The sequence below is a fragment of the Culex pipiens genome, chromosome 2 (genome assembly GCF_016801865.2).
Source record: "Culex pipiens pallens isolate TS chromosome 2, TS_CPP_V2, whole genome shotgun sequence".
NCBI lineage: Eukaryota > Metazoa > Arthropoda > Insecta > Diptera > Culicidae > Culex > Culex pipiens.
Genome location: NC_068938.1, coordinates 219301621 through 219532334, shown reverse-complemented (window position 1 = coordinate 219532334; position 230714 = coordinate 219301621). Strand labels below are relative to the sequence as shown.

Genomic DNA, 230714 nt, shown 5'->3' with positions numbered 1-230714 from the left:
AAAGTTGCTTTATAAACAAACTTTTTGCGTGTTGTGCACCTTTATTCGAAAATTCTGCAAAATATTTTAAAGTTATATAATACCTACATACACAGAAAAAGTGTGGCAACATAAATAATGAAAAGTTTTCTTATACTTATTCTTTAAATTTCTTAATCCCTAATTTCCTGACTCTTTTAGAGTTTTTTTAATATTTTAAAAATATTAAAATTGATCTTTATTTTAAAAATGATAAATCGGCTATGCGAATAGAACTTTGTTTTTTGAGGAACTTGAATAAAATTATTTTATTAATAAATTAGTAAGCAAATTCTTTTTGTAAAACTTGTTTTTTGATGAACTTGATTAAAATTATTTTACAAATAAACAAGCCTTGCCCGACAAACTTCGTTCTGCCTTATTTTTTCGTTTGTTGACGTTTTTAACTTTTTTGCTTAGCCTCCTGTGATCAAAATTTTATTCTACGTAACTTTTCCCATACAATCTGCAAATTTTCCGGAATCGGTTCCAGAGTGGCCAAAGTTGTAACTTTTTGGTGTAAGAACCTTCCTTGGACTTATACGAACCCAACGCAACAAAGAGCACCTCGATCTGACATTCCGTGTTGAATTGATTCGCGTTCGAACAAAACCGTCGAAATTTTTTATATATATAGAAGATAGATAGAATTTGTGTCCAAACCCATCATATTACCAAATGTTGGTAATAAATATAGATGAGTAAGCAAATTTTTGTGTTTACCAAAAAAAAAAATAGCTTACTAAGGCGTCATCCATAAAGTATGTCACGCTCTAGTGGGGAGGGTGGTCTGAGAAAGTGTGACATTGCGTGTTATAAATATAGGGAAAGAGGAGTGATTGTGGTAATCGAATAATAGCATCATTGGTGCGCTGGAAGTGGGGACGCGAAGTCGTGACTATTCAGGTTAATTTTTTGGTGTGCTTTTGTGTCGCTATTCGTGTGGGGTGAGTGATTATGGTAATCGAATAATAGCATCATTGGTGCGCTGGAAGTGGGGACGCGAAGTCGTGATTATTCAGGTTAATTTTTTGGTGTGCTTTTGTGTCGCTATTCGTGTGGGGTGAGTGATTATGGTAATCGAATAATAGCATCATTGGTGCGCTGGAAGTGGGGACGCGAAGTCGTGATTATTCAGGTTAATTTTTTGGTGTGCTTTTGTGTCGCTATTCGTGTGGGGTAAGTGATTGTGGTAATCGAATAATAGCATCATTGGTGCGCTGGAAGTGGGGACGCGAAGTCGTGATTATTCAGGTTAATTTTTTGGTGTGCTTTTGTGTCGCTATTCGTGTGGGGTGAGTGATTATGGTAATCGAATAATAGCATCATTGGTGCGCTGGAAGTGGGGACGCGAAGTCGTGATTATTCAGGTTAATTTTTTGGTGTGCTTTTGTGTCGCTATTCGTGTGGGGTGAGTGATTGTGGTAATCGAATAATAGCATCATTGGTGCGCTGGAAGTGGGGACGCGAAGTCGTGATTATTCAGGTTAATTTTTTGGTGTGCTTTTGTGTCGCTATTCGTGTGGGGTGAGTGATTATGGTAATCGAATAATAGCATCATTGGTGCGCTGGAAGTGGGGACGCGAAGTCGTGATTATTCAGGTTAATTTTTTGGTGTGCTTTTGTTTCGCTATTCGTGTGGGGTAAGTGATTATGGTAATCGAATAATAGCATCATTGGTGCGCTGGAAGTGGGGACGCGAAGTCGTGACTATTCAGGTTAATTTTTTGGTGTGCTTTTGTGTCGCTATTCGTGTGGGGTGAGTGATTATGGTAATCGAATAATAGCATCATTGGTGCGCTGGAAGTGGGGACGCGAAGTCGTGATTATTCAGGTTAATTTTTTGGTGTGCTTTTGTGTCGCTATTCGTGTGGGGTGAGTGATTATGGTAATCGAATAATAGCATCATTGGTGCGCTGGAAGTGGGGACGCGAAGTCGTGATTATTCAGGTTAATTTTTTGGTGTGCTTTTGTGTCGCTATTCGTGTGGGGTGAGTGATTATGGTAATCGAATAATAGCATCATTGGTGCGCTGGAAGTGGGGACGCGAAGTCGTGATTATTCAGGTTAATTTTTTGGTGTGCTTTTGTGTCGCTATTCGTGTGGGGTGAGTGATTATGGTAATCGAATAATAGCATCATTGGTGCGCTGGAAGTGGGGACGCGAAGTCGTGATTATTCAGGTTAATTTTTTGGTGTGCTTTTGTGTCGCTATTCGTGTGGGGTGAGTGATTGTGGTAATCGAATAATAGCATCATTGGTGCGCTGGAAGTGGGGACGCGAAGTCGTGATTATTCAGGTTAATTTTTTGGTGTGCTTTTGTGTCGCTATTCGTGTGGGGTGAGTGATTATGGTAATCGAATAATAGCATCATTGGTGCGCTGGAAGTGGGGACGCGAAGTCGTGATTATTCAGGTTAATTTTTTGGTGTGCTTTTGTGTCGCTATTCGTGTGGGGTGAGTGATTGTGGTAATCGAATAATATCATCATTGGTGCGCTGGAAGTGGGGACGCGAAGTCGTGACTATTCAGGTTAATTTTTTGGTGTGCTTTTGTGTCGCTATTCGTGTGGGGTGAGTGATTATGGTAATCGAATAATAGCATCATTGGTGCGCTGGAAGTGGGGACGCGAAGTCGTGATTATTCAGGTTAATTTTTTGGTGTGCTTTTGTGTCGCTATTCGTGTGGGGTGCAGGGCCGTGTACAAGGGGGGGGTTTTAGGGGTTTAACCCCCCCCCTGGCAAATTAAGTTAGTTATACCCCATGCGCCCCTCGGCCTCGGCCCGAAGGGCCGATTTTTTTTTGCTTAGTTGCTAAAATGCAAAAGAGATTTTTTTTTTTTCAAATCGATATGAAAAATTTGACTGGAGGCGCCCTAATGACTAAAACATTTTTATGAAAATTATGAAAATTTAACTGGATGCGCCCCTAAAACTTATTTTTTTTTCAATACGAATATGCAATATAAAAATTTGACTGAAGGCGCCCCTACGACTTTAAAAAATCATGCAAATTCTCGATATGAAAAATTTGACTGGAGGAGCCCTAATGACTAAAACATTTTTATGAAAATTATGAAAATTTAACTGGAGGCGCCCCTAACACTTTTTTTTTTTTCAATACGAGTTTGCAATATAAAAATTTGACTGAAGGCGCCCCTACGACTTTAAAAAATCATGCAAATTCTCGATATGAAAAATTTGACTGGAGGCGCCCTAACGATTAAAACATTTTTATGAAAATTATGAAAATTTAACTGGAGGCGCCCCTAAAACTTAATTTTTTTTCAATACGAATATGCAATATAAAAATTTGACTGGAGACGCCCCTACGACTTAAAAATATCATGCAAATTCTCGATATGAAAAATTGAAAGCAGGCACCCTTACGACTTAAAAAAATCATACAAATTTTGTTATGAAAATTTGACTGGAGGCGCCCTTATGACTTAAAAAATCAAGCAAATTCTCGATACGAAAAATTTGACTGGAGCGCCCCTATGATTGAAACATTTTCATGAAAATTATGAAAATTTAACTGGAGGCGCCCCTAAGACTTAATTTTTTTTCAATACGAATATGCAATATAAAAAATTGACTGGAAGCGCCCCTACGACTTAAAAAAATCATGCAAATTCTCGATATGGAAAATTAAATAGAGGCGCCCCTACGACTTTAAAAACATCATACAAATTTTGTTATGAAAATTTGACTGAAGGCGCCCTTATGACTTAAACAATCATGCAAATTCTCGATATGAAAAATTTGACTGGAGGCGCCCCTATGACTAAAACATTTTTATGAAAATTATGAAAATTTAACTGGAGGCGCCCCTAAGACTTAATTTTTTTTCAATACGAATATGCAATATAAAAATTTGACTGGAGGCGCCTCTACGTCTTAAAAAAATCATGCAAATTCTCGGAATGAAATATTGAATGGAGGCGCCCCTACGACTTAAAAAAAAATCATATTAATTTTATTATAAAAATTGACTGGAGGCGCCCTTATGACTTGAAAAAAACATGAAAATTCTCGATATAAAAAATTTGACTGGAGGCGTCCCTATGACTACCACATTTTTATGAAAATTTAACTGGACGCGCCCCTAAGACTTAATTTTTTTCAATACGAATATGCAATATAAAAATTTGACTGGAGGCGCCTCTACGTCTTAAAAAAATCATGCAAATTCTCGAGATGAAATATTGAATGGAGGCGCCCCTACGACTTAAAAAAAATCATATTAACTTTTTTATAAAAATTGACTGGAGGCGCCCTTATGACTTGAAAAAACATGAAAATTCTCAATTTTCAATTTTCAATTCGGTTTTATTGGTGAATAATCAAGATACAATGAGTTATTTTGAAGTGCATAACAGAGTTTTGGAGTTCCTTACAGCTGTGTGTTGCATCATAATCCATTTAGGAACAATTATTTCTTTAACTAAGGCACTAGCAAGAGTAAGAAAAAACTATAAAAAAAACTTACAGAAATTGCAAAGGAAAGGGGATAGAGGAAGAGAAAGCTTAATACTAGATCACAGAAAATTTATCCTTTGTAGATGTGTTTGATCATCAGTTCCCCAAGGGCCAGGAATTGTTCTGCCTTGTTCCGGCAGCTCCGAAACCGCGTCATCATCTCCCCCGCGAGAGCAAAGAACTCCGGCAGGGTGAAGAGATCTTCCCCGGTGACTTCTTGCTGGGCCGTACTGCCGCTACCGGCAGCGACCACGCTGGCGAACGAACGCCCCCAACCAGGAGGGAACGCTGAGTTTTCCGCTGGAACCGTACGCTGTCCAGCTGCAGGAACGGCTGCGCTCGTACTTCGCTGAGGAGGGTGGGACGCTTTCTTTTTTCTCTATTCCTGCTCCTCGAGGTAGGCCTTGCGCGCGACGCATCCGCGGTAATTGCCGGTATGGTTGCCGTCACAGTTCGCGCACTTTACGCGCGGCTTGGTTTGTTCTGCGTTTTCCCCCAAGTCCGCCTTTCGTGGCAGTGCGCACGCCTCCGAGAGGTGTGACTCACCGCACTTCACGCAGCGGGGCCGGAGGTTGCAGTTCCGCGAGCCGTGGCCGAATTTCTGGCAACGGTGGCATTGCGCTACGTCCGTCGGGTTCTTGGTGTAAAACCGCCAGTTTACCCAAAAACCGTCCAACGTTTTAGTCCGCCGCAGGTCTTGGATCTTGACGGTGCCGCGGTCGAAGTACAACAGGTACAGTGTGTGTGTACCTGTTACCGTTGTCTTGCGCGAGAGCACTTTAATCTCCCGCGGTTTTATTCCGGCGTCCGAAAGGTGACCCTTCAGGTCAGAGATCGGACGGTCTTGATAACCCTGCAAGACGACCTTAACAGGGGGCTTCTCGGGGTTGAATGTGTAGAAGTTGAAGTTGCTACGCTTCAATTCTTCAAACACCAGGTCGAAATTCTTTTTGGTCAGTGTGATCACTTGCACTGCCGACTTACCGATTTTCAGACAATATCCGAGGCCTTCCAGCAACTCGTCAACATCGTCCGCTAACGTGTCCAAAACAAAAATTGGAGGTGGTCTACGTTCCGCTGGAGAGTTGTTCTTTTTTGACGTCGGCACTTTTTTCCGTGCACGACCATCATCGTCGTCGTCGTCGTCGGTAGTGCTGCTACCGTCAGAGTTGTTATTTTCTTCGTCGTCGCTCAGCATCTGGAACTCGTTCCTGATGGGGATGTTGGCGGATGTTGATGTGCCACTGGTCGTGGCACCGGAAGTACCGGAACGGGTTCGCACTGGTGATCTTGGGACATATCCAGGATGTAGTAACTTTTTGTCGATGCCTTCAGCGCTGACGCTCCCCTGCGCGATGGCGGCCGACACGGCGTTGGTTTGTTTACCTTTTTGCACACGGCCGGTAGACGAACTTCGCGGGTTTTTCGAGGCCGCACTCGAACTGCCACGGCCACGGCCGGCCTTTGGCATGCTGGAGAAGCAAACTCGCGGGTAACCACAATCAATTACGGCGAAAAAAATCGAAAAAACGATGGAGCACTGAGCACTAGCTGCATGCTCTCGTGCGTACACGGAGGGAGCTGACATGAAAATTCTCGATATAAAAAAATTGACTTGAGGCGCCCCTATGACTACCACATTTTTATGAAAGTTTAACTGGACGCGTCCCTTAGACTTAATTATTTTCAATGCGAATATGCAATATAAAAATATGACTGGAGGCGCCCCTACGTCTTAAAAAAATCATGCAAATTCTCGAAATGAAATATTGAATGGAGGCGCCCCTACGACTTTAAAAAAATCATATTAATTTTATTATAATTGACTGGAGGCGCCCTTATGACTTGAAAAAACCATGAAAATTCTCGATATAAAAAATTTGACTGGAGGCGCCCCTATGACTACCACATTTTTATGAAAATTTAACTGAACGCGCCCCTTAGACTTAATTTCTTTCAATACGAATATGCAATAAAAAAATTTGACTGGAGGCGCCCCTACGACTTTAAAAAAAATCATACAAATTTTGTTATGAAAATTTGACTGGAGGCGCCCTTATTACTTAAAAAAATCATGCAAATTCTCGATATGTAAAAAATTTGACTGAAGGCGCCCCTATGACTAAAACATTTTTATGAAAATTATGAAAATTTAACTGGAGGCGACCCTAAGACTTAATTTTTTTCAATACGAATATGCAATATAAAAAATTGACTGGAAGCGCCCTTACGACTTAAAAAAATCATGCAAATTCTCGATATGAAAAATTAAATATAGGCGCTCCTACGACTTTAAAAAATCATACAAATTTTGTTTTGAAAATTTGACTGGAGGCACCCTTATGACTTAAAAAAATCTTGCAAATTATCGATATGAAAAATTTGACTGCATGCGCCCCTATGACTAAAACCTTTTCATTAAAATTATGAAAATTTAATTGGAGGCGCCCCTAAGACTTATTTTTTTTCAGTACGAATATGCCATATAAAAATTTGACTGGAGGCGCCCCTACGACTTAAAAAAAACATACAAATTTTATAATGAAAATTTGACTAGAGGCGCTCTTATGACTTAAAAAAAATCATACCAATTCTTATATTGAAAATTTGACCTATGACTATGAATGAAACATTTTTATGAAAATTCTCAATATGAAAATTTAACTGGAGGCGCCCCTACGACCTAATTTTTTAAAACATATTCTCAACATTAAAGATTTGACTGGAGGCGCCCCTTAGAATTAAAAAAATCATGCAAATTCTTGATATGAAAAATTGACTGAAAGCGCCCCTATGAATTATTTTTTTTAAATACAAATTCCCAATGTAAAAATATGACTGAAGACGCCCCTACGACTTTAAAGGCATATGCTCGATATGGCAACTTGGATTGAGGCGCCCTTATGACTTAAAAAAATCATACAAATTCTTATTATGAAAATTTAACTGGTGCCGCCCCTACGACTTATTTTTTTAAACAAATTCTCAATATTAAAAATTTGACAGGAGGCGACTTAAAAAATCATGAAAATTTTCGCTATGAAAAATTTAATGAATGCGTCCCTACGACTTTGAAAAAATCATACAATTTCGTATTATGAAAATATGACTGGAGGCGCCCTATGACTTAAACATTTTTATGAAAATTCTCGATATGAAAATTGAATTGAAGGCGCCCCTACGACCTAACAAAATCATGCAAATTCTCGATATGAAAAATTGATTGGAGGCTCCACTACGAATTTAAAAAAATCGTACAAATTTTATTATGAAAATTTGACTGGAGGCGCCCTTATGACTTAAACAATCATGCAAATTCTCGATATGAAAAATTTGACTGGAGGCGTCCCTTTGACTTAAACATTTTTATGAAAATCATGAAAATTTAACTGGAGGCCTGCGACTTAATTTTTTTTAAATAAAAGTTCACAATATAGAAACTTGACTGGAGGTGCCCTTTTAACTTAAAAATATCATGCAAATTCTCCATATGAAATATTGAATGGAGGCGCCCCTACGAAATTAAAAAAAAAATTAAATATATTTTAAAAAATGACTGGAGGCGCCCTTATGACTTGAAAAAAACATGAAAATTCTCGATATTAAAATTTGGTTGTAGGCGCCTCTATGACAAAAACATTTTTAAGAAAATTCTTGATATGAAAATTGAATTGGAGGCGCCCCTACGACTTAAAAAAATCATGCAAATTCACGATATAAAAAATTGAATGGATTCTCCCCTACGACTTCAAAAAATTCATACATTCTCGATATGAAAAATTTTACTGGAGGCGCCCCTATGACTAAAAATTTTTTATGAAAATTATGAAAATTTTACTGGAGGCGCCCCTACGATTTAATTTTTTCCAATTCAAATTCTCAATATAAAATTTTGACTGGAGACGCCCTAACGACTTAAAAAAATCAGGCCAACTTTCGATATGAAAAAATGAATGGAGGCGCTCTTTTGACTCAAAAAAAATCATACAAATTCTTATTATGAAAATGTGACCTATGATAATTATGAATGAAACATTTTTATGAAAATTCTCAATACGAAAATTTAACTGGAGGCACCACTACGACCTAATTTTTTTTAAACATATTCTCAACATTAAAAATTTGACTGGAAGCGCCCCTACGACTTAAAAATATCATGCAAATTTTGGATATGAAAAATTGACTGGAAGCACCCCTATGAATTATTTTTTTTTAAATATGTATTTAAAAAAAATAATGTTAATGTAAAAAATATGACTGAAGACGCCTCTACGGCTTTAAAGGCATATTCTCAATATGGCAACTTGGATTGAGGCGCCCTTATGACTTAAAAAATCATACAAATTCTTATTATGAAAATTCAACTTGTGACTTAAATTTTTTAGAACAAATTTTCAATACCAAAAATTTGACAGAAGGCGCCCCTACGACTTACAATCATGAAAATTTTCGCTATGAAAAATTTAATGGATGCGTGACTACGACTTTAAAAAAATCATACAATTTCTTATTATGAACATTGACTGGAGGCGCCCCTATGACTAAAACATTTTTATGAAAATTATGAAAATTTAATTGGATGCGCCACTACGACTTTAAAAAAATCATACAAATTTTTTATGAAAATTTGACTGGAGGCGCCCTTATGACTAAAAAAAATGCAAATTCTCGATATGAACATTTTGATTAGAGGCGCCCCTACGACTTAAAAAAATCATGCAAATTCTCGATATGGAAAATGGAATGGGGGCGCCCCTATGACGTAAACATTTGTATGTAAATTCTCAATATGTAAGTTTTACTGGAGGCGCCCTTATGAGTGGGGAAAAAAATGGTAAAAATATTGAAAAAAAAGTTGAATAATCAGTGCCCAAATCAGCTTAAAAATGATAAAAATATTTTAAACATAAGATTTTACTGGAACCGCTATTATGACAAAATTAAAACATTCAACAAAAAAAAGTTTGATTATCGACGCCCCTCTAGCAACATAAAGACTGTTTAATAAGAGCAAAACAAAGTTTGGCGTACGGTAACATAAAAAAATAAAAATTTAGCGTTCTAGCTACAACAATTTTTTGCGCCGGTTGGCAAACTTTGTTTGACTAATTTTGAATAGTCTTTATAGGTTGAGGAGCGCCGATAGTCAAATAATTTTATCAACAAAACGCCGCTGGTAAAATCCTATTTTTAAAATATTTATCTTTGATCTTTTTTTATGTTGCTCTACTTTTTTAATTTTTTTTTATTTTGTCATGTGGCCACCTCTAGTGAAATTTTATTTTCAAAAAGGTAGTCAAATTGTTTTATTTAAAAAAAATATTTCATCACAAGGCGCAACTTTTTATCATTTTTATGTTGCTTAAGCTAACTTTTTTTTGATTATTTTTTTTACGTGTTGTGAAACTTTCTTTGAAATCTAATTTTCAAAATATTTTCATCATTTCTATGGTGCTATTCAGGCGTTGATAGTTTTTTTTTTAATATGTTAATTATTTTATCATTTTTTAAATTTTGTTTATGAGAGAGGTGCCTTTTCGGAACATTTTCTGGGGTAAATCGAAATATATCTTTGTTTCCTGTAGCAACTTTGTTACTTTTTATCGATTTTCTAGGACGTTTCTTCAGAAAAGTCAAGGAATCGATAGAAATATATTCAAAATTATCTTTTTTAATTTTTTATACTCAAAAAATCTGTTTCAAATGTTTGACCCAAAAATGAAGTTTCTTATCTAATTTTTCAGATTTTCAGAAAATTCCGTCCAAAGATACAAAATTTCATACGTTTACATACCCATTCCAGCCCTCAAAATTGTATGGAGACTTGCATGAAAAAACAAATGATGCAAAATTGCTTCTTTTGACATAGGGAATGCAAAGAAAAGTCGATTGAAAACCAGTAGTTTCCGAGTTATGATCAGTTGAACACTTTCAGTTTATCCAGCTACAACCCAACCCCACCTCTAGGCGGGGTTCGATCTAATAATTCGCCAAAAATCTTTTTTTTACCAATTTTCGACCTTTAAAAAGCATTGGAAAGGTGAACTCTTAAAATTTGATTTTTTTAGGGTTGAACGTGTGACTTGTTTTATTTGACTTTACCAATGTTTAAAAAAATGAAAATTTTTCTTGGCTGTGTTTTTCACTAATATTTTCTGTACTTTTTTTTTCTATTGTTTCAGACTATACCTCTAAGCATTTTTTAACAATTTAAATGATAATGGTTTGTTCTAGAGTAAATAAATTAAAAACATACAAAAAAATAATGAAAAATTGGCTGTAAAAACATGACAAATTAGGTGCTAGAATAGGCCAAATACTATTAAAAACAAATATCAACTAAACAAGATAAATGCAAATATAAAAACTATAAATGAAACAAAAACAACAAGAAACAAGAGACGTAAAACTTTTCGTAGAACAAAAGTTGCTCAAAATGACAAGGTTTTAAAAAAAAATCGAAAAAAAATTGGGCAGCAAAATCAAGTTCATCGATTTGATTTCTTTGAGATTGTGTATCTCAGAAACAAATTGCTCGATTTGAAAGTTTCAGAGAGAAAATTGTACAAAATTTTCTTGAAAAAAAACCAAAGTAAATTGAAAATGCAGTCCTAAAATTAGCTTTAACCTGAAAACGGTACATTTTGTTAACAAAATTGCTTCAACAATTTTTGTCCACTTTTACGTTTTTTTTTCTTCAAAAAAATCATATCTCCTAAACCAGATGAATAATATGACCGGCCCTAGAATTGTATGGACATTTGTATAGAAAAACGAATTATACAATTGTGCTTCTTTTGACATATGGAATGCATGGTGCATGACAAAGTTTCATCCAAATCAAAAAAATGAAAAGCTAAAAATCGTGAAAAAAATTTGCGAAATCGTAGAGAACTACTCTTAATATTTTAAAAAAAAACTTATGAAAACTTGTTTTGAGCAATTACCGCTACACTTCTTCACTAAAACCCCGTTTTACGCTCCACAAGTGAACGGCACATCCCTCTTCCGATTTACGCCAAAACTCTCATTTGCGCAAAAATCTCAAATTCGCTCAAACTCCGAATTAACGCCCCCCCTTCATGGTGCTATTAAACACGATTTGCAGCACCAATTCAAAAAGTGTAGTCTCCTGTTGCACCAATGTAAAATATAAAAAAACGAAGTTGACTTTATATCTGTCGGCCGGTACTAGACCAACCACTGTCTTCCTTTTAACTACAAGGACTTCGCCGCCCTGTTTGAGTAAGGCACAGAGCGACGGCGCCGGATACCCATATTTACACTTAGAATTTTAGAGCGTCCGCCGCGGGATTCGAACCAGCAAAATATATGTAAAATATACCAAAGTATTATTTATTGAGTTTAAAGATTGACTGTTAGCGCCCTTTCGCAATCTAAACAAGCACCCCATGCGCCCCTTTCAAGAAAACCCTCCCCTTTCGAAAATCCTGTGCACGGCCCTGGTGGGGTGAGTGATTGTGGTAATCGAATAATAGCATCATTGGTGCGCTGGAAGTGGGGACGCGAAATCGTGATTATTCAGGTTATTTTTTTGTGTGCTTTTGTGTCGCTATTCGTATGGGGTGAGTGATTGTGGTAATCGAATAATAGCATGACTTACTGAATAGTTTGTGTCTTGAGCGTAATTTTCGTTGAGTAATTGGTGTTTTTGCGATTTTTTTTTGTGATCTTAATTAATTGTTTTGTGATTTTCAAAGCCCTTCCTATATCATCGTTGATCGGAAGGCACGGCGTCGGGTAAATTGTGTATATTTTTACGAATAAGGTTTTATTTTTTTATGGTGAAAAAGCCATTTCTATATAATGATCGAAAGACGCACTGACATTTTGGATTAATTAATAGTGGAGTGAAATAATTGTGTGTGAGTGACTTTGTTTGTTAACCAGAAAGACCTTCCCATAGCATCGTTGCTCGGAAGGCTCGCCGACGGGTTTGTTATGAAAGTCCTCCCCATAGCATCGTAGCTCGGGAGGCATCGAAAAGCCAATACCTTATCCTACTAACCCAAAAAAATAATAATCATGTGATGCTTGAAGGAGATGCTGTGGATTCAACGGTCTCAAGCGGTATCAACAAGTATATAGCGAAAACTGTGTGCTTGATGAGTCTGCAACTTCAACTATCGGACTAACATTCCTCCCTTTCGTTGAACTGCAGGCTTCTTGGGAGGGCGCCGGTATTGACTAATAAAGTAGGGATCTTCAGAGGTTAAGCAGTGAACGGATGGTTGGCTCCCACTGATCATTTTTGATTCATTGTTTAACTTCAGCTGATCCGTCAATAACGGAGTAGCAGCTCATTGGCAGTCAACCATGCTCATGCTCATGCTCATGCTCATGCTCATTGCGTGTTATAAATATAGGGAAAGCGTGACAAAGGGGGGGAGGAGGGGGGGGGGGGGGTTAATTTTGGCTGATTTTAGCGTGACGTACTTTATGGATGAAGCCTAATTTGCCTAATCGAGTTCCTCAAAAAAAAGTTCAATTCGCAGTAAACACAGCAAAATCCGTAGGAATTTTAAATTCAGTGTTTTTTCGTACATTTTTAGAAAACAATTCATGGTTTTTCATACATTTTACATTTTTACGATATGAATAATTTTGTTTTCTTGCGCTTTTTTCAGTTAAATAATTGATGCTGGTAATATCAACACAAAAATGATAAGAACTAAATCAAACCTAAGGAATTGAATTATAAAATAAACATTGAAAAAACAAATGCAAAATAAAAAATACGTTTAAATAGCAGCAATTTATCGCAGCAAAAAAAAAAAACAAGTAAATGTTCCTTTTAAATTTTTGTTACAATATTTGAGCATTTGATGCAAAGCATAATTAACAATGAAAACATATTTAAAAAAAATGAGAGTTCCAGCAGGAACAAGCAGGAACAAGCAAAATAATGTTTTTCGCTTAAATTATCATATTTCAATAGTATTAATGCGATTCAAAGCATAAATATTGGCGGTTCGTGTTTGAAACTTTTTATTCGTAAATAAATGTTTTCAATTGACAATGCTTATTCTTTGTTCCCACTAAATATGAGCGATCCAATTGAAGGTGTGAAAAAATGATCCATCATTACTAAGAAAACTTTTGTTTCACGTGGATCAACTGAAGCTCAGCAAAAAAAATCCAGCAAACTCTGCTGAGCCACCCCACCAAAGATGCACCAATTTAGAGATGCTTTTAAAACGGTAGATAAGCTTCCCGAGAACGTTTAAAATTCTGTTCAGACCAAAATCAGCCAGCCATTGTCGCCGTGTACGTGTGTGACTATTATCATTCCCCGCCACTATTTTTCGACGGCAAAAATTTTCCCACCGTCCCACATTTCACGGCGGTCTCTGATGTTCGGAGAGATTTTGAATAAAGAAAAAAAAAACTCCTGGAAAATCCCACGCGCGACTTTTCCATGCAAATGGCCAAAGTTTGCCACTGTATCAGATTCAAAACATCTCGCGCGTACCGGACGGAGACTGTGCGCGCTCGCAAAAACGGACTGATAAAATCGGGGAAAATTGCTGCCGCGACTAAGCCACAAATTTTCGCGCCACCACCCCGCTTTGGTCTTTGGCCAGGGCGCGGTCGCACTTTTGGACGTTTCGCCGCGGCGCTCTGTTTGACTTTGTTATTATGCATCTCGTGACGCATCGACGACTATGGCTGCAAGTGGCTTGAGGACGCCCCAAAAGGAAAATTTATTGCTGCAATTTTAGTTTTTTTTTGTTTGAACAAATTTAATAAAACCTCTTTGCTTGGCTCCGTAGCTACGTGGCTTGGATGGCACGACGACGGGGATAAAAGACTACATTTTTACAACAGCTGTTTTGCACATAAATATTCGTTCCTGTAGGTAATGTTAAAAACTGAAACCAGTTTTATTTGATTTCAAAACCTTTTATCAAAACTGTTTCCTCCAAGGCGCAAAGCACTGTTTATTTGTTTATCGACGTGGTTGAGTGTTTCGCACTGAAGAAGCAAAGATTGCTTCCCGCCTCGGGCCGGGAAATTGGCATTCTAGGGGTAGGAAAACTGCACCATTTGACCAAAATAGCAAGCAGCAATGGTAAGAGCAATTCGAGGATCGTGCCGAACTGTGCACCAGCAGTAGTGGCTATAATTTCGGCTGATGGTGAAGAAGACAAACCGATGACAGAGGGAGAGGCTCTGAATTTCTTTTCTGCACAATTTGCTGTCATAAAGCAGCGAAATGGAATGCAAATCAGTTTGACGAACAGCGGGAACGGAATTGTTATTTATATATGGCTGATAAAATGAGCTTTAATGCTTCTTCTATACACAGAAAAAAATGATGGTATTATGCATCAGGGAATGATGACAGATTTTGTGTCATAAAAATGTGTAATATTACATCAGGAACTGGTTAATTTTGATCAGCCAGAGTTTCCAACAGTTTCAAATCTTTACACATTTTTAAGTAATATTACTCTTAAAAGAGATAATTTCTAGATTACTTTTTCAAAACCACCAATGTGCCATGGGTTTTCTATGTACATACGACCTTTTGAAAGATTAAGCGAGATATTCAACCAACCAAAACCTTCAGAAATTCAACTTTTTGCCTTCCTCACTGAGGTAAGGCTATAATCCTGCTCTAAAAATGAACTTTGTATAAAAACGTCGTAGACCCACCTTCATCTATACATATCGACTCAGAATCGAAAACTGCACAAATGTCTGTGTGTATGTGTGTGTGTATGTATGTACGTGACCAACAAACTAGCTCATGTTTCTCGGCACTTGCTGAACCGATTTGACCCAAACCTGTTGCATTCGACTTGGTTTAGGGTCCCATAGATCGAGTTTTATACAGATTGATATTTCGATAAGTAGTTCGAAAGTTATGTATAAAAATGTGTTTTCACATATATCCGGATCTCACTTAAATGTATGTAAACTATGTCTGGGTGCATCATCCGACCATCGGTGGTTACTGTGAATACAAAGAGACGAGTTGTTCCTTTTAATTCCGCTATATATTTTAATATCTTGACAGATACGTATTTCGTCTACTACTTGCAGACTTCATCAGTGTTCTGTTCTCGACCAGTAATGCATTCTGCTAAAACGCTCAACCAAACCACAATCGGTGGTTAGGTTATTAAAAGACCTTTCCAACGAGCCTAAAACATTGAAGATCTGGCAACCCTGTCTTGATGTATGGCCTCTTAAGTGATATTTATGTACTTTTTTTTATTCCGGATCAAAACAAAAGATGAAATTTTTGTACAATTCAATCATATCAGCCATTCACAAAAAAAAAGTTGAATTTTGAAATGTTGAAAATTTGGTAGGTTGAATATTACCTCTTTACATAAAAAATGTGTAAAAATGTAAACCTGATGAATATTCGTCAAAAACTGATGAAAGTTCACCATTTTCTGGGGTAAAATAAATCATTTTTTTTGCCACCAAATCTGTCACCATTTCCTGATGAATATTACAATAATTTTTTTTTCTGTGTTGTTGGTAATAAGTGATGAAGGCTCCAACCACATAGGTGGATTAAGTTAGTTTTTTCTGTGTACACAGCAAAAAAAAGTTGACTTTGGAAGGTTGAAAATTTGGTAGGTTAAATATCACGTCTTTGTTGAGTAATATTACATGAAAATGTGTAAAAATGCGAACATGATGAATATTCATCAAAAACTGATGAATATTCATCAATTCCTGATGAATAGAGCGTCCAATTTCCCGGGGTTACAAAATTCCCGGGAAACGGGAAATTTTCAACAAATTTCCCGGGAAATCCCGGGAATTCCCGGGAAATTTGAAATATGACGAAAATTATTCTGATCCTGTTTCTGATTAATATTTTGCAACAGAATTGTATAGAACGGCATCTTTAATGTCCAAAATCAGTGTGAGGATCAATGAATGGCTTGAATGCTTGTAAAAAAATATGCAACTTTGAGAAAATATTATAAGTTTTCTTATTTTTTATGCTGTCTTTCAAATCGTACCAAATCAAAAAAAATATTATTAGTATTTTTTGTTAAAAAGTATTTTTTTAGTGTTTGGACAGTGAAAATCTATGCCCCACAAAAATAAAATTGCTTTTAAATTTGTCTCAGTGACCATAACGTTGAAATCAAAAAAAAAAAATCAAGTAGAAATAATGTTTTTTTATGGCAAATTACTTATTTCAGAACAAGTATTTTCAACTTGTAAACAAATTGATAATCACTGAATTTGCCTTAAAAATCTAATTTCTAGCGCTTTTTAACTTGAAACACTGTTTCATGAAACCAAACTCACAGTTTTACAAAAATTGAAGCGAGTTTTTGAAATATGGTTGGATTCTTTGGGTAAACTTCATAAGATTTTTCATGGTTCCATTTATGGAATGATTTTAGTTATATGGTTAATGTCCTTATAAATTAATTAGATTACAATAATTTTAATAGTGTAAAAGTGATTGAAATTAAACGATATTTTTTTCATATTTTAAATTTAACGGTTATATCTTGAATACTTTTAAACAAATTCTTCTCGAACTACCCTTTTTGAAAAATTTAATTTTTTCCATTCAATTTTCATCCAATTTGTTCGTTAAAATAAAGTGTCGAAAAGAAAATAGGCAATATTCATTCCATAATAGCGTAATTTTTTTTTTAACCAAACAATGTTCCTAGTTGTGAATGCTTCAGGAATAAATTTTGTCTGAATTAAAACTTGACATGAAATTAACAGACATAGTTCAATATGAACATTAAATTGAAATGAATAAAATCAAATAAGGTTCTCTAATTATTATGTTTTGTATGATTTCAAAACATTGGTGCCAAAAAGGTAAGAAAATGTATACTTCCGTTTGTATTTCGAGAATTCATGGGAAATTTACAAATTTTCCGGGAAACGGGAAATATTATTTTCCGGGAAATCCCGGGAATTTTTTTCCCGGGACGGGAAATTGGACGCTCTACTGATGAATATTACCATCATTTTTATTTCTGTGTAGTTAAGGGGTTTATAATTGTTGGGTGGGAAAAATAAGGTGTTATTTTAAAAAAAAACGCTAACTTCAGCCAATATATAGATGAGCTGCTGAGAATGAAGCACAAACAAAGTTAAATCATATGTGTTTGGTATTGAAACCCAACCCCTCCCCCCCTACATACATCGATGAAACAATTAATCATGATCCGTATACTTATAAAAATATGTTGATGACAGTAAAAAAAAAATGTTGGCAGGTCTAGACGACGCTGAGCCTAATAAATTGAACATTGGTTATTTATCTTTAACAAAAACTCAAAACTTTTCAGTAATTTCCTGTCTCAGCCCGTTCAATTTCACTAATCTCCCGTGTCCAGGATTGAAACTTCCCCCAGGATGCAAACATCCGCGCTTCTCATTATTTCGCCTAATTTCAATTACTTGCCAAATTGGTGCAAACATCTTCTTTTCATCATTTCCCGCCAACACCGGTGAGCCGAGTAGCAAGATCTTCCAAGGACAAAGCTTATCATTAATGGATTCTACTGGCGTTTCCTGTTTATCTTGCTCCTTGCGTAGTCACGCTGCCTCGCCGTTTCGGAAATTGCCAAATCAAAATTTAATAGCTGCCACACAACCTGGTCCCGGCCAAACTGAATAGCCAGTTTCAGCCCTCTATTCGACGCGGGATTAAATCAAACAGATTAGGTCTCTTTGTGCTCCAAGAACCAAAGAACGTGGTTGTTGTCGACTCATCGCGACCAACTTGAAAAACCTTCAAGCGCGCTGAAAATCTGTGTGTTTCCTCATTGGCATTATTCTCCTCGGATGCTCCGGAGAACTGACGGTGGAGGCATGCCCACGATAAAATATATTACGCTAGCTGTCTAATTTACAGGATGTTGCCAAAATGTCTACATTTTTTGTTGCCCCCATCTCGTTTTTCCGGGGGCCACGCCACACCGACCAACATCCGAGGTCTGACGGTGGATTGCTGCCGCTACTACAACTCCTAGATAGTAGGGCGATCAGAGAGCTTGCAGCTTTCAACGGTTCGCTTCTGGTCTACTTTTCACTTGGAAGCCATCCTCTTTCCTGTTTTCCCTACTTTTCGCACAGTTTGGAAGATTTTTCTTGCTGCTTTTGTCACTTACTATCACCCTGAGGGGAATGCAATTGCTGGCACGCGCTGGGAAGTTTTGCCAAACTTCTAGAATTTTATTTAGTTAATTTTGAAACAATTTCAAGAATGAGAAATGGTTTATATCAGTAGCTTGGAGAGCTGCTCGAGTACTAAAACTATTAATTTTATTTAAGTTGAGCCAAGAATTTGGCAACACTGTATCACAACCGCTCAGGAATTCCACCAAAACTTTTGCTCAATCTCAGCCTTCGAGTCAAAAGCCAAGGTTGAGCAACACTGCGGGATTCCAGCTCACCACCAAAAAATGCCCCTCACCCAACTGCATTCTACGAACACGACTGTAATCTTTCGCAAGGAACTTTTCAGATTTGCAGTTCCACTTGCCAGGCCCGGTCCCTCCGAACGAACAGTTGAAATTAAATTTTCGTTGGCAGTGTCTTTTGGACGGTCGCAGCTATGGAGTTTCTTGAGCAGCTTTTTTGCCCCTCTCTTTCTGGAAAAGAATCGTCCATTACTTGTGGTGGCGAAAATTTTGCTTTGCTCTGATTGCAGTGCATCTTCAAAATAACTCAGAACCCGGAGCACGCCAAGGAAACTGGGCAAGATTAACGAGAATGACCCTTTAATTCAATTATGAAGCGTTACACTTTATCATTGCCTGCTGGAGTAACGCAGTGTGGTGTGTGTGGCACATTTTGAATAGTATCGCTTGAGAATTGCTCAAACAGTTTCTATGTGTGTTAAGTTTGAAAAGTTTATGTAATGTAACAGTTCAATTGCACATCAAGAACAACAAAATAAACTTAATGACTCGATTAACTTCAGAGCAAGCGGAAAACTATTTTTATCTTTCTCAAGCTTTTTGCATGGATTGCCTTCATTGCTGGGCACGTCACTTTCTTCGCGGGAGTTTTCACTAGTTCGGTTGCCCTAGTTCCACTTCTGACGACAACAACCCGCTCCGCGGTCAGGGTTCATTCCAGCGTCAGTCGCGACGTTGCTGTTTCTGAAGTGACTTTCTGCAACTCTCAGGGTGACACTGGGAACTAAAAGCTTTGTAAGATTTTTGACCGGAAAATGCTCGGCACTGCTGCAAATTTGCATCTCTGATCTTTCAGAGCAATTATGTAATGAACTTTTTTTTTTCTTTCCGTGCATTCCACGACGACAAGCCCCTTCAAGTTCAGCGAGAACGTTCAAAGGAATTTGTGTCCAACCCCGCCTGTGTTGGAATGGCCGGAAGCCACTCATATTACACCACAACCTCTTAAGCCCGGGCATTCCCAGTTGGTGGTTGAAACGCGTTAAAAGTGGGGCTAAATAAAAACCAGCAACTATTCGCGAGTCCTCGTGTGGCACCCAACAAGTTTCACTTAATTATTCACGCTTCCGCGTTTATGACCGGAAATGTGCATTTCTCGCGGGAGGCCCTTGCCCTAGATGGGTGTGTGTCGTCGTCGTCGTCGTTTAAAAATAAACATTTGCCTCATGTATTCATAAATAAGGCTAACTCGCTTTGGCTACTTCCGCTCGGGGAGCCAGTTTGGCTGTGGGTGGTTCTAGTGTGATGAGTTATGTGGACACTTTCGGTGCAGCAGACAGTGAAGATAATCGGTCGCGAGTGTGGTTATGACACTCTTGCTTCTGGTTGGGGCAGCAGTTGGTACTGAGTTAAAATGAGAGTAGTGTTAAATTTAAGTGTCATCAAGAGATGAATAATGAGGTTATGATTCCTTCATTTGGAAAAATGTAGTTAAACTCATTTCTGTGTTCTTCCCCTTCTGATAATTGGTGCAATCCTCAAGCAGTTTCTAGCAATTATTTCAACCACACTTTAGAAAGACAATTACATCGTTTTTATCGTTCCGGAGTACTCCAACTCCTCCTCCTCTCCCACACTGAATATAAAAGTGCGACGTGATTCATTGCAATCAATTACGTGGTCTTGAGCGTCGAGGCAGGATGTAGCAAAAGTTTCCACGCCCCATAATAGGAAACTATTTCTCACAGCGCCGCGCAGACCCAGCTTCCCGCGCGAAACGACTCGAACAAGTTCATGGTGCGTTACAAAGATCTTTTTATTTACCGCTTCCGTTCCGTGGCCAAGCCGAAGTTGCACCAGGGCAAGAGATACACTTTATTAAATAACGCCATCGTCATCTTTGACACCGAAGAATCTCGTTGGTGAATGCAGTTTGAGTGTAACCAGTGTAAATGAGTACTTGAAAGTATAATAAGAGTATAATTATCTGTCAGACACTTTTAGTGAGTTGAAACTGAAACTTCTTCTTTACAATCGCTTTGTAGTCAAGCTAGCGAAGTTTTTGGAAGAGTTTCAACGAGTTATTAAAGAAAATGTAGAATTTAAAGATTAATTTCACAAATATTCCAATTTTATTTTTGTAAAACTTAAACATATTTTTCAACTTTACAAAATGATCCCTTAGAAATAGAGTGAAAACTTTTGACTATTATACCTCACCCACACCTACAAACTACTTTCGCCACGTGATGGTGAATATCTTTACAGAAAATGTCATCGTTCTTTTCGAAACTAAAAGGTCGTCGCCATCGTGCTAACTTGTCGTACGTGCATTTTGAGCCAAATTGAGTTAAGAACGCCATTTTGTGCAGCTCACAATGCCTCACCTTTTGACCTTCACAGATCCCCAAAATTCGATTTCAATCCTGAGATATTCAACAAAAACCGAAAAAACTCCGTGCATTTTTGTCACTTTACATATGAAAGTAGTTTCAATCTTGTCGTGCTATCTTGTCACTCCATGAAAATTGATGTAGTTGCGACAAAAGGCCAAAGGGATTTCAGGCCAGGAAAGTCAGGATGCGTTTGTCGCACGTACAAGCTAGACTACCGTAAACATTTGTAATTATAACTCGGGACTCCAGCAACCAACTTCAACCAAACTTTGGGACAATGCACAGAATGGTGAGCCAAACAAAACGTGTTTGTTATTGTTTACATTGCGTGCTCTCGTTTTTGAATATTCAAGGTCAAACATTAAAACGCGTTTTTCTCGGAACGTCAAAATGGCGGGTGCGACATGATAGCACGACGACGTCGAGGTGAAAGCTCAGCGAGTGTTTCGTCGTCAAGGGTAACTTTTTCAAAGCAATTCCTAATCAGATTTAACGAAGCTCTTTGCCACTCCGAGTCGTCAAGTAGGGGGAAAAGAGTGCGAGTTTTAGCATCCCCAAAAAAAAGCTCGCACTAGAAAAGGGTTTCCCACGTCCCGCGGTGAGGAAGGTAATTGAAAAAGTTTAACGGGATTATTCTTTACCCACCCCTTGAAGGCAGCGGGAAGGTGCTAGATCTTTGTGAAGCTTGTTTTAACCGGTAACTCCTTGATTTACTTTTGCCGGCGAACTTTCCGAGAGTAATTATTAGTTCTTGCAAATTGTTTTTGAATGGACGGTCATTATATTCTGGTCGTGTTACGCCGAAGGGGTGACGTTGAGTTTGAACTTGTTGGCGTGTAAGTTAGAACGAGTTGAATTTAAGATGGGAAGAGTGGTTGTTGGAAATCATAGTTTTTCAAAGACTAGATTTTTCTTGACATATAGCACATTTCCCTGAAAACAATCGAATTATTTTTAAATTTTGAATAACAAGGAGAATTTAAAAAAAATACATGTTTACAATTCCGTAACTACTTGCTTTTCTTGTTGTTTTCGAATGACGAATCGGTCCACTTTTCATCGCCAAAATTATCAATACTGAAAAGGACTTTTTGCAATTCCGTCGTGAAACTACTTACTTTTCCTGTCATTCTTGAACGACGAAATAGCCTACTTTTCTGTACCAAAAATAACAGAATCGAATAGCAATACTTTTCAAAATAAATGCTGAAAAGTTCTACTTTTCAGCACTGAAATGGGTGCTGAAAAGTTGAACTTTTCAGCACTTGTTTCGAAAAGTAACACTTTTCAACATTTTTTTGATTTAAACGATTTATTGACAAAATACATGAAAATTCGACTTGAAATTTCACTCAATGGGTGTTTTTCGAAATTGCAAGAAATGTTGTATGGAACTCGTTGCAAAACTTGATTTTTTCAGCACTCGTCGTATTTATCCAACTCGGTGAACCTCGTTGGATAAATGTACGGCTCGTGCTGAAAAAATCCTCTTTTTGCAACTTGTTGCATAAACTACTATTTCAGCATCCATTTGAGTGCAGTAATCTTCAACTTTTTAGCACTTGTATCAAAAGGATAAATGTGCGACTCGTGCTCAAAAAACCTATACACAAGTTTCCTAAGCCGAACCATCACGCTCCACCAAGACATAATAATTCATCTGCACGAGGCACCACTTGCAGCTTTACCAAAGTTTTCGATTGCTCTCCTCCACCAGAACTGCCAGAGAAAAACAAAATAAACGCGCGAAAATGCAAACTTTCGAACAATAATCAAACGCGAAATGGGACGCGGTGAATGAATTATGGCAAATGAGCTTTTCTCGAGCAGCACTACGGAAAACTTTTGCCAGCCTGTCATCGTGATGGTCTCCTTTTCTTGGGTGTACTTCTATTTTGTACCTCATAGTTTGTAGTTGTCGTGCTTTCTTGTCACACGTGTATTTTGGGCTAAATTTATTTAAGATCGTCATTTTGTGCAGTTCTCAATGCGTCACCTTTTGACCATCACAGTTCCCCAAAATTCGAATGCAATCCTGAGATATTGTTATGCTATCTTGACACACTCTGAAAATTGCTGAAAGTGACAACTAGCAAAAGGGATTCCAGGTCAGAACGCGTTTGACACTCGTATTTGCCCAACTACTGTAAACATTTGTAAAACAAAACGTGTTTGTTATTGTTTAGATTGCGTGCTCTAGTCTTTCTTTATTCAAGGTCAAACATCTAAACCCGTTTTTCTCGGAACGCCAAAAAGCTACGTACGACAATAGAGCACGACAACGTCAAGTTGTTGTGATCTTCCGGAGGATGCTTTGGTTGTTGGTCACCACTTCATGCCGGGGACCTGGTTTCTGCCGAGATGCAATTAAAACTACGAGTTGTTTGTGCAAAATTGTGCTGTTCAAGTCTTTGTATTTTTTCAAGTGACAAGGGGGCAGGATAAAAAAAATTCTTGCATAAGACATTCTGTCGTGTCAGCAGAAAAGCTCAACTTCATTAAATTATTTCGCCTTTGGGCGGTGCCTCAAGGGTGGGATAAAGTTTCTTTCATGGTTCAAAATAGTTTGAAGAGGCTTCCGGCGGAGCAAGAGTCCTTTTCACCGAATCTACTTCTTCTATTCAGTTGCGATAGCTGATTACGGTGAATGGCTTTTCCAGTTACGATTCGCGATCTGTCCCGGTCGGTGTCAGTTTTCCGAAGGAAGCCATTTTAATCCGTCGACAGCATAATAACCGGATCCAGCAGCAGGTGACACTCCACCGTGGAAGCAAGCAAGATGTGAATAATTTATCCTCTCGTTATCACGCCTCACGGTTATTCCGCCGAGCTCGAGATCACTTGTACAAATCCCCCCTCCTTAATCAATCTCGTGTTCACCGGTGTGCTTTCAAGCTTTTCATCGCTCATCTCGCTCTCTATGAAAAGCAAATAGTGAGGGAGTCCTTTTAAGCGCAAAGGATCCGCCACCCGTCCCACGTGGTGTGCAGCATCCGTATTAACGCACGTGTAAGTACTATTACTACAAACACCTTCCCCACCCTGCTCGTCATCATCATCGCCATAATCATCGTTCGTCACTGTAGCCTCAGTGGTGGTAATCATCATCAGACACAAACGACCAACCGAGAGCAAATGGTGTTTGGTGTCGGCAGAGAGAGAGAGAGAGAAAGCATCAAGTGGAACTCGGAGGTTAAGATAAGGGCTGAAAAGCTGATGATTTATTACAAATTCATGCGATGCTCCTTTTATGGGACGAGCCAGCTGTCAAAGTTGAACAAAACGGCTGCCGGCAAGGGCTTAGTTTCATTGACGAGCTTTTTTTTTAGTCTGGAATGTTGCAAAAGAACATGAATTCGTGTTTTTATTCAATTGCACCTTGACGGCTTGTCAAGGTTGGATTAGATGAGATTATGGTAACACCCTCTTGTCTAGTTAAACCACTTTCTTTTAAAGATAAATTGAGCATCAAAACAAAAATAAGTCAGTGTTGAGACCCTTAGACTTTTTAAATATTGCTTTAAAAACGTTTAAGGCCCTTTTCAAGCCACTGACCAGGAATTTTAAACATCTGTTGAGAAATAAAACAAATTTTGGTTTGCAACCAAAAGCCGGATCACATTACCTAAATACAGCAATTCTCCACGAAAACAGCATGGAAAAAAACAAAAGTTCTCGGATCGGGCTCAAAATTTTTCTGGGGGTTCCCTGGCCGAAATAATTAGACCCGTACTTTTTTGTTTGGCCATTAGGGTGACCATTTCCCAATGGCCATTTTCGTCGATTTTCGCAAAAACAACATTTTTCGAAAAAATCGAAACTCCTCGCCATTTCAACCGATTTCAATTGTCTTATACGCAAATGAAAGGTGATAAGTTGGCCTATCAAAGAAAATAATAAGAAGTTTCAAAAATTTAGAACTAACATATGAAAAGGGCGTATGAAACATTAAAATACCGTTTTGACGGTGTCTGGACCAAAGAGCCTATGTCTGGAAATATTTTTATCAGATTCCCCAGACATTTTTACATAACATACTAAAAAATGGGAGGAGTTCATCAACAGGATTCCGATAACTTTAAAATTTCAGCGATGACCTATACATGTCTGGTTACCAAAAGTTGCGTCTTTTAATCTGGTACCCAGACATGTATAGGTCATCGCTGAAATTTTAAAGTTAACGCAGTTTTAGTGAAAAAAGTTGATTTTTTGCATATTTCGTCATTTTCCGGTTTCTGCGCGCGGCGCGTCGAAAAACACGGAATTTATTTTCAAAAAATCATATCTCGGAATCCTGTTAATGAACTCCTCCCATTTTTTAGTATGTAATGTAAAAATGTCCGGGGAATCCGATACAAATATTTCCAGACACAGGCTCTTTGGTCCAGACACCGTCAAAACGGCATTTTAAAGTTTCATACGCCTTTTTTATATGTTAGGCTAGATTTTTGAAACTATTACTATTACTCTTACTATTTTTCTTTGAAAGGCCAACTTATCACCTTTAATTTGCGCATAAGACAATTGAAATCAGTTTAAAATGACGAGGAGTTATGATTTTTCGAAAAAAGTGGTTTTTGCGAAAATCGACGAAAATGGCCATTTTTCAGACCACCCTAACACGGCGTAGGCTAATGGCCAAAAAAATACGGGTCTAATTCTTTGGCCTGGAAACCCTCAGAAAAGTTTTGAGCCCGATCCGAGCACTTTTGTTTTTTTCCATGCTGTTTTCATGGGGAATTGCTGAATAAGAATATTGTAGACAATGTTCTCTGACATATATTTTTGAAGATGGACAAGAATGCACCCTTTTTAAAACTTGAAAAAAAGTCAAACTTTTCAACAAAATACGCTTTGTAAAATTATTTAAAAAACACAGTTTTTTCAACAATTCTTGAAAAAATATATGTACTGGACGTCATAATAGTGAATCTAGATAAAAAGTTTCGAAACAACACATAGTAGTTATTCAATAAAATAACATGGAAATATTCCATCCGAGAATTTTAAGAGGATTTGTGTAAGAAAATATAAGAAATATGTGTTTTTATTATATGTAAATTAACGTATTTTTATATGTTACTTCACTTATTCAACATAAATTGAAGTGTCAACTGTTTCAACCTTCCAAAGATTTTTTTTACTGTGTAACAACGCGGATACACATAGTGGACTTTACATGCTTGTTTCTTAATTTTGCTGTATAAAATATTTATGATTTTCGTTTGTCGTCTGAAAAATACGATATTCTGTTATATTAATACTCAAGAATAGAATTGCTCATTTGTTGTATTTGTTGATTTAATATGTTTAATAAAATGTCTACTATTTCTTATAATGAAGAAAATTATAAGACTTTTGATTAACTGTTTAGAGGAAATTGTTTACTAGGATTCTCTGAATCTTTGGTAGCCGAGGTCAGATAATTATCATCAACTTTGTATAGGACGATCTTTTTAAAGTTGAAGCCGGAGTTGCTAAAGTTTCCAGAAGCCGGAGTCAGAGTCGCTGAAAAAGCTACCCGACTTTAATCAAAAAATATATCACATTTCTTTAAAGTTAACATGTTCTTATAAATTCGATTTTGTATTTGAATCTCATTCGTTGTCATAAAATTCTTCACACTTGTCATCTTAATATTCCGAAACTAAATTTCCACTTCATTTACAATCTTCCCAGCCGCGTTTATTCGGCATTGGGAAAGAAAGAAGCGGAAGCTGAGTCAAGCCTTCCACGATGATTAATTCTGTCACATTTGTAAAGATTTTTGAACAACTGAGGTGCCACATTTTCTTGAGCCGTTGATGTTTGCTTGAAGCTTTTCAAAGGGATGATTCTTAAAGATTATTTTTTTCTTGAAAGAGGAGGATTCATCCACGAATGAAGTAAATACTTTACTGAAGCTCTGCGTTTCTGTAATTCAGATCGTGATTCCCTGCAAACATGATCGAAATCGAAGAAGGAATAAAAAACAGTAGATTGCATTGCGAAACTCGATGACTCGAGCGCGCACAGTGAAATAGAAAATTGCATATTTGAATTCCATTTCATGGGTTGAGCGTGTTTCACGTTGAGCAGGAAGGTTGATTTTCCATGAACGGAAAGTCTGTGAACACATATACGGTATCACTGAGGAATGAATTAATATTTCACATGTGATGGCAATGGCATACTTTGAACATTGGAAGTTGAACGAAATGAATACGTTTGAAGGAGCTGATCCCATTTGGCACAACGTGTGTTGAAGGATATTGAGAGTTTTGTAAATATTTTATCGAACGGAAATCCAGTTCCATGTTAATTCTTTGAAGAGGCGGGTCTTTAATCCACAGATTTAACTAGAAGACGAATAGTTGCGGCAGTAGAAGTTGCTCAGTACAAGATAATTTCAAGCTCGAGTGGTTTGTGGTGGCATGAATAAATTCTCAGCTAATTATTCGCACTACGGTGTTCTTCCGCGAAGGGATATCATCTGAGACGGTGGTCCCGGAGAGCAAGCGAGGTGTTCAGGCGCGTTGTGCCAGGCAATGCCGGTGACATTCATATACATAAGTGGATGCGTGGTTTAATCCACCTAATTAGGTGGCTTGTTTGCATTTTAAATCTTCTGTGGTACGACTTCCTCCTAGCGGTGTCGCCACGGCAATTTGCATTTCCCTGTTGAAAGGGAGTGGGAAATCCAGATTAAATGTTGAGACTTTGAATTGTAAACATTTTATATTATTAAATCGTATCCAGAATTTCTTTTTTTTTTCTTGTATTGATTCTCATTTAAATATGTTTTTCAAGAATTTGTACCTTGATCTGGATTCTTGTTCTGTTCTACAATGCTTTTAAGCGGAAATTTGCAACTGAGCCACAACAAACAGAAGGACCAATTAACAAAATTTATACGCCTATTGGACACGTACAATTGTTTGGACTAAGGTAGCCATGAATTTAAACGCCAGGTCAGTTTCACAGGTGGCTTTCCCTTCTCATTCAATTCAACGAATGCAAACATTTCCAAAATCTAATTTCACGCCACTTGAGAAAAGTTAAACAATGTTGTGCGTGACACAAATGAATTCAAAGCACTGTAAGCCAAAGCCAATTGAAACGGCAAACAAGTCATAAACTCACTCTCAGGATGGAGATCTTCGTTCTACACTTCTACATAAATGTGCGTCGCTTCGTTGCCCACGGAAAATGCCGGCAAACTTTATGATCAAAAGTTTTCCCGAGAGAGAGAGAGCGAAAAAAGAAAATCCCCGGCTAAAGGTGGTGCAACCGCACAAACAAGCATAAATTAGCACTCGGCAAATAGTCTTCTGCTGAGTGTTGCACAACAGGTGGCCAGGGTGGAAAAAGCTTCGTTCGGCAATAAAAGTTTTCCGCCGACAAATGTGCTTTGCGGGCAGTTTTCCACCGAAATTTTTTGTGCGGATTATGTCTTCACGTGCGCCGGAGGGCCATAAACGGATAATGGAGCGCTTGTTTTCCCCTCATTTTCCAGCAGAGAGAACACCCAACTTTTTCCAAATTATTTCAAGCGAAAACAGTAAAGTGCATTTTCTTCTCAATCTCAAGATTTAGATACCACTCAAAACCAGACTCGCGCGGTTAATGAATTTCTTCAGTTCTGCTCTGCGCAAGTAGTTGACAGTGAAATGTCATTAAATGCGACAGCACTTTTTGCAGATTCTACGGTTTAACAGTCCCTTTCTTTTACGGTTGACTTGCAGCACAACCCCTTTTTGTAGAAAACTCGAAACGTTTGGCTTTGACAATGTTTTTCTTTTCCACGCGGTGAAATAATCCAAGTGAGTGGAACGAAAGGAAGCGAAAAATCGCGCAAGAAAACGGCTGGGTGGGTCCAATGAAATATTACTTTCCGCTGGTTCCGCCGGGCAGCTTCGGAATGGTTCAGAGGACAGTAATTACGGGTATTGCTGTGGTTTATGATGGTTGAAATTGGATACGTAAAAAATGTTTGATATAACGCAACATAAATCACTTGGGAGGGGAGAAAATGCTTACGAAGGTTGTCAAGAGTAGAATTGGTCAAATGAGAGCATATTGTTTTATTTGTTACGGTCAATTGAGAATCTTTTGGTTGTTTAGCTCAATTGGCCATAATAATAATTTTGACAAAGAACTTTGTCCTAAGGGCACTGTCTACGGGTGTCAATCCAAAATTTCGCGTAGCGAAAGTGTAACGATTTGTGTCGTTTTTCAAATGCTTATATCTTCCCCCCTATTCAAACAATCTTTATGTTTTACCCATCAAACGAAAGGGGAAGACTTAAAGTACAAGTTGACTACCTCACAAAGTTGATAAAACTTTGTTAAAGTACTTAAAAGTTAAGATGAAAATAAAAAATGAATGCAGGAAAAATTCCGGCTGCTGATTGGCTGAGAGCACTTAGCAAATTTTGCCTCCTCTCCTGTTTTCGTGGAACTGTCACGCGAGAATGTTGCACCACTGTTGCCACATTTCATGCGAACTATTTAAGCTAACAGATAGCCTCAGAAAATTTCAGTGCCTTACGAGGTTTCGACAAAGGCGGATCCACGGTGGTATTTTTATTGCTCACACACACACACGCACACATTGAAAGACACAGTTTGTGCACTAAATTGGGAGGAATTCTGTTCTTATGAAGATTGTAAGGACGGTCACCAGACCAGAATGATTTGGGGCAATGGGCTTGGGACCACATTTATAGGATATTGGCCACACCCGGAGTGGCCAGTGCCCTGTGGAAGGTTCTACCGGGGGGACATTAATCGAACCATACGACTTGGGGCAATATGGGTATCAAAATTCATGGTTTTTGAAACTGGTAATGAAAATGGCCATTTTAACTGGAATGGCCACACCCGGAGTGGCCAGTGCCCTGGGGAAGGTTCTACCGGGGGGACATTAATCGAACCATACGACTTGGGGCAATATAGGTATCAAAATTCATGGTTTTTGAAACTGGTAATGAAAATGGCCATTTTGACTGGAATGGCCACACCCGGAGTGGCCAGTGCCCTCGGGAAGGTTCTACCGGGGGGACATTAATCGAACCATACGACTTGGGGCAATATGGGTATCAAAATTCATGGTTTTTGAAACTGGTAATGAAAATGGCCATTTTGACCGGATTGGCCACACCCGGAGTGGCCAGTGCCCTCGGGAAGGTTCTACCGGGGGGACATTAATCGAACCATACGACTTGGGGCAATATGGGTATCAAAATTCATGGTTTTTGAAACTGGTAATGAAAATGGCCATTTTGACTGGATTGGCCACACCCGGAGTGGCCAGTGCCCTCGGGAAGGTTCTACCGGGGGGACATTAATCGAACCATACGACTTGGGGCAATATGGGTATCAAAATTCATGGTTTTTGAAACTGGTAATGAAAATGGCCATTTTAACTGGAATGGCCACACCCGGAGTGGCCAGTGCCCTCGGGAAGGTTCTACCGGGGGGACATTAATCGAACCATACGACTTGGGGCAATATGGGTATCAAAAGTCATGGTTTTTGAAACTGGTAATGAAAATGGCCATTTTGACCGGATTGGCCGCACCCGGAGTTGCCAGTGCCCTCGGGAAGGTTCTACCGGTGGGACATTAATCGAACCATACAGCATGGGGCAATATGGGTATCAAAATTCATGGTTTTTGAAACTGGTAATGAAAATGGCCATTTTGACCGGATTGGCCGCACCCGGAGTTGCCAGTGCCCTCGGGAAGGTTCTACCGGTGGGACATTAATCGAACCATACAACATGGGGCAATATGGGTATCAAAATTCATGGTTTTTGAAACTGGTAATGAAAATGGCCATTGTGACTGGATTGGCCACACCCGGAGTGCCCAGTGCCCTCGAGAAGGTTGTACCGGGGAGACATTAATCGAACCATACGACTTGGGGCAATATGGGTATCAAAAATCATGGTTTTTGAAACTGGTAATGAAAATGGACATTTTGACCGGATTGGCCACACCCGGAGTGGCCAGTGCCCTCGGGAAGATTCTACCGGGGGGACATTAATCGAACCATACAACATGGGGCAATTTGGGTATCAAAATTCATGGTTTTTGAAACTGGTAATGAAAATGGACATTTTGACCGGATTGGCCACACCCGGAGTGGCCAGTGCCCTCGGGAAGGTTCTACCGGGGGGACATTAATCGAACCATACGACTTGGGGCAATATGGGTATCAAAATTCATGGTTTTTGAAACTGGTAATGAAAATGGCCATTTTGACCGGATTGGCCACACCCGGAGTGGCCATTGCCTTTAAGAAAAGTCTTCCCGGGGGGACATTTACCGAGCTATACGATTTGGGATAATATGGGTATCAACATTGCCCCAAGTCGTATGGTTCGATGAAAGTCCTCCCGATAGAACCTTCTTCAGGGCATTGGCCACTCCGGGTGTGGCCATTTTCATTACCAGTTTCAAAAACCATGAATTTTGATACCCATATTGCCCCAAGTCGTATGGTTCGATTAATGTCCCCCCGGTAGAACCTTCCCGAGGGCACTGGCCACTCTGGGTGTGGCCAATCCAGTCAAAATGGCCATTTTCATTACCAGTTTCAAAAACCATGAATTTTGATACCCATATTGCCCCATGTTGTATGGTTCGATTAATGTCCCACCGGTAGAACCTTCCCGAGGGCACTGGCAACTCCGGGTGCGGCCAATCCGGTCAAAATGTCCATTTTCATTACCAGTTTCAAAAACCATGAATTTTAATACCCATATTGCCCCAAGTCGTATGGTTCGATTAATGTCCCCCCGGTAGAACCTTCCCGAGGGCACTGGCCACTCCGGGTGTGGCCAATCCAGTCAAAATGGCAATTTTCATTACCAGTTTCAAAAACCATGACTTTTGATACCCATATTGCCCCAAGTCGTATGGTTCGATTAATGTCCCCCCGGTAGAACCTTCCCGAGGGCACTGGCCACTCCGGGTGTGGCCAATCCGGTCAAAATGTCCATGTTCATTACCAGTTTCAAAAACCATGAATTTTGATACCCATATTGCCCCAAGTCGTATGGTTCGATTAATGTCCCCCCGGTACAACCTTCCCGAGGGCACTGGCATTGGTATGGTTCGATTAATGTCCCCCCGGTAGAACCTTCCCGAGGGCACTGGCCACTCTGGGTGTGGCCAATCCAGTCAAAATGGCCATTTTCATTACCAGTTTCAAAAACCATGAATTTTGATACCCATATTGCCCCATGTTGTATGGTTCGATTAATGTCCCACCGGTAGAACCTTCCCGAGGGCACTGGCAACTACGGGTGCGGCCAATCCGGTCAAAATGGCCATTTTCATTACCAGTTTCAAAAACCATGAATTTTGATACCCATATTGCCCCATGTTGTATGGTTCGATTAATGTCCCACCGGTAGAACCTTCCCCAGGGCACTGGCCACTCCGGGTGTGGCCAATATCCTATAAATGTGGTCCCAAGCCCATTGCCCCAAATCATTCTGGTCTGGTGACCGTCCTTACAATCTTCATAAGAACAGAATTCCTCCCAATTTAGTGCACAAACTGTGTCTTTCAATGTGTGCGTGTGTGTGTGTGAGCAATAAAATTACCACCGTGGATCCGCCTTTGTCGAAACCAAGGCACTGAAATTTTCTGAGGCTATCTGTTAGCTTAACTAGTTCGCATGAAATGTGGCAACATGGTGCAAATTTTGCCTCCTCTCCTGTTTTCGTGGAACTGTCACGCGAGAATGTTGCACCACTGTTGCCACATTTCATGCGAACTAGTTAAGCTAACAGATAGCCTCAGAAAATTTCAGTGCCTTACGAGGTTTCGACAAAGGCGGATCCACGGTGGTATTTTTATTGCTCACACACACACACGCACACATTGAAAGACACAGTTTGTGCACTAAATTGGGAGGAATTCTGTTCTTATGAAGATTGTAAGGACGGTCACCAGACCAGAATGATTTGGGGCAATGGGCTTGGGACCACATTTATAGGATATTGGCCACACCCGGAGTGGCCAGTGCCCTGTGGAAGGTTCTACCGGGGGGACATTAATCGAACCATACGACTTGGGGCAATATGGGTATCAAAATTCATGGTTTTTGAAACTGGTAATGAAAATGGCCATTTTGACCGGATTGGCCACACCCGGAGTGGCCAGTGCCCTCGGGAAGGTTCTACCGGGTGGACATTAATCGAACCATACGACTTAGGGCAATATGGGTATCAAAATTCATGGTTTTTGAAACTGGTAATGAAAATGGCCATTTTGACCGGATTGGCCACACCCGGAGTGGCCAGTGCCCTCGGGAAGGTTCTACCGGGGGGACATTAATCGAACCATACGACTTGGGGCAATATGGGTATCAAAATTCATGGTTTTTGAAACTTGTAATGAAAATGGCCATTTTGACCGGATTGGCCACACCCGGAGTGGCCATTCCCTTGGAGGAAGGTCTTCCCGGGGGGACATTAATCGAACTATACAACTTGGGGCAATATGGGAATCAAAATTCATGGTTTTTGAAACTGGTAATGAAAATGGCCATTTTGACTGGATTGGCCACACCTGGAGTGGCCAGTGCCCTCGGGAAGGTTCTACTGGGGGGACATTAATCGAACCATACGACTTGGGGCAATATGGGTATCAAAATTCATGGTTTTTGAAACTTGTAATGAAAATGGCCATTTTGACCGGATTGGCCACACCCGGAGTGGCCATTCCCTTGGAGGAAGGTCTTCCCGGGGGGACATTAATCGAACTATACAACTTGGGGCAATATGGGAATCAAAATTCATGGTTTTTGATACTGGACATGAAAATTACCATTTTGATTGGACATTTTCCGAAACATACTTGTTTTGGCAATATTTTCGTGTTTTGGCAATTTATTTCCACAGAGGTGCCAAAGATTGAAAACATTTTATAGGAATAAATTATTTAGGATTAAATACATAGGCAATGTTTTAAAAATATAAAATAAAATAGAATATTTTTTAGGAGTTTTGTACAAAGTTCTTTGTCATATTGGTCATGTAGAACATAACCACCTGCACCTTTTTAATAATGTGTTTGATTTTTCCTACACAGCAAAAAAAAAAATGAATTTTGGAATGTTGAAAATTTGGTAGGTTGAATATTACCTCTTTTTTTTGGGTGATATTACCTAAAAAATGAGTAAAAATGTGAACCTGATGAATATTCACCAGAAACTGATGAAAATTCATCATTTTCTGATGTAATATTACACTCTTTAATGACACAAAATCTATTTCCTGATGAATATTACCATCATTTTTTTTCTGTGTGCATCCAAATTTTCGTAAAAGTAATCGGGATTCAAATTAGAAGACTTTTCCTGCCATCTTTAAGTTGATAAAAAACACAAATTTTCATCATTTTTGTCGAACTCCAAACTAAAGCGTGAAAACAAATGTTTCACTGAAAAATCTATTTTAAAAGTGCATTTCTGAAATTGCAGAAAATTTAGTATGCAACCCGTAGCAGAACACTAATTTTCAACAAATGTCGTATGTATCCAACTCGGCAGAACTTTGTTGGGTAAAAGTCCGACTTGGCTAAAAATATTATAATACATTTACTACTAATAATAGTTTACATAAACAAAAATGTATTGTTGTTTCTCAAAATCAGTCATTCAGTTAAAAATATAATAGTTTAATTCCTTTTCTAGAATATTGTAACAAGGATCTATTTTTTTAGTTCATAAAAAAAGCATTTGGTTCTTGTGTTCAAGCATCCATAAGTCCAATTTTCATAGCTTTTGAAATACTTTTGAAACAAAAATCGAAGCCTTTTCGAAAAATGCTTTTTTTACAGTTCTTTTCATCTTATATCTTGAAAATCTTCTGAAACATTGAAAAAAAAATTAAAAGAGAAAAACATATTTTAAATTTATTTCTACTTTAGGTCATGGTTCCAACATTTTAATTAAAAAAGTGAAGAAAATGCATTCTATAGCATACAGAAAAAAAAAATGATGGTAATATTCATCAGGAAATGGTGACAGATTTTACGTCAAAAAAAAAAAAAAGATAAATTTTACCCCAGAAAATTATGAATTTTCATCAGTTTTTGATGAATATTCATCAGGTTCACACTTTTACACATTTTTATGTAATATTACTCAAAAAAGGGTAATATTCAACCTATCAAATTTTCAACATTTAAAAATAAAACTTTTTCTTCTGTGCAGTCCAGTTGATTTGTTATCATTAATTAAAAAAAGAATCTTAGATTTAACAAAAACATAATCATTTTTATAAAGTTGTGAGACAGTTCGCAAAAATTTAAAACATTTTTGAACATTCCCAAACAAGCTGAAATAGTTCTAAACGCAGAGAAATGCATTTTAAATGGATTTCAGCTGATTGCTCTTACATTTCCATTCAATTTTTAAAGATTTTTGTTTTGCCCCTTGATTTGGAGTCCGATTTTGAAGGAACTCCCCTTATGACATTTTTTTTATATGTACTGCCCATGTTCGCAAGAATGTCCCATAAGCAAAAACAGCAAGCTGGGAAATGATAATGCATATGAGACATTTTTGCGAACAGAAACAGAAAGAAATAAAATATTTCTAGATGTAAAATCAATTGCAAGAAAATTACTTATTATAGGAATTTTTAGGTTGAAATTTTTCGAAAAATTCTTTTTTTTGTAACTTAAAAATGCTTCATGACGGAAAAATTCCCTAAAAAATTTTTTTGTAGAGTTCACAAAATTTCCTACAATTTCCTTTTAGATTTAATTTGACTGCTTTTTGTTGTGATACAGCTTTTTATTTTATATTTTTCTCATTGTTACCTAATTGGCTTTTTTTTTAACTCGTGATAATTCGGAAACTACTGGTTCGATTTTTTTTGTGTTAAAAGTGAAACTACTGTGAAATTCTTTGGCCTTTTCAATAAAATTTATAAAAAATATTTTTTTCAAGGTGCTTATAATCTTCTTAATTTTGGCAATTTCAAATGTAGCGCTGGGTTTTAGAATTTTGAAATATTTTTTCTTGAAAAGCGCAGACAATTTTATGGAAAAGCTAAATGGCTTCTTTTGACATAGGGAATGCTTAGATTAAATATTATTCGAATGCTCAATAGACTTGAAATTGCCTAGAAATAGGAAAATGAATGAATGACAAACTTAATGAACACAAGCTGATTGAAAATAATTGCGACTAAATTATTTTAGGCCAGCATAAAAATATCAAATTTTACCTCCCACAGTCCCCGTGACACATTTTGGCAGCAATTTAGTTGTAATTACATAAAATTTAATCTCGCCAGAATTGCCCACGATAGCCCACTTGTACTCTCCGAGTGTGCTCCAACGAGCATACGAGTGAGATCCGAGCGGAAAATATTTCCCACCGCAAACTCCAACTCAGCGCCAGCCCGGGTGCGGCTTCCGGGTGTTGTTGAACGAGAGGACCAACTTTTCAACAATACCAGTTTTGCACCTCATAAAGCAATCATGTCAGGAAACTTCTCGATCAGATGAAAGTGGATGGTACGGTTCGCGCCGTGCCGTTGGTATTTCCGAACCAACTTACTGAGCTTTATCGATGCATTTTGCACTGGAAGATTAATTATTGAAAATTCGAATAAATAAAAAAATAATTATTTTTCACATAACTTATTTTAATGAAACAAAAAAAAAACATTAATTTAAAAATGTTAAACATTTTTTCTCTTAGTGTCTCCCCGTGGTGTCAGTCAGTGTCTGTTTACGACGGTTTACTGGCTGGCGGCCAAGCTGCCTTTGGCTGACCGGGAGGGCATTCCCCATGGGGAACCCTGACATGGCGCGCGCCAAATGTGGCCACCAAGTGCAATAGATCATGCCCGCCGTCATCGTCGAGTTCGAGGAGCGAAAATGGTACGCCATCTCCTGGCGCGCCACATGGTTTGCAAATTGATAAACAGCATAACTTTTGCGCCGGGACAGCGAACAGTAGCAGCTATTTCCGGACACGGGACGGGGCTCGGACAGTCAGTTACTTCTCCGCTTGTGGCTGGTTATCGAGATGAAAGTGAAGGGGTTAGGGTGGTTCAATCAATTTAATTTTAATTACAATGAAATTCATTTAAGGGGTTACATACATGTAGAAAATCACAAAATTTCATATTACAGACAATTTATTAAATCCACTTAAAAGATGATTTTCAATCACTCCTGAAAGTTTCATGAAGGTATTTCATGATTTAACTGAGTTAGAGATGATTTAATCTCAGAGTTTTGCCATGCGCAAAGCAAACTGTCTAACTTTCTGAGCGTTTTTCTCTGAACACCAAGTTGATTTGCGGGTGCCACGATATCTCGAGATGGGACGCACCAAATTGGCTGAAATTTTGGGTGAAGACTCCCAAGACATAACCCGTGTGCATGACGAAGCCCGATTTTGAAATTTTGAATTTAAAAAAAAAATAAAAAAAATCAAAAACTAGCGATTTTTTATATGAAAAGCAGAAAAATATTTTTATCTTTTTTGAGCATGAGCATGAGCATGAGAGCATGAGCATGGTTGACTGCCAATGAGCTGCTACTCCGTTATTGACGGATCGGCAGAAGTTACACAATGAACCAACAGATGAATAGTGGGAGCTAATCATCCTCACTGTATAACCCCTGAAGATCTCTGCTTTTAGTCAATACCGGCGCCCCCCCAAGGAGATGCAGTTCAACAAAGGTAGGAATGTTAGTCCGATATTTGAAGTTGCAGACTCATCAGACATAGAGTTTGTTGCTCTATACCTGTTGACACCGCGTGAGACCGTTGAATCCACAGCATCTCCTTCAGGCATCACGGGAAGTGGGGGATTTGTGTTAGTAGGGGAAGGAAAGGGAAGGTCAGGATTCATCTTGGTAGATGATATGACCAGAATGTGAACCATAATCGCTGCCTTCTGAGCTACGGCGCTTTGAGAAGGACTTAATTATATTCTCAATCGCGTAATTATTTACTTCTTACCGCCGGCGTGCCATCCGAGCAACGATGCTATGGGAAGGTCTTTCAAAACGAAATGTAATTATAATTAACGATTTACGTGCAATTGAAAATAGATCAGGATTCAATCTTAGTAGATTATATGAATAGAAAGTAAAACATAATCGATGCCTCCTGAGTTACGACGTTATAAGAAGGACTTATCAATTCTTCACTCGCGTAATGTTTACTTCTTGCCACCGGCGTGCCATCCGAGCAACGATGCTATGGGATGGGCTTCCAAAACTAAATGAACTTAGATTTACGAGTAATTCGATGTCATGTAAACCTCAAATAGTGTTCATATACCCAACTGTTCCAATTAATTCTAAAAACTTCGTTGAATTCTTCGCGCACGATTTATTCACAGCAAACTTCACTACGAATTTACCCCGTCCGGAACGCGAGCAACCGACTCAACTGCAGAAATTCAACATACACACGACAACGCGAATGCCTTTTTCAATGATTCCAGAATCTTCCACCACTTTCTCGCGCGCGACATCACACACTGATCCCCCGACGAACACCACACGACTGATGGCCCAACTTCCAAGGCCTCGACGCGAACCTCTTTTTCAAGGATTCCAGAATCTTCCACCACTTTCTCGCCGATTCTCGCGCGCGTCATCACACTCTGATCCCCCCCGACGAACACCACACGACTCAGAAAAATATTTTTATCTTTTTTTAAAATTAACTTTTCGAAAATCGGCCTTCGACATGCACACGGGACCGGTTTAACGAGTCTTTACCAAAATTTTGAGCCGATTTGGTCGAAGCAATGTTGAGAAATTTATATCTCGGCAATGCTACAACCAAATGTCTTTTTTGTTAATAGATGAAAAGGAATATTTTAATGCCCTAAAAAAAGAATTTGGAAAAAAAGTTTAATGGTGTGCTCAAACAAACCTCTGACATTTTTGCCGATTTACATGTATGTAACCCCTTAACTTATGATAGTTTCACCTCATTTTGAAATTTTATGAGATCACAATAGAAAATTCACGCAACAGCAGTTGAAGGATTTTCAAAAAAGTACAATTTTTTTTAGAAATAATTAATGTTTATGAATTGTTAAACCTTCTTTGTTCATATAAAATCGGACAGCATCTCTATTGCAACGACTAGATAGCTATCTCTCTTTTCCATCTTACTGAGCAACACAAGCGATATAAAAAGTTCTCCATCAGACGCTTCTGGGGGGTCTCTGGACTCCAATTTTATTTTTTCCCAATTTTTTCCTCCGTTTCATGACTATGGCTCGTGGTTTACGGTACAGTTACACTATTTCGGAGTGATTTAATGGTCCAGAGGTACATATTAATGGGAAAAGTTTGAGTGTTTAAATTTTATTTTGTATTTTTGGCAAGGCTCGAGAAAAATTTTATGAGTTGAATTTGAGGAGTCGGTCATTTTTAAGGGAAGATTTATTAATTTGTGCTTAAAATCTGTAATAAAGTTGCTGCTGAGGATGAAATCATTTTGTGGCGATTTATGTCCAATTATCACCCTCGTGATAAACTTTCGGCCTTTCCCCGGCAATATATCACAAATTAACACCACAGTTATTCGCTCGTTTAAGCACTGCCAGCTCAACAAAACACAGATCATCTGATTAGAGTGAAATCTTACTACGCCATCAAAATTTTATCACCCCTCAAAGTCCCAAAGTCTCACCAGAGCTTTGCTCTTCCGTTCTTTCTTCCATTCCAGTGTTCCGGAGCTTCCGGAGTGCAGAAATAACGAAATAAAATAATCATCCCCTCGGTCGGGCCGGTCGAGACGTTGTTCAGAACTTGGCAGGACGTCGGTCTACAGAGTGGAGAAGTGCTGTTGTGTGAAAATTCAAAGTGGTGGCACTCAAGCAGTCAAACATAAAGTTCATCGCCGCCGGTCATGAAACGACGTCCTACAAGGCAGGCCGGCTTCTTCTGCATATTGCAATAACCTCACCGAGCTTATGTGTCGATAACTCAGTGGAGGGCGAGAGAGAAGAAATCGTGAACCTGGTCGTGAGCTGTTGACTGCTGATTCCGAGGAGTGGGCCGAAGGAAAATGTAAGTGTACGAAAAGGTGGTATTTTTGGCAAGGAAAGTAAACTTCAGGTGGGAAAGCTGGCTTTCCTGGAAGAGGATAACAAGCACAACAAGTACTTCGATAAGATGCATTCTTCGACGCTTTGAGAATAGATTTTTCCCGGAAAACGAAATTCCATCGATGGCACGCCTAAAAACGATCCGAAATAGCTCTCCAGGAAAGCAGCTTGAAGTGCGTTCTTGCGTAGGAATTCAATTGAAGTTGTTGTACCCACAAGTCTTCCCCCTACGAAAAAAAAAAAAATACTGTAACAGAACTTTGCTTTCTCGTCAAAAGAGCACTGACCTCCCCTCTGCTGAAAAGGGTTTAAGGTCGTACTTTGGTGACTGCCGGAAAGTTTTTTTTTTTTTGCTGCCCCAAACAGATGCCATCCCCTTTGAGGGACGAGGGATAAACCAAAAGTTTTTCTCCGAGCAGAGTCGTAAAAAATGATGGATAAAAATAAAAACCACGAGTCCCGTAAACCAATATCTGCTTGAGCTTTTGCTCGGACAAATTTTTACGGTTGAAAGTGTGGGGGAGCTTTTGGCCGTGAGGTGAAAGGAGAGGAGAATTGTTTGAGAGAGGATTTTAAGGAGGGATAAACTCTTGAGAAATGATGTGCACACACAAAAAGTTTGAGGAATCTCGGTTGAGTTGTGGTTTACGAGGGTCTTGTTAAGTGGTTTGCATTGTGAGGGAGGATTAAAATATATTCGCGTGATTAGACAGTGGAAGGTACTAGAGGTGCAGTGATGAGGGCTGCCACAGTGGTTTATGAATTCTTTGTGATTGATTAAGAAACTTTGAAAATTGAGAAGAAAAAATAATAGATGAAAATAGTCTGGTTTAGAATGATTTCGTTTTCTAAACCAATATGCTTTTGCTACATTTCCATGCAAATTCCACCCACTTTCTCACGTTTATCACTTAATCAGCACCATATGAGAAAATCGCTACCACTGCTAAATTTCACCAAACTCCAAAGCTCGAATTCGGTGAAAATAACCGTGGTCGGATTTTTATTTCTCATCCCTCCCACCGTATATCCAACCCTAAAATCAACCCTCAATTGCCCCTTCCGCCTTTGGCGGGAAAGTGTTTTGTGGCAACACGAACAAAAAAAAATGTGTTGAGCTTGCAGGAAAATGATAGTGTTACAATTTTATGGCTCCCTATCATCGTCGTCGTCGTCGTCGTCATCGGTTCGGTAGAGTAGAATCAATGTTGGGGATGGTGGTGTGGAGTCGAACCAACTTTGGCTTTTTCCAACCTCCGGCAAACCAACCAGTCAGGGAAGGGTTTGTCCCCGTGGGGCAGAATGGAAAAAAAAACTATGTTTTCTGCAATTTTCCCTGCGATTTCACTGGAAAAGGGGGCTGACTAGAATGCGGTTGGAAGTTGCGTAAAAAATCTGAGTTTTAAATTTTAAGCCTGATTTTTTAAAATTTCGAAAGTTATAATAATTACAGTTAGTGTAATAACCAAAATTTTCAAAATATCAAAAAAGTATAAGTATAAATAACTGAAAAGATTTCATTATGGGAAGGCTTTTTTCGTTGCTGAAAAAAACAATTTTGGCCTCCACAGAAGAGTTTCTAATATCAATTTGATTTGTTCAGAAAAAAAAATACTCTTAAAAAACAATTTTTAAAGAAAAAAACTGCAAAAATATCTTATATAAATCAATTAATACAACATCTATTTAATTACAAACCTTAATTCACAATCAACCAACAAATATTTTGCAAAAAAAACTGGCTGTTCAGATTACAAGTTAAACCTTTGCGTCCCATGGTACACGCAAAACAACCAATGCGAATTCTTTGATCATTGGTACCGAAATTTTGAGCATCGAATTGAAGAATTCGACGACGTTTTTTCCGCTAGGTTCGCTGTTGTTCCAGCGGTGTTCGGAATGACAGCCCCCATACAGTTTGAGCAGTTTTTAGGGAAAAATCGTGTTTATAATGAAAAATCAAGCATTTTCAGAAAAGTGGGGTATTGCAAAGTGTGGCAATTTCGCTAACGATCATAATGCGTGGTGATTTGTAGTGATTAATTGTGACTGGTATTTTATTTAAACGATTTTTCTAAAAAGATGATCGATATTTTGGATAACTTGAGTTAAATGTTGCAAAAGTTAGAAGTAATGATTAAATATAATAAAAAAGTTTTTAAACTTTACTTATCTTCCCGTTTGACCAAAATATTGACCTTAAAAATGCATTTTGGTGATTTTTTGGAATTTTTTGGAATAATTCGAAAAACTGGCAATTTTTTGAGAAAATTATTGTAATTATGCTGTAATATGACTCTAATAGTTTTTTCTAGCTATAATACACACATAAGGAGCATTATCAATCAAATAAAGCTTATTTAAATCAATTTTTCAAAAGATCTTTTCGGTAAATTTGAGGAAAAAACATGAAAAACTAACTCAGCCCCTATGATTTATACATCATTCGATTCGTTTATGCGATTGCCACACTTTACAATAACTTTCATCGACGTTAAAAAATATTTGAAGGAAATAAAAATCAAAAACTGCAAAAAACATAATATTTCCAAGCACGCTGTCATTCCGAACATCGTTGCGTAGTGCTTCTACTCGCCACCAGGATGCGTGCACGTTTCTGTCGAATCTCTCAATGGTCATAAACGATCATGATCATTCGATGCTCAAAGCGCGTTGACCATCCGATGTTCATCTTGCTTTGAATGGAATTTGACATTTCCTTTGATTGTGTGCGTGTCGCCCCGTGCAGCTTTTTGCTGTTTTCTCTATTCAACACTGGCGGCGCCACCGTACATTGCCGCTGCTGGGCAGTACCGCTTTTCGCCACTAGATGGCTCTGTTCAATGTTTTGTCACTAGATGGCTCTGTTTAATGAGTATTTTGGGTATAATTTAATTTATTTAAGAGAATGTTAATCAAAACAGATGTTTTTATTGCTTTAATTTCAAAATTAAACTAAATCAAACTGTTTACATTGAAAACAATAGATTTATTTTGTTTAATTTTCAAGTTAAAGAAATAAAAACATCTATTTTGATTAATATTCCCTACAAAAGGAAATAATTGATAAAACGATAAATATTTTTTTAATTCAGCTTTTAAAACGAACGTTTAACAATCAATCTTTGTTACTCCAGTCATCGGCAAACCACTTTTCTAGTAGCAGAGTTGAAATCAACAAAATCAGGACTAATTGCTTAATCAATTGTTTCTGCCGTGTGGTCTTTGGCCGTTCGATTCCAGCGCATCGAAATTTTTCTGCCGGAACAGTCGGCCGTGCGGTACCGGTGGTTTTCATGCGAGCTTCCGCTTGGTCATGCTCGACCAGTACCAGATAGACCTCGATCGGTCGGAAGAACCACGCATAGGCACGCAAAACTTCCGCTCTGTTATCGGCGCCAGTCTATTTCATTCTGCTGCCACGCCATTCGCCACGTTTTGCAGAACGAGTTTATGCCGATCAGGTTCGCGTACGCGTCAATGTCCTGGCAGGTGAAGTTAGCGGCCATTTCCTGTTGATTCAGTGTACTCGTAATTAAATTAAGCAAGAATTTCAAAGCGTTGACTGCCTTACCTGCAGCGCGACCGGGATGTCGGTTCACAGAAAAAAAAAAAAAGTTTCTGATCTTAACACACTGAAATTTAAATTTTAATGAAAGATCCGGAAAATTACGGATTTATTCCAGGCAACACAAAACGTTGCGCTAGCAAAAAAAAACTCCAACTGTCAAACGCGATGAAGGAAGAATCCCCGCTATTGAAACAAAGTTAAAGAAGAAGAGAGCAGCTCGATAGGGAGGTTCACACATACATTGAAATAAGTTTTAATTGTGTTGGTAATTTTTACGAAATTTGAACGTTCGATGTTCAAAGGTTTGAACATCGGATGGTCAAAGCCGAATGCGCATCCGATGTTCACCGGAATATGTTTGCGTGTATATCATTCCAGAAAAATGCATATTTCGATTAAAGAACTCATTCAGTGTGTCCTGAGTGCAAGGAAAATGCTGCCTTTCAAAAAGATTTTCTTAATATCACTTACACTCCCAAGCTAAAAAAAAGAAGTTTTCGATAAATTTCTTGTTTCACCCTTCTAAAGTTTTCCTTATACAGCAGTTTCCCAGGAAAACAGCATGATTCATAAGAAAAAATCCTTGGCCGAAATATTTTCACGCGATTTTTTTTTGTTTGGCCATTAGGGTGACTTAAAAAACTCGGGGCAAAAAACTAACCTAATTGATGCTGGTCAATTAGAACTTTCAACCAAGATTTTTCTTATGTGAAATATTCCGAGGATTGGATTGGTGTTGGTGAGAATCCGCGGAAATTTGCGTAAGGCCCGTTTAAGGCCTATTTACCCTATTTTTGCTGTTTTTTATTAGTTTTAAATATGTGGCTAAAATGTTCAATGTTTTGACATAACTTTTACATAAGTGAAAAATTCCAAGGAATGGATTGGTGATAGAGAGAACCCACGGACAAGGTCGATCTACCATATTTTTTTGCTGTTTTTATTAGTTTTAAATGTATTTCTGAAATGACCAATGCTTTGACATAACTCTGTCTTACGTGAAAAATTCCGAGGAATCAATTGGCGATAGTGAGAACCCGCAAAATGTACCTGAAACTCATTTTGATAGAGAAGAGAAGAGAGAAGAAAAAGTTATGTCAAAGCATTGAACATTTTAACCACATATTTTATTTTTTCATTTCATTTCATTTATTGGAAATTTTTGGCTAAAACATCAGTGCAGTAATTAACCTAAGCTGAGATATGGGGAACCTTTCAACAGCTGACTAATTCAAACGGTGTTAGAGTTTACTGGTACACGGGAGAACAAATTGAGCAGGGGAAGGAAAAAAGTTACAAAATAAGCTTCGAAATAAATCCACATATTTCAAACAAATAAAAAAAAAAAAACAGCAAAAAATAGGATAAATTATTCTCACTATCACCAATCGATTCCTTGGATTTTTTTTACATAAAAATGTCGGGTTGAAAGTTCTAATGGATCGCCATCAATTAAGTCCGTTTTTTGCTTCGATGTTTCCCAATGTGCGCTGTGTTAAGGTGATCCAAACAACTTTAATTTTCATCGAATTTCGATATAAACACATTTCTAGATTAAATTTTCAAAACAACCTATCCCTCATGGGTTTCCTATGCAGATAGGGCCTTTTGAAAATTTAATCGAGATTTAAAAAAAATCATAACCACGCATATTATGTTTTATCCATTTTAGCTGACTTTGACGCAAATGAAAGGTTATTTAAGGAAAATAATAGTTTGAAGTTTCAAAAATTTAGCCTGACGTTTGAAAAGGCCGAATGAAAACATAAAATGTTGTTAAAAACCTCCAGTCTTCGCGGGAAATTGCTATAAAAAATACACAAAATGCCTCATACAAATTTCAACTTATTTGAGCTTTTTATTTTTTTTTAAGCCATGCATTGATAAATATCAATTGATATTTGTTAATTAATTTTTGGTATGATTAGATGTCCTTATCGAAAAAATAGTGGATTTTATTACTTATTTCATGCTCTTTTTTATTAAAATTTTGTCACACCGTCTCCGAATGTTCCACATCGATGCAAGAAAAAAAAAAAAGGAAATCAGTTTGCTTTCAGGACTTTTTTCCTTTCTTCATCAATAGTGAAAGTGTGACACTATCACCAGCACGGAATCTTATCAGTAATCCTGCTCTGGCTGCAGTATGTCGAAGGACTGCCGCTGACTAGTACCAGAGTATACGGAAAAGACTTTTTTTTTGCTTTCTCTCTTTACCTCATGAAACCTGCACGAGCTGCTCATCAAAAGTGCATCAGCGTTTGGGTGCTCTCGCTCTTTGGAGGAACTTCACACATACACAATAAAAGGTATTTCTACACTACTGAGTAAGTGGAATCATATTATCACCTCATTTTGGTGTCATCAACGACTTTCTCACTCTTCTTCTTCTCGTTTTGTAATGTTTTTTTTGAAGAGTTTTTTTTTGTCGTAACGATAATGTATTGGTTTCTTAAAGTCAAATATTCTCAGATTTCTTTTGTAATTTATATTATTTTTGGTATACAATTTTTATATTTGTCAAATGAAGAAAAAATAAACGATGACAGCTTCTCTAGTCACCTTTCTAGCACGAATTTTCCACCTTTTCGCCCTAAAGGAATTAAGTATAGAAATCCAATTTACTTTTCTGCCAGGCCAAGTCGTTGAAAGTATTTTCACCTTTGTGGGTGTGTTTGTGTGCCAGGCAAGTGGCTTCGCGGAGAAAGGCAGGCATTTTAAGGATCGTTGAGCTTTCCCTCCCTTCTTCTGGGTGTGTGCGTGTGTGTTTGGGACCATCCAGCCAACCGAGCGTACAATCACGATCAAGGCAAATTGGAGCGAGATGATTGAGATCTTTGGCTTGCCTCGGATGATGGTGGATGGAGAAGGCACAAAAGAAAGCTCAAACGGTTGTCGAGATAAGCGTATTGGTTTGAGTAAGAGAAAATGGATTACTTTTCGGGTTTCGCACAGTTTTCTTAAATTCTTATTTCCTTTCCTGATAGTGAAAACTCAACAGAAAGGAGTAACAAGTTTTCCAGAAAATAGATGATTTTTCGCAGAAATCGATTACTCAGTACGAAGTGTTCGTTCCAACTTAATACCGGTTAGCAATTTCCCACCGGATTGTGTCTATCACGTGTAAACGAGAGAGAAAAATTTCGCTGCATGGTCGTGTATGTTGGGACATGAATATTTGATTTTAAATTAAGTACCAAAATACACACACTTCACACACATCGACGACCAGCTCGTTACGTTAATCTTGCATTCGGCAATAAAAATGAGAAACAGCGGAAACGACCCAAATCGAAAACACGAAACATTGTGTCCTGAGTTTGGTGTTTGGCAACCAAATTCCCCACCAGCCAATGCGAATCGAAATCAAATTCATCTTGTTTGGCCAGAGAATTGAGCTGAGCTGACAACGTACGTGTGGGTGTCTGTGTATGTGTGCCCAGCCACAGATGGTTTATTGTGGGGATTGAATCGATTGGATGATTTCCTGACAGTTTTGAGGATATTTATAGCGTCGTTTTATTGACATTAAAATTGTATTTGAAGGGGGTTTCCATTTTTTAGACTCAAGCATTAACAAATTGCCACTCTAAACGATGTATTTGAGTGCAAAATTTAGATTGGATTATCACACCTGTCTTGTTGTAAAATATTTGCAACGGCCAGAAAATCAGAAAAAAAAATCGGTTAACGGAAGAAAAGCCCTTTTTTCAACTATTTTTTTTAACAATAAAATAAGTTCCTAAAATCTTTTTTTTTTAATTTTTTGTGTTAGTAAATAATTATTCACAATTTCGTTTTCTTATAACCAAAAGGAGTTTTTGTTAATTTGTTTATATATTTTACCATTTTTTTCAATTTTTTTTATATATTTTAGGAGACAGAAACTGAAACTTTTGAGTAAAAGAAAAATGTGTAGATATTTTATTCCGTTGATTTATGATTTTTCTTGAATTTTTTTTTTGAAAATAAGAACCGTTTATTGTTTAAAATTAAATTTGCGATCGAATCTACTTCACAGATTTTTTGATGAATTGCACCGTTTTTAAGATTAAGCCCCTTTATTTTTAACTGCAAAATTCCCGTTTTTTAAACAGTGTGCAGGATTTTTTTCAAAGAGTTCAGAAAATTTCCAATAAAACTGCCTTTGAGGTATTGAAGATTGGACTTCTCGTTACTGAAATACAGCGAATTGAAGAAAAAGAAACATGTAAAAAAAGTTTTTTTTAATCTGTAAAGTACTTTTCGATTGTAAATTTTATTTAACATTTGAAAAGTAAGTCTTAAAAAAATCGCGTAAGATTTCTTTTTTCACAGAAAACATTTTATTTTTCAAAAACTCATAAGTCGGTGGAAACATTTCTATCTAATTTAATCTAATCAGACCCTAGCGCAGCCAATCTTTCGAAGGGATCCTGGAGATTTCTTTAGGTTAGATTACGCCTAGCACTCTTCTTGTTATGTAGGGGGAAGTGGGGCAAGTGTAACAAGCTAAGGAAATGCTCGTTATAACCCATTAAAAACCTTTAAAAATCCGTCGGATTTTTTAGAATCATCTTATTCCAGGTCTTGACTGAGACTTTGATAGAACAAGTTTTTTAAAAAATCTGTTTTTCAATGTAAAAAATTGATTTAATTTTTTTGATTTTCCGTACGAAACATTTCTATGGCTCAAAAAATACGTTTTGTGCCCTCAAAAAAAAAAAAAAAAAAAATTAAAAAGTATGGATTCTGAGAAATTGATCTTTTGTGAAAAAAACGTTAATTTAAAAAAATCGGCTTTTTTTCGTGTACCATTTTTTGCTCAATAGTCCTCATCAAAACCAACAACTTTGCCGAAGACGCCAAACCGATAAGAAAATTTCTTCAAATAATTCAGTTTTTCAAATATTTGCGTGTAACATTTTTGTACGGCCAGCCAATTTTGTATGGGTGAACACTAGGGTGGTCAAAATCCGAGCTTTCTCGGGACTACCCCCTGATATCATAGATAACCCATCACTAGGCTAAATTCCAAATTTGAGCTCATTCTGACCACGGGAACCCCTCCCTCTAATCGCTTGAAGTTTGTTTGGGAAAAATCGTGAAAAAGTATGGAGAACAACAACTGTTTAAATTTTTTACCAGTGGAGGGCGCATTAATCGTTCAATCTTTATCATTTCTCAGATGTAGGAACTTCATTGAATTTTGAACAACTTTCCCGAAGACACCATATTTTTAGGATTTTTTGCTAAAAAGTTATTAGCTTCCGAAGAGGACCGTTTTTGCGTAGACTCTAAGGGGCTACAATTTGAGACTAGCTCAAATGTGTATTTTTTCAACTTATGATAAAGAATGACTTCTTTTCACATTGGGAATGCACAGACAATGGTTACTTAATATAAATAAAAACAATAAAAAATAGATTTAAAAAAGCCTCATCTTATTTTAAAATGAAAAAAAAATATGCAATTTTCTATTTTCCAAAATCAATACGCAAATACTTGAGACAGCAAACAAAACTTCATTCCGTTATGAAACATTTTTGGCTCCCTTCCAGCAGTTCTTAAAGTTGGTGGTCATTGCCAATTTGCCGAAAAAATCTCCCTTTTGCCACGCTAACTTTTATTAAATTCAAGTGCAACCCGGCACGGAAAAGCATTCCGAACCCTTTCTCCACTCATTTGCATTATGAATGCTTGTTTTTCCTCGAGGCACTCAAATTTCACTACCCATTTTATACTTTTTTTTTCTCTTTTCCCATTTGTGTTGTGGCTGGTCCCAATTTCCAAATTCGTCGCGACTTTTTTTTTTCTTGGAAAAACGTCACGGTTTTCCTCTTTTCCTTTTTTTTGGCGCGGTCCTCGGCGGAAATTGATACTTAGTCTGATGAGGCTTCGCCGGGTAAAGGGCCGGAACGGTGACGCAGGAATGTTGAGAAAGTAAATAAATTTTAAATGATCGTGAATCGATGGGATTGTGTTTAGGAAATGTCGTTAATCCGATGTTTTTTCTGCTTGTGTAGCCTTAAATATGATAGAGCGAGCAGAGCTTTAAAATCAATAGAATTAGGAGATCAATGAATACTCTACTTATTTTATTTTAGATTCACACAAGGATGTAAGCCCACGTGAGCTTCAATCGATAGCTCGTTAATCATGCCAAACTGACTTCTACGCTTCGTTTGATTTGTTGGTAGCTTTTGATTCCCAAATTCTATTTCTGCTATATGTTAGTGCAGACGAAAGCTTTTACTTTTTTTGAGCCGGTATTTGTTGGTTTGTTGCGTGTCGATTTATGGGGAAAATTTATCTTTGAACACAGAATTCGTGAGTGGTGATTAATGATTGCTAGACATGACCCACAGCGAGTCAAATGAAACCAAAAACAAAGTTTGTTTTGAATCGGAACCATATGCGGATGTCATAAGGGAGTTGACCTCATTCAAAAATTGAAAGATTTAATTAATTTTATAAGGGCTTTAAGGTCAGATGGCTTTAAATCTCCAAATAAAAAAAAATGGCCTGAGATCTCCAAATTAGTGTCCAGGTGGTTTCTGAATGGTCCCTTACATAGCAGTTAGTGAAATTGAATTTCTTATTCTATTTTTTTAGATATGGTGAAAATTGTTATCTGAACTCACATATAAACTACCCACATGAACCAGTCACAATGCAACGCCATAATCCCCTTGGAATGCATTAGTCGAAATCATTTCCAGATAGTTTCCGACTCAACGCCCTTTCGTGCCGGCAAACCGTTGCATTTCCCGGAGATTCGTTCCAAATCGACCGCCCCACAAAAGAAGTGGTTCGTTTTCCATTTTCGGTTTCCCCTCACCCAATCTTTCCCCTTTCTTTTCCCCCAACCAAGAAAACTCAAATTAACCGACCGGACCGAATGTGACGACACCCGGATGACCCCGCCGGAACGTGTTCCCGGCTCCGGTCAAGTCTCTTGAAAACACACAGCCATAGCTAAGCTTGAGGGGGGATTGAAATGCAAAAGCGTCTGGCGGAAATCTCACTGCTTATCTGGGATTCTTGCTGTATTCATGGTTTTCATGGTTTACTCCACGCCACGCCACGGTCGATGTCCGGCATGGTTGGTTAATGTTTGCGACAGGCGAAAGGAAGCGGGATTATCTCTTTGGCTTTGGCAGGGTGGAGTGGATTGCCTCCAGGCTTGGGACGTGGACTTGGACGGCAAGGTTGGGACTCATTTCACATCCGGGGCTCCAGAATTGCTTCGCAGAAAGACGTACACTAGCACAGGCCGCACCATGCATGTACGGACACTCCGGGACCCGAGCAGATTGGCCTGCATTTAATGAATTGTAAACATCACAAGCTTGTAGTACACAGTCTGGAGTCAGGGGTGAATTACTGGAGTAATTTTGTTTTGGATAAAACATATCAACGTTGCCTGTTGGATTAACTTTCAAAATGGTTTGGACACAAATAACGTTATATTTTTCTGGTTCTGTAGAATCTTTAATTATTTATTTTTGTGAAGATGTCCTTTTTCCGGGAAATATTTGATAATAAATTCTTCAAATTTTGTCATGCAAATAATCCGTACCAACACATTCTTAAATACGGTTCATCCTTTGCAACTTGCATTCGCTGATGACAATCAAAAAGATGAAGATTATTCTTTATGAAACTGAAAACAGACATATAAGAATACTTTTTATATAATCTAATAGGTATGGTTTGCGGATATTTAATCTTGGTTGTTAGAAAAGTGTAAAATTAAAAAAAATATTGTGCCTTTTAACCATTATAGGCAAACCTTTCTAAATTATCCTCCTCAGCTTGATCTAAAAATTTGCCAAATATCTATTTTCTACCAATTTTCAATTTTCAAAAAGTATTGGAAAGAACATTTAGAATTTAAAAAATATCAAGATTGGAAGTTTGACTTGTATGTAGCGACTTTGGAAATGTTTAAAACATGTGTCATCTTTTCAGGGGTCAATTTTGGCTGTGTTTTAACTATTTTATCCAGTATTTAATGCATAATAAGTGTGCATTAATTGTTGTAATGTTCCAGACTAAGTCTCAACGATTTTTTTCAATTTAAATGCCATTAGACCGATGCTTTGAAACTACACCAAAATGTCACTTTTTTTTAAATTTTGAATGTGATTTTTTAAATAAAAGATATCATTTTTATTATGATTCTATAATTGCAATGTGCTTTAAATGCGTTTTTTAACCTCAAAAATATTGACCAAATAAGGTCTGAAATCCTTTGAATAGGAAAGGAGTGCATAAAATGAAAAAAATATTAAAATTTGAATAACAAGCCATAGTCTCCAAATTTGCATGAAAAAGGTGTTTTAAAATGCAGTTTAAAAAAATGTTAAATTTGACTAGAACAAAAATATTAGCGAAAAAAAACTTTTTGCGGTACCGTACAACGAAAATTTTCAAAAATTTAAAAGATGCTTAAAAATAATTCTAAACGTATTCCCCATTTTCAATTGATTACAGCTATTTGACATTTGGAAGTCTTTTGAAAAAAAAAAAATGTAATAACTCAAAGCAATGAATAATACCAATGTTTATTGAAACCGGACTAACTCGGTGAAAAACTTGATTTTCTCAGCGCTCCTCATTCTCCTTTTGAAAAGTGTTGCATAATGAAGATTTGTTATGTATTGTAATGTTATTTTTGGCCTATCTGTCATTCGAGAATGGCAGGAATAGGGAGAAGTTTAACAACAGAATTTCAAATCAAATACTTCAACGGCATAACTGAACTTTTTTTTATGTCAGAGCGCTCCCCACAGGTTTATATTTGACCCGAGCAGTCGGTAATTACAAAATTAATGTCATTTCAATAACAAATACTGTTAAAATAACAGAAAATTTTATGGAATCTCATTTTTGCATAAGGGTTTAATAACAGATTATGTTATCATAACAAAATTTGTTATTGGTCTGGTGTTGGTTGAAAGCCAAAACAATGTTGAAATAACATTTTTAGTTATGGATGAATATCTCCATCTGTTATTGGGATGATCGGATTAATTGTTAAAATAACAAAAAATATTAACAAAGATTTGTTCGAAGAATAACTATAATTTGTTTTAGTCTGTTATTACAATATCAATCCAATAACAAAAAAATTATAACGACGAATAACAAACCTTGTTATAAATAACATAAAATGTCAATGGCCTAGTATTTTCAAATATCAAAAAATGTTATTCCCAAGTTATTTCCGTCTGCTCGGGGAACGTATTATTTGTTGTGGGCGAAACTCTGTCTGATCATGATTTGTTTTTAGGAATCTGTAGTTTTATACATAAAAACGTTACTTAATCCACCTTTAGGTGGTTGGTGCCTTCCTCACATTCATAAAGTCAATACATTGAGTAAAAATAGCAACATTCCCTTAACATGTTTAACAAATCAACTTTATTACTAATTTCTTTTGATAGGGTTCGCAGACCTTCAATTTTTCTGGCTCATCGGCAAGGTCTGATAAAAAAAACCTATCCAACGATAGTTCGCATGGAAGATTCAGATAATATTTTTATCACAATATCTGAAATCCGACCTCTAAAAAGTGTATAAATAACACTTAAGTGTTTATAACTTTTGAAAGGGTTGTCAGATCTTCGATGTATTAGGCTCATTTGAAAGGTCTTTCGATTGTCTAACTAACGACAGGTCGCATGATGGACCCGGACATCATTTTTACTAACATATCTAGGATCCGGCCTCCAAAAAGTGTATAAATAACACTTAAGTGCCAATAACTTTTGATAGGGTTGTCAGATCCTTGATGTTTTAGGCTCATTTGAAAGGTCTTTTGATTATCTTACTAAGGTTGGGTCGCATGATGGCCCCGGACATCATTTTTACTGAAATATCTGAGATCTGGCTTCCAAAAAGTGTATAAATAAAACTTAAGTGCCAATAACTTTTGAAAGGGTTGTCAGATCCTCGATGTATTACGCTCATTTGAAAGGTCTTTTGATTGTCTAACTAACGACAGGTCGCATGATGGACCCGGACATCATTTTTACTGAAATATCTGAGATCTGGCCTCCAAAAAGTGTATAAATAACACTTAAGTGCCAATAACTTTTGATAGGGTTGTCAGATCCTTGATGTTTTAGGCTCATTTGAAAGGTCTTTTGATTATCTAACTAACGATGGGTCGCATGATGGACCCGGACATCATTTTCATTGAAATATTCGAGATCCGGCCTCCAAAAAGTGTATAAATAACACTTAAGTGCTAATAACTTGTGATAGGGTTGTCAGATCTTCAATGTTTTGGGCTCATTGGAAAGGTCTTTTTAATACCTTTCTGAAAATGTATAACACGATAGGGTTTCTTGCAAAAACCACCCTTTTTACAATCTTCCGGACATACGCCAAAATCGTTTTTTAGCATAACTTTTGAAGTACTTAACTAAACTTGCTGATTTTAAATAGAGACCTATGGGACCCCACGACGGATCGAATGAGACTAATACGGCCAAAATCCGTTCATTCAGTTCGGAGATAATCGAGTGACAATTTTTTTGTCCACCCACCTACACACATCCACACAGACATTTGCTCAGATCATGATTCTGAGTCGATAGGTATACGTGAAGGTGGGTCTACAAGGTCGAATTAAGAAGTTCATTTTCCGAGTGATTTTATAGCCTTTCCTCAGTAAGGTGAGGAAGGCAAAAATGATTTAACACAAAGAAATTTGGAAAGTGTCACCCCCACGTGAGGCGGCTCCGTCCTATGCAGGTCCCTCCGCACACGGTTTCCTCGTATTTGCGAGCTAATTCTAGTCATTCCAGTCCCGTTTGGGCCGGCGGGCGTCAAGGAAAAATTTAAATAAACCAAAACTGGAACCATGTTCTTTCTGTGGTGCTTGTCTTGTGACCGTCTCGAGGAAAGGGCGTTCAATTTGCAGCGGTTTAATTGATTCTAACCAAATGTGTGTGTTTTTGCGACGTGGTGAGGTAATTGTGTCATTAAATATAGCTCGGTTTAATTTGGAAGTGCTTGATTGTTCGAGACGCAAGAGCGCGGGAAATTTTCACAACCTGGCGAAAGTGCACGCTTTTCCGGTGCTATTAGACAAAACTTTTTCGCTCCCATCCATGGTAGTGACACAAGTGAGAAAAGTTTTCAAATTCATAAAATTAAACTTTGTCGGTGTGCTGCTGGCACGGACGAAACACGTGTTCCGTGTTGTGCGGTGCCATTATTGTTGGGATTTTGCGGAAACTCACATTCACGTAAACGACTCGACTCAAGTAGAATGAATGATAATTTTGCTCAGAAATGATGCTTGACACGTTTGAAAAGGAAAGTTGGTGAGAGGTTGTTCAACCAGTCGATTAATATGAACCTCCTGATTAAATTTCTCCTGTGGAATGTTTTCAGAAATTCTTTCACTTAAATTAAAGTCTTGTATTACTTCACAAAACAAACTCATAAACATTGACCAAATAAAGTCCGTCTCGGTTCATCGCGTAAAGTCAACAAACAAAAAACTTTGCTTTCGTCCGAAATCGTCCACAAATAGCGTGCACTCTTAGGCCAATACACAATGGCCGCCGGCGACGGAGATGACTTCCGAGAACACTTTCAACACTTTCTCTGCTGCCTCAGAGACCCAGACGATCGACAGACCTGGGAGGCTGGGAAAATGTGGGTGGCAGTGAGGGAAAAGGGCTCTCAATCTCAATGAAAAACAAACAGTTTACGTTTGCCGGCGTGCGCTCGTTTTTCCCTTGACGAGGTAGCAGATGGTTAACTTTGGCAGAAGCCGGCGTGCCATTTAGTGAGAGAGGGAAGTCGGCCCAGAAGGAGGGGGGTTCCACACATTACGCCTGGGGACGTGGTGAAGGTCACTTTCCTATTAAGGTGGCAGCATTGGGTTGGAAAAGTTTTACTTTTGGGTTTGTTTTACTAGGAAAATGATATTTTTATCACAGATTTCTTCAAAAGTTCTCCTTTGTTCATTACAAATATTGTTGGCCCATTTTGTTTGCTGTGAAATTCGCGGAATTTATAATGTTTAAGAAGTACTTAATAGAATACTTTTGGAAAAAATGCATGTCATACAATTACAATTAGAATTTTATTCAAACATTTTCAGGCAATTTAAAATTTTGAATTGATTTAAAAAATAACCATAATGATCAAAATGATCAAAATGATCAAAATGATCAAAATGACCAAAATGACCAACATGACCAAAATGACCAAAATGACCAAAATAATCAAAATGACCAAAATGACCAAAATGATCAAAATGACGAAAATGACGAAAATGACGAAAATGACGAAAATGACGAAAATGACGAAAATGACGAAAATGACGAAAATGACGAAAATGACGAAAATGACGAAAATGACGAAAATGACGAAAATGACGAAAATGACGAAAATTACGAAAATTACGAAAATGACGAAAATGACGAAAATGACGAAAATGACGAAAATGACGAAAATGACGAAAATGACGAAAATGACGAAAATGACGAAAATGACGAAAATGACGAAAATGACGAAAATGACGAAAATGACGAAAATGACGAAAATGACGAAAATGACGAAAATGACGAAAATGACGAAAATGACGAAAATGACGCAAAGGACGAAAATGACGAAAATGACGAAAATGACGAAAATGAGCATGAGCATGAGCATGAGCATGAGAGACCACCCATGGTTGTCCTTCTCCGTTGCTGAACAGGACCGTAATATCCTATCAATACAACCGACCATACGCTTGAACGATCTAATGGTGTTTCCCTTATCAACAGCATGTATGAATGCGTTGAAAAGATAAAACATCAAGATCATTAAAACTAGATCTGAAGCAAATAGGTAACAGTCATTGGCCACCAACGGCGCCCGCCATGTCAGTTTGTAGATCTCGGGGGATTGGGACGGGAATGTTAGTTAGCACAGGTTGCTACCAAGGGTGGGTTCTATACGATATCCACACCCCCACGTGTGCCGGAAAACTACTTCTACTTGGGATTTTGTTAGTGGGTAAGGGTAATGGCCAGGATTCAACATAGAGGATGATGATGCGACCCAATAATCAATAAATTTTGTTTAATGGTGTGATGTATTATGCATTCTCAAGGCAAACAGTCGGAGGATGCGGATGAGATTATTCCCGGTTATTTGGTGTTGAGTTTGCTGGGGGTCTCGTGGCGCAGGGGTAGCGGCTTCGGCTGCCGATCCCGATGATGCTATGAGACGCGGGTTCGATTCCCGCCTTATCCACTGAGCTTCTATCGGATGGTGAAGTAAAACGTCGGTCCCGGTTTCTCCTGTCTCGTCAGAGGCGCTGGAGCAGAAATCCCACGTTAGAGGAAGGCCATGCCCCGGGGGGCGTAGTGCCAATAGTTTCGTTTTTGGTGTTGAGTTTAGCATAAATGATTTAATCTTAGACAGCCGGCTGTGGAAAGATAAAACCAAATAAAATGCGAAAACGCGAAACCGCCCGGACCGAAAAACACACACAATCGAAAACGGCAACGAAAATCCTGCGTGATAACCGCGACGCGCACCGTTCAAATCCTCCAAAGCAACTGTCAAACAATCGCGAAATCACCCGGGTCGAAATACACACACAATCGGAGGGAAAACAAAGACGGAAACGGCAACGGAAATCCTGCGTGATAACCGCGACGCGCACCGTTCAAATCCTCCAAAGCAACTCAAAATGACGAAAATGACGAAAATGACGAAAATGATGAAAATGACGAAAATGACGAAAATGACGAAAATGACGAAAATGACGAAAATGACGAAATTGACGAAAATGACGAAAATGACGAAAATGACGAAAATGACGAAAATGAGTCGTGTGGTGTTCGTTGGATCGATCGGAGTGTAAATCGGCGCGCGAGAACCCGCGGGGAAGTGGTAGAAAATTCTCGAAATCATTGAAAAAGGGGTCGCGGCGTGGCCAGAGAAGTTTGCCATCAGTCGTGTGGTGTTCGTTGGATCGATCGGAGTGTGAATCGGCGCGCGAGAACCCGCGGGAAAGTGGTAGAAAATTCTCGAAATCATTGAAAAAGAGATTTGCGTCGCCGCGTTTTATATTCACATTTCATTCTGAAAGCCCATCCCATAGCATCGGTACTCGGATGGCACGCCGGCGGTAAGAAGTAAAAAATACGCGATTGATAAGTCCTTCTCATAGCGTCGTAGCTCGGAAGGCAACGATTGTTTCACTTTCTGGTCATATCATCTACCAAGATGAATCCTGACCTTCCCTTTCCTTCCCCTACTAACACAATTCCCCCAATTCCCGTGATGCCTGAAGGAGATGCTGTGGATTCAACGGTCTCATGCGGTGTCAACAGGTGTAGAGTGACAAACTCTGTGTCTGATGAGTCTGCAACTTCAAATATCGGACTAACATTCCTACCTTTGTTGAACTGCATCTCCTTGGGGTGCGCCGGTATTGACTTAAAGCAGAGATCTTCAGGGGTTATACAGTGAGGATGATTAGCTCCCACTATTCATCTGTTGGTTCATTGTGTAACTTCAGCTGATCCGTCAATAACGGAGTAGCAGCTCATTGGCAGTCAACCATGCTCATGCTCATGCTCAAAATGACGAAAATGACGAAAATGACGAAAATGACGAAAATGACGAAAATGACGAAAATTACGAAAATTACGAAAATTACGAAAATTACGAAAATTACGAAAATTACGAAAATTACGAAAATTACGAAAATTACGAAAATTACGAAAATTACGAAAATGACGAAAATGACGAAAATGACGAAAATGACGAAAATGACTAAAATTACGAAAATTACGAAAATTACGAAAATTACGAAAATTACGAAAATTACGAAAATTACGAAAATTACGAAAATTACGAAAATTACGAAAATTACGAAAATTACGAAAATTACGAAAATTACGAAAATTACGAAAATTACGAAAATTACGAAAATTACGAAAATTACGAAAATTAAGAAAATTACGAATATTACGAAAATTACGAAAATTACGAAATTTACGAAAATTACGAAAATAACGAAAATTACGAAAATTACGAAAATTACGAAAATTACGAAAATTACAAAAATTACGAAAATTACGAAAATTACGAAAATTACGAAAATTACGAAAATTACGAAAATTACGAAAATTACGAAAATTACGAAAAAGACAAAAATGACCAAAATTATCGAAATGACCAAAATTATCAAAATTATCAAAATTATCAAAATTATCAAAATTATCAAAATTATCAAAATCATCATTATTATCAAAATTATCAAAATTATCAAAATTATCAAAATAATCAAAATTACCAATATTACCAAAATTACCAAAATTATCAAAATTATCAAAATTACCAAAATGAGTCTGTTAATTTGAACTATTGAATAATTGTTGAACTAATTTTCAAAGAGATTATCTTGACACTTTAAGAGTATTCAAATAATCATTGGAATTAAAAACGCAATTTAGCCCAAAAGTTAGCACTTTTGGTACTCCAAAACAAAGAAAAAAAAATCGATGGGGTTAAGTATGCAAAATCGAGTTTTGAATCGAAAGAAGAAGTTTCAATTGCATTTTTTTTAAATAAAATATTCCTTAAGAATTTTTTTTATGGTTTAAAGCAATCTTCTAACCAAACCAAAACCACGATTGAGTGACACCACCACAGGTCCCAAAAAATCTGAATTTCCATTATTCTTCGCGGATAATGCGATCAATAGATTGCCCCGAGAGCGCCTTCAACAGCCACCACATCACATCATGCACACACAAAAAATCTCAACGGTCTTCGCCGGAGCCAAAAAAAGGATATCCTCTTTCTCTTTTTCCAGAAGCATCGCATCGGCGGAAAAGCCACCACCAGTTAATTTTCGAGTGAACTTTCAAATTTCTGCACCTCTCTCACCAGCAGCAGAAGAACAACAACTGGAGTCGAGTCGAGCCTGGTCTCTTTCGTCGAAGAAACCGTTCCATTAGCGCTTCTAACTTTATTACACCACACTGCTTTGACGTCGATGACGGAACGGAAATCAGAGGTGTAAGAGGGTGATGGGGCAGGGGGTAGGTGAAGAAAAGCCATCCTTTGGCATGCACACACTTACTCTCTCACGGGGGAAAAGGGAAAGTCAATTTCCACTTCAGAAGGTTCCGTTGCTGCTCAAAAGCCACGCATCGTGTGCTGAGTAATGAAATTATTTTAGGGTGTATTTTTTTTTCGATGATACTTTTTTTTCAAGATTTGGAAAAGTCAGAACATTTTTGGTTGAAAAATCCTTCATAACTTTTATAATTTGATTTTTTAAATTGTGGTTTATTTTATAATTATTTTTTGTTTTTTATCTGCAAAAAGTTGAAAATTCAGTTTATGAGATAAATGAATTCCGACAGATTGGTGGTCCCTTCAAAGAGCCTCCAAACAAGCCGTTAAAAAGTTTTAATCGTGACCCTTTCTCAAGTTTATTAGCATTCCCGTTGACGGCATCGCTGGACGGCGACGCACCTTTTCTCATTACTTATAAATGCCAACAAGGGGATGGTAGCCCAAAGGGGAATGCCAAACCTCTGGAAGTGAATCTTCCCGGTTCTTATCGCGACTGTCCCTCATCACGGTTTTGGGATTTGATGCGAAACTCGGCAGCGCAACAAGGCAGGTGGAGAAAAAAATGGAAGTGTGACCAATGGGCGAGGCCAGATGTTAATGGATTCGTCCCAAAGGGCAAGTTTTGGGGAGTGTCGATGGACGGCTGTTGACACGGAAGGGTTAACCGACGTCATGACCTGGTTGATGGCTTGGGGTGAAATTGAAGTCTTGTGGGACTTAAAGAGGAAACCCCAGTTTTTTTTAGATGAACTTTTCATGATTTCTCTGAAAAAAAAATTAGGTTAATGAAGTTGAAATTGAAATAATGCATAATGAGAAAAACAGTTAATTTCAGAAATGAAAACAAACATAAAATCCAGAAATCGTAAAAAATCACCATTCCTGATGATTCTTTTTTCCCATTTTCACCACACACTCACATAACAAGCGGCATTAACATATAAATCTCCCTTAATCGCTTTTAATCATTGCATTATGTTGTATCAGCCATTGAGTGCGCGTGCTGTGCGGTGTTAATACCTTTGTTCTGCTTCATTGATCGTGTCTCTGCGAGCATGTCCTCCGGACCATAACGCGTACGGACATTAAATATTGAAATTACGATTAATTTACTAGCCTCTGTCGATTGTGTAATCCGCGAGGCGGCGCAAACCGCCAACGCGATTTTCTGGGGTGGCAGCAAAAAGCAAAAAATTAATATCGTTTGATGGTTTCAGGTGCAGTGTGGTATTGATATTGCCTCGTCTGGTGTGCAATAATTATGTTTAATGCTTCTTGGAACATGTTTGATCATTTGTATGAAAATCACTTCGCTTGTTCGATTTAAAATCCGTTAATGTTGTTGCATTCAATGCAAAACAATTACTTTGTGAAAAGATCAACTATTTTTTGAATCATTTGATGCTTTAAATAAAACATGTTTTTGCATTTGACTATTCTCAAATTATGGTCACCAGAACCATTTTTTTAATTTTTCATTTATTTCTGAGTCATTTATGTTTTATTATCTTTGTCTTTTTTTAATCTATTTTTTTATTATTTTTCGTTACTCAAACTGTATTCCACCTGTTTTTGTTTTTTTTAATCCTTTAAAAAATCATAGATTTTACAGTTCTTAAATCAGGTGATTAAGCTTAAAAGCAATTTTTTAATAATATATATTTTTTGAATCGTTCTTTTATAAACAAAATTTGATTTACATTATATATGGTCAGCTGTTGTTTTTAAGCTATAATTTGATTTTCGTGAATTAAACACTGTTAATTTTAATAACTATTAATGCATAATATTCGACATTTATGCAACACTAAAAATGTCAGAAGATTTCAATAAACAGTCAATTCCCCTTGTTTTTAATTAGCCTGTTGGCAACGTAAGCTGAGATTTATGCTATTCTTGTGATATATTGTGGTTAATCCAGTTAGGTTTTCATTGCCATTTGAAATTGTTTTTTACATTATTTAAAAAAATCGAATTGCTGCAGGCGAAGATGGTTCTATTGGCCTAGACTTCTGGCTGGATTAGTTTGTTTTTCGCTTTTCTTGCAAGATTTTTGGCATGTTTTGTTTTTTTTTTTCGTTTTTTTGTTGTTATGTAGTTTATCAACTATTTACACGAGTTTTTTTTTCATTTTTTAAATATTATGGACAACTTGGAAAAAAAATAATTGAAATACTTAAAATACTTAACATACTTAAAAAACTTAAAAAACTTATAATACTTAAAATACTTAAAATACTTAAAATACTTAAAATACTTAAAATACTTAACATACTTAAAAAACTTAAAATACTTATAATACTTAAAATACTTAAAATACTTAAAATACTTAAAATACTTAAAATACTTAAAATACTTAAAATACTTAAAATACTTAAAATACTTAAAATACTTAGAATACTTAAAATACTTAAAATACTTAGAATACTTAAAATACTTAAAATACTTAAAATACTTAAAAAACTTAAAATACTTGAAATACTTAAAAAACTTAAAATACTTAAAATACTTAAAATACTTGAAATACTTAAAATACTTAAAATACTTAAAATACTTAAAATACTTGAAATACTTAAAATACTTAAAATACTTAAAATACTTAAAATACTTAAAATACTTAAAATACTTAAAATACTTAAAATACTTAAAATACTTAAAATACTTAAAATACTTAAAATACTTGAAATACTTAAAATACTTAAAATACTTAAAATACTTTAAATACTTAAAATACTTAAAATACTTAAAATACTTAAAATACTTAAAATACTTAAAATACTTAAAATACTTAAAATACTTAAAATACTTAAAATACTTAAAATACTTGAAATACTTAAAATACTTAAAATACTTAAAATACTTAAAATACTTAAAATACTTAAAATACTTAAAATACTTAAAATACTTAAAATACTTAAAATACTTAAAATACTTAAAATACTTAAAATACTTAAAATACTTAAAATACTTAAAATACTTAAAATACTTAAAATACTTAAAATACTTAAAATACTTAAAATACTTAAAATACTTAAAATACTTAAAATACTTAAAATACTTAAAATACTTAAAATACTTAAAATACTTAAAATACTTAAAATACTTAAAATACTTAAAATACTTAAAATACTTAAAATACTTAAAATACTTAAAATACTTAAAATACTTAAAATACTTAAAATACTTAAAATACTTAAAATACTTAAAATACTTAAAATACTTAAAATACTTAAAATACTTAAAATACTTAAAATACTTAAAATACTTAAAATACTTAAAATACTTAAAATACTTAAAATACTTAAAATACTTAAAATACTTAAAATACTTAAAATACTAAAAATACTTAAAATACTTAAAATACTTAAAATACTTAAAATACTTAAAATACTTAAAATACTAAAAATACTTAAAATACTTAAAATACTTAAAATACTTAAAATACTTAAAATACTTAAAATACTTAAAATACTTTAAATACTTAAAATACTTAAAATACTTAAAATACTTAAAATACTTTAAATACTTAAAATACTTAAAATACTTAAAATACTTAAAATACTTAAAATACTTAAAATACTTAAAATACTTAAAATACTTAAAATACTTAAAATACTTAAAATACTTAAAATACTTAAAAAACTTAAAATACTTAAAATACTTAAAATACTTAAAATACTTAAAATACTTAAAATACTTAAAATACTTAAAATACTTAAAATACTTAAAAAACTTAAAATACTTAAAATACTTAAAATACTTAAAATACTTAAAATACTTAAAATACTTAAAATACTTAAAATACTTAAAATACTTAAAATACTTAAAATACTTAAAATACTTAAAATACTTAAAATACTTAAAATACTTAAAATACTTAAAATACTTAAAATACTTGAAATACTTAAAATACTTAAAATACTTAAAATACTTAAAACACTTAAAATACTTAAAATACTTAAAATACTTAAAATACTTAAAATACTTAAAATACTTAAAATACTTAAAATACTTAAAATACTTAAAATACTTAAAATACTTAAAATACTTAAAATACTTAAAATACTTAAAATACTTAAAATACTTAAAATACTTAAAATACTTGAAATACTTAAAATACTTAAAATACTTAAAATACTTAAAATACTTAAAATACTTAAAATACTTAAAATACTTAAAATACTTAAAATACTTACAATACTTAAAATACTTAAAATACTTAAAATACTTAAAATACTTAAAATACTTAAAATACTTAAAATACTTAAAATACTTAAAATACTTAAAATACTTAAAATACTTAAAATACTTAAAAAACTTAAAATACTTAAAAAACTTAAAATACTTAAAATACTTAAAATACTTAAAATACTTAAAATACTTAAAATACTTAAAAAACTTAAAATACTTAAAAAACTTAAAATACTTAAAATACTTAAAATACTTAAAATACTTAAAATACTTAAAATACTTAAAATACTTAAAATACTTAAAATACTTAAAATACTTAAAATACTTAAAATACTTAAAATACTTAAAATACTTAAAATACTTAAAATACTTAAAATACTTAAAATACTTAAAATACTTAAAATACTTAAAATACTTAAAATACTTAAAATACTTAAAATACTTGAAATACTTGAAATACTTGAAATACTTGAAATACTTGAAATACTTAAAATACTTAAAATACTTAAAATACTTAAGATACTTAAAAAACTTAAAATACTTAAAATACTTAAAATACTTAAAATACTTAAAATACTTAAAATACTTAAAATACTTAAAATACTTAAAATACTTAAAATACTTAAAATACTTAAAATACTTAAAATACTTAAAATACTTAAAATACTTAAAATACTTAAAATACTTAAAATACTTAAAATACTAACAATACTTAAAATACATAAAATACTTTAAATACTAAAAATACTTAAAATACTTAAAATACTAACAATACTGCCCCCTCCTCTTCAAAATCGACCCAAAAAAATTAGAGGGCAAAAACATTTTTTTATCAAAAAAAAAAAACTTCAAATTATCAATGGAATAAACATGCAATCCACACAGTAAAAAATGTGTTTATTAGGAAGGTGTTATATTGGAAGGTAGAATATTACCTCTTGAAAAAGTGATAATCCACCAGAAAAGTGGTAAAATTACACATTTTCAGAGGTAAAATTACACATTTTTTCTGACATAAAAGATGTACTCCTTCCCGGATTAATATTATAATGATTTTTTTACTGTGTATTTCAAATTTAAAAAATGTAAATGTCTGAACCAGTTTTAATATATTTTGAATTTTTGTGAAACTTAAACATACAGTACCTTAAAAAGATTTATTTTTACAAAAAAAAAACTTTCAATCAACAGAAACAAATAACATGCAAGATATGTTGAGCTGACTATTTTGAACATTATTCTGATATTTGTATGATTTTGGTTGCTGGAGATATTAATAATTTGACGCTCGTAGTGCACGTAAATAATCTGTTATAATAGTTCATCTTAGTTAGAGTCTTTCTTTTAACACGAGATAGTTTATTTGAAGACAATCCCTTTTGTTTCCCCAAACCATGTTTGAAAATCTTATAAATCTTGTCCTTTCTAACGATAGCCTGATGTAACTCTATAAGATGCAACAAACCCACCAGAGAGTTCTGCTCATTTCTGGAGATTAGCAACACAGTCTCTGCATAAAACGCCAGGCCTGTTCGGCTCGTGTTGCATGTTTGAGGCCCACTTCCGTGCCAAGCAGAGCACTCCTTCCTCTGAGTGTGGTCGAAAGCTCTCATGCTGCGCTGCCATATTGCAGAACTAGCAGCTCAATTATAACGCATTATGAGTATGAAAAGTATTTTGAAAATTTCTTATTTTCTAAGAACATTTGAACATAAATGATTTTTTTCTAAGGTTAAAAACTCTGATCATTTCATAAACTCAACCTAGATGATAAATTCCATCCTTTTAATAACTTAGTTCAGAACACCACAAAACGGTACGGTACAAGGATTGTTCCGTTCCGCCTGTTTCCATTGTGTAGGGGAAGGTGGGGCAAGACGACCATATGGGGCAAGAGGGACAATCGCTCGTACGGCCGTATTTTTTACAATTTTGATTTTTTCCAGTATGAGGATTTGTTGCTAGCAATGCAATTAGCTGATTCTACTACCACATAACCGCCAAAACGACTTAAACGCCACGGGGCATAAGGTTTAATGAAGGTTTTTTCAAAACCTTCGTTTTCTTATAATATTTGGAAAGTATAAAATAAGGCTTAGGGTTCGTTTTAAGGCTCATTTTATCAAAATGCTATTTTTCCTAGATCAGTAGTGTCCCTACCAATGATTTGCACCTATTAGAAAGTATAATTTAACTTTTGGTTATTTTTGTTGAGAGCTTTTAAAAAATCTTGTTCAGGTGGGGCAAGTGTACCATATGGACTTTAAGTATGGAAAAAAATACGAATTGTACATAAAAGTACTTACAAACTGATTAACAATTGTTAAAAAAAATTGTCCATACAAAATATAGTGATGTTATGAAAATTTACTATTTATAATCTAGGTTATAATTTTTTTTCGTAGAAACGATCAAATTTTTAGTCAAATATTATTATTTAATCTAAACATGAAAGAAACGTTCCAAAACATTCTAATCTGATGTAATTAAGTGATAACAGTTCAATTGTTAGCAAATTAACATGTTTTTTCATGCATTGTTCCTCTTGCCCCAACGGGTTGTTCGTCTTGCCCCACTAGTTGAGTAGAACGTACAGAAAATCAAAAATTTTAAAATCATTTTTTTGCATTTTGCAACTTTTTTTATCAAAGTCGTAGCTAAGACCTAGAATAAGATGATTATAATAAAATCCGACAGATTTTTTACTTTTTTAATGGGTTATAACGAGCATTTCCTTAGCTTGTTACACTTGCCCCACTTTCCCCTACCTGCGAACCATCAGCAGCGTCTTAAATTAATATTTAATGCAAGCAAACATGATACGTTTAGCGGCGTACAGTTCCGGAAGTGGGCTTCTGAGTGTGTTTGCTGCACTAGGGAGTGTGTGTGTGTGTGTTGTTCCATAAATTATTCAAAGTTGATATCGCCAGATAGTTGGTTCAAGAGAAGCAAAGGCAGCCGCAACCAGCCAAGTGCGCGCGCCGGGAAGGAACGACTTTAGTGCAGAAATGTTGACGGCATGCTGTTTCCTTCTTCTCCTTTCAGCACTCTAATGGGCTCCAGAGAGGAGTTTTCTGCTTCATATTATGACTACGTGGCACGAGACTGTCTGACGACGTGAGTGGTTTTGCGCTCATAGACTAGTGGGAAAATCTTTTCCTTTCACGCGTGGCACTGTTGTAATCACGTATAAATTAGCTTTGAGAATTTTCTGTCTTTCGATGATAATCAACAAGCATTTTTTTTAGATCAATATTCTGACACGAATTTTGAAATTTAGCAATTCATTTCTACTCCTGAATTTGCAACACAAACATCACGTTAGCTTCATTAGTTCGGCAATTTTTTCCATCGACATCTCGTAGAACCCACCGCAGCTGAACGCCATCCCGGCCTGGGCTCGCATCATCATCACCATCATGGTGCTTCGGATGCTGCGATACTCGCGCGCAAATCGGACCGACTTGGTCAACTTGTGGGGCCACGGCAGGTTGTAGATTCGTTCTCCGACTTTGGAGCACTGAAGGAATAAGGGGTTGGAGTTAGACAGGTTTTCGAAACATTTTGTAGAAGCTGTTTACCAGATCGTCCACCTTTGACATGTTGTAGCAAACGATGCCAAAATCGATGTTTAAATACACGGTCATGAGGATTCCGCATGGACCATATGTGCTAAAGTATCCATTCTGCACGGAACAGATGATGAAAGCGTTGACCATTAGTAACAAGTAATAGGACAGTAGTAAAACTGGTTTCAACATTTTTCTCAGGTTGATCAAATTTGTCAGAATTGTGGCATGAGCTTTGACATGAGTGTTCAGTTCCATTTTGTAATGCTTCCAAAACAAGACTTCAGTGTCAACGGATTCTGATTGAGATCGTGCTTTTTCGACTGCAGTTTCAGCATTTTCTATAATTTTATCACATGAATAAGTGAGAATTTTAAGCTCAGCTATGAATCCAAACAGAATTGAGTTGATGATCACTGTTGGGAGCTGGTGCCACCCTGCAACAATCAAATGTTGCATCTGATATACGTATTGGACAATTTCCTGTAGCAGTGGATAGGACGCCATCGTTTCAGAGTCAATGTTGACCACACGCCATTTGTACACTCCAGTCACCACCATAGAAGTCCACATAAAGATCCCAACGGCAACGGTCCAAGAACGGCCCAATTAGTTTTCCGATACGCTGCGCAACGAATTCGATGAGCTTCGGGACCATTTTTGAGATACGAACGAGCGTTGAAAAATTTTCGGATTGCGGTCAATTCTTGGTAGGAAAATCTCAGCAAAACAACTTGGATGTAATTGTAAAACATCAAGTATGTGACGGTGTGAACGAGAAATATGTACTCATAATCATCTTCCGCGACGAAGGTCCAAATAAATTTTCCAGTCATGTGGGTAAATCTGGCCAGTATGACTAGGCGGAGTAAGAACCACACTAACAGACCTCTGTTTGTTTTAATCTTTGCGTGGAAACCTATTTTGGATAGAAAATAAAAATTACCTCAAATCTAAACCACAAATTTGTTCCATTTTCTTAACCGTCGCGAAACAATCTCCATCCAGAGGCAATTTGAATGATTTTTTTAATTTAGCAATTTTTGAAAAGAACCACCTTTTGGCGTATTGAACGGCACTGAAACTGGTTTGCGTCATTTTGATTGAACGCGTTGTCACCGAATGTAAAATATTTGGTCCCCCATACGTTTGCAAGCTTTTGATTACCACGGAAGTTATGTTTTTTCCGTCTCTTTGTCTTCAAAAATAAATCTAAATTACTGGGTAAGAAAAATGTAACGCTTGAAGATAGATGAATACTTGAGACCACTTAATTATTCAAGATAAAACTTTGCTGTTTCAGTATGGTATGTTGTACGTAGGATGACGATTGTCATTGTTTTGAAATATCCAGATATCGAGTTTCTAATTTTAGAATATTTATGTAGGAACTCTGCACAGGAAATGACTTCTCAACTCAAAGTTCGAAAAACAATCTTAAGTCACCTGTTTATACCTTAAATTTCAAGCGAATTCATGAAACATATTCCCACTCTTATCAAAATTTTGAAACGGTACATTGCATGGACTATAAACAAAATGTCATTGGTTTAAGCTATTTCAAATCCCTAAATTATTATTATTATCCCAACCCTCAATAATGATTACCCACTAGACCATATTCTTCCCAGCTCTACTCTCGATGCAACCTTGCTGCTTGGCTTTGAAATATTCCGGGTAAAATTTCCAACCGGAAATTGCGGCCTAATTTGTGGCCTGTCCGGGCCGGTCTTCCACAAAATCTGAGCTTAGACGAAACAATTAAAATAATTTCATTTCCTCGAACGGACTCTTCTACCGGGATTTCGGGGGCAAGAACGTGCTCTTCTCTTGCTGTTGTTGCTGACCATAAAAAGCAAAACAGATGTGGTCACTTCTCCGGCTGGTTTAGGAGGGGTTCTGGCCCGAACAAAAGTCCGACTAGACTGGACTAGAAAAGAGTGATAAGGGACCGTTGTTCTTTCTTCGCCGGGGTTTGGTCACCGTGTGTGACAGCATGGTTTGTGTACTGTGAGTGTTGTGGCAGGGAAAACACAACTTTGTCCTCTGGACTCGTCGTCACTTTCTCCATTTTTGTTGGCACGGCAGCGGGGTGGATTCGATGTTGGGGATTATGTTGGCTTCGAAGAAGGTACACTCACACACACTCTTTCCAGGAGAGAGGCAAAACAAACTTTCCCGGCACCTTCCGGTTGAACGGGTGGATGAGGATGTTGCCGGAGGAGTTCATACCGGTTCTTGTTCACTCTCGAGTGTGGTGTGACGATACATCGAAAGGGATAAAGATGTTGACTGGAGAATCGGGTCGTTTGCTGTATCGTTAGCCACCGGCAGCAATGTTTCTTTAACATACTTTTTTAAAGATAAGAAGTTGTCCTTATGAGGGATACAAGTTGCTCCAAACTCGGTCAGCAGTGTCACGATATATGATGCCCCAGCGTCGAAGACAAAGTAGAAATTTAAATCAATTTTCGCAATGCAGTGACCGCGTTTGGTCGTCATAACTCTCGGAAACTTTTCTAGGTCATCCAGAACGAACCGGGCAGGCCCTCCCGTCCGTTCACTAATGAATGAACTAACTTTCTAGCATTGAGGCATCGGTTTCCGGAGGGAGGGTCGGACGGGGTCATTGTTTATGCAGCACAGCCGAAGCATCTTCCTGTCGTCCGTTTTGGTCGTGCTCCATTCCAATATAAACTACATTAATTCATGATGTTGTTTTCCGGCCAAACTTTGACCACATTTCCCTTCTTTCTCTCTCTTTTCGCACAGATAATGTTGTTGTTGTAATGGATCTGAAGGCTGGCAAACATCTCGTGGCACCAGCGATAAACAATATCAGTTGCTCGGAGGACCGTTTCGCCAAAGTCAGCTTCCTCGGCCAGCTGCACCCGTTTGATGTGCTGCAGGCCCTGTTCATCGTGTTCCTGACCTTTCTGGTGATTAGCGCGAACCTGATGGTGATCCTGATCATCAACAGCCGGCGGTACGCGGCCTACATCCATCCCCAGCCCCGGTACCTGCTGACCTCGCTGGCCCTCAACGATCTCGCCATCGGTGTGCTGATCATCCCCTTTGGGGCGCTACCTGCCTTACTACACTGCTGGCCTTACGGTGAAATTTTTTGCCAAATTCAGGTGAGGCACCAAAACTTTTTCTCGAGAATTATGGTAAACTCAATTTCATTCCCAACAGGCTTTACTACGTGGAGCTTTATCACAACAAAGTGCTGTTATTCTAGTTTGTATGGCGGTCGATCGGTATCTGTGCGTGCTGCACCCGCGAATCTACCACGAGCGGTCCAGTAAAAAAGTAAGTGAACATGAAATTTTAATTTTCTACAACTGATGATGGTGATTCTTGCTTGGTTTGGTGGAAAACGAGTGTTTTAAATTTCAATTTTTCCCCCCAAATGACCAAAATGACCAAAATGACCAAAACACCAAAATGACCAAAATAATTAAAATGTCAAAAACGAACAAAATGACCAAAATGTCCAAAATGTCCAAAATGACCAAAATGACCAAAATGACCAAAATGACCAAAATGACCAAAATGACCAAAATGACCAAAATGACCAAAATGACCAAAATGACCAAAATGACCAAAATGACTAAAATGACCAAAATGACAAAAAAAAAAAACAAAATGACCAAAATTACCAAAATTACCAAAATTACCAAAATTACCAAAATTATCAAAATTACCAAAATTACCAAAATTATCAAAATTACCAAAATTACCAAAATTACCAAAATTACCAAAATTACCAGTAGCGTGCCCAGCTCATTAAGGAAGGTGGGGCAATTATAATTAAATTTCGTCGTTTATGGACGCTCCCTGACTAAAATTAGAACAAATTTCTTAGGATGGTGGGGCAGTTGCCCCATTAGGGTGTAATATGGTTGTATGGAAAAAAATAAAGTTGTCCAAATTTAGCGAGCAAAACCATTTTTCAGTTCCTTTTGGGGTCCTAAACAACTCCCCAAAGTTTGGGAACGATTGGTTTAGTCCTCACTTTGCGCAAAGCGATTCAATTTTCCATATAAATTTGTATGGGAAAAACCATTTTTTTGGATTTTGATATTTATAAAATCCACGTATCACGCTGTACTAAAACCGGATTCATATTCGGATGCTCTGGAAGGTGCTCTACAACTTTCCCGAAGAGAGTATGGTGCTAAATTGCTCCTATAAAAAGATACAGCGTGTTCAAAACTCGTCTAAAACGTGTTTTTTGCTCGAAAATCACGTTTTAGACGAGTTTTGAGGACGCTGTATCTTCTTTCAGGGACAAGCTAGCACCATACTCTCCTCGGGAAAGTTGTAGAGAACATTCCAGAGCATCCGAATATGTAGCATCCGGTTTTAGTACAGCATGAAACGTGGATTTTATAAATATCAAAACTCAAAAAAAAAAAATGGGTTTTCCATACAAATTTATATGGCAAATTGAATCGCTTTGCGCAAAGTGAGGACTAAACCAATCGTTCCCAAACTTTGGTAGGTTGTTTAGGACCCCAAAAGGAACTGAAAAATTGCTGTGCTGGAAAATCGATTTTGATATTACACCCTATTGCCCCATGTTGCCCCAACCTGTGCACGCTAGTGAAAATTACCAAAATTACCAAAATTACCAAAATTACCAAAATTACCAAAATTACCAAAATTACCAAAATTACTAAAATTACCAAAATTACCAAAATGACCAAAATTACCAAATGACCAAAATTACCAAAATTACCAATATGTCAAAAATGACCAAAATGATCAAAATGACCAAAATCATAAAACACAAAATTGTGAAATTGTACAATATGTATGCCTCTAAAATCTTAAAGTTAACAAAATTAGATGTTATGTTCTGACGTGACCGATGACAACCAATGGTATTTACTCAATGTAAGAATTGGTTAATATTAGCCGATTAGGTTCAAGTTTCTCTTTTGCATCATGTGACCAATTGCTTTAATACTAAAGAAGGATACTATCAATGAAATATTACACAGATTTTGTAGCACTTCCAATCGGAATGTCAAAAAAAAATAGCAATGAATCATATCTTTTTACTATTCCGCCCGGTGAACAAAAAATAATAAGTCTTACTTCCATAAATTATGCTGTCCACTTCTGAGCCAAAACCATCTTCAAGATCCCAACCAACTCGCTAATTCATTCTTCAAGCACCCTTAAGAAAGCCCTGTTTTGTGTGCGCGACCGCTGCCTCGGACAGATAATTTGTCTCATAATTCACGTAATTCGATATCTCCAACACATATCTCTACGCTCCTCTAGAGCCGGCCCTAAAGAACAAGTGTCTCCAGAGCCATAACGAGGCTGCTGCTGGTCGTGTAAGTGCGCGTTGCTCTCTTCAACCGGGTCGTAAGAATCACACCCAGAATAAATCTTCTCGAAAGATTTCCGTTCCGATCGGGGCCTGTAACTTGGCCGGTCCAGCATTAAAACCCAAGACCACATTATCACTTCAACTTAATTAAACCATAAATCGTCCATAACCCAGTGCAGTAAAACTGGGCCTGCTCGGCTTGGCAGTGTGGCATAGATTCCGATCGGGACTTTCCTAGCAGTAGTCTACTCGCAAGTCTTCCCAAAGACAAAGTACTGAAGAGCATACCAATTTTCCTTTTTACATGCATGACTGCAAGCAACGGTTTTCCTCTTTGCTGGTGTTTGAACTACTTTCCACCAATGTATTCTCTGTGTCCCGGGATTCGTGTAGCCCTCTTAGCCAAGAAGTAACGCACCCAAGCTCGTTCCTGTTGTACCAAATCCCTCCACCGACTGCTGGGGCTTTGGGGCGAATCAATGCCCAGGCAACATCCGGAAACAATAATTTTATTGTTTTCATGGGATCCCACTTTGCCGGGGACCGGCCGTTGAAAGTCACACTCGACACGGTCCATTCATGATTTTGACTATGCCCAAAATCTCCAACTTTGCGGAGGTGTAGAGTAGACGAAAATGGAATAAAAATCTTCTCCTAAATACCCGCCGGAATGAGGCGAACGTGCTCGGAAACGGTAATGCCCGAATTGGTGAAAGAGTTGCTCGGATGAAGGCCGGCCCGGCCAGGAACCGGCACGCGGAGACGAAATCCGGACAAGGCCACCCGGGGTTTTGCGTCGTGTGTCGTACGTGAGCATGATCTGGATCAAAAGCTTTGGCCTGTTACGACGAGACTAAATTGGGTGCAGTTTTGTTCATGTGTTCATGAGAGGGAGAGTGGGAATAGAAGTTGTCAAAAAAAAAAGCTTTTGGAAATAGTTGTACACATCCGGCAGAGGCTTTAAAAATGCCATGTTGTAGAGTTTGTAAAACGAAAAGTGTTATAGTTCTCCGGGGTGATGGCGATGATTGAGGGAATTGACTAGTAACACATGAAACTAAAGCTTTTCATAAATCATGAGAATATCTTGTCAGTCTAGAAAGATAATTTGCCCTAAATTACATAACCAAAATTGAGATTACATGTCAGCTTATAGCTGATTTGAAAATGTTTTGCCTTCCTCAACGTTTTTTTTTTTTCATAAATTCAAGGGACATATTTTTTGTGCCAACTTGAGACTTTTTAAATCTAGTTGATTTTGTTTTCAATTGACTCAGATTTCGGACTTCTATTGCCATGATTGTTTACTCAAAGTATAAATCATGACAATATTTTTACAAAAAAAATCTATCCAAGTTGTTCAGAATAGTACTCTATTCATCTTGATTCATTGTGGTGACGGTTTTTTTGTCCTTTGTTAAAATATGGTAGTCATATTTATTTTATAACTGGAACCAGGACTTCAATGATTGCATTATAAAATTATACAAATGTTGATACATATTTGTATATGAATTAATTACAGAGCGGTATTTTTTTTTCTTGAATATGATGGATGGTTTTACCACAGACAAACAGACGTGACTCTCCATACAATTTTTTTTGAAATCCATCGTCCTTAATCAAACCACTAAATCACGACTCACCAGGCAGCGAGCTGATGCCGAAGCGCAGCCCAAACATACCAATACAAACCCATTACTGTCATGTGTCATGTCAGTGTATGCGTGAGACAATCAAGCCTTAACGATTGTAAACATCAACAGCTGACCGAAATAATTTTGTTGTTGCTGATCGTCAATACCCGATGCAAAAAATAAAAATCAACGTCGATGGCCGAAGATTATGGTGGATCAGTTCCGTTTCCAATGGCAGAACCTCATGCACCAGCACCAGCAACGACGCACTACAACCGCAACGACAGAGATCAAACCACTGGTCCTCCCCGTTGCTTCCAAGTTCTGTCGAAGATTCCTCCTCCTCCAAAAGCTCGAACACCTGGCACCATCATCAACAAGATACCCCAGGTCACGAAAACATCAGTAGTGGCCGCCGAAATAGAAAAATCCAATTCAAATCTACCGGAATTGATCCCCACGATGGGCGTTTGGAAACATCCGCGGGGAACGTGTCCACGGCGCAGTTAAGTTGCGCCAAACAACAAAAGCAAAAAGTGGCGAAGGTTCCAAAAAATGCTGCCATTAAATTTATATCGAAACAGAACCACAGAAACTGAACTGTGGAGATTGAGTGGCAGCAATCTGAGCAGCAGTCCACGAAGGATAAGCAGGTTGCTCCGAAGGAGATAACTTCACCACAGGATCTGGGTTCCTCCGCAGTAGCGGGCGCCTCAGCCGCAGCCTTGACATCGGAAGGCAGTTAACAAGCCTACCGGGTTAATATTGGGGCAAGAGGCTTTGGCCAAGGCTGCCCCAACCTTTTCCTGTAAAGCCTGGATTGTGATCCACCTTTAGATTTCCTGAATCCCATATTTTTTTGTGTTCTCATTTGCTGCCTCGCACGTGCTCACGCTAAACTTAAAAACAAAAACACGCATCACACACACTGAGAAAAGACGGGTGAGCTGTCACGACAGCAGCGCCATCAGCGCCGGGTGAGTGGATGCCGAAACAAAATTGCATTTGAAATAACCGTTTTTGAAGGACGATGGTTCGGCAGTCGAGTGTCCCGTCTGTTTGTCTGTGGTTTTACCCTAATTTAAAATGTACATGCATAGATCGTAAACATATCCAAAAAATTGAAAAAAAAAACATTAAAAAAGAACTCTTGAGTATCTAGCAAATTTGCACAGTTTGATATTTTTTGTGTCAATATTTCTCCTAATCTCAACAAAGTCATTGTTTTTATTTTCATAATCGCAATATTTGATCAGGCGACGTACCATTGATTTTTTAAAGATCATTTTGGATCTTTTTGTTGAGCAACGTAAATTTCAAAGATATTCAGGTATTGAAAAATAATCTCGAAAGGCTTAAAAGCAACCATAATCAAAACAAAAACTTTCACTACAATGGAGTTATGATAACTTGAATGATGTCTAAAAATTTCAAAAATAAATATAAATAATCTAAGTTTTTTTTTAACATTTTTCAATATTTAAGCAAAAAATTGTGTTATTGAAATCCACTCTGTTTTATCAATTAAAAAATTAAAATCATTCAAAATAAAATAAACAATTAATTTTATATTCATTATACAGTCAGATAAAAAATTGTTTATGTCCGTTTTATTCAAATTAATGAAAAATTTCAATTATCCTTATAAAAACGAAATTTTAAATATGAAATTTATAAATTTTATTTCTTAATTGAACTAAGGCCGTAGCAAATATTTTTCAAAGTTTATGTCGCAATTTTCTTCAAAATCTTGAAAAAAATGTGATTTTGTTGTAATAAAGGCGGATAATTTTAAATACTTTAAATACTTAGTCAAATTAATTTAAACTATTGATTTTGCTTGTAAATTGCTGTTATAAAACAATGCAAAAGGTTTGGAAACATGTTAAATGCTGTCAGTAGCTGAAACAGTGGTGAAAGTGAAAAAACGAGTTTTTATAGGGAATTTTGAAAATTTGACGATTTTATTTAACTAAAATGGCTGTATCTTGGCACTGAAGTGACGAAAACTAATTGTTAAAAAAGCAAAATTGTTCAGAAAATTGATGACAAGATGATTGTATTGGTTTTAGTGGCATTTTTTTTAAGATGGATTTTTGATAGACATTTGTAGGAATTTCAGGGAAAAAAATTGTTCTACCTTCAACATGTTGCTAATGAATAATGACAACTTCCTGGACCAAGATGAATACAGAACATTATTGGTAGGAGTCCTAACTGTGTTTAATAGTTTAATATGGGGCAATTCGAACACATTTTTCAAGGTTTTCGAACATAATGTGTTATATTTTATGAAAACAGACCATTTTTCAGTAAATCGCAAATCGCGAGTCCTAAACGATTTTGGGAATTTTTCGTTGTATGAAAACATTATTCTTGAGGCAAAAACCTATCGAAATCCAGGTGAGCCCGAAGGTTTCCGACATATCGCCTTTTACTGGACAGGTTTATAATGCATTTTAAATAGTTTTTTCATTCAAATGTTGAATCCGTGGCCTGCAATTTAAATTTATTTTTTTCTGCCCCCCTCCTCCCCCCTCAACTTTGGCCAGAGTCGAGGGACATAAACTTCAAAAAATATTAACAACGGCCTAAGATTATATGATTTTTTTCTGTTTATTTTGAATCCAATTTAAAACATCAAAATTAAATAAATTGAAATTCAAATTTTTTAAACCTTAAAAAAGTTTATAAATGAAACAAGTAGCTAACAGATAAACTATTTTAAATTAAAAAAAAAGTTTTTTTATATACGCAATAGTTTTAAAATGCTTTATATCTTTTTGTATTTTTAGGCAGGTATCAACGTTGATTTTGATAGTTAAAAAGAGCAAAAAGTGGATAAAATCATAAAATTTAAAAATAAGTACCAACCTTCCACAGAAATGAGTTTGTCAAATCCTTGGTTCATAATAAGACCTTTTTTTCGTATGGATATTTTGATAGTAATTCCATACTAATGCGAAAATAACCAATAAATATTCAATTGAATATCCTGACCAAACATCCTCTGCGAAGAAAGTGTCACCTGCAGGTGAGAATCGTAAATTCCCTCAGATAACTCCATTGTCGGACAATCGGAACACTTCCGTTGCGGGTTCGTGCTTCCAAATCATCCTCCCCACGCCGTAGGCTATGATTGGCCGCATTTTCTATTGGTTTTTCCACGAGCAAGAAAGCCAACAGAAAAGAAAAAGGGGAGAAAACCGATTCGGTATAAAATAGAATTATTTACTGCCCCAAATCCTATTTCATCCCCTCGGTAATCTCTTTATCGAAATTGATGATGAAACAATAATATCGCCTTTCGGGCATCTTTTTTCCTTCATTTTGCTCCTTTCTTTGTCTTTGGCCTTTTTTTTTAACAACGAGAAAAGATCCGTCGCGTGGTGTCTCTTGGCATGCCAGGGTAGTCAATATCGGCGTGCCAGTGATTTCCGATGAAACATTATCGGGGTGAAATTAGATCACTTACCATCATTTCGATACACCACACACAAATGGGCTCTTAACTGGGTTGTCGTCGAAGGGCTATTTGTGGCGGGCGCTTGAGGCGTTTGGGGACTCTTCTGTCGAACCGTTTTATGGGATGCTTGCGTACAATATTATTATTGCTTATACGGGCTGATTTTACGACTGCTGATGGTGTTCAGAACATTCCGAAAGGCAGTGGCAAACATGCCATCACCACGCGGTAGTCAACTTTAGTTTGAGGAAAAAGTGTCACAAATTAGTTAGAAAAATGTTGAAAATTAATAAAAAATATTATTTATAAAGTTATTCTATTTAAATAAGTGGAGACTTAATTTTTTTTACCAATGACACATATTATTGGTTGTCATCCCCTACCAAATTTGTCAGATTAACTCGAGCTCAGATTGATGGGTTCGTATTGTAAAGTATCGGACTTTTTATGGTTGTCTTGTCATCTTGGTGTTGATAGACCCACCACCTACTTCAACTGGACGAGTCAACCGACATTGCATCCAAGCTTCTGGAAAATTCCAAGGAATTGTCTTGTTGTTTGAATAAGTTTACAAGTTTCTTCACATTTTACGAGCCCCCACCTTAACTTTTCCCACTTTATCGCTCGCCCAGCGAGCTTCCCTTGTCTCGTTTGCCTTCGGGGTTAATTTCATATTTAATCTTTATCACATAATCAAACAATCAATTTCGAGGCGTTCGATTTTTACGATCAAACACCAAACTGCCATCGGGGTATTATCTTGGACTTGTTTCTTTGAGGCTGAGACTAGAACTCTGAGGAGGGAGGAAAAAACTTTTTTCGCGACTCCCTCCACCCGAGGAGACCAAACAACGACCACAGAAAAGAAGCATTAAAATTTGATTTATTACCAATTTATCCGCGCACTGCGCGCTGGTATCACAATTTTTTTACTTCTTTTCTTTTTGTCTGCTGGTGAGTTTGTTTAGCGCTGTGAAGAGCAAGATAAATATTTGCCTGTGGCCAGGAGGTTTTCCATCAAACGACAGGCCTCCCCCTTAAGAGTGAGCCACTTTAACCTTGTTAGCGGAGAGACGGACTTGATGGTGCGTCTGATACAGGTCTGAGATGTTTCGCTGGAACGGAGATATTGTTTGAAATTGGTGTGCCTGGGCTCAGAAAGTATGAAATTTGATAGGTCGATTTTATTAGGATTTGGTTACCGCTTCTTCAAGTGAATGTTGAAAAATTGTGTTTTTTTTTTTGTGTTGAAATAAATAATTATTTTAAACTCTAATATTATTACTTGCCATGAAGCAGGTGGTCCGTTTTGCAAAAAGTTTCACGTATCGCTTTGAACATTGAGGGTTCATTTTGCATTACAAAAAAACCAGGGGTGTTAAGTTTTGCACATTGTATGAAAATTGAAAAAAAATTCCGAGCGTTGAATTTTCAATCAAAGTAGGCATCTTTAAAGATCAAAACACAGTCTTTGCTAAAGTGTTTACCGGAATCGGTGCAGTTTTGATGATTTTGTAGAACAAAGTGAAGTTTTTTGTTATTTTCGGCAGAAACTTACTGTTTTTATTTATAAAATTGTCATTTCGTACTATTAAATCAAAAATTTCATCTAAATCGGTGCAGGTGTGACCTCCAAAGACTACAAAATGTTCAGAAAAATCCGTAAACTTGTTGCAAATCGGATTACGTCATTTATGGGGTTACATACATGTAGAAAATTCCAAAATTTCATATTACAGAAAATTCACTAAATTCATTAAAAAGACTATTTTCAATCACTCCTGAAAGTTTCATGAAGATATTTCGTGACTGAACTGAGTAAGAGACGATTTAAGTTCACAACTTTGCCATGCGCAAAGTGAATTGTCAAACGTTGTGAACGTTTTTCTCTAAACACCGAGTTGATTTACGGGTGCCACGATATCTCGAGATGGGATGGACCAAATTGGCTGAAATTTTGGGTGAAGACTCCCAAGACATATCCCGTGTGCATGACGAAGCCCGATTTTGAAATCACGATTTAAAAAAAAATACAAAAATCAAAAACTGACGATTTTTTATATGAAAAACATAAAAATATTTTTATCTTTTTTTAAAATTAAGTTTTTGAAAATCGGCCTTCGTCATGCACACAGGACCAGTTTAACGAGTCTTCACCAAAATTTTGAGCCGATTTGGTCAAAGCAGTGTTGAGATATCGTGGCACCCGTTTTTTGAAACTGCTAACTTAAAATAGCTATATCTCGGCAATGGTACATCCAAATGTCTTCATATTTATTTTGTTAATAGATGAAAATGTACATTTTAATGCCCTGCAAAAAGATTTAAAAAAAAGTTTAAGTGTGTGCTCATACCAACTTCTGACATTTTTGCCGATTTACATGTATGTAACCCCTTAAAGCAGTGATGTTCCATCACTCACTCAGAAACTTTTTTGAAAGAAACCTCCTTTCTTTTCTCTTTTGCACGAAACATTGGTAAAACAATGTTTTTAAACGAATTAATAAATAATCAATAAATTGCACAGAAGAATAATACATTTTAAATTATCATATTATTTTTTGTGAATTATTAATCGCCGAATATGTAACCCATTAGAATTGGAAATTTACTTGATTGAATGTCAAGCTCATATTGACACTCACCAATGGCCTGATAGCTGAATTAGCATATTTGCATGTCTATGAAAATTTCTTGTTTTCAAATAAATCACAATCACTTTTAAACACATGTTAATTTTTTGCTGAGTAAACAAAGAGTCGATTTTAAAAAAATATCTCTAAAATTTGCAAACTGAAAATATCATAAATGTTAAAAACATCGAATATTTAGTAAAAATCATTTCCATAAGTTTTTGGCTATTAAAAAAGCATTCTATTTTTTTTGAAAATATTAATGGCCTTTATTTGTTTACTTAGTTTCAGCTAGTTTGCACATTTAAAAACATTTGAATTTATTGATTTTTATTTGAGCTATTGGTATTTTTCAAAACTGAGCAGATCTTTATTTTTTAAATAGCAACAGAGCAATTCTCTGAGATTTCGGTCATTCGATTTTTTTTGTATTTTTTAATCCAGCTGAAACTTTTTTGGTGCCTTCGGTATGCCCAAAGAAGCCATTTTGCATCATTAGTTTGTCCATATAATTTTCCATACAAATTTGGTAGCTGTCCATACGAAAATGATATGTGAAAATTCAAAAATCTGTATCTTTTGAAGGAATTTTTTGATCGATTTGGTGTCTTCAGCAAAGTTGTAGGTATGGATATGGACTACACTGAAAAAAAATGATACACGGTAAAAAAAATTTGGTGATTTTTTTATTTAACTTTTTGTCACTAAAACTTGATTTGCAAAAAAACACTATTTTTAATTTTTTTTTATTTTTTGATATGTTTTAGAGGACATAAAATGCCAACTTTTCAGAAATTTCCAGAATGGGCAAAAAATCTTTGACCGAGTTATGATTTTTTGAATCAATACAGATTTTTTCAAAAAATCGAAATATTGGTCGCAAAAATTTTTCAACTTCATTTTTCGATGTTAAATTGAATTTGCAATCAAAAAGTACTTTAGTGAATTTTTGATAAAGGGCACCGTTTTCAAGTTATAACCATTTTCAGGTAACTTTTTTGAAAATAGCCGCAGTTTTTCATTTTTTAAAAATAGTGCCCATGTTTGCCCACCTTTGAAAAAAATATTTTTGAAGAGCTGAGAAAATTCTTTATATTTTGCTTCTTCGGACTTTGTTGATACGACTCTTAGTTGCTGAGATTTTGCCATGCAAAGGTTAAAAAACAGGAAAATTGATGTTTTCTAAGTCTCACCCAAACAACTCACCATTTTCTAATGTCGATATTTCAGCAACTAATGGTCCGATTTACAATGTTAAAATATGAAACATTCGTAAAATTTTCCGATCTTTTCGAAAAAAATATTTTCAAAAATTTTAAATCAAGACTAACATTTTAAATGGGCGTAATATTGAATGTTTGGCCCTTTTGAAATGTTAGTCTTGATTTTAAATTTTTGAAAATATTTTTTTCGAAAAGATCGGAAAATTTCACGAATGTTTCATGTTTTAACATTGTAAATCGGACCATTAGTTGCTGAAATATCGACATTAGAAAATGGTGAGTTGTTTGGGTGAGACTTAGAAAACATCAATTTTCCTGTTTTTTAACCTTTGCATGGCAATATCTCAGCAACTAAGAGTCGTATCAACAAAGTCCGAAGAAGCAAAATATAAAGAATTTTCTCAGCTTTTCAAAAATATTTTTTTCAAAGGTGGGCAAACATGGGCACTATTTTTAAAAAATGAAAAACTGCGACTATTTTCAAAAAAGTTACCTGAAAATGGTTATAACTTGAAAACGGTGCACTTTATCAAAAATTCACTAAAGTACTTTTTGATTGCAAATTCGATTTTACATCGAAAAATGAAGATTAAAAATTTTTGCGACCAATATTTCGATTTTTTGAAAAAATCTGTATTGATTCAAAAAATCATAACTCGGTCAAAGATTTTTTGCCCATTCTGGAAATTTCTGAAAAGTTGGCATTTTATGTCCTCTAAAACATATCAAAAAATAAAAAAAATTAAAAATAGTGTTTTTTTGCAAATCAAGTTTTAGTGACAAAAAGTTAAATAAAAAAATCACCAAATTTTTTTTACCGTGTATCATTTTTTTTCAGTGTAGTCCATATCCATACCTACAACTTTGCTGAAAACACCAAATCGATCAAAAAATTCCTTCAAAAGATACAGATTTTCGAATTTTCACATATCATTTTTGTATGGACAGCTGCCAAATTTGTATGGAAAATTATATGGACAAACTAATGATGCAAAATGGCTTCTTTGGGCATACCGAAGGCACCAAAAAAGTTTCAGCCTGATTAAAAAATACAAAAATTAAAATTAAAGAAAAAAGACCGATTTCGTAGAGAACTGCTCAACAGTCTTATTTCTATAAGTTTTAACTTTGTGTTTTATATGAGTAATTATTGAAAGAAAATATCAAAGAGATTTGTTTATAATGTTGTATTTTTTTTTTAAATTTGGGTCGATCATGAAAAAAAATCATTTTAAATATGTTTTTGTAAGAGCTTTCAGTTTTTTTTCTGAGAACTTGTATCGTACCTGTGAAGTTTTGATGAATAATGAATGGAATTATAACTAACAGCACTTAAAAAATGATTCTTTTGCAAACTTGAGTAGTTTATACGTTTTGTATGCTTTTGAAAACTAAATTATGATATTATTGCATTGATATGAGGCTCTTTAAATTCAGCTTAAGGGCGAATGGAGCAAAAAAGGTTGAGAACCACTGTGTTAGATACACATTTTCAAAAAGTTTTAATTGAAAAAAATGATTTTTTTTTCATTGTATTTTTTCTGAGTGTTTAATGCCTGTCAATGAACTATTTAAAAACAAATGCTCACAGTAATGATATATGAATTTTAGATTTTGTGTGAAAAATGGTTACTTTATCTTTGAAACGTTACGTAACATAACATTATTAAACAAAAAAATATTGTATTACTGTACAAAAATTTTATCACTTTTACAAAATCGCAATTTATAAGCTTTTATTGATTGTTGATCTTATTCTCTTAATTTTGTATTATTTGTTATTAGCTTTGCTTTGGTTTTTACTTTAAAACATGGAATTTTGATAAGGTTTTTGTAGGCATTATAACTTTGAAATATGATTCATTTTCTTTATTTTTTGCAAAGGGATCAAAAATAAACATTAAAATTTTACAAACATCATTTGGATATATTCATATAACTGTGTATCTGAAAATGATGACAAACTGTGAAAAATATTTGCATTTGTGACTTAAAAATTGATAATTATTTGCTAAGGCATAAAGAAGTATAAAATAATAATTGAAAAAAAAAAATCAGAAATTTTTGCATATGAACTTTTCAAAAGAAGGAAAATATAATGCTGTGATCCAGCTTGTTCACGAAAACTTTACACAAAAGCCAATATCCAATAAATAAGACCCAATTTGTGGTGGAGTTTCTTTCAAATAACTTCATCAAACATCAGCAGCTGTCGGTAGCTGCAAAGAAAAGCTATCAATACGGAATCGTTGAAACACCCGTTGCTGTGCTGTGCTGAAATCTTGAAGAAAATGTTTCTTCCCTCTAAACAAAGCTGCCAACAGATTTACTCACCTCGGTATGTTGTTCAATCAGCTCAATATGTCTTCAGCTCGGATCGGGCACGGTTCCTCGAAAATGCCAGTGTTTGAATTTTTCGTTCAACAGTCTTCAGACGCAAAAGCATGGTCCCACTGGGGGTACGCCGCTGAACAGAAATGAAGAAATCTCCGTTGAGGAAAATTGATCTTCCGCCCCGGTGCACCTGCCAATCGGAAGATTGGCCCACATATGCCTTCCACGTTATTTGGGGACTTATTTCCGATCCGAGAAGACCGGAATGAACTTTAAGCCAAGGCTCGTGACTGGGTGGAGCCGGAATTTTGCGGTGACGGTCAATGCCGGCTCAATTTTGCAAGCATCATTTAATGTTCTGAATGGCGCACGAATTGGGCGGATTTTGGTCCCATTCGAATTGTTTATCTTATTGTGCGGGTGGACCTGTTTGATGTGGAGTTTAATGGGATTTTGTCGGATTGACGAGGGAAGTTGAATAAATCGGTTGGAAATTGTGTCTTGCTGAAAGTTTTCAAGTTGCCATAGACATATTTTAAGATTTTTTTAAATTTTATGTTGTTGTTGTGCTTAGCTTGAACTTAACATAACTTTCCGAAAAAAAACTTATATGGATTATGAATTCAACTAAAAAGAATCATCAATTAATGTACGCACCATTAATTAAGTGAAAACCCGCATGTGAACAACCCACGTCAACCCGAATCAACCCCTCTCCCTGCTGATCTGCATGAAAAACCCAGCCAACCACCCAAGTAATACCTCAATCATCCTAATTTGTACCCAGAGCAGACACGCTGATCCGGCCAGTCAGCCGCGACAACATCATCGCTGCTGTCCCTCGATGATGGGACAAATTGTCTGATCCAAGCGTGTGAACCATGTAATACCACATGGAGCAATCATCATCGGCTGGCTAGCTGGCTGGTTAGTGAGTGTCCTGCCTGGTACTTAGCAGCACAGTGAAAGCGAAACCACCCACTCTCCGTCGGATCTCGTCGAGCCATGCCTCGTTAAACATGTGCGGGCGTCGGCGTCGCCAGTTCGCTGAAGCCTGACTGAGTGTCCGAAAAAGCTGCCCTCTTCACAGTCTCGTCTCGGCGTCTGGAGGGTCCTTTTTGCAGGCAAACTCATTCTAATGGGTGTGTGTGTGTGGCTAGTGAAGTTGGAGTTGTCCGAAACCATGACTGTGACGACCAGCACATGGTCGGGACATTGGCGATGGGTGATGATGGTGATGGATGGGCTCGACACCGATATGGCTAAACAACAGCAACAACAGTTGAACAACAACATGATGAAGCACGTGTGGCGTTCTTCTATTTGTTGTTGTTCATACGATTCAACACTATGAATGATCTCGTCTGGCGCAGTGGTCTTCAATATATTGCAATATTATTTCAAATTGAAAATTAACCACTGCAGTGATTTATGCCTCCATCAAAAAAATCAATTGCGAAAGCATCCTTATTTAGTTGTTCTCTACGATTTCGCTAATCTCGTTTTCTTTATATTTTTTAATTTGGATGAAACTTTGTCCATGCATTCCCTATGAGCAAATCTCCCCCAATCCCGGAAATGGCACTAATGTTACATTATTTTACATTCAAAATCGGACCATCAGTTGCTGAGATATCGGCATTAGAATTTGGAGGGTTGTTTGTGTGTGACTTTCCTTTTTTTAGTCGCTGTATCTTAGCAACCAGAGGTCCAATCTTTTAGGCAATTTAATAGAAAATTTTCTGAAATTTAAAAAAAAACAGGACTTTGACTTTAAATGGCTATATTTTGAAAACAGTGCACCAATCAAAAAATTGTAAAGTACTTTTCAATTGAAAATTTGATTTTACATAAAAATAAGGTCAAAAATTTAACAAAAAATCATAACTATTTGGCAATATTTTGGTTTATACTTCTGAATGGCTTAAAAGATGCGGGATTTGTCCCCTTAACAATATAAAAGAAGTTAAAAAAATAAGTGTGGATTTTTGGAAACAGAACTTGTTGAAATAAAGTTCATTTTTTTCTGAATAGTCCTCATCAATACCTAAAACTTTGCCGAAGACATCAAATCAATTAAAAAATTCGTATCATTTTTGTATGAACAGCTGCCAAAATTGTGCTTCTTTGGTGATAGGGAAGGCCCCCACAAAGTTTGATCGAAATCGGCCAATTTTGTTGGCAATTGCTCCTATGTCAAAAGAAGCATTCAATTTACCATGCAAGTGTCCATACAATTACAAAAAAATGGTTATGTATTTAAATGCATGAAATTCTGTATTTCGAAAAGCTTTCATTAAACTTTTTATCACTGAGAATTAAATAAAAAAAATGAATGTTTTTTATGCTTTAGGGAAGTAAAAGCCCTTGTCTGAGCCCAAAGTGTGTGATGATGTACAATTTGGTTGAGGAGAAATTTTTGAAATAAAATCGAAAACTTGGACAATATATTATTAAAAATCATTGTTAAAACCAAAAAAAAAGTTGCAATCGAAAAGTTTTCAAGTTATAGCCAAGTTATAGCTTCTTTTAGGTTTTAAACCAGATTTTGCACCATTATTGATGGTCCCTTATTATGTATTTTTATAATTCAAATTTTAGTAACAACTTTGCCGAAGACACCAAATTTTTTTCAAGTTTATTCTATGTAAAATTTTCCATTCTTTTATAAATTTTAAAGTGTTTTTTAAACCTATATCATATACCTATACCTTTACAACAGCCTAAGATAAATTAAAAAATAAACCTATTTATCCAATGTTCATGATTAGGCCGGACCCAATGTCACTCCTGATGACGGTATTTAAATTTTGATTTTTTAATTAAAATACATCACAAGATTTTTGACAAGTAATTTGGTAGCAGCTGCAAAAAAAAACTAAAAAGCATGCAGAGCTGATTTAGTTTTATATCCCATTTGAGAAGATATTCTTCAGTACAATCATGGTTTACGAAATGTAGATAACCAAATGCAAATTTTCAGCGAATTGATGGTTTTGTTACATGGATAACAAAATATGAATCCTAAAGATTAAAACACGTGAACATTGGTTTCTTTATGAGTTTTATTTTCAATTCATATTAAAACAATGACAAAGTTACAAAAAATGTTAGCAATAGATTTTTGCCTAAACATTTCTTAAAAACTCAGATTTTCATTTTTGTTGAAACTAAAGTGTATGGTTAGATGCGTTTTGGAATTTTTTTTTTGCATAATATGGTTTTTTCATATGCAAACTTATTCTAAAGTAACACAGTTTTGCATATAATTAAATATGTTGAGTGCCATCCCTAGTAACATTTTAGGTTCTAAGTAAGTCATAAAAGCCTATTTATGCCGTATAATGGTTTTCAGAACCAGGATAAAACCTGTAGCATATGCCTCGAAATTTCAATTTATGCCGTGAAAATTCACTATCCCTATCCAAGATATTTAGATCCAGTAGGTTTTGGGAATAAAAACTAGTAAAATTAAAGTGATTTACCATGATTGTTTCATTTGTTTGCAATCACAAGATATTTATTTTATGATTTTAAGAAATGCTTCAATGTTTTTTAATGCCAATGTATTTTTGAAGTTGAATGATCATGTTTTATTATAACAACAATTCTTTTAATATATTTATTGTCTATTAAAGACCCCTGCCATGGTTGAACTAAACCCAGCCCGAAGTGTTTCCGTATTCATGATAAAACAGAAGGTCTCAATACCGGACGATGGGCAGGGCCTAGCCAACATATATCTCTTCCTGGGTAGCCCTTTCTTCCCGACTGACTCGCCAGCAAAAATCACAACGCCAGAAGAAAATGTAAACAGCCCCTCGTTACACTTCTTCTCCGAGAGAGCGAAGAAATCACAGAAATGAATGCGATGGACGCTCGAGGAATTTCCTCTCTTGGCCAAATAAAAGCAAAGACATACAACAACAAAAAACATCTCAAACATATATCTCCTTGAGGCGTCGCTTTGGGGGGGACCTCCTTCGAGTTCCGCACTGTCCGTAACCTTGGCCAGGAAATCATCGATCCAAATTCCATTTTCCGAAAGCATTAACTAGCGCGGAGCAGATTTGTTCGGCGAGAGGAAGTAGGAAGCTTTCGGCGCGCGCCAAACCGGAAGTTTGTGTGTGTGTGTGTGACTCACGATAATGGACAAAAAGCGCGAAATCGTACGGTACCAGCTGGCTGAAGGCCATCAGAAAGATAGTGGATTCCGGGTTCTGGCAGCAGCAGCAGCAGCAGTGCTCTCTAGACAGTGGTGGTTGGTAAACATGTCAGACCCCTTGGAAAGGTTGACCAAACAACAAAAACTATCAATCATAGCCTGATGCGTGTGGCGTATTGTCGTACGGTTTTTTGCAGGGTAACCTTTTGTGGATTGTTTGTCGCACGTCCACTTTTGTTATCTCACCCACAGAGTGTTGGAAAGTTGTGTGTTAGCAGCTTTCTGTTGCTTTACTTTAGTTGGATTGTAATGTATTGTGTAGTGCAGATTTCTACTAGTTTTTTTTCTTTTGTGAACTAGTTGTGATATATGACAAACAATTTCTATGAACCGGGAAATTTATATTTTTTGATTTTGCTGAAACATTGACGAGTATATATTTTTTTGTTAATAAAAATCTCCGTACAATGAAAAACATAAAATAGTTTACATGGATTTCTATTGACATAAACATTTTTTTTCATATGGCAGAAACAATTTTCAAATTTTTAATAACAAAAAATGAAATTATTGTAAAATTTCTCAATCAAACATTTGAAATGGACTCTGTTAGATTAAAAGTTAATAAACAAGAAAAGTCATAGCAGCACCACACAGTTACTCTGTGGCAGCACCCTCATGCCATGTGACGAAAGGATAAACAAGAATCGATCAAAGTATTCATGGAAATGTAATTACCGGCTCTGGGCAGTAAACAACAAAACAGACAATTCCGTGTCCAAATCAATGCCCGAAAGTGCACACCAAATTGCAGACGTCCTCATCGTCGGTGCCGGCCTGTCTGGGCTGTGTGCGGCCAAACGCATCCGGGACAAGCACCCGTCGGTCGGAATCAAGGTGCTGGACAGATGCTCCGCTGCCGGGGGCAATTTGTCCGGCTTCAAATCACGCTGGATCACCGAGAATCATTTCCACGCCGTTGAGCTTTGCCGGGAGTTGGGGGTGGCGTTGGAACGGCGGAACGGTGCGGTGGGAGTTGCTGGTGGTAGACGGAGGGATGTAACGCCCTTTGGGGGGCTCGTCTGGGGTCCGTTGGCCAGTCTCGAGTGCACCCGGTTGATGGCGGAAATTGACTCTCTCTGCTCCGGTCGGTTTATCGCCGAGTACCCGATGAATATGGATGAATTTCTGGAGGCAAAGTTGCTCTTTGAGACGTCGAAGGAGTTTTTTCGATTTTTGATCAAAATCAGCTGTGGATACAACCCAGTGGAGCTGACCGTGACGGATTGGTTAAAGTTTTGTCAATCAATGGCGTCGTCCATGTCTTGTCTGTACGAGATGCTGACGATGTCCGAAGACCACTTGGTCCCGGCTGGAGGTGGAGAATGGGCCGGGCTGGTGGAGAAACTCGTTGAAGCAATCGGACCGGACGATGTAATACTTTCGTGTGAAGTCACTCATGTGCAATATACGGACGAGGATTTCGTGATGGTCCACGATGGCAGTGGCGGCCACTGGCTAGCCCGTACCGTCATTTGTGCAATTTCGTGTAATGATTTGTTTCAGATCCAGTTTGTACCGTCTCGTCCGATGATTTTGCTGCTCAACGTACCGGACTCGAGTGAGGCAAACATCACACATGTGACCGAATTCAGGGCGCAATTTCGGTCATCCGAGTGGAGGGACCAAGGCTACTCCGGGAATCTATTTCTTCCATCCCGGAGAATAATTTGTTTCGAGAGCACCGAAAGGTACGGCCTGGTCGGATCATTTTTCCACGTGGAAAATTTGAGTGTTATCGATGCTCGACAGACCATCCTTGGAATCCTGGCCAGCACGCTAAACAGTCCCACCCTCATGGATCCACTTTCATTCAACTCAAATTGCAACCCAATACCGTTCTTCGTCGAAGCTCCATTCAACTTTCACCGGCGAATAATTCTTTCCTCCTCAAACGCAAGCTGCTGGTACCGAGGATTCATCAATGGCTCCGTCCAAGCAGGTACAGATACAAAGTCCACTCTTGAATCTCTCGCCCCTTAAATCTCAACCCCCTCCGAAAATCGCCAGGAATCAAGGCGGCCATCCTGGCCCTGCTGGAGGTCCGACCGCAGACCATCAACCTGAAGGACGTCACCGACATGCAGTGCGTGCTGTTCAAGTACTTTCGGCCGCAGTCCCCGCTCGAACGGCTCTGGGCGATGGTCAACCTGGCCAGCGTGCGGCAGCTTGTGGCCATCGTTAGCACAATTGTGGCCACGTTCAGGATGGTGCGTGGGATGGTGAGGAGTTTGTTCGAGTGGAAGCTTCAAGTGGAATAAAGCTGAAGGTTTTAACTAGAATGTTGATGTTTTGGAGAATCTAGAAGACACGGATTTGTTTTTTTTTTAATTTGACCGCCTAATAATTTCCACGTTTTGCTACATTAAGATTTGTTTTAAACAAAAAGAGAAAAAAAGGAAAAAGAAACTACACTGAAATTAAAAACGGACAAAATTTTTATATTCTAGGAATTTCGCCTCTTTTCCTAGTTTTGTAATCGGGTTTTCTGGATTACTAAATAAGGAAAAGTGGTAAAATTCCTATAAATTTCTTACTTTTTTTTTTTCACTGTATGTTGTGTTTTATTATTTAATTGTATAACTTTATCAGGACTGTGGAGTCAGAGTTGGATCCGGAGTCGGAGGAAAAAAAATGGAACAATTTTCGAATCTACATTAACCCAGCAGGCTCATTTTTTCATCTAGAACAAAAATTTTCATTTTAAATTTCGTGTTTGTTCTAACTTTGCAGGGTTATTTTTTAGAGTGTAACAATGTTCTACAAAGTTGTAGAACAGACAATTCGATGCCTCTGTGCTCTTTTATGCTAACTAGATAGGAAAACCAGCAAGCTTAGAACAAGAGAGCACAAAGGCATCGAATTACAACAAAAATATGTATAATCATAAGGGGTTCACTACAGCATCACAAGTTATTACGATTTTACAAAAAAAAAGTTTGTTTTTACTTTTTTCTTTTTTTTATGATCATTTTTTCAAAGCCTTTACATTTCAAAGAAATTGAAAATTTGACAATATACCTCTCCCATACTGAACAAATTTGAAACAGATTAAATTTTTTGTTGAAGTTGTGAAACTGAAACTTTTCAAGGACTTTTTCTATGTGACTTAGTAGGCCATTTTAGATTATCAGTTTATCCATTCAAATGTTCATACAATTTTTGAGCTGTCCATGTTCATACAAAAATGCTCTCAAAATATAAAAAAAAACAGTTTCTTGAGAACTGGTTTTCTGATGATCTTGGCGTCTCTGGGCAAGTGATTGGTATTGATGAGAAGAATTTAGGAAAAAATTCCAAACGCTAAAATAAATTTGGGCTTTTTTTCATTTTTTTTTCACGTAAAAAATTGAATTGTTCAAATTAATTATTCTTGTAAATGTTGAAGATAACCAAAACAGTCTTTTTTTTAGCCTTAACATGATCAAAATTCAATATGGCCATTTCTCATTTTTGTTTTTGCTTTATTTTGGAAGGAAACTTCAATTAAAAATCGAAAAGAACATTAAATTTTTTGATGAAGCGCTCAAAAGAACAAGTTGTTAAATCCATACACTTTTTAAAACTACCTTGAACTTTCACTCACTTCCGTTTCAAAGTGCTTCCGCCGGGGTTCGTCATCATTAGCACCAAATGAAAGTGAAAACTTGTCCCTACTGGCCACATCATGCTCGTCCTGATAAAGTCGCCAACGAGTTGAGTAGATGGCACCCATAATTATTCCAATTAATTATCGAACTTCCGCCTGGTTGCTTACGAGGCTGCTCCTCATTTGCCACAACTTATGTGATTCACATCGGCCACCATCAGAACCGCCAACGATGATGGGGAAGCAATTATCGCTAAGGACTTTGATGATGGACGCAAAGTTAACCAACGGTTGATATTGGCTTCGTAAAAATGCTAAATGCCTCCACCGTAAGTGATCGATCAACGGGGTATTGCACAAACTGTCTTGCAACTCTATTATTAGTTTGTTCTCAAGATTCGAACGCGGTTGTGCATACTTTAGCTGGCTTATTGGCCAGAGTGACTTCTCACTTTGCTGGAGCCAAACACAATTGAGCAAAGCTAATATTAGCACTGTGTGTGTGATATCGATTATGTTAGCGGGAAAGGTCCACGTGTTCGTGTGGGTATGTTCATATGTGACACGTGGGCCACTTGGCAGAGTGAGAGAGTGTCGAGTTTCCCTTTTTCCATATGAAACAATGCATGCTAGTTTGTAGCCAGAATGGTGCCTGGGAAACTCTTTGACTGCTATCGTTCGATCAATTGAAAGCTATAGCTACGTTTACAGTTTCCTGTAATTCACGCAAATTGGGTTTCCCCTTCCTAAGTACATCCATATTTTCAGTTGTGTAATCCAAACAAAATCAATAACGCGTAATTCAAATTTAATTACACCGAAAAGCACTGAATCCTTTTGTTTTGTCAAATTGGCAAATTTGAAATTTGATTGGAGTGCCAATTGAGTCATGCCAATCTATTGTTCCATTTGATAACACTAATTTGGGCCCAATCAAAAGAGGCTCAAAACCGGCTGCTCCATCAGAACTCGACAGCTGCTGCACTTGATTTATTGAATCTTCAAAAATAATGAAATTGGCTTCAATTTTTCGGTCGCATACAGTTTGTTGCAAACGTTCTAAGAGAAAACCAATATAGGGAAGCAAATTGGCGTTGGATTTTTGCTCTACCTACACGTGTTGCATGCCAAATTGTGATGCCAGATTCTTGTTGATGGTTTGTCTGGGTTTAGGCGCTATTTTTATTTATTTGTAATATTGTTGTTCCGTTTTGTTATGATGATATTTATATTGAAAGATTCTCCAAAAAAATAACCCATTGAATTTTGTTTGGCTTGTAAAATTGCTTTAATCATTGTGGGTCCCTTTTCAAAAAGACATTTAGTATATTTGTTTTGTTCTGAAGAATTTTGTTGTCTTAAGTCAATTGAGTGGTTCTCTACGATCGCAATTCGACCTTTCTTTGTATTTTTTTATTTGAACAAAACTTTGTCCATGTTATTCCTATGTCCAAAGAAATCATTTTGCATCGTAAGTTTTGTTTGATTTTTCATCACTCGTCGTATTTATCTAACTCGGTGAACCTTGTTAGATAAATGTACGACTCGTGCTGAATGAATCCTCTTTTTGCAACTTGTTGCATAAACTACTATTTTGGGAACCTTTTGGGTAACAAATAACTTTTAAATGAAATACTTTGAGTTTAGCAATGGTTTAAGCTCGAATTTGTATCCGGTCAATCTGTTGCTGTATTTTTATGACAAATTATACATAGAAAAGATTTTTATTTGGTCGTATTGAGGTTTCCAGCTTGGATGTTGGGGTTATTTCAAAGAAAGCTAGAAATCTGGTAAAATCGGGTTGGATACTTTTGATTTAAGGTCAAATTTGTAATTTAAAGTCTCTTGAGGCACATTCATAAGAAATTTGATGGATATAAACATTAACCCATCGATTTCTATCGACTTTTCTGAAGAAAAATCCTATAAAATCTTCAAAAAAAAAAAAAAAGTTGCTCTAGACCCACCGACAAAATATTTTGCCGGACCCCGCAAAATGTCGGGAAAGATCCCTTCTTTCATGGTGGCAAATATCAGACTTGCCGAATTTTTTATCTTGTTTGTTCTAGAAAACTCACCGTGATATTGTCTTATAATTCAAATAATTCTACAGCAAGCTTTTAAGGAAATCCCAATATTCAAACTTTACTTTATGTTGCATAAAATTCCACAACAAAAACAATAATAATAACCACAGCTGGACGCAATTTTTGGCTACAAAATTACCCTCCATCCAAATTCACAGCAAGTGGTTTTGCATTATTTTCCCCTCTCGCAAACGAACCAGAAAACTGCCCCCTTGGCCAACCGGAGCGTGTCTTGATCGGATTGATTTGAGGGACGCAAAAATTCCACAACCAGAAAAAAGCTCAGCACAGAGCCCGGAAATCCCGTATAATATATTTTAAAATTAATTCTCAAACAGTGACCAGCCACGTGGCTGAAAATTTCAATAATTAAATTACCACTACACAGAGAGAGAGATTGCTGCTGCTGTTTTTGAGTGCTTTTTCAAGTTGTTGCTGCTGTCGGTGCTGAGGAGTGATAGTTGACCGTTGTTGTTGGCACACAGAGTGGCAGCTGGCCGCCTTTTCGGGGGGAGGTTGGCCGGTCACATGGCTTTTTCATGGTGCCGTAGGCAATTGATTTTTGGTTTTTTATTCGGTCCGTTGAGGATTATGCATGCAAACAAGGATAAAAAAAAAATGAAACGATTTCCATCCACCAGACCAGACACCTGCAGCACCAGGTGGAAACATCGTCAACAGTTGAATGAGCGCGCAATAGTTGTGTTTGATTTGTATGATATTTGTTGATTCCGATTTTATATTATACTTGTTTTCAATTTCATTCACAGGGTTGTGTGGCAATTTTGAGCGTCACGTGGATTTTATGTTTGACCTGTTTCGGGTTGCTGGTGCTGCCAAAAGGTAAGTGGAATTAAAGTTTATCTTAAAGTAGCTTAAATCGATTTTCCAATTCGGACTAAGATGTCACACGAGAAATTTCCAACCTTTAATTGAGCTCACTTTCACCGTCATGTCGTCATGCAGCGGATTCAATTTCAAGATTTACGACCCATAACTTTACGAATCGCCGGCATAAAACAAACTTACGACCTTTTGCGCGACTTGGTGGACCGCACTCGCAGCCGAGAGTCCTTTGGCTTATGAATAATGTACTGCTCTCTTTAAAGCCATCCTAAATATATGAATATCCTCTTCCTGGTGTGGCGAACGCAAAAGCTCCCGTCGTTCCGCACCCTCAAGAGCTACCATAATCCCGGCAACAATGTATGTTTACTTCCAAACGTTATTCGAGTGCTGGCCAGTTTGAAAGGGGAGGGTGGCAAAATGTGGCGAAATTTTACCCACATTCGTCAGTTGGGGCGGCACAGGATTTGGTTAGGCACAATAGAGTCCACCAAGTGGCCAATTCGTTTTGGCGGAGGCCGTAACTTGGGTTGTTCTGTGAGGACTTGTGGGGTTTCCTTTTTGTAAAGAGATTTTACGGCAAATTTATTTGATTTGGACAAAAGTATGAATGAGCAAGATATCCACTCATGCAGAAAGTCATAAAATAATGAGACTTTTTTTATGCTTTGTGAGAGCAGAAACTCTGGTTCATGTTTTTCCTTATTTCTTGCATGTTTTGACTGTACTGTTCGTTGAACGTATTTTTTTACAGAAAATTACTTTTAATTCACTTAAACCACCAATATTTTTAATAGAAGGTTAACGCTGTAATCACAGCAATTTGTTAACCAAATGCTATTAAATCCGGGTACCGTAAACCGGTGTGATGTGATAGGATTTCAATATGTTTTTCAAATATCATTTAACCTTAAGCCTTTTCTCAAGATTAATATTTTTAAAACAGAGCAATTCTCTACGAAATCGGTTTTTTTTTTAATTTATATTTTTGTATTTTTAATCCCGCTGAAACTTTTATGGTGCTTTCGGTATGCCCAAAGATTTTGCATTTTGCAACATTAGTTTGTCCATTTAATTTTCCTTACAAATTTGGCAGCTGTCCATACAAAAATGATGTATGAAAATTCAAAAATCTGTATCTTTTGTAGGAATTTTCAGATCGATTTGGTGTCTTCGGCAAAGTTGTTGGTATGGATATGGACTACACGGAAAAAGAAAAATGATGCACGGTAAAATTTTTTTTGGTGATTTTCGATGTTTTCGAAAACAATATTTCAATTATATTTTTAAATCAATACTAACATTTCAAAAGGGCGTAATACTTGATTTTTTTTAAAGTATAGTTTTCGATCGGCAAATTTCACGAATTTTTCATATTTTAACTTTGAAAATTGGACCATTAGTTGCTGAGATATCGACATTAGAAAATTGTGAGTTGTTTGGGTGAGGCTTGGAAAAAAATCAATTTTCCTGTTTTAAAACTTTGCATGGCAATATCTCAGCAACTAAGGGTCGTATCAACATAGTTCAAAAAAGCAAAATATAGAGAATTTTCTCAGCTTTTCAAATTTCAAGATTTTCAAAAAAAAATTAGATTTTCAAAAAAAGTTACCTACAAATTGTTTTAACTTGAAAACGGTGCACTTTATCAAAATTTCACTACAGAACTTTTTGATTGCAAATTCGATTATTCATCAAAAAATCAAGTTGAAAATTTTTTGCGACCACTATTCCGATTTAACAAAAAATGTCAGTATTGATTAAAAAATCAATTTATAGTGACAAAAAGGGAAATAAAAAAATCACCAAAATTTTGTTTGCCGTGTATAATTTTTTTAAGTGTAGGGTAGAGTTAGAGTAGTCATCAATGAGACACGGGGAACAATGATAAAATGGCTCTCACAAGTAGTAGTTTCAACCAATCAGGCTCATATTTTGGGAAAGGTGTGTCTACATAATAGTGGCTTTGATTTTGGACGTTCCGTTGGAAAGTTGTTTGATTCTGGGGTGTGAAAGTAAATTATGGACAAAAATTACTTTTTCGCTCGCAGGTTGCCATAAACACCAAAACTAACATTGTTTTAGATTTTTTTCGACTATTCATAGGGAATAAGTTGGGCTGCAATGTCCTTTCATTAGGTTTGACCAAAATCAAGAATATACCCAGAATCCAGGGCTGTCTCATTATTCCCCACTCCTTTCAGCCCATGGTAACAATGAGACACTTTGTTTTTTCTTAAATAAAATTATCAAATCTATGTAATTCTTTCAAAACAAATCGAAAGTGATTTTTGGCATATTTATTGAATTTTAACTCCAATTAACGTAATATCGATTTCATATTTTGGTCAATGTTAGAACACATTAAAAGAAACTAAATGTAACAAAAAGCACATTAAAACATGCTGATAAAAAAAAAATACAAAAAATCGTTGAATGTTCAAAACCAAAAGTGTCTCATTGATGACTTCCCTACCCTAGTCCTTATTCATACCTACAACTTTGCCGAAGGCCGATCAAAAAATTCCTTCAAAGATACAGATTTTTTGAATTTTCATACATCATTTTTGTATGGATAGCTGCCAAGGAATGGAAAATTATATGGACAAACTAATGATGCAAAATTGCTTCTTCGGACATACCGAAAGCACCAAAAAAGTTTCAGCCGGATAAAATAATACAAAAATAAAAATTAAAAAAAAGACTAATTTCGCTGAGAATTGCTCTTTAGCAAAAAAATATCTTTTCTCATTTTGGCCGCAATCTTGGAATTTAAATTCTTAATCACTTTAGAGCATTTATGTGGTCCAGATCACAAAATTAAGTAGTTAATATATTTGCCGAAAACTGTGGAAGTTTTTAGCTTCGGTGTCTTCAGAAGAGTTGTTCAAATGGGATTAGGATGATATTGAAAATCTAACTTTCTAGGAATATTTTTGGGATTTTTTTCTTTTCTAAAAAGTTTTTGGGTTGTTGGCAAGCTACTTTGTTGAAAACACATTTTTTTTTTCTCGTAATCTACGCTTTCTACGACCAATTTACGAAGACTTGATTATCTGAAATGATTTTTCCGAGGATTTCAGAAGATTGAACCTGGACTCCATTGAAAGAATCATATGAGACCGCTTCACATTTTTTTTTCAAATCATTGAAAGAAATATCTTTTTTTTTAATTTTAACATCACGAAAACATATTACATTTATCATAGTTAATTTCTTTCGTTTTTTATATGAGTTGATTACAGCAAGTTGTTTCTAAGCGGCAAAAATGATTCATACAAGATGATTACCGTTAGTTTCAAATTAAAAAATTTTGGTAGATTCGACATGGGAACCGAAAAAAATCAACGGCCAAATGTATGCAACAGCGCTCGTTTTGGTAGTCAAAAAACCCCATTGGAGGTAAAATGAGAAATTTACCGTTATTTAAAACATATGAAATGCACTGTACACTTTCTAAATTTAGAAATAATTTAATATAAACTAATATAGAAGTGCTAGGCTTAAAAAAAAGGTGTTTTTGCGCCATGAGTTTATTGGTAAATATCCAATATATTTTTCATCCCAAACCCAAGCACATGCTCCAACTCCAACGAAAAACAAAAAAAAAACTATCACACTGTGAAAAGTTACACCACCACCGGAGGACTGTTCCAACTTCCGCACTCGCAACGACTTTTAAATTGAGTTATAAATTCTTGCCCAACTTAGTTCATACAATTCAATTTCGGATGCCCCCTACCGGCCCGATTCTCTCGTCATAACTATATATTTCACCCTTCTCCCCCAGGATACTACTTCAACAAATCCGGTCTGCTGGCGTGCGAGCCGTTCTACAGCAAATCGTCCTACCGGATACTGTCCAGTTGCGCGCTGTACTTCCCGACGACCATGGTCCTGATGTATTGCTATGGGTCAAGTTTTCACGCCAATCGATACAGACTGGCGACGCCAGCCGGGGCCGGTGCCACGGCCAGTTCGATGGCAATCGCAGCGGTAGGGGCCTCAACGGCGACGGCGACGACCACCACCGAAATCGGCGGCAATTTGTCCTGCGCGGGGACACCGACGGGCATCTCCGTCGCGACGCCCTCCTCGATGTCCTTCTCGGAAAAGGTACGTTAATGGTGCTAATTTTGTCATACGTTGTCTCCGCTGATCCTCCGGTAGCAACTCTGGAACTATTTTTGTGTGTTTTTATTTGGTTTAAAAAAAATCCTTGAAATACAAAAAAAAAAACCTTTTTGTTCAACTTTCTCATTTTTGAGATAAAGGTCAAAATGCTTTACAACTCATACAAATGATATAAAATTGTTGTCGGTACACGGTGAAAAAAGAGTTCCAGGAATCGTGAACAAGCGTTTATGAAATTGGGAACCACGAACAAAGTGTTAATTTTCCATGGTATCTTCTTTTTTCTCCGTGAATACAATAAATTTCAAAATATTTTAAAACAACAGTCCAAAAAATTATAAAAAAAATTTAATTACAATTGCTCCATTGCTTCAAAAAACAACCAAAAAAATTTTGAGTTTCACAATTTTGTCTAAAGTCTTGAATCTAAATCAAGACACTCAGTTGCCAGTTTAAACTGTACAAATACCATCAAGATGTACTCTGCCGCTCTAATCGTGTCCGTCCCATATGTAAAAAGAGAGTGCTGAGATAACGCTGTGAGAAGCCCAAAAAAAGTTTCACCATTTTTCTCATTCTAAACCAACATTTTCTATATAATTTTTTATACAGTTATTTTGATATCAGTCTAAAAAACACCACTATCATAAATTTGATTTAAAAAATTAACAATTTGATGGTAAATTTGTGAAATTTTCAACAAGGGACCAACTTAACTTTATTTGTCCATAAATAAAGGCAGGTCAGTCATGGTATCAAGGTAGGCTAGAACATTTACACCAGAGATTCATCCTGATTCAACTGTCATTTCCAGGTTTGTTTTGGAGGTTTGTTTGTTTTCCAAGTAATTAATGGTCACCAAATGATACAAATTTGTTTATTTCAGATTTTTATAGGATTCCAAGATACAAAAATATGACCAGCAACGACACCAGAAATTTAAGAAATACAGAGGCAAATGACATATTGATGCAAATCTCAACTGCTTAACCGTAGGAATTAATTTCAAAAAAATCCGCTTTTCGGAGGTGGAATCTTTTCCAGAACCAGGATCAAGCCTATTAATTCAAAACAATATAGAACTAATTGTATGGTGTAGACATTAGCCATAACGGTATGCATTTAATTTTTTCTATTCGTAGTTTTTCCTTAAAGAAGAAAAAAAAAGCAAAAAAGGTTTGGATTATTTCGTTTTAAATATTCAAATATTTCTTCAGAAATGAACAGATAATGATATTTTTATGCTTTACGTATTCATAAAGCCATTCTCTGTAAAATTTAAACAATTCTGCATCCACTCAAACGATTTGCGAGACATTTCTATATGAGAAACTGACCTGCCTATATTTTGTATATGGGACAGCACGAAAGTCATATTTATTTTGGAATTTTTAGAACAAACATTACTTGTTCATTCAATAGGCTAAAATAACATGTAAAAACAAGACTTTTGTGAAGTTTATCTCATTTTTGACAAAAATACATATGGGACGGACTAGATTGGAGCGGCAATACTATAAATATTTTATTTTAAAAGAATGCATGCAAAATATGCATGTTTGCATCGAATTCCACAAACTCCTTTTAGCTTTGGAATCACTCAAATTTTGGGCTAAAATTTTTGTAAACGGCATTTCTTAGGTCCTAAACCAGCTGTTAACAGCAAAACAATCGGTCATTTGTGTAACAAATTGGATTGGATTTAAAGAATTCACAATTATTAATTTCTTCCTTTCTTTCCTGAATCTTAGGAAGCTTATGGAAGGTTTTTTTAGCATTCGTTTTTATATAATATTAAATTGCTTGTTGCATTAATAATAATCTTTAAATATATTCGAAATGAAAATTGATGCAAAAAAAAATCATCCAAAACAAGATGATGTGTGTGGATTTTGAAGCGCTGGAGAATTCGAAGAATTTTTGTTACCAGAAACTCTCATTCTAGTGAAATCCGAAAAACCTCATGGAGCTGTGTAATTTTTCCGTTGGATGAGGCCTCAGCTGTGCTTGAACATAAATACCACCTAAATACGTGTACGAGTACGTCTAGAATGCCCTCGACCAGACAGCGCTAAAGCCCACGTGAGCCGATTCCACAACATCCCAAACATGCTGGAAAACAATCGATTTGTTGTTTATCCAGCACGGTCGGACAAGCACTGCTACTAAACCGCGGTGGGTGTTAATTGCAATGTAATTCGGATTGTCGTTTCAATTATTGCGCTATAATGGCGCAAATCTAGACAACAAGCAAAGCGAGCGGAACGTTTGAAACGGACTAATAGTTTTGTACTTTGTAGCTTCAGCTTCGAATCAAAGTGCAATTTTGCATTGTTTCTCGATTGCTGGATTGTACCCCCTAAGAGGATCCCGTTAATGACGGCTTGGTAGCGCCGTCGGATATGAAATGGGTTAGAAATGGATTTTGCACGCTCGCACAGCTCACACAGCTCAGCTGAAATCGAATCGATTTACAATCGCGGCTTCAATTAGTAAAGGATTCGATAAATTTAGATCGTGGTTCGCCACAATGAGCAAGGAATCAGACGAGTGGAATTGGAATTGGTTTACGAGTTGGAGGCACAATTATATGATCGATGGTAGACGTGTGTGGAAATGGTTATAATTAATCGATGAAGGCTGGCAGGTGCTTGTGTGCCTATTGTATGTGTGAATGGTGAACCATCTTTCAATAATGGCTGTTGGTATTGATTTCTATCACATATAATTAATGTTTTGTCCAATATTAAGCTGCCAACTCCTGGTTGTAGATAATCCTTGATAATATGTGTTTAATGTCCAAAACTAAATTAATAATTCCAAATATTTATAAATACTTTTTCTATGATCACAATACAGCCCTAGCGACTCTGTTGTTATTTCAAAAGACGCGTATTTTTATGCTCTAAATATTTCCCGAAGACACCAAAATTGCCAAAAATAATACAATAAAGATACGCAATAAAAACACATTTTTGATGGGCCACACTACTGCTTTAATATAAAATGCTGTAGAATGATCAGATTAAGAGATAGAGATTTGGTGTCTTCGAAAAAGTTGTTTGAAATGGCTAGTACTACAATACTGCCGAAGAAAGTATACTTCTATCTCATCTAGAAGCGAAGATAGTTTTCGAAAATATTAAAAATTTTTGGACCACCCTAATAGCGTTGTGACCAAAAAATGTAGAATTTTATTCTTAACAAATGCTTCTTAGACACCGAAGCTCATAAATGCATCCCTGAAGCGGAAATAAATTATTCCTGCTAAATTTGCGTTTCCGACCACTGTGCATTCTTTGAGAAAACAGATCATATTCAATGTTGACGTGCAAAATGTCTTTCCCTTTTCAACTAAATATCATTATGATATGAGATAATTCGTTTAATTTTTCACCATAAAATATTTCCAATCTACCTAGTTAGTTACGGTTTTAACGAAAACCTTTTTGTATTTTTTTTTTCTTTTGATGATTCACAGCAATCCTATGTTTGAAAAAAATCACCCATTTTGAAAAAAAACCTTCTACTCTCTGGTTTTCTAAAAAAAATTCAATACACTTAGATTTAGGAGCTTATCTATCAAAGCCTAATAAACAAAAACAAACAAATGATTAACTCTCATCTAAGCTCTATTTTGGGGCCATTCGTATTTGGAGGGTTCTTCGAGCAAGAGAGAATAACGAGGAATGGAGAGTATGCAGCTTGAAGGAACTGGAGTATCTATCAAAATCAAATCAAAATCAAATCAAATTATTCGCTCTACAGCATTGCCTTGGCGTTCTCGATTACCAGATTCCAACTCGAAACTAGGTGTCCGAAGGCTTGATTGTTGAGGCAATTACAAACCTCTTTTTACACCTTAGCTTCCATCCACTCCGGGATTCGAACTGACGATCTTTGGATTGTTAGTCCAACTGCTTACCAGCGACTCCACCGAGACAGGCCCCAGGGAGACGACTCCTGCACCTGGACTGAGCTAACGACCTAAACTTTTTAGGTTAGTCCGGGGCCGACGGAAGGCGTGATCAGACGAATCTCGTCTCGAAAAATGCCACCGGGACCTTCTGGGCTCAAAACCCAGGCCGACTGGGTGAGAGGCAACCACGCTTACCCCTACACCACGGGTCCCGAAGTTTTACATAATTAATAAATATCACAAATTAATATCATGTTAGTAACACGAGTGTTTTTTCAACGTTATGGTTGATTTTGTCTGTTTTTTTTTTTAATTGAATCAGGTCTTTTGAATATTTTTCAAAGTTTACAATAAATCAGTGTCAAAAAATATATTTTTCAAAACATTTTTTTTTGAAATTTGACATATACTTTCTTGTGTTGATAATCATTTTTAAGTATGATTGAAGCAGTTTAAAAATATATTGATCTTGTGTTATGTTTTAATGTACCGCAAATACCGCAAAAACTTTTTTTTATTTCGAAAAAAATGTTTTTGGCAAGACTTTTTTTAAACTAATTATTGCAAAAAACTGTTCTTGTTATGAAAGATTTGAATAACCTTATTCAATCACACTAAATGTTATATTTTAATCTTCAGCAAGGTTACTAAAATGTAATCTCAGTTTAAACATTCAATTGAAACTTTTCATGATTCATATAACCATTGTAACGCAAATCTTGACAAAGCTATGAACGTCACTCGAAACCATTCTGCGAACAATCTAACTGCCATTTCCAGACGCCTCCAGCACGCAATTATCCAATCTACAGGTTAACATCTTCACCTTCGCGGCACCTCCACCGTAATGACCGCAATAAATCAACTCAGCGACGTTGAACCCACCCCCTCGCAAGAGCAAACAAATTATGACTGTAAACCATATTTTGCCCATCCCCACGCGATATTCTGCGCCCATCCTGTTTGCGTTGGCCATTATTCCGCGGGGCAATATCTTCTAATTCAATAGAGGCACCACCGACGGCGTCGTGAAATTGGAGGACAATTTCGCACGGGGAGCATGCAGATCACGTTCCGTACCCCAAAGTGGCCCACGCGCTTCGTGGACAATAACAAGGCAATATTCGATGGTGAAAACATTCGACACCCACCAACACCACCCACAAACTTGCGCTCCTTTGTCATCCCCCCCAAAAAAGCGTGCTAAATTGTAAATTTATTCATGTAAGAAATCATCGTTTTTCCACGATTGCAGGGTTGACCTGGCCAGCACACCTAAGCTTGCCATGCCAAGTCGGAAGCTTGGAGGAAACTTCCAAATGACCTCTTTTCAACGCGCTATCACTATCGAACCACGTTTTCCGGACGGTTCCACGGATCTTTTGCTAAGGCACATCTTTATGGCCGTACTTCCGCCGCTGTACCTCCATTCGTTGTTAACGGGGGGAAATTCGAGGGGTTTTGTTCGTTCCTGCGTACGCGGTGCTTTGAATTGAAGCTCTTTTCAGGCACTTTTTCATTCCGAACGGTCTAGCTTTGAAGGTCCGGAATTTGGCACCGGAGACTGACGGCACCAGCTCAGTGGGTGGCCTCTGCAATTTCTAATAATCGACTTTTGATTGCCAGAATGTCACTGGGAATATTTCCGGGGAAGACAGTGCTTTGCTGGCTAAAAAGGTCTGGTTTGGGAGCGATTACTCTCACAAAACGAGTAAGAGTACGCACATGAAGGTACAGTAGAGCTTCGAAGTCGCCTTTATTTTAGGCTAGCATGATAAGTTCTGTTAAGATCGAGTATGGGTCATTCTCGGCCAACTCACACGAAATCGGAAAAAGTTGCTATGACTCCTCTTCGATTCGTGAAATTTGTCCTTAGAGCAAAGATGAGGCTGTACGACTCCTTAATTTTTAAACAAAAAAAATACACGTTTTCCGGTAAATTGTAGCTAAAAATGGTTAAGAGATAAAAATTGTGTATAAAAACGACTTTTACATATAATAAGACGCCCATTCAATGGCGTGCTCTCAAATTAAAAAAAGAACTTAATTTTGCCATTAATGGAAAATTTAATGTTTATTTGGAATCAAGAGTTACTCAAATGGTTTTTTTTATTCAAAACTCAAGTTGATTTAAAAATTTCGTATTTTTCAAAAGTAAAACAAAGTTCTACAAAGTTCAGAGAATGAAGTTTTTGTACTTGCCAAAATCATATTTTGAAAATAATGTATTGTTAAAAACAGTTCAAATAAAAAATAAAAATTTTAGATAAAGAAGTGTAGTGTAATCATTCAGGTTTAAAGAGCAGTCTTGTCGAAAAAGACAAACAGTATTTTTCATGCAAATTTATAATTTTACTAAATCACGGGGATTTCTATTTCGTAAAAATATAAAAATAAGCTAATGTTTTTCATTTTTTTTTTTTTTCAAAAAACATGCATCGATTTTATGGAAACAAAAGTCTAATCAACTGAAATCTGTATCTTTTGCAGAAATATTTTGATGGATTTGGTATTTTCGGTAAAATGAGGACTACCATAAACCGGGGTGACTTTGATAGGATTTCAATTTGTTTTTAGAATATTTTCCAACTGGAAAGGTTTTTCTCAAGATTATTATTTTTAAAACATGTACTGGGGTAGGCTACACAAAGTCCATGCACTATTTCGGAAAAAAACGTTTTTTCAATAATGCTTAGAAAAATAGTTACGTTAAAAATTCTTAGTTTGAATTCCGGGGTGACTTTGATAGTCATAGTTTTTCTTGTTAAAATCATATTTAAAAAGTTCAAACTTTATTTGTACGTTAAATGTACCATCACTAAAGTAGCGGATGTAGATTTTAAGAAAAAAATCAATGTCTATATTAAGTTAACTAAGTGTATAAGCTTTTAAGCAAAATACATATAAATTTTAGGTAAAATTGTTAAAAAGTTTGAATTTTACCTGAAATTTGTTAAAACTAGTTTTGTTTATAAAATTATCGATTTATATTGCATTTTATACTGAATTCGAAACACGAATCACAAGTTGTCACATTTTACATGAAATTTGTTCAACTGAAATAGCCTATAAATTTAGAGAGATTTTATAATTGTTTTTCAAAAACACATATTATTTATTTTTTACAAACTTTTTTAATCATCTCCTAGTGGAAAATTGTCCAAAGAATCCGAAAATTCATTCCGTTTTCCGATTAAAAATCATGTTCATTGAGAAAATCATGACACTTTGAGAAGTTTTAAATAATGACTTTCATCAACAGTTTCTTAACTATAGTTAACTAACTTGAATTTATGAAAAGTTCTTCTTGAGGAACTTCTCTACCACGTTCAGTATGTTTCTAAACCATTCCTTACGTATTTCAATTGTACTCTTCATTTTGCGGAAAAATCGCAAACCTATCAAAGTCACCCCGGCTATCAAAGTCACCCCGTTTTACGGTACATCAATAATAATTATAAATAACTATTCAAAATTTTTAAATTGAACCCAACATATTAAATTGTAAAAATAAGTGTTTTAAGTCCCTTTCCAAATTTGGTCAGTAATGTTTGTCCTTTTAGAAAATATAGAACATAAAAAAATAAAACAATAATTATTTTTATTGTGAAAAAAATTAATTTAATCACAAATTATTTCAAAAGAGACAAATTTTGTTCAAGAGATACAAACCATTTTTCGGATGAAAATTGCTCACAGACGCCGTCAATCGGTATGTTTGTTTTCATACGACTTTTTCAAATGTTATGCTACATTTTTCGAAGTTCAAACTTTTTCCTTGGAAGCCTAAGGCTTCATCCATAAAGTACGTCACGCTAAAATCAGCCAAAATTTACCCCCCTCCCCCCTTTGTCACGCTTTTCCTATACTTATAACATGCAATGTCACGCTTGCTCAGACCCTCCCTCCCCTCCTATAGCGTGACATACTTTATGGATGACGCTTAACTTGGCCAAAGAACTCCCAGTTCAAATTTAAGCCCGATCCTAGCACTAATATTTTTAATTTGTTCTAAAATGACTGTTTTACCGAAATAAATGTTAGGTACCTTAAAAAATAAAAAAAAATCATGTCTCCATAAAAAAAACATACTTTTCAGCAGCTCTAAAGTTCCCCCAATAAAATTAACAATCATGACAAAAACCTAAATTTTTGCTGAAAATTCGATCAAAAATCCCTTCTCAAGACAGCTGCCAAAATTTACTGGATAACTACTTAATGGACGGAACCAATGATGCAAAACTCTTTTTTAAACTTTTTTTTCAAACTGGCGATTTTGCTGAGATTTTTTTTTGCAAAAAATATACCGGTTCAATTTTGGATTTAACATTTTTTTTATGAATATACGATCTTTACAAAGAATTACTGTAAATCTCTTTAAGGAATTCCCCAGCCACTCGTCACTTTAACCCCGTGGTGCGTTTCAAATCTTCTAAAAGGGAATTGTGTATAGCTGTAGGTATTTGCGTTTGTGAGAAAATGACAAATCTGTAGAATTGAGAGAGAGAGAAAAAAAGAGTCAGCTCCTTTATAACGCTTTTTTTTATTATTTTTCTTCAAGAGGATTCAACCAAAAGAGAGCTCACCAAGCTTCGTTTGCAATGAATAGTGAATAATTTCCCGCCGTGAATGGGGCCACAATGAAAAATGCTTCCAGGGAGGCACTCTGCCACTGTCTCCGTTGTTGTCGTCGTCGTCGTCGTCGTCACAACCCAAGGAGGTTCATCCAAGCGAAAGTGTGTCGGGAAATCCCGTCGGGAGATTTGCGTGTCTGCGCGATTTGTGCTAAACGTTCTAGCGCTCAAGGGAGTGGAATTTGAGCATGAATGGCGGAATGTTTCACGCAATTTTTCAATTTTAATTTTGTGATATAACCAATTGTCATGGAATCACGTATGGTTTGATTCTAACTCGTTTACAATGATCTGAAAAAAACATGGAAATAAGCATAATTTGGATGAATTTTGATAACCACCAATGTAGAATTTGAGAAATCACAACCGGAAAATTGCCTGCAATACTGTTATTGCCTCATCGACGGACGATAAAATATAGCACCAAATTTATGATACATTATTCGCAGCAATATTTGATTGTTGCCTGATCACTTTTTTTGGCGTTGCGTGATGCCTCCCTCCGAGGTTTATCTTGCACTGTTTGGTCCCACTGGTGCTGCGATGCTGCTGCCGCTGAGCAAATAGTGCTTTTTGTCACGGATTTTGTTTGTATGAATTCCGAACTGCGGGAATGTTTTGCCTAGCAACATTTGCAATTGAAATTAATCACACGCCAAGCTAGTTTTTTGCTGGAAACTAGTGAGCTGGAATCTTCCTATGAGTATTGAAAATGCTTTTTGTTATCTAATTTGTAAGTTACCACTTTATGATTAAAATTAATTTAAAATTTTATAAATCCAGCCCATCATTTTAAACTACCAAAAAAATATATAAAAATTGAAATTACAAGCCTAGAGTTGCATTGTTAATTTGATTTTGGTTAACCGCGGCAAATTGTCTTAAAATAATTCTTTGGTGTCGAACTGTCAACACTTGATCGCGGTGGATACTTTTCTACCACAATTTTGTTTTTATCAATGTGGTAAATGCTTTGGTGGATTTTTGACAAATCGAAATATTTCAAGAAAATTGACCGCGGTTAACCAAAATCAAATTAACAACGCAACTTAGGTTTCAACTAGGGCGTCCAATTTTCCCGGGTTTTGAAATTCCCGGGAAACGGGAAAAATATTTTTGGAATCCCGGGAAATTTTTGAAGCTGTAATAATTTTAATTTTATGTTTCATATTAAAACATATTTTAAAAATTATCCCTAAGTCACTACCGCCAACTGGAGATATTTAATCGGGACTGCAGTCTGAATAGATACAGGAGATGTTAGAGCAATAAATTTGGAAATCGGTGTACTAATTGTTTTGTAATATTCCTGTTGTAACTAAAATCAATCAAAACAATCAAAAATTATGAAAAAATGGATAAAACAGCAGTCTAAATTCCTTACTTTTTTAAATAAATTAAATTTAATAGAAAATATTGAAAGCGTAAGGCGGATCTGTAAACTAAAAATTCAGCAATTTTCCCTAACAAGCCAAATTAATGCTGATACATGCCGAATACAAATATGAATGCTTTAAAATTCTTATCGAGTCCTAAGTATTAAACTATTCATCTATTTCACAACCAAATCTGAATTTCCAAACCAAAATTTGATTTGTTTTCAATTTCGGGAATTCCCGGGACAAAATTTAAAAAATCCCTGGATTCGGAAATTCCCGGTTTTAGAAAAATCCCGGGATTTTCGTCCCGGGAATTCCCGGGATGGACGCACTAGTTTCAACATTGTGGTGAAAAAGATGTTTTAAAATGCATTTTACACGCATTCAGTTGCTTCCCAATCATTAGTTTTCAAAATATCGATGTATTGACGGAATTTTTTTTCGCTAAAAAAAACATTACGAGATACTGTTACATTGGTATTTCATGAAAAGTCTTCAAAGGAGTTCAAACATGCATAAACGCAGGAAAATTCATTTTAACTGGTTTTCGGTTGATGAAACTTTGATTTTCATTAAAATTTTGAAGTTTTTCGAAAAAATATTTTTTGCGCCCCGATTTTTGCAAGGGGGGTGGGGGTTGACGTAAACTATATTTGCAACGGCCTTATAAAATTTTCATTTTTTACAATGAAAATTTAATAAACATTCCAAAAAATCACGAGCTAAAAAACGCTTACTACGTGATACTGAAAAAAAATTAACAAAATTTAAGGTATAAGCAGGGTTGCCAGATAACTTTGAGATTGCCAAATTTTTTAACTGTCAGCCAATTTGCCATGCAATTTTTAAACTTTTGGTAACAAAACGAGTCTAATGCAAAATCGTAAAATTGATGAAATATTTGACTAAATTTGAATGTTTATTCAACCTTAACGAGACCCAAAATTTTTAATTATATCATAACTACTTGCCCCTTCCCAATCATAATTGTTAGATTTTTGTCTGTCAGATTTTTCCAGATTTTTTATCTGTACTTGGCCAGAATTTTTCAATGAACAATTTAAACAAAAATAGGTTTTTTTTCAACTTGATCATTTTTTAATCGCAAAAACTGAATATTTTTCGAAAATTTTCACCTTCAAATGCTTATTACTAAAAAACTTGCCCCCTTATAAAAATAAAGTCTCTTTAAATTGCAATTTAATTTTGATCTTTTTTTTATTAAAAAAATCAAAGATCAAGGCAGGCCAAAATGCTTCCATGCCAAATCTGAGAAAAATTGGTGCACTTGGATACTGCTGTTTTGCGTGAAATCGCAGTTAGATTTAATGTTTAAAAAAAATTGAAAAAGTATCATTTAAGTTTTACAATCATTTCATGAACAATTTTTGTCTGATTTGGGCTGTTGGGAACAAATACCAACAGATACAGAATCTTTCTCCACCAGCACCAAATCGTGCTCAATCAAATCAATAGTCAATTTAATGTCAAGTTTGTGGTTTCTGCTGCGCGGATGATGCTCGTATTTTGATAGTTAACCGGAACGGGTACACCAATTCTCTATTCGTCGTGGTGCGATTTCGCAATACTGTTTTCATTGTTATTCCCAATGATTTACGGCGCATAGTGTGTCACACACACAAACACTCAACTGAACACAATCCAGATTTCGCTGCTGTTTGGGATGTTGTTTTTTTACTCTCTCTTCATGTATTGCTACCCCAACCTAGTCAGTCCACCCTTAAAAAGCACCCAACAGCCAATAGGAATAAAATTCATTCATTCATTCATGCTTGTATCCTTTTCTCGTTTTTGGCATATTTTCCAGCTGGCAGAACACGATCAGAGACTGAACGGATCAACTTCACGCACAATGGCGGCGATATCATTAGGTTTTATAGTAATAATTACCCCCTGGACGATACAGGAGATTGTGGCGACGTGCACAGGATCAAAGGTAAGGGGAGTTGGAGTAGGGTCGCATAAATTTGCACTTTGACCGACAGCTAACTGTGTGTGTGGGATCGGGCTATTAAGGGCAGAACGAGCCACCGGCACCAGACATGTAGACACTCTTGAGAACAATTCAAATTCATTTGCACAAACGAGTTGAGTGTTGCATTGCATTTTACACTCCCACTGCAGAAGAGGGAGCGTGTACTTTTGCGGTTGGTGTTTTCACATACCGATGGAATAACAAATTAATTGAAAGTTTGTTGAACTTGCACTGAAATTGCGTCAGACGACGACGACGACGACGATAGTGCTGTTGGTGTCATCTAGCTCAGGAATGCCATGTATTTGCAAGTTATTCATATCTATCGTTGCATCCCCTTTCCAAAGTCAACCCAGGAGGAAGGGGTGGAAACGAGGTGTGATAACTGCATAGTTGAAATGCTTTCCGGACCGTTGCATCCGAGATGGAAACTGTCGTTAACGATTACTGGAGCGTGTGGAAACGGTGTGATGCCCTTAGTTCCCTTTCAAAGGGGACGCTTTGCGCGAGCATCAGGGAAATAAAATGTGCCATCCGAGAAAAGGGGCGGGGGATGCTAATATGGGTGTGATTTTTCATCTTTTTACTTTTTCGCTTTGCTTCCAGATTCCACCTTCGATTGACTTCTGTGTGACGTGGATAGCGTTAAGTAGTAGTTTTTGGAATCCTTTTCTGTACTGGCTGCTGAACGCGCGATTCCGGAGGATCTGCAAGGAGATGCTGTCTTCCAGGGTAATTATAATGATTTTTTTGATTTTTAAGTCGAAATCGATAACCAACCGCATTGTTTCTCAACCTTTATTGATCCATTCCCCCTTGGCTGAAATTTAAGAACTTCATTTCCCCCTTTAATATCCAAATAATGTGTATCATTGCACAAATGTGATAACTTTGGCATTAATGTTTGTGGAAAGTTTAAATATTTCACAGCAATATTTTTTTGCTTCGCTCGCAACAACTCACAAATATTTGCAGCATTTTTAAGAATTTTCATTACCTGCTTATATTCAATGGAATGCAAAACCTCATAAAAAATCTTGACTGATATTTTTTTTTCAAGAAAAAATCAAAAACGTGATATCAAATAACTTTTAGAAAAAAAATATTATAGGATATTAGATTCTTTTTGAAAATAATTGAAATTTGCTCAAAAAGACGCAAAAACTCCCAGAAATTAATGAATTTTTTTTTCGCAAAAAAACCGAACCAACGCAAATCTTCACAAATACAATTTTCCAACAGCTGCTCAGTTAAAAAAAATAGATTTAGTTTTATTTGCACAAAATTAGGCTAATGCAAATATTTTGTCCCTCGGCTATAGCCGGTTTCGAGGGGGGAAAAAATAAAATTGAAACAACAAGCCATAGTCTCAAAATTTGAATGCAAAAAGTATTTTAAAATGCATTTTAATTGTTTTTTTGTGACCGAGCCATGTAGCCCAGTGGAAACGCTTCCACCTCGTAAGCGGTAGATCGGAGTTCAAATCCCGGCTCGGACCAACACAACCGGTGATCTTTTCCCTTCTGGAATCGATTGCTTCGTAGAGGGAAGGTAGTGTATCGTCACAAACTGGACCTTATCACGACACCTTAGGGAGGCGATCTATGGAATGTTAACATTTACCTTAACATGTTAACATTAAGTTGAGAATGAAACTGCCACTGAATCCGCTTTGTAAATGCCGGCCCCGATACTCTTCAAGGGTGTTCCCCTCAGGAACTGGGAAAGATTTACTTTTACTTACAATTGTTTTGCAATCATCAGTTATCAAAAAATAATATATGATTTGACAAAAACAAAAAAAATATTCCAAAAAGCTATTTGCGCTACTAAACACCGGAAATTTTCAAAAATTAGATTTTTAAATCATCCAAAACATGAAAAAAAATGATTCCAAACGCAGGGGAAAGCATTTTTTATTAATTTCAGCTGATTGCACTTAAAATTCCAATGAAATTTAAAAGTGTTTTTTGTACCAGCCTTATGGTACTATTCAAAAATGGAGGTTCGTTTGTCAGTGGAAGGTAGAAGTTCGGCGTTCGGTCGGTCCTCGATTATTTTAATTTTTGGCGTGTTTTTAGTGATTTAAAAAGTTTCCGTTGTGACGAAATGATAAAAACCGATATAATGAAGAGAAATCCAATGAAATCTAGTGCACATTTTAGAGGTTTTTCATGATTTTCATCATTTTAACGCATTTTTCTTCTTCATCTTTGTTTTGTTATTGTGCTTTGTGTAGCGCAAATTTTGTGTGCCAAATTTTGTTCAAACGTCAGTTTTGCTTCATAGGTTTGCCTGGGTTCTCACGCCTATGACACCCACCTCTCTTTTTTTTCTCGGAAATATGAGTGCTTGTTTTGATTGCGTCACAGTAGAACTAGAATTTTGCCAACGGTAATAATAATTGCGAATGTTTTACTAGATTCATTTTATTTCTTTTGTTTGAAAAGAATCATGGTTCGTGTTGTATTTTGATTATGGAGCAATTCCAGCTCAAATCAGGTATTTTTCTGGTACTTTTGTACCCGACCCTCTCCGATTTCAATGAAACTTTTTATACATGTTATCCTAGGCCTATATAAGCCATTTTTGTGTATATGGAGCCAATAGTACTCGAAAATAACATTTGAGAAGGGCGTAAGGTATTTAAATATTTTTGTATTTTGTAATTTAAAAATTACTGTATCTCGAAGCCGTTGCGTCGTATCAAAAAGTGGTCAAAGACAAACTTGTAGGAAATTGGACGGGCTTTCTGAAAAAAATACACTGAAACAAAAATACACGCCACATCTATGAGATTTTTTGATTTTTAAGTCTAAAATTTAATTTTAAAGGTGATGTTACGATTTTTTTCGTTCAAAATTTTTGAGGAAATAGCCTAAAATGTTACCAAAAGACTGACGAAAAATGCAGGATGGTATGTCTCTCCTAAAAAAATACAAAAATCATTTACTAATACTGTTTTTTTGAAAAGTGGTCTAAACGTTAAAATTTTTAAAAACCAGTAGTGGGAATCGATTCCCCAGACAATTTTACATAAAAGTCTCCATATTGACCATTGTCCTATGTCCAATCCTTGGGAAGATACAGCGGTTTTAAAAATAAAAATGTTGAAAAAACGGGTTTTTTGGTGGTTTTTGGCAATTTCTATATGACAGACTTGGTTTTTCAGTCTCGTAAATATTTTTACCGGAAAGCTCGTCCAATTTCCCATAAGTTTGCCTTTGACAGCTTTTTGATTTATATCGTTTTTATATTTACGTAAGCAAATTTACTATCCTGGTTTCTACCACACTGAAAAAAATATTCTATTTTCAGTTATTAGCAATGTAATTAAGCTTATATCTGTAAGCCCTTACATCCAATTGAAATGCTGTCAAAGGCAATATAGAAATTGCCAAAAACCACCAAAAAACACGTTTTTTCAACATTTTTATTTTTAAAACCGCTGTATCTTCCCAAGGATTGGACATAGGACAATGGTCAATATGGAGACTTTTATGTAAAATTGTCTGGGGAATCGATTCCCACTACTGGTTTTTAAAAATTTTGACGTTTAGACCACTTTTCAAAAAAACAGTTTTAGTAAATGATTTTTGTATTTTTTTAAGAGAGACATACCATCCTGCATTTTTCGTCAGTCTTTTGGTAACATTTTAGGCTATTTCCTCAAAAATTTTGAACGAAAAAAAATCGTGACATCACCTTTAAATTTAAGTTTTAGACTTAAAAATCAAAAAATCTCATAGATGTGGCGTGTATTTTTGTTTCAGTGTATTTTTTTCAGAAAGCCCGTCCAATTTCCTACAAGTTTGTCTTTGACCACTTTTTGATACGACGCAACGGCTTTGAGATACAGTAATTTTTAAATTACAAAATACAAAAATATTTAAATACCTTACGCCCTTCTCAAATGTTATTTTCGAGTACTATTGGCTCCATATACACAAAAATGGCTTATATAGGCCTAGGATAACATGTCTAAAAAGTTTCATTGAAATCGGAGAGGGTCGGGTACAAAAGTACCAGAAAAATACCTGATTTGAGCTGGAATTGCTCTATGTTGTTGTAAGTTAAATTTGTGATCGACGCGGATGCGATGTAATTGTGTTTGATTGTGCTCGGGAGTTTTGGAGTAGTTTTCGGAAAATCAAGTTTGTACATCCTAATAACAGAGAACATTTTTCGGTCGTTTCGCGTGAATTCATCGTCGTCGTTTGTGCTGTTTTGTAATATGATGGCATATAATGTATTTGCGTCGCGTACGGTAAAAAAATCGCAATCGGGCATTACTTCTGGGCGGAGAAACGACGCTGGATGGAAAACCTTTTCTGATCTGGACCTGAACATCATTACCACAAAAGGAAAACAACAGAGAACAGAGCTTCGTGAATTTGGTGAGATCTGTCCATACTGGAAATTCTGAAAACTAAGATATTTTTGCTTGCAATTTACTAAATACGCGCCGATCCCTGTTTTGCCTTATGGGATTGGAAGTTTAAAGATATGTCGAGGACTCGTCTGGTTCTTGCTCTATCTTTAGGCGGGGCCAGACAATGCCCAGTGACCTCGGAATTGGACCGCAAGGAGCTCTGTCATTCTGAAATGGGTCACTGGAAGCAGCGCGAGGGCTAACACCACCTAATACCCGGGACTGATATAAGATGTATCAGCATAATCAAGTCTGATACATACTATTCTTTCCCATAATTTCGCTGCCGGCCAGCGGGTATTGGATTGGACCACACACACACACAGCCTTATGGTACTATTCAAAAAAACATTCACAGAATTTTAAATTTTTTTCGATTGACATTTTTCAATTTCAGTTTTAGTCAGCTATATTTAAAAAAAAAAACGGCAAAATGAATGATGTTTTAACTTATCATAGAAATTCAAATATATTTCAAATAAGCTTGAAGCTTGAAAGGTAAAAATACGAATAAGGATATATATTTTTACAACATTGGATTGGATTTCTATTGCATCGTCATTCCATTTGACATCTTGTCTTTGTTAATTTTGCACACGGTAATGATTGGAAGAAAAAAATATGATAATAAAAAAGGTGGAAAAAAATATTTCTTGTATAGTGTTATTCCATTTTTGGCAAAACAATGTTTTCAAGCATTTTTGCCTGCCTAAATTCAAAGCTGATCTACTAGTTGTGTAAATTGTTTAGTTGGATTTTAGGCAGCACGGTGCTCGGAGAAAGGTTTTATTTTTTTTATTTTTTTAAATTATGAAAACTGATTTGCTGAAACAAGTCACGATTTTCAAACTGCACTGTTAATTTTCATTTGTTCAAGCATTTTTTATAACAACAATGGATAATTTGTTTATAAATTAATTAAGTTTTAATATTGTTAGTTTTTTGGAATTAAACGAAAAAGTAAATTCGTGCACTTTTACTTTTTATTTATTTTTTGTTCGAGGTAGGGCGTCCAATTTTCCCGGGTTTTGAATTTCCCGGGAAACGGGAAAAATATTTTCGAAATCCCGGGAATTCCCGGGATCCCGGGAAATTTTTAAAACAGTATTAAAATCTATGTTTTCATTATATTTGCATGTTTTTCAAGCTTAAAATCATAGAATTAGCTCAATACTATTCATTGGTGGTAATCTACACTTCAACCTAAAAAAGGATAGCAGTTTTTAGATAGCTTGAAAGATTTTTTTTTGTTCTTTGTTGAGCTTTGGTTTCTTATTTTGTATCTTATCCAATGTGATTTAAATTAAATAAGTCTCTTATAAATACATTTTTTTAATTGTCATGACTAGAAAAGCCTCTTTTTAAATGTCTAAAATAACAAATAAAAAGACAACAAATAAAATTATAACAGTTTAATTTTGGATAAGTTTAGACATGCATGTTGTATATAAAAAATATTGATCAAGTTGTCTTAATGTCATCACCGCCAACTAGGGGAAAATCGGGACTAAAGTCTAATTAGGTACAGGAGATTTTAGAGCAGTTCATTTGGAGATCGGTGTACTAATAGTTTTGCTCTGTTCTTGTTTTAACCGAATTCAATCAAAACAATTAAAACATTATGCAAAAACAATTACTAAAACAGCTGTCTTAATTCGATACATTTGTCTTGAATTGCCAAAAATGTTTCATGAAGAATAATTTAAAATTATATTATTTATTAAATTTAGAATCATAAATATAACTAGTCTTTCCAAAAATATGTAAAATTTGATAAAAAATATTTAGATCAATAGGCATTTTACGGATCGGTATTTTGTTTTACAAGTTTGCTTCATAAGTCAAATTAATGCTGATACCTTGTTTGGATAGGTCCTAGAAACATATGAAAACATAAAAGCTGGTAGGACCTTTTGAAAAAAAACACCCTGGATATATGCTTCATATATACCTATAAACCTAAATTTCCAGAGAAATTTTTTACATTTTTTCCAATTTCGGGAATTCCCGGGACAAAATACAAAAAATCCCGGGATTCGGGAATTCCCGGTTTTAGAAAAATCCCGGGAATTTTGTCCCGGGAATTCCCGGGATGGACGCACTAGTTCGAGGTAACATTTAATCAATGATCAATCAATTCAAACATTCACTTTATTCCCAGTTCCCTACTCAGTTCATTTGTAGCTTGACGGAATTCATAAAAGCTTTCGAAATACATTTTGGGCTCTTCAGTTTGTATTCAGTTGCAATGGAGTACTTTCATTCAATTAGTCTCCTGCAGCAAACATGCGCAGGATGTATTCAATTTGATTTTTATTTTTTAACTGAAGTGGTTCTGGGTACAATCTGCATTCATAACTTGGAATGCGAGAAACATACATTTTTCTTGGTATTCTGGAACACATTTAATAATTAATTGCTTTGTTTTAACTCATAACTGGCCCGAACTGGACTGGAAAACAAATATTTATTATGTAGAAACGTGGAGTTTTTGGTTTATGAGAAAAAAGAAAAAAAAATGTTTTCAAACAATGCCTCAATTTATTTGTGTACGATAAATATTACTTGGACACAGGAGTGCATAGGAAAGTTGCTTGAAAATTTTGATTTATTTCTAAAGTGGTTTTGCTCAACCTCAACTGACAGTTATTTATTTTTTATCTCACTAAATCTTCTCCCCCAGTGCACCAGCAGCCAAACTTCACTGGAGGAAAAGTGTAGCATAAGTCTAGAGTACGATCACCACTTGACCACGCTGCCGCTTCCGCCGGGTCCGCCACCGGTGACGATCTGCCGCTCGGCGAATCACACGCCCCGGCCGGATATCGAGTGCACCTCGGAGCGGTACTGGGGCGACATCCTCGAGCGGACGTTCAGCTCGTGCAGCATCAACGCCCTGCCCCGGAGTAACTCTTCGTCGGCGGCGTATCACCAGCAGCAGCAGCACCAAACGACGACCTTGCACCGGCACCACCATCGGCAGAACGGAGGTGGCCATCATCGTAGCAACAACAGCATCCACAAGCTGTCCCCCGGCGGGGAGCACCTGTGCAAGGAACACCGGCGTCCGGGAACCGGTTCCAAGGAGAGCGAGTTCACCGTCATCTTCCCCACGACCAACTCGGACCCGCAGATGAGCTGCGAACGTGAACTGCACGACATCAACTGTGCCAAAAATCGAGCATTCTTTGTCGGTTTCAACCACCACCAGGCCCTGCCCGATATCTAGTATTGTGGCACGATCGAACGGTGGAGGCTAAGGGTTAGAAAGTTTTTTTTTATAAAAAAGAAATAATGTGTTGAGCGTACTTTTCTTTCCAAGAAACGATACATACATGTAGGACACCGCCAGACTGTGTCCTTTAGGGTAGATAACGCAAAACAAGAGATAAACCTATGTGGCTGTAGATAATTGTTCTAGTTGTATGTGTGTGTATGTGGCGAACGAACACTACAACTGTACAGTGTTAGGTTGTACCTCATTCTCTTTTTGCCAGAATCATCTCCAACATTATTGTGTTCGATCCAATTTCCCAGAGGCTGGTCCTTGCCTTCTGTTTTAATCCTGGCACACACTCACACCGATATTGTTCAATTCCATTTTAATAGTCGGCTCCGTAGTGCATCCATTCATTCATGCCCCCATTCACACGTGTACACGTTAAATCCATTTAACTTTTAACCACACACCAAAACACACACAGACACACATTGTGATAGTTACTCGTGAAAAACACACAACAAATTTATTCCACAAAACCAAAATCGTATCGCAGCTGTTCGAAGTCGTAGTTAATGAAACTGTGGTCAAAATAAACTAATTAAGAAGATTTTTACACAAAAAAATAATGACTTGTTTTCGTGCAACTGAGAAATTCATTGTGTGCTGTATCAATTACAGAAATTACTTCGGGCGAATTGTGGACAACGTATTGGCGTAAAGGTAGGTGGATTGCGTTTTGTAATTATTTTTCGAGCTTTCTGTTGAAATTTTTCGATTGATTTCAGGGCAATTACTTGACTGCTAGTGGAATGTTTATTGTGTGTATTTGTTTCGATAATTCAATCAGTCATTCCTGATAAATTCATCATCAAAACATTTTTTCTTAAAATCGCAATAACTCGTGATGTTTATAAGCAAATTTTTTGTAATTTTCTGCTCTACAACTTTGTAGAACATTGTTACACTCTATAAAATAACCCTGCAAAGTTAGAAAAAACACGAAATTTTAAAATGAAAAATTTTGTTCTAAATGAAAAAATGTCCCTTCTGGGTCAATGTAGATTCGAGAAGTACATTAAATTTCCCATTAAATGACAGTCTCTTTGACACCAAATTTCTATCTCATCACCGTTTCAGGCTGCAAATTGTGAAAAAACACCTCTTTTTTCGCATGTTCAAAAATGGAAGGGGTCGTACCGCCCCTCCGTTACGAAATATCAAAAAACGGACCTTGGATTCGTGATCAGGGACAAAAGTTATCCTTGAGGACAAAGTTTCACGCAAATCGAAGAGGGGTCGGGGCAACTTTTCTCGATTTCGTGTGAGTTGGTAGAGAATTACCCACGTATTATTTGTAAAGGTCCTATAAACATATCGAATCCTATTCACAATGAACAGTCAAAAGTGCTCGGATCGGGCTCAAAATTTGACTGGGGGTTCTCTTGCCAAAATAATTACTCCTGTATTTTTTATTTGGCCATTTTCGCAAAAAATTAAACACGTTAAAATCATAATTCCGTCGTTGTGCTCAAAAATGATCTAATGTAGATTACTGAGAATAATTCTAGATTACTTTTTCAAAAGAACCAACTTTTTGAACAAGAATTTAATAATTAAGAATTTTAGATGTTTTGAAATTAGGCCGTTTCAAATACTTTTCAAAGTTTATTTCGACCACTTCCAAATTAATCCGAATTATCAGGGGGCAATTTTTTAATTTTATTTTCATAGGACTTCAAAATTTTAATGAAAAGTGCAGTCTAATCAACTGAAAACAATCTAAAATGCATTTTTTTTGTTTGCATTGATAATCATATTTAGCATGTTTGGGCGCACTTAAATTTATTTTTAATTTAAGGGCCTTAACCCTCTACAACAATTTTTCAACCAATTTTCGATCTTTAAAAAGCATTGGAAAGAAGAACTCTTAAAATTTTAGAAAATTTATGGGTTGGAAGTTTTACTTGTTTTATGTGACTTTGCCAATGTTTTTTTTAAAAATGTAATTTTTTTCGGGGGCAACTTTGGCTGTGTTTTTTATCAACATTTCCTATTTTTTCAGTAAAAAGAACTAGTGCAGTAATTTTTCTAGAGTCCCAGACTATGCCTCTACGCATTTTTTTTACAACTTAAGGGGTTACATACATGTAGAAAATCACAAAATTTGATAATACAGAAAATTCAATGAATTCACTAAAAAGATGACTCCTGAAAGTTTCATGAAAATATTCCATGGCTGAACTGAGTAAGAGACGATTTAAGTTCAAAATTTTTCCATGCGCAAAGTGAACTGTCAAACTGGGATGGACCAAATTGGCTGAAAATTGGAGTGAAGACTCTCAAGACATATCCCGTGTACATGACGAAGCCCGATTTCTAAATATTGCTTACAAAAATCAAAAACTGACTGATTTTTATTTGAAAAAAAATAACAATATTTTTATCTTTTTTAAAAATTAAGTTTTTGAAAATCGGCCTTCGTCATGCCCACGGGACTGGTTTAACAAGTCTTCACCAAAATTTTGAGCCGATTTTGTCAAAGCAGTGTTGAGATATCGCGGCACCCGTTTTTTGAAACTGCTAACTTCAAATAGCTATATCTCGGCAATGATACAACCAAATGTCTTCAAACTTCTTTTGGTAATAGATAAAAATGCATTTTTAATGCTCTGAAAACAGATTTAAAAAAAGTTTCAATGTGTGCTCATACCGACCTCTGACATTTTTGCCGATTTACATGTATGAAACCCCTTAAATGATAATGGTGCCATTTTATAGCAGAAAATGTGAAAAACAGGCAAAAAACTGAAAAAATTTCTGTAAAAACATGAAAAAATTAGAGAGGCAAAATGAAATGATAGGAGGTGGTAGAATAGGCCAAATACTACCAAAAACAAACATAAACTAAACAAGATAAATGCAAATTAAAATACTAAAAATGAAACAAAAAAAACATAAAACAAGAGAAGTAAGGTTTTTCGTAGAACAAAAGTTGCTCAAAATGGCCACCTGAACACGAGAAAAATAAAAAAAATCGAAAAAAAATAAGTAGAGGGTTAAGAACTTGAGAAACTGAAAAAAAATAAAATAAGAATTGTTGAAATAGAAAAGTAAGAAATCATTTTTTTTTTCTTCATAACTTATTTTTATCAGGTTGCTGTGACCAGGTTAGGAGTGAGGATCAATAGTACAAAAAATAATAAACAATAACATAAAAAACCACAACTGAATAAGATAATCACTTTCTCGTGACATGTGTCAGCAAGGGTGCGATCACGTCAATCTGTTCCATGGGTTTTTTGCAATGCCCCAAGCGAACTCTGTATTCTCGGTAAATGGTCCACGTCATTTGTAGAAGGCACCTAAGTTGACGATATATCTTATCGTTATTAGTAAGCAGCGACTATTTTTAAAGTTATTGATACCATTTTATTTTGGTCTATTTTGCCGTGCTCTACTAAATGCTGGCAAATATATTTTTAGTATAAATATTATTTAGTTCCATCCGGAAATAAATTTTGATTGGTTCTTAAGTTTAAGTTCCCTTTCATCTGTCTAAAATTTTTATTTTTGGTTTTTTCCGTGCACGTGTTGCTTCGTTTTCTCCCATTTTCTATCGTTTTCTATAGTTTTTAAACCAGCAATGATTTCTATGAAAAAAATTGTGAAAGTTGTACCTCTGTTTTACGATGCCCATGGAATTCGCTATGGAAAGTGCACTTGTAAATTAATCGCATATTAAATATTGAACGCCCCTCTCATACTGTCCGACAATCCATTGTTCATGCGAGCACTATCAATGCAGTGGTGCACTTCAAAGGCTCGATAGCTTGAATGAATGATACAACATAAGTTATTAGCGAGATTTATGAGTTCATGTGCATAAAAAAACGAATGCTGACAAAGCTGGCTACGTGATATTTTTTTGTTTTTTTTTGTTTTTCTTTGCTTAATTTACATTCATTCATAATTAATTGTCAAGCGATATTAGCTTTGAATTTTTGATCAATTCTAGAGTTTTTTTTGAAAAGGACCTATTAGCTATTGTCTTTTATATGTTTATAGGACCTAATCAAAAAAAACTCTGGAATTGGATATGAAGCCAGATCAGAACAAATTTGAAAACAAACCATGTTTCTGCAAGTTAGCTCAACCACAACCTCACAACGCTCACTGATGACAAATCAAAACCCAACAAATTTCGCAAACGCGCACAATTTCCCAGCTGCCGGAAGTTGATTAGCATCCTGTTTGGTCGTCCTCGACGCGCACGCAAATTGCCTTTTCCTTCGTCACTTTTGCCAGCTGTTGTCTTCGGGACGCTGCTGTTCTGGTGGTCGCTATAAGAAACGATTTTGTAACACAGATTTACGAATTGCGTGATCGGATGTTCTAACGCAAAATTGCCACGGAAATGGTTGCTTTCTTTGTTCCGACGGCCAACGATAAGCGATTTCTGATGGCTGTGCGGTGACGGGGTCATTAATCAAGCAAGAACTTAATTAAATCAGCTCAATATTCAAAAGTTGGGGGAGATAGTTGAGCCAGCAAATGGGAAAGTTTTTCCCCCTTCGATGCCTTTATTAAGGATGACAACACTTAACCTCATCAAGCTCAACCAGAAACTGTTCAGCAGATTTTTTCCCCTGAGCCTGGTTGACCACACTCTTGAGAAAGACAAAGTTTCTGGAATGTTTCTACTTTCTACTGGCACAATTGACTTCCGAACTAATTGATGTGTAAATTCTATAGGGTGGGGGCTATCAAATTGATGACTATGGCAGGAGTTGTAACGATGGGAACGAGATATGCTGGAAACAAACTTTAAATGTTGGAATTTTTTAGAATTCTGCTTAATCAATGACCCTTACTCAATTGATTTTTATTGAGCATGAACAGATTGGACCATAAAACTTAAAATTGATAACCTCGTAACAATTTTCGCGATAAATGATACCAAGTAATAAATTAGAACCATAAGGTGCTGTCATTCAGATGTTCCAGTCTTTCTTCCTTCTCTAGTAATATTTTGTATTCATAAAGACTTTGTCATCTGTTCCAATCATTTTCATGGTTTCAGAACAATCTGAGCAGTTGTTCGACCCACGTAGGGGAATGCAATCGATCATATTACAGAACCTACCATCTTTCAACCCTGGACATGCTTTAAAATCAAGTGCAGCTTCGAATCATTTCTTGTAGGAAATTGTTGGCATCTTCCGCCTCCAAAGCCAGCTCGGAAATGGTGTTTAGTTTCGAGGCAAGAAGCAAGAGGAAAATAGTCCGGATACAACTGTTTTTTCATGGACCATTTACTGCTGATGGAGTCGAGAGTGGGTATAGCCAGCCGGTTGCCAATGCAGAGCCAGATGTTATTGCTCCGAAGAAGAACGGGAAATGAGCTACTTCAGCTCAAACATTCTAGCACTAGCATCGGAAGGAGGAAAGTCAGAGTATGACTGATTGGAATGTTTCCGAAGTTAAAATTGATATTTTATATTCGATGCAGTGAGTCATAAAATGTGCTTCGCATCGACTGAGATTTTTTGCGGATTTGGATCAGGTTTACTGCTGAAAGGATAAATTTAATTGAATAAAATTAAAGTAACATCTGGTCAATGTAATACGTGTTGCTGATGTCTAATTGTGTATTGTTTAATTGACCCATGCTCGAAAAGTTGCAACTTAAAAAAAACTCTCAAAACACCGGTGACTCAAATAAAAAATTACACTTTAGATAACTCAAATATCGAGATGGAGCAAACTGACACCATCAATTAAAAAATACCAAGTTCCTCCACCACAACAGTAATCACCCCCCACTATTCGTTCTCGATTAATCAAACCCCTCCCTCCCCCGTTTCAAATTTGTTCTAATTACATCCGAATGCCTCGCAACAGCTCCAGTTTATTTAATTTGCCTGCCGCCGGCACCCAGAGGAGGTGCAATTTTCCTGCAATCAAGCCCCAGGTCCAACTCTTCCAAGCTCTCTTTTCTCGCCAATCTCATTAAAGTGCCATTAATTTCTGTTTTCCCATCGTTTAGCTTCCTGTTACCACTACTAGTCACGTGGTTCCCCACCCCAGGAAGCTGGAACGTAGTGGGTTGGATTGCGGAGACAAGATTTTCCGCTGACCGGCCTCGAGGCTGACGTCGGCCGGAAAAGGAGTTTTTTCCCCTCTCCCGGGAGCTTTCGCAAAGGTGTGCTCCAGATCCTGATGATTGCGTTAGAGTAAACTAATTACATCCTGCGAAAGGACGTGGTGGCCATCGTCGTTGGTCGCGAATCCTCGCGGCCAGGACGAGATGCTGATCATCGAGTGTAGCAGAGGAATTTTATAGTGGAGTGTCATTCGGGTTGCCGACATTTTCCTGCCGCAGTAAACTGTGTTTCTTTTAAAACACTTTTTTTTTGTTGCCCTTCAACACTTGGTTTACCTCAAGTCACTCCAGAGCCTAGCCCGTTCCTGTTAAGGTTTGTTTCCTGCCTTTTAAGGCAGGGGAGGACGCGACAGAAAATGAAGAGGAAAAGTCATTTCCATAGTTTCCTTCTCCGCCCAACTCAGGAGAGAAATTGTTCTGAAGACATGAGGCTGAGTTTGTGTGCTGAAAGTGTCTGCAGCGATTAGAAAATATCATTTTTTCTCTAAATTTACAAAAAAACAAACATAAAATTTCAATTGAACTATAACTTTAGAACTTTTTAGTAAAGCTTTACTGTTAAAAAAAGCTTAACTGTTAGGTCATTTAAAAATAAATTAGAACTTCAGTATCGAACCCAATTTACAAAACAAGTATGAAAAACGTTTGTGCAACAAACTATTTCGTTGACAAAACATTCAGAGAATCCAAACTGGAAATATGCATCGAAATAGAAAAATAGAAATCAAGAAATTAACGGATAATTTTACCCGAGCACATACGGGATTTTCGAATTTGTTTTAATTGCTTAATTTTTGTCAGAGTTGAATCTCAACATTAATTGATACAATATAATCAATCCAAACGTTTACAACATGGAAGAAAATTACTTTTGAGCTCATAATTTTGAACATCGTTTAAAAGTTTATAAAATTTTGATAATATTGATGAAGGAGCATTAGGTTGCCCAGAATATGGGACTTTTTTCAAAACTTCGCTCCACAAGCTGAATATTGTCCCTTGACCTATTTTAGGACTCTGGGCCACATATAAGCCAAATCGGTCATCATTTGCCCATTTTAAGTTTGTATGGGAAAAATCAAAAAAATGTATGGAAACCCCTAGTTTCTTATGGTTTGGTCTGCACGGTGCGCTACTTCTATCCAAATATTCCCAAAAGTGAGATTCTTATTGAAAATTTAATGTTCTCATACCAAAGCTGTTAAGCTCGATCCTGAAAAGTTATTAGAGATTAAAAATAGTCATTTTTGTATGAAAAACATTTTTTACACCAACTTTAGGCTCGGGTATCAATGGGTTAATCTCATCCAATTTCGCTCAAAATTTACACAGATGCTTAAAATAACCCAAAAAACCGTTTTCCACTTGTGGAGCAAGGGGTCATTTTTTCTGGGCACCCTAAGGAGCATATAAATGGAACGTAGGAACTAAATGAATGTTGTATCCCAAATAACTGGTCATTTGAAACTTGATCTTTCAAGATCAAACACTTACTTAAATAATTGAACATCTGGACTCTGAAATTAATTGAATACAGGTACAAAATATTAAAAAAGTTTCGTATTTTTCAAAAAATCTCCATTTTCAATCCAACGTATTTGTTAATGAAAAAACAACATATTCTTAAAATTAGAGGTGGGCAAAAAAACGAATTGCTCAAAGCGCCGGTGCACTGAAAAGAGCGAACGAACCATGACTGACAAATAAAAAACCGCGGTTTTTTTGAAACTCTGGTCTTTTGAAAGAACCATTCCAAAACGGAATGATATTTAAACTTTTGTCTTTTTTATGTTTCTAAACATTATTCATTAAATTTCCAACAAATTCAAGTACTTAAAATGTGTTATAGTTGAAAATGTAACTTCAAATATTTCACACAAATTTTCCAAACCCATGTTTTCAATTTCCTAGTTTTCTTTGAAATTGCTCCAAAAGTGAAGCAGAATGATTTTCAAAACAAAATAAACTTTCCGTTGCACTACTGACCGTAAAGATACATTAAAACACTGCCCGAATACAAATTTGAGCAACTCAAAATGCTTAACTTGGACAATTTCATCAAAAAGCTATTTAAAATCTCATGAGATTTTGGGAAAAAAAATCATCTTCTAGCTCAATTAAACTTAGGCATTTATACATTTTATGGGTTAAATCAGTATATAGAAAAGAGTTCGAAGAATATTTTCTCAAAATAAAATAATAGCATTTGTTTATACAGAAAAAAAGCTTTGAATTTTGGAAGGTTGAAAATTTGGTTGGTTCAGTATTACCTCTTTTAGAGTAATTTTACAAAAAAAAATTAAAAATATGAGCCAGATGAAAATTTACCAGAAACTGATGATAATTCATCAATTCCTTATGCAATATTTTTGAATTTTTTTGACAAATCCTTTTTATTTCGGTGTAATTTTCGCAGAAGTAAACAGAATTTCGTAAAATTATTAGCAGTTTTTTAACAAAATCCTAGATTTAAGTTTGGGTGCTCTCCCCATCCCATTATTTGAACGTTTAGGTTTGAGTAGAAATCTTGACAAAGAGTCCGCCAAGACCTAGGTTTTCATGCGAATCTTCTCCATTTCCGTTTTTTTTAAATGGTTTTTAAAAGTCCCCAATCTTCAAAAAACATTTTTATCAATATTTTGAAAAATTCCAAAAGATCCGTTCAAAAGAGCCGCTCATTTTAATGAGTGAGCCAAAATGAGCAGCTCCTTAAAAAGAGCGTTTTTGCTCACTTCTACTTAAAATACAACTCCAAGTGAAACATACTTGAGAATACCGTGGAGATTTTCCCTCATCCTGTTAAAAAATTGGAGCATCAACAATTCCCATTTACATTTAAATGCCATTTGTTTACCTATAATTTTTTTTTATATATTTTTTTTTAATTTTGACCAATTAAATTTCAGAGTTTACCACCGCAACATGCATAGTTACTATAAATCTCACTTTAATCACTTCTTCAAAAAATGTAGATGTCTCTCCGATGCATCAAAGAGAGCTGCCATCAGCTGATTTATTTGACGTCCCAAAGACCAGAACCCAAGTGACAAAATTAAGGACCCGTAGACCGCGACCACAGTCACGAAATCTAGTTTGTGCTGGCCAACGTCAGAGCTTTTTAAAATCCTTAAGAAACAGCACGCTCAGCAGAAACCGACAAAAGCCCTTCGGGTAATATTTTGCAATAAAAATTTCTGTTAAGATATACATTTGATGCCGCCAGAAGGGGCCCACCCAGCTGAAGACCACCCGACGATGAGCTGCGAAAATTTATATTTCCATCGTTAAAGCGGACGGAAACAATTTGGGAAATGAGAAAAACGAGATTATTTTATCTTTCTGTGTGTGTGTCTGTGTTCGCACCCCGGCAAGTTTATCAAATCAAATATAAATTTTCGAAATGTCACAAGCTCTCGAAGCGCGCAGGAAAGGGGTTCAACAGGGTGTTGTATACATACTAAGGAATGCCTTCATGACTTTAGGGATTTGCTGCTTTCGCTTTTTTCTAAGGGATGCAGTTTACATGTTGGGAGAAAAAGATTAAATAACACGGATGCTTTCGCTTTCGTGATGGTTGCTCGTTGCCTCTTGGATGGCCCTCTTGGGAGATTGTTTATGAGCTTCCAGCGTGGTTTAAATCTAATTACATGTGACAGGTCGTTAAATGAGCATTTTTCTCGTTTGGCTTCTGCTTGAGCGGAAATTGTTTGTCGAGATGGATACAAACACTTAATCCCATTGGGAGACAGATTTGCATCCGAAATTGTTTTTTTTATACATGATCCCTAATTATTCACCAGTAAATCAACCTCGTCGGTAAGGCTTACAATAACACTTTTCTCAAATCAATTAAAAAAGAATAATACCTTTTTATTTCGATTAAACCTTAAGAATAATAGACATGACAAATTAAAGTAAAATTAAACACCAAGTTCTCCAATTAATCAACTCCCACACAGGCAGCTGAAAACATAAAGCGATGCTCCATAAAAATGGTAATGAATCAAACATAACGAAAGAAACACAGAATCCCCCAAAGCGCTGCACTGGCTGGTGGGCTACGTTGAGCTTTTATTTTGTACGACAACAGTAAAAAGGAGCACCACCCGACATCGCACTCGACTCGACTCGACTCATTAGAATTCATATGCTGAAATCATCAGAAACAGCTTGGCAATATTCGATCCGTACGGTTGGCCGTCCTTGAACACCGTCATGCTCAGCTCGAGCTCAATGTCCTGCGGCCCTTCGATGCTCTTGACCAGGTTCAGCAGCACTTCGTTGGACAGTTTGTTCAAGCTGTGTTGATGTGGGGGTGGGAGAAGAGGAAGAACGCAAGAACAGAACACATTTGGCAATAAGAAAACGGAGCACTAAATTCGGCGGAGGTGGTTTTTACCTGAAAAAGCGCTGATCCACCGGTCGGACGTTCGGTGGGGCATCAACCGAGAGCAGCTTCAGATCAAAGTCGATTGCCTCGTACCACGCCGGTCCTCGCAGGTTGAACAGGGCACGTCCCGACGGAGGCACCGGCATGTTCGAGACCAGCGTTATGAAATTGTACGAGTAGGACGTTGGCTTCCGCAGACACTCGGTGTCCCCCGGGTTGCAGTATTTGGTGGTCCGTCTGCAGCGACTGTACATTACGAGAAATGGTGCAAGATAAGTACCGTGAGATTGGGCCACACGAAATTGAATTAATTTCTTCGCGACAATTCCAGCTCAAGGTGCGTAAGCACGTGTTCTATGATTGTGACACGTAAATGTTTCCTACTTGAGGTGGAACTGAGTGCGACAAAATTTCGCAAATGACACTACTTGCACATACTTGGACCTATCGGGGTCGATTTCGTATTCGTGCGGGCAGTTTATGCGGGTACACCGGTAACTGCCTCGGATGTTGGTACAGATCTCGTTACGACCATTACACACGTCCCGCGGCTCACACTCGTCGATATCTAAACACAGGAACGACGCAAAATATGAGCAAAACAATTAAGAAAATTATTATTCGACCATTCCCCCTCCCCCTCACAGCCTCACCTATGCAACTGCGGCCGTCGTGGCCGAGCTTGTACCCCGGTGGACACCGGCAGCCGTACGAGCCCGGCGTATTCTCGCAGAACCCAACGCACAGGTTATTGGATTTGTACTCGTCGCACTCGTCCACGTCGTCGCAGGTTCGGTTGTCGCTGGCCAGCTTGTAGCCCGGCTCGCAACCGCACCGGTACGAGCCCCAGTAGTTTATGCACCGCTGGTGGCACAGCCCCGGAATCTCGCTGCACTCGTCCACGTCCGTGCAGATCAGATCCTCCGGGCGGGACTTCCGGAAGCCGTCCTTGCAGTCGCACCGGTACGAGCCGACCGTGTTGATGCACTCCGAGTTCTGCGGGCACACCTTGCCCTTGTGCAGGTCGCACTCGTTCACGTCCTCGCACCGGTGGTTCCGGCCGATTATGTGCCCCGCCGGACACAGACACACGTAGCCGCCGCGCTTGTTCTTGCACACCTGGTCCGGGCCACACTTGGCCTCCCCGGTTAGGCACTCGTCCACGTCTGCAGAGGTTGAGAGAAAGAGGACATTACAATCCATTAACATTTCCAGTTCGATATCTGTTGAAGGTAATTTTTTGGGTTTTCCATAAAAAAAATTGGCTGCGACAAGGGATTTTATAGCTAAGAGTTTTGTCTTTATGGTTTGAACATAAAGCATTATCATTTTCAGAAAAAAAAGTTGAACTGCACGAAACAAATCTAGAGTTTATTTTGAAAAGGTCCTATAAACATATGAAACACAATATTTTTAAGGACCTTTTCAAAAATACTCTAGAAATGTACGTTTTTGCATATTTCATTCTCATTTTATTTTTTTCATTTGTATGAATAATTTCTATTAAAATATACTCAAAATATTTTAGTGGTTTAAAAGTTGAAGATAACTTATGACAGACGAATTGTTTTTGGCCAAGTTTTTTTTAATAATAGTTATTTTCGGAAATCAATGAAAATTCAATCGCAAAACCATTAAAAAAATGAAAATTGTTATTGCAATCGAATTTTTTTTTTGAGATTCCGATAAAGTAAACTATATACAAACTATGAATGTTTTATGATATTTCGTTTTTATAATATTTTTTTATTTTATTTTGATTAGAAACTGTCTTATAACATATTTTACAAATAGTGTAATTCCTCATTCATCTTTGGAAAATATTGAATATCGAAGAGAATTCCCTGTCATTTTTTTTAATTCTGCCAATAAGCTCTCATTTTTCACACAACGATATTTCGTAAATAATTTACTTGATTTTCAATTTTAAAAATGAACCTTTAGCCAAAATGTATCATTCCTCTGAAATGTTTTTTTTTCTGCGCAATTTTTAAATCTCCCCTTACTTTTTCAAAATTGCTGAAATCGAATTATTAAGTCTAGGAGTTTTTACTCAGATACAGGAAATAAGGTATAATGGAAACTGAGGGAAATGCACCCAGATCAAATCTTACATATGACTTGAAAAACTCAAACTGAGTGAGTTTTCACTTTAATAGGCTTTTGACGAAAACAAATAATTTCCAATCTGAGTTTAAGTCAAAAATTAAAACCAGTAAGAAAACATAAAGTTATCTAAAATTAGATTGAAACCTTAAAAAAAGCACCACGCGTCTCCTTGAAAGAGTCTTTTCACAGTATTGTTTTTTTTATTGAAACAAGTGTTGCTCTAAATTTGATTATTTTGATTCAGTTTTGGTCAATAATTATTTCTGTGTTTATGTAACCTATAATTTTTCATAAAATAGGTGATTTATGCCCACGGATTGAAAACAAATTTGACAAAAAAAAAAAAAAGCTGAAAGTAAAAATTACCAGCCATGTTTCAAGAAATAATTCAAAAAAAATTAAAATGCATTATAAATTAGTCTAGCTCTATCCCAAGTATCAAAATACTCATAAAACAAAAATTTTATCAAAAAACATTTTTTTGCGGCACGTAAATCAGACTTTCAAAAATATCTTAATATGTTTAAATAAGACAAAACATGCCTAATATTTAGGTTTAAGTATTTAAGTTGCATTTGATTTTTAATTCAATTTTCATTTAAAAAAATAATTCCTTTGAAAAGAAGTGTTACTCTTAGATTTTCCGGGCTGATTTAAAAAAAAAGAGGATCGACATAAACTTTGCCAAATATTTGCAACGGACTAAATCACCCATTAGTTTGTTGATCAGATCTCTTGAATCGTGAAACCGTAAGCAGTTTGGCGCTACCACGATTCGGAAGCAGCCAGGTGTATATATATATATATATATATATATATATATATATATATATATATATATATATATATATATATATATATATATATATATATATGTATATATATGGGTCATCCCACCTCAAACGTACACAGCACCCGAAATCAACATTTTCTGATCAAGCAAGAGATTGATAATTATCTAAAAATATGTCAATTCTACTTAAAGTATGATCGCGTGTCAGTAGTCGTATTTTTAGGTTAATTATTGAACTCTGATGTTCTAAATTCAATATATCATGCACCAAACATAAAACCTTGAACGAAATTAAAACACTTATGTAATATATTCTCAGGAACATTATGGTGAGGTCAAAACCTTAATTTAAATAATATGAAATTCGAAAATTAAACAAAAAGTTTTCATCGCGACAAACACCAAAAATCATTTTTGATTTGAAGATTGACTTCACCAATCGATTCTAGGTCAAATTTGTACAGTTTGCGGTTCCAGACATATCAAAGTTTAAATTGAAGATTTCTACCATTTTTTGCGAAAATAGAGATTCTAGCTTGTTTTAATGGTACCAACTGCCCTACCAACTTCGAGCTTGATCAGAAAATGTTGATTTCAATTTTCATTTTTCAACTTATAATAATTCCAACAGCCGAAGTTTCGAATTTCATCATTGAGCCCCTCTGAAATAACCCATGCAAAAGTGTTTCATATCCGCCTCACAGTTTCATCATTATCGCCACCTCAGGTTTGTTGGCAAACATCAAACTCACCCAAACATTCCGTTCCGTCGTTGTTGGCGGTGAAGCCGTTGGGGCAGATCAGCAAATCGTGGCACCGGTACGATCCATTACCGTTTACACATCGCTGGTTGGGGCGACACACATTTTCCCGCGCACATTCGTCAATATCTGTGTTGGCGATGAACGAGGGGATGATTAAAGAAACAGTATGAAAATTTTTTCACGGGCTGAAAGAACTAAGCTAAATGAAGGCAGATTTTGGGTTAAGTCTTATTTTTCAAGGGTTTATGGCTACAAGATCCAGTGGGAGCGTTTTTCGGAAAAATAATTGAATTAGTTTCTGGGACTTTAAAAGGAGAATAACTGTCAACGTTCTTACCAACGCAAGCCCCAAGGGCGTTTCGCTCGAAACCGATTCCACACGACCCCAGGTAGCGGTTATATTCAACCTGTTGGCCCTGGTTGGTCGGTTGATACACCGGACCATACTGTGGCTGCGTCCTGGGTGGTTGCGTGTAATAAACAGGACGAGGAGTGGAAGTTGTAGTGGTTGTGGTGATGATGCTGTTGCCGGTCGTGGTTTGACTGCTTACGACGACAGCCGGGGCATACCTGGACCTTTGCCGACATCGGAACGATCCCTTCGTGTTGAAGCACTCGTACGGGGCCATACAGTTGTGACGTCCCAGGGCGCACTCGTCATCGTCTGTTGAGAAAGACAGCGAAAAAAAAAGCGTCGTTGAGATGTGACGTCAGTCCCTCTTTTACCCTTCACCGACTTACCGTCACAGTTTCCGGTTTCGGCGTTCAACGTGTAACCGGTGCCACAGCTCTGCAACCGGATGCACGTGTACGACCCTATCGTGTTGTCACACCGTTGGCTCTCCAGACACTCGTGAGCGTTTATCTGGCACTCGTTGATATCTGAGAGCAGGAAACATAAAGCGTGTAAAAGATCCCAACTTTCAATTAAAACCACCCTCTCATTAAGCGGCGGTTCGCTGTTTGACGTGTTAGTTTGTACTCACCCATGCACGCATTGGTCACCTGGTCAAGCATGAAGCCAATCTTGCAATCGCACCGAAAACCGCCAATTTCATTTGTGCACACCTGGTTGCTGTCACAGGCGTACTTGTCCGCCGAGCACTCGTCAATGTCTTTGGGAGAAAAGGATGCATATTTTATTAAAAATCGTCGAGATTTTTGATTGTTTTTTTCTCATTGTACAAAAGTTTTTTATGGGAAATGAAAAAAAATGAATAGTTGATTGCTTATTAAATAATAAAATGCATTTTTTCAATATTTCGTCACCATATTGGCCGCCATCTTGAATTAAAAAATTTAAATCACTTTAGCGTAGTTTGAAGGTCATACTTAAACTCAACAATCAAATATAAGACAGCGAAAAAAATTTTTTTTTCGTGATTCGATTATCCGAAGTGAAATTTTTCCGAGGTCTTCGGGTAATCGAGTCTGGACTGTACTTCAATAAGCAATTCAGCTGCGTATAAAAAGCTATTGGCTAACACAAATATTATTTGATTGTTTTTTGTAATCGCGAAAATAAAACATATGAATCTGGTACATTGCGCCGAATGGATATTTCGTCGAAGGTCATTTCGCCGAATGGGACGTTTCACTGAATATACTGTTTGCTGAAAGTTTGCCTTTATTAATTTTTAACTAAATATAACATTAAGATAAAACAAAAAATATAAAAATTGGAATAACAAGCCATACTTTCAACATTTGACTGAAAAAGTGTTTTAAAATGCATTTTACACTAGTTCTGTTGTTTGGCAATCACAAGTTTTCAAAAAATGTAAAATTTAACGAAAACAAAAAATTTAGCAAAAAGAAAACTTTTTGCGACACGTTAAATTTTTTTTCAAAAGTTCTAAGGATTTTTTAATAAAGCCAAACTTGCTTAAACAGGAGAATGTATTTTTTAATTGATTCAGCGAATTGCACTTGTAATTCCACTGAAATTTTGATTTCCTTGAATTTGTTTTTTAACTTTATCACTAAATTTATAAAAGATGTAAGTAAAGAACTGCTTTTTTCAAATTCATTAAAAAAGTATTTCCAGATAAATGATCTTAGCTTATGTTTTAAAGAATGCAAAAACTAAACTAAAACATCATAAAAGTTTTCAAGCTTAAATTTTAATAACTCAAACTTTAACTCATGCCAAAAAAGAAATTTGGATTGAAAACCACATTTTATGTTAAAAAGAATGCGAAAACTCATAGAAATTATTTTATCTTTTCGCAATTGATTTTCTAAAACTGGATCATGTTCGAAAGAATGTATATTTCTATAAAATGAAATATATTTAAATAAAACTCACGGAAATATTTTTTTTTCAAGACCAACATTTTTCAAAGAACTGTTCAGAAACAATTCACAACTTTTTTTTTAAACCAGACATTTTCAAAAAACTGTTTTTTTTAAATACTGCAGAAACACTCAGAAATAAAAAAGAATTAAGTTGTTTAAAAAACTGGAATGCAAAAACTATTTTTTTTAAGCAATCAATTTATATTTAAATAACTGGTCATTTTGCAAAGCATAAATATCACATTTTAAAAGTCCAAAGAACTGGAATTGCAAAAACTACAAGATTTTTTTAAGCCGATCTATTATCAAGGAGCTGGTCATGTTGAAAAAAATGCAAACAGTCCCAGAAATAAAAAAAAAGTCATCTTCAAAATAGTTTAAAGAACTGCTCATGTTTGGAAGAATGTAAAAAATATAGATTTTTTTGAAAGCCAATTCATTCTCAAGGAACTTGTCAAGTCTGCAAAGAATCAAAAAATCCAACAGAATTTTTGAAAGAATTATTTTCAAAGAACTGGTTATATTGAAAAAAAAAATGCAAAAACTGACAGAAATGAATTAATAGTAGTTTATGCAACAAGTTGCAAAAAGAGGATTTTTTCAGCACGAGTCGTACATTTATCCAACGAGGTTCACCGAGTTGGATAAATACAACGAGTGATGAAAAAATCAACTTTTGCAACGAGGTCCATACAACGTTTTTTGCAATTCCGAAAAACACCCTTTGAACAGAATTATAGGACAAATGTCCATGCATTGAGTCAATTAAACGTTGAATTAAAAAAAAATGTTGAAAAGTACAACTTTTCCAAACAAGTGCTAAAAAGTTCACCTTTTCAGCATCCATTTCAGTGCTGAAAAGTAGAACTTTTCAGCATTTGTTTTGAAAAGGGTTACTATTCCATTCTGTTATTTTTGGTACAGAAAAGTAGGCTGTTTCGTCGTTCAAGAATGACAGGAAAAGTAAGTAGTTTCAGGACGGAATTGCAAAAATATTTTTAACAGTTTTCTGATCCGAAAATTTCCTATAGTTTTGAAGATTGGACCAATGGTTGCTGAGACACAACCTCTGAAAGAGAAACAAACACGAAAAAGAGGTTTTCTCTAGAACATCAAAATAACGTCGAGTTTTTCAAAGTAAAAAAATAAACATCCTTAACATTTGATAAGGCTCAAAAATCCTATGCAATTCCTACAACTTTGCTGAAGACACCAAATCGATAAGAAAATACGTTTTCATGATACACGTTCTTAAACGTTATTTTTTAGCATAAATGCAACCGAATATGAGTCCAGTTTGAATAAAGCGTGCAACGTAGATTTTTTTTTAAATATCAAAAATCCCGCGCAAAATTGATTATTTTTGCGCAAAGTGGAGACTTAACCAATCGTTCCAAAACATTCACAAACAATCATATTACACCCTAATAGACCATACAAAAAAAGGTCTAAACCAAAATACAAACCAAAATGCCCCGAAATCTTAATTTAAATCCGGCTTTTTAAGATTATAGGTACTTCACATGTTTTCAAGGTAAAGCAATCGGCTTTGTCCACATAAAGGACCAATTGAAATGAGCACTTCTAAACCTCACAGCTACATTAATTTCATTTCACAAAAACAAACCTCACAAATGATCAATTCAGTGGGTCACACAAACACACATCAAACCATGAAAGTCTCACCTACACACTGGTCGTTGTGACGCCGGAAGCCTGGTGCACAGGATTCGACTTTCTTCTTCGGAGCAGGTGTCGGACTGTAAAACACGTGAGTCAGAGAATGAAGAAGAGTTGAAACAAAATGCTCCATACATGTTGCGGCGGTTCATTCGCCGGAAACCTCATCAATTAAATTGACTCTGGCTGATCGAACCTCCGCCGGGGTGGGTTTGGGTGTTGCATTACTCACAGTGGGTAGTTTTTCACAACGGCAATACAGTCGTACGAGCCCTTAATATTGACACACTGGAAGCCCTCGTCACAGGCCGAGCTGTCCTCGCACTCGTCAATGTCTGTTTTGTGCGGGGAGAGAGAGAGAGAGAGGTGAAAAAATGGTGCCAAGAACTATCAGCTGGTTCAGGTGGAAAGCCACTTCGGAATGTATGTGTACATGAAAAGCGCCAACAGGTTTGAGTGAACAAAAAGCGAAAAAAGTGATTGAGGTGATGATACTTGATGGTACCTTCCGCGGGAAAAGCACGCAAAAAAGAGTTGAAAATGGGTTCGAACCTTCGCATGACTTGCTGGCGGTGTCGTAGATGAACCCTGGCAAGCACTTTCCCACCGCCTTGTTCTGGCAGGTGTAGTTTCCGCGCCCATTCAAGCAATGCTGGCTTTCCCTATTGCAAGCGTCAGTCAGCTCAAAGCATTCATTAATATCTGAACGGTGAACATGGAGAGATAGACCACATTGAAACACAGTGACACAGATGTCACTCAAATGATTGAATTGCATCGAAGCATAAATTTTGGTTGATGTAACAGAAACAAAAAAAGCGAAACGCTAGAAAAAAAATAGTACATTTGCAACCCACCTTCACATTTGCCAGTTTTGCGGTCATACCGGAAACCTGCGTCACATTTGACCTCCTGGATGTCCAAACATTTGTAGCTGCCCTCGACGTTCATACAAACCTGCAGCTGGGCGTCACAGGCAGCCTCGCCGGTTTCACACTCGTCAACGTCGACGCACTCACCGGTTCGTTGGTCCTTCTCGTAACCGATGCGACAGCTGTTGGAAGGAGATGAATGAACTTCAGCACCTTGCTGACCCAATTCATGGCAACGATTTCCCAGAAAATTTAAGCATAAGTTATGGCACGAATGCAGTTCGAGTCCGAGTTTCTGCTTAACTTACTTAATTTTGATGATTTACAAAAATGTTTTTAGTCTTTGACGGTAATTTAACTTCCAAAACTGCACATCAGCGTCGACCCAGCAAATCTACAGAATCTCCCTCTTACTTACTCCGACAGTGTGTTATCCAACGGGATCTCGTTCTCGTCCTCGGACGTAATTTGGGCGCATGTCTTCCTGTCGTCCATCAGCGTGTAGCTCGGGTAACACTTGCATACGTACGACCCGGCAACCGTGTTCTCGCAGATTTGCGAGCACAGATTATCAAAGCGGCCGCATAAATTGTCTGGCAAACCAACAAAAAAAAACAGCAAAAAAGTGCATTCAAAATTGTAACTCAAAGAAATGCAATAAAACAAACAATCTAGCGGCAACATGCAATAAAGGTCCAATTTCGCGAGACAACCCTTCCCCACCCCCCTAAAACTCACTTTCGTCATCCTCGTTCAGGATGAACGTGTCCTGCTTGATGTCTTTGCAGCATCCGTCGTACACCTCGTCCCAGGGGCTGCCGAACGCGAACGGATCCACCGAGCACTTGCTCGAGCTGGAGCCGACCACCAGGCCAATCTTGCACGCCTCGCAGCAGTCCTACGGGAAGATAAAGGGACAGGTGGATTTAGATTTTTGGAGATAAGATCTGGGAGTAGGGTGACGATTATCTCGAAAAATAATTCTTATTTTTTTAAGAATTCGAAAACTTTCTTCTCACCGTTCAATATTTTTGCATTATGAAAACAAAACAAAGAACCTTAAAATTCAAAATATGTCTGTACCAAATCGCATATTAAGGCTCTGGAAGGCATCTTTCCAGATCGGCCATTTGGCGGCCATATTTGTTTTATAAAAACATTCAAATCTTGATTCAGAATGTTTCAATCAAAAAATGGGTATTTTTGTGTTGTTTGTAGAAGCATTTTACGTATCGTGATTATTTTTTCATTCCAATTTACTATTTCTTGACTCTGAATTCAGAATCATCATTGACAGTCATTGCCCCAAAAGTGAAGGACACCTTCTACGACCTTAACAACATATTTCTGAAATAGCAGGGTAGTGATCAGGATAACCAAATATAAAAGAAAATTCAAATTTTAGCCTTCCAAAATATCTACTCACGAACACACAATAATCGTTTTGAGTTAAAAATACTATAAACTTTGAAGGTTCGTTGATAGATCACAAAGTCAAGAGCATTGTTGTAGTGCTGTTTTAACAACGAATTAGACGTTAACTTTAATGTTTTAATTGGCAAATCCTAAGAGGTCTTTTAAAGTGCAATGTAAGTTATGGTCCACTTACAGCAAAAGTTATTCCAACCTGTATTCTCATAAATTTTATTTTTGAAAAGGGAAACATAATTCGATTGATACCTTTTCAAAATTTTAGAATTTCGTTGTTAACGCTGAAACAAACAAACGAATTGAAGACAAATGTTTTAGAACAAATGAGGAAATATGAGGAAATTTGTACGCGGAAGAAATTATTACAAAAAGTTGAATTCCCAAAATCCGAATTTTTATATTTTTTTAAAATTTGTTTGTAGAAAAAGATATTTCAAATACTTTTAGTTCAATTCCCAGTGTTTATACAATCAAACTTTCGTTAGATTTGATGCTAATATCAATACATAGCACTTCCTAATTTTAAATCAAGTTTTTCATTGTACAATTTCCATACCTACTTATTTTGACATTTAGTATAATTTTAGTATAAAATAAATATTTTAATTGAAAATGGCAAAAAATTAAAAATTTTAGCTTCAAATCGATAGTTTCCGAGATTGAAAAAGAGGGCCAGTTGAGTGACACTGAGAAAACCTATTTTTTACAACATTTAAATTTTTAAAGTCTGTAGTTAAGTAAAAAAATAAAGGGTATCTTCTTAGCTTTTAAAGAATATTTTCACAGGGGTGGCTTTCTGCAATTAAATATCTTCAAATTGCAAAAAAAAAACATAGAAAATGTAAAAATCTAACTTGTACAAATAGGAGTTTACAACTGGAGTTTTTTTTTTTTTTTTGAAAAGGTTCAATAAACCAAATCAGTTTTTGCTTTTTGGGTGTTTTTTTATCCCCTGACTCAAGGCGGTTTTAAAAACACCAAAAAAGCAAAAACTAAAAATTTGTTTTATTGGACTTTTTCAAAAAAAAAAAACTCCAGATACCTGAAAAAAAAATTTATATGACAACATGTTATATATTTTTTAGTCTTTTTCAACATATCAATCATTTCAAAAAAAAAATCAACTAATCAAGCAGAACTGCTTATTTTGAAATAAGAAATGCCTAAATAAAGTTCAAAATCAAAAAATGCTAAATTAAAAACTAAGAACAAATATTATAAAGAGAATTACGCACTGAAAACATAGTAGCAAATTTTTGAAACAGTGTTAAACTTGGAGTAGAAAGAAAAACCAACAAACAATAGTAAAACAACAGCTCTAAAAAAAAAATTAAAAGTATAGTAGTGTATAGTTAAATATACAAAACTCAATGAAAAATCAAATTTTGAGCTGGAAAAATCTTACGCTTCAGGATATTTTTATGCATTCATTATTAAAAAATAACTGTCACATAAGTGTTATAATTATAAAGGAATGTGTTATACTTTTTATTCCAATTTTGTTATAAATTAGACTTGAAATTTGTTTAAAAAATAATACAGAGATATACCGTCAACTGGGGTGAATCAGGACTATAATCTAAATAGGGACAGCAGTTTTAAGAGCACCTAAAAGCTTCAAATTTAGAAACTGCTGTGCTGTGTCTTTCTTGACAGAAACTCGCCTCATGTATCCCAACTCACCCCAGATGATGATAATGCTTTTGTATGTTCATTTATACTTGTAATCTTCTACAGAGAAACCTCTTTTTACGCGGTGGCGTTACGCTTTTTGTTTCGTCGATTGCTCTTTAAATACGCAATATTTTTGCAAGCTTCAAAAAGCATTTTGACGAGCTGAACAAAACCTACAAATTGCTTTTAAAAGACTGCAAAAATATTGCGTAGTTTAAGAGCAATCGACGAAACAAAAAGCGTAACGCCACCGCGTAAAAAGAGGTTTCACTGTATATATATAAAAAAAATTCAACGGGTTTGTTCGAACGCGAATCAGTTCAATGCGGACCGTCGGATCGGTGCTCTTTGTTGCGTTGGGTTCATATAAGCCCAAGGAAGGTTCTTACGCCAAAAAGTGACAACTTTGGCCACTCTGGAACCGATTCCGGAAAATCAGCAGATTGTATGGTAAAATATGCGTAAAATCAAATTTTGATCACAGGAGGCTGAATTAGCAAACAAGCAAGAAACGCCAGGAAACCAAAAAAGGGCAGGACGAAGTTTGCCGGGTAAGGCTTGTAAATTATAAATGTTGGCAAGTAAGCTTGCAAATTTTTCGATTTTTAATTACAACTTTGAAATTCTAATGCTGAAATATCCAAACAGCATGCGTCTCCTCAAAATCATTCTGTCTAAGTCCGTTTTATGGAGACGCATGATTCTTAACTGACAAGATTTGAATCCCGATGCTGAAATTTATGAGAAAAACATCTCATCTAGGTACCCTAATCACGCACCTTCCACCAGAACATCAACGTGTGTCCAAACATCCCTAAAGCGCACCACTTACCGTGTAAAACTCCGACCCCGAGTGGTCGCCCTTCAGGGAGCAGCTGAGGCCCTGCCGGGCGGCAATCTGTCCGGCAGTGCACTGATAAATCTTGTGCTGCTTCGAGCAGCAGATTTCGATCGTCGACAGGCACAGCCCGCGCAGCTCACCCGGGACCAGCTCGAGTGATTTGTTGAAGCTCGAGCAGAGCCGATTCTGGGTGCCCCATTCCTCACCCTCCTGGCAGCACAGGGACAGAATCTGCTCGATGGCGATCGCTGAAACAAAGGGTTAAAAACGGGGTTAAATTTCTCTTTGACCGTTATTAGCACGTCTTTATTTTTAGAATAGCTGCATTCTCTTTCATGTAGTTTGCGGAGAAAACACCCAAAAATATTCACCTTCGCAATGGCTAATTTATGCAACCGACTCGAAAGCCGTTCCGAAAAAGGGAAACTTTTACGGGAAAACTCCTCCGAGTCACTCCCAGTCAAACAATGGGCCACAAACCGGAAGGTCCCAACACTTGGCCTTATCGTGACCGAAGAAGCCCCGGCGTCGGTGGTCGCAGCCGAAGCCGGGAAAACCCAAAGTCGTTCCAAGAAGCGGCGATATATCTTTTCTTGCAAAATACACACATTTCCTGGCGGAACTCGCAGGCAGTGCCCACACCCTCATTAGCATAATTTTTTTCCTTGAACACAATCCTGAACCCCGGCGACCCTCCAATGTTGAGGGGAAATGGTTGACCGTGTAGTAAAAGTTCGGTGGTTCCCACCATTGAAACGTGAGACCGCAAATCTTGCCCTTTTAGTTGTAATGGAAGTTGTAAATCCTGGGGTTTTTCGGTTTTCACTTTTCCGAAAAAAGCAGTAAAACTTAAATAATATTTTACGTGGAATAAACAGATTGTTGAGGAGGCATAATTAAAACACTTTTGTATTTCTGTATGATGTCAAAAACGATAAGGATAGTTGAATAAAAATCATCGAACACTGTAAAGCAATAATTTAAAAGTTAAATAAAAACCGATTACACAATTTCAGCTTGTCAATAAATCTCCTTTACAAGCTTTCTCACATGAACAGCAGTAAAACCAACATTTACAGTATTGCATTACCACCCATAATCTTGTTCTTGATAGACTTACTTTGTTCCGCAGCACCAGCTCCTTCTCCATCCACAAGAGAGCGACATCTCATCAGAAATCGCATAAATTCGTCCAATAGTTCAACCCGAAGGAAATTGCACATTTTTCCACCTCGTCGAAGCAGGTACTAAATTCCCATCGACCACCGAACCCCCTTCCCTCCCCGAGCAAAAAGCTCAACCAGGAAAAGCAAAAGAGCAACCGGAAATGGCAAAAGGACTTTCCCACCATCACACACAACACCGGGAGACTGCCACTTCGTGTTTTTTTCTCCCCTTTTACTTCAAGTTGCATCTCTGTGACACCGCAGCAGCATGGACCACAGAACCTTAACATCATCATCACCATAATTCCCGTTTTCGTCGTCGTCGTCGTCGTCGCCGTGTCCTCGAGTGATGGTCTTCCCCCGTTTTCAAATGGAAAGGGCGCGCGAAAAGCTCCCGCTGGAAATTGGATTGTAATAAAACATTTTCTCATCAGGTTTTTCTTCGGGAGGAAGTTGCAAAGCTTGGTGGATTAGGATCTGGTGAATTCTAAAATTACATTGTTTGATGTGAAATCATTTGATTTAATTCAGAATTTAATCCAAATTCTGACACACAATTTGGATTAAATTGTGATTGAAATTTAACTAAAAATTCTTAAAACATGTTTAGGCCGTTGCAAATATTGTTCGGATCTGACCAAAGTCATGCACGCACAAAAATTGTGTAAGTTTGAATTAAATAGCAAAATAGTTTATTAAAATCAACTATCACGTTTTGTAGGCGCCACTACAACATTTTATCATTTCAATAATTACCGTTTTTCGATTCGACTAACATTTTGCCATTTCGACAAACACGTTTCGACGTCGTCGTGCTACCTTGTCGCACCCGCCATTTCGACGTTCCGAGAAAAACGCGTTTTAATGTTTGACCTTGAATATACAAAAACGAGAGCACGCAATGTAACCAATAACAAACATGTTTTGTTTGGCTCACCATTCTGTGCATTGTCCCAAAGTTTGGTTGAAGTTGGTTGCTGGAGTCCCGAGTTATAATTACAAATGTTTACGGTAGTCTAGCTTGTACGTGCGACAAACGCATCCTGACTTTCCTGGCCTGAAATCACTTTGGCCTTTTGTCGCACTTACATCAATTTTCATGGAGTGACAAGATAGCACGACAAGATTGAAAATACTTTCATATATAAAGTGACAAAAATGCACGGAGTTTTTTCGGTTTTTGTTGAATATCTCAGGATTGAAATCGAATTTTGGGGATCTGTGACGGTCAAAAGGTGAGGCATTGTTAGCTGCACAATATGACGTTCTTAACTCAATTTGGCCCAAAATGCACGTACGACAAGTTAGCACGATGGCGACGGTTTGTTGTTTGAACCTCAACTCAATTTAACGTGTTAGGAAAATAAACAGTGTATGTTTTCAATCCAACTTCAACAACAATATGGCCGAAGTGAGAATGTGGAATTCTGGAGATGTTCATGAATTAGGTAGGGGAGAGTGGGGAGACTTGATCCCCTTTTTTTGTATCGCACATAACTCTGTCAATTTCTCACGAAACTATAAACTTTTTGCATGAATTGAAAGCTTAAACATTCATCTATGTTTGGCCAATAAGGGTATTTCATCAGATGAACTCTTTGAATCATGCCAAGCGTTTTAAAAAAATATTTTAATCCGGCATTTTAAAAATGTTAGGGGTAACTTGATCCCCCTTTCAACATTTTGAAGAAATCTCGAGCAAAATGTTTCTTATTCATCCAAACTTTTAATTTTCTGTAAGTTACAGCAATTTCACATAAAACCTGTACGTTTGTGTTCAAAATATAACAAGTTTAGTATGTTAATTATTTTAAAACATAAAATATTATTTTTAGACCGAAATTAAGCATGTTTACAAAAGCTGGAAATTTTTGTTTACAAAACATTAAAAAAAAAGTTCAAACTGCAGTAAGTTATGTAAAACTATACTAAAGGAAACTATGTATGAAAACTCAGCTCAATGAATTAATCTTGAGGCAGATTCCAGTGACTGTAAAAATGCAGGGATCAAGTCTCAATAAACGCACTTTTTTAAACAATTGATTGTAAAAATAGTATGATGATAAATTTAACATCAAACGCGTAAGGGTTTTGGAGTTGATAAGTTTATCAAACAATTCATGTATAAAAAATATTTTTTTGAATAATTTTTGAGTGTTTTCTATACATATCAAAACAAAGAAAAAAGATCTTTTGGAGGTTTTTTGCAGCTCGTTTTAGAAAAATATCTGTAACTCAATCTAAACATTTTTTAATTTTTTTCTTTGTTTACTACAATGATTGTGGTTTGGTTGAGCGTTTTAGCAGAATGCATTACTGTGAATACAAAGAGACGAGTTGTTCCTTTTAATTCCGGTATATATAGCGGAATTAAAAGGAACAACTCGTCTCTTTGTATTCACAGTTCTACAATGAGTTTTAGTCAATTTCGCACAACTTTCTAGAACAAAGCTAATTGTTTTACCCACATGCTGACGAGATACAGGCTTGGGATCAAGTGTCCCCGGGGATCAAGTCTCCCCACTCTCCCCTAAATATGTATTTTATTAGGTATTTAATTTACAAATAAACCCAATATTTTTATGTTCCAGTCCTTGTTCCTGTCATACAACTTGGCTGGTGGAAACTATATCCGTAATTTAATTTTCCCGATGAGTTCGATGTTTCAAAAATTTCTTTTTCATGTAGCTTGCACCATGTCTCCAGCAGCTGATATTTCTTGTCGGCGTCCAGTGAAAATGATTGTAAAATAAACGTGGCCGGAACTCTCCAAAGATATCGTTATTTTTAAGTAAAAAAAAAGGTGAAATAAATATTATCAAAAAACCCTTGCATTGACTCATACATGTTAAGAAAACAAAGAAGAAGAAGAAAAGCCTACCCAGATTTTTTGATTTTCATAAAACTGATCTTTGAATCAACAATCATGTTTGTTAAATCATCCCAAATGTTTATTATATTTACAAAAAATGTCAGGCCGTGGCAATTAAAAACATGTTTGTTGAATCAACAAACATGTTTGGTTAAATTTGGCAAACATGTTTGCCGGCCTCGAGACGACTATCGTGTTAAGCAACTGTGTCCAACATTTTGCCATGTTCACAATCAGAATTCTCTGCGTGTGGGGCAAAAAAATAAAAGAATATAAAAATTAAGATTACAAGCCCAGGTTTCAAAGTTTATGCGAAAAAAGTGTTTTAAAATGCATTTTCCACGCGTCAAGTCGCTTTCCAATCATTAGTTTTCAAAATATCGATGTATTAACGGAATTTTTTTTTCGCGAAAAAATACTTTTTGTGGGACTGTACATTTGTATTTAATGAAAACTTTAAATGTCTTCAAAAGAGTTCAAACATACTATATATGATTATAAACGCAGTCAAATGCATTTTAACTGGTTTTCGGTTGATTAAATTTAAATTGTAATTTAAATTTTAAAGCTTTGTGAAAAAAAAATTGCTACCTGATTATTCAGGCCGACTTTGAATGGGGAAAAATATTTGCAACGGCCCTATAAATAAAAAAAAAATCCAATGCCAGTGCAATGCACGATTTACAATACACGGACAAAAGGTATTTTTTTTTTTTTGCAAAATTTGTTGAACTTAAAAAAACACTTTCAAAAGCATAGAATTGAGTTTGAGGGGTTAATAATTGTTTTTTTTTTAATACAGCTCCACCTTTTCAAAACATTGATAACTCCAAAAATTAGCCATGCAAAGAAACAAAAAAAACACGTAATTTTAAATTTTAAATTGTTGTTGCCAATGCAAAAATGATCACTGAAAAATGTGTCATAATATAAAAAAAACAAAAAATGAAAGGGGTCGTACAACCCCACCATCACAACATATCGTTAAATTGACCTCGTGATCAGAGACCAAAATTACCTTTTAAAACAAATTTTAAAGAAAATCGAAGAGATGGCATCCTTTCCGATTTCGTGCATATTGGACACTTTTTTTATGTTTTGTTTTCAGAAAACTGTTAATTTAATGGTTCAAACACAATATTTTTTAAAAATAGAAAATCGTTCACATTTTTCTAAGACACTAAGTTTAGAATTTTTAGTGTCTCGCTGAAACTAAAATTTCACGAATTAACTCAATTTCGAAATAAATTGCCAGAAAAAAATGAAAAATATTCATAAAACATTCAGTTATTCCTGAAATTTAATTAATAAAGATGTGTATGAAGAAGATCAATAGCGTCAAATGTTATGAGCAGTTCTCTACGGAATCGGTCTTTTTTCTTTAATTTTAATTTTTGTATTTTTTAATCCGGCTGAAACTTTTTTGGTGCCTTCGGTATGCCCAAAGAAGTCATTTTGCATCATTAGTTTGTCCATATAATTTTCCATACAAATTTGGCAGCTGTCCATACAAAAATGATATGTGAAAATTCAAAAATCTGTATCTTTTGAAGGAATTTTTTGATCGATTTGGTGTCTTCGGCAAAGTTGTAGGTATGGATATGGACTACACTGAAAAAAAATTATACACGGTAAAAAAAATTTGGTGATTTTTAATTTAACTTTTTGTCACTAAAACTTGATTTGCAAAAAAACACTATTTTTATTTTTTTTATTTTTTGATATGTTTTAGAGGACATCAAATGCCAACTTTTCAGAAATTTCCAGAATGGGCAAAAAATCTTTGACCGAGTTATGATTTTTTTTAATCAATGCAAATTTTTTCAAAAAATCGAATATTGGTCGCAAAAATTTTTCAACTTCATTTTGACATGTAAAATCGAATTTGCAATCAAAAAGTACTTCAGTGAATTTTTGATAAAGTGCACCGTTTTCAAGTTAAATCCATTTTTATTTAACTTTTTTGAAAATAGTCGCAATTTTTCATTTTTTAAAATTAGTGCCCATGTTTGCCCACCTTTGAAAAAAATAATTTTGAAAAGCTGAGAAAATTCTCTATATTTTGCTTTATCGAACTTTGTTGATAAAAAACAGGAAAATTGATGTTTTCTAAGTCTCACCCAAACAACCCACCATTTTCGAATGTCGATATCTCAGCAAATATAGGTCCGATTTACAATGTTAAAACATGAAACATTCGTGAAATTTTCTGATCTTTTCGAAAAAATACAGTCGACTCTCTGGTTGTCAATTTCCAAGGGACCGTCGAGGAAGAGAATCATCAGTTTACAGAACGATGCAAAATGAAGACTCGACTGAAAATATTTTTTTCTTGATGCCCAGCTATGGGAGAGAATCATGGCAACGTCCAGCAAACAAAAACAAACTAATGTCAAACATCCTTCAAAGCTTCGTTTCGCAAAGGCAAATGTCTATGCAAGCCATGAGAAAATGAAATTATTGACAACCGGAAGAGATTTTCAAAGCAAAAAGAATCCAAGGGACCGTCGAGGAAGAGATCCTTCAAGCAAGAGAAAATATCGAGGAATGAAGAGAATTGAAGTATGCAGATTGAAGGGACTGAAGAATTCATCGAAAGATGGAGCAATATTGATATCGAGAAGATCGACAGCCAGAGAGTCGACTGTATTTTCAAAAATTTAAAATCAAGACTAACATTTCAAACAGGCCAAACATTCAATATAACGCCCATTTGAAATGTTAGTCTTGATTTTAAATTTTTGAAAATATTTTTTTCGAAAAGATCGGAAAATTTCACGAATGTTTCATATATTAACATTGTAAATCGGACCTATAGTTGCTGAGATATCGACATTAGAAAATGGTGGGTTATTTGGGTGAGACTTAGAAAACATCAATTTTTTTGTTTTTTAACCTTTGCATGGCAATATCTCAGCAAATATGGGTCGTATCAACAAAGTTCAATAAAGCAAAATATAGAGAATTTTCTCAGCTCTTCAAAAATATTTTATTCAAAGATGGGCAAACATGGGCACTAATTTTAAAAAATGAAAAACTGCGACTATTTTCAAAAAAGTTACCTAAAATTGGTTATAACTTGAAAACGGTGCACTTTATAAAAAATCACTAAAGTACTTTATGATTCCAAATCCAATTCCAATTTTACATCGAAAAATGAAGTTGAAAAATTTGTGCGATCAATATTTCGATTTTTTGAAAAAATCTGTATTGATTCAAAAAATCATAACTCGGTCAAAGATTTTTTGCCCATTCTGGAAATTTCTGAAAAGTTGGCATTTTATGTCCTCTAAAACATATCAAAAAATAAAAAAAATTAAAAATAGTGTTTTTTGCTAATTAAGTTTTAGTGACAAAAAGTTAAATTAAAAATCACCAAATTTGTTTTTACCGTGTATAATTTTTTTTCAGTGTAGTCCATATCCATACCTCTACTTTGCCGAAGACACCAAATCGATCAAAAAATTCCTTCAAAAGATACAGATTTTTGAATTTTCACATATCATTTTTGTATGGACAGCTGCCAAATTTGTATGGAAAATTATATGGACAAACTAATGATGCAAAATGGCTTCTTTGGGCATACCGAAGGCACCAAAAAAGTTTCAGCCGGATTAAAAAATACAGAAAAAATCGAATGACCGAAATCTCAGAGAATTGCTCTTATATTCAAAATATGTGTGCTTCAAACACCTTCTCAGGATTGGCAACAACATTTTGATGATTTTTGTTATTACCAACTGGAAAATTTTGTTTATGTTTTTTGGTAAGAAATTCATTACTTTTTTATTGAGAGCATTTTTGAGTTTTTTTTATTTGTTTAAAACTCCAAGCGTTCTTTGCACTTTTTGCGCCAAAAGAAGCCATTTTGCATAAGCTATTGATATATTTTTGGTAGGCTGGTTATACAAAATGGACTTGTAAATATTTGAAAATCTGTATTTTGATAAGGGATTCCTGACCGATTCCATGTCTTTTGTTGCAGGTAATAATTCAAACTTTTCAGAAAAATGGGCCAAAATAATAAAATTTAAACAACGAAATTACAACCGGGATTGTCAATTTGCCAGATAAATCTGATAATGCTAGATTTTTCAAGTGTCTGACAAAATAGAGATTCTTCCTTCTGTGTACCAGATAATTACAGATTTAGCCAGTTTTTTCATTTTATAACCATTTGCAACAACTTTTTGATTGAAATACATGAATCAAATCAGGATCCACTCGGAAAGTTTTGCACCCTTCGGCAAAGTTGTAGGGAGTTAAATTTCCTAAAAGAATCTACATTTTTGCGAGCCAGGGGGTATCTCTTGAAATTTTCCGAAATTTTATTTTTTTTCTCGCCACCCTAATGTAAACTTGTACAGCATTGTATTTCCTACAAGAATCTCCTACAAGAATCTGGCACTTTGACAATGACAGACCCACGCCACCTGGCAGCAAAATACTGAAACAATGTTTTTCTGCATACATTTTTGTGATTTTCCCCATATGAACTTCAACAATAAAAAGCGACCCTTAAACCTAAACCGATTTGGCTCATAATTTGCACATATAGTGGTTTTGCCTAAAGAATCGAGTCATAGGGTGCCCCTGATGTTGATTTTATTTTATCTTCACCCTATTGTACATCGAAAATTCAGTAAAAGTGAAAATATTTTAAAACGATGTTGATAAAAATGTATATAAACGCAAGGGAATTATTTTCATTTTTTTTTGAAATTAATGCGCTAAAAAATTCATCAGAATTTATGTTTGGCCCCTATATTTTTCGAGCCGATTTTGAAGGGAGGGGGCGGGGGAGACAAAAATAATGATAAGTATTTGCAACAGCCTAAAAAAATTGAAAATAAAATTAAAATGCTTGCAACGGACTTACCGCATAAAGCTAAATCTAAATTACAAAAAGATTTTTTTTAATGTTAAATGCAACATATTAAAAATCAGATATTATAACACACAAACGAAAATCAAAAAAATAGACTCTTAGGAGAAACACTTTTTTCAACTAAATTTGTCCAGATTTTTTCTGCACCTAGAAGTTGAAGTATTGGCCCAGCTGCGAAATTATTAGTGGGAGGCAAAGAGCAGGAGGAGCTTGAATTTCAAGACGGCAATGGAACGGGTGTGACACTTTTATTGTAGCATATTTTCTGCTCCTGCTGAAATAGTCCCAACCCGATAGACTCCAAATTTGCCCTGCGGGGTGGTTGTAAAATAGTTTCATTTCATGATAATGGCGATATTATGACTTTCAAATGGAAGCTGGTCGTAAAATGGAGATTAAATTTGTATGGTGCCAAAAACAGGATCATAAAATCATCGAGCGAAAGAGTTTGGCACAAAAAAAAGTGGTGGCTGCCTGATGGCAGAGTAATTTGGTTGACTTTTTCACACGATAATTGATACTAATGGGAGGGATCGAGCGTGAACCACGTGTCGACGTGCGTGCTGTGTTGATGGTGTGGGTGGTGATTCACTTCACAAAATAATCCAATTGACTTCATCCGGTCGTTCGTCGGTTGTCTCGCCAGAGATTACCATATATCGAATGTGCAATTAATTGCTTGGTGGGGTGACACATGGCATCAATGTAAAATTTATGACGCAGCCCTCGAGCGAGATGGGATGAAAAAGAGCAACCAATCCGATCGGTGGGTGCCAATTGATAAATTTATGCCGTGTCCGCGCCCGGAAGAAGGGATTTTTATTATGATTTTCATGCTGTTATGTCGTCGGTCGGATTGAATGAGTCAATATGAAACGATAATAATTAAAGATCAAATAAAAATGGAAATAAACTAATAACCAGTTCGCAGGACATGCCTTAATGGTCCAAGCAGCGTTTCCCTTTTTTAAATAATTTTGTCAAAATGCCAAGATAAAATGAACAAAGTCAATATTCAATCGCAACATTGTTGCATAAAATCCTGCCACCATGAAACTCTCATCAATAAAGTGTAAAATCGATTCCCCAATTAATTTCTTCTCACTTTCCCCCCACGGCAAGCTGAGCAAACTTAAATCCAGCCCGAAGGGTGCCGAATAATTTATTATCCAGTGCACACATATTTTATTTCATAAATTTCACCACCCAACCGAACATGAATAAACAAATTGTACGCCGCTTCAGAGCAATTAGCCAAATATTGAAATTTACTTGCCAGGAAAAAAGCGACCCCACATCACTCACCCCTCCCGGAAACCAAATCCCACCACCACCAGATGATGTGTGTTAAACAAGCCGCATCAGATTCCACCGGTCAACGTTCCGTGGCCTGCGCGGTCAAACCGGAGAACCTACCCCAGGACCCATCCGGCTGGCAGCAGCCACAACAGTTGGCCAACATGTTGAATTAGCCGAACCAGCTGTGAGAATTGTGACATTAATTATATGGCAACAGTATTAGAATTTCAGCGCGGTGGAGTTTTCGGGGAAATTTTGGGGGTGTTGCGTGGGCGGTCAGACGGGAGGACCAAAGTTGCCTTGTTGGACCTTCTCTCCTCCCCCTACTCATGGGGAACGTTGGAGTCAGCTTCAGATTTCCCGGATGCTGGATGCTCTCTCCCTCTTCTGGTTCAACCAGCAGTGTTCTGTTCATGAATAATTTAAGCTCACTCATAAATAACTACGCGGAGTGGATTTTAGAAATTGAAATTCATTATCGCTGCCACCCAATCAGGTGGGGACTGGGGAGGGTGGCGCTCAGGGCATGCCTCATTAGCTTGGACGGATGGGAAATTTTGAGGGCGTTGGTGGACGGCACCTCGATGATTAACGAACAGTTTGCGTGTGGGTGATCTAATAAAGTGAGACAGAACGGGTGTTGCTTCTTGGAACAGGAGTTTAGGATGTTTTGTACACTATTCGATATAAATATTTTAAACGAATTTGAGCGTGATTTTCCAATCGTAGATTAAACACCATTGTTTAATTTATGCTAAAACAACACACGCAAAACTTGTGCTTGAGTTATTGATATAACTCAAACCTGGAAAAAAATAACCCTGGCAGTTGTTAGGGAATGGTCGTCAAAGGCGTGATATCGGTGGCCTTCAAACACTCCCGCGAAGAATATTCGAGGGTCAAAAAAAACGCGTCGTATTTGGCAATCGAAAAAGACGAATTTATTTCGCACGAAAGATTTATTGCCAAAAGGAACGAAAAACGCGTGAGGTCAGTTCGAACTGTGTATTTCAACTTAACTACGAGTGGCGATCACCACGAACTTGACCTTGTCGCAAAGTAGGTAGCAAAACTCTCTCGTGATCGGGCTCGCTGGCCGAGCGTTGTGATAAGGTGATAGTGTGCTAATACTAATGTAACTGAATTCAAATTCTCTCTTATCTATACGGACTTCGTGTTTGGGCACTAGTGTGTCCCAACAGCAGTTAAAAAAAAAACACAAAACGGTTTTAAATATTCGAAAATCTGTATCTTTCTGATGACTTTGTATAGTTTAGTTTGAGATAAGTAAAGAAAAATCAAATTATTCATCAGTTTTATCTAATTTAATTTTAAAAAACGTAACTTAATCCACCTTTAGGTGGTTGGTGCCTTCCTCTCATTTATAGAGTGATTACAATCCCCTAAAGTGTCCACATGGTTTATGGATCTCTCTTAACGTGATCGCAGCACCTAAAAGGTCCAAATAAAAATAAGTGACAAGTAAAAAAAAACAGAAATTCTACAGACTTTTTGTTAAGATTATACAGACACCGCCTTTCAGGAAAATGGCATCCCTCTGCAAAGCTTTTTTCGAGGCGATCAGACGGGACCATTTGAGGTTATGTAAATTCATACCATTTTTTAAACTGCTTGAAATTTTAGATAGGTAAGTAAGATCTTGAAAATTCTTAATCTTGCTTTCTAAAAATATATAACATGTGAGGGTTTCATGAAAAAACCACCCTTTTTACCATAATTTTAATTTAATATGAAACAGTTTTTTTAACATAACTTTTCAAATACAAGATAAAACTGTATGAATTTAAATAGCAACGTAGGGGACGTTAAGACGGATCGATTAAAACCATTCCGGCCAAAATCGGTTGAGCCTGTGACGAGATATTCCAGTGACATTGATTTGGTACACATGTCTACATACAGCCAAACACACAGACATTTGCTCAGCTGGTGATTCTTAGTCGATATGTACAAATGAAGGTAGGCCTAGGAGGTCTAACTAAAAAGTTCGTTTTTCGAGTGATTTTATAGCCTTTCCTCAGTAAAGTGAGGAAGGCAAAAACATCACCTTTTTCAAAAATATGGTTCAGCAGCAAAATGGTTGCCCTTAAGCGATACCTATAATCGTCTAATTTTTTTTTTTTTTCGTTTCATAAGGCCGTTGCAAATATTTATTGAAGTTTATGTCCCTCGACTCTGATCAAAGTTGAAAAAAATTGAAAATTGAAATTACAGGCCAAGAATGAAAAAAGTGTTTTAAAATGCATCGTACACCTGTCCAGTTGTTTTGCAATCATTGATTTCCAAAATTTCTAAGTACTTACGAAAATTTTATTTTTGCGAGAAAAAAAGTTTTTGCAGTGCTGTACACTGTAATTTCAAAACAGTTCAAAATATTTTTAAATGAGTCCAAACATGTTAAATATGATTATCAATGCAGAAAAAGGCATTTTGGATTGTTCTCAGTTGATTTGACTTCTATTTCCATTAAATTTTGATATATTTTTGAAAAAAATATGTTTTTGCCACTTGATTTTTCGGACCAATTTTGGCGACATAAACTTTGAAAAATATTTGCTACGGCCTAAAATGAATTCAACGAACATTAATTAATTAATGAATATTCAAAACAGGGTATGTTATTTTAATGAGTGCCTTTTTTGAATTTCTAAATTGTCCTATCCATACAACTAAAAACTCTGTCAAACACACCAAATCGATCGGAATTTATTCCGAAATACTGACATTGGAATATTTGCGTTTCAGCTATTCTTTCTGAATATTCTCACCACAAAACTTTGTCGAAGACATCAAATAGATCAGAAAATTGCTTACCTAGATACAGATTTTCAAATATTTGCGAACAGCTGTCAAAATTTCTTGGAAACCTTATGAACAAAGTTATGATGTAACAATGGTTTCTTTGCTGGTTTCACAATGTTTTAACCAAACATCAATTTGAAACTTTTGATAACGGCCGATTTCGTACTGAATTTTTTAATTTCAAAATCTCATTTTTCCTAATTCTTAAAATTAATTGTTCGATTTGTTTTGATTTAAACACATTTTTTTCGGTAACGTGCCAATATCTCGGCAACTTTTAGCCAGAATTTAGTTTAAATTTTTTTTTAGTGTTATGGTAAAAAATAACATTGGAAATAATCATGTTAGGTCGTTTTTAATAAGGATCACTACTGAAAATAATCAAAATAATTTTGATGGTTTTATTTTTGTTTTTATTTTTAAATAATTACAAAAATGTCTCCTTATATAACTATACAAAGTATAAAAAATCTTGTATGCAAGGTAAAACAAACATGGTAGTGAAACAATAAAACATGGTAACAAACTAACCTTAAAAGCTGAGTAAATTTTATACTTTTTGTATGAATCTTTCTTTCCTCTTCCTTCTTCCACAATATTGACTCGAAAGAACAGGGCTTCTTGAAGCTTTTTTATGCTTCAAAATTTTTCATGGAAATGACGGGCAATCAACTGAAATCATTTGCATTTTTTGTGATGATAACCATTGTTAGCTTAATTGATACAATTTGAGAATTTCTTTGAAATTTCCGAGCCGCAAAAATACCGATTCAAATATTTTCCAATGAAAAATCAGGGGGATAAAACATATTTTCACGAAAAAAAACATCAACATGGCTTTTTAATATTTTCTTGAATATTGATTTAAGAATATTTTCACACTTGGCTTATAAATAGCAATTCCATTTTAAAAGAACATAAACCAATAAAAAGTTCTTCGATCGGGCTCAACAATTTTGTGGAAATTCCTTGGCCAAAATAATGAGACCAGTATTTTTTTTATTTGGCTGTCAGGGTTACCTACGCCTACGGTGGTCCAAAGGATGACATTTTTCGTCTTTTTTTTGTAAAAACTACATATTTCAAAAAAACATCTTCAAGCCTTTTCAACCGATTTAAGCTGTTTTGGAAGCAAATGAGAGGTAATTATTTTGGCTTTTTTAAAGTATCTGGTCTAAAAAATCTAACCTAACATTTGAAAAAGTCGGATTAAAACTAAAAATGGCAATTAGACCGTAACTGTACCAGAAAACGTTTTCAAATAATATATTTAAAAAAGGAAGACCTGTTTGTTACCGAGATATGGGTTTTTTTTTTAAATAAATATCGGATTTTTCGACGCGCCCCGACGAACAAGGGAAAAATCAACATTTTTTCACTAAAACTAAGATAACTTGAAAGTTTAAGCGATGACCTATACTTTTTTTTTGGCTACATTCGTAATTGCTGTATAATATTATCAACAACATGATATCGAGCATTCGATCATTTTACAAGGAAATGCAATGTACCTAGTTTTACTTCACCAAATTAATTAAGCAGAATTTCAATTAATGCATACCAGCTAAATTTATAGAACAACCAACGCGCTGGATAAGCTTCTACCACCTCACTTATTGCCATTCGAGTGAATTCATAATACTAATAGAAATTTGCCAGAAATCTCACCTTCCGAGCTCACCAATCCCACGCAGCATATCAGCATCAAACCAATTTTCACCCCCATGGCGTGTGCGGGTTCACTCTGCCCACTAACTCTCCACTTTTCCCTCTAATCAGTTTTAATCCGTTTCCCACCCACACACAGTCGGGCGGCAACTGCCGAGAGCCAGTCAGCGCCAAATTCTATTTTCACACTTTCCACTGCTGCAACAAATCGACCTCCGCTTATCGTCGTGATTATCTTCCTTTTTTTTTAGCTGGACTCCACTTTACGTCACAAAACCACACTCTATCACACCAATCTGGGGCCTCGAACAGTGATTTCCCCTCTTTTTCTTCTTCGGTTTTTATTATTTTGATGGTTTTCGATTTTCTGATTCCACACTCGACAAGCTCTTTTGTCTCAGATTTTGCTCGCTCTTTTTTTTTTTTGTTCCTGCAAAATTATGTAACACTTTCAGTCACCCCCACTCGACGAAGCCCTTTGTCGGCTCCGGGTTGGCCACATCCGCCACGAATCAATTTACGATAATCCAATAAGCAGCAGCAGTAGGACCAGCAGCCGTGGCAGGTTCCAAATGGAGTCCCATTTAGTAAAGTTCGTCCTTTGACCGCGACGTCGACTGAATGGAAAGAAAGCCACAATTTAATTCTCCACAGTCGTCGCCGTCGTCCTTTGTTCTCTTTCAAAAATCAGGAAAAAAATCATTTCACAAACACACACTTTTCAACCGGTGGAACTGACCGCCAAATCGAAGCGAAATCCGATTTCGGTCGTCCATTAAGGGTCCACCATTGGGTTGGCTTTTCTCGTCCCGACCACCAACTCGGTACTGCTGTCGAGCCCCGAATCAAGACCTTTTAACCCCTTCCACGTGCGTGATTATCACACTCACTCTGACACACACGTGATATTTATTCCCTCGGCAAAACAGTAAACTTGGTCAAGGTTGGCAGGAAGTGGAAAATTGCTGTTTATTCGATCGACTTCGGGTGGCCTTTCAAAAGCAGAAGAGAGAGGAAGGGATTCAATGCAGTTTTTAACATCGGGTGGTGGTCCACTTTGCCGTGGAGGAAGTGCAGCACCACTTGGTCCGGCCAGCCAGGAGGAAGGTAATAGATTTATGGGTTTTGCTCGTCGGAACTTTTTCATGTTTCCATGCTCTGGACCGACACGGCACGACACGCAGGGCACTTACACGTGTTTGGGCGGCAGCAGTGCACGGAATGAGAGGACTTTTTAGTGAAAAAGCGGTTTTGGTAGGGGTGATCGTGGTGGAATTTTTTAACAAGAATTTTTCTTTAAGTTACATCTTTTTACAGATTTTATTCAACACTTTGGATGTTTGAAATGTTGTTAAAAACATGAAACATGCTTTTAGAAATGTTGAAACTTGGGCCTGAAACTAAATTGACTCAGGAAAGGATAAGAAAAAATTACAAAAGTTTCAGTTTCTAACATTTATTGTACGATCAGTACCTTGCTGGACTCGGTCGTTGGAAACGACCGTCGGCTCAACGACCGACGAAATAGGCGGCGGGCCAGATGCGGGCATAAAAATGTCAAAACCTCTCCCCCTCTCACTTCGTCTCACCATCCAGCTGCAGCTTTGTTGACAAACAAACGGAGCACGCGGTCGCATGATGGCGGTATCGAGCCAGAATCAGGGGGATCATGTGGTAAAAAATTAAACTTTATTTTTAAAGAAAATTAATATTTTTCCGACTAAATAAAAAATTTGCGAGCATGTTCAAACGATTATTGCTAATGTCGGAAAATTGATTAAAAATCAAAATTTCCATATTTTTTCTATAACTTGAACTTTTTCACTCCAATTGAGAACCCCTATCCACGACCGTTTCCAATGACCGCGAGAAGATGCCAGAAAATACAGCAACCAACAAAATACACAATAAAACCGAACCAATTGGGTCCTAAAATGAAGCTTAGATTGCTGATATTATTGATTACAGCGATAGAGCTTATTTTTCTGAGTACAATGACCCTTTAAGCGACCGCAAAGGATTTAAAATGGATTTTTAATTCAATTTTGAAAAATTTACTTCACGGTCCTTCTTGACAGAAAAGGTCCTACTTGACAGTTCGTTCCAAGGGGACCATAGTTGATCCATCGAAAAAATGTTGTCTTGTCAATATTTTTTCCTGCGCTAAAACGAAAAAAAAAAAAGTGATCAGAAATGGTTTTAAATCGTGTTTTTTACCGTTGTACATAAAACTGGTATCATCAGTTGAAAATTATAGCCACACTTCTGTGACAATAAAAAAAACTTATCTTTGATGATTCGAATTCTTTGTGAGGTTGTATCTCAGAAACTGATTGTCCAATTTTGAAAGTGTCAGAGTAAACATTGTAGTTAATTTTCTCAGCTTTCCAAAAACATTAAGTTTTAGGGTGGCTTTCCTACACAAAGGATTATAAAAAAAGGTGAAATGTGAAAATGTTTTAAAATTATTACATAAAAGTAAATTCAATTCGAAAACGGTGCACTTTGTTCAAAATTTGGTAGAGTACTTATCGATTGCAAATTTGATTTTGCGCTTTAAACATATTTTTTTATTTGACATTCAACCACATTTTCAATACATTTAAAAATACATGTATCTGGAACCAGATTTGGTGCTATTATGCACTATGACTCTAAAGATGATTTTTTGCGTTCAATTAACCCTCTAACGTCCATGGTTACTCCACCAAATCGATCAGAAAATCCCATCTCAAGATACAGATTTTCATACATTTACGTACCGTAACAGGGGTGACATTGACAGGATTTCAATTTTATTTTTGGAATATTTTCCATGTGGTAAGGTTTGTCTTAAAATAACTACTTTTCAAACATGTTTTTTTTTAAAAGTTGCCTTTAAAATTTCTTATTTTGAATTATGGCGTGACTTTGACAGTCTTTGTTTTTCTGGTTAAATCAGATTCCAAATGTCTAAATTTCATTTTCATGTATGATATTCCATCATTAAGGTAACTGATATAGTTTTTTAAAGAAAAAATCAATGTCAAAATTCGTATAAACTTTAGGTTATTTTTGAACAGCCAGAATTTTGTCTTAAATTCCTTGAAACTTTGCTTTGTTTACAAAATTATCGATTTAAATTACATTTCAAACTAAATTTGAAGCCAAAATAAAAAAAAACACATTTTATATAAAATTTGATCTACTAAAAAATCTATAAATTTGGAGATTTCGAAAATGCATTCAGTTTCTCGATTCTATTTATTTAGGTCACCTCCGGCTATCGAAATCGGGATGTTAACGGTACCCATTTTGCAAAATTGCATGGAAAAATTAATTTTGCAAAACTTTTTTTGACAAAGGGAATGGATGGGCAAAGTTTCATCTAAATAAAAAAAATTAAAAATCGCGAATCAGTTTGCGAAAATCTATAAAACTACTCTAAATCAAAACATGAAAAAAATATATTGAGGGCAAAAAGCAAAAAAATATTGAGGGCATGTAAAATAACTAAACAATATGCTTAGCAGTCTTTAGGAAATTTATAGTTGGTTGAATGGTTTTGGTTTGGTACAATTTAATATTGAAATATATGTTTCCAGGTCCAAAAAACAACAAAAATATCCAAAATGTATGGGTAATTCTCCGCCAACTCACACAGCAGTTGCCCCGACCCCTCTTCGATTTGCGTGAAACTTTGTCCTAAGGGGTAACTTTTGTCCCTGATCACGAATCCGAGGTCCGTTTTTTGATATCTCGTGACGGAGGGGCGGTACGACCCCTTCCATTTTTGAACATGCGAAAAAAGAGGTGTGTTTCAATAATTTGCAGCCTGAAACGGTGATGAGATAGAAATTTGGTGTCAAAGGGACTTGTATGTAAAATTAGACGCCCGATTTGATGGCGTACTCAGAATTTCGAAAAAACGTATTTTTCATCGAAAAAAACACTAAAAAAGTTTTAAAAATTCTCCCATTTTCCGTTACTCGACTGTAAAAAAATTTGGAACATGTAATTTTATAGGAAATTTAATGTTCTTTTCGAATCTACATTGACTCAGAAGGGTCATTTTTTCATTTAGAACAAAAAATTTCATTTTAAAATTTCGTGTTTTTTCTAACTTTGCAGGATTATTTTTTAGAGTGTAACAATATTCTACAAAGTTGTAGAGCAGACAATTACAAAAATTTTGATATATAGACATAAGGGGTTTGCTTATAAACATCACGAGTTATCGCGATTTTACGAAAAAAAGTTTTGAAAAAGTTACTTTTTGCGTTTCTCTTTGTTTCGTCGTCCGTGTCTGTCGCGGGTGACCATGAACGGCCATGATCGATGACGACCAACATTTTCAAAACTTTTTTTTCGTAAAATCGCGATAACTCGTGATGTTTATAAGCAAATCCCTTATGTTTACATATCAAAATTTTTGGAATTGTCTGCTCTACAACTTTGTAGAACATTGTTACACTCTAAAAAATAACCCTGCAAAGTTAGAAAAAACACGAAATTTTAAAATGAAAAATTTTGTTCTAAATGAAAAAATGACCCTTCTGGGTCAATGTAGATTCGAAAAGAACATTAAATTTCCTATAAAATTACATGTTCCAAAATTTTTTACAGTCGAGTAACGGAAAATGGGAGAATTTTTAAAACTTTTTTAGTGTTTTTTTCGATGAAAAATACGTTTTTTCGAAATTCTGAGTACGCCATCAAATCGGGCGTCTAATTTTACATAAAAGTCCCTTTGACACCAAATTTCTATCTCATCACCGTTTCAGGCTGCAAATTATTGAAAAACACCTTTTTTTTCGCATGTTCAAAAATGGAAGGGGTCGTACCGCCCCTCCGTCACGAGATATCGAAAAACGGACCTCGGATTCGTGATCAGGGACAAAAGTTACCCCTTAGGACAAAGTTTCACGCAAATCGAAGAGGGGTCGGGGCAACTTTTCCCGATTTCGTGTGAGTTGGTAGAGAATTACCCGTATATATAATATTGAGTTCCATACTTATATCTTTTCAAATAAATACAAATTTCAAAGATGTGAATAATGTTTTTATTTTGTTGAGGCAAAAAATAGCTCAAAATTGCCTTGACTTGTTACCTTGTTCAAGCCGTTGTGAATTATTTCTAATTTTTTTTTGTGCATTTTTAATCACTTATTTTTATTTTTTTTATTTTTATTTTTAACTATTGTTTTGCATGTTAGTAATGTTGAGATCTCGGACGTTGCATTTCAGGTAAATACATATGTTCATGAATTCACTGATATTTTGAAAATTTGACAGAAGCATAACTGTAACAATGTCACAGGCAATGTGATACTTTTTTTTTTAAACCGTCATCAGGGGTGACACTTGGGTCTGGGAGGTGAGAATGCTGAAATTTGTATGACCCAATTTCACCCCGTAATGACGATTTTTAAACTTTGGCTTCCCATTTTTATTGGGTTACTTTTAAATTCATTCATTCATGAGGTATTTTTAATACAATTGCCGAGAAAAGTTCAAAAAAAAATCTTTGTTGAACACATACGAAAATATCGGTTTTTGTTTTATATCAGCTTATAAGCCCTATTTTTAACTGACAACTCTTCGGCAACTGTTTGATTTGCAAATTGTCATTAAATGAGGGATTTTATAAAAGCAATCAAGACATCATATTTCAATTTTCTACATTTTCCTCACTTAAAAAAACAGCGTTTTTTTTTTTGTCAAATATCTGCCTCACTGGTCTTGAATCCACGACAGCAGTACACCACCAAATTTGAGCATCACTACACCACCAGAGCTTAAAGTCCATAGGTTTTTAGGGCCACAAAAGGGTTGCGTGTACCCGTGACTTGAATGTTAAAAGCTTCTGCACAACCTTGACACAAAATCCTCGCACTATTTCACTAGAACACAGTAAAGCAAAGTTTTTTTCCTTCTCCAACCTCAAATTAATCTCACACTCGCGCACCTGGGAGGAACCTTCCCCGAAACGTTGCTTCCGTCCCGACTGGTCGATCCTTGAGCACTGAACGCACCCTGGCAAGACACTGTCACGAGATTTGGCTGACGAGGGCCAATATATAGCCGATGTTTGCTTTATGATAATTACCAGTCGCTAGTCGGTTGCGCCGCAGATAAACTCTCAAATATGTACATACGTTTAGCTGCTTTTTACCTTCTTACCTGTCCTACATGAGAACGACAGAGAGAGAGAGAACGCGCGACTTAGAAGCGACTTTATCTCCAGGTTTGACCTGGCAAGCCAAACCAAAGTACAAAGAAACACTTTCATCCGAATCGAAAATGCCCAACCAACCGTGCGTTCCGGGGTTCAACCTTTGGACAGAAGGAAATATATCATCTTCGGCAGGAAGTGTGAAACGTGCCAACATACAACATGATATTTGGCAAAGTTCTCCGGGGGGATACAGGAAATGGTAGAAATCAATGCCAATGCACACGGGAAACTTATCACTTACTTAGAATACTTTGTTTTTTTGTTGGATAAAGTTGGTCGCTTAAACTAGGACAAAACAGTACAGAGCTGCTGTTTCCGAGTTAGTTTCGTCTGGAAATAGAAGCACCATGCAAAACAACAGGGAAGATGTCCACTCTACAATGCTAAACTGTTTTTTTACCGGCATTTGATGCTCAGTTTCAAAGCTTAGAAGTTGCTGAAAGGGTGACAACTTGAAAAGACTGAAATGTCTCACTTGGCAATAAATTGTAGTTATTTTTTCACTTTAAGGTACCAGTTTTTATTCCAAACTGCTTACTTATCAAAATATCTACCAATTATTATTTTTTAATTATACTACTTAAACTAATAGTATAGTATAAACGATATTATTTGGTTTTAAGAGGCAGTATTTGTAAATTCTGCTCGGTTTGTTCTAGAGGTCGTATCGAGGTGCTCCGATTTGGATGAAACTTTCAGCATTTGTTTGTCTATACATGAGATGAACTCATGCCAAATATAAGCCCTCTACGACAAAGGGAAGTGGGGTAAAACGGGCTTCGAAGTTTGAGGTCCAAAAAACCTAAAAAATCTTAAAATTGCTCGCATTTCCGTAAAACTTCATCAAACCCAACTCTCGTAGATGCATTTGAAAGATCTTTTGAAGCACTTCAAAATGGGCCATAGACATCCAGGACCGGCTTGACTTTTTCTCATAGCTTTTGCAAATTACTGTTAAAAATTGATTTTTTCAAAACCTTAATATCTTTTTCCAACAGCCTCCAACACCCATACTCCCATAGGTCAAAAGATAGGTAATTTCATGGACTATAATCCTTTGGAAATAACTTTTTGGCCAATCGCAGTTTTTCTCATAGTTTTTCGATTTTTCTATAACAAACATTTTACAACGTTAGTTTTTGCCCTGTAGGCCTCCATAGAGGCACTTTTTAGTCTCAATTTTGTCATATTCGAAATCCTCGGAAAATTTCACGTTAGTTAGAAGTATTGAAGTTGTAATTTTGATTTAAAAAATAAATAAATAAAACATTTTAGAAAAAAGAAATGGATCTTATTTACCTTGTGATCAAAACGTCAAATGCCGTATTAAGTAGGCGAATATCTGTTCTACCCCTAATCCGAAAAAAAGTTAAAAAATATTTTAATTCATTTTAAATGGCATTTTTTCCAATCAAATTTACAACTCCAATACTTCTAACTTACGTGAAATTTTCCGAGGATTCCGAATATGACAAAATTGAGACCAATATGTGCCGCTATGACGGCCTACAGGGCAAAAACTAACGTTGTAAAATGTTTGTTATAGAAAAATCGAAAAACTATGAGAAAAACTGCGATTGGCCAAAAAAATATTTCCGAAGGCTTATAGTCCATGAAATTACCTATCTTTTGACCTATGGGAGTATGGGTGTTTGAGGCTGTTGGAAAAAGATATTGAGGTTTAAAAAAAAATCCATTTTTAACAGTAATTTGCAAAAGCTATGAGAAAAAATCAAACCAATCCTGGATGTCTATGGCACATTTTGAAGTGCTTCAAAAGACCTTTCGAATGCATCTACGAGAGTTGGGTTTGATGAAGTTTTACGGAAATGCGAGCAATTTTAAGTTTTTTAATGTTTTTTTGACCTCAAACTTCAAAGCCCGTTTTACCCCACTTCCCTTTGTCGTAGAGGGCTCATATTTGGCATGAGTTCATCTCATGTATAGACAAACAAACGCTGAAAGTTTCATCCAAATCGGAGCACCTCGATACGACCTGTTACACATTGGTGAAAAACTGGCTCTTAAAGGCATTTCAAAAGCGTTTGGAGGTGTTGGTGGGGGGGGGGGCGTGCTTATTGGGGCGGGGTGTGTCAAGCACCATGTGCGGGATTGAGAAACATTATCCTGTATGGTAAGGCGGTTTTGGAATGGGGGGGGGTCTGGGGCATATTGATGTCGTTGCAACTGGTTTGGCGATGATTGGGTTTGGGTTTAAAATTTAGTTTTTACTGCGCAGCGGACGGGAATGGGGATGATTACGAACGGTTGTATAATTTGGAGAACTTTTAATGAGTCTTTTGGCGCGGCAGTTTTTTTTTATTTTTTTTATTTTTCATTTGGGAAATGGTATGGGGGAGAGATGAGTATGGCAAAATAGTGGGGTTGGGTTGGTTATGGGATGAAAATTTTTGAAGGGTTGCAGTTTAGTGGGGGGGAAAGTGGGGGCTTGTTGAGTATGGTTCGCTGGAGTGGGGGTTTTTTTGTGCCAGGTCGTTTTCGGATGGTTTTATTGAGCAAGGGGTACCCCATTGTGGTTGGAGATTGTTGGGAAGAAAGGATTTTTTTAGGGGAGTGGTGTGGGGGGTGATGAAGGGCGGATTTAACTGGGGTCATGATGGTGGGAGGGGAGGGGAGAAATGTATGGCGTGTGAGTCGCGTGTGGTGTCACTTCTTCTGGGGATGGCGTTTGTGGAATTTTTGAGGGAGAGGGTGCGGTTTGGTGGGGCAGGAGGGGGGTGAGGGGGGGGGGGGGGGGTATGGATGGGGGAGTGGCTTTTTGGGAGGGGAAGGGGGGGTGGTGAGAATCGGTGAGATGGGACTGGGTGGTTTTTCTTGGTGGGCATGGGTTTTTGTTTTTTTTTTATTTTTATTTTTATATTTTTTATGAGTTTTGTTGGATTTAGTTGTGGGGGATTGTATAGGGTGTGGGAGTGGTGGGATTTGGGGGTTGCGGGGTTTTTGGTGGTTGCGGTGGGGGTTGGTAGTTTTTTGGTTGGGGTTTGGCGCGTGTGTTTTGTAAAAGTGTGAAGGGGGGGGGTAGGGGGGACGGGCGGGAGGTATTAGGGGGGTGGAGGGATGGTGGTATGCATAAAATGATTTTTTCTCAGTGTCATCAAATTCGCCCTCATTATACAACTCGCAACAATTCGGGTGCTTTTGATTTGATTTTCAATTTTAAAACATGAAATTAGCGTGTTTTTTTTTCTTCCTTCAGTAAAAAAAAATATATTATTTTAAAAAAAATCAGTCAAGCATTCAAAAATTTTCAAAATAAGGCTTTCTAGCAGGGTTGTTAAAATATCAAAATATCACCTCTCAGCAACTACAATTATCTCGCCTGAATATTCATGCCTCAAATACAACTGCTCTTCTCTCTTCATTGAAACTCTCAGCGCCGAACATAGCCGAACACGTTTTTGTGTTTACCCACTCGCGATTGACATTTTCCTTTTCTCTCTCATTCTCGCTTCCACGATCATCCTACCGCAACAGCGTTTAACCACAAAAGCCGCCACAAAACCAATTTTGCAAACGCAGTTTGAAGGGGCGTCATGCGTGGTCGGCTCCTAATCGCCATCTCGCGTTCTCTCATTGCAGTTTTCGGAGAGGTTGAGAGACTCAGCGGTGAGAGCGCATAGTCGAGGAAAAGGGAAGGAGTGATAGAGAGAGAATGACATCGCTGGGAATCACGAGACACAAGAAGAGATCTCACAAGCTATAGTGACGGCCGCTATACTCTCGGATATTTTTGGTGCAGAGATAATCTATTGATAGCTTTTCTATCACTCTTTTGCAACACTGCTTTCTAGTATGTTTAAGTTTACACCACTGACGAACTGACGTGCCACCAAGAGTTCAAATTTGACCGCACATTCCCATCTTCCTTCTCACTCACCCTCAGCGAACAGCGATTGTCAAACACACAGTTTGACAGATGCTCAGCTGCTGATGCTGAGAAGCTCTCTGAAGCAACATGTGAAAAGGGCGGAAACCATTCTTAAACTATTTTATTTTTGTAATTTTTTGGGAAAATGTGTTTATTTCACTAATTATCTAATGTTAAATAATATATATGGTTTATTATTGTGTTGCCATTAATGATTTGTCAGTGTTTATGAAGTTTTTTGATTTTTCGCAACATAATCGATCTTATTCATATCTGCTCTTTTCACTTGTTGTTCCTGTTTTTTTCGCAGCACGGGAACAGCTGTGGTGGCTGAATGTCAAACTTGAATTTTGACATTCACTCAAGAAGAGAAAAGTAGGAAGAAAGAGAAGAAAAATGCGGTCAGAAATGATCGAGATATTTGTTCCTGGTGGCACGTCAGTTCGTCAGTGTTTACACGGCTGCTGGGGATTTGTTTGCATCAGATCTGTTATCTCTTTCTAGCAATAGTTTTTTGTCAGGCGACCTATAGCTGTTTTTTTTTTTGACATACCGTCCGATATGTGAGCCAACATTCGCTGGATGACAGGTCGAGCTCGATCATTGTTTGCATCAACACACTACGAGCAGAAGTTCGTCATTTTTGGGTAAGATTTTTTTGTTTTTTCACTGGGCCTAGAAAAGCCTTTTTAGTCAGAAATGTACCAACTTATTAAAAGTATGTTTAAATGGCAGCTGTCCACGTGGTTTATGGATGGTCCCTATGTCAACCAACATATTTCGCAGGGCTGTGACATCAAGACACTGTGACGAGGAGTTCGTAATTTTTGGGTTAAATATATTTTTTTTCGGCCTAGAGAGCCTTTTAGGTGTTATTAGATCTTATGTATATTGATATTGATTCTAAAAATGAATTAAATGTTTTTTTATCAAACGAACAGTACATTTCAAAAAAAAATAATAAGGGCACAGTATCAAACTCCATCGTGCCTCTAATGTTGGCATTCTAGCACAATTACAACTCATAAAAAGTGTTTTCAACTGAAATCGAGCGATAAATAGCTCAATAAGAAGTGAACAAGCAAATTTATCCTTTTCGAAAGACACGAATGCCAAATTATGGTAAAGTGGCAATAATAAACTATAATAATAATAATACAAGTTTCTATCAATAGTTTTACAAAATAAGGTGATTTAGTAGTAAAAATCAGCCCTGGAGTAAGGAGCACGTGTTTACATGCAAAACATATGATAATTTACCCTACCTCCTTTTGTCTCCCTAAAAACATATGAAAAATCTAAAATTTAAAAAAATATTTATATTTTTGGAATTCAACTTATAGTGAAATTAATAAAAACGGTACATTTTGTTGTCCGTGTACCAATTTTTTAAGTCCTAACAATAATCTACAACTTTGTCAAGGACACCAAGTCGATTACAAAATCGATTCTCAAGATACAGATTTTAGAATTCTCTGCCATACGGACTTGACAATACAATTTTTTCAAATATTTCTGATTGCCAAAAACCAGCTTAATTTTTTGTCTTGATCATAATTGTATGAGGTTGTAGGTTGTTTTTCGTCATTTTTGACAAAAGGAAATGTATCGAAAAGTTGTATTGCCAAAAACAGGGTGGCACTGTATTCACATTTATCCCATTTTGAAAAACTCTTGATGAAAAATTGCTTCTTTTGACATTGGAAATGCATGGACAAAGTTTCATCCAAATAAAAAAAAACACAACATTAATCTCAAAAAAGCTGAGAAATTCTACAAAATTGCTCATAATTTATAATTATAAGATGTTGTCTTCTTATTCCAAAATTGTCAATCTTACAGACCCAATCCTGCAAGAATCTGATTGTAAAAATAGTCAAACTTTTTTGTAAATAACTACAAAGACAGTAATTTAGGTGATGAATAAAAAATTATATCGACAGTTCCCGTAGTATTGAAGAAACTGATATGTCTGTAATAGAAATCTGGGTGCAAAAACTATGGTTGATGTGTACCGTTAATCAGATTTTCATTTTGAACGTATGCTTTTTGATTATAATCTGAATAAATTGTATTCAATTTATTCCACAAATTTTAAATCCATCAAAACTGTAAACACCTTTTCTAAAATCCTGAAGTCGTCACCATGCTGATTCGCTCACAAATCGTTCTGCACACCCGATTCGCTGAAGAGGATTTCGACTTATTGATACCATTCTGTCTCGGTATATGATTTACACGTTTGTTTTTTCCCGATGCATAGATTCAAATTTCCTTGAGAATATTTTTTCTTCAACTGATCACGTCACATGAAACCGGATGAGACGCCAGGTTTTTTCCGACATGAATAATTCATACGCCTATGTGCTAAGTTTTTACTTATCGCAAGCATCTGAAACGAATCGATTTCAAACGGTTCTGGGGCTTTGCATCAAACTAGAAATAGAGCAATGACTTTTTCAGGGTCGTCTCTACCTTGAGCTAGAGAATAAATCAATTTAAAGGTCTTCAAATTTTCCAATTCAAATCGTTACTTCCGGGGAAAACAATCTGCGAAATTGTGATTACTTTTTTTTAATTCCCCGTGAGGAAGATTCAATTTACGACCTCAAAACCAGACATTTCTGTGCGACTTATCAATTTGGCACGCCACAAAAGTTGCTCCCAAAGATCAGCTGCTAACTTAATCCTTTGGCACTTTCACCTGTCTGTCTGTCTTTTAGTTGGCTTCTGCTGGGAGAGAGAGAGTACCTAGTAAAACCCATGTTACGAAATCCCAAACCAAGACTGCAGGTAGGGAGAAAAGTTTCCGAAACAAGTTTCTTGTTTTATGGAACTTTTTGCTTAATCCCTGGCAGCATGGCACGTCGATTGGCGCCGGAGTTTTGCTGCACCTGCAGGATTTTGTGTGGGTGGTGGTCCAGGGCTAAAGTGACTGCAAGCATTGTACAGTCAAACTTTTTGAACTTTAATCAGGCTCTCTTTCAATTTGGGATCTGAGGTTGGCCTCAGGAACCGTTGTAGAAATTCTAAAGGAAATGTTGAGTTTGTAATCCGTAGTTAACATAAGAGGTCAAACTTGTTTGTGAAAAGGTGATTTTTGCAAATTCAAACATTATCCAAACAAAAATATTTTCAAGATAGAAAATCAAGGTAAAAACTAACCTTTGCAAGGCCAAAAACTAGAAAAAAAACTTAACCGGTGAAAAGGGGGCAATTGAGGTGCTGACTTTTTTGCCTTTCACAGAAGAAGCTGATTTCTCACTTTTCAACTTTATCTATGGCCCCCGCAGGAATTAGCTCTCGTCTTGTTACGACCAAAGTCATCACTTCCACCCCGGCAAAGCCCGGGTTGTGGCGCTGAGAGAGCTAGTTCGGCGAAAGTTAACTCCCCCTCAAATAGTCCCAGCTGGGCAAAAAAGTAGTAGAGCAAAAAAAGTGAGATGTTTGCGCTTCAGGTGATTTCCAAAGAACGTGTTACATGGTTGCTTGTTCTGCAGCAGACTGGTATTGAGGTATCCATAAAAATCCTCTTGACGAGAGCGATAAAAGTACAATCAGAAGACACGCAAGCTGTTTCACCAGGAGTAATCACCTAACTACGAGGGTAATGTTGTTTTGCTCACTTGTTGGGAAGTTGTATGATTAGATTTAATTAGTTTGGTTGGTAATTTGTGGCTTCATTTGGTTTTACTCAATTATGAAAATTATTTCGCTGATTTTATTCTCAAGTTATTGAGTAAACAGCAACTCCTTTTGAACTGAATTCTCCAACTGCTGATTGCATAAAATGCTAATTTTCCCAATTCAATTTTTACCGCACCCTCCCAACTATGATCATTGCAAATACATATACGCCAAGTCTATAATCCGAGCATTAAAAGAATAAAATCCAATTTTAAGCACAAAAATCCCACCAAACGTGCATAACGAAGCTCTTCTGGGAGCGCGGGGGAATGCCGTTTGCATAATGCCTCCAGGTGTTAAAAATTTATTCGATTTTATCGTGCACCACGTTATGTGATCTTTTCCCCCATCCACCCACAGGGACTGGACCAACATAAATGGTCGATTGAGGACAGTGAGGTTCCTCAAACGTGTTAATTAAAGAAAAATAATCAAATAAATTACAGTAAGAATTTTACCCTGTCTTCCATTAACAGAAGATCTTTGCATTTTTTTTATCCGTTCTTGCCTCAGCTTGTTTTATGATTTTGTTCTTCTAAATTTTTACAAGTTTTCTTAATGTACTTTTTCAAATGTTTTCTTCCCAACGAAATTTCAAAGATCTTTCATAATTTTCTTACTTAAATTCTTTTTTTTAAGTGTCAATAGTAATTAATGCAACAAGTTGAAGAAAGGTGTTTTTTCAGCACGACTTAAAAATTTATCCAATCTAGAGTAAATCTTCCAAACAACCTATGAGTCACGGGTTTCCTATGCAAATAGGACTTTATATGCATTCAAAATTAGTTTATCTAAAAATTTAAATTCTGTTTCTTGAAATCAGATTTTATGATCTATTTGATGAACAATTTTGAAGGTATAGGTAAGGAAAATTCAGAAAAAATATTTCACTCTGAAATAAAAACTACTCTATTTTGGTCCACTGAAAGCTTGAGAGTAAAAATCGTTTTTTTTTATTTGTGAAAACGGAACAAAAACAAATACTTTATGCGACTTTATGAGTCAGAGAAAAGCATGGAAAAAATTACCAGACTTTTTTTCTTCTTAAAGTTTTTTTGTCTGAATATTACTCTTAAATCAATTTTGTTTTCGATAGAATGCAATTTTTTGTCATTAATGGTTAATTTAAGAATAAAATGGTTAGTTTTTTATTTGTTCAAAATAATTAATCATAATTAGTTTTCACTGATATCTCAGCAACTTTTGTTTCGATTTATAATGTGAAAAATCTGTTTTAGTATACAAACTCACGAATAAAAATAATAGTTTTTTTTAATCGGGACAAAATTCCAAGGATTAAAAAAAACAGGAATTTTTTAATCCCAGATTTTTTTATTTTGTCCCGGGAATTCCCAAAATTGAAAAGAAAAACAATTTTATTCAAATTTGGTTGTGGAAATAGATGAACAGTTCTCGGGTGAGTTTTCAAAAAGCCGTAAGAGCCATTGGTAAACAAAGCCCTTTTTGCATCGGTATTCGACCTAATTACAATAAACTGATTTCAAAAATGCTTGAGATTGTCCATATACACGTCCTTCAAGTGCCCTAAACTAAAAACAAATGAAATATTTTTTCAATTTGAAGAAAAAAGAAATTAAGTGTCGGAGGTCACGGTGGCTCTTACGGCTTTTTGAAAACTCACCCGAGAGTTGAATACTTAGTAATCGATGGGAATTTTTAACGCATTAAAATCTGTATTCGGCATATATCGAAATTAATTTGGCTTTCTAGGCAAAAATAGTTTACAGATTCATCATGCCTAGCGCAATAAATGTTTCATTTCCATTTTTTTTTGTTTTTGTTGGAATTTAGCAGGTCTGTTCCAGGATGTTACAAATCAAGGATATGGAAAACCTTTCAACTGAGATCAATTCAATTCAGCCTTTGCAGGGAGGGTACATATTTCTACGTTTTGATTTTGCTAGCTGAGTGCTCTTTTTGGGAAAATAAATTATGAGAAAAAAACCCTAGATCTATGTCGCTTCAAATATTTACTATTTAATTTTATTTATTTTTTAAAGCTCGGTTTATTTTTACATATATTTATGATTCTGAGCCGGGACCGTGGTGTAGGGGTAAGCGTGATTGCCTCTCACCCAGTCGGCCTGGGTTCGATCCCAGAAGGTCCCGGTGGCAAATTTTGAGATGAAATTTGTCTGATCACGCCTTCCGTCGGACGGGAAGTAAATGTTGGCCCCGGACTAACCTAAAAAGGTTAGGTCGTTAGCTCAGTCCAGGTGTAGGGGTCGTCTCCCTGGGTCCTGTCCTGGTGGAGTCGCTGGTAGGCAGTTGGACTCACAATCCAAAGGTCGTCAGTTCGAATCCCGGGGTGGATGGAAGCTAAGGTGTAAAAAGAGGTTTGCAATTGCCTCAACAATCAAGCCTTCGGACACCTAGTTTCGAGTAGGAATCTCGCAATCGAGAACGCCAAGGCAAAGCTGTAGAGCGAATAATTTGATTTTTTTTTTATGATTCTGAATTTGAAAAAACATATCATATTAAATAATTTTTCATCAAACACTGGCATCTGGAACAAATCAGGACAAATAATCAAGACAGCTGTTGATGCCATTTGTTGCATAATATTTTGACTGATTTCGTTAAAACAGGAACAGAACATAACAATTAGTACACCGATTTCTAAATTTATTTCTTTAAAATTTCCGACTGTAGTGCCAATTTTCCCCAGTTGGCGGTAGAAACAAACAAAACCTATCTAAAATTATACATTGACAGGTATTGTTTTATTTGCTGTCGCTTCATGTTTTTATTTCATTCTCAAAGATGTTTTCAAGCTTTTCTAGTAATGTCATATACAAAATAACAAACGAAATATATTTATGAAAAGCTTATCTGATTTGGATCACATTATATTTTCAAAATTGTGGTTCAGATTGAAGTGTAGATTATCACAAATTATTAGTGATGAGTTAGTGATGAAAAAAAACATAGATTTTAAGACTGTTTTAAAAATGGTCTCGTTTCCAAGGAAATTCTAAATCCGGGAAAATTAGATGCTCTACAAACGCTTCAAAAGTACTTAAAACACAAAATAATGGTCCAAAAATCAAATTTCACGAGATAAGTACTGTACACGAAAGTGCGTCGAAAATTATCCGAAATACTTGAATGTTTTCACATCAGAATGAGACGTAGCTACGATTTCTTTGTTGTGTTTTATCAGCTATTTCGAGGAAATGATTTTTTTTTTTGCAGGCCAAGGGTGCATGATACTGATGATACTCGTCGGTTGACACACCTAGGCGAGGAACATCCCGGAAAGAGCCCAACTACATCCGTAGTGCTGTTTGGACAAAACAGCATGGCTCTGGTTCCTTGCAAGTGTCCTATTTTCTTACCTCCACGTTGGCTTGGTTTAGTCATCATGATGACAAGGTGTAACCTAGCTGGTGGCCTGTGGAAACGACTCGTAAACCTTTGACCAGCGAGGGTCAGAGTAGAGACGGCTAGAAGAAAGGGGCGCGTCAATGTGGGAAAGGGAAGTAATTTGTGATTGTAGACGGTATTGTTTTGATTCGCAGTATGTTGAGTCAACTGCTGTGGATGTACCTGAGCATCGCAGAACGGGGTTTCTCTTCTTTCCATTTCAGCTAACAGCTATCTTCTGTTTATTTTGTTACACTGATTTTCTAAAACGGCTTCTGCTTACTATCCTCCGTTTGATTTCGATTTTACTTATTTGATTCTCTAATTTCTCAACGCCTTTCCACTCTTTTTTACCAATTGATGCTGCTGTAACAAACTGTCTGCTTTCCCTTAATTTGGCAGCGATGTCAATTTTGTTTTTCATATGCCTTTTCTTTATTTATCTATTTGAATAATTTCTCATCTTCCCTGTAAATTGCCCTCAATACAATCTAAGCTTGTTTGTTACCTCTATTTATTAACTATTGTTAATTTCTTTATCTACTTCATAAATTACTATCTTTCTTTTACTTTTAATTCTTTACATAGTATATTTCCTTCACTGTCCATTGTTTTGAAACTTCACCCTTTTCTTAAGCAAGGTTGGAGCCCTTACTCAATTTATGGAATGATTAAAGGATTAACACAAACATTACTATTGTACTTTTGGTAAACTTTTATAACATGCTTAGGACCAAAAATTATAACAAAACACCGCGACAAAAGAAATAGCAACAGATAAACACGACTTAACATTAGGGAATATTTCAGGAGAAAACAATACACAGTAAAATAACAACTAGTTTTTGAATTCAAACTAAAAATAAAACAGTTTTTGCTTTAATGAAAGTTGTTAGGCACACTTTAAATGGTTAGGCGCTTATACTTACATCAAACCCTACGTAATGTACCACCCCCGGCCGAGTTAAAATGCGTAACCGGAAAAGAAGGTGTGCATGCCTGGCACGAACACTCAAAGCGTGTTCTAGCGTGCTGCTCGTACTGACTCAGAACAAGGGTGAGATGTAGGTGTAAGGACAGTGCGTGTTCGTCGGGAACCTGGTGCATAAGATCGGTCAAGGCCCGTTCTTACACTGAAAATTGCGAATTGCGAATTGCGAATTTCGAGGAAATGATTTTTTTGGGAATCTTTCTTATGAAATTTTTATAGGGACCAAAAATCTTTATTTATGAAACTGTTGTTCTATAATTTTTGAGTTTTTCAATGTTGGATTCTTACATAAACCAAAATAAAAATGCATGGTTTCAGGCAAATTAAGTGACATTTTAAACATAAATTTCAACCAAATCGTAAAATGAAAAACTTTATGTGAATAATTAAAATGTTGTATATCCGAAAATTTAACGATCGGCTTAAATTTATTGACATACCATCAAAATAAAAAAACAGGTGAAGAAGTTAATACAAGTCTCAGAAAAACAAAAAAAAAAGTTGGTATGAAAAAGATTGCATTGTGGTTTGGTTGAGCGTTTCAGCAGAATGCATTGAAACTATCATGCAAAATACATATTTGCTAGATAAATACACATAAACACAAATAGGTAAGTAGAAGGTAAGGTAAGTAGAAGTTATGTTCTTGTATTAGAAACAAGGTCAATAGAAAATTGTTTTTCCTTCAAAGAGCAGTCCTTAGCGTGACTGGCTTTACCTTCAAATAAAATTTGTTCAATTCCAGCAAACTCAAACAAGTTTAATGAATCCACCAATATCCAACTGTGAACCCTCCACATCTAATGTTACAAAAAGCCCTTTTGAATATAATGTGCCGTTACCTTCTTCGAGAGAAAGAAAAAGAAAAAGCCCGCGCGCGCCCCATTCTCCGGCACGCGGTGTTTAATCTTTGATAAGCTTCGCCCCTTCCAGTCGTTTACGAGTTCTCGTGCTACCGCACTAAACTTTACCGTAGTCCCGGCCGGCGTGGGGAGGTTTCCGAAACGTGCAAAGGATGTGCATACTTGTAACACAATTAATTCTGTTTGTACTCTCGGCGAGCAGCCCGGCACCCTTGGTGTGGTGAGGGGAGCCGTTTGTGGCTCCACGTGGTTCCTTATGGTTTGAGAAGTGCTGGGTTCGAAGCTGATTCTTTTGTTCTTGTTTTCATGATTTTTTTCTGAAATTGCTGGGTTTCAAATTTCGATGAAAATGTTTAATTGCCGATGGTTAAATTACAGACCTACCTCATCCTTAAGTTGCTTCACGGTAGTAATCTTACCTAAACTACTCGCTGCAAACACCCAGAGTAAATATTTGAGCAATGATGTGGAACACGCCAGGAGGCAACCCGGCATCGACATTTTTGGTTTGCATAGCAAATAGCCAACATTTTTATCAATGAACCACGCTTAGAACCGTAACCGTTAGGAGAAGGGGACATTAAGGTGAAAAAACTACGCATTTCTTGGGCGATCGGAAAGAAAAAGGGGAACCATTTATGGCTTATGCCATGCCGTGCTTATCTTTCTGGAAAAGGTTAACCTTTCGTGATCTTGAAATTCGTTTTATTTGAACAGTAATTTTTTTAGTCAAATATTCAAATTCCTTTACTCAATAAGACAGAGTTTTCCCATTACAAATTAATATTTATTATAAAACTATTCACTAATTTTCAAAGAGGTATTTTACATGTACAGAGCACACTCGAAACACAACCACACGACTAGTCGGACTCCTTCTCTTCGGCCTTGCTCTCCTCGAGCTTCACCGCCGTCTTTTCCGGAGCGCACCTCCAGTTGTCCTGGTACCGGTCCAAGCGTTTCTTGAGCATCTCAACGTCGCGACTTCGTGTCTTGATTAACCGCTTCACCGAGTGTAACCTGTAGAAATAGAAAACCGTTTAAAATCCTCCAAATTTCATCAACCAAGTATCTTACCGGAAAACAACCCGCTCGTTGTGCCTCTGGATGCTCTTGCACCGCTCGTGGAGCATTTTCACCCCACGCCTGTACTGCTCGTTCTTCTCCGGGTCGTACTGGCTGGCCTGCTGGAAGCCGTTGTCCGTCGGCGGCGGCGGATTGCTCGGAAACGGTTGCTTCGGTGGTTTTCCGCTGGTCATCTCTGGACTGTGCAATCTTCTTGCTTTACTAGCTTAACTGAGGCATCTTTTTATTGAAGAAGCCAAATTTTACTGAAACTCGAAGCAGTTTGTTTATGTTTGGGAAAGCGTTGTTTTGGTTTTGTCATTTGCTGCGTTTGACAGTTGGCGTGGAAGGAAAAAGTGTATGACGAGTGGCAGGCGTGTAGTTTACGCCGGTGTAAAATTCGAGCAGTTGGGAGTCACGTGGCCGAGAGATTGCGTGTGGACGTGTGGTGGTGGCGCAGAATGGAAGAAGTTGAAGAATTTGAAATTTCAAAATATCAAATTCTTGATTTTAGAGATATTAAAAAAAAAGCGATTATGTGTAAAGATTTTTTTTGCTAAATGATATACACAATGGCGACAACAAATAATACTATTTTTATGAACGAATCAATTTCAAATGATTATTGATCAAATTTGCAACTTTTTATTGACTAATCCTAACATTTAAAAAAACGTGTTTCTTAATTTTTTCACTTTAATCAACAAATTCGAGTTCTGCGACCCGATTTCAAATTGATTACTCAATGCATTTTCTCAATATTAAAAATTCTTAATCAGTTTAGAATAGTTTTCGGGTCGGTTAAACATGTTCAATTTCGGTACAAATTAGTTACAAATATTGAACACAAACGTCCAGGTTTTATGTGAAATTGCTGTAACTTACAGACAATTAATAGTTTGTATGAATAAGAAACATGTTGCTTTTAAGATTGTGTGGGTCTCGTGGCGCAGGGGTAGCGGCTTCGGCTGCCGATCCCGATGATGCTATGAGACGCGGGTTCGATTCCCGCCCTATCCACTGAGCTTCTATCGGATGGTGAAGTAAAACGTCGGTCCCGGTTTCTCCTGTCTCGTCAGAGGCGCTGGAGCAGAAATCCCACGTTAGAGGAAGGCCATGCCCCGGGGGGCGTAGTGCCAATAGTTTCGTTTCGTTGCTTTTAAGATTTCTTCAAATTGTTGTAGGACACAAGTTTTTTTTTTAAGCCACGTAGTCTAGTAGTAATGCTTCCGCCTCGTAAGCGGTAGATCCGGATTCAAATCCCAGCTCGGACAACACAACTGGTGATCGTTTCCTTTCTGGATTCGTTTGCTTAGTAAAAGGAAGGTAGTGTATCGTCGCAAGCTGGACCTTATCATGACACCTTAGGGAAGACAACCTATGGAATGCTAACATTTACCTTAACATGTTAACATTCAGTGTCTTGTGAACCTTCGAGGTGAACGGGCCTAGAGCAATTGATATTTATTAATAAAACGTTAAATGCGTCACTGATTTTGTTTCAATTCAATTCAGTTTATTTTATTAGTTTATTTAATTCGAATAGTTTTGTAATTGTTGTGTGTAAGGCATTTTAATGGATGCAAATAAAGTTGGTTGTAAAAGGATAGAGAAAACTGTTGCTATTCTCTTATTTTTCATGTTTTAATTATAATAAGAAAATTAGATTTAATCTAGATCAAAGATTAAAAAAAACTAGCTTCAACAAGTTGTTGCGTAACTTATCTTCTTTGTATTTTTTTACTTACCTCACCACCGGAAAAAAGCAACAACAAACTACCCCTCAGAGTAAGTTAAAGATCTAGTCTAACCAAGTGAACGAGAACGGAAATGCATAACTATGAATCACGAACCGGAGCCTTTACGCTTCATGGGGTCGTCCTGTCTTTACGTCTTGAACTGGCAAGGCGAGAATTTTTTTAGGGAAAACTTTCCACAAACGCAGTCTGAGTCAAGGGAAAACGCCGTCCCACGATTGGCAGAGTGCGGGAAAACTGTTATTTTTCTGCCCATACAGTTTCTGGGTTTTTTCTTCTCAAGAAAATGTAGGGTAAATCGACCTATTCTGAACGAAGACTTTTAGAATGATCTAAAAAAAACATATTCCCTACAAACGAGATTCAACCTTTCCAAAGTGTCTCAAAGAAGTTACACAATATGCACTAGAGACCGTATCACATCTAGCCGACGACGATGATGATACTGAACGAGGAGAGTCCTTCAAAGGGACAGTGTGTGGGTGTGGGTCAACTTTGCTTTCCCAGCATGTGATGCTATTTCTGGTAAGTGCACCAGACAGACAGAAGGCTCTGCTGCAATCTTTGTACACCATATGTAAAAGTAAAAAGGGCAATGAGTGGGGTTGATTGGGGTCGTTTTGTTTTCCCCTAAAGGGAGAGTGAATCGGGCAAAAGACGTTGCATAAAGTTTAGTTTTTCTTCTCGTGACGAGTAGGAATAATTTTATCTGCCATCAAAGAAAGTGAATAACTTAGAGGCGATGAAAGGAAGAGTAGTACATCAGACTGTTTAAGTTAGGCCGTATCAAGTGAAATCAATGAGGTCATCAAATTGTGTTGAATAAAATTTGATCAATGTTTGGATTGTTAAAAATGTAAGGTTATATTTTTTATTTTTAGTATTTTGTTTGAAACCTACTCAAAATACATGACCTCATTTGGTTACGACATTCCAGCACACACAAAAAAAAAGCTCCTTGAATCCTTGAAGAAACCTAACCCATATCTCTTGAGACAAATCGATATGTAATGTTATGCTATACGATACGAGCGACAGATAATACCTCCCAGTGTGTCGTCCTCCCCCCCCCGGGGGAATACCCTTTCGTCTAGCCATCAGCCTGGAGAAAAAAGAAAGAAAAGCGACAATGTCCTTCCATATCCCATATCTATAGGGCAAGATATGTATCCAAATATCGCGTAGATGAAGGAAGGCAGTCATATCGCTTGTCGTAACGTTTTATTTTGTGTGTGTGCGAGGATGCGAGTGATGATTTTTATGTTTATCACCAACCAGCAGCAACCACCACCACTCAGATTCCAGTAGCCAGAAGAAGCTTTCTCGGAAAAGTGGGTGGATTTATGCTTTCACTCCCTTCTGCGGGTTCTTCGTTCTGTTGACTGCTTTTGTCTCGGCGACGACTCGCGTTTCACTGTGCAAAGATATCAAGTTTTATGGCTGCAGATTTCGATGTGAAGAATTGCTTCGAAAGGGAAAGCGCTCGAAGCGATCTTTAAAAAAACGAAGAATTCTTTGTCCTTTCGGTCCAATGTGGTCATTCGATTCCAAATGATCCGGTATTAGCGACAATTACAACACTTCAAAGTAATTGACGAAAGATCGAAGCATCGTTCAAACAGCACTTTCTTGGACCAACAGCGCCAAACCGTGACGATAAAACTTGTTGCTTTAGTTTGGCCAATTTCATCAACCGAAATGCCATGAATTCTTGGGAGCAACTTTTAACAAGTTTTTCAATAGAGTCTATCTAGAGTAGTGTTTGCATCACCCGACAGGAAATTCTTCGTAGATTTTTTTTTGTCTTCTCACTTTGCATTTTTTCTTTCTTGCGTACAACTTGAGTTCAGAGAGTAGTGTCTATAGTTCATCACATCACTTCACGATGACAACACAACTTGGAAAGAATGGGAAAAGTTTGCATCGCGGTGTAAGCCCAGGTGGAAAAGTTTTTCAATCTTCATACTTGATGCTTGCTTTCGCTTTTTGATAAGCAATTGTTTCGTAGGCGGGCTGCATTAGTTGAGGATCAAAATGTGTGAGTGGTTTTTGTTAGTGAACTAGTTACTTGTATGTTTTTTACGCGGAATAAATGGATGAGAAATTAATTAGTTTTTAATTTTAAGCCACAATAATGACAGTGTTGAGGTTTTGTTTCACCTTCCTTCGATTTCTTTCCAAAAAATCAGGAGGCAAACAACATATTTTATTAAACTCTACGTTTTCATGAATCGACTATTCTTTAAATTGTTTTATTTGGATGAAACATTCTCTATGCATTCCCTTTGTCAAAGAAAGTGATTGAAAATGATTCAATTGTATTTCCATTCAAGTTTTTGTTCTGCAAGTTTGTGCATCTTTTGAAATATTTATGAAAAATAAGGTTATCAGTGGATAAATCATCGTTACTCGTGTGTCCCAACCGCAAAATGTCTTCCTTGACTAATTTAGAAAATGATTTGAATTAAATATAAAGTTAACTTATTAATAAATGTACAAGTTTGTAGTAAACACGACTTCTCTCCAACACAATCGTTTATCGAATGACGTTTCATCGAGAAAATTTCCCTTTTCTCTTCTTGCTTCTGTTTCTCTTTCTACGCCCTTTAGGATTCAGTTAGAATCCCTTCAGTATCACTTTGTTATTGTTTTACATTTTACGATCGAAGAAGTTCATCGTTGATATTTCTTAAGATTAGATATAGAATTCGATTTTTGTTTAAATGAGCGAGTTGTGGCGCTATAACCACGGCAAATAGTGTCCAGGGCATTTGTGGAAATACAGTGTCCCATCCCTAGAGGGTCCCGGAGCACCAAAACTTCTTAGCATGGTGGCTCCCAACGATAAATTGCCTAAACAAACAGAAACGTGAGCGGGGGATCCCCACGTTTCTTCCTCCCCTGTAGATTCAGAATTGTATTGCTGTTTGAACATTCGTGTTCAAATTCAATCCAATTCAACGAATCATCTTTGCGGTTAACTTTACGCAGTTGGCCTGGCCGCTTTAACGTTTGTGATGTTTCAAAGCAATTTATTGCATTGGGGCACTGCAATTGTTAATAATGACAAGAGGATGCTAGGCGTTAATCAACCTAAGGCATTTTCCAGGATGCCCTCGAAAGACTGGCTGCGCTAGGGTTAGATTAGATTAGATTAGATTAGAATTCGATTTCTGTTTAAATTAATTACATTACTCAAGCCCCTTTACCACAAAATTTATATACATTTGCAAATTGTAAATAAAATTTATCCAATTTGGAGGCGAGATTTGTTTCAACTTTTTAAAAATATTTTTCAGTTGTGGTTTTCCTAAGTATTCAAAAAAAAAAATTAAATTTCCGAAAAATATAGCCTAAAAATGACTATAACTACAAATCGGTGAACTTATCAAACATTCGGTACATTTTTTTTTGGATTGCAAATTTTGTTTAGCTATAAAATTATTTATTTGATTTTTTTACCACATTTTCAATATTTAATCAAAAATCAGATATTTGTAACCAGATTTTGCACCATCCCTATGGAATAAAAGATGTCTTTGAGTCCCATAAAACATAAAAAGAAATTTCGAATTTAAAAAAAAAAAAATTGGGAGTCCTAAGTATGTAACTATTTAGAATAGTCCTAATTATAATCAATTTTGACGAATACACTAAAGCGATCAGAAAATCCGTCTTAAGATACAAGTTTTCATATATTTACGTACCGTTATCTGGGGGCGAAACGGGACACATGGGGCGAATTGGGACAGCTGGTTTAGCTTTGTTACTTACAATATTTTAATATTTTTGATTATTTTCGGAAAGAATAGACATAGAACAACTAAAACAGTGCATCGTTTTCCAAATTTGAAGCTTTTTTTTGCGTCGCTTTCAATATTTTGCCCTACATGTGCTGATTCCTTTTGGTAACGATTATCCCATTCCTTGTAAAGTTATGGAAATCGTCATCAATCAATGATTGCCAACTAGGACGTCAATGATTGTACCACAAAATTATACAAATTTTGGAACACATTTGATTTAGACCAAACCTTCTTTCAGTGGCTTCAAGAAGGCAACAACCGGCACATGGTGATTCATTTTGGTGCAGAAATTCGTTAAATTGAATTTAATACAGATAAGTTTAGAGTGATGATCAATTTTCTTCGAAAATGATCAACGGCTTCACAATCAACGGTGCTCTTAAAACTGCTGTTGATGGTACTCATTTCGTATGACCAACCCGCAAAATTGTATGGAGACTTGGATGGAAACTCTGACGATGCAAAATACCTTCTTTTGTCATTGGAAATGTATGAACAAAGTGTCATCTAAATAAAAAAATGCATATTTAAAATTCGCGAAATGAAAATAAAATAGCGAAAGTTTTGAGAATTCCTCAAATCGAAATCAGTTGACCACTCTGGACTATAGTCCCGATTCACCCCAGTTGACGAATTCTTAACTCGGTATAAGGGTTTCTAGTCAGAAATGTACTACACTGAAAGAAAGACACATAGCAATATCACATGTTTTACACATGAATCTGCCCCATACGACTTTGCATGTGAATGTAACATGTAAATCACTTGAAAAAATCCATAGAGCGACCCTGCAAATCCAAATGCATAACACGTGAATCTTAAGTGATAGCTCACATGACATTGAAATGGTGTGCATTTGCATTCCAAATGATTTTGTAGTGTAAATTGAATGGTTTTCCAGCGATATCCGAAAAAAAAAACGAAACTATTGGCACTACGCCCCCCGGGGCATGGCCTTCCTCTAACGTGGGATTTCTGCTCCAACGCCTCTGACGAGACAGGAGAAACCGGGACCGACGTTTTACTTCACCATCCGATAGAAGCTCAGTGGATAAGGCGGGAATCGAACCCGCGTCTCATAGCATCATCGGGATCGGCAGCCGAAGCCGCTACCCCTGCGCCACGAGACCCACTATCCATGTGTTTTGAATATTGCATACGATTTTCTGTTAATTTCAAAAGATTTTTTATTACGATTAGAAATCAATTTTAATGATTTTTTTTTTATTATATGCCCCCTTTGATATAAATACAAAATGTCGCACAAAAAACAATCAGACTACAATATTTTTTACATTTTTCACGTCTTGATGTCCCTATCCAATAGTTGAATAAACAAAAAAAAAATCGGAGACAACGGCATATTTGACTGCTAGCAGATGTCTGGGCGACGGAACGAGAATAGCTTCTGGTAACAGGAACCGGTTCTTGAAGTCGCCAAACTGCTTGACCTTGGAGGCCTCCATCGACTCAACCTTGATGATCTGGATCTGGAGTAGCCACGGACACGGGTATGGGAAGCAATGTCGTCAAGCACCGCGTCACTGAACTGCCGACAGTTGCACATTTTGTTCGTTCCGGAAAGCCAGCTCACGTGAAAAAGCATATGAATTTGATATGTCAGATTTTTTCAGTGTAACCCATTCAAAGTATGTTTACATGGCAGCTGGACGTTTGCTTTAGAGCGTCCAATTCCCGGGATTTCCCGAAAAAAAATATTTCCCGTTTCCCGGGAAATTTGTAAATTTCCCGTAATTTCCCGAAATTCAAGTATACATTTTCTTAAATTTTTGGAACTATTTTTATAAAATGCTCTGAAAAAAATAATAAATGAACAAACTCAACATGATTTTGTTCAATTTAATATGAGAAGATAACATGTTTCATCATTACGGATCAATTTGCTAGTGAAACCTTCAGATGGCCGACTGCTTAGCGTCCCAGACCACCAATCCAAAGGTGTGAGTTCCAATCCCACCTGATTCATTTTAGTTTTTATTCATATTCAAATTCCTGATTCCAAATTTCAAAGGTACCGACCGGGATTTGATCCCTGAGTTACCCACGGAGCCGGTTACAGTTTTGTTTATCATCAATGAGTTGAAAATCGAATTTGTGCAAAAAGAATTGATTCAATTGGTTGAATACCTAGTACTAAAGAAATTACAATTTGAAGTAAAAGAATTATGGAGCACTGGTGCAACTACAGGTTTTACAGGGTTAAATGTGAAAAAAATAGAAGACTTTTAGTGAAATGATGATAATTTATCGTATTATTTAAATCATATTGCATAATAATACAAAAAAAATCATTGAAAAATTACTTTCTATTGCTTGTTTTCAAAAAATGCAAAAAACTATTCAAAGCTTGCTTCAAATATTTGAAAACATTGGGTTGTTTGGAGTAAAACCAACACTTAAAAGCTTTACCATTTGTTCAAGAGCTGAAACTAGTATTTGTCATGAAAAACATAATTTCTGCATGTTTTTTTCTCATTTCAATAAACTGGTCACAGAGGCAAGTTTAAGATTTCTCATCAAAAAATACCAAAATACATTTTCTTGTAGTTGAATGATTTTTTACATGCAGTCAAGCTGTTAATTGATGTTCACACTTATTCAAACCATTAATGTTGATGTTCTATACAATTTTGTTGCATAATATTGATAGAAACCAAGATCATAACAATTTTCAATAAATTTAAAATTTCCCGGGAATTCCCGGGAAATTGGACGCTCTAGTTTGCTTGCATCATATTTCCTATCTCTTTCTAGCAAAAGTTTTTTGTCAAGCGACTTCTAGTAGGTTTTTTTGACTGTCCGCCCGAGATGTCAGCCAACATACTTCGCAGGGTTATGACAGGTCGAGCTCGATCATTGTTTGCATCATGACGAGAGGTTCGTCATTATTTTTTCATTGGGCCTAGAAAGCCTTATATAAGTAACATTAACTGTACAGTTTTGCTTAAATATTGTTTTTTTTTAAATAATAAAACGAATTGAATGCAATTAGGACCAAATTTGAGCCAAATCCTTAACTTAATCCTAATCTAGAGCAAATTTTCAAAACAACCTATGAGTCATGGGTTTCCTATGAAATTGTAATCTAGAAATGATAATTTACCTGCACTGCGTAAGAAATCATGGGAATATTACATCTCTGGAGTTTTTGACTCAAGGCGGTTTCAATAACACCCAAAAGGCAAAAACTGTAAATTTGTTTTATTGGACCTTTTCAAAAAAAAAATCCAGATCTGGGAATGAGTACCGTAATCTGGGGTGAATCGATACTACAGTCTGAATAGGGACAGCAGTTTTTAGAGCACTTAAAGCTTATAAATTTGGAAATGGATGTACACATTTTGTTGGTCTGAGTCTGTTCTAAACGAAACCAACCAGAAAAATCAAAATATTGTGCTCCAACTTGGTTAAAACGGCTGTTCCAATTTGCCCCATGTGTCCCGATTGACCCCAGTTTACGGTATATATTTTATGTCAGAAAAAAATAGTAATTTTACCTCTGAAAACATGTAAATTTACCACTTTTTCGTCGTAATGTCACTTTTTAAGTCTCAATTGAAATAATATTACATCATTAAAGAAGTAATATAAAATCATTCAATTTTTAACCTTCCAAAATAACACAACTTTCCAACATGCATAAAATGGCGCAAATAATTGATCGCCTTTAGGGACCATCCATAAACCACGTGGACACTTTAGGGGGGGGGGGGGGGTATGGCGATTGTCCACGATCCATACAAAAAAGTTTTTTTTTGTATGGACAATTGTCCACGAGGGGGGGGGGGGGGGGGTAACAGATTCCCAAAAAAGTGTCCACGTGGTTTATGGATGGTCCCTTAACAATAAACAATTAATAATACAAATCACACAGCTAAAAAAGTAGTAATCCAGCTGCGTGTAAAAGGCCTGGGTGTAAAATAAATTTTGCACTATTTTATGAAATTCTGTGTAATATTACACCCTGAAATATGTAGCCCATCAGTATGGGGAACCGACATGACCGAAATGTCAAGCTCATATATGCGTTTATCCTTACAGCTTTTCTTCGGTCTGATGGCCGAGTGGGCTAAGGCGCCAGCCCTTACTGTTGGTGCTGGGTTTGAGTCCCGTCGGTTGCAACTTTTTTTTGTTTTTGCAAAAATTGTACATGCAGTGTGTAATATTAAGCGTTTATTTTGACGAAGGTGATGTGCATGCTTTTACATGCGATTTTACCATCGGATTTTTTGCTGTGCAAGTAAACACAAAACACCCGAAAGATAGTGGATGCTACTAGGAGGGAATAAAAAAAACAGATCCACAATTCCAAAACAGCCGGAAGCTGCTTTCATTTCTCTCGACGACATTTGGATCTGTGTCAAGGCGGGCACATGTTTTCTCTTTCCGGGGTTTCCTCGTTTTTTTTTTCTGCTAGGTAGGTATATTCTCCATTTCATAGGACGCCATATCATAAATTTGCCAACGGCACAAAAAGACGCAAGGCAAAAGGCATTCCGAGCCCTCGGTTCCGTATGGTCCTCGCTTCTTCCACTGGTCCAGGGTAGTTTCTTCTTACTTATTTTTTTTGTCTCTACATTTTAAACGTTTCGGCGACAACATTGTTGGCCCGTTGCTTTGCTTGGCCATTCGAGCGAGAAACGGATCCGTTTTTTTTTCTTGCTGTTTCGGCCTGACCACCCCGAGGGCACCAGGACCAGGCCACGGCACCGGTACAACATATTTCGTCCTTGTGTGTGCGAGTTTGTGCCCTTTGGCGTGTTTGCATGGACCGTCGTGGACGACGGTATTTATGGGAGATGAACGATGCTTAAAACAATACGTGAATGTTGCCGGGTGCAAGCGCAGGAAGGGCACACAACTTTTGGAACCTGCTGGCACGGAACATGGTTGTGTGGCGCTTTAGTGACCAGCTGGGAACAAAAGGGGCCAGTTTGGGGTTGGATATCCTTTTGGGGGATGGGATTTCATGCTTTACATCCGGAAGGGAATCGTGGAAGGTGAATAAACGAAATTTAATTGATGCTTGTTTCGCGTTTCAATTGTTACGTTTTTTTACTTTTAAGAATAGAGGAAAATAACAATTACATTATTTTATCTTGTAAATGAAATATTAATTCAAATTTGCTTAAAATGTTTATCATTTTGGTTTTCGCAAAAAAAAAAAAAAAATTAGGCCGATACTAGTTTTGTTTTTTTATTTGTTTGATATTATCCGAACGATGCTGGATAGTCTGGAGTGTTCCTTGAAATTTACGAAAACCAAGTACACTAACCGGTAGAGCAGCTTTTAGCGAACATTCTGTTTATTTTGACTTTAACCAAACGTTATTCCTGTTCCCAAATCCATTCTGGTATGACTCTTTTGTGTCTGCCTAGTGCTGCCATTTGTGACGAAGTTTCAAGCGAACACGCAGGAAAAGTGGCAATTATACACAGTAAAAAATAATATAAATTTGGAAGTTGTAATTTTGGAAGGTTGAATATTACCTCTTTTCTGATGTAATTGTACCTCAATTTAGACTGAAAAAGTGGCATTACACCAGAAAAGTGGTAAAATTACACATTTCTAGAGGTAAAATTACACCTTTTTTCTGACATAAAAGATGTACCCCTTCCCAGATGTAATATTACCATGATTTTTTTTCTGTGTAGAGAAAACTTCGTGGCATCACTGGCATACTCTTACACGCGCCACCGGTGGGGTTGGTGGCCAGCCTTTGTTCTTTGTTTTCTTCGTTTCTCGATCGGATTTTGTCAGCCTGCGATTAAAATAGGTAAATGTCAAGTGACTCCGTGCGTTTGTTTTGCCTTTCTTACAAAAGAAAGGTTTAAGGTTTGCTTTTGGAAAAACGCTTTTTCAGAAATCTAAAAAAATTCGTGCACGGCGAGGATTCGTCCCAGGAAAAAATTCTATTACTAAATTGAAGGTTTAGATGCGCTCTTTCGATTGAATTTTGGCCCGAAACCCGGAACTCAAAGTCTGATTTTTGAGAGCTCTTTTTCTGAAATACATGGCCGATGTCTGTATCCGCTCTTAAAAATTTGTGTCTTCCATCACTGGAAAACCGCTCGTAAAACCCACAATTTTTAAAAGTCAGATCTGTAGCCGTGGGGTCGGAGACGAACATTTTATTTTTCGATTCACAATTTTCAACCAGTAAATGTGGTCAAAGCCATTTTAAAGGTATTTTTTGGACTATTTCACAGATAACACTATCAAATTTAAAGAATTCAGTTTCAAACAAAAAGCCATTCGAAAACATGCGCCATAAACTGTTTGGGCCCAAAATTTGAAGCTTTTCCAAAATGTATTTCCAGAGATATAGCGATTTTAGTGTTTTTCGTCTTATTTTTACCCTATTTTTTCCTATTAAATTTTTGGATTTATACAAAATCATATACTGAACATCAAATTCGAAGTCCCGGCTCGTTCTCGCTCGAAAGCTCGACAAGTCGTCAAGTCGAAGCTTCAACGCCAGCGCTTCAACGCCAGCGCTTCAACGCCAGCGCTTCAACGCCAGCGCTTCAACGCCAGCGCTTCAACGCCAGCGCTTCAACGCCAGCGCTTCAACGCCAGCGCTTCAACGCCAGCGCTTCAACGCCAGCGCTTCAACGCCAGCGCTTCAACGCCAGCGCTTCAACGCCAGCGCTTCAACGCCAGCGCTTCAACGCCAGCGCTTCAACGCCAGCGCTTCAACGCCAGCGCTTCAACGCCAGCGCTTCAACGCCAGCGCTTCAACGCCAGCGCTTCAACGCCAGCGCTTCAACGCCAGCGCTTCAACGCCAGCGCTTCAACGCCAGCGCTTCAACGCCAGCGCTTCAACGCCAGCGCTTCAACGCCAGCGCTTCAACGCCAGCGCTTCAACGCCAGCGCTTCAACGCCAGCGCTTCAACGCCAGCGCTTCAACGCCAGCGCTTTTACGCTTGCGCGTTTTACGCTGCGCGTGAAAGTGTTCTTTCTGGCTTCTCATAATTGATCGACAAAGTGCAAAAGCGATACATATTTTTTTTAAGTTAATCGTAGACTAACATTATAGACTGAGTACCCCTTATTTTTTGTCTAATAATGTCAATCCAATATGTTTTTCTTAATTAAATTTAAATGTCTTGCGACAAATAATGTTCTTCTGAAATTAAAAAAAAAATGGCATTTGAGGTTTAGCCTAAAAACATTCGAAGCTTTAGGTAAAATTCTCACTGGATGGTATCATTATGTTTTTGAAAAATTAATTGCACCAATATATTTCTCGGAGTTCATCATTTTGTAAGAAAGGCTCTATTTCACCTCTAGTGATATTCAATCGAGTTTTTTTATAGCGCTTTCTAATTAATGTTTTTAATAGTTTTTCAAGTGAGGGACTAAGCCAAGTTCAAAAGAATATGTTGCCGGTAGTTGGAAGCAATATCATATCTGTAGCGCTGTGAAAACGTTAGCGCAAGTGAAAAGATGGTGATGACGACTTTCGTTAAGCGGTTGAGCTCTCATCTTGCATGTGGATGTGTGCAGTCAAAGTGATTAGAAATGGTACCTCAAAATAGAAATTTTGATCGAATGTGCATTAAATTTGATCTTGTTGACAAGTAAATGGCTCAAATTTGTGTGATTACTCGAGGCGTAACTGTTGCTGGTAAGTTTTATTTTTGTTTCTCTAATAGGCAAGTCTCTATTATACGATCTAAGAAAAACGTAAAACCATAGACCACAGAAATTAAGTTGTGAAGAAAAAAAAGTTTAGTGATATTAATGATTTTTTCCAAATATTTGTTTAGTCAAGGTATGTTTTGAAAAATGTTTTGAAGGTATTTTCTCAAAATTTAACCTGAAAAAAAATTAAGGGATAAAAATTGAGCTAATCAGTAATTTGAAATTACAGAACCTGACTTCCAACTTGTCATCAATTATGCATTTTGCAAAAAACCTCTTCTAGCGAAAAAAAAACACTTCTTTAGCATTGCACTGACTCACTCAGGCTGACCACTCAAATCCCACTTTCAAATTCTCGACTTTTTTCAGACTTTTCCAGAAAGCTCAAATAATAGGCATTTCTCATCTAAAGAATGATTTCAAACAAAAAACTTTTCAATGTCAATAAAAAAAATCATAATAAATAAAAAAAATAGGCAATTTTTGCAAACACAGATACTCAACAAAAACATTATTATGATTCAGAGTAGAAACACAAACAACAAGTCTTTGAAAAATAATCGAAAGTTCAACAATACTTATAACCTCCATGTTATTTTTTTAATTGGCAAACGTATAGTTTTTGATACTTTGTTTCAACTGGAAATGGAAAGTTAAAAATGACTGAATTTTAAATTTCAATCCAATTTTTTTCTATGAACGATTAAAACATAATTGCTGTTAATATTGAAGAATTTTGAAAATTATCAAGGAATTCATAAAAAATGTTTTTGTCAAGTTACTTTTATTATTTTATTGTTTTTGATATTGATTTTTTTAATCAATATTGATTTATCTAGTGGCCAGAATTTAACTGCTTTTTTCAATAAACTTCAGTTTGTTATAATTTTATGTTTTCCGAAAAATTTTCATTTGTTTGAAGAGGAAATTCTTAGACAATTTTGCAATTACTCAAAAAAAATTGGATTTATTTTTTTTTTAATTTCAATATACATAGTAAGTAATTTACAAATACTCACAAAAAAGTTCATGCGTAACTTCTGGAAAAAAATTGACATTACTTAATGAATTTAGTTAAGGCTGGTACAAATATTTTTAAAAGTTTTTGTCACCCCCTCCCCCCCCCCCCCCTTCAAAATTGGCCCGAAAAATCAGGGGGCAAAAAAAATATTTTTACAATAGACTTCAAAATTTCAATGAAAATTCAAGTGCAACCAGCTGAAATCAAATTAAAATACATTCTTCTGCATTTAAAATCATTTGTAGCATGTTTGGGTTTATTAAAAAATCTTAATTTTTTTTGACAATTTTCGATGCAATTTTTTTTTTCGATACAGTTTTTATTTTTATCAGATCTTAGATTTTTTGAAAACTAGAGATTGCAAAACAACTTAACTAGTGTAAAATGCATTTTAAAACACTTTTTTCATTTAAATGTGAAGACTATGGCTTGTTACTTAAATTTTTATATTTTTTTTATTTTTTTGCCCCCCCCCCCCCTTGACTTCGGCTAGGGCCGAGGGACAAAAACTTTTTTAAATATTTGCATCGGCCTAAACAATTCGAAATATTTACCAAAAAATAAAAAAAAAAAACATTGCCAAACTCAAGTTGGAATCGGTTTTGAAATATTCTATCTATGTGACAAAATGAAACAGAATCATAACTCTATCTGGCCATTTGGCTCTATTTTTATATTAGTTTTTCATTAACTTTACGTCTTGTTTGATAAACAAAGATTAATAGAGATAATTTTATTCATACAAAATAATATGAAAATCAGTTTAAAAGGCATCCAATATCTATTAAGACTTTTTATGTCTTAAACAGCTTTTCCAAACGCAAATATATTGAAATAGTGAAAACCATGAATAAAAAGTAAGTTACTGAAGCAGAATTGAGTGAATTTACTTTGAAAATTGTACAAAACATTACAAAATTATTCAATGGTAAAAAAAAATCAAACAAGAATGCTTAGAATTCCCGACTTTTTGACAAAAAAAATCACATATTCCAGACGTTTTTCCACCCAGGCACCCAGCTAACTTCATTAACGCGACAGAATTCAATTTGCATGACGCTTTCTCCCGCGTTCTCCCTCGTCGTGGTCATTAATTAACCGTCCCTTATCGGTCACTTGACGTTCCGTTACTGGAGCACTTTCTTTCGGTAAATTTAAAACTCACTTTCCATTTGATTTATTTTTATAGAAAGCTTATACCACGTGTTTATATATATTTTGCATTCTCGTAATTTGCAAGAGTGTGTTTTGTGTATGCAATTTATCATTATTATACAATGTTTCAAGAGTGGCTGACCGTTGGAAACTACTTTAATAGAAACTATAACTGTTTTGGTTATATAAACAATACAGAGACTTTGCCTGTTTATTTTGCTGCACTCGATTCTTTCTTTGCTACGCACTATCCTTTACGAATCGATCTACTAAATCGCTAAAAGAGTAAGAATTCCTTCTAGACTCTTTTGGGAAGGGGGAAAAACACAAACAGAAATAAAATATGTTTCAAAAGGATATAAACACTTTAGAAGACAATCCCGAGCGGCGGCGATCACGATTTAACGATTGTTGTTTTTCTTTACCATTCGCAGTAGATTACAGGTGACGCCGCACGGCGCTGTATTATGGAATCCTAAAGGGCACCACCAGGTTTTCGGTGTGCTTCACCTTGATCTCGGCCACGGCCACGTTCGCTTTCTGCACCATCGAGCGAATCATTCCTAAATCTTCGTGGGAAATCGGTACCGAGGTCAGTATCGACTCTGGATTCGGGATGTCCTTCAGGAGACCTGGAAAAGGACCAATTAAATGCATTTCACTTACAACAAAACCTCGAAAACAACACTAACCGACATGGCTGACACTGTTCGGGTGTGGAACCGTGTTCCACTGCTGGGCCAGCCGTTGTGAGTAAAACCGAACCCGGTCGCTGTACTCGTGCGGCTCGATGTGGTGAATGTCCATCGCGGCCACGTCGATCACGTTCGCCGCCGTGTCCTGGATGATTTTGTTCAGCGCGGACACGTCGTCCTTTTTCGGCACCGAGTTCGGATAGTCCACCCCCTCGCGGTCCTCATTGTTGGCCCGCAGCACGGCCGGACTGTTGCTGACCGGGTTGTCCAGCAAGTGGGTTCGTTCGTTTGGTTCGTTGCCCTGCGGAAACGGAGCAAAGTTCGATTTTTGGCCACCTCCTTCGTCAGTGTTATCCGGATCTTACCTGGGCGGAATCCTCCTGGCAATTGAAGCAGCTGGAAGCGTAGTTGACCAGCGCACGGAAGCAATCCATTCTGAGATAATCCGGGGTGCTGATCGCTTTGAAAGGAGCTAAATTGTTCACCACCCACCGCAACTAAATTGAGAGTATTTCACGTAAAAACCGAAAGAATTCCACTTTTTATTGTTTAGAACTATCAGATGATTGGCGATAACAAGCGGGTTTGACGTTTACTTCGCAAAATCAAAACAAACTGCTCGACTTTTGCGACAACTGCCTGAATTTAGTACGGACATGAACCGCTTTGTATGCTACAACTGGCATACGGAACCAGGGATGCAAAGTTGCCAGTCTTGGTGGAAATTGAATAAAAAACTCGATAACTGGAGTTTTTTTTAAAAGGTCCAACAAACCAAATTTTTGGGTGTTTTTGTAACCGCCTTGAGTCAGGGGTATTAAAAAACACCCAAAAAGGAAACACTGAAAATTTGGTTTATTGGACTTTTTTTTTTTTTTAAAAAAAAAGCTCCAGATATGTACAAGGCAAAGGAAAACCATTTTTTCGTGATTCGCCTAGTTGAAGATTTTTGTTAAATTAGTTAAAATTACTTTTGAACTAATATTTTCTGAAAAATATTGGGTCAAAAATAAAAAAAAAAGAACAAAAAGGAGCGTATTTGTAACTGGGATTTACTTAAAACGTTATAAGGCTTTCTAGTCACAAATTTACCAACACATTCAAAGTATGTTTACATGACAGCTGGACGTTTGTTTGCATCAGGTTTCCTATCTCTTTCTAGCAAAAGTTTTTTGTCAGGCGACTTCTAGCTGGTTTTTTTTGACTGGCTGCCCGATATGTCAGCCAACATACTTCGCAGGGCTGTGACAGCTACACATGGCTTTCTACCTAAGGTACTCGCGATTGAGTGTGTAGTAGTGCGGTTGTCAAAATCGTTATCTCTGACTCTCTCACTCCACTGACACTGACATTGTTTATGTTTTGGTTTTCCTGGCACGGTCCATTGTTCGTTTGTTATTGTTTTGGTTTTAGTGGCACGGAGCCATGCACTCACACTAATGCAAAGCGAGATCGCGAGTACCTATGATATACAGCCTTGACAGCTACAGCTCGATCATTGTTTGCATCAGGACACTGTGACGAGGAGTTCGTCATTTTTGAATTAAATTATATATTTTTCACTGGGCCTAGAAAGCCTTATTGTGACCATTATATTTGGTATATATAATAAATATTTAAAAAGAATTGGGTCCTAAAGTTGAGCTTAAATTACTGATGATTTTGTTCACAACAATAAAGTTTATTTTCCAGAGTAGAATGACGTTTTGAACGGCAGCAATGAATTTAATATGGATTTTTGGATCAATTAAATTAGCAACTTCGTGGCCCAGAAAAGGTCCTATTTGACAGCTCGTTCCAAGGAGACCAGAGTTGATCCGGCGAAAAAAAATGTCGTGTTATTTATTTATTTTTTTGCGTTAAAATGATCAAAAGTGATCAGAAATGGTTTATAAACAGTTTTTTTACCGTTGTATTTACAAAATATGATTGCATATGGCCTTTGGAGCCTTTAGGAGATACTATTATATTATTATATATTCACAACCATAATGCTGAGTACAATGACCTTTTGTACGACCCACGGTACGACCGCAAAGAATTTAAAATGGATGTTTAAATAAATTAAAAATGGGTGTTTAATTAAATTAAAAAAAGAAACTTCTCGGCATTTGACAGAAAACATCCTACTTGATAACTGGTTCCAAGGGGACTATAGTTGATCAATCGTAAAATGATGTCTTTTCTGCATTATTCATCATATTTAGCTTGTTTGGACTCGATTACAAATATTTTGACATTTTTTTTGTGAAATTCCTAAGTATCGCAAAAATATTTGTTTCCTCTCATATTTTTTCTCGTTAATATTTATTTCCTGAAAAATCAGGGGGCAAAAAAAACATTTTTTTTCAAAAAACTCCAAAACTTTAATGAAAATTCAAGTGCAATCAGCTCAAATCAATTTAAAAGGCAGTTTAGAATAATTTTTTAGCATGTTTGAGTTGATTTAAAGATCTTTTGAATTTTTGAATGTTTTCAATTTTTATTATCGCAACAAGTTTTTTTCGCTAAAATATTTGTTTTCGTCATTTCTTTTTTTTTTTTGAAAACAAATGATTGCAAATCAACTGAACCAACGTAAAATGCATGTTAAAACATTTCGTCCATGCAAATGTTGACACTTTGGCTTGTTATTTCAATAATTATGTTTTTTTATTTTTTTGCTCCCCCCCCCCTCTACCAGAGTTAAGGGACAAAAACTTTGAAAAATATTTGCATCGGCTGTATTGAAATTTATTAACTTGTTTTTTTTTCTTGAGCCAACAGCATAAAAGGTCATGTAATTATTTTTTTGAGAATCATAAGAAAACCTACATATTACCAAAAAAGGTAAAATTCAATCGCGATATAAGTGGTTCCCTTTAACGGTGTGCACCGATGGTGGCTTGCATCGCGCAACTGCTCAGTTTCATTTAACCGTGTCAGTTTATTTCGTAGAAACCTACCTACTAACCACGGAGAAGAAGTTTTTCTCTCGCTGTAGTATCGGTCGCCAGTTTAGTCAAATTTATCGCTTAATTCTACCTGAAAATAGTGAATAATTGTTCGCAAGTGTAGTATTAACCGCCGAGAGTAGAATTCGAGTCCAGATTCGTCGCGAAAATCGCGTTTTCGTCGCGTGAAATTTCTCATAGGCTGAATGTGAGGAGGGGACTTCTAAGAAATGACGAGCGTTTTCAAGTGATGCCAGATTTTGTTGTACAGTCAACAATGCAAGTGTATCGTGCATCGCTTATATCAACTCTGCTGCTGTTCTGTTTGGTTCCCGTGTGGGGCACCGAAATAGGATGGATTTCACCGACGGGCAACATGAACGTGCTGGCGCATCGCCCATTCGTCATCACCTGCACAATGAACCGAGGGAACCTGTTGACGAGAGATTACTCCAGCACTGATTTGTGGTTCTATACCAACGACGAGCCAGTGCTCTCGGAGTCGATAAAAATCGTCAATGATACCAGTATTGAACTGCATGTACCAAATGCCACCGCTGGATCTTATAAATTTGTTTGTAAAATGAACGAGTCTACTGGTATTGGAATGAAAAGCATCAACGTTGGCTACAAACCCCAGAAAGTGTTGAATTTCAAATGTCATTCACATAACTGGCAAAGAATGAATTGCTCATTTGAGCAGGCTTACAACCCAATTGCCACGAGTTATCGGTTGAAATTCGGGTTCGAAAATTCTCCCGGAGATTTTCAGTGTCCACTGGAAAATAAGTACAACCACAAATGGGAATGCTCCAGAGACATGGACAATTCCTATCGGCAGTCGCAGGAAATATACAATTTCGAACTGGAAGCCATAAACGTCCTCGGAAATAGCACGGAGAGGTTCGTGATCAACCATTATGATAACGTGATCCCGGAGGCCCCGTCCGAATGTATGGCTTCTAACATAACATCCAGAAGTGCGTTCCTGCATTGGTCCATATCGTACAAACTGCAAACATTTAAAAGAGATTTTGTGTTTCAAATCAAAATCGTATCGAGTTTCGATAACAAAAACTGGAAACCAGTGGATGTGAGCAGGGTTTCTCGGAAGCTAACAAACTATTCTCTGCCAATCGATTCACTAGAATATGCAGACACAAGGTATGATGTGAGAATTCGTATGAAAACGGCGACATCAGAGGATACCGAGGAAATGTGGTCAAACTACTCAAGTTGTTTGTTCAACACATTGCCGAGACGTCCCGATAATCCACCGGAAGTGGCAATTGGAGGATTCGAAATCAACGCGTACAATGATGTGTTTGTGTACTGGAAGGAAATTCCAAAAAGCAAGCACAATTCGGCAACAGGATTCCAATACAAGCCAGATATCAAGAGAAACGAATTGTCTACGAGTCCAGCACCAGTTGTTGGCCGGAATGGAAGTACTATGATCCAGTACAAAAATATGACTGATGGCAACTATACATTCATCATTCTAAGTTCCAACAGTGAGGGCGATTCACTCAAATCCAGCAAATTGTTTATACCAAGCAAAGAATATCGTATTGCTAAACCGGAAATCATCAAATTGTTGGCAGACTCTGGGAAATATACGCTATCGTGGAAAGCAGCACCAAAGCATAACGCAAGAATAACTTCATACACAGTATTTTGGTGCAACTCCAGTAGCAACTCTCCGAACGATTGCAATGGATCAATTAACTTTGACTATGTTGACGGCGACAAACAAAATTATGAACTAAACAATGTGAGCTCAACACTAAATTTTGCTGTCGCGGCAAATGTTGAAGAACTTTCGTCCGGTATGGTGTGGGCATCGTGTACGGCAACACAGAAGAACGATATCGGCAAACTGAAAACCATTTGGATACCAGCTATGCAGTCAACGTACATTGATCTCGAGTGGAAGCTAGAGTGTGGTGATAGTGCTATCGTTGAAGGATACAGTATTATATACTGCCCGATTAATAATTTACCCAGAGAGCAAACTTGCAAGGGAAACGAAACAACTCACAACATAACCGGTCAGACATCTTATCGCATCGAAGGATTAAAACCATACGTTACGTACAAAATACAAATTGCAATGTTTTCCAAATCAAGAATCGGCCCAAGAAGTGATCCACTTTTCAACACAACACTGGAAGCAGCACCATCAGAGCCACGTGATCTAGTGTTTTCGGAAGTGCGAAATGATTCAGTTGCTCTTCATTGGAAACCACCGCTTCATATCAACGGTGGCAAGATGAACTATGAGGTTTGGTACAACAAGTCGAAAATAAAAGTGTACACCGAGAACTACACAAGTGATCAAACCTACATTTTGCGTGGTTTGGAGCCGTTCATGAATTATAAAATAATCGTTTTGGCGTTTACCATTGGGCAATCAAATGCATCAAATTCCGTGGACATCCAGACCGAGATTGGAACGCCCGGAGAGATTCAGCAGCCAGGATCGGAAGTTTCGAGCGATTCCAAATTGTCTATTGTGTGGCAACCTCCGGAACGAAGAGCTGGTTGTTTGGAATATTACGAGCTAAAGGTAAAAACCAACACCAACAGTGATGATGCCGCGGCCATTACACGTATTCAAGGAACAAGTTGTCAACTGAAGCGATCTATTTGTCAGCTTGCTGGAGCCGATTCAAATCGAGTTGATAAGTACGAATTCTCAGTACGAGCCGTTAACGTCATTCTGAGTCCACATGCTCCAAATTACACAGTTTGGAATAAATTATCGTGCGACAAAAAGTATTCGTACTATTCCGATCAAATTGTACAGATCCTAAATTCTTACAATACGGCTTCCGATGACATCGAATGTGAACTGGATGACGATGAAATTGCCAACATTGATTGGACTAAAATAGACAAATTCGCAACGTTGCTGTATGGTGAGTGGTCGAAGCCACTAGCTCATTGGTGCAATAATTATGGATCAGAAAATACCAAGGCGATCGTGTTCCTAACCATAATTGCTTGCTCTGGGATTATCAGTCTAATCATTTGTACCTATTTGAGTTATAAGAAAATGAAGCAGATAAAAAATATCAAAGTTGTATTACCAGATGCATTGAATGACATTGTCATATCTGAGAAAGGTGATGCTTTCAAAGAAAACGGATCGTATTATGGCCATGATAATTATAGCGAATTTGCTGGAAAAATTCAAGATGATTCTCATGTTCCGTTCACCAGCAGTAACAGGCATGGTGAGAAAAATATTAACATGTTAGATGATACAGCCAGTTTGAGCTCAGCAGAAGATCATCTTGATAACGGTGTGATTGGAGCAAACGAAGCTGATTTACTTTCATTGTCTGACGATTTTAAATCACAGTACAGTTTGCCTATGGACAACACAGAGTGTGTTCCGGAACAAACGATTATACCCAAGGCATCGAGCATGAAAGTTGAGAGCATGATGAGTTTCTCTCCTTCGGGATATGTTCAGGCACCTGTTGCAAAACCGTCTGCGAATGGATACGTACAAGCACCAATAGCAAAACCTCCAGCTTCAAATTATATCCAACCGCACATGTTCACTGGAAATGCAGGTTTAGCTAAAACACCGATCGTAACTTCAACTGATGAGAGAGGAATATCTGGTTACGTTACACACAAACAACTCTCGGACTTTGGCCATAGAATGTAGTAAAAAAAGTCTTAGTGTTCCTCTCAGTATATTCAATATTGTTGTATTGCTCTTAACATCGAACATAAGATTCCAGTGTAAACGTTTATTAACTGTCTGAATTGTTGGATCACATTATGAGAGCAGAAGAAACAAATTAAAATTAATTAAAGAATAACCGCTGGCTCTTAGAACAATTTGTTGAAAGATGGTCAATATGACAAATATACCCACAGAAGTCTAATGAGCTGCAAGATGCGCAATTATTGTAAATCTTAGATCAAAACAATATTTTTTTCGCTAAGAAGTATAAGAAACCCGAGAATGATAAAAGTGAAATCCTTTCGAAACTGAGCTTGAATAGTTTTAATAGTACTTAAACATGATTGTCGATTGTTAGTTTTAAATGATCGCTGTGACTATTCTGGGAATAGTATCAACGGAACTGTGCAGCTAGACTGGAGTATCAACGTTTCCTAGAACCCTTGGCACCTAATCATAATCACAAAATAGACGACGTAAGATCCCTAAGAATGAACAATGGTACATCGAAGAAACAGAATGGAATGAGGTCGCCTGATATCGAGAACAACAGGCTCAACAAAAATAAGCTGTCGAAATAATGTCAACGCGATTTAAGACTGCAAAGCCATAGTTTGTATGCTCATAAATTGCAAACGGCTCGCGTATTGGAACCCATTTAAAGGGGTAAGTCGGGATATTTTCACTAAACACGTGTATTTTGATCTAATATTATTATTTTTTCAGATGAATTATTGTTAAATCAAGACACATTGATACTTTTTTTAGAAGAGAAGAAACAAACTGAAATTTGATGCAGTTCATTTAACATAGTACTTTGACGTACATTTGTATGCTGATTTTTTTATGGTGATGCAAGATTCAAACTATTTAAAAGGTATATTAGTGTGTCCAATCATCAATGATGTTAGTTTATCTTATTTATTTTGTTTTTTACAGCCGACCAACAATACTGAACGTCTCAAAAAAAGGAGCTGAAACAACGACTGAATGACCTGAAAAGCACAGCTAAAGTTTATAACTGTAGAAGATCATATTGCAAACAACTATAGGAAAAGACGATCCACTATGTACCAGAGTTTCAAACATTGGAAAAAGATCGAAAGTTTACAGCCTTAGAACAATGACCCCATTGTATTAACACACATCCAACTATACTACTGCTGCAATAGAATTGAGTGCTTTTAATTTCCTATTCCACATCTCGTCATAGAAGTAATGCAGAAAAATATATTTATTTTAAAATTCCTAAACAATCAATTAAATCACCGTCAATTTTTGCTGAATGTATTCTCCGTCCTATAGTTACAATGAATTTCTCGCCACTTGACGCGAAGTTTCCAGTACAAGAGTGATTGTAATAGCAAGACAAGAACGTTACTGTTCCAGTCGCAATCACGGTTTGACCTAGTTGATTCTTCAAACCTTGGTGTGACCTGGACATTTTTTTTCCATATTATATTGAGCTATACATGTATTTTGTATCACCTTTTTAAAAATTATAGATGATATTTAAGCAGTTATTCACATGTTTTTTGTTAGATATAATGAGATGTATCCGTGCAAAATTAATAGGTGCAAAAGAATAAATGTGATTGTAAATAAAGGAATGTTTTTCTATGCTGATACTAAGTAACGATTTTTTGTTTCATATTTTTCTTGAATTATTTGGCGACTTTCATTCACAATTTTGCTTTCGAACCGTTAGCACGCTCGCTGGATATAAAACAGCACACTTGTGGACGCATATTTACAAACAGTCGCGGCGTTGCTGACCGACAAATGAGAACAAAAACAAAAGTTTTATGCCGAAGTTGACTAAAAGCAAATATTTAAGAAAACATTTCTAACTCCCCGTGCATGTTGATAAACTTTCAATTCGAGTGAGAATTTCGATAAAAATAGCTTTCTAACTGCGAGTCGCACGGCAGTAATGAGTGCGTTTCTTGGGAAATGAGAAACGCTTTGTTTTCCTCGCTCGCTTAATGCATGTTTTATCATCATTCGATACATAAATATCTCAACTTGGCTGGGCCCGGTCAATGAAATTTTGTTGTTGGGCGGCACGCTGGTGTTGCCAACAGTGCTCATTTTTCCGCGTTTATAAATAATACATCCATCACACAGTTCTTGGAAAAAGTGCGCACTGCACACAACGGGGCTACCCAACGATGGTTAGAAGCTAACCTATTTTTGAGTTGGCATGGGATGGAAAGTTTTATTTTATTTTAACCATTTAAATCAATCAATTAAAACAATGTGTGTTGATTATTTGATATTTAAAAAAAATCGCAATCGAAGTAAAGATTTTTAAATCGTATTATTTACGTATAACAAAATTATCTGGGAAATTGGACGAGCTTTCCGGTAAAAATTAAGGTAAAAATATTTACGAGAAATTGCCAAAATCCATCAAAAACCTATTTCTTCGACATTTTTATTTTTAAAACCGCTGTATCTTCCCAAGGATTGGATTTAGGGCAATGGTCAATATGGAGACTTTTCTGTAAAATTGTCTGGGGAATCGATTCCCACTATCTATTCTAAAAAATTTTGACGTTTAGACCACTTTTCGAAAAAAACAGTTTTAGTAAATGATTTTTGTATTTTTTTAGGAGAGACATACCATCCTGCATTTTTCATGAGTCTTTTTGTAACATTTAAGGCTATTTCCTCAAAAATTTGAGCGAAAAAAAAAACCGTGACATCACCATCAAATTTAACTTTTAAACTTAAAAATTGAAAAATTTCCTGGCCTGTATTTTTGTTTCAGTGTATTTTTTTTAGAAAGCCCGTCCAATTTCCTACAAGTTTGTCCTTGACCACTTTTTGATGTGATGCAACGGCTTAGAGATACAGTATTTTTCAAATTGCAAAATACAAAAATATTTAAATACCTTACGCCCTTCTCAAATGTTATTTTCGAGTACTATTGGCTCCATATACACAAAAATGGCTTATATAGGGTTACACTCAAAGTAAAAAGTATCCTTTTTTCAAGTTCACCCGTCGTCACCCTTTAAAAGGGTATCGAAAATGTACTGAATTTGACATACCCTTTTAAAAGGGTGACGCCGGGTGAACTTTAAAAAATGATAGAAAGTATCCTTTTTGAGGATTTAAAGTACCCTTTTGAGGGATACTTCTGACACAGACAAACAGACGTGCAACTCTTTTTCAAACCATCGCCAACTAAAACCGTCATTTCAAATTCAAATCAGTCAAAAAATGGATGCCGTAGTACCGCAACAAGACACGAACGTCGTCGGTGGCGCCACCGTATCCCTGGGCCCTTTGACGTTTCAGTGCATCACCGTGTGTGTGTGCAATGTTTTCTTTATAGCCAACACGTGGGGAGAAAATCCAATGTTGCATTGTTAATTTGATTTGGTTAACTGCGGTAGATTTTCTTGAAATAATTCGATATGGTAGAAGTGTGACTTTCGGTCGATGACATCTTGACCAACGATCTGTTGTTTGGTAAAGAGACTTGGAGGAGGAGACAAAGACACGACACTGGAGTTCAAGGCAGTCCAGAGTAGATTAACTGAACATTTTGAAAACAGGATATGTAAAAGAATAAATCAGTTTAACACAATTTAATTGGTGGACTTCCACTCCCCTTCACCTCTAGCAGCTGCATTGGTTTTTTCGTCCGACCGACATCAGTTAAACATGCTCATAATTTGGTGAAATCCGCCAGTATAAATGCTATTTCCTAGGTTGTTCCCCTTGAAGACCTTGAATCTGAAGCAACCCATTCGCCTTGGCACCGTGGCTATTTTTTTTCACTGTAACATGAACTAATGATATTGCCACTCCGCTAAAACTAAATCGGAACCTCCAACCCTTTTACATGCCCACACCCGGCACAGCCAGTTGGATTAGCTTGGAAGATAACAATCACGCAACCTGCGATCAGTTTTATTCAATCTTACGCGACTTGCCCATCACACCGGTTCTCATCTTATTTCCTAAACAAAACTGCAGGTCACGGGGCAGAACATGCTGCGGAATACTAGGTGGAATGTTATTATGATGGGAGTTTAGCAAGATTATTCAACTTTCCAGCCCATCTTTTGCGAATTTTCTGGGCATAGAATGAGAAAACAAAATCGATAGCAAACATAAACAAACACCTGTCAGTTTTCATTCGTACACGCTTAGAGGGAAAAATGGGTACACGCTTAATTTAGTTTATCGAAATGATGATGTTTTCGCAACAGGACTGCAGATAGCGCTAGTGTGCAGCCCAATTTCGAACTTTCTTTGGTAAACGATGGATTTTTTGATAAAATCAATGATGATTCACGTCTGTTTGTCTGTGCTTCTGACTTTGAGTGTAGGATAACATGTCTACAAAGTTTCATTGAAATCGGAGAGGGTCGGGTACAAAAGTACCAGAAAAATTTCTGATTTGAGCTGGAATTGCTCAAAGGTCAAATTGGGTCCTAAAATGAAGCTTAGATTGCTGATATTTTTGTTTACAGCGATAAAGCTTATTTTTCTGAGTACAATGACCCTTTGTACGACCACAAAGAGTTTAAAACGAGGTTTAAAATGGATTTTTAAATCAATTTTGAAAAATTAACCTCGCGGTCCTTCTTGACAGAAAAGCTCCTACTTGACAGCTCGTTCCAAGGGGACCATAGTTGATCCATCGAAAAAATGTTGTCTTGTCAATTTTTTTTTGAGTTGAAATGAAAAAAAAAAGATCGGAAATGGTTTTTAATCGTGTTTTTTACCGTTGTACATAAAAATTGACACAGGGCTTTAGTACCCAATTAACAAAACTATACACTCAACCCCGCGGTGGTTGGCCACTTTTTCGTTTGACACTTTTTTAGTTTGTACCCCGTTAGTTGGTCAATGTCAAACTAAAAAGTGACGAACTGTCACTTTTTACACGGCGCTCACGCACACTATCTAAACAAACGTTTGGTAGTGTGTGTGAACTCCGTGTAAAGGGGATGTCAAACTAAAAAGTGACCCCGTTCGTTTGACAACAGTTGGTGTCAAACCATCGGGGTTTGAGTGTATTTTGTTTGCCTTTTGTGTGTTTTTGAATCCGCTTTAAGTCAGGGATATTAAAAAACTCACAAAAAGCAAAAAAAAAAAACTTTGTTTTTTAAACTCGTCATCTTGGATTGATTTGTTAAAACATGGAACTTTTGTTGCGCCTCGGGAATCATAGTGAAAATCTAAGTGACTGGCCATCCCCAGGGGCACACCTTCTTCTTTCACAACAAAGTTGTAGCTGCAAACTGTCAAACGCGGGTAAACAAAATATAAAATCATCGTCGTCCACGTCTCCTGTTCCGTCGTCGTCGCGCATCAAGTTCTACCCGGCTGCAGCCGCTCGTAAACAAACCCGGAAAATCAATAAATACGTGGAGTTCCAGCTTGAAAAAGTGAAATTTATCATTTTTCTAATTCAAAAAGTGTTTGGAAATGTGTGTTCAGTGAAAACATCGAAGATGATTTGTTTGTGCAGCTTGTGAGTATAAATTTGTCTAAATATGGTGCGAATTAAGTGCATTTTTTCGTTTTCCTCAGGATATATGTGCTGCTCTTTATCGGGTCGTTTTGCCTGATTGGACTGCTGACGGTGTTCCTGCTGTTGCGACTGCTGATCCGGAACCAGAAGAACAAACGCCGCAGCAACAACGACAACGACAAGTATGTGGCCCTGTTCCATCCGTACTGCAACGCCGGTGGAGGTGGCGAGCGGGTTCTTTGGTGTGCCGTAAGGGCTCTGCAGAACAAGTACGATGGAATAAAGTTGTACATTTACTCCGGGGATTTGGAAGCCACCAAGCAGGAGATTCTGGACAAAGCGGAGCGCACTTTTAATTTGAGTTTGGACACGAAAAATATAAATTTTGTCTACTTGAAACGTCGCAAATGGGTAGAGGCCAGCCGGTACCCGTACTTTACGCTGCTCGGTCAAAGTATCGGCTCGATGGTGCTGGCCATGGAAGCGCTCTTGAATCTCCAGCCGGACGTTTACATCGACACGATGGGCTACGCGTTCACCTATCCGATCTTTTCCTACATCGGCGGATGCAAAATCGGCTGCTACACGCACTATCCGACAATCAGCACCGACATGCTGCGCCGAGTTCAGGCCAACGTCAGCGCGTACAACAATCGTAGCATTGTGGCGAAGAATCCGTTCGCCACGTGGATCAAAATCGTGTACTATCGGATCTTCTCCAAAATCTACGGAATGGTCGGACGCTGCGCGGACACAATCATGGTCAACTCAACCTGGACCGAGAACCACATCCTTTCCCTGTGGGACGTCCCGTACAAAACACATCGCGTTTATCCTCCTTGCGAGGTTTCCCACCTCAAAAAACTCCAATCCCTCGCCAGTGGCCACGAAAAGATCGTCATCCTCTCGGTTGGTCAATTCCGCCCCGAGAAAGACCATCCCCTCCAGCTTCAAGCCATGTACGAACTGCGCACGCTGCTGAACAACGATGAAGCCCTGTGGAACCGGCTCCGGCTGATGATTGTGGGTTCCTGCCGGGACGAGGAAGATCGTGAACGGGTCAAGAACATGCAGGACTTTGCGAAGCATTTGTCGCTGGAGAACTCGGTTGAGTTTCGGGTGAACGTTTCCTACCAGGAGTTGATCCAGTGCTACCAGGTGGCGCAGATCGGGTTGCACGCGATGTGGAACGAACACTTTGGAATCAGCGTGGTGGACTGCATGGCGGCCGGGTTGATCATGGTGGCGAACAAGTGAGTGAGATAGTTGAAGAAATAACACAACAAAAATAAATTTCTTTTATAAATTTATTCTTCCAGATCCGGTGGCCCGCAGATGGACATCATCGAAACTTCCGAGGGCAGCCAGACGGGCTATCTGGCCGTGGACGCGTACGACTACGCCCGCTGCATCGCGACGATCCTGTACAACGGACGCGAGTACAACAACAAGATCCGCCAGGCGGCCCGCGCCTCCGTTGACCGGTTCTCCGAGCAAGAGTTCGAGAACGGATTTTTGCGTGCCATTTCCCCCATTTTGGACGAGAAAGAGTTTCGCTAAATAGGATGAAATTCATGACGGTCTCACTAGTGTTTAGTTTGTGTAGCATGTTTATTACAATTGAATATTACGATTAAAATTTTACCAACTAATCAAATTCCGGTCTTGTTCTTGATCCAATCGCGGGCTTTCTCCACATCTGCGTACACACCGTAATAATCCGGTTGGGCGCAACCTTTTCCCCACGAGACGACTCCCACCAGCAGGCCATTGCAGACGAGTGGTCCACCGGAATCTCCCGTGCAGGCGTCCCGAAGTCCTTCGTCGTACCCGGCGCAAAGCATGTTCTTCGTAATGGTCAACCGCGATTTGGCGTAATTTTCCCGACACAAGTCGTGGTTCACAATCGGAACGTCCAGCAGCCGCAGGTGGTCCCAATCTGCGGTTCCCAACGTGTCACCCCACCCGCTGACGGTGCACACGGTCCCATCGGCCACATCAGCCGCGCCCGTGGCCACCATCGTGATGGGCCGCGCAATCGGATCAACGGTGTAGGGTCGGGTCAAACGGAGCAGCGCAAAGTCAAAGTCCTTATTGCGACGGTTGTAGCGCGGGTGGATTGTCATTCCGGCTACGTCGATTACCGTTCCACCCTGGTAATCGTACGAAGATCCGACGCGAACCCCAATCCAGGACAGCCGGACGAATCCTCTGAAAAGGGTTTCGAGATTAAAATTAAAGCTTGAAATACCTTAGTAATCTGTCTCACCGAAAGAGATGCGCCGCCGTGAGGACCCAGTTCGGGCCGATGATCGATCCGCCGCCGTAAAACTCGGCGTCCGCCGTTCCCGGGTAGGTTTGCACGGACACCTGGTACGGCCGGTTGCGGATGTCAACCTGGGTTCCGTTGACGATGCGAAAGGCCAGCAGGACCTGGGGTGAGAACAGGACCAGCAGCAGGGCGATCAGAGCGCGTGAGGAGGTCATCGTAGAGATTTGAAGATCTCGACTGAAATGAAGTCTTGAGAGCTCTTGATTTCTACTTTTATTGATACCGATAAGCCATGCAAGCCTGGAGTGGCACACGTGTTAGCAAGTGATTCTAACACAAATTTATAATTTATAGTAAATTTCATTCAAGTACATATTTGCAAAAAATCGTGTAAAGGATTATAGAGGTAACTGCACTTGAAGAGGGGGCTCCCGTGAGTTTGGTAGATAAGTATCAAGTGGTGATAAAAATCACTGGCACTGCTTTAATCCTCTAATGCCCAAATTTTTCTGGTCAATTTTTTTTTATTTTCCCCTTGTTCAGGAGGTCTTTTTAAGCAACCTTTATTCTACGAAAAATTTTGATTCTCTTGTTTTATGTTTTTCTTGTTTTTTTTTAGTATTTTAATTTGCATTTATCTTGATTAGTTTATGCTTGTTTTTTGAAGTATTTGGCCTATTCTACCATCTAATAAAATTATAACATTTTGACTATCCAATTTTTTCACGTTTATACAGTCACTTTTTCAATTTTTTTGCTTGTTTTTCATATTTTCTACTATAGAATGGAACCATCATCATTTAAATTGTAAAAAAACCCGTAGAGGCATAGTCTGGGACACTACAAAAATTACTGCATACTTCTTTTTACTAAAAATACAGGAAATGTTAGTAAAAAAAACTAACTTAATCCACCTATGTGGTTGGATCCTTCCTTTTTCATTACCAACAATGGGTGATATGATGGGGTTGGACACAAATTTCATCTATGTTTTAGATCCGGAAAAAAATGTACATAAATATCACTTATGTTAATATCGTTGGAAAGGTCTTTTGATAACCTAACTATCGATGGGTGGGATGGTGGATCCGGTCATAGTTTACGTTCATTTAAGCGAGATCCGGCTTCCAAATAGTACATTAGATTCTGAGCCGATAGGTATACATGAATATAGGTCTACGAGCTGTTTCAACAGTTCATTTTTCGAGCAGGATTATATCCTTACCTCAGTGAGGAAGGCAAAACACAGCCAAATTTTACCTCTAAAAAAATGTTATTTTTTAAATACGTTGGTAAAATCACCTAACACAAGTTAAACTTCCAACCCTAAAATTTTCTAAAATTTTAAGAGTTCCTCTTACCAATGCCTTTTAATGATCAAAAATTGGTTGAAAAATTGATTTTTGGCGATGTTTTAGATCGAAGCCCGTCTAGAGGCAATATGAATTTTAATTTAATTCAAATGCAGTGAAAAAAATAATATTTTTTTTTTGTAAATTTTCATCAGGTAGGTTTTGTATGATCAAATATTTTACAAAAAAAATCAAATCAATGTTTTTAAAAAACTCACAATAAACTTGTTTGAATAAATTTGAAACAACAATATCGTTTTGGAAATTAAAATAAATGAATCCTATTCCAGACTCATCAAAATATGTAATATGTTTCCAATTTACGTTACACTGAACGCTAATGCATGTTTTTTGCTTTTGTTCACTATCTATCCCTTAAAATTATGCAATGCAAAAAATCAGAGAGCATAAAACAGTGGTTAAAAAGGAAATTTTCAATAATAAAAATCATCTTCAATGGATAGATTGATCATCACATATTATAAAATTTTAGGTTGAAAAAATATTGTCTTAAAGTTTTTACCTATGTTTTTCGATCCAATTCAATGGCATGAAAATTATTGAAAGTTTTGGTAAATAAAAATCGGCGTTTTTGTGTTTATTTTGCAGAAAAAGAGATTTTTTCCATGTTCAAAGCATTTTCTGATAATTATTTTGAAAATTAAGCATAGAATTAAAATAAAAACTGAATTTTCATGTTTGACCAGGATTTGCAATAATTCATGATAATTCAATAAATGGCATTAATTGGGTCCTAAAATCAAGCTTGAAATTGCGATATTATTGTTCACAACGATAATGCTTATTTTTCTGAGTACAATGACCCTTTATACGACCGCAATGGATTTGAAATGGATTTTTAAATCAATTAAAAAAAATACCTTCGTGGCCCTTTTTGACAGAAAAGGTCCTGCTCAACAGTTCGTTCCAAGGGGACCATAGTTGATCCATCGAAAAAATGTTGTCTTGTCAATTAATTGTTTAGCATGAAAATGAAAAAAGAGGGATTAAAAGTGGTTTTTAATCGTGTTTTTTTACGGTTGTACATAAAATTTGACTTAGAGCTTTAGGACCCTATTGGAAAAGAAGAAAATATTGGTAGAAACTGTCCTAATTTTTTTTTAATTTTAAATTTTACTCCAACGAAAATCAACAACATTTTTTATTAGTCTCATTAAATTAAATGAAAATATTATATATCATGGTTTGACACCAACTTTTGTCAAACGAAAGGGGTCACAAGTTTGACACCCCTTTTACACGGAGTTCACACGCACCACCAAACGTTTGTTTTGATAGTGTGCGTGAGCGCCGTGTAAAAAGTGACAGTTCGTCACTTTTAAGTTTGAATTTGACCAACCAACGGGGTACAAACTAAAAAAGTTTCAAACGAAAAAGTGAGTGTACGTAGAATATAATCTGAATTGGTTTTTTTTTATTTTAATGCCGTTTTTATGTTTCCATTTTTTTTTATTTTCTAAATATAATACCAGTAATCGACGGAAGACACAAAATGGTAAATTTTAGGCTATCAAGGTATCATATTTGTTATAATAACATCAAAATCTTTGTTTAGAATGGTTTTCTACATATTGTTTGAAGAAGTATTCCACATATCGTGATTTATTTTTCATTTCGATTTTCTTTTTCTGGACTCTACATCCTGAACAACTGATGTACGAACAAAAAATTTTTCTGAAAATGTACTGTTTTTTTTCTATGTTAAAATTAAATTAGAATTAATTTGAATTGTGGAAAATGCGTAGAGGCATAGTCTGGGGGTTTACAAAAATTACTTCATATTTATTTTTATATAAAATATAGGAAATTTTAGGCACCAAACACACAGGGAAACCGCGCGCACGGTGGGGAGATCAAGTGAATGGTGATATCCGGAAGATCTGTAACCTGGGAAATTGGCGAGTAGCAGCCCAAGACCGAGAAAGATGGAAGCGTCTTCTTGCTACAGCACGCGTACCTGGTGCGCTATGCTGATTGGTATGGTATGTATTAACCAAATGAATGAATAAATGCGTTTCAGGGATAATTTCTTTAATTAGTTTAGTTGTTCTAAAACCCCCTATATTGTAATTTGGTCAAAACGAATTTTACCTACATAAAATTAAAGCATGATGATTTTGCAAAAAAAATCCACAAAATTGATAAAGATAAATAAAACTTACAACACAAAACCTCAATCACGATTCCGACCGCATGTCAAACATGTTTTCCCGGGGCCTCAATCTGCACCATCAAAACCATTTCCGCGTCAAAAACCTCCCACTGATTGATCGACTAAACATTTTGCGGTCAATCGATTGCGGATTGTGAGAGTTTTTTTTTCACATCTCGCTTGCCACTTCCGTCTAAAACTCAAACATTGTGTCCACTTTTTTTTCTGCGTAAATCTAATTACCTGAATCGAAATCGAGCAAATAGCTTTTCTCACTTCGTTTGATTGCTTTTTTGTGCTTTTTCGTGCTTTTCCATGTGCGGTCTATAAAGTTGTGTTGAAATTGGCACTAAATTCGTTTTGAAATTGGAAATTATAATCTGTTTGTATGACGATTGAAAAATAGGAACTGAAAACTAAATAACCAAATATTGAATCGTTTAAATTGTTACGAAAGTCAGCTCACCGGAAAAGAGCCAGGATATCTTCAATCTCATGTAATTATGCTTCATTGAGAGATTCCATTCACGAATGCAGGATAAATCATAAAATGAAGATCCAATCAATTACTTCCTGTTCTGGTTTGAGAAGGCGGTGGGGAGTGGAAGACCATCGGTTTAGTTGCATCGCAGAGAGTCTAACTTTTCAGCTCGATGTTGACTTTCCAAATGAGGATAAAGATACCAACCAACCCATAATAGAGCCCCTCTTGTCGGTCAGAAACTTAAGGGAGAAGAGGAAGAGGGTTCAGCTTTTCAGCTTCGATGGCATAGCTTCGATTGGAACTTTATCTTTGAATTGAATTTACCTTCTTTTTCAGTTGGTACTTTTGCCGTTTCCCTCTGCCAACTTTTACCACTGCTAGTTGGTTGTGGTGGCTGTTCTTGATTACTAAATTGAAGCTTTCGTCCCGGCTGTGGGAGGATTACCATTTGTAGGAAGAGACGTGAGATTGTTTTTAAATTATGTTCAGAAGCATAAATAAAAAAAAATCACTTCAATTATTAAAACTTCTAGCCATTTTAAAAACATTTCTCCGTTTTCAAGAATCATCTTGTATTCTTTACAAATTTTACAAATTTTACAAATTTTACAAATTTTACAAATTTTACAAATTTTACAAATTTTACAAATTTTACAAATTTTACAAATTTTACAAATTTTACAAATTTTACAAATTTTACAAATTTTACAAATTTTACAAATTTTACAAATTTTACAAATTTTACAAATTTTACAAATTTTACAAATTTTACAAATTTTACAAATTTTACAAATTTTACAAATTTTACAAATTTTACAAATTTTACAAATTTTACAAATTTTACAAATTTTACAAATTTTACAAATTTTACAAATTTTACAAATTTTACAAATTTTACAAATTTTACAAATTTTACAAATTTTACAAATTTTACAAATTTTACAAATTTTACAAATTTTACAAATTTTACAAATTTTACAAATTTTACAATTTTTTGCAAATTTTACTTTTTTTTGCAAATTTTACAAATTTTAGCAAATTTTACAAATTTTTGCAAATTTTACAAATTTTTGCAAATTTTACAAATTTTTGCAAATTTTACAAATTTTTGCAAATTTTACAAATTTTTGCAAATTTTACAAATTTTTGCAAATTTTACAAATTTTTGCAAATTTTACAAATTTTTGCAAATTTTACAACTTTTACAAATTGAAATACTTTTAATCGAGCCCAAACATGGTTAATATGAAGAGATCTCACAAGCTATGGTGACGTTTGCTATACTCTCGAATGTTTTTGGTGCAGAGATAATCAAATGATAGCTTTTTTAGCACTCATTTGCAACACTGACTCGAAGTCACTTCTAGTAAATTTAATCACCGTTATTCAACTAGTTTTTTTTTCTGTAGAATTCTCCAGCCGTGACCGGCAATCGGCATCGAGTTGGTTCAATTTATTACCGTTTACTACCATGCTATTTGTGCAGTTCTGGTGGTATTTTTTTTTCTGCGCGGATTCTATCTTGTTACTTGCCGATGTTAGTGAGTTGTACAAGTGCATGCTGCACTTCTTGCTAGCGGTCTGTCTCCCTCCTCCTCCCAGATGCAATATTTCACCTTTGGTGCTTTTATCTTTTAATGGAAACACATTTGTCAGGAGTGGAAAAGGCGACTTGGGGTTAGATTAAATTTAAAATATTGAAGGTTAATTAACTAAAGAATATGTCTAATCTAAACAAATCATGGTTTTTCATGTTTTTGATTGAATAAAATTTTAACTAAAGAAAAGAAAATGTATGGATGATTTCATGAAATTAATAACAATTTTGTTGAAAGTTTTCTAGAATGAAAATGTGCAGACAATAGGAAAATCCTATCCAAGTTTTTTTTTTGAAGAACCCTTCCATTTTCCACAATCTAAACAGTTCAACACCCCCTCAATAAAATGTTCTCGTGTTCGCTCAATCACTTCCTGTATGGTGGATCCCTCCAGTCGGAAGTAATAATTGAACACTCGACTGCACTCACCAAAGAGAGTTCTTGAGCAAACAAAGCCCCCTCCCAATTCATGGGAATTCTAACTCAATGCATCAAGTCACAGTGGTTGCATTCAGAGTTTGCCTTTATAATTTTTGTTTGTGTACTTTCTGCTTTGGATTCTTTGACTTTTCCTCTTTTCTTTTCCACCCAGAAAGAGCGACGTCGTCGCGGGTCGCGTCGAATGCAAAATGGGGAAAAATATTTGCTTTTTGCATTTTTATCGATTGACTCGTGATGAATGTGGACAGAATAAGCGGCGAACGCGACTTTCAAAAAGTTGAACCAAGCTAAGCAAACGATGTAATCGTGCCTAATGGGGCTTGCCGTTATTGAATTTTGGGAAGTTTGTCCTTCTGATTCGAAGGGGGTTTTGTTGATTGAGTTTCGATTGTGATGCATTTCAATTAGAGTGGATTTATTCTTTCAATTGGGAAGGGACATTCATCGAACCAAATGGACCATTTCTCAAACCGGATTTCGACTGGGAAAACAAAATCACTGCTGAAAGCGCAAAATCCCCGATATCTTCAATCATCAACATCTAAATCATATTTAGTGTGGTGATAAATCAAACTTTTTCCAATTTAACCCCCCACCCCAAAAAGGTTCACCACCATTGCTTCAAAAATTTTCGCCCATTTGCAGCGGAATCGGTCCTCAAAGTGGCCAGGGAGTGGTCGTTTCGCGCGGAAGCAATATCCACAACTCAATCTGGAACTGTCTATCGCAGCATTATCTTTTAACGATCCAATCGTAAACACATGTTCGGGTGTGCGAAAAGTGGGGAGCTTCCAAAGTCCAGCGCTGCGTTCGCTCTGGAACTTGCGAACGTGCCAAACGGACGGACGATGGACGACCTTCTTCCGGTGGCCGGAGAGTTGGAAAGAGTCCGTTTTGTAATGGGTGTGAGCGAGAAGGTTGGAAATTGAAGAAGGCGTCATTGTTGCAAGGACCAGTGTGTGATGATTTTTCACGATCAATTTAAAAAATGTAGATTTTGGCTTACATTTGTTCCATCCAGCGATGGAATAATCATCACCAAAAGAAAATCTTTGGATGTTCATCAAGAGAAAAAATCCCAAGGGAGCATGCTCTCCTCTCTCGCGCACGAAAGATCGGTAAAAAGAATCTAAAAAAATCATTATCTTGATTATTCGGCGGAACATCTTTATCACTACTTCACTTGCAAGTGTAACGTCACACGTCGAAAAATGACCTGTCACATTTTGTAGATGGGCAATGTGTGTAAACAAAGTGAAATAAATGACTTTAAGTGGTGCTGACAAGGAAATTCACAAAAAATCATCAGTAGATTGATTTTCTTGGAGAATTTCTGGAGCGATTTTCTTTTGCGTGATTCGCCTCCTCTCTCTTTCGTAGGTGAAGAAATTTCGCAAGCGAAAATGATTTTTTTCGCGATTATTCCATCCCTGGTTCCATCTATCAATTTAGATGCCATACAAAAAAAAGCAAAAAAAAAAAATCAGATGAAAATTCAAGTCAGCCTCAAAGTATTTTAGTGATGATTTTGTGAATAGTTTTTCACTTTTTAGTTTGCCTTTGTCAAACCAACGGGGTACAAACTAAAAAGTGTCAAACAATAAGGGATCAACCAAGGGTCCTGATTTTCAGTTCAAAGATCAGAAATCACCACGCTTACGACACGACTGTCATCCAAGCGACATACAAAGCGAGTGAAGTCAAAATCGAAACAAGATCGAACCACGTTTTTAGCGCGTGGCATTTGAAAAGGTCGTATGCGCATCGGACATAAATTACATAAATAAAAAACTTTTTTCAGTTTTTTTTTCTTTAGAAAGATTTATGTTTAATATCAAATTTGAACTGGAGGAACAGCATTTAATTCCATAGAGAACCTAATGTTGGAATATCAGCACTTTGGTGTTCAGTTACAGCTAGTTTAAAGTATTTTCGACAGAAATGTAGTTAGTATTCTGAAAGCGTAATTCATTTTAATACAATGGACAGTAAATATCAAACAAATTTTATTTTGTTTCAAGGAAACTGAAGCTATTCAGTTTTTAGTTCAGTTCAGTGTGCTGTGTTGTTTTTCTTGAATGGCCAAATAGAATAGTTTTATTGATCTATTAAATGTTGAATGTAACAAAAATAACGTAATGCTTGTAATTTATTTATTTATTTATTTATTTATTTATTTATTTATTCAATTAAGTAACGTAAGACTTCATGTCTTTTAAAATGTTACAATGTTTCAAACTGAGTGAGGTGGTTTTTGTTTAAGCTTCTTGCTAATTTTGTGTTGCTCTCATTCCCTAACTAATTAATCTAAACGATTGAGTTCTTCTAATAAATTATCTCGTAGAAATCATACGTAAACAATATTGACAGCGCCTCTAGTGGGGACTTCAGGAAACTACATGCGTGTCAGATCCCTGGAAATCACTCACTCATCACCGAACGAATCTTTGCCGACCGGAGCTCGCAACCATTCGCGAGTGAACACAACAGGCTGGCGGCCAGCGGCTAGCTCAATCGCTTCACTCAGCGAAACAAATACTTTGTTAATTCCTTTTCCTACTCCGTCCGTCAACCCGAATTAAATAAAACTTGATATTGTAAAACACTGTAACAATATACTTAAAAAGCAACGTTTTCAAATTTTAAGTTTTGTTTGAAACAAATACTTTTCAGATTATGTGTTTATTTATGTATGTTTTTATCGGGAAGCAGTAAAATATTGCATTTTTTAATCCGAATTTGGATAAGTAATTTTGAAATAACAAATCGACTTTGATTCATAGAATTCACAGTAGTTCCATAGAAATTACTGTCAAAAATGATGCTATTTTTTCAAGTAAGACCGCAACTCAATTACGACATAAACTTTGAAAAATATTTGCAACGGCCTTATTGAACATTGAAAAAGATCGAATTGAATACAAAATCGTTAAATTTAATAAATATTTAGTTCTATTGAAATGCAGAATCATCAATGTTGATACATTAGAATGGATTTTATCAACAGAATTTTAACAACTTTTCAATAAATTAATCTTCTCCTGTTGTTTCTTTAATCTTGTTTGTTGGGTTTTTTTTAGCCAAGTTTTGTGAATTTTGTCATGCTAACCCTTTTTAAAAACCCTAATATTTCATGTTTGCTTTTCTTACGAGGCTGCAGGGATTAATTCAAGCTTGAAATCTTTTGTGAAATTTTCCTTTTTCCTATCCATTCGAATAAAAAATATTTCCATGACTTCTAAGTGTAAAAAGTTTTACTTTATAGTGACTGTTTTCATTTAAATCACCAAGAAAATTCATTTCGGTTTTATTTTCGATTGTTTCCAATAATTACATTTTTCCAAAAAAAATTACAGCACTGCCAAATTAGTGTTGCAGACTGTCTTGTGTTACATTATTATGGATAGATTTTTTGTCATCTAAAATTTATCCAAAAATTAAAAAAGATGCTCAAGAAAAAGATTTAATGAAAATTATAACAATTTTCTTTTGAAACTAAATACTATAAGAATAGAACAAGCATTTTTTCCGTGAAATCGTGAATCAAAACCCTCGCCACACGTTCGATGCAATTCCGTCCGCAGCAAACCATGACCACAGAGTTTTCATTATTTTGGCGCCATCGCAGCCACATTCGACGTCCTTCTGCTTGCTCGCTTCCCCTCACCACTTCCCCATATTGTTGCTGATGGTTTTCCAATACAGACACAACAGTAGATATAGCAAACCCAGAATGGTCGTCTTGTCGAAGATGGGCCAGGAAAAATGCACGTAGCTCCTCCTCAACCCAACTGAAAACTGTATCAAAAATAGATAAATTTCGACACGTAATGGTACACCGGACAAAATAAGTATGGCGTTTTTATAGCAAAGCTTTTAAATTGATTTCGATTTTATTTTCACGCAATTTCGAGTTTGCTCGATGTGGTTTTTCACATTTTTTTTTGCTCGGCGAGGAAAATGAAATTGCTCTGTCTCTCCCCCCTCTCAATCGTTCGATGAATGCGTTTTCCTTCCTTCCGTTGAGAAATCGAAAGAAACAAATTGAATGAGCAAAATAAACAGGAAAAGTGTGCTGGAATGGCTCAATTGGATGGTGTGGAATATCTCGGATTTTGGCCCGCGGTGCGGTGGTGGGGGCGGTTTCCCTCCGATTCGTTGGACACAATAAAGTGTAACTTTTAATGGGGAAAACTGGACCGGAAAACTGAGCGAGCAGGAAAGGAAATGGCAAATTTGTGCGGTGAAATTCAATCAATTAGAGAACTTTGTGTGCGAAAACACCGGGCATCGGAAGTTGTTGCATAATGAATGCGGGGGAAATGGTGAAACGATGATTTTAATTTTTAAATTTTTGATTATGTTCGATTCAGCGGAATCGGTTGGTTACATTTCGGTTGAGTTATATTTTTCGAATTTCATCTGGAAAGTTTTACAACGGATACAGATTCAATTCGTTATGAATTTCCAACAATATAAAAAATAAACTCTCAATCAGTCAAAATAAAAAAAAAATCACAGCACAAACTCTACATTTGAAGTAAACCTAAAAGTACTAGTCCATGTAGTGTGTAAATTTCCCTTCAAGGTAGCACCTCAACACGAGGTGAGAACATCGCTCCAACGCCACTGCCGAGCATGAGCATGATGGACGGTGGAAAAACTTTTGCATGGAAACGACGTGCAAAAATGAAAAACTCTCCCTCTCTAGGCAACAACCAAAGCACACACACACACACTCACAGGGCTAGCTTTCATACCTGAAGTGGCAGAGAAAATGAAAATGAAATACAAATTAAGTGCAAATTAGCGGTGTGGTTCGTCTTCCGTGCTGGAAAAATTACACCGAGGAAGCAAATTTAATTAGCTGAAAATTAAAATGAACGCAAACTTTCGCGCTGAGTGAGCGATGTGTGTGTGCGTGAAATGTTTTAAAACAAATGATGAGCTTTTTTCTGTAGGTTTGTGGGATTTCAAAGGAATAATTGTGTCAGTGGGAACGGTGACATTTATTATTTGTTTGAAAATGTGGTGTATTTGTTCTTGATTAACTCGCAATACTGGAGACAATATTAGATAATTATTTTATGCAAATTAATTTCTCTATCCAAGAAATATCTAACATCTTCTAACATCAGGAATGAATAATATTACTTTTCATCCATTATAATTTTATGTTATTTAATTTGAACTAGAATAAAAGTTCAATGAGGAATTTGTGTAACATACAGTTTTCAAAACTATTTTCACTTTAAATTAACTCTTGACATCATAGGTATGTATTTATCATTTTTTTGCAATTATGTCGTGAACCGGGTTGTTTTTCGAGGGTCAAAATTCTGTAAACCTGTATCATGGAGACAAAAATCTGTACAGTCCAGACTTAATTATCCGAAGCCTTGATTATCCGAAGTTTCGATTATTTCGATTTCGATTGTATGGGATTTTGGATAATCGAATCATGACCATATTTTTTTTAATTTTTTTTTCATTTTCTTACTTTTAACATCAAATTTGAATTCTCTAAAAAAACCAGAAATGGATTTTATTTGTATTTTTTGATTTGGCTCAAACTTTGTGGGGGCCTTCCCTATGACCAAAGAAGCTTTTTTGTGTCATTGGTTCACCCATACAAGTCTCCATACAATTTTGGCTGCTGTCCATACAAAAAATGGTATGTAAATATTCAAACTGCTGTAACTTTTGAGTGAATTTTCTGATCAATTTGGTGTCTTGGGCCAAGTTGCAGGTATTGTTGAGGACGTTTGAGAAAAAAATAGGCACACGGAAAAAAATTGGCAGATCTATTAATCAACTTTTTTTTTTTACTTAAACTCAATTTCCCAAAATACGTGTTTTTTTATATTCAAGATTTTTTGATATGTTTTAGGGGATAAAAATCCGCAACTTTTGAGCCAGAGAAACATGGTCAAAAAATCTGTCACCGAGTTATGAATTTTTGAAAAAATATTAATTTTTGTAAAAAAATCGAAATTTCATGCAAAAACTAATTTGACGTTATTTTTTAATGCAAAATTGAATTTTCAATCGATAAGTACTTTACAATTTTTTTGATAAAGGGCTCTTTTTTCAAGATATAGCCACCGAAAGTTTGATTTTTGCAAAAATTCTCAGTTTTTCGAGTTTTAAAAATAGTGATCATGAGTGACCATTTCTAAAAATATTTTTTTTTTAGGTTCAGAAAATTTGCTATAAAATTGTCTACGAGGCATTGCTGAGATAGAACCGCTTTAAGAAAAAGAAACAGGAAAATTGAAGTTTTCTAAGTCTTACCAAAACAACCTACCATTTTCTAATGTCGATATCTCAGCAACTAATGGTCCGATTTTCAATGTTAAAACATGAAACATTCGTTAAATTTTCAGATCTTTTCGAAAAAAATATTTTGGAATTTGTTAAAATTTTAAATTTTTTACATTCGTGAAATTTTCCAATCATCTCGAATTTTTTTTTTTAAATCTTGATTTTTTTTCGATATTTTTAATTTTTTTGGGAAATTGAGTTCCAGTGAAAAAAAGTTGATTAAAAAATCTGCAATTTTTTTTTCCGTGTACCTTTTTTTCTCAATCGTCTTCAACAATACTTACAACTTTGCCGAAGACACCAAATTGATCAGAAAATTCAGTCAAAAGTTAAAGCTGTTTGAATATTTACATACCGTTTTTGTATGGACATCAGCCAAAATTGTATGGAGACTTGTATGGGTAAACTAATGACACGAAATAGCTTATTTGGTCATAGAGAAGGCCCCCACAAAGTTTGAGCCAAATAAAAAAATATAAAAAATAAAAATGGTCGAAATCGGCCGATTTCGTAGAGAGTTGCTCTTCTGTGACTTCATTTTAGCCAAATTTGTATGGTTGAATGAAAATTTATCTACAAAATGCAATTTTTTGATATTTCTTCACCAACATTTTGACCGCCGCTTTGGATTTTGAATTTCTTAATCACTTTTTAGTAGTTTGATGTCATACTTAAGCTCAACAATCAAAAACAAGACAGCTTAAAACTTTTTTTTCGTGATTCTATTTTCCGAAGGGAATTTTTTTCGGGCCCTCGGATAACCGAGTCTGGACTGTATTTGCAATTTGTAGTGACATTTTAGAACAAATTTTGAACAAAAATTCTTCTGGATCGTTTTTTAACGCATCAAAATAACAAACAATCCAGCATTTTATCTCTATATTTATTAAAAAAAAAAATTAAAAATGATTAAAGAATAAACAAATAATTTTATTTATTTGAATTTGCGAAAAATCTGTGTTTCTGAATGTTTTTCTTGAAATCTGTATTACTTTTAAAGATTCTGTATGGCCTAATCACCTCAAAAATCTATATATAAAAAAAAAAACGAATAAATCTGTACATGTGGCAACCCTGGTCGTAAACGTACTTTGTTTTTCTGTCATTCTCGAACGACGAAACGGTCTACTGTTCTCTACCAAATTAACAGAACCTAAAAGTAATACTTTTCGATGCTATGGCTGAAAAGATATACTTTATTTATATACTTTTTTTATACACTGAAATGGGTGCTGTAAAGTTGAGCTTATATCGAAGTATTATACTTTTCAATATTGTTTTGGTATTAACGGTGGATTGATTAAATACATGGACATTAGAGTGACAAGAAAAATTGAGAATTTTGAAGATCTATCTCTTAAAAAATAAGAAACTGTCAATTTTGAGCCAAATCGGTTAAGGTTTAAGCTGGGTGATGAATAGAGAGAATGCGTAACGTGATTTTCGAATGATCCCACTTTGTTTACATCTACAAAGTAGGAGGATGTTCAAGCACATGCATGACTTTTTTCTTACTGGTAAATGAGCTGTTTTATAATTAGTAGTATGTGTATTTTTTGATGGAAAATTGTCGCGTTTCGATCGGTTCGAAGAGATTTTTCTTTTTTACGGGTGACGAAGAACTGCGGCGAGAGTGTAATTCTGCGATGTCGCAGATAAATTCCCTGGCTGATTTTGGAATCCTGCAGCTCTTCCTGATCCAGCGAAAAAACATCGCTGATTCTAGCGAAGCTGATCCAACATACAGAAAGGACTTTCACTAAACCAGGTTTTCAAACGGAATCAAACAATAAAGACAGCTTCTGTATGGATACAACCACATCGACTCCATAAACAACTTCCATTCATAATTATAAAAAAATACGATCTCGCCTTCAACTTTCTTAAGGTTTCTTGACTTCAACCCCAGGTCCACAAAAGCCACACATTTTTCATTCTTGCAAAAAAAAAAAATACCTATACAATTTTTAATGATCGATTACAATACTCCCTACTTTTGGCAAACAGTAAATTGGTTCCCCTTTGACAGTTCAAAATTGAGGCCGTTTTGCCAAACACTATTCAGCACCCAGGGTTGCTATTGATCGATAATTTGTTTTAAAATGTTGTAAAATTTGCAAAAATGTATGGGGAAAGTAATTTTTTTATAATTCTATAAAAAGTGTTGGATTATAATTATTGTCAAGTGCTAGATTTTTATGTAAAGTCTTATGACAAACAACTTTGTCGAAAACCTCAAAACGATCCGAGTGAACCCTGAAGAGTTATTATTATATTGGAAGAAGAAGTTTTTGTATGAAAAGATTTTTTAAAACTTGAACTCCGGAATCATTTTCTTGAAAAACTTGCTCAGAGATATGCCACGTAAAAATATTAGTCTTGAACAGTTGGAGGGAGCGTTCCACAAAAGCCGTCACGAAAAAAAAAGTTGTTCATGCAAATTTTAAGTTGCGTATTTAATGGACGGACGACGACGAGGCCCACTTGACATCTGTCGGTGGATACGCGTAACTCACGAAAACTGTCATGTTAGGGGAAAGCTGAAATTTAGGCTTATTTGGTTAAGATTTAGTTGCTCCAGTTTTGATTTGAAGGTAGAATTAAATATCAATATATTGATTTAATTTTCACTTTCTTACTCTTCTTCTAGAAAGTTTAACTCAAATGGATAAAATTTTCTTGTCTTAGAATTTTGTAGGTTAATTTATGAAGCATGTTTTGAAATTTTGCCGAAAAAAGTAAGCTCCAACTCCATTTTTAGCACTTTACGATGTTTTACAAAGTTGTTCCCCGGATCAGAACCTATACGAAACTCAAAAATAATAAAATTTGACAGGGTTTTAGGAAATCTTCTCTAAGAAGATATAAAAAGTTACAACTCTCCATAGTAAATTGATAAATGTTCCATACTAACTCCATATCAAACCTGGAACAACTAAACCTTAACCAGCTTCTGGGGTCATAGTACTTCGAAATTTCGGTTGATGCACCCGAAATTGAACACTTTTGTCATTTCATATATCTGTGAACCACACTAAGCACCACGTACCTTTTCATTTTTAAAAGTATCATGCGCCTCCATGTTTTAGTTGGCATTCCATTATGTTTGATGGAGAAGCAAGCACGGATGACCATTCCCAAAGGTAGTGCTACCTCAATCATCTATCAAAGCCACAATGCCCATCCAAGATAAAAGCGACTCTTAACTAATTAACTTAACTCTCCGCTTTGAATGCTCCCAAGAATATCACAAAACCCATCTGCTCGCCCCCATAAATTCTTGAGCATTCACAAAATGAAGTACATCTCTGCTCTTTCAGGTTTGATTCTCAAACTATTACCAAGTGGCAGTGGTTTCTTGAATGAAAATTACACACACAAAACCGTGTGCGATTCCAATCAGTGGAAAGATAATATGCTGCTGCTTTTGCTTCTACACTCGAGATGAGCAGAACATTTGCTCAGTCGACTAATGAATTTTCATTGTTCCGGTCAAACAAGCGTGGGTGAGTGGGTTGGTTGGTTCGGTTGTCATCACCACGTGGCGAGAGGCTTCATAACCACGGGAGAAGATTCATCAACTCGACTGGAAACCTGCCGCGACGAACCAAGACTCATTGTTGGCCTATAATTGCAACATGCATAAATTAATAGCCATCCATTAGCGAGCACAAAGCAAGCACAATTAATAACACATACCAAAGGAGCAGCAGGAATGCTAATGTGTGGGTGTGTGTGTATGTTTGTGTGATGGAACGCTCTGTGACTGTCACGTGTGACAACAGTTATCAAAATGTACATACTGTCAAGGGTCTTTGATGGAACTGATTTACTGGGCCGGATGAATGAAAAGCCATCCAAGGATGCCATTCATGTTCGATAGCTTTTTTTATTCTCCATTTAATTGATTTTTTTTGTACTCCTCACATAATAGAGCAAACTCCCTATTCAAATCCAAGTACAAACTCCCATTCAAAAATCCATTTACAATTTCAGATAACGATTTAATCCAGAAGCAATTCCAATTAGAAAAATTGAATTTTTCTCCTCCAAACCCCATCGAAACATATCAGCATTGTCCATTTTCCTACCAGCTGGCACAAAAAAAAAAAACCTAAATATGGTCCTGCGGTGCTTATCGGAAAACCTCGCTTCCTTTTCCCCCAAGCCAAAATCCAATCTTTTTATCCCAGTTTTACTGGTGCACTCAAACCGCGAACAATAACCAGCTCCTTCCTAGAAAGCGAAGAAGATTCCTCTCGCGCGCGCACTCACAAATTGAATATAAAGGTATAAAATTTATTACATTTTATTATTGTCGCATCGTATTCGCCGCTCATACTCCCCTAATAGTAAGTGCTGGACAAGCCAGGAGAAATCCCGCCAAATGGCCATTGTGGAAAACCATCTCCCCTCCACCCCCTCTTGGGGTGGTTGTTTGGCTTTTGTTTGGGGAGCATCGTCACAGGGCGAAAACGGGAAAGGAAGTTTCCTTCCTTTCGTTTGTAAGCAACCCTTCGAATTGGATGGTTTTTTTTTAAATATTTTTATTACTAGGGTTCCTTTGGGGTGGTTAGATTCTCGGAAAGGACTTCATTTTAAATTTTATTTAAAAGAGAAATTATTGAAAAATGGAGACACTTTGACGTGATAATAATCACGTTTTGTTTAGATGACCGTTCAGTGAATTGCCCAAAAATGTGTTAAAATCAAATTTTGGGGTCTGAAACGGTCAAAAGGTGAGACGTTGAAAGCTGCACAAGAAGGCTTCCTAAACTCAATTTTTCCCAAAACCGACATGCGACATAAAATCACGATCACAACGGAATAATCTATCATTATTATTGGCATCTCATTAAATAAATTTGTTGTAATCGTGTTCGCGAGGTTCTTAAATATGTTTTGTTTAATACAATTATTGATAAAAAATAGAAAACTCAAGTATTGGAAAAAATTTCAAGCAAAATTTTCTCATGATAAAGAAATTAAAACAATGGTTAATTCACCTCCCTTCATGTGTGAATGATAGTAATATTTTAGAAAGAGATATCATTTTAAAACATACCATTACCATTGTATACTTTTTAGGAGTGAAACTGCTAGCTGCCTTAAAAAAAGGGGAAACTGATCTAGAAAAGCGAAAGGTGTTCTCTGGGATATTGAACAATTTTTATTGCATTTTTACAAACATGTTTAATATTTTGGCAGCATAATGCATATAATAACTCATTCAGAATTCGATATCTTCATCAATAAATAAGAATCAGTGCTGAAAAAAGACGTGAAAATTCAGTTCTTTTTCAAAACAAATAATATAAATTTAAAATAATTTGAAACTAGGCCATCATCCTTTTAAAAAAATCCCCTTAAATGAGAAACAACAATTATATTGATGGAAGTTCAATTTTTTAAAGAAAAAAAAACTTGTAAAATTGATTGTACAGTCATGCCTCGGTTTAGCACCGCATATGGGGGATGCAAAACCTGTGCATAACCGAGGCACATAGTTTATGGGATTTTGGCTAAATGGGAGACATTGACTATAATCTTATGAAAAAATTATCCAAACATTTAAAAATTATGGTGTTTTAGAATCGGGATGATGTCAGTTATCCAAACAAAAACTATCATTCATTTGAAAGTTATAAAGCAAATTGTTAAAATAACTCAAAGTTTCCACAAAACTATGTATTTTCGAAAAAATACTAATAATTTCAGTATTTCACAATAAGGTAGCAAATGATCGACAAATTACCATGGGTAATTCTCTACCAACTCACACGAAATCAGGAAAAGTTGCCCCGACCCCTCTTCGATTTGCGTGAAACTTTGTTCTAAGGGGTAACTTTTGTCCTTGATTACGAATCCGAGGTCCGTTTTTTGATAGCGTTTTTTGAAACAGTTAATTTTTGCGTTTTTCTTTGTTTCGTCGTCCGTGTCTGTCGCGGGTGACGATGAACGGCTATGATCAACGACGACCAACTTTTTAAAAACTTTTTTTTCGTAAAACCGCCATAACTCGTGATGTTTATAAGCAAACTCCTTACATTTACATATCAAAATTTTTGTAATTGTCTGCTCTACAACTTTGTAAAACTTTGTTGCACTTTAAAAAATAACCCAGCAAAGTTATGAAATCACGAAATTTTAAAAATGAAAAGTTTTGTTTTAAATGAAAAATGACCCTCCAGGGTCAATGAAGATTTGAAAAGTAGATTAAATTTCCCATAAAATGACATGATTCGAGTAACGGAAAATGGCAGAGTTTTTAAAACTGTTTTAGTGTTTTTTTCGATGAAAAATACGTTTATTCGGAATTCTGAGTACGCCATCAAATCGGGCGTCTAATTTTACATAAAAGTCCCTTTGACACCAAATTTCTATCTCATCACCGTTTCAGGCTGCAAATTATTGAAAAACACCTCTTTTTTCGCATGTTCAGATATTGAAGGGGTCGTACCGCCCCTCCGTCACGAGGTGTCAAAAAACGGACCTCGGATTCGTGATCAGGAACAAAAGTTACCCCATAGGACAAAGTTTCACGCAAATCGAAAAGGGGTCGGGCAACTGTTGTGTGAGTTGGCGAAGAATTACCCACGTATTTTCGAAAAAAAAAAATACTAAAAATTTCAGTATTTTACATTTATTTTCAGACATTTCGATAATAATAATATTTTTGTTGAACACAGTTTTGGCAAAATTTTGAGTATTTTCAAAAAATGTGTTATTATTTTCGAATGTATGAAAAAATCCTGATCATTTGATACCCATATTTAAAAATCACTTTTTAAAGGTATTTTCAAAAAAAGTATTATAACTTTCGAAATGTATGAAAGAATCCCGATTATATGATACCCATTTAGCAAAAAACATTAATTTTGAGTATTTTTTCGAGAAACACTGCTATTCATATATACAGGAATAATAAAAAATAGTTATTTTTATTTACACAATAAAAAAGGTTTGAATTATTTGGTATGGTTCAAATTTGGAAGTGTTATATTACCTCACTTTAGGGTGAAGATTTTAATTAACATTAACATTATTTTTGACTGTGTGCTTGTTTATCTCGGAATTTTATTCGAGGAAAAGAGTTCTAATCGTTACAATTTATGGAGCGTTTTTCAATGTCAAATAAGAACATACATTATTGTTTTCTGATTATCCCAGTAGAAATATTTTAAAATTTCAAATCAACTTGAACATTGATCCACAATCATTTCTAACAAAATATGATCTGAAAATTTCTGTTTGTTCATTTTTTGTTGCATCTGTAAACTGGATCTTATCGTCAGCAAACCGGATCTTGAATGTTTGTGAAGTAATTTGAAAGGTTTTTTCCGTTCAAAAAAATCATATAATCTCCTGAAAATAGTTTCAGACCGTTTTGAAAGGTCCAAATTTTCAATAAAATTTCTGCTAAATTTTTTAATCTGGTGTTCCGTGCTGGTGTTTAATTTTTTTATGTAATATGAGAAACCCTATGAACCCACCGACAACTAAATGAAAATAAAGAAAAAGAATCTGTTTTCATTCCTTTGTCGCCCCGCACTCCCAGAAACTCCCAACACCGGAAGGAAACCGGTCCAGCTGGGGTTTTTCTATGAGGAAAAATAAAAAGGGGAAAAAATAACTTTCCCAAAGATTCCGATGATGCTGCCAAAGCCGAACCGAAACCAGACAATAGATTTTTCCTTTTCCGCATCCGGTGCCGGCTGGGTCCACCGAGGATCAAATGGATTCCGTGTGCGCGCTGAGTTATGGTGATATTTTAGGAAATTTGGAGTCCCCCCCCCACTCTGAAAAGTGGCTTTGGAGACCTAATAGTTTAAACTGTGTCCCGCCATACATCAAAGTGGGATTTGGTGCGGCGATTAATGTGGTGGACTGACCGGAAACGGTGGGTACCGAAATATTCAAACAATTTGTCCTCGGAGAAATTGAGAGGAAATGTTTCATTAGCATTATTACTCCCCAGTGGGAATTTGGGGACATGATTTGAAGTGGGTGAGAGTGTGGGAAGAATTTAGAAAAAAAGGTAAACTACATGAGCACCATTTCCTGCAAAAACTAATGTATTTCTGGTATGTTGGGACATTGGGAATTCCAAATGTGACACAAAACAGTGATGGCAAATTTTTGAAGTTTTTTTTTAAATTCCATAAAAAAGATCGATGAGTTTTGATAAATAAAAAAAAAATAACAATTCAACTATTAAAATAGAAACCAAATCTTATTCTCACAACACTGTTCAAAAACAAAAACTGGACGACCCCGAGCTCATTTGCATTTAGATGTACTGGGCTTGGAATAAATTGATTTTAATATAGTGCTATGGTGCCGGCTTTTGGGGAACTTCCCTTCCTCCGACGTCCCTCGGGTGGAACAGTGGTCTCGTTCATTTGTGCAATTAAATCATTTCCAAATACCACGATACCTCGGCGAGCTATTTGGAAACGAAACGATCGATTGAAATTGTGGGCTTCAATTGTTAAATTTACTTTGATGGGGTTATTTTACAATCGAATATAATTTTCGCTAGAAATGGCAGAGGTAAAGTCTTTTGAGTTCATTTTTTTAAATGTACCAACATGAATTGAAAAACGAATCCTTTTCAATATGTAATTAAAATTTGTTTCTATGGCGTTATTGGCTTCAACACAAAAAAACTCAATTTGAATAAAGCAGAAATATTGGCAAAAATTATGTGATCATTTGTGAATTCTTCATACAAGCAAATTTATCGCTCAACTTGAACAAATATGAATGAAAACATCCTCCTCATTCTCCTGACAAGCCCGACCTCAGAGTGTTGCAGCTCACCACCTGCAAATGAATTTTAATTAAATTTGTGCATTCAGAAGCGGTTGTGCCGTCCTGCCAACTACGACTCTAGTATCACCCTCCTTCTAGAGCAGAGCCGGGACTGTGATGACAAGGTGGTGTTTAGGTTGCAATAAAAATGTTCTCAACGTCGTCGACAACGAGCATTATCCCCACACATACACTACAGGTACTTCATGGGACATCACACGTCACCCGTGTTGGAGGGGATTTACTTATCAAATTATTTAAAAATATTTTAAGAATGAATTTCGTACTCCTTAAGTTTGTATAATGCAATTTTAAATTCATTCCAAATAGTTATGATTTTGAAGGGATTTTTCCCTCCGTGCACGGAAAAAAGTTGTACGAAAAGGGCCTTTACAAGACTCGCAGGCTCGTTATACTGGAGGTTGTGGCAATCCTTCTGCCGTGTCACCACCGTCACAGAACATATATCTACACTGAGAAAAATCTGTCACAATTTTTAACCTTTAAAAAGTCCTTCACCGTTGTTATAACTTTACTAACACTACGTTTTTGCAAATAGATTTTTCTATGTGCACTCATTCCTTTTGTAAAAATAATCTATTTTGCATGCCATTTCGCGGTATATACAAGGTTTAAAACAATTTTGCGGGTTGGTCATATAAAATGGGCATGCAAATGTGAGCAATTCTCTACGACATGAGCCTTTTTTCAAATTGTTTTTTACCTTTTTTACTCAGGCTGGGATTGTTTTGAAAGCCTTCTGTTTGTCCTAAATAGCCATTTAGTAAATTAGTTTGGCATTTAAAGATTCAAAATCTGCATCATTTGATGGAATTTTTAGATCGATTTGGTGTCTTCGGCAAAGTTGGTTAAGTATAAATGGGGTTGCACCAATCTGCTGTTTTTTTATTTTGTTTTGTTTTTTTTTTAAATTAATTGAAACAAAACACAAATTTGAATTGTTATTTTCTATTTTTGGGGACGACAAAATGCCACCTTTCAGAAAATACCAGAAAGGGTAAACAATCTTTGATTTGATTTGAATGATTTGAATAGAAAGTAAAGTTAAAAAAAGGCAAATTGTCAAACATACTATATCTTTATTTTTTTTATGTAAAATAAAGTCCAAAAAAACATACTAAAAAAAAATTAAAAAAAAATTCCAAATGAATTTTTAGTGTTAAAAAGTGATTTAAAAGTATGGATTTTTTCCCGTGTACATTTTTTTCAATAATATTTTCACCAAGCAAGATTAAAAAATTAAATAAAATAGGATGGCTGAAATCACACAGATTGGCTCATATCCGAAAATATGTATCTCGAGAAGTTAAAAAAAAACTTCGCTGGAATGTCTAGTTTTTTTTTGACTTTTCTAAATAAAATTACAGAATAAATTTGCTTCCGAAATGTTTCGACAAAGGCATCATCAGGTGAAATTTTATTCAAAAAATTAGCTATTTCTCGCAATTTCATAATATTTTTTGAAAGAAAACTCATGCGAAACACATTTTTAAATTATGAGAGAATATCGAACAGTTTTTAATTTTGGATTGAGTTGACTTTAATGCCAGAATTTTAAAGTATTCGTCAAAAAACTTCAGTTATATAAAGAAACTAAAAAACAACTTAACCAGATTTTATGTTTGGTCAAAATAAAATAAATAATCTTTGAAGGAAGTAAATTTGACTGATTCCGTTTTATTTTTGTTTTTTGTTTTCAAAGCTCCGTAAAATTAGCATTGTCATATTGAAAACATTAAAAACATCCAAAAGCAAAGAGTTGTAATATTGAAAAATCTGATTCTCTTTTCAAGATTTGTTTTGTTAATTTCTCATCATAACCACTGAAGTATGGTTGAATACAATGAAAACCAACAACATAACAGTGTCATATAATTTTCCAAAACTGTAGAGTGAACATTTTCAAACTTAACAAACATTTGCGAAGGCATTCAAATTAAATTAGAACAATGAAAGACAATCCTTAAAATTTCTGTTGCCTTTTTACTTAATTTAAGTATAGGCTTTTTTTGTACATAAATTTGTTCTCTTACACGATTAAAATTAAACAAAAATAGAATAACTTTTTACATTGCGAAATGCAAAATTAATGTATGATGCACCGAAATTTCAATAGAATATTTGACTATTTTTTCCCTCCGTGCAGTACGAGCCACGAGGAACGAGAGTAGTGTACCAACAGAGGTGTAAGTGCACACGACACGACACACGAGTGGTTCCACGGTTGCGCGCCTAACCACACTAATGA

At 36.4% G+C, this 230714-nt stretch overlaps 8 protein-coding genes and 1 pseudogene across 10 annotated transcripts; 4 read left to right on the top strand and 5 right to left on the bottom strand.

The window, feature by feature from the left end:
* Positions 1 to 40093: 40093 nt before the first annotated feature.
* On the top strand, positions 40094 to 119556 carry LOC120425838 (trace amine-associated receptor 1). Its single transcript, XM_039590459.2, has 8 exons — positions 40094 to 40350; positions 70590 to 70954; positions 71013 to 71129; positions 95129 to 95201; positions 98995 to 99320; positions 111099 to 111227; positions 111873 to 111998; positions 118382 to 119556. Exons 2-8 carry the CDS (start codon positions 70607 to 70609, stop codon positions 118925 to 118927), a joined length of 1665 nt encoding a protein of 554 aa, XP_039446393.1. The 5' UTR covers positions 40094 to 40350; positions 70590 to 70606; the 3' UTR covers positions 118928 to 119556.
* LOC120425841 (uncharacterized) lies at positions 67163 to 68668 on the bottom strand (annotated as a pseudogene).
* Positions 89315 to 90991, top strand: LOC120425840 (amine oxidase [flavin-containing] A). Its single transcript, XM_039590460.2, has 2 exons — positions 89315 to 90624; positions 90693 to 90991. Exons 1-2 carry the CDS (start codon positions 89409 to 89411, stop codon positions 90941 to 90943), a joined length of 1467 nt encoding a protein of 488 aa, XP_039446394.1. The 5' UTR covers positions 89315 to 89408; the 3' UTR covers positions 90944 to 90991.
* Positions 119557 to 128929: 9373 nt separating the features above from the next.
* LOC120425822 (fibulin-1) lies at positions 128930 to 162645 on the bottom strand. 3 transcript variants are annotated; one of them, XM_052707807.1, is made up of 17 exons: positions 162507 to 162645; positions 156653 to 157329; positions 141928 to 142184; positions 138729 to 138888; positions 138409 to 138583; positions 137976 to 138172; positions 137671 to 137820; positions 137351 to 137453; positions 137125 to 137198; positions 134127 to 134255; positions 133882 to 134022; positions 133478 to 133804; positions 133129 to 133266; positions 130128 to 130640; positions 129913 to 130042; positions 129484 to 129720; positions 128930 to 129383 (listed from the first exon to the last, which is right to left on the bottom strand). In XM_052707807.1, the coding sequence occupies exons 2-17, from the start codon at positions 156708 to 156710 to the stop codon at positions 129221 to 129223; spliced, it is 2952 nt and encodes a 983-aa protein (XP_052563767.1). In that variant the 5' UTR covers positions 156711 to 157329; positions 162507 to 162645; the 3' UTR covers positions 128930 to 129220. The 3 variants fall into 3 exon arrangements, with proteins under 3 accessions (XP_052563767.1, XP_039446372.1, XP_052563768.1); XM_039590438.2 differs by having other exon boundaries at positions 156653 to 157269; positions 162507 to 162639; XM_052707808.1 differs by lacking the exons at positions 137671 to 137820; positions 162507 to 162645 and having other exon boundaries at positions 156653 to 157458.
* A 13814-nt stretch (positions 162646 to 176459) lies between these two features.
* Positions 176460 to 177050, bottom strand: LOC120425837 (TCF3 fusion partner). Its single transcript, XM_039590458.2, has 2 exons — positions 176764 to 177050; positions 176460 to 176706 (listed from the first exon to the last, which is right to left on the bottom strand). The coding sequence occupies exons 1-2, from the start codon at positions 176943 to 176945 to the stop codon at positions 176550 to 176552; spliced, it is 339 nt and encodes a 112-aa protein (XP_039446392.1). The 5' UTR covers positions 176946 to 177050; the 3' UTR covers positions 176460 to 176549.
* A 15125-nt stretch (positions 177051 to 192175) lies between these two features.
* LOC120425824 (ragulator complex protein LAMTOR1) lies at positions 192176 to 193435 on the bottom strand. The gene is made up of 3 exons (XM_039590442.2): positions 193220 to 193435; positions 192852 to 193155; positions 192176 to 192791 (listed from the first exon to the last, which is right to left on the bottom strand). Exons 1-3 carry the CDS (start codon positions 193286 to 193288, stop codon positions 192625 to 192627), a joined length of 540 nt encoding a protein of 179 aa, XP_039446376.1. The 5' UTR covers positions 193289 to 193435; the 3' UTR covers positions 192176 to 192624.
* A 2341-nt stretch (positions 193436 to 195776) lies between these two features.
* LOC120425821 (cytokine receptor-like) lies at positions 195777 to 201122 on the top strand. The gene is made up of 3 exons (XM_039590434.2): positions 195777 to 200156; positions 200217 to 200367; positions 200430 to 201122. Exon 1 carries the CDS (start codon positions 196038 to 196040, stop codon positions 199467 to 199469), a length of 3432 nt encoding a protein of 1143 aa, XP_039446368.1. The 5' UTR covers positions 195777 to 196037; the 3' UTR covers positions 199470 to 200156; positions 200217 to 200367; positions 200430 to 201122.
* Positions 201123 to 204798: 3676 nt separating this feature from the next.
* LOC120425832 (GDP-Man:Man(3)GlcNAc(2)-PP-Dol alpha-1,2-mannosyltransferase) lies at positions 204799 to 206644 on the top strand. Its single transcript, XM_039590451.2, has 3 exons — positions 204799 to 204987; positions 205047 to 206240; positions 206307 to 206644. The coding sequence occupies exons 1-3, from the start codon at positions 204968 to 204970 to the stop codon at positions 206545 to 206547; spliced, it is 1455 nt and encodes a 484-aa protein (XP_039446385.1). The 5' UTR covers positions 204799 to 204967; the 3' UTR covers positions 206548 to 206644.
* LOC120425833 (trypsin-7-like) lies at positions 206575 to 207512 on the bottom strand. Its single transcript, XM_039590453.1, has 2 exons — positions 207257 to 207512; positions 206575 to 207198 (listed from the first exon to the last, which is right to left on the bottom strand). Exons 1-2 carry the CDS (start codon positions 207472 to 207474, stop codon positions 206640 to 206642), a joined length of 777 nt encoding a protein of 258 aa, XP_039446387.1. The 5' UTR covers positions 207475 to 207512; the 3' UTR covers positions 206575 to 206639.
* Between the last annotated feature and the right edge of the window lie 23202 nt (positions 207513 to 230714).

Excerpts from the sequence above, each read along its gene's own strand:
- LOC120425838 (XM_039590459.2), top strand. The coding sequence starts at position 70,607 with ATGGATCTGAAGGCTGGCAAACATCTCGTGGCACCAGCGATAAACAAT. Across the intron at positions 71,130-95,128 it reads ACGAGCGGTCCAGTAAAAAA|GGTTGTGTGGCAATTTTGAG; the intron begins GTAAGTGAACAT and ends TTTCATTCACAG. Across the intron at positions 111,999-118,381 it reads AGGAGATGCTGTCTTCCAGG|TGCACCAGCAGCCAAACTTC; the intron begins GTAATTATAATG and ends CTTCTCCCCCAG.
- LOC120425840 (XM_039590460.2), top strand. The coding sequence starts at position 89,409 with ATGCCCGAAAGTGCACACCAAATTGCAGACGTCCTCATCGTCGGTGCC. Across the intron at positions 90,625-90,692 it reads CAATGGCTCCGTCCAAGCAG|GAATCAAGGCGGCCATCCTG; the intron begins GTACAGATACAA and ends GAAAATCGCCAG.
- LOC120425822 (XM_052707807.1), bottom strand. The coding sequence starts at position 156,710 with ATGGGGGTGAAAATTGGTTTGATGCTGATATGCTGCGTGGGATTGGTG. Across the intron at positions 138,584-138,728 it reads CCTGAACGAGGATGACGAAA|ACAATTTATGCGGCCGCTTT; the intron begins GTGAGTTTTAGG and ends TTGGTTTGCCAG. Across the intron at positions 133,267-133,477 it reads CGCCCTTGGGGCTTGCGTTG|ATATTGACGAATGTGCGCGG; the intron begins GTAAGAACGTTG and ends TCGCCAACACAG.
- LOC120425837 (XM_039590458.2), bottom strand. The coding sequence starts at position 176,945 with ATGACCAGCGGAAAACCACCGAAGCAACCGTTTCCGAGCAATCCGCCG. Across the intron at positions 176,707-176,763 it reads AACGAGCGGGTTGTTTTCCG|GTTACACTCGGTGAAGCGGT; the intron begins GTAAGATACTTG and ends CTATTTCTACAG.
- LOC120425824 (XM_039590442.2), bottom strand. The coding sequence starts at position 193,288 with ATGGATTGCTTCCGTGCGCTGGTCAACTACGCTTCCAGCTGCTTCAAT. Across the intron at positions 193,156-193,219 it reads GCCAGGAGGATTCCGCCCAG|GGCAACGAACCAAACGAACG; the intron begins GTAAGATCCGGA and ends CCGTTTCCGCAG. Across the intron at positions 192,792-192,851 it reads GAACAGTGTCAGCCATGTCG|GTCTCCTGAAGGACATCCCG; the intron begins GTTAGTGTTGTT and ends GTCCTTTTCCAG.
- LOC120425821 (XM_039590434.2), top strand. The coding sequence starts at position 196,038 with ATGCCAGATTTTGTTGTACAGTCAACAATGCAAGTGTATCGTGCATCG.
- LOC120425832 (XM_039590451.2), top strand. The coding sequence starts at position 204,968 with ATGATTTGTTTGTGCAGCTT. Across the intron at positions 204,988-205,046 it reads ATGATTTGTTTGTGCAGCTT|GATATATGTGCTGCTCTTTA; the intron begins GTGAGTATAAAT and ends CGTTTTCCTCAG. Across the intron at positions 206,241-206,306 it reads TTGATCATGGTGGCGAACAA|ATCCGGTGGCCCGCAGATGG; the intron begins GTGAGTGAGATA and ends TTATTCTTCCAG.
- LOC120425833 (XM_039590453.1), bottom strand. The coding sequence starts at position 207,474 with ATGACCTCCTCACGCGCTCTGATCGCCCTGCTGCTGGTCCTGTTCTCA. Across the intron at positions 207,199-207,256 it reads ACGGCGGCGCATCTCTTTCG|AGGATTCGTCCGGCTGTCCT; the intron begins GTGAGACAGATT and ends AACCCTTTTCAG.